Raw genomic sequence first — 268,649 nt, 5'->3', positions numbered from 1 at the left:
AATCTACCCTTGGGCAGCATGTGCTGGCCCTGCCACCCGAGCAGTTGGGTGTGTGGGGGGGGGGGGGGGGGGGGGGGCGGCATCTACCCTCTTTCTTTCTACATGTCCTTGTTTTGTATGTCGTGTTTTTTATTATTTGTTTTGCACCCAGAACTCTGGGTCTTGTTATTCCTGTATGCTCTTTTATGTTTAGATAAGAATTGTATACCTGTGTTGAATACCTATACACCATTCTTGTGTGTGTTTAATAAAAAATATTTGAAACAAGGAAAAAAAAAATATATATATTTTTTTTATGTTGGGGAGGGGGGTGCAGTTTTTAAAATGTTGGTAAAGACAAGAAAACACCATGATTTATCTTTTTTTTTTAAATGGAATCTCAGGATTGCTTCTACATTCCCAAGTTCTTCAGTTCCATCAGGGTTTATACTCACAGGGGAGACATTTTCTCTTGGATACACGCATGTGTGAAGATTTTACAGGAATTTACTTGTGCAAATCTGAGTCCTTGGACAGTAAATGCAAAAGCCTATTAGGCCTTAGTCATTGCCAGGTGCTCCCAATGGACATAAACATGCGAGAACTGATGGAGATGCATGTATCCTCCTGTTTCTCCGTACATACAATGCATTCGGAAAGTATTGAGACCCCTTGACTTGTTACGATAACACCTTATTCTAAAATTGATTAAATAGCTTTCCCCCCTCATCAATCTACACACAATAACCCATAATGACAAAGCAAAAACTGTTTTTTTTACATTTTTTGCCCAAAAAATAAATAACAAATAACTGAAATATATTACATTTGCATAAGTATTCAAACCCTTTACTCAGTACCTTTTGTTGAAGCACCTTTGGCAGCGATTACAGCCTTGAGTCTTCTTGGGTATGACGTTACAAGCTTGGCACACCTGTATCTGCAGATCCTCTCAAGCTCTGTCAGGTTGGATGGGGAGCGTTGCTGCACAGCTTTTTTTTAGGTCTCTCCAGAGTTGTTCGATTGGGTTGAAGTCCGGGCTCTGGCTGGACCACTCAAGGACATTCAGAGACTTGACCCAAAGCCACTCCTGCGTTGTCTTGGCTGTGAGCTTAGGGTCGTTGTCCTTTTCAGTACTGAGAGATACTTGGTCATTTCTTCAAACAATCATCTTTATTTAATATCGATTAATTATTGCAATAATGAAACCGTCAGCCCGACAGTCTTGACTGCTGGACTGAGAGTCTGAATCATACAGAGAATACCGGGTCTTTATATACCAAACCTAAAACTGCTTCAACTATGGCTGGCCCCAGGCTATGTTTCCCTGACGCAAAGATGAGAACAAACACTGAAATGTTTGTTCTATTCCTTCAGGCTATCTCTATATCGAGTCACACACACAATCTCATCTATAGAATGCAGGCCCAGTTAGACAGGAGACATATGTCTCACATGCACCACTAATGATAGAATGGAATGTGGCTGTAAAGTTCTCACCCTCTAGTAAAACCCATTTCCTCAATGCCCAAACTAGCTGCAGGAAGCTAGAGTGGACACCATAAAAACTCAGCCTTAGTTAAATATATAGTCTTTTACTATTAATATCAAACAAATAAGGTAAGTATGTAATTTTTCTGTCACATTCCCCTCAAGAAGCTAAGCTTCTTCTGGAAAAATAAAGGATACAAGCATTACATAATTATTGTTAAACATACATTTAAACAAACAATGTACATATTTCTGGTGCCTGACATTTCATCCATAGTAAACAACCTTTCTTTGGGTTGCTGAGTTTTAAACCTTTCTTATCTAAACACTGTCAATCTGGAACAGAAAATGAAACACAAAAATTTAATCAAACACAAGCTTCATTACAGCAAATCGGACAGTCCTCACACTGGCACCATACACAAAAGTAGGGGGTCAGCATGATAAACATGTCCACCCCATTTAGAACGAACCCTTCCTACACCAGTGACAGACACTCTGGGCACTTTGTACACTTAGTAGGAACATGAGCTCCACATCTGGGTCCTTATGCTCAGAATTGGGGTCATCATCAGAGATGTAGTCAGGAATAGGTCAGGGAAATCGTTCAGTTTCCAAATCATAATTAAAACCCAATGAATTATCCAACCAAAATGTATAATGACATTGCTCATTGATTCACGTTGGTTATATCACTCAAAATGAAAACCCCCAACTTAACATAGTATATCAATACTGGCAGAATGTACATTTTTATTAAATGTACAACATATTAATCTCATAATTCTAGTATTAAGTTCCTCATCAGGGTTATAATTACAGATCAGTATCTCAATGCATTCTTAGCCTAAATAACTATCAATTTAGCAGTGTAGACCTCAATCAACCTGATAGCCCACAATAACAATTTCAGACAAGCCTAAATCAATTATGGGTACAGTTGACCAACCCCCTCCCTTCTCCGGCACTCAATATTCTGGCAATTCTTAATTTTCCTTCTTAATATAGCTTCACAGTTCAAAATGGATGGCCCATGACAATGTCCCAATTTCAACCCCACCACAACTCATTATGTCTCGTCTATTTGCCAACCAGTATACCAGCAATATGAGAGAAGTTTTGGAACGGATCTCTCTCCATGCTCACTCCACGTGGACTTCTGTTGAACTCCAGAGAGAAAAAGGCAGTTGATGACTTCAACTGGATGCTGTTTTTTATTTTTATTTCACCTTTATTTAACCAGGTAGGCCAGTTGAGAACAAGTTCTCATTTACAACTGCGACCTGGCCAAGATAAAGCAAAGCAGTGCGACACAAACAACAACACAGAGTTACACATGGAATAAACAAATGTACAGTCAATAACACAATAGAAAAGTCTATATACAGTGTGTGCAAATGAAGTAAGATTAGGGAAGTAAGGCAATAAATAGGCCATAGTGGCAGAATAATTTCAATTTAGCAAATAAATACTGGCGTGATAGATGTGCAGAAGATACATTTCGTATCCCAGGTCTACAGTAAGTTTCTTCAATACATTTTTATAATTCACGTGGTCAATTAAAACTGAAAAAAAATCTGAAAATTCTATGTGTGTGTGTGTGCCCCTTTAAGAAACCTTGGCACTAACCCATATTCACAACTAGTAAGTTTTGTGTGTGTGTGCGTGTGTGGTTAGCCATATGACAAAAACAAAATGGACATTCCTTATTTAATTTGGTAGTTTACGGCATAATCTTGATACCTTTATACCTGTAAAACTGCTGAAGTCCACTAACTCCTCTCCCAAGACCATAGCCTCAGGAAACATTTCAAAGAGCGAGAAAATGACTAACCCCATCCTCTTGGAAGAGGTAAGAATGTAATTTTTCACACTAGTCTACAAGTACCTGCCGCTGAAAAACGTCCCCACAGCATGATGCTGCCACCACCATGCTTTACTGTACGGATGGTGCCAGGTTTCCTCCAGATGTGAGGTCAAAGAGGTCAATCTTGATTTAATCAAAGCAGAGCATCTCGTTTCTCATGGTCTGAGAGTATTTAGGTGACTTTTGGCAAACTCCAAGCGGGCTGTCATGTGTCTTTTACTGAGGAGTGGCTTCCATCTGACCACCTAACCATAAAGGCCTGATTGGTGGAGTTCTGCAGAGATGGTTGTCCTTCTATAAGGTTCTCCCATTTCCACAGAGGAACTCTATAGATCTGTCAGAGTGACCATCAGGTTTTTGGTCACATCCCTGACCAAGGCCCTTCTCCCCCGATTGCTCAGTTTGGCCGGGCGGCCAGTTCTAGGAAGAGCCTTTGTTGTTCCAAACTTCTTCCATTTAAGAATGATGGAGGCCACTGTGGTCTTGGGGAACTTTAATGCTGCAAACATTTTGTTGGTACCCTTCCCCAGACCTGTGTCTCGACACAATCCTGTCTAGGAGCTTTACAGACAATTCCTTCGACCACATGGCTTGGTTTTTGCTCTGACATGCACTGTCAACTGTGGGACCTTATATAGACAGGTGTGTGCCTTTCCAAATTATGTCCATCCAATTGAACTCCAATAAAGTTGTAGAAACATCTCAAGGATGATCAATGGAAACAGGATGCACCTGAGCTCAATTTCGAGTCTCATAGCAAAAGCTCTGAATAGTGTAAATAAGGTATTTCTTTGTCATTATGGGGTATTGTGTGTAGATTGATGAGGATTTGTATTTTTTAAATACATTTTAGAATAAGGCTGTATTGTTTACAAAATGTGGAAAACGTCAAGGGGTCTGTAAACTTTCCAAAGGTACTGCAGCCTCAGATTGGACAATGCCATTGTCGTAGTAATAGGACATTCATCCTTCTCTCTCTGAGCCACCACTGGAGTCACAATACTTGTAGCAATTTTTAAAAAAAAATCCTTTTTGACATCGTGTCTCAGTTTTATTGCTCCCCAGAGGCTCTTTCTCCCCCATGCAAGTGCCTTTTCTGGTCCCACAGTCGCTTACTCTTTTGGTCCCACAGTCGCTTTTCCCCCAGCAACCAGCAGATTCTCAGGGCCATTTTCCGCATCATCACCATATTGAAAAACACACTTCCAAAATGTAGTAACATGACAGATGGGTCTTTGACTGTAGGCTATTGACGTGGGCACACAGTCACTAAAAGGATTTTGTTTGGCTTAAGTGAGTGCACGTGCCAATCTCTCTGCATTCATGCTGCCATACGTCATGGACTATAGTGTGTCCCATAGGATAACTGATGTGTTTTTCCATGGCTCCATCAGTCACTCTGATTGTATGATTGAAAACAAGTCCATTAGATTTGGATGTCATGGCTAAGGTTTCCCACAGCTACTGCAGTGACCTCCAGTTAATTAAAGGAGCTGTGAAATGTATCTCTCTGACTGACTCTTTTTGGACATACCTATGCTAAATATTAATATAAGCGACCCTGTAGCTGATTGGGGGTTTGACATAAGATAGTTCAGTAATCCATGTACACTATATACAGTTGAAGTCGGAAGTTTACATACACCTTAGCCAAATACATTTAAACTCAGTTTTTCACAATTCCTGACATTTAATCCGAGTAAAAATTCTCTGTCTTAGATCAGTTAGGATCACCACTTTATTTTAAGAATGTGAAAAGTCAGAATAATAGTTGAGAGAATGATTTATTTCAGCTTTTATTTCTTTCATCACATTCCTAGTGGCTCATAAGTACACATACACTCAATTAGTATTTGGTAGCATTAACTTTAAATTGTTTAACTTGGGGCAAACGATTCAGGTAGCCTTCCACAAGCTTCCCACAGTAAGTTGGGTGAATTTTGCCCCATTCCTCCTGACATAGCTGGTGTAACTGAGACAGATTTGTAGACCTCCTTGCTCGCACACACTTTTTCAGTTCTGCCCACATATTTTCTATAGGATTGAGGTCAGGGCTTTGTGATGGCCACTCCAATACCTTGACTTCGTTGTCCTTAAGCCATTTGCCACAACTTTGGAAGTATGCTTGGGGTCATTGTCCATTTGGAAGACCCATTTGTGACCAAGCTTTAACTTCCTGACTGATGTCTTGAGATGTCGCTTCAATATATCCACATATTGTTCCTACCTTATGCTGCTATCTATTTTGTGAAGTGCACCGGTCCCTCCTGAAGCAAAGCACCTCCATGTTTGATGCTGCCACCTCTGTGCTTCACGATTGGGATGGTTTTCTTTGGCTTGCAAGCATCCCCCTTTTTCCTCCAAACATAACGATGGTCATTATGGCCAAACAGTTCTATTTTTGTTTCATCAGACCAGAGGACATTTCTCCAAAAAGTACAATCATTGTCCCCATTTGCAATTGCAACCAAAGTCTGGCTTTTTTTCCGGCGGTTTTGGAGCAGTGGCTTCTTCCTTGCTGAGCGTCTTTTCAGGTTATGTCGATATAGGACTCGTTTTACTGTGGATATATATACTTTTGTACCCGTTTCCTCCAGCATCTTCACAAGGTCCTTTGCTGTTGTTCTGGGATTGATTTGCACTTTTCGCATCAAAGTAGGTTCATCTCTGGGAGACAGAATGCGTCTTCTTCCTGAGCGGATGGCTACGCGGTCCCATGGTGTTTATACTTGTGTACTATTGTTTGTACAGATGAACATGGTACCTTCAGGCATTTTGAAGTTGCTCGCAAGGATGAACCAGACCTGTGGAGGTCTACTATTTTTTTTCTGAAATCTTGGCTGATTTCTTTAGATTTTCCCATGATGTCAAGCAGAGGCACGGAGTTTGAAGGTAAGCCTTGAAATATATCCATAGGTACACCTCCAATTGACTCAAATGATGTCATTTGACTCAAATGATCAGAAGCTTCTAAAGCCAGGACATCATTTTCTGGAATTTTACAAGCTGTTTAAAGGCACAGTCAACTTAGTGTTTATAAACTTCTTACCCGCTGGAATTGTGATCCAGTGAATTATAAGTGAAATAATCTGTCTGTAAACAATTGCTGGAAAAATTGTGTGTCATGCACAAAGTAGATGTCCTAACCGACTTGCCAAAACTGTAGTTTGTTACAGTGGTAGAGTGGTAGAAAAATTTGTTTTAATGACTCCAACCTAAGTGTATGTAAACTTCCGACTTCAACTGTATACAAACGTATGTGGACACCACTTCAAATTAGTAGATTCGGCTATTAAAGCCGCACCTGTTGCTATCAGGTGTATAAAATCAAGCACACAGCCATACAATATCCATAGAGAGACATTGGCAGTAGAATGGTCTTACTGAAGAGCCCAGTGACACTCAACGTGGCATCGTCATAGAATGACACCTTTCAAAGAAGTCAGTTCGTAATATTTCTGCCCTGCTAGAGCTGGCCCGGTCAACTTATTGTGAAGTGGAAACATTTGGGAGCAACAATGGCTCAGCCTTGAAGTGATAGGCCACAAAAGCTCACAGAACTGGACCACCGAGTGCTGAAGCGCGTAGAACGTAAAAACCCTCTGTCATCGGTTGCAACACTCACTACCGAGCTCCAAACTGCCTCTGGAAGAAACATCAGCACAATAACTGTTCCTTGGGAGCCTTTGGCCAAGTAGTGTATTTCTCTCTTTTTTTCAGACCTTATTATATACTTCTTTATTGTCAAACTAAAGCTGATAGAGACTATTATAGACAGACTACTATGTAAGCTTTACCACAGAGTGCTCTGTCAACATCCCATTCAGCATTAGTAAACAAGTATTGAATTACATAATCTGTAAATGACACACAGCTAAAACATTTCCATTACGATCATGTAAAAACATACAAACTATGTAATGTAAAAACAAACAAACCTATGACAAACCTACAGGCCTATGACATAACTGGGCATAGAGGATTCATCATTTACTGGCCTTCACAGTCAGTGGTACATATTCTCAACTCTCTGGAGTCCGAACAGACATGTTCTGGTGGGATACTTGTGGAACTATGTTCCTCTTTGCTAGAGGCTAAGAGAAGAGAGTTTGACCCAGGAACAAAGTTTGTGCAAGTCAAATCTCTGTATTGCATAGTGATTGCTATCTGTTTAAACAATTGTATGTTTTCTCCTCCATATGCCTTATAGGTTACACTTACCTCATAAATGCTCTAGAAGTAATATATAATGGAATCAAACAGTCACTGGAGAGCACATTTGGGTGAAGTTTGTTTTAGTTAATACAAATATTGTGAGTAGTGGCTATACACAATGGAGGTTTTATTTTTCATCATGGATATTTGTTTGTGGACAGAGTTATAGCAAAACATTTGCGCAGATTATTATATAATTCAGCTCCACATATGTGGATCTTTCAGAGAATTTATACCTAATCTCCAGTACTTGGATTTTCAAAGATAGAACCACCTCACTTGCACCTGGTTCTGCTTGTTGCTCAGGCATACTAGGAGGTTTTGAATTCCATCCCTTTTGAAGTGCAACATTAACTTGTTGACTCTTGGCTGGCTGAGAGGGGGAGGAAGCTGGAAAGGGATAGATGGAGGTAAGTAATGTCTCCATCCGCCCTTCTCCTAATGAGAGATGGCTGTAATGAGATGTATAGGACAGATATCCTACCTGTTACCCTGCCACCAGGTCACTACTCTCCCTCCCTACCTCAGCCATCGCTCAACACTAGACCTGGATGATTCATCTCCTCACTGATCACACAACTTCAGGGTCATTAATATGGATTTAAGTTTTAGTGAGGTCTGAAAGGGGGGAGACATCACAAAAATGTATGTGGATTTATAAATTAAAATATGCGCAGCTTTGAATGATTTTATGTGTGGTATGTTTGCTAGTTAGCCTATTGCAGATCTGGACAAATGAATCACCTACCACTATTGTCACTATGAATGGTGGATAGAGGGCAGGATAGACAGACTGGTAGACTATATCAATGTGGTCTCATAGCACCACGTCATCAACGTGGTCTCATTCGTATTGTTCTGTATGTAAATCCGAGACACTCCATTTAGCATAATATGTTACATTATGAATGGTATGTATTAATTTGTGGATCTCTATCATTAATTTCATATGATATGTTACGCATTACAATTCATTTGCTATATTACAAATTGAAATTCAGACAATATGTTACATATTGCAATTCGTGCAATATGTTACGAGTTACGGGTTTGGGGAAGGATTAGCTAAAATGGTTAAGGTTAGGGGAAGGGCTAGCTAACATGCCAAGTAGTCGCAAAGTAGCTAAAAAGCTAATGTTGTCCGTCATGAGATTTGGATATGCAACCTTTGGGTTGCTAGACGTTAGAGTTATGTGCTTACCAATCCAATCCAACCTACCTTGGTTTTTGCCTTAAGTAACCTTCAGCCTTCTGTAACAATATAACCATACCAAACACAAGATATCATACATCATACTGTCCCGGATTTACATTTACTATGTTACGTCTAGTCTATGAGACCAATCTGACTATATTGAGTTGTTATATAGTTAGACTGCGGAAAAGCATAAGGGAAGTACCAAAACACCTTAGGGGAGGCACATGCAAGCAGATGAGTAAATTTGTCTGGAATGCAGGAAATAACTAGGAAATGTTTGGAAAGTTTCAGCTCATTTGTTGCATTTCCATACAATTAAAACACTTTAAAATACTATTTGGAGAAAGGCAAAAACAAGCGAAAATGACCCCTGCCATTATAACCTTGGCTGCTGAAGTTTAATTTACCTCAGTCGATCTACAAAAACCACATAGCGTATTAGCTAAACAATTGTAATGTTAAACTCCTGAAACGGGGGAAATATGAGAAATGATTTACACTGACAGCGACGGAACTAAAATGTATGAAATGTTTAGAACTGTATTGTTTGCATTTTGATTGCATTTTAAGATAGGCCATGTGGAGATGATCATATTGAAACATGTTTTTTTTTTAAAGTTCCTAACTTTGAACAAATTTGTACAGACCCCGGAGGGGGGCGAGACCAAGTCAAGACTGGAAGGCCGTAAATAAGAATTTGTTCTTAAAACCTCTTTGGGCTAGGTGGGACGCTAGCGCCCCATCTCGACAACGTCTGGTGAAATAGCAGAGAGCGAAATTCAAAATACAAAAATCGTAATATTAAACATTCATCAAAATACAAGTGTCATACATCATTTAAAAGCTTAACTTCTTGTTAATCCAGACGCTTTGTCAGATTTCAGAAAGTTTCAACGGCGAAAGCATACCATGTGAATATCTGAGGACAGCGCCCCGCATACAAAAGCATTAAAAAACATTTTCCAAACCAGCAGAGGTGTCACAAAAGTCAGAAATAGCGATAAAATAAATCACTTACCTTTTGAAGATCTTCCTCTGTTTGCAATCCCAACGGATTGTTTATGTCCTTCTTTATATCCCCAAAAAGTCAGTTTAGTTGGCGCGTTTGAGTCAGTAATCCACCCGTTCCACTCGTTCAACATGCATACAAAGGAATCCCAAAAGTTACCAATAAACTTCGTCCAAACAAGTCAAACAACGTTTCTAATCAATCCTTAGGTACCCTAATATGTAAATAAATGATCAGATTTAAGACGGAATGTAGTAATCATTACCGGAGATAAATAACGAAGTGCGTGCCCTCATCCACACGTACCACAAGACTACAGTCCAAAATGAGAGCCACCTTGAAAAACTACAATTACTAAGTCATTTTTCAGAAAACAAGCCTGAAACCCTTTCTAACGACTGTTGACATCGAGTGGAAGCCATAGGAGCTGCAATCTTGAAGGATTTCCCTTGAATATCCCATAGACAAGCATTTCAATGGGTGGTAACCTCAACTTTTTGGGGGAGATGGATTCTCCTCAGGTTTTTGCCTGCCATATCAGTTCTGTTATATTCACAGACATTATTTTAACAGTTTTAGAAACATCAGAGTGTTTTCTATCCACTGATATCAATTATATGCATATCCTAGCTTCTGGGCCTGAGTAACCGGCAGTTTCCTTTGGGCACGTCAGTCATCCGAACTTCCGAATACTGCCACCTAGCCGTAACTGACTTGACTAGTGAAATAAAAAGACAGAGACTAGAAGGGGGACAAGGGGTCCTAGAACAAATTCTTATTTACAATGACGGCCTACCAAAAGGTAAAAGGCCTCCTGCGAGGATGGGGGCTGGGAGAATAAAATAAAAAAATACAAATATAGCACAAAACCCACATCACAACAAGAGAGACACCAGAACACTACATAAAGAGAGACCTAAGACAACAACACAGCTTGGTAGAAACACAACAAGACAACAACATGGTAGCAACACAACATGGTAGCAGCCCAAAACATGGTACAAATATTATTGGCCACAAACAACAACACAAAAGGCAAGTAGTTAGACAACACAATACAGTTGTGGCCAAAAGTTTGGAGAATGACACAAATATAGATTTTCGCAAAGTTTGATGCTCCAGTGTCTTTAGATATTTTTGTCAGTTGTTACTATGGAACACTGAAGTATAATTACAAGCATTTCATAAGTGTCAAAGCCTTTTATTGACAATTACATTAAGTTGATGCAGAGTCAATATTTGCAGTGTTGACCCTTCTTATTCAAGATCTCTGCAATCCGCCCTGGCATGCTGTCAATTAACTTCTGGGCCTGACTGATGGCAGCCCATTCTTGCATAATCAATGCTTGGAGTTTGTCAGAATTTGTGGGTTTTTGTTTGTCCACCCGCCTCTTGAGGATTGACCACAAGTTCTCAATGGGATTAAGGTCTGGGGAGTTTCCTGGCCATGGACCCAAAATATCAATGTTTTGTTCCCCAAGCCACTTAGTTATCACTTTTGCCTTATGGCAAGGTGCTCCATCATGTTGGAAAAAGCATTGTTTGTCACCAAACTGTTCCTGGATGGTTGGAAGAAGTTGCTCTCGGAGGATGTGTTGGTACCATTCTTTATTCATGGCTGTGTTCTTAGGCAAAATTGTGAGTGAGCCCACTTCCCTTGGCTGAGAAGCAACCCCACACATGAATGGTCTCAGGATGCTTTACTGTTGGCATGACACAGGACTGATGGTAGCGCTCAGCTTGTTTTCTCCAGACAAGCTTTTTTCCGGATGCCCAAACAATCGGAAAGGGGATTCATCAGAGAAAATGACTTTACCCCAGTCCTCAGCAGTCCAATCCCTGTACCTTTTGCAGAATATCAGTCTGTCCCTGATGTTTTTCCTGGAGAGAAGTGGCTTCTTTGCTGCCATTCTTGACACCAGGCCATCCTCCAAAAGTCTTCGCTTCACTGTGTGTGCAGATGCACTCACACCTGCCTGATGCCATTCCTGAGCAAGCTCTGTACTTTTGGTGCCCCGATCCCGCAGCTGAATCAACTTTAGGAGACGGTCCTGGCGCTTTCTGGGCTTTCTTGGGTGCCCTGAAGCCTTCTTCACAACAATTGAACTGCTCTCCTTGGAGTTCTTGATGATCCGATAAATGGTTGATTTAGGTGCATCAACCAGTGGGTCTTGCGACGGGTATACAGAGATCACCAGTTTACAGAGCAGTATAGTGATGTGCAGTGATGTGTCCTTTAAGGAGCATTGGTGGCAAATCTGATGTAAAAAAAAACATCTAGCTGCTCGAAAGCACCCTTACCTGCCAATCTATAAATTACATCTCCGTAATCTAGCATGGGTAAGATGATCATCTGAACCAGGGCTAATTTGGTAGCTGGGGTGAAAGAGGAGCGATTACCAAGTCTAGACAGGGGGAGAACGGCCAGGGCAGACGGTGAACAGACCGTCAGGTGGAATCCAAGCAGCAGTGCAGCAGGCAACAGGAGTAGGTGTCACACCCACTTGAGAGAAGTTTTTCTTCTGGAGGCAGATTCCTTGTAGAAAATGCCCATGGATGGTCTCTAAACATCAGGAGGGGGCTTCAAAGGCCTGGATGTAGAAATCCTAGTAGAATTCCTTCCAGGTAATTTTGTCCAAAATCAAGTTGTAGGTTTGGAGTTTTGATTTGGAGTGAAGGTTATGTTGTGGAGGGTGGTGTCTTGTATATGTCCTCACCAAAAAAATCCAAGTTTATCTAACTCTAAATCTATATTTTAAAAAACAACTGATGAAAAATGCAGGAGCTCACATGCAGCTTTCTCCCCCTGCCCCCCCCGCACCATTTGATCTCAATAATATATTCTGTTCCCAAAACTAAAATACGTTATGAACAGAGTTTACTAAGTTTTGTAGACTTTACTCTGCCAAAGTTTTTTAAATTGTGTTGTTAAGAAGGAGTGTAAAGGCCAATTGAGATATTGCACAGAGTAGGCATTCCCTCGCGGAAATATGTGCATGAACGCTAGAACGTGCCAATAGGATCTCGCTAGCTTGTGCTTGGCTCTGCCCACCTCTATGCTTGTTCTGCCCACTATGACTTATTTGTTCCATTTGAAACGACGGGCTGTGGTCTTGCTTGGTTTAGTTATAAAAAATATTTGGCATTGCCTTCAACTGAATTAGGGCCGCATTTTGGAGTTATAGCTAGCTAGCTTTTTTTGTAGGCCAGTTTGCAGCGACTGCAGAAGGTGTTATTGAAGAGGATGTTATTGCTAATTTGTTAGCTTCACCATTTTCAAGATCACCTTTCAACAAGAAGTTAAGATTTAAATGATCATCATTTGGTGAGTGGAACTGTGGTTTTTATTGCAGCTTGTTTGCAGTTAGCTATTTCTTTGAAAATAACTTGTGTGTGAAACATTGTTGCGTTTAAACTTTATAACACAGGTTACATCATCATCAAATGTATTTATATAGTCATTCTTACATCAGCTGATATATCAAAGTGCTGTACAGAAACCCAGCCTAAAACCTCAAACAGCGATCAATGCATGGGTAGAAGCACGGTGGCTAGGGAAAACTCCCTAGAAAGGCAAAAACCTAGGAAGAAACCTAGAGAGGAACCAGGCTATGAGGGGTGGCCAGTCCTCTTCAGGCTGTGCCGGGTGGAGATTATAACAGAACATGGCCAAGATGTTCAAATGTTCATAAATGACCAGCATGGTCAAATAAAAATAATCACAGTAGTTGTCGAGGGTGCAGCAAGTCAGCACCCCAGGAGTAAATGTCAGTTGGCTTTTCATAGCCGATTATTAAGAGTATCTCTACCGCTCCTGCTGTCTCTAGAGAGTTGAAAACAGCAGGTCTGGGACAGGTAGCACGTCCGGTGAACAGGTCAGGGTTCCATAGCCGCAGGCAGAACAGTTGAAACTGGAGCAGCAGCACGGCCAGGTGGACTGGGGACAGCAAGGAGTCATCATGCCAGGTAGTCCTGAGGCATGGTCCTAGGGCTCAGGTCCTCCAAGAGAAAGAAAAAAAGAGAGAATTAAGAGAGAGCATACTTAAATTCACACAGGACACTGGATAAGACAGGAGAAGTACTCCAGATATAACAAACTGACCCTAGCCCCCCGACACAAACTACTGCAGCATAAATACTGGAGGCTGAGACAGGAGGGGTCAGGAGACACTGTGGCCCCACCCGATTGGACATGGCCAATCGGGAAGGATATAACCCCACCCACTTTGTCAAAGCATAGCCCCCACACCACTAAGGGATATCTTCAACCACTAACTTACCACCCTGAGACAAGGCCGAGTATAGCCCACAAAGATCTCCGCCATGGCACAACCCAAGGGGGGGCGCCAACCCAGACAGGAAGATCACGTCAGTGACTCAACCCACTCAAGTGACGCACCCCTCCTAGGGACGGCATGAAAGGGCACCAGCAAGCCAGTGACTCAGCCCCTGTAATAGGGTTAGAGGCAGAGAATCCCAGTGAGAATCCAGAGCCTTTCCGTTCACCTTCACACTCCTGGGCCAGACTACACTCAATCATATGACCCCCCGAAGAGATGAGTCTTCAGTAAAGACCTAAAGGTTGAGACCGAGTCTGCGTCTCTCACATGGGTAGGCAGACCATTCCATAAAAATGGAGCTCTGTAGGAGAAAGCCCTGCCTCCAGCTGTTTGCTTAGAAATTATAGGGTCAATTAGGAGGCCTGCGTCTAATTGTCCCTATAATTGTACGGCAGGACCAAATCAGAAAAATAGGTAAGAGCAAGCCTATGTAATGCTTTGTAGGTTAGCAGTAAAACCTTGAAATCAGCCCTTGCCTTAACAGGAAGCCAGTGTAGGGAGGCTAGTGTAGGGAGTAATATGATAAAAATTGGTTCTAGTCAGGATTCTAGCAGCCGTATTTAGCACTAACTGAAGATTATTTGGTGTTTATCCGGGTAGCCGGAAAGTAGAGCATTGCAGTAGTCTAACCTAGAAGTAACAAAAGCATGGATTAATTTTCTGCATAATTTTTGGACCGAAAGTTTCTGATTTTCTCAGTGTTACGTAGATGGAAAAAAGCTGTCCTTGAAACAGTCTTGATATGTTCGTCAAAAGAGAGATTAGGGTCCAGAGTAACGTCGAGGTCCTTCACAGTTTTATTTGAGACGACTGTACAACCATCAAGATTAATTGTCAGATTCAACAGAAGATTTCTTTGTTTCTTGGGACCTAAAACAAGCATCTCTGTTTTGTCCGAGTTTAAAAGTAGAAAGTTTGCAGCCATCCACTTCCTTATGTCTGAAACACAGGCTTCTTGCGAGGGCAATTTTGGGGCTTCATCATGTTTCATTGAAATGTACAGCTGTGTGTCATCCGCATAGCAGTGAAAGTTAACATTATGTCTTCGAATGACATCCCGAAGAGGTAAAATATATAGTGAAAACAATAGTGGTCCTAAAACGGAACCTTGAGGAACACCGAAATTTACAGTTAATTTGTCAGAGGACAAACAATTCACAGAGACAAACTGATATCTTTCCGACAGATAAGATCTAAACCAGGCCAGAACTTGTCCGTGTAGACCAATTTGGGTTTCCAATCTCTCCAAAAGAATGTGGTGATCGATGGTATCAAAAGCAGCACTAAGGTCTAGGAGCGCGAGGACAGATGCAGAGCCTCGGTCTGACGCCATTAAAAGGTCATTTACCTCCTTCACAAGTGCAGTCTCAGTGCTATGATGGGTCTAAAACCAGACTGAAGCATTTCATATACATTATTTGTCTTCAGGAAGGCAGTGAGTTGCTGCGCAACAGATTTTTTAAAAAAAATTGAGAGGAATGGAAGATTCGATATAGGCCGAAAGTTTTTAAAATATTTTCTGGGTCAAGGTTTGGCTTTTTCAAGAGAGGCTTTATTACTGCCACTTTTAGTGAGTTTGGTACGGTGGATAGAGAGCCGTTTATTATGTTCAACATAGGAGGGCCAAGCACAGGAAGCAGCTCTTTCAGTAGTTTAGTTGGAATAGGGTCAAGGAATGCAGTTTGAAGGTTTAGAGGCCATGATTATTTTCATCATTGTGTCAAGAGATGTAGTACTAAAACACTTGAGTGTCTCTCTTGATCCTAGGTCCTGGCAGAGTTGTGCAGACTCAGGACAACTGAGCTTTGGAGGAATACACAGACTTAAAGAGGAGTCCGTAATTTGCTTTCTAATGATCATGATCTTTTCCTCAAAGAAGTTCATGAATTTATTACTGCTGAAGTGAAAGCAATCCTCACTTGGGGAATGCTGCTTTTTAGTTAGCTTTGCGACAGTATCAAAGATAAATTTAGGATTGTTCTTATTTTCCTCAATTAAGTTAGAAAAATAGGATGATCGAGCAACAGTGAGGGCTCTTCGATACTGCACGTTACTGTCTTTCCAAGCTAGTCAGAAGACTTCCAGTTTGTTGTGGTGCCATTTCCGTTCCAATTTTCTGGAAGCTTACTTCAGAGCTCGGGTATTTTCTGTATACCAATTTCTTATGAGAAATGTTTTTAGTTTTTAGGGGTGCAACTGCATCTAGGGTATTGCGCAAGTTTAAATTGAGTTCCTCAGTTAGGTGGTTAACTGATTTTTGTCCTCTGACGTCCTTGGGTAGGCAGAGGGAGTCTGGAAGGGCATCAAGGAATCTTTGTGCTGTCTGAGAATTTATAGCATGACTTTTGATGCTCCTTGGTTAGGGTCTGAGCAGATTATTTGTTGCGATTGCAAATGTAATGGTGGTCCGATAGTCCAGGATTATGAGGAAAAACATTAAGATCCACAACATTCATTCCATGGGACAAAACTAGGTCCAGAGTATGACTGTGACAGTGAGTAAGCCTTTTGGAGTGGGTCTGTGGACTTTTCCATCTGAAAATTAAAATCACCAAAAATGTGAATATTATCTGCTATGACTACAAGGTCCGATAGGAATTCAGGGAACTCAGTGAGGAAAGCTGTATATGGCCCAGGAGGCCTGTAAACAGTAGCTATAAAAAGTGACTGAGTAGGCTGCATAGATTTCATGACTAGAAGCTCAAAAGACGAAAACGTCATTTATTTATTTTTTGTAAATTGAAATTTGCTATCGTAAATGTTAGAAACACCTCTGCCTTTGCGGGATGCACGGGGGATATGGTCACTAGTGTAACCAGGAGGTGAGGCCTCATTTAACACAGTAAATTCATCAGGCTTAAGCCATGTTTCAGTCAGGCCAATCACATCAAGATTATGATCAGTGATTAGTTAATTGACTATAACTGCCTTTGAAGTGAGGGATCTAACATTAAGTAGCCCTATTTTGAGATGTGAGGTATCACGATCTCTTTCAAAAATGGCAGGAATGGAGGAGGTTATTCTACAATGTAGAAAATATCCTGAGCTAACTGGTCCAGGAAAAACCCTTGAATGAGTAGGTGTCCAAACCTTTGACTGGTACTGTATGTAAATGTGATATTTCAGTTTTATTTTTAATACGGGCACCTACTCATTCCAGGGTTTTTCATTTCACAAAATCTATGAAATAACAAATATGGAATCATGTAGTAACCCAAACAGTTTTAAACAAATCAAAATATATTTTATATTCTTCAAAGTAGCCACACCTTTCTTGATAACAGCTTTGCACCATATTTTGACTGGTGCTGTATGTAAATGTGTATTTTCAGTTTTGTTTTTAATAAATATGCAAACATAAAAAAAAAAACAGTTTTTGCTTTGTCATTATGGGGTATTGTGTGTAGATTGATGAGGAAAACATTTTTTGAATTGATTCCATTTTAGAATAAGGCTGTAACGTCACAAATTGGTAAAAGTCAAGGGCTCTGAATATTTTCCGAATGCAATGTATATGCATTAACAGAAATGTATGTAACCATAATACAGAAGAGTAACGGTACATTTACTAGGCCTACTGGTGACATATGTAATGAGGAATTGATACAAAATATACCATCAAAGGGCAAAAAATTCACACAATGAATGCGTCAAGAATTGGCCGGAGACAGCTGGCAGCTTATTTCTGGAGAGCTGAGTGCATGTATTCTGGAGAGAGGTGTGCCATATCTTCACCACCCACCACTCCGTTCTTGTTGCAACATTTTAAATGATACTCAAGACGAATTATCTTCACACATTTTAGATGCTTTTCACTGACAGCCGCAACTCAATCAGCTTTGGGGTGGCAGTGATTAGAGCGCTGGGCCAGTAACCGAATGGTTGCTAGATTGAATTTCTGAGCTGACAAGGTAAAATATCTGCAGTTCTGCCCCTGAACAAGGCAGTTAACTCACTGTTCCTAGGTTAACTGACTTGCCTAGTTAAATAAAAAATTGCCACATGCACTGCCCAAATTGCGGGCTTTCTGAATAGGCATAGGCCTACGCACTTGTGATTTGAAACAATCCTCAGCTATTGTTTTTAAGAAACTAATGATCTTCTGTGAAGTGAAGTATTTTTCATGATTTTATTTAGACACAGTAATTATTTAATTTTGGCAAAACATCCATTTACTTTATGGGAAGCCAGCATCCGAACAGTGCACTGTGCACCTGCCAACTTCCCTTTCCAATTCGCAAGAGGCTGAAACCAAAGATCTGTATATAATGAAAAGATGCTCATGGTTCCGCCCTAACATAGGGTTAGGGTTTGGCTGGGGTAGGCCGTCATTGTAAATAAGAATTTGTTCTTAACTGTCTTGCCTAGTTAAATAAAAAATAAAAACAATGGGCGTCATTGTCCCAAGGGCAGGAATAAAATGCCCATAAAAAAGTATTTTTTGTATTCTGGACAGTTTTTGGCGACAGTGAGACCTCACGCTTCACCTCCTCCTCTCTGCTGAAACTATTAACAGCGCCCCTGTGTCTTACTATATGTAGCACATGTATCTGATCCTGTCTGGACAGAAATAGTATGACCTGCCATACTCTTTTTGTCCAGACAGCCTCAGATACATGGTCTACCCATACTGAGACAGGGGGGCGCTGTTTCACTCGATCGGATGATTTATCTGAGATGAAAGCATCTTTCATCAAGCATCAATATTTCAATTTTATTTGGACGGGCAAGTAGTTAGGGTGGACCAAGCCCCTTAAGGCTCACCCATAACGCTGGCCCTGGCCTCAGGCCTGTTTGATTCAGTTGGATGCGTGAAGTGATGCTATGCTTCTGTTATTTTTCTTTATTTTTGAGTTTGGTACAAAGTGTTGGACGATTTTTTCCATTGGGTCCAATAGCCACAGTTTGCCAGTGCACAAATAGATTTCTCCTCACTCTGGACTCAATCAGGCTATCGAAGCGTATACAGTGGGATACAACATCAGCACTCCTTCCACAAGTCTCCAAAAAACTTGTGTTTTGGGACCGAGAGGCACCTTTTCATTATAACGTTGGAGGAAATGCATTCCTAGAGTGTGAGGAATGTGTTTGTTGGCCTCAGCTAATATTTTGAAAAACTGTTTTTTGTTTTGCTAGAGTCAGAGTTGTAGACTCGAGTCACACATTTGATGACTTGAGACTCGACTTGATAGAAAATAAAATAGGTTGAGACTTGACTCGGGACACGACTTTGACTTGAGACTGACTGTTTTGTCACTCATTTTGTGGCACAGTCTACGCGGATTACTCTACACGCAGCCTGAGACAATAGCCGTAGCACCACCCTTGCAAAAAAAAACTGCAACAGATTGGTTAGTGAAATGCACACTCGGCACTCAGATTGGACCAACAAACTGTCAATCAACACAGTTATAGGATCGAGTGCAGCGCAAATGTCACATTGTAGGGAGAGAAGATTGCCATAATAAATAAATATGCAGCTTCAAAATTTGTTTGTTGATCAAGGAAATTAACTGTCTACTTTGCAAGCTCACCAGCAATGGGGCCACAATTACTAGCATATACTACATGACCAAAAGTATGTGGCACCTGCTCATCAAACATCTCATTACAAAATTATGGGCATTAACATGGAGTTGGTCCCCTCCTTTGCTGATATAACAGCCTCCACTCTTCTGGGTAGTCTTTCCACTAGATGTTGGAACATTGCTGCGGGGACTTGCTTCCATTCAGCCACAAGAGCATTAGTGAGGTCTGGCACTGATGTGGGATGATTAGGCCTGGTTCAAAGTCTGTGTTTCAATTCATTCCATCGGTGTTCAATGGGGTTGAGGTCAGGGATCTGTCCAGGCCAGTCAAGTTCTTCCACACCGATTTCAACAAAACATTTCTGTATGGACCTCGCTTTGTGCACGGGGGCACTGTCATGCTGAAACAGATAAGGGCCATCTCCAAACACTTGCCACGCAGTTGGAAGCACAGAATAGTCTAGAATGTCATTGTATGCTGTAGCGTTAAGATTTCCCTTCACTGGAACTAAGCGGCCTATCCCAAACCATGAAAAACAGCCCCGCAGACCATTATTCCTTCTCCACCAAACCTTACAGTTGGCACTATGCATTCGGGCAGGTTGCGTTCTCCAGGCATCCACCAAACCCAGATTTGTCCATCGGACTGCCAGATAGTGAATCACTCCAGAGAACGCGTTTCCACTGCTCCATAGTCCAATGGCGGTGAGCTTTACACCAATCCAGCCAACGCTTGGCATTGCACATGGTGATCTTAGGCTTGTGTGTGGCTGCTCGGCAATGGAAGCCCATTTCATGAAGCTCCTGAAGGACAATTATTGTGCTGACATTGCATCCAGAGGCAGTTTGGAACTTGATATTGGGTGTTACAAATAAGGACAGACACGCTTCAGCACTCGGCGGTCCCGTGCTGTGAGCCTGTGTGGCATACCACTTTGCGGCTGACCCATTTCCACTTCACAATAACAGCACTTACAGTTGACTGGGGAAGCTATAGCAGGGCAGAAATTTGACAAACTGACTTGTTGAAAAAGGTGGCATCCTATGACAGTGCCACGTTGAAAGTCACTGAGCTCTTCAGTACGGGCCATTCTACTGCCAATGTTTGTCTATGGAGATTGCATGGCGGTGTGCTCAATTTTATACTCCTGTAAGCAACTTCAGTGGCTGAAATAGCCAACCCCACTAATTTGAAGGGGTGTCCACATGCTTTTGTATATATAGTGTAGGCCTACTGGTCTTTTGGTATGTAACAATTGCCTGAAATGTATAATTTACTTATGAAGCTTTCATTTTTGTTTTCGGAGGACACATGGCTCTCGACCTTCGCCTCTCCCGAGTCTGTACAGGAGTTGCAGCGATAAGACAAGACTACCAATTGGGGTAAAATAATTATAATTTAAAAAAAGAATTATTACCGTGCCGAAGACGCACCATAGGCGCGGCTCTTCACTTGCACTCTCCAAACTCCAACTTACTGTTGCTTTCACACTTTTAATGTGCAGTGGCGATTTTAGCATGTACAGTGGCAAGAAAAAGTATGTGAACCCTTTGGAATTAACTGGATTTCTGCATAAATTGGTCATACATTTTGATCTGATCTTCATCTGAACTTTATCTATGTCACAACAATAAACTAATAACACACAAACAATTATGTTTTCATGTCTCAATTGAACACACCGTGTAAACATTTAGAGTGTAGGGTTGAAAAAGTATGTGAACCCCTTGGCAATTGACTTTTCCAAAAGCTAATTGAAGTAAGGGAAAGATGAGCGGATAAGAGGCATTCCGTAATTTTGATTAAGACATTAGTGAGAGAGCGACGACGGACTAAGTCAATATAACTATGTGTTAAGCACTTTTGAAATGTACAGCGACAGAATGCAGAACACCGACTGCTCTTACAGTATTTTCCTGTACACCAAGTCACAACTGTAGGATAAATAAACGGGGCATATAAGCAGACAATGAAACCTCTTACAATATTAGATGATGACATTTCTCAAAAACAGGTTATAGGCTACCACCGAGTCAGCAGCACCACCGAGTAACGTTAGGCAAAATTAAGAGGTGAAAATAGACCAAATGATTAGGGTGAGGCACATGGGCTGCTAACAGCTTACTACAGAACATACAATTAGTATTACTTTCTTAACTACAGTATACATATCTCCCTTGCATATTACATCATTTATGCAGCAGCATACAAGACATTTTTGGACTCACTATGGCTTGTGATTTCCTCTCTTAAACATGTGCGGTGGTTTTGTCATCAAAGTCTGGCATTCTCTAGATTTATGGTGGGAACTCTGGGAAAAAAAACACACAGCCACTCCATTGAATAGCAAGCTACTGGTTGCTTTGTACAGCTTGCAGTTAGCCACTGATTCCATCCAAACGACTCATTGTTGAATTTGCAATTTCCAACTTGTTGTGTAATCTGCTATCAGAGCACCGATACGTTTTATCTATAATTTCTCTTTATTATTTATCTTCATATGAAAAGGATTAAAAAGGTTTTGCCAGTAGATTGTCGACTTGATTCATGATGATGGCTGCTAACTAAAACTTTGAAACTGAGATGTTGACATGACCAGTCCAATCAAAGCTACTGTACTGTACATATAACGTGATTTGTCATTTTATCTGTGGCCAATGACCTTGAGCCTTCTTGGAAGGGCACTTGTAATATAACTCTATGGCAGGACCCAAAGGGCTGAAATTTTGGATGTCTATCCTTACTAAGGACATAAACTTTGAGATGACGTAGTGTCCCCGTAAGTGACAGATCACTGAGCCAATCACGGCGCAATACTCCTATTTTTTGCTGGCTCGCCCCACCACCACAGAAAGCACTGAGCTAGGTTGTATACGACTTTATTAACTCAATGATGTATATGAATAATTGTTAGCATTTCATCATTCCATCCTCGTACCGTTTATTGCAACACGGAGACATTTCTGTTCCATGGTTTCATGTTTGATTGGTCTACTATACATCTTTATTTAACCAACCATTTTTTACCCTTCTCTGAGTGGGCGCAATGTTTATAGTGCACATGCACGTTCACAAGACTCATGAGGTAGAAGTTCTGTTATTTAATTCAATGTATTGTTTCCTTTGTTCATATTTCCCGGGTTATGTCAGGTTCCGTGTGTCTGTGTCCTATGTCTCTGTCATTCTGGTTGTGCGTTATAGGGGCATGCGTGCCTCATTGTGCATAGAAATAGGCTACGTGGCCTGCGCTCCACGCTTTGGAGTCAGAACGTTGACTAAGATACAATTATTGTACCATTTATGGTGTTGTAATATCATTAATATTCATTAGGTCTGATTTAAGACGAATGTAACAATGGATGTGGAAATTGCCTTTTACAGGGCGGAACCCAGGCTGTACCTTGGTTGTAATTCCCAGTTGGATAATTGTATGGTCTTGGGGGCCAAGTGCTTATTATGTAGGCCTACCTGTTTGAGCTCCTGTAGGCCTGGGCAACTCGTCCTCGGGGCTTGATTGGTGAGTTAGACAGATTCAATTTGGTTTCTCAAAAGGCTGTATAGCCTTGCCGTCTTCCTGTTTTCATTCATATAGGGCAGGTTAAGCCTGATACAGAGGCTATTTCTTTTGGGTTATTGCCTGTGTATATTTGGTAAATCTACTTGTATATTTTTTATGATATGGTGCTTTCATTATTGGATCACCAAGACCTGTAAATAAATCTACACATGTCCAATTTTCATTCCGTTAGGATGGCTAAAAGGACCCTATTTTACAATTACATAGGCTTTTGAAAATATGATATAGACAAAATAATGAAAAGAGTTGTCTGGTAGCCTCAATAAATAGACAGATTTGTAGTTGACTTGAGACTCGAACCTTGTGACCTGCTTGTGACTTGAATAATAGTTACTTGGTCCCACCTCTGGCTTAGAGTTATGCTAACTCGATTACAATCCCTTTAGCATTGCCTGCTAGCTTACTGGCTAGCTACAGAGGTTAGCTGGCTAGTTAGCTACAGTAGTTAGCTACTGCCACCAGTTGTTTTTGTGTTATCATATTTTACCTATTCCACTGTTTTGTATAGCGTGGGAGAAATTTAAATGTAGGTGTAGACGCATGACACATTCAGAATTACATGATGAGAAAAATAACACATACATGTGTCCACAGTTGTGCCCAGATTCCCTTTTCCCGGCGCTATATTCAAATGCCAGTATGCATTCTACAAACGGTGGAATAGGCTAAATATGATAACACAACAACTGATGGCAGTAGGTAACTAGCCGACTAACCTCTGTAGCTAGCAAGCAACCCTAAAGGGATTGCAAACAACTTTTTAAATTTGAAATATTAGTACGCTGGGTTCATTTATGAGGCCAGCAAACACGTTCCTCACACTGTCACACTCTAACGAGGAGGAGTAGTAAGGATTGGAGGACCAAAGCGCAGCATGATGTGAATACATTATTTTAATGTAAGACAAAATAACACAAAGTACACTAAACAAACAAAATAACAAAAAGACCGTGACCGCTGTCAACACAGAGTGCAACTGTGCAGCATCCATAGATAATCACCCACAAAATACTCAAGGAATATGGCTGCCTAAATATGGTTCCCAATCAGAGACAACAATAAACAGCTGCCTCTAATTGAGAACCAATCTAGGCAACCATAGACATACAAAACCCCTAGACTGGTTGTAACCCCATAAACATATAAAAGCCCTAGACAGAGAAAAACATATAATCACCCATGTCACACCCTGACCTAACCAAAATAATAAAGAAAACAAAGAATACTAAGGTGAGGGCTTGACACACACATTTTTCCTCCAACATTACAATGACAAGGTGCATCTTGATCCCAAAAGACACGTTTTCTGGAGACTTGTGGGAGGAGTCCTGACCACCACCTGAAGTGGTCAAACAGATCTGAACACAATCAGACTACAAAGCGACTTTTCAATGCAATCTTCGTATTCTGATAGCAGAAGTCTCATCTAAGTGTCAAGAGTAGACGACCTGTGATCAGAATACTAAAGCTACATGAACTGTCAAGTTTCGACATGACACCAGCAGCGTCTCTAGACTAGAGCCGACTGCGAGCTGGGGTAGTTCGTTGTTTGAGAGAGTGTTACATGTGCTGATAAAAGGCAAATCCAGGGGACGCAGGCGAACATAATGACCAAACCACTGTTCATGATTCCGCTCGTTCGTAAAGAGGCAGGCGCGATTAGAACTGCCAGATAAACAATATAGGCGTTCTGAGGTTTGATAAACACTGTGAGCAATATAAATGTTGACCCGTAATTGATTTTCTTTATTGTGTACAATGTCTTTTTTAAAATTGTATTTTGTTTTTTATTACCAGTCCGGACCTCAGTGTCATGGAGTTACGGACATGTACAACATTATCTTGTTTAGCAGCACCTTGCCCAATCACCGCTCCCCTTGACAGGGTTCTGGTGTATTGTTACAAATCAAATAATCATAATGCTTAATTTTCAGTAATTTCAGAGCTGTAATTTCTGTAATTTTTATTTAGCTTCTGACACCATAACACTCTCAAAGACAGCGTGGTGAAGAATGAGAAACAATGCCTCTTCAACCTCAGGAGGCTGAAGAAATTTGGCTTGTCACCAAAACACTCACAAACTTTTACAGATGCACAATCGAGATCATCCTGTCGGGCTGTATCACCGCCTGGTACAGCAACTGCTCCGCCCACAAACGCAAGACTCTCCAGAGGGTAGTGAGGTCTGCACAACGCATCACCGGGGGAAAACTACCTGCCCTCCAGGACACCTACACCACCCGATGTCACAGGAAGGTCTAGAAGCACAAGCATTTCGCTACACTCGCATTAACATCTGCTAACCATGTGTATGTGACCAATAAAATGTTGATTTGATTTGAGATGCAATCAATATGACTTGAGGCAAATTGCAATCAAGATGGTTTGATATTGTCATCATTCTTTATCATGCAGTTCAATTCTGGATTGGCTTCTTTCAGGGAAATCAAATCAGCAGCAAATGCATTATTGTGTATGTTGCAAATTGAGGAGAACATCTCTGGCTGTTGTTTTATATAATGTGTGAGATTTTCAACTCACATGCTTGTTACCTTCACCGCCCACTCTGCACCCCCAGTAAGATTCTCTTGAACTCTTATTGAATAACTTTGGACTGAACCTGTGTTTGAGGTGATATTCCAAACTAAAACCATGTAATGTAATCTCTCAAGCTGTCTGCTTGTTTTTAGAGGGGAGTGGGACATAGAGGAGTGATGAATGCCTGGCCTGGCTCACATTGCTGGCACGTGGTCAAGTTCCCAGTTCATCGACAGGATGACTCCCTATGGGCCAGTCAGAACATAAAAACCATAGAACCAAGTCTTCATACAGCCAGTGTTCAGGCACAAACACATCATGGGACTAACTTTCACTGAACAGGAGAGGATTTAAGGTTCAACTTTTTTTTTATGTTATAGTGGCTTTGACATTTTTTCTGATGTCACACAAAATGTATCTATTTGGCAATTGAAAAATAGAGTGTGTGTGATAATCTTGGAAAAAAGTAATTCATAGGGAATAATAAAGGGAATAATTAAAATGTGACATTATTATATAATTACAGAGATACTAGGACAATTGTATTTAATCAGTATTACAAATGATGTCTCTGGGAAAGTTATTAGCCTCTTATTATTAGTGCAGAGTATATGAAAATAACCCTACAGAGAATATTGAACTTTTTTCTACATTTCAAGAGCTGAACTGTACTCTGTTATGAACTCCTTTCACAAGTTTGACATATTGCCAGACTTTGTTGTCACACAAGTTTTGATCACACTCTTACTTATATAACATATAACATTAATTCATGGTTGTCAACATTTTAAAAACCAATGATACATAAGACAGCAAAAGTATGTAAAGAAGAAAACGATCAACCGTTAGATTTTCTATACCCAATGTGACAATAGATTTTACATTTGGTGATGAATTGCAGCTACAAATTCCCCTCCAATTGTATTACTATAGTTTCAACGCACACCAAGTGTACAAAACATTAGGAACACCTGCTCTTTCCATGACTGACCAGGTTAAAGCTTTGATCCCTTATTGATGTCACTTGTTAAATCCACTTCAATCAGTGTAGATGAAGGGGAGGTGACAGGTTAAAGAAGGAGTTTTATTCCTTGAGACAATTCAAACATGGGTGAATGGGCAAGACAAAATAATTAAGTGCCTTTGAACAGGGTATGGTAGTAAGTGCCAGACGCACCGGTTTGAGTGTGTCAAGAACCTCAACGCTGCTGAGTTTTTCACCCTCAACTGTTTCCTGTGTGTATCAAGAATGGTCCACCACCCAGAGGACATCCAGCCAACTTAACACGACTGTGGGAAGCGTTGGTGTCAACATGCGAATTGAGGCTGTTCTGTGGGCAATTGGGTGGGCAACTCAATATTATGAAGGTGTTCTTAATGTTTTGTACACTCAGTGTATTTGGTATGTAATAAATAAATAAATATATATATATATATATATATATACATATACACAATGTAATAAATATACACCAAACTAAATTATAAATGCAACATGTAAAGTGTTGACCACATGTTTCATGACCCGAAATTAAATATCCCAGAAAGGTTCTATACACAAAAAGCTTATTTCTCTAAAATGTTGTGCACAAATTTGTTTACATCCCTGTTAGTGAGCATTGTCCTTTGCCAAGATAAACTATCCACCTGATTAGGTGTGGCATATCAATAAGTTGATTAAATGGCATGATCATTACACAGGTGCACCTTGTGCTGGGGACAGTAAAAGGCCACTTTAAAATGTGCAGTTTTGCCACACAATGTTACAGATGTCTCATACCCGGCTTCTTCACCTGCAGGATCATCTGAGGGAGGGCTGGGGGGTATTTCTGTCTGTAATAAAGCCCCTTTGTGGGTTAAAACTCATTCTGATTGGCTGGGCCTGGCTCCCCAGTGGGTGGGCCAATGCCCTCCCTGGCCCACCTATGGCTGCACCCCTGCCCAGTCATGTGAATTCCATAGATTAGAGCCTAATTTATTTATTTCAATTGACTATTTCCTTATATGAACTGTAACTCAGTAAAATCTTTGAAATTATTGCATGTTGCATTTTTATATTTTTGTTCATTATAAATATATTCCATACCTGTACAATACTTTCAGATTGTTCACAATGCTATGTTAGAAGACTTATCTCTTCAGTGGGTCATATGATTGAGTGTAGTCTGGCCCAGGAGTGGGAAGGTGAACGGAAAGGCTCTGGAGCAATGAACCGCCCTTGCTGTCTCTGCCTGGCCGGTTCCCCTCATTCCACTGGGATTCTCTGCCTCTAACCCTATTACAGGGGTTGAGTCACTGGCTTACTGGGGCTCTCTCATGCCGTCCCTGGAAGGGGTGCGTCACCTGAGTGGGTTGATTCACTGATGTGGTCGTCCTGTCTGGGTTAGCGCCCCCCCTTGGGTTGTGCCATGGCGGAGATCTTTGTGGGCTATACTCAGCCTTGTCTCAGGATGGTAAGTTGGTGGTTGAAGATATCCCTCTAGTGGTGTGGGCGCTGTGCTTTGGCAAAGTGGGTGGGGTTATATCCTTCCTGTTTGGCCCTGTCCGGGGGTGTCCTCGGATGGGGCCACAGTGTTTCCTGACCCCTCCTGTCTCAGCCTCCAGTATTTATTTATGCTGCAGTAGTTTGTGTCGGGGGGCTAGGGTCAGTTTGTTATATCTGGAGTACTTCTCCTGTCCTATTCGGTGTCCTGTGTGAATCTAAGTGTGCGTTCTCTAATTCTCTCCTTCTCTCTTTCTTTCTCTCTCTCGGAGGACCTGAGCTCTAGGACCATGCCCCAGGACTACCTGACATGATGACTCCTTGCTGTCCCCAGTCCATCTGATCGTGCTGCTAATCCAGTTTCAACTGTTCTGCCTTATTATTATACGACCATGCTGGTCATTTATGAACATTTGAACATCTTGGCCATGTTCTGTTATAATCTCCACCCGGCACAGCCAGAAGAGGAACGGCCACCCCACATAGCCTGGTTCCTCTCTAGGTTTCTTCCTAGGTTTTGGCCTTTCTAGGGAGTTTTTCCTAGCCACCGTGCTTCTACACCTGCATTGCTTGCTGTTTGGGGTTTTAGGCTGGGTTTCTGTACAGCACTTTGAGATATCAGCTGATGTACGAAGGGCTATATAAATAAATTTGATTTGATTTGATGTTATGTAATGCTCATTACTTTGCTATACAGCATGCACTGCTGATTGTATAGGCCAGCCCCTGTAGGGGAGTTGATCATGCACAGGGACCCTGGAGGGGGGAATATGGCCAACCCCAGAATTCCCAGAGCTCTCTAAAATAACCAACCACATGTTCTCCTCCGCCCAGACTGGACACGCACGTGCACCATCATATGCAAATACATTTCTCCCCCCACACTAAACGCGATCACGACACGCAGGTTGAAATATCAAAACAAACTCTGAACCAATTATATTAATTTGGGGACAGGTCGAAAAGCATTAAACATTTATGGCTAGCTAGCTAGCTTGCAGTTGTTAGCTAATTTGTCCTATTTAGCTAGCTTGCTGTTGCTAGCTAATTTGTCCTGGGATATACATGTAAACGTGCATACCTGAAATGCACAAGGTCCTCTACTCCGACAATTAATCCACACATTAAACTCGTCAACCGAATCGTTTCTAGTCATCTCTCCTCCTTCCAGGCTTTTTCTTCTTTGGACTTATATGGCGACTTATATGGCGATTGGCATCTAACTTTCATAGGTGTATTACCACGACCGACCAACCTCAGTTCCTCTTTCAATCACCCACGTGGGTATAACCAATGAGGAGATGGCACGTGGGTATCTGCTTCTATAAACCAATGAGGAGATGGGAGAGGCAGGTCTTGCACCGCGTTCAGCGTCACAAATAGACATGACTTCTATTTTAGCGCTTGGCAATGCAGACGCTCACTGGCGTGCACGAGCAGTGTGATGCAATGATTGAATAACATGTATGTGTAAATTTATTTTGCAACGCTCACGCACATGACGCAAGTGGTGTGGTCAGCATGTAACATTGAGCAATTTATTACCATGCTTTCCGTAACAACTGTCTCATTGTATTTTACAGTAACGGATTTATTGCAACTCTCTCATTTAAAATGTTGCTGATTTGACATGATCTTCTTACAGGCCTTAGTGGGAGTTAACTGTAAAAGCAATCATGGACACAAAGTCCCCAGGCAACAACACTCTCTAATCTCTCAATGGCCACCAACTCATCAGAAGTGCCAATGAACAATTCTTCTTCCTGTGATTCCATCTCCCTCTCTGCATCAGAACAAGCTGATCCCTCTCTCAGATCTGTTGTTCCTGATCAGCCTGCCTTTCTGGGCAGTCTACTACTCCGTTGACTACAACTGGGTGTTTGGTGGGCTGATGTGTAAGCTGTGTGGCAGCCTCCTCTCTCTGAATGTCTACGCCAGCATTTACTTCATCACCTGTATGAGTGTGGACCGCTACAGAGCCATTGTCTATCCCCTCCAGTCTCAGTGCAGCAGGAACCTGTGTCGGGCACGAGTGGTCAGCTGTGTGATCTGGACCATTGCTGGCCTCATGACCATCCCTACCAAGGCCTTCAGAGACACCTACCACCTGGAGGACCTGGGGGTCATGGCATGTGCCCTCATATATCCACCTACCCAGACAAACTGGTTCCCTGGCCTGGCCCTGACAAAGAACATCCTGGCCTTCTTGGTACCCTTCACGGTCATCGCCAGCTATTACTGCTGCATTGGAAAAGAGCTCCAGCAACAAGGACCGTGTGATGAAGATGGTAGTGGCTGTGGTGCTGGTCTTCTTCGTCTGCTGGTTCCCCTTCCACTTTCTGACCTTCATGGACGTCCTGAGCACCCTGGGGGTGATGCACAGCTGTTGGGTGCGCCAGGCCATCATCACCCTGATGCACTTCACCGGCTGCCTATCGGACTATGAGAGGACTCCTGTTAGATGTGTAACAGTTGACCCCAGACATCCAGGATCACCCCCAGGCCTAGTCTCCAGGGGACATTGACCCCCCCTCGTCTACTCCTAATCAGGGACACCCTGTAGGCTGGACAGAGGGCATCTAAAGTATATGTGATGGATAAACTGGCCATGTTTTCTGAGATTCATAGGCCAGTGTGATATTAACTGTGTGTGAAATATACAACTATGTGCTTTTGTCCTAGTTAAAATAATGTGATGTATATGTTGTTTTATTGTATATACATAACAAAACTATATATGTCAATCAACACAGAGCCTTCTAAACGGCAAGAAAAGGTACATGCAAACATTTACTGTAAACTGTAGAATTTGTCTATCTTGAACCATAATTAAGATTGTATTGTGTCAAATGTATAACCCTTATCTGTATACGCTATGAGTTATGTCTTCCAGACACTCTTCATTTGAATATCATAGGGCTGTGACGATTATATAATTAATTATCATGCAAATGATCATGATTCTTGTCATAAAACATTTTTTGGGACCTTGTTATGTATCATAACACATCTTTGAAAAAAATATTATAACACAGCTTTGGTGACCCCCATCTCAAAAACGAATGGTTTTGACCACTTTGAACATATGGGTATGAAGCTTTTCCTCTTCATGTAAAAATTGAACATTTCTATTGTGTAAACTATATCTACTTGAAAATGAAGTTGCATCCCCCTCACCCTCCCCCTCTGAAAATGAAGTTGCATCCCCCTCACCCTCCCCCTCTGAAAATGAAGTTGCATCCCCCTCACCCTCCCCCTCTGAAAATGAAGTTGCATCCCCCTCACCCTCCCCCTCTGAAAGTTGCATCCCCCTCACCCTCCCCCTCTGAAAATGAATGTATGAAGATGATTATGGAGATTTTTCTTTCACAGTTATTGTCCATAAATGTCAGTTAAATGATTATACAGTGATTGTGCCAGCCCTAATAAGAATACAATGATTCATAATGATATAACTGTCTGGCTGTCTTCTTGGTGTGAAAACGAAACCCCCATTCAATGCTCAAGTTGAACAAACATGGGAAAGCCAGGGACTAGAGTTTGTATCACAGTGTAGCAATTTTAATATGCATTTCATTGTTTTTCCATACAATCAAAACTAACCTCTTTTTTCTCCTGACATTTGTTTTTGCAACCATCATAGAGACAACGAAGACACTGAGTAACAAGCATTGATATAGGCTCTGTTTTACTGCCACTCTGTGGTTGGGTTTGAGAAGCGCAGATGCAACGTAATTGTCTTTGATGATAATTCCATAGTTTTTGCTTCAAATTGTTATTTTAGTTATTAAAACTCATCCAGACCCATCATATTATCAGCTAATATGAACATTATATGAAGATTACAATAAACAGAAAAGTTCAATGCAAATTAAGGTGACATGTAGGTCTAAATACTCATACTTCAATACTGTTTCCTGCAGTGGCATAACCTTGAAGGGATAGTTACCCCAAATTACAAAATGCGATCCATACTTTGGTTTAGTTTCCCTGACAGTATCTGTCAAGGGACAGATATTAGCATTTTTCGTGAATCATGTCCAAATCATCTGAAAGTATCTAAAATTGATTGTAAAGCTCAAAGTCACAGTGGATGATTTGAACATGATGTGTAAAAAATTATAATATCGGTCCCATGACTTGATTGGGATTGGTGCCACAATGCTAACAATTGCCAGGGAAACTAAACCAAAGCATGGACTGCTGTCATACTTTGTCCATTGACTGCTTACAGAGCAAGGAACCCAATATGTACTTTGGGTGAAGTATCCCTTGTAATATGACAACAGGCTGTGTGATCTTTTCTTTCCTCTCAGGAAATGATATGATTTCCTGTAGGTGGTACCATACCATAAATACTACCATACTGAATGTGTGTCAGTTCTATTCAAAGAAATGTCAAGCTTCAGTATCATAGAGAATGTTTCTGTTTACCACGGGGCTATCAGCAAGGCCACTACTGAGATGATCCTGGGTGCAGTGGGGAGAGATGGGAGTTATCTACTCCGAGACAGTGAGAGTTTGCCCAACACCTACTGCCTATGTGTTCTGTGAGTACCTCAACAGTATTGTTAATCCATTGTATGTTTTTGACCACCTAACATCATGTGACCATACATATTTTAAACATGTAGGTTTAGTTATTGCCATTTTGATTGACTTATGCTATGAATTCACATTTGCTGTTCTGATGGAAATGTACTTAGAATAATAATTTCTCAGCAAGGCGGTGGATAACAATGTTACAGAATTAATCATCAGATAGATGATATGACATGCATATTTGTATGACACACACCTGTGTTTCCATCTTTCTGATTCATGCTCATACAGACTGGATGTTCCATTTCATTTAACTCCAATTTACACAAACTATATAATACCATAAATACTGGACTATAATTTACAGTACGATTAAACAACATGTTTTTATGTTATTTTCACAAAAAGATGCAAAGATGTTGTCTACACCTACAGAATGTTCCAAATCAATGAGGGGTCCTGGACAGTTGAGGTGAGTAAAGAGAAGAAACAGTAATGTTATCAATATCCATTGGTTAATAGTAGATTACTGCATGGACACACATGAATTGCTACAATATACTGCACATTCAAGCACATTTTCTTACATTCTAATTATAGAAAGCATATCCCTTAAGAGGTATGGCCTCAAAACACTAGATACAAAATTATAAAATGGTATTGTATTATTGATATTTAGTAGACCAACCAACCAGGAAAAAGTGCTTGCTTTTAATTTATTTTCTACTTGTTACAGGCTCTCATACATGCTAGATCAAACAATGATGGAAGTTAGGCCAGATGCCTACACCTTTAAAACGACTTGTTTTAAAAAATACAGTACCAGTCAAAAGTTTGGACACCAACTCATTCAGGGGTTTTCCTTTATTTGTACTATTTTCTACATTGTAGAATAATAGTGAAGACATCAAAACTATGAACTAACACATATGGAATCATGTAGTAACCAAAGAAGTCTGCCAAAGAATGCCAAGTGTGCAAAGCTGTCATCAAGGCAAAGGGAGGCAACTTTGAAGAATCTCAAATATGAAATATATTTTGATTTGTTTAAAAATGTTTTGGTTACTACATGATTCCATATGTGTTATTTCATAGTTTTGATGTCTTCACTATTATTCTACAATGTAGAAAACAGTAAAAATAAAGAAAAACCATTGAATGAGTACTGTAGGTGTGTCCAAACCTTTGACTGGTACTGTATGAGCAAAATATATTACATTTTATGTAGAATGGAAAGCCAGACAAAATTAAACGGGCCTATTTATATAATGAATATGAATTCGGAGGGCAGACATTATTAAATATTAAAGCATTAGACCTCTCTCTAAAGGCTTCAGTCATACAAAAGCTATACTTAAAACCAAACTGGTGCTCTAGCAGATTAGTAAGAATGGCTCACCCCGTGTTCAAGAATGGCCTTTTGCCCTTCGAGTGGCACAGTGGTCTAAGACACTGCATGTCAGTGCAAGAGGCGTCACTGCAGTACCTGGTTCGAACAATTGGCCCAGCGTTGCCCGGGTTTGGCCGTCATTGTAAATAAGAATTTGTTCTTAACTGACTTGCCTAGTTAAATAAAGGTTAAATGTATATACATTAAAAAAAAATCTGATTAGTCTCTCACTTTCGGTTATTTGAAAATGAAATAATCTCCAAAATATCACTATTTTTAAAACAAGCCATAGAAAGTTGTTTGCAATTTCAGTTTAATCCACCAGAAAAGACAGAAGAAATATTACAACAAATATTATGGTTAAACTGAAATATACTACTTGATTTAAAAAAAACTGTACAGATGAAAAATGTTCAGGCCTTCTGTACATCTTACTGTAGAAAGTATTGTTGAAAAAAAGTCTAGGTTGGAACTACTGCTATTACAATAAAATATATACATTTTATTTTGAACTGGAATAAACTGATTAATCACATCACACAGATGAAGACCAGAAAACACACACACACACACAGTCCTAATGAGAGGTGTGTGTGGCTGGTTTAAAGTTATCAACAAGTATGTCTATTCTGGGCTCAGTTTTTGACAGTGCAACCCTGTTTCTGTACTGTAGCTTCCTGCTGTTGATGAGCAACCCAAAATTGTGAGTGTTTGCCTCAAAAAGCGTCTTGCTTCAATCAGTTTATTCCAGAATAAAAAGTATTACTTGTAATTTAACAGCAACAGTTCCAAGCTAAACTTGTTTTTAACAGTAATTTCTACAGTAAGATGTACAGTAGGCCTGAATGTTATATCTTCATCTGTACTGTTACTTAGGGTTGCACTATCAGTACAGTAGCTAACTTGCTTTGCCTAACGTTAGCTAGCTATTAGCTGTGTACAAGGGGAATGTTTGAAAGAGAAAAATCACATATAGTACTATGAGCGATAGTACTCCCTTATTTCTGACAACAATGCCTTGCTAGCTGACTTACTTTTCTACTGTCGAAGCACTGTTTCCTGAATCATTGTGCCCTGTTCTGAAATAACTCCCTGGGTTTACCGTCATGCTGTGGATGTTTGGTCAGGATGTTTCGTTTTAATTTGTTAGTTTTGAGAGACTCATTCCAAAGCACTTCCCTGCACCAAACCCATTGTGGGCACTCGTTATTTTTCAAAGTTTGTATGAAACCAAGAGAGATCAAATCAAATATTGCTGTATGAGTTCATTTGATGACAGTGGTGAGTGATGGCAGGTGAGTGAGTGGCTGACGGCGCATCATCTGCTGCTGAACGACAGCGCTTCAGCGTGTGTGTTGCCGAGTGATCTACAATAAAACTGCAGAAAAAATATGAGGTAAAACGCGAAGCACACGGGCATCTCCCTCCCACTTGCGCAGCTGCCAAACTGAGCTCAGACACGGCTGCTAAAAGCATGTCCGCGACCCACTTTGCCATACCGATTACAAAATAGGGGGGTCATTGTCCAATTAGAAGACCCATTTGCGACCAAGCTTTAACTTCCTGACTGATGTCTTGAGATGTTGCTTCAATATATCCACATCATTTTCCTTCTTCATGCTGCCATCTATTTTGTGAAGTGCACCAGTCCCTCCTGCAGCAAAGCACCCCCACAACATGATGCTGCCACCCCCGTGCTTCACAGTTGGGATGGTGTTCTTTGGCTTGCAAGCCTAAGCCTCCCCATTTTCCTCCAAACATAACAATAGTCATTATGGCCAAACAGTTCTATTTTTGTTTCATCAGACCAGAGGACATTTCTCCAAAAAGTATGATCTTTGTCCCATGTGCAGTTGCAAACCATAGTCTGACTTTTTTTATGGTGATTTTGGAGCAGTGGCTTCTTCCTTGCTGAGCGGCTTTTCAGGTTATGTCAATATAGGACTTGTTTTACTGTGGATATAGATACTTTTGTACCTGTTTCCTCCAGCATCTTCACAAGGTCCTTTGCTGTTGTTCTGGGATTGATTTGCACTTTTTGCACCAAAGTACTTTCATCTCTAGGAGACAGAACACATCTCTTTCCTGAGCGGTATGATGGTTGCATTGTCCCATGGTGTTTATACTTGCGTACTATTGTTTGTACAGATGAACGTGGTACCTTCAGGAGTTTGGAAATTGCTCCCAAGGATGAACCAGACTTGTGGAGGTCTACCATTTTTTTTTACGAGGCCTTGTCTGATTTCTTTTAATTTTCCCATGATGTCAAGCAAAGAGGCACTGAGTTAGAAGGTAGGCCTTGAAATACATCCACAGGTACACATCCAATTGACTCAAATGATGTCAATTAGCCTATCAGAAGGTTCTAAAGCCAGGACATCATTTTCTGGAATTTTACAAGCTGTTTAAAGGCACAGTCAACTTAGTATATGTAAACGTCTGACCCACTAGAATTGTGATACAGTGAATTATAAGTGAAATAATCTGTCTGTAAACATTTGTTGGAAAAATAACTTGTGTCATGCACAAAGTAGATGTCCTAACCGACTTGCCAAAACTATAGTTTGTTAACAAGACATTTGTGGAGTAGTTGAAAAATTAGTTTTAATGACTCCAACCTAAGTGTATGTAAACTTCTGACTTCATCTGTATATGACAGGTGTGTGCTTTTTGAAATCATGTTCAATCTACTGAATTTACCACAGGTGGACTTGAAGTTGTAGAAACATCTCAAGGATGATCAATGGATACAGGATGCACCAGAGCTGAATTTCGAGTCTCATAGCAAAGGGTTCTTATGAATTCTTATGTAAATAAAATACTCCACTTTTTTTTAAATACATTTGCAAACATTTTTAAAAACCTGTTTTTGAGTATAGGGTATTGTGTGTAGATTGATCATTTGTTTTATTTAGTCAATTTTAGAATAAGCCAATAACGTAACAAAATGCGGAAAAGTCCGAATACTTTCCGAATGCGATGTAGGTTCAGAACATTTGTGAAACTTTACAGCACAGTTGAAAAAATATGACAAATAGAAATATAAACTGAATGGTCTTTGGAGATAGATGGGAGGGGTTGAGGGTACTTGAAGGATGGGACTAAAAACAAACAAAAGATACACGCTGAGAAAACTACGGGAGACCCCACTGAACCAGGAGAGCTTTACCTTGTAAGAATCTTGACTTTCGGGGCCAGAGATATTGAAACTGAAATGTAATTTTTAAGCAGCCAAATAGGATAGATTCTGACCAAATTTACTGAACATAAATATATGACTAATTCCATGATGTAAAAATGTATATAATACGTAGCACGTTATCCGGCCTTACTATATCTATCACCCCAATGCATTACCACCCTGCATCCCACTGCTGGCTTGCTTCTGAAGCTAAGCAGGGTTGCTCTTGTTCAGTCCCTGGATGGGAGACCAGATGCTGCTGGAAGTGGTGTTGGAGGGCCAGTAGGAGACACTCTTTCCTCAGGTCAAAAAAATATATATCTTGATTGGGGACACTGCCCTAAGTAGGGTCCTGTCTTTCTGGTTGGGATGTTAACCGGGTGTCCTGGCTCTCTGAGGTCATTGTATTGTAAGAGTAGGTGTGTTAACCCTGGTGTCCTGGCTAAATTCCCAATCTGGCCCTCATACCATCATGGTCACCTAATAATCCCCAACTTACAATTGGTGCTTTCATCCCCCTCCTCTCCCCTGTAACTATTCCCCAGGTTGTTGCTGTAAATGAGAACAGTGAACTTACCTGGAAAAATAAATTGTTGTTTGATCTAGCATGGATGACAGAATGTAGCAGCAAACAAAAAACGCAAGCACTTTTTTCCAGGTTGGCTGGTCTACTAAATTACCTTATAGTTATTTTGGAAATAGTAAACTCTATCCTGACTTGACCTGAATGAACAGATAAGGCGTTTCTGTGTTTCAGACAAACCCTGGAGTAGACACACGATTATTCAGGAAGATAAGGAATCTGATAGCTGCCTTTGGTAAACCAAACCAGGGCCTGGAGATGCCCCTCCTCTATCCAGTTGAAAACCAGCACACTGACCTGCAGTAGCCATGAGATGATGGCTCCTCTTCAAAGATAAAAACTTTGACAACAATATATTTGAAGAACTGTGAAATTATTCAAATTAAATCATTTATGAGTATTTATTTTTTGTTTTTGTATATTGTTTAAATCACATTGTTTGATTAACTATTTTTTAATGTCCAGTTCAATTTAAACCAGTGGTACTCATATTATTTCATGATACAATGAAATAAACATCAAAACATACGGACAAAGAATTTGCACATTTATTTATTAAAAGTCAAACCTTCAAAGTACCTTGTTTTGAACATGAACTTTCCACACCCAATATATTAATTTCTCATTATTTACACCCACTTCCTGGAGCACTTGCAGAAAATACATGCCGCTTGGTCAAAGCCCAGAGTAGAAAATGCAGTCAAGCAATAGTGTTTTCATACCATCAGTCTACATAGTATACCGTATATCACAAATGTATCTTGGCAATCTCATCATCTTCGCTCTCAGACTAAGACAGTATCATCAATTGGACCACCAATGGGCAGAGAATTATCAATTATAGGGAGTACTATCAATTAATTTACCCAAAATATGTTATATAGCATATCATATAGCCTACGTTTTATACAATAGATTTTTTTGCAATACAACCCAATGAGAATTAAAGTAAAAAACAACAGATAAGGTTGCACAGAATTATATATTGATGAACTTCACAGTATTAAAGTGAATATCAGAATATAGGGTGTTTGGCTTCGTCCAACAGCACTTCATGCTTTTGGTTCAGACTTTTCCACAGTGCTAAATGTTTCATTTCCGTATGAGAAGCTTAGAAAACAAATGTCAGCACACAAACCATACAGATCCCAATTACAAAATTACTTGACAACAATACAACCAAATTGTGTGTGTGGGTAATGCGTGAGGGTGGATGGCTGGACAACATTTTACTTTTTAAACCCCTCTTTTTCGGTTCCAAACATGTCATACTCTGATCAAAATAAATTAAATAATTAAAATGAATTCCCAGACTTAAAAGTCAGTCTCAGGAAATAAGGAGGTTTCTTAGATCTTTCAAAGGACTGAATAAACTATTGCTTTACTAAGGCTTGTTTAATTAGGGCTGCATGGAAAATATTTGAGCTGTTGTGAAGATGGGGTAGCGGATGTCGAAATTTCTCAGATAATTTCTGTGGAATACTAGACACAGAGGCATATAGCACTACTTACAATCTTTTCACAGAGGAATAGGAATGACTAATACTGTAACACAATGTGACTTAGCAGTAAATTAAGCACCAAAAAAAATGTGTAAATATTGAAACATGGTTTCCAATTCGTTTTATTTGTGGGAAACAGCTACTCTCTGTGTGCATTTCTTTTTGAAAAATCATCCTCCGTATCCACTATATTCGACCTGTAACTGGTACACACATAGGCTCGTCAGCCACGTAATGTGAATTTGTCCTCTTCTCTTGCTGCTTTTCAACCTGTTATGATGTCCTGCTCCGGATGTAAAGTCTATATTTCTATCCACTTGGTAAACTTGAAGTGTGCCTTGTCCTACATGTATGGACTTTTTTATTTTTTATCATGCAAACGATTGATTCTTACTAATTCATGACGTTTGGGTTTCTCAGTGGCAGCAGAGACTTATCTTCTGTACCGTCTGACAATTTTTTATTTATTTCACGTTTATTTAACCAGGTAGGTCTTATTTAATTGACTTGCTAGCTCAAATATTTATATTACTGGGACACTTCGGTCTTTCTAAACAGGGTATGGTAAAGATTGCCTTGTAATGGCATCAGAATAATTAAGGTACAATGAATGTAATACCTGTGAATTACAATATGATGAGGTATTTGCAGCATTTACACTATGATTTAGCACTTTGTATAGGCCACTATAGTCTGCCCTGCAAGCTCCACTCCATAAGGATTCTAGTCCAGTAGATCAATTATAGAAATAATAACCTTTTTCATGGTATGGAAAGATGTTTTTTGAATTGTCATCCTTCAAAGTTTTTTTAAGAGCAGAAAGGCACAAGCTCCACCCAGATAATACATTATATTTTACAATAAGCAATTTGTAAAAAAAAAATATATATAATAATAATGTAAACTATACTGTACAGGTTTTCAGCATGAATACTTTTTCCCGTTGCTCTGTGTAACTCCAGTGATCACTTCTATTGACAGGATTAACGATTAATAATCAGTAACAACACATCAAGTTAAGCACTTGTATCTCGCTAAAGCACTTGCTATATACAATTTAATGTGTCTAAACCCACACAATCTACTCCATTGTACCACCAGAACTTCAAATACGCAGGAAGCAGCAATCCCCGATGCCAGTGAGTCTCGTAGTCACAAAAGAAGACTGTAGCTGTCACTACCATTTCTCAAAAGATCAGAGAGATATGTACTGTATAAACTGAAATGAGAGAAATTCACAACACTGTTATACATACAGTATGTATAAAGATGAATTATATGGTAATGAACTTGATATAGCGTCTCATCTCAGATTCAGCATATCTAACAGTTTACAAAGTAGGTCAAATTACAGAAGCTAGCTAAATCACTCAAATGAAAGACAGTCAAGAGCTTCAAATGATTAACTCATTCTCAGAAAAAACTAAACAATCCAAACACAGGTGAAACAAAATACCATCATTTGTCACTTTTAAAGGCAGTTGTCTTTTTCTTATTTTATCGTCATCATTCTAGAAAAAACAGTACAACAAATCATTGTATGTCTAAAAACAGACTGTCTTTGGTGAAGGGGAACCCACGGCAGTAGAGAAGCAAGATGCCGCTGTTACCTCCTCCCTATTTCACTTTGCCTCATGAAGTGAATGTTGTTGGCACTGTCAGAGAGCTCCAGGTACTGCTCCACGGAGAGCACGAAGTAGCCATCATAGCCGGGCACCTGTCCAGTGGAGAGCAGCTGCTGCCTCTCCCCCTCTGTCCAGAGCCTGGAGCCCTCCTCTCCTTCCTCCAGCCTCCTTTGCTCGATGACCCAGGCCTGCTCCACCGCCCTCTGCCGGGCCACCTCCAGCACATGCTCCCTCTCCTCTTCCTCTGTGGCCCCGTAGCGGATGTTGAAGCACAGAGTCCCGTGCTGCATCTGGATGTCAGCGAAGCGCCTAGTCCTCCCACCCACCACTGTCGTCATCTGGGACACGGTCATGTTGATGCCGTTTTCCAGGACGCGACCCACTCCGGTGTGGCCGACCACTCCCAGGTCCCCCTCCAACAGGCCAGGCTTGATAAAGTAGTGAGTGTCCAGACCGCCCACCGTGAAGTGCAGGCCGGAGAGGTAGACCGCGTGGTTTAGGATTGCTGCCACACGTCGGCTGTCCTCGCTCGCCACCCCAATGATTTCGGTGGTGACGACATTATCTCTGATGGCAAACTTGACGCCCTTACCAAAGATGGAGGAGATGGCAGAGAAGCGGGGCCTCCGGCCATGCCACGCCCCCAGCTGACCACTCACCTTACGCATAGGCAGCCGGTCCAGAGAGATGAAGTTCTTCAGGTGTTTCTGCAACTCACACTGGATACCCAACAGAACCTGGCAGACAAACACACATGGGATGGTTATCTAATGATAATAAGGATTATGAGGAGGTTATGTAATATCTAAGGATCATACTGGAGATTAGGCTATGTCTAGGCCTAGTCTAGGTTTAGCTCACCTTACTAGGGTCCCAGTCTTGTGTTTTGGTTTGAGTCCTCATCATTTCATAGGTTTGCTCCATGCTCTCCACCTCCGGTTTGGGGTAACCAGGGACAACATTGTGGAGCTGGAACCCAAACAGTTGCAACCAACTGCTAATGTCTGGAGACAGAAGGTATTGAGGAGTCAATGACAGGGCATAGAATTTTAGATTTTGTCATGCAACACAATTGAGAGTCCTATTTTCTATAGTTTAAATGTTTGTCTTCAGGAAGTAGACATAGTTTACCTGTAGTGAACTTGGTGACATCCTGTAACTCTCCAACCGGGTAGTTGTTTTTGAAGGAGTAGAGGTTGAAAGGCTTCGGGTTGATGCTGAGCTCCATCCACAGGTTATGGTTGGGAGTGGTCCACCTCCCAGCCACCACATCATAGTCCCTCCTCCCCAGGTGGACCAGCTTTGTCAGCGCGTCATATAGACCGCCTTGGAACCCGATGATCAGCTGAAATGATGGGTTTGAGTCTTGGTAGATGTCTCCGTAAGGGGTGTAAAGCATCTCCTTGACGATGTGTCCTCGGCTACTGAAGATGGCCAGTGGCGTGCCAGAGTTATCACAGGCTACGTAGTACTCCTCCCCGCTGCTCAGCTCCATGGCGATGAGGTGTCCCTGCAGGTCATAGTACAGGGAAGTGATCTCAGAGCTGGAGTGGTTGTACATGTGGGTCACCCTGGTGGGTTTGGTCAGGTCAGCGTAGAAGAACTGCAGCTGCTGGCCGTCACTGGTCCTGCTGGCCACCCGCCTGCCCAGGCCATCGTAGCGGTAGTGAACACTCCTCTCTGACACTTTGTCAAACGCTTTAGCAAGCAGCCCGTTGGAGTTGTAATCAAACATGACATTGCCCCGCAGGTGAAGAAAGCCATCTTCATCCATTTTGTACTGAATTTCTCCGAGTCGTGTTATGCGGTCTCGTAAGTCATAGCGCAGCGGCGTGAGTCTAGCACTGTTGCCATGACTCAGTAAATTAATGTTGCCATTGAGGTCGTAACTATAGCGCCACTGTGGCCTATCATTCACCGACACAGCCTGGAGCTGACTATCAGCATCATACTCGTATGAGTAGCGTGTGATGTTGTTATCCACACCAATTCTGATGTCACAGATAGTGATGCGGCCCATGTTGTCATACTGCACTGTCATCCAGTAGGCAATAGACTTCAGGATCTCGTACTGGACCTCAATTACTTGTCCGTTCGCATTAAATATCTTAGTGTGCTTCATGATGTGTGTAGTGATCACTTGATTGAGGTCATAGTTTATGACACTGAATTTTCCAAACTGTTCAATCCTTCCAGACACGTCAACATAACGGTAAAGGTCAATGGGAAGAGGAGTTTCATTGATCATGGCCTGCATGCTGGTGACCCGGAAGTTATTATAGCTGTAGTCAAATCTGGCATTCACCAGGCCCTCCACACTAAACCTATAGATCTGTCTCCCAACCAGAGGACCTGTGGGGAGAAGGATGAGGTAATTAAAGTTAGATTTCTCAACATTTATAAGATGAAATCACAATTTCATCTTTAAAAAAAACTCAGGCATAAATGAAACAGTCTTTTATAATGAAGTACATTTGCATGACTCTAGCAGCTCTTCAAAGTTTGAAGACATACTTATTGTATCATCAATAGCAGAGCAGAGATACCCAGAAGACTAATCCAATACCTGAAACAGTCTTGTTCACACCCATATGGATTGCACATTATAAAACAGAGGCAAAGTATTTGTATGTCTGCCTAAACTAAACTAAAGAACTAAAGCAGAATTAAAGACTTGTACATTTTAATCACTTCTGTCCTTAGGATATGAAAATTGCATTGAGATGGTTGCATGATATCATGTGCCTGCAAATGAAGTTGGAGGCTGCTGACCTGTGATGCTTGAAATTGCAGGGGTGTGATACATTCAAAGCAATTGAATGGCAGTTAATTAATGTGGGCTTATTCACTCTCCCATTCAGCTCTGTAAAGGCCTCTAACAACATATTCAATACCTTCAGTTGGGCTCAAACCAGCTGAGATCTCACTAAAAAGACAGGCCTAGCCTACTGTATGATACTTAGTGTACTGTAGGTATGAGAAAAGGTTCATTCATTTGACATCTACACTACTGAAGTGATAAAGTGTGTAATAGGCAGTGGTGTAAAATACTAAGTAAAATACTTTGAGGTACTACTTTAGTAGTAGCTGCTTATATTTTTTACTCGACTTCATTGCTTTTTTTTATTAGATTACTTTTTACCCAATTGGTAGTTACAGTCTTGTCCCATCGCTGCAACTCCCATACGGACTCAGGAGAGGCAAAGGTTGACATTGACACAATGCCCGCTTAACCCAGAAGCCATGGGTCTCCCGGTCACCTGCAACAGAGCCTGTGTGACCACTAGGATCTCTAGTGGCACAGCTAGCACTGCGATGCTGCGCCACTCAGGTCACTTAATTCCTAAAGAAATTATGTACTTTTTACTCCCACACATTTTCCCTGACAACCAAAAGTACTCATTACATTTTGAATGCTCAGGCAGGACAGCAATATTGTCGAATTCACGCACCTCTATCAATATAACCCATTGTAATCCCAACTGCCTCGGATCTGGTGGACTCACTAAACACATAAATACTGTGTTTGTAAATTATGTTTGAGTGTTGGTGTGCCCTTGGCTTTCTGTAAAAAAATAAAAATACATTTTGGGGATGCCTGGTTCACTTAATATAAGGAATTTGATGTATGGCATTTACTTTTATGTTGTACTTTTACAGAAGTATCCTGTAGCCTGTCGTGTAATGCTTGACCCGTTCACTTTAACACCACAAGACAAGAAAATGGCCAAAAAGAGTAGAACCAGCTAATCTGCTTTAACTCTATGATTGGACTTTTAGATGTTTCTTTTGAAAAACAAAATATTAAAAATTGAATAGTTTCACCATTTTAAAATGAGAGTTCAGTTCACGTAACAGGGTTGACCTTAAAATGAGGGACAGATGTAAATTAATCACTAATCATATAAAATAAATAATCTTTAAAGCAACAAAATAACTAGGGCTTTACAATGGTGACATTTTGGGATTAAGTTGGTTAATGTCTTCCTAGAAGTGACAGTGTTGACAGAGAAAGATGTTGAAATGCTGAATTTTGGCCCTATTGCAAACCTTTATTCATATTTAATTCTCCATGTGGTCTATATTAAAAATGGCAGTTCATTTAATAGAACAGGCTTTTAAAATTCAATATTCAAATATCAAAGGAACGCAAAAGGCACTCATTTCATGGAATGACCCAGCTACATTTTCTAGTAATATATCCAGGCTTATCATTGAGCCTGCCAAATCCACCGGCCAGGCTATATAATACATTCTTAAGTATTCTCATCCATGCTCTCGCCTACCATCATCCCTCTCTCTGCTGTCCCTGATTGCTTATTTGCTTCAAATCAGACTTATTGTGGCCCAGCTAGTGGAGGACCTGGGATACTATTAAGTACAGGTTCATGTCAATTCGTTAGGAGAAAATCGAGGTGTATCTGTGCATGGAGACCAGGAGAGACCAGCAGAGTATGGTGACCCCCAACAGAGAGGCATGGATGTCTCAAAAGGACAGAATACAAGTCTGTGAAGCTGAGGAAATTGCTCATCAGTGCACAGCAGCACTCCCAATCTCCAACTATCCAGAATGGTTTCTGATTTGGTGCCCTATATAATCAGTGTGCAATTCCATATTGGCTTTATAGGGATTTCAAATCCCAACAAAGTTTCGGAGTCATCCATAGGTTCCAAAAATAGATTTCAACTTAGCAGGATGAATAGGATATATAAATTCTCATGGGTGAATTATTGGGGCCATACACCTGAGGATATATTTCAAGAGGTGCTAATAGTGTACTTCATGATGGTATGCTCAATCTCTCAAAGCAGACTTATATGTCAAACTTTAAGTCTTGTCTGACATAAAGCATTATCAGAATTGCTTATAGTGATAAGAACTCACAATAAAGGATAATCCTCAGCTATGCCTAAAGGCCTCCTCATCTCATATAGTTTATTGTATTATACTCCTGCAGAGGCACAGCCATTTGTGGTTTCGTTTCTTACATTAACCTGTCATAATACATTCCATTATAAAAATCAATAAGCTACTTTATGGCATGCCATTCATTTTGAATCTATCTTATCTTCTTGTCATTATGTGAGGATCATACGTCATTACTGAAGTTTAACTGGCTTGTTTTCGTTTGTAACGTTCTTCAGCACTATTCCCCATTAAGTTAACTAGAAGGTTGGTCTGTTTTGTGGTACCTGTCTGTCTGTAGCGGATGGTGCACATGAAGCCCTGGTTCATGAGGTGGATGGTCTTCACCCCCCCAGAGGCCTCTTCGTAGGTGTAGGTGACCAGGGTGGTGTCGTACAGGATCTCTGCCAGGCGGGACTGGCGTGTGTAGTGGTAGAGGATACGGCGGCCCGTGCCCAGGTACAGAGTCTGGAGCAGGCGGCCATCATGGCTGTAGTCCTGGATCACAGAGGCTCCGCTGCTGTCTGGAGGGCTGTAGGTGTTCCTGTAGTAGCCCACTGACAGCATGGACTGCAGACTGTGACGCACCATACTGGGCATGGTCACAGATAACAGGTAGTCTGTGTGGTCATACTCAAAGGTGTACCGCCGCTGGCTGTGCAACAGCAGCATGACCGACTGCAGAACACACAAACAAAAGTAGATTAATACTCTGAGCTACAGACTGCCACCTAATTCATATATATATATATATACAGAACAAACTAAAATCTTTATGCATTGGACTCTTTCTGGATCCATCACGTCTAGCAAATGACTGAATACCTTCTCCAGGAAAGTGTAGCTCCATATCTTCCCACTGGTCCATGTTCTGGAAACCACCTTCCCGTTCTCATACTCCAGTTTCTCTGACCAGTTACCCCTCTGGATGCTGGTCACCAGGCCTGCTGGAGAATAGGTCACATTCACCTCATTGTACTTGCTGCTGGGAGACCAGACGATGGGACGACCCATCTGGTCATAGAGGATCTGCAGGGTGAACTTGCGGTGGTCGTCATAGATCTTGCCCACTCGTGTGGCTTGGTTAAAGTCTATGGACAGCACATTTCTGTTGTGAGCCTGGGGTTGGTGAGAGACAAGAATGACACTTGAGTGAGTGGGACAGCCATTCCTCTGACTAATACTACAGCTATTGACTATTTCTCCTAAAAGTTTGCTGTTTTATCTAGATAACAATGATGCAAATGTTTCAAAAACAAATCCACTGTGCCGATTTCAAATGGAGGCTTTTAAAGACTTCAGTGTGATGGTAAATGAGTGTTTCACCATTAATAGCAATTCAGACAGGCAGTAATGGAGCTGAATGTTCCCTCTCTGCCTCAGCTCAACTAGAAATGGGCCCTAAATGCTTTTATTTCATTTAATCCTAATTTGGAGGAGGAATAAGTCAAACATTCTGCACCCTTTCCCCCCTCATTATCCTCCTCTCTCTGACAGAGTCATCATCGTCTCTCCCTCTCTCATGTTCAATGAAGTCTGGGTTACAATTGATTTTCCATTTTCACTGTCTGAATCTAAAAATATTCCACCAAGAAGTTCTAGGGATCCATAATATTTGAGCAAGCCATGTGTAAATGTGACTCGTTTCAGTAAACTAGGCGTATGTTGCGCGCGTCTTCACAGGAGAGGCATTTGAATGTAAACTTTTTTGCTCAAAATGTGTTTTATTTTGGCAGAAATGCCTTCTGGAACATGTGAACTTTCATGTGCCTTAACAAACTTGCATGCCATCTGTAAATAGGAATAAAATAGTTAAATTTCAAGTTGGTTTAGCCACAGAAAAAGGTAGGAACCTTCCCGCTAGCCATGATTGGCTTGGACATACCAAGAGATAAGTTTAGATTGGTCTGCCATGTAGCACGCTTCTGTCTATAACATAAGCTGCTCAGTATGTGAAGGTAATCCTTTCTAATGCAGCTTAAAAAAAAAAAAAAGATTTCACAAACAACTGAAAAAGTATTGCTAATGCTCTCCACATTCTGGAGGACCGAGTTTTGAAATCAGTGGAATGTCCGGTGGAAGCAGACTGTTGTATTAAACACCTGTCTCCGGGTTACATTTTAAAACGAAGGGCAACTGTGGCATCCATGACATAGAGGGAGAAACATTCATCCATGTATAGAGTAAGAGAGTCTAGCTAGCTACATTTTCAGATATTATACGTGTCAGAAAGTCATTTTCATTGCAAGTTAAACTGTACTTTTAGCTAGCTAGCTAACGTTAGCTGGCTGGTTCACTGGCTGGTTCACTTCACTATTATACAAATAATGTTACTACACAGATCATACACGTAACGTGTATGATCTGTGTAGTAACATTATTTGTATCTCAGAGCCATTTGCATTGCTAGTTATAGCCTAATGTTAGCTAGCTAATATTGAACCTAGTTGGTTAGTTTTAGCTACCAGCAGATTCATGTAGGGTAGTAACATTATGAGTTGGGATTATGGTTCATTGTTAAGATAGCTACATTTATAAACAAAAAAGACTCCACTATGCAAGTAACCGTTTCACTGTACCATTTACACCTTCTGTATCCTGTGAATGTTACAAATAAACATGATTTTATTTGATACAGTGTGCGTTTACCAGAGACGGTAATGTGAAGAACAACATGACCTGCACCAAAGTCAAATTATTATACAACGTTAGGCCAATGAGACAGTGTCCAAGTTCTGAAATTCTCCAGTAGAATGCCCCGCTTTTATTTCACACTCAAAACCATAAGGTATTTTCTGTAATAAGCTCGCAATTAACTTGTAAATAATGACCTTGTTGTGAGTTTATTTTCCTGTAATAATGAATACAAATGAGCTAAAGTTAAGACATTGTCAGCTCTATGATATGGACATTATTATTTTTTGAACAAGATAGAAACATTGTTTAGAAAGTTGCTTTTAGGTGCCTGGTTTGCTAGATTGACATATACTAAATTCATTTTTAAAAGGATGGGTTTATTGGTGTTAAAATACCAGTTATGCTATTTTACATTTTTGTGTTACATTTTATTTTACGTTTTTGTGTTTATACTTTTTCATAATGACAAGTTTGATATCGGACCACAATAGAATGTTGGGCACCCGAGTTGCGTAGCGGTCTAAGGCACTGCATCTCAGTGCAAGAAGCGTCACTACAGTCCCTGGTTTGAATCCAGGCTGAATCACATCCAACCGTTATTGGGAGTCCCATAGGGTGGCGCACAATTGGCCCGGCATCGTCTGGGTTTGGCCATGGTATGCCATCATTGTAAATAACATTTTGTTCTTAACTGACTTGACTAAAAATGAATGATGTCACTTCGACAACTGTCTACAGACATAGCATAAACCAGCCTTTAGTCTTGAAATCTTTGGTTGTTTAGTACACTACCATACTCACTATGTTTAGCACATGGCCTCACATGTGAATCCTTAAAGCGATGGGTAGGGCGAAGGCTTAAGGTGTGAACAATCGTGAATGGGTGTAGAGAAAGAAGAGCTCTCCAGTATGTGTACCAAAACATTAATGGGCCCTTTTCTCAAAAGTGGGGTTACAAGTTTATCAACTTTCAAAGCAGAATTACTTTCCCCATTGTTCCTCAACTGTAGTGTATGATATACCATTTTCTAGCTCACTACTTTTTTCCAATGTAAAAAACACTTTCAAATTTTGCTACATAAGACCAAATTGAGCCGGTCAGTCACACATCTTCTATTTAAAATGACCTACAGTGTTATGGAAGAGTCATCAAACTCCCATAGGGTGACATTAGATCTGTTGTAAGTACGCTGCCATATTATACCATATGTAGACATTCCTCCCACACACACACAAACATATGGTGAGGGGTATTGTGTTCACGCTGTCTGTTCTGCATCTTCCTCACCCTGAGCCTGCGTTCATAGGCCGTATAGTTCCCTTTAGCCTGGTCTCTTCTCTGCCTCCACTCGATGACGCTATGAGCATGCTCGCCCGGCAGGGTGATGTTACACTTGCCCACCGTGGGGTTGACCACGCCCGCCGAGATGTGGGGTTCTGTGTTCAGGGTCACCTCCATGCCACTGGCGAACGTCACCCACAGAGAGCCGTCCGAACTCACACGGTACGTGTTCTGAGCATGCTCTGTGTGAGGCCATGGGACAAAGAGAGAGAGAGAGAGAGTAACAGAGAATTAGTGAGTGTGCGAGAGAGAGTAAACTCATTCAGTATTACAACAGGGACAACTCATATTGTGACAGAAGACGGGTTCAACTGACTACATACCGTACATGGCAGTTATAGCAGTCAGGGCATCCAGTAATACCATTGTCATCTCTTCAATAAAATGCATGAATTATATTCTTCACAGCTCTCATTGTAGAGATAACAGAATGGTATATTATTGCATGTGCCATGTGACATTTCATCGGTATCCCCTTGAGTAACTAATGAGACACTGGCTCCGTAGGCATCTATGTGAGAACAGAGGTGTGACTTTGTGAAAGGAGACTTCTTCTCATTTCTTTCCTGTTTACTTCCTCACCAACTCTTTACAACTTTGTCAGACCTGCCATCTCATTGTTATTTTAAGGCTCTATAAAATTGCTGTTGGGCCGTTATTAAAATTGTTCACCTCATAAAGACATGCATGTGAACAATGTGTTGAGGACACCGAAATAACAGATACAGGGAGGAATATATTTGCTTCATCATTGGTAGTGAGCAGACAACATAAAAAGCTACTGCATGATAATGAGAAAAAAAACGAGATGAGAAAATGACGCGAAACCTTACTACTACCTTGGCGTAATGTATAGATAGTGCTGGCAGCAGAGAAGTTTGTGGCTGTGATGAATTTCTCCCGATTTGAAGTGTCTGCTTCCACCCGCACTGATTTCTCCATATTGCCGTGGAAACTGCTGACCTCTCCCGTTGGAAAGGTGACATTGATGAGATGACCATCATAATTATACCTGGTAAAGGAAACTCAGTCAAATAACATCCTACCAATGTCTGAAATGTGGATCTTACATCATTGTGACTTCCTTGTGTAGTAAAATGGTAATATTTCAGTGGATTCGAGAATATTCCTATTCTGAAAGGTGTAGTCCCCCAGCTTCACCACTGGGAGGCAGTATAATGATGCTGCTGGAACAAAGGAGCCAATGAGGTATGACCTCCAAAGGCAGTCTTACCGCAGGACACTGAGGACAGTCTGAGAATGGGTTTTCGGTGGATTTAGGATTTTTCAGAGACACAATAAAGGAGAGGGTTTTACTGCCGATCAAACAAAATTAAGAGGCAGTGAAAAGGATTCTTTGCCCCTGACATCCGAACGGATTTTAAACCCAAAGCGCCCCTGAACAAATCCCTAAAAATGCCTATGCAAACATTTTATATAATCACACTATTCCCAGTTCCCTTTGAGGCTTTGAATTGCCAACAAAAAGAAGACAATTTGTGCAGGCCAGCGTATGGATTTGCCCCAATTACAGAAAAACATAATTTTGGAAATAATCTATTAGAAAATACATGTATATTTCATCTTTTCGGACAATGTAATTTATACACACACACCTTTCAAATTTCACACATTCCCAACTCTGAAAAAACTGCAGCAAAATTCTGCAGCAAAATGTTACTGTATAACGGGAGTGTAGGTGGTGAAGCACTTACAGCTTCACACAGGCAGACAGGAAAAAGAATATGGCTATGATCTGAAGGGTGCTAATAGATGAGATTATCAAGCAGAATGAAATTGACATGAATAGAGAGGAAGGAGCGTGGTGGAAAACTCACTCATATACTGTTGTCCAGGCGTTCTCATTGCTCATGGTTGCCAGGAGACCAGAGTTGCCATGGTAGCTGATCTGCGCCAGGTCATGCGCCAGGGCGGAGACTTTCTTGAGGACGCCCCCGTTGCTGATCGTGAGCCAATAGACCTGACCCCCGGGAACCAGTAGCCAGAGGGGGACACCGTTGGCATCACGGCGCACATGGACCATGGTGCCGTCGCTGGTGACCACGGCGCTCACGTCGCCCTCTCCTGAGTAGGTGAAGTTATAGACGTAGTCTCCGGTGACCAGGCTGCGGGTGTGGAGGTGAGTGCCGTTGACACTGAACAGATAGAGCTCCTGGTCCACCACAGAGGTGATCTCATACATGCTGTTCTGATTGAGCTGGGGCCTGTTGGGGGACAGGGCCCTGATACGGATGTTCCCCAGGTCAGAGATGTACAGAGTCCCGTTAGGGGAAACAGCCAGGGAGGAGGGAGCCTTCAGCTTGGCATCACGGGCATATCCACCATCTCCTGTGGGAACAGGACACTGAAGAAATTAAGCACTTAACTAGCTAAGGTAGAATACATTGAGTCAAATGAGAGTCAATCATAAACAACTATTTATGTATTCATACTTTACTGAATAATAATGTGGTGTTTGACAAGTTGCAATGTCAAATAAAGTTGTTATGAATAATACATCCAGGACAATAAAGTGAGGAGTGTTGTGTGAAAGGGAAATAAACTCGCTGTTCATCCCACCACTCCACTGAGCTATTTCACACGTTAAAGCTTGTTTGTTTTGTCAAGCTAGACTGATGCAACTATAAACATTGGGCGGGTTATAATAGTTCCAAATCATTGCTTCAGAGCATGTCCATCCAGAGAGCCTCTCCGCAGGCCTTTGATAGACTGCTGAATTGAGTCTGAGGCATAATGGCGTGCTCAGTAGGGGACCCACCGGAAAAGCAGTCACAGTTGGGGTCGATCTTGCAGTCACACTCAGTGGGCGCCCCGGCCACCACAGAGATCTCCCCGTTGGTGGTGACCTGCTGGATGCGGTTGATCTTCCTCTCGTCCGTCTCAGCGATGTAGAGCGTGCCCTGGTGGGACACGGTGATGGCCTTGGCTGCCTCCAGGGTGGAGTGGACGGCTGCCTTACTGACCAGGTAGTGGTCAATCCCAGGGACCTGGCAGTGGATGGGCCGGCCCGCCACGATCCTTACCTGGCTGCTCTCTGACACCTGGATCACTATGTTGTTGTCCAGGATGTACAGGGAGTTGTCCATCGGGTTGACAGCCAGGTAGGTGGGCCATTCTAGACGAACCTAAAGCAGGGAAAACACAGTTTAACAAGCATATACACTGAGTGTACAAAAAGTTAGGAACATCTTCAGATTGAGTTGCATCCCCTTTTGCCTTAAGAACTGCCTCAATTCATCTGGGCAAGGACTACAAGGTGTTAAAAGTGTTCCACAGAAATGCTGGCCCATGTTGACTCCAATGCTTCCCGCAGTTGTGTTAAGTTGGCTGGATGCCCTTTGGGTGGTGGACCATTCTTGATACACATGGGAAAGTGTTGAGCTTGAAAAATCCAGCAGCGTTTCAGTTCTTGACACAATCAAACCGGTGCGCCTGGCACCAACTACCATACCCCATTCAAAGGCACTTAAATATTTTGTCTTGCCTATTCACCCTCTGAATGGCACACACAAAATCCATGTCTTAATTGTCTCAAGGTTACAAATCCTTCTTTAACAGTCTCCTCCTGTTCATCTGCACTGATTGAAGTGGATTTAACAGGTGACAACAATAAGTGATCATAGCTTTCACCTGGATTTACCTGGCCAGTATGTCATGGAAAGAGCCGGTGTTCCTAATGTGTTGTACGCTCAGTGTACTTGTCATATTGATGGATGCCACACAGTTTCTCCTGAAACATTTCCTTTCCAGTTGTCCCACTGTCTTTGATTATGCATTATATTGCAATGTTATGTAAATGTAGTAGTAAGAATAGCACATATAGACTGCTTGGACATTGTCTGTCTGTGTCACATATTCAGAAATGTCAAGTGGGCAATTCATAATAGAGAACATTTTGTGAAAGCCTTATAATAGCATGTGACTACTGAGAAAAAAAGCTGTACGTTGTGCTTGTTCTGTACAAGTAGTAATGTCACTGTAAGGTCATTTTTGGATGTGTGCTCACACTGTGTTCCCATAAGACTCAGCTAAGGATACATTTAAAATAAAAAGCTCCATGGTACACTTCACTAATTCTGAGTGGGATACTTAAGGGTGCTGGACAAAGTCCTAATAAAGAAAGCTTCCCATATAATCGCCCCTGTGTTTAATTGGATCATGAAAAACCATTCTTACACCACAAATAATGGGTGGTAAGTGTTCCTGCACAATAGGGGTGAATGATTCAGATTGGTGGAGGATATAATTAGTTGCCATCTCACCTTCAAGCACTCGGAGATGACCTGATGAAGGGGCTGTATGCAAGTCAATTGTCCGTGAATGAAAGGAATCCGTTCAGAAATAATTTGACACTTCTCTACACAGGTAACAGCATAGCGTCCGCACATTGAAATTGGAGGTACGTTTTCCCACTGCAGCCATTGTTTTAAAGCACATCCTAACACGTCTGTCTTGTGAGAGAAGACTGGCAGCTCAGTGTTTGAAAATAACTTCCCACAAAAATAACACAAATTGACAATACATGAACATATTTTTCTCCTGCGTTTTAATAAGCAAAATCAAAGCAATGAGCTCCATTTAAAAAAAACAGTGATATGCTTGCATTTTGTTTGCCTGAAAATCTGGAATGGTGAGAACTGTCACATATATGATAATACGCTATCACTGAACTATTCCATTCTTTAAATTCACTTTATACCCACACAATGCTAATCTGCTTGCAGTGACTCAATACAACTCTCTCCTAATCTTTATAATAAAGTGCCTTATTATTCACTTGAAGGGGTCTCATTTGCTAGGGGATGGGAACCAGAATGGTATGCCTTATTGCACCGTAAAGCCTGGAGTGGTGGATTGGATGGAGTATTGGACTCTCTTTGTTTCTTAGATCTCTCCAGCCTTCTATTGTTTTCAGAATGGCTTGGGGGAGAAACATATTGCTCTGGAGAATGAGACAATGTTTCTCTTCCAGTGTGATACAACAATGAAATAACCTTAATTTTCCTCCTGCACAGCTTTGGTCCAAGCTGGGGACACAGTTTAAATTGATTGTCAAATGCAATAAGAATATGTTTGTGGGGCTGTGCATGCTAAGAGGCCTTAAGCCTTGCATAACCCCGAAAACATGCAAGGAGAATTCTGGAGAAAGGGAAATACCACTGCCAAACATATATGTAAACTACAGTATCAACCACAATTTCAAAATGGCCAACACACATTACTGTGATTAGAGGCCTTGGCCTGAAAGTTTGGACATTTAATTCCATCACAGTGGAACATCAGACTTTGCATGTAAGATACGCGAGGAGGAGAGGGAGACAGCCAGCTCACAAATGAGCATCTTGAGGATGAAGTTGCTTGGAATAATTTCACTGCATAATACATCAGCGTAAAAGGCATTCAGAAAACCAACAAAATGAAAGCCAGGAACACAAAGCCTGAAATATGGACAGTAAAAGAAAATCTTTCATGCAAGATATTATCTGAATTGCAAACATTTAATTTAATGCTTCATCCTGCTGCTTCTCATATGACTGAGCAGTTGACAAATGTCTATGGGAATAATAGGCAGTGTCAATGACTGGCTTATTGTGATGCAAAATAGGGTATACAGTATCCTCCTATATGAAGGTTTAATTGACACGTTATATACAGTATGCAAAGTCCCTGTAGCCTCTCTACAGCATCAGCCGCAGAAAATGCAAATGCTCTGGAGAAAACCCACACCCATAATGATGTTATATAGTTATGTATCTTTTCATGAGCACTTTGATGGGTTCATCAGCACGTGATCCAGTCCAGTGATGCGCATGGATAATCTTTCTAAAGAAGCAAATCTGTGCATAAGAGGGGAATTGCACGCTTCTTATGTGATAAGCCCTTATGGGGGCACAGCAGTTCATTTCCTGTTGCCTATTCAGAGCTGTGAGACCCACTCAGATGCGGGTCAATGTGCTGTGTTGCTGTGAAGAAGAGAGAAGGGGAGAGAGATGTTGAGAGAAAGAGCAGAGCGAGATAGAGAAAAGGGGGGAAAGAGATAGAAGGAGGACAGAGAGGAAGGGAGAGGGGTAGAAAGAGAGAGGGATAAAGAGAGAGGTAAAGCAAGAGAGAGTCTGTAGAGAGTGACTTTAATGCAGTGGTCCCAAAACTGTGGTGAGCCAAGATCACTGAGTCAAAATGAAGGGCTGAGATAAAAAAAAAAAAAAAACATTACTTAAAAAGCCTATGCAAAACAGTTTGCAGCAATGAGGTGTGTAGTAGGCTATATGCCCAATACATTTATCACTGCATATTGGCTATGCTTGAATTGCCTTGCCAATGTTGTTCTTCTCAGACCATTTTAAAATGATATTTCAAAACATGAGGTATATAATCAAACTGGTAATAGATCACCACTTGTATTAATTGTGAGCATAAATCTACAGTTGAAGTCAGATGTTTACATACACTTAGGTTGGAGTTATTAAAACTTGTTTTTCAACCACTCTACAAATTTCTTGTTAGCAAACTATAGTTTTGGCAAGTCGGTTAGGACATCTACAGTCGTGGCCAAAAGTTTTGAGAATGACACAAATATTAATTTTCACAGTCTGCTGCCTCAGTTTGTATGATGGCAATTTGCATATACTACAGAATGTTATAAAGAGGGATCAGATGAATTGCAATTAATTGCAAAGTCCCTATTTGCCATGCAAATGAACTGAATCCCCCAAAAACATTTCCACTGCATTTCAGTGATTCTCTCATTAACACAGGTGTGAGTGTTGACGAGGACAAGGCTGGAGATCACTCTGTCATGCTGTTTGAGTTCAAATAACAGACTGGAAGCTTCAAAATGAGGGTGGTGCTTGGAATCATTGTTACCTGTAAGGAAACACGTGTCGTCATCATTGCTTTGCACAAAAAGGGCTTCACAGACAAGGATATTGCTGCAAGTAAGATTGAACCAACCATTTATTGGATCATCAAGAACTTCAAGGAGAGCAGTTCAATCGTTGTGAAGAAGGCTTCAGGGCGCCCAAGAAAGTCCAGCAAGCGCCAGGACCGTCTCCTAAAGTTGATTCAGCTGCGGGATCGGGGCACCACCAGTACAGAGCTTGCTCAGGAATGGCAGCAGGCAGGTGTGAGTGCATCTGCACACACAGTGAGGCGAAGACTTTTGGAAGATGGCCTGGTGTCAAGAGTGGCAGCAAAGAAGGCACTTCTCCCCAGGAAAAACATCAGGGACAGACTGATATTCTGCAAAAGGTCCAGGGATTGGACTGCTGAGGACTGGGGTAAAGTTCTTTTCTCTGATGAATCCCCTTTCCGATTGTTTGGGGCATCCGGAAAAAAAGCTTGCCTGGAGAAGACATGGTGAGCGATACCATCAGTCCTGTGTCATGCCAACAGTAAAGCATCCTGAGACCATTCATGTGTGGGGTTGCTTCTCAGCCAAGGGAAGTGGGCTCACTCACAATTTTGCCTAAGAACACAGCCATGAATAAAGAATGGTACCAACACATCCTCCGAGAGCAACTTCTTCCAACCATCCAGGAACAGTTTGGTGATGAACATTGCCTTTTCCAGCATGATGGAGCAACTTGCCATAAGGCAAAAGTGATAACTAAGTGGCTCGGGGAACAAAACATTGATATTTTGGGTCCATGGCCAGGAAACTCCCCAGACCTTAATCCCATTCAGAACTTGTGGTCAATCCTCAAGGAGGCGGGTGGACAAACAAAAACCCACAAATTCTGACAAACTCCAAGCATTGATTATGCAAGAATGGGCTGCCATCAGTCAGGGTGTGGCCCAGAAGTTAATTGACAGCATGCCCGGGCGGATTGCAGAGCTCTTGAAAAAATATTGACTCTTTGCATCAACTTCATGTAATTGTCAATAAAAGCCTTTGACACGTATGAAACGCTTGTAATTATACTTCAGTGTTCTATAGTAACATCTGACAAAAATATTTAAAGACTCTGAAGCAGCAAACTTTGTGAAAATTTATATTTGTGTCATTCTCAAACGTTTGACCAAGACTGTACTTTGTGCATGACACAAGCAATTTTTCCAACAATTGTTTACAGATTATTTCACTTATTTCACTGTATCACAATTCCAATGGGTCAGAAGTTTACATACACTAGATTGACTGTGCCTTTAAACAGCTTGGAAAATTCTAGAAAATTATGTCATGGCTTTAGAAGCTTCTGATATGCTAATTGACATAATTTGAGTCAATTGGAAGTGTACCTGTGGATGTACTTCAAGGACTACCTTCAAACTCAGTGCCTCTTTGCTTGAAATAATGGGAAAATCAAAAGAAATCAGCCAAGACCTCATAAAAAAATGGTAGACCTCCACAAGTCTAGTTCATCCTTGGGAGCAATTTCCAAATGCCTGAAGGTACCACATTCATTTGTACAAACAATAGTACGCAAGTATAAACACCATTGGACCACGCAGCCGTCATACCGTTCTGTCTCCTAGAGATGAACGTACTTAGGTGCGAAAAGTGCAAATCAATCCCAGAACAACAGCAAAGAACCTTGTGAAGATGCTGGTGGAAACAGGTACAAAAGTGTCTATATCCACAGTAAAATGAGTCCTATATCGACATAACCTGAAGGCCACTCAGCAATTAAGAAGCCTCTGCTCCAAAACCGCCATAAAAAAGCCAGACTACGGATCACAACTGCACATGGGACAAAGATCATACTTTTTGGAGAAATGTCCTCTGGTCTGATGAAACAAAATAGAACTGTTTGGCCGTAATGACCATCGTTATGTTTGGAGGAAAAAGGGGGAGGCCTGCAACCCGAAGAACACCATCCCAACCGTGAAGCACGGGGGTGGCAGCATCATGTTGTGGGGGTGCTTTGCTGCAGGAGGGACTGGTGCACTTCACAAAATAGATGGCATCATGAGGCAGGAAAATTATGTGGATATATTGAAGCAACATCTCAAGACATCAGTCAGGAAGTTAAAGCTTGGTCGCAAATGGGTCTTCCAAATGGACAATGACACCAAGCATATTTCCAAGAGTTGAAAAAATGGCTTAAGGACAACAAAGTCAAGGTATTGGAGTGGCAATCACAAAGCCCTGACCTCAATCCCATAGAATTGTGGGAAGAACTGAAAAAGCATATGCGAGCAAGGAGGGCTATAAACCTGACTCAGTTACACCAGCTCTGTCAGGAGGAATGGGCCAAAATTCACCCAACTTATTGTGAGAAGCTTGTGGAAGGCTACAATTTAAAGGCAATGCTACCAAATACTAATTGAGTGTATGTAAACTTCTGAGCCACTGGGAATGTGATGAAAGAAGGAATTTTTAATAGGATTAAATGTCAGGAATGCTAAAAACTGAGTTTAAATGTATTTGGCTAAGGTGTATGTAAACTTCCAACTTCAACTGTAAATAACATGCCTTCTTTATTTTACTGGACTGATTGTCCTACATCTGATGTTCAGTCTCGTCCTCCACCGTCGTACCGTCCCTCAGCTAAGATTGACCTAAAAGGGGACACCGTCTTCGAGCTGATGGCGAACCGAGTCACCAAGTAGGTGTACTTTCAGCCTGCAATTCTGGGCATTCCCTCAAGCATCCCATTGGTTCCTCTATGAATGCCCCCGCCTCGAGCACTACATGTTTGTGACACTTTTGAATGTGGGTCAAAAGGGAAATAAACGTATAATCTGAGCTATTTTGTCCCCGCCTACTGGAGTCCTCCTTGCTAGCTAGCGGGAGCGGCACTGGTAGACAGTGTCATTCGCTTCTGCCTGCTGAACACCTGCCCTCACCGTCGTTAACAGAACTGTGGGAAAACAGTGCAAGGCTTTATCATTGTTTCTTTTATAGAAATGTTTTCCGATCGACTAGGAATGCCCTGGAGATCGACCACTAGTCCCTTTGGTGACCCCTGCTGTAGGGCATATCTCTGCAGCCCTCTCTGAAGGTTAGACAGCCTCAGCATTTGTACAACTTTTGGTGAGAACTTAATAAAGATCAGTGTGTGAATTACAGGGGAGCCAGGGGGGTGCTCAGCTTCCCTGAATTAGACTTTGGGGGGAGTCTCTAAATAATGCTAATTGAACCATTCTCCTATTTGTTTAAAATGCAGTGGTAAATAAACAAACATCTCTGTCATGGTTTAAACAATTTATTTGTATGTGGTAGTGCTGTCCACTCCAGGCAGATCACCTGTGTTACAAGTCAGTATTCAACGTCCATCCATGTCTGAGGACATTGGGAGATGACGTGGAAACTGACCACTACGGGGAACAGTGAGCGTTGTTACCTTCAAGTAGGTTTAGTTTTTTTTGGAAAACTCCAAGCAGACTGTGATGTTCCTTTTACTGAGGAGTGGCTTCCGTCTGGGCACGTTACCATAAAGGCCTGATTGGTGAAGTGCTGCAGAGATGGTTGTCCTTCTGGAAGGTGGTTGTCCCATCTCCACAGAGGCACTCTGGAACTCTGTCTGAATGACCATATCGGTTCTTGGTCACCTCCCTGACCAAGGCCCTTCTCCTCCAATTAAATAGTTTATTGAACCTTTATTTAACTAGGCAAGTCCGTTAAGAACAAGTTCTTATTTACAATGACTGCCGAACCCGGCCAAACCCCAACGACGCTGGGCACCGCCCTATGGCACTCCCAATCACGACCAGTTGTGATACAGCCTGGAATCGAACCAGAGTCTGTAGTAACGCCTCTAGCACTGAGATGCAGTGCCTTAGACCGCTGCGCCACTTGGGAGCCGGATTGCTCAGCTTGGCTGGGTGGTCAGCTCTAGGAAGAGTCTTGGTGGTTCCAAACTTCTCCCATTTAAAATTATGATGGATGCCAATGTGTGCTTGGGGACCATCAATGCTGCAGAAAGTGTTGGTACCCGTCCCCAGATCTGTGCATTGATGCAATCTTGTCTCGGAGCTCTACAGAGAATTCGTTCGACCTCATGGCTTGGTTTTTGCTCTGACATCCACTGTCAAGGGACCGTATATAGACAGGTGTGTGCTTTTCCAAATCATGTCCAATCAATTGAATTCACCACAGGTGGACTCCAATCAAGTTGTAAAAACAGCAGAAGGATGATCAATGGAAACAGGATGCACCTGAGCTCAATTTCGAGTCTCATAGCAAAGGGTCTGAATACTTATGCAAATAAGGTATTTCTGTTGTTTATTTTTAAGATATTTGAAAACATTTCTAAAAACCTCTTTTCGCTTTGTCATTATGGAGTATTGTGTGTAGATTTATTAGGATTTTAAAAAATGTAATCCATTAATGTAACAAAATGTGGAAAAAGTCAAGGGGTCTGAATATTTCCTGAATGCACTGTACATGCAGTTTGGATGCTGGAATTATTTTGGAGTGGACAAACATGCAGAGGAAGCATACTTTTTAAAGTGATTTGTTAGACAATCAGATTAAAATATCATGACTGGTTGTGTTCATGCCACATTAAAAGGTAATGAATTTTGACCTTTATTATAGGCCCGCTAAAAATATTCTGTGCACATGCCGACCCCTTGAATGTCATGGTGTAGCCTAATTTGCACTCTGATAAAGATGGTTTCCTATGGCAAGGTCTGAGGGCTGAGAATAATTGCTCTCTGAGTCAGGGTGCATCCCATGCCCTGTCTGGGCCTCAGTTGCTCATGAGAGCAGGGACAGGAGCAAGAATAAAACTCTCCATTGAGAGGGAGCATTCAGCCGCTAAGGCCAGTTAATCATGGCGGGAACGTCTCAAAGGAAATTTCATTCTCGATATCAGGCCTCTCCATTTTTATAGGTCAGATAGATAAAAGATCTGTCTTTACTTGTTTATTTTTTTTCTCTTGGACATTATTGTCTAATTGCTCATCGCTAATATCAGTTTTAATGCTTTGCTACATTACTTATTGATGACTTAACTGTGCTACTTATATATGACTGTGTATAGATTAAAAGGGAATCGTTGCATGATAAGATCCTTGGAACCAGAAGATGATATCAATCATAGATAAGGGGTAAATAATTGCTTTTGAAATACTTTTCTGTCCATTCAGTCTGCCAGTACTGCCCTATGTACATGCAAGGCTTGGGATACCATACATTCCTAGCTCACTGTGTGTGTGAGTGTGTGTGTGTGTGTGTGTGTCTTCTAGTCATCTTACCTGTGAAATATCCATGCGGGCGTCACAACTTAATGGCTGAGTGGAAGTCAGGCTATTGGAACCAATGACAGTTGATATCATTCCTTTTCCATTGATCTTGCGAATCATGGTTCCATCAACAAAGTAGACTAATCCTTGCTTGTCCACTGCAATCCCTGTTGAAGGGGAAGGAGAGACAATGCATGAGCGCACAGCTCAGTATCAAAGAAACAGCAGTAACACTTTGTTGTCATAGATGTGATTATTCTGACAATATTATAAGCTTGACATTACATGTGATGACACTTTATGACAACATTCACCAGACTTTGACATTATGGAAGAGACCAGTCTTGTGATAAAGGCTGTTTCTAACAATCAAATAGGCATATTATTACTGAACTACCTTCAAAGGGAGAGAATGAAATGCTGTATGTCATCTTTATACACCCATTCATTCCTTATTGGACAATATGCCTATACTGTAGCCTACAGTAGACAACAGTGAGTCTGAATCATGTTTGTTCAAAAAGAGTGAATTATGAACTAAAATCCTTCAAAGAACAGCGGGACCAAGATGGTATTGAAACAGAGCTCCCATTAAGGAGTAACAGATTGCAACAGCAGTCTATTCGCTCTCTCATCACATTGTTATGGTGAACAGCCTGGCTCCATGGTGGAGTGAGTGACTACTTTTATCCCTGTCATCAGTCCCCTTTCCCCACAGAGATGTGTGCTGCATGATAATAATAGCCAATTAATTTAATCAAGTGTCTGGGTATTATTTGATGAGATTTGCAATGCAAGTTGGGAGTCTTTAGAGCTCACAAAGCAATGCAGATTCCAGATCACATGCTGCTGGCTGCCGCATTCCTCCAACACTCTCCAATCCCAATGAATGAGGCAGCTTTAATCGTCTTAGAGGAGCTTACATCCTTAAAACCAATTCTGAAATTTAAGTTTGAAAAGGTTCAAGGCAACAATTTGGCTAGTTGCAGCATGCATTGAGGAGCATCCTCTGTAATTGTGTTAATTGAAAAATATGACAAAATAGTCAACACAACAGAGTCCCTTCTCTGCAAAAAATAATATATGGTCAAAGTAAAATGTTAATAAAAAAGTATACTCTTTTGAGGTTTCAAAGGGTGTTGTGAATTTGGTAAAAGACCAAAGCCATATTATGGCAAGAACAGCTCAAATAAGTAAAGAGAAAAGACAGTCCATCATTACTTTAAGGCATGAAGGTCAGTCAATCCAGAAAGTTTCTTCAAGTGCAGTCGCAAATACTGCCACAGAAAAGGAAGACCCAGAGTTACCTCTGCTGCAGAGGATAAGTTCATTAGAGTTACCAGCCTCAGAAATTGCAGCCCAAATAAATGCTTCACAGAGTTCAAGTAACAGACACATCTCAACATCAACTGTTCAGAGAAGACTGCTTGAATCAGGCCTTCATGGTCGAATTGCTGCAAAGAAACCACTACTAAAGGAAACCAATAATAAGAAGAGACTTGCTTGGGCCAAGAAACATGAGCAATGGACATTAGACCGGTGTAAATCTGTACTTTGGTCTGATGAGTCCAAATTGGAGATTTTTGGTTCCAACTGCCGTGTCTTTGTGAAACACAGAGTAGGACAACGGATGATCTCCACATGTGTGGTTCCCACCGTGAAGCATGGAGGAGGAGGTGTGATGGTGCTTTGCTGGTGAAACTGTCTGTGATTTATGTATAATTCAAGACACACTTTACCAGCATGGCTACCAAAGCATTCTGCAGCAATACGCCATCCCATCTGGTTTGAGCTTAGTGGGACTATCATTTGTTTTTCAACAGGACAACGAACCCAACACACCTCCACGCTGTGTAAGGGCTATTTGACCAGAAGGAGTGATGGAGTGCTGCATCAGATGACCTGGCCCCCACATTTTTTTATTTTTATTTATTTAACGAGGCAAGTCAGTTAAGAACAAATTCTTATTTACAATGACGGCCTACCCCGGCCAAAACAATCACCCGACCTCAACCCAATTGAGATGATTTGGGATGAGTTGGACCACCGAGTGACAGAAAAGCAGCCAACAAGTGCTCAGCATATGTGGAACTCCTTCAAGACTGTTGGAAAAACACTCCTCATGAAGCTGGTTGAGAGAATGTTGTGAGTGTGCAAAGCGGTCATCTAGGCAAAGGGTGGCTACTTCTAATAATATAACATATACAGTGCCTTGCGAAAGTATTCGGCCCCCTTGAACTTTGCGACCTTTTGCCACATTTCAGGCTTCAAACATAAAGATATAAAACTGTATTTTTTTTGTGAAGAATCAACAACAAGTGGGACACAATCATGAAGTGGAACGACATTTATTGGATATTTCAAACCTTTTTAACAAATCAAAAACTGAAAAATTGGGCGTGCAAAATTATTCACCCCCCTTAAGTTAATACTTTGTAGCGCCACCTTTTGCTGCGATTACAGCTGTAAGTCGCTTGGGGTATGTCTCTATCAGTTTTGCACATCGAGAGACTGAAATTATTTCCCATTCCTCCTTGCAAAACAGCTCGAGCTCAGTGAGGTTGGATGGAGAGCATTTGTGAACAGCAGTTTTCAGTTCTTTCCACAGATTCTCGATTGGATTCAGGTCTGGACTTTGACTTGGCCATTCTAACACCTGGATATGTTTATTTTTTGAACCATTCCATTGTAGATTTTGCTTTATGTTTTGGATCATTGTCTTGTTGGAAGACAAATCTCCGTCCCAGTCTCAGGTCTTTTGCAGACTCCATCAGGTTTTCTTCCAGAATGGTCCTGTATTTGGCTCCATCCATCTTCCCATCAATTTTAACCATCTTCCCTGTCCCTGCTGAAGAAAAGCAGGCCCAAACCATGATGCTGCCACCACCATGTTTGACAGTGGGGATGGTGTGTTCACGGTGATGAGCTGTGTTGCTTTTACGCCAAACATAACGTTTTGCATTGTTGTCAAAAAGTTCAATTTTGGTTTCATCTGACCAGAGCACCTTCTTCCACATGTTTGGTGTGTCTCCCAGGTGGCTTGTGGCAAACTTTAAACAACACTTTTTATGGATCTCTTTAAGAAATGGCTTTCTTCTTGCCACTCTTCCATAAAGGCCAGATTTGTGCAATATACGACTGATTGTTGTCCTATGGACAGAGTCTCCCACCTCAGCTGTAGATCTCTGCAGTTCATCCAGAGTGATCATGGGCCTCTTGGCCGCATCTCTGATCAGTCTTCTCCTTGTATGAGCTGAAGGTTTAGAGGGACGGCCAGGTCTTGGTAGATTTGCAGTGGTCTGATACTCCTTCCATTTCAATATTATCGCTTGCACAGTGCTCCTTGGGATGTTTAAAGCTTGGGAAATCTTTTTGTATCCAAATCCGGCTTTAAACTTCTTCACAAGAGTATCTCGGACCTGCCTGGTGTGTTCCTTGTTCTTCATGATGCTCTCTGCGCTTTTAATGGACCTCTGAGACTATCACAGTGCAGGTGCATTTATACGGAGACTTGATTACACACAGGTGGATTGTATTTATCATCATTAGTCATTTAGGTCAACATGGGATCATTCAGAGATCCTCACTGAACTTCTGGAGAGAGTTTGCTGCACTGAAAGTAAAGGGGCTGAATAATTTTGCACGCCCAATTTTTCAGTTTTTGATTTGTTAAAAAAGTTTGAAATATCCAATAAATGTCGTTCCACTTCATGATTGTGTTCCACTTGTTGTTGATTCTTCACAAAAAAATACAGTTTTATATCTTTATGTTTGAAGCCTGAAATGTGGCAAAAGGTCGCAAAGTTCAAGGGGGCCGAATATTTTCGCAAGGCACTGTATTTTGATTTGTTTAAAAAAAAAATTGGTCACTCCATGATTCCATATGTGTTATTTCATAGTTTTAATTCGAAAAAGCCTTGAATAAGTAGGTGTCTCCACACTTTTGACTGGTACTGTATGTGTAGGTTTTCAACTAAGACCGTCAATGTAGGCTTGGGAGCTGAAATGAACAGCTGTGACATACAACAGCCAAATACCTAGTCAGTTGTACAACTGAATGCATTCAACTGAAATGTGTCTTACACATTTAACCCAACTTCTCTAAATCAGAGAGGTGCAGGGAGCTGCTGTAATTTACATCTACATCTGTGGTGTCCAGGGAACAGTGGGTTAACTGCATTGCTTGGGGGTAGAATAACAGATTTTTCCTTGTCACCTCAGGGATTTGATCCAACAACCTTTCAGTTGCTGGCCCAATGCTCTAACCACTAGGATACCTGCCACCCCTACAATGGTTGTGCATTTCATGTCTATCAGGAATACACAATTATGAGGTACAGCACAGTAAATGGATTGCCTTGGCATGGAGAGCCTATAGAATGGACTTCTTTACTATGTTCGTGTGAACAACCTGACAAAACAATTCTGCCATCAATCCTTGTACCACTCAAGATCAGGTTGAGATATCCGGTTTGGGTCAGGCACTTAGTAAGCCTGGTGGGTAGAACGACACATTCTTACCTGGTCATATCAGGGATTCAATCCAGCAACATTTCGGTTACTGGCCCAACAGTCTAACCACTAGGCTACCTGCCCCCCTACCACCCAAGGTCAGGTTGAGATATCCTGTTTGAGTCAGGCACTTAGTAAGCCTGGTGGGCCAAAGGGCATTGTGTTGGCTGCTTCTCTGAGAATGGGACTAGCCTTGAACCTATTGGTTTTGTGTCCAGGTCCACACAGTGTTTACATCAGGGCTGGCCAGCCAACTCCTCCAGGGGCGCTGTCTGTCTGCTGCCAGTTATCTCTCATTTAGACTCTGGTCAGGGCCTGAGAAACCAGGTGATTGGACTCACTCCTCTGACCAATCAATGATGAAACCAACAAATTAAAAGTCATTTCTTTCAACAGTGAAATAAGATGAAACTGAAATCCTACAGATGCTGTGTGTGTTTAGGCTTTCCTGGAAAATGTTAACAATCTATTTCAGCAGTCTGAACAAACTCCACAGTTGACAACATTGTATCCTCAAATTTAAGGGCTCATTCTGTTTAAGACACAGAGATACTGCAGATGATATTTTTAACTGATTGCCAGACATGTTTCCATGAATAATAGAACTCTAAATGCATAATTTAAGAATCCATATATTTCAACCAAAATACTCATGTTCGAACAACATTAGCTTCAATACTACTTGTATAGAGACATACTGTACCTCATCATTGAGCTTAATTGCATGACATATCACCCTCATCATCTAGTTAATTATGCATGATGTGGTCCCGTCATACCCTTCATAGTGTACCAAATAACAGGTTGTCACTAGTTAACACAGCCACAAAGTCAAAATTATGGCTAAACCCTGCCCATTTCAACAATTTCACTTCTTAACATTGGATTTTAAACCTAACCTTAACCACATTGGTAACCTTATGCCTAACCACAACCTTAAATTAATACCCAAAATATAATCTGACTTTAAAGCTGTGTCATCTAGCAGAAACCCAAATAACAGAGAGCGTACCGAAATAGAGAGCAGAGCAGAAACCCCCATTGTACATTTGAACTCATCTTAGTTTTATCTAATTAAAATTCCAAAATACAAAACAGCTTAATGTAAATGCAAGTATCTGTGACCTTGGGGGTGAAGCTGTTAATACGCTGGGCAACATGTTTACTTCAAATACAACTTTATTTGTCACATGTGCTGAATACAACGGGTGTAGTCTTTATTGTGAAATGCTTGCTTACGAGCTCTTCCCAACTATGCAGAGTTTTAAAATGAAAAATAGTAACACGAGTAACACAAAATACACAAGAATGGAGCTATATACATGGAGTACCAGTACATGATCAATGTGCAGCTATATACAGTGAGTACTAGTACCAGATCAATGTGCAGGGGTACAAGGTAGTTGAGGTAGATATTTACATAAAGGCAGGGTAAAGTGAATAGGTATCAGGATAGATAAGAGTAGAATAAAAAACAGAGTAGCAGCAGCATATGAGGAGTGTAAAAGTGTGTGTGTATGTGTGTGTGAGTGTATGTGTGTTCGTTTGTATGTAATGCATGAGAATGTGTGTGGGTATTGTGTGAGAGTGTCAGTGTAGTGTGAGTGTGTATGTACAGTGCCATCAGAAAGTATTCACAACCCTTGAATTTTTCCACATTTTGTTGTGTTACAGTCTGAATTTAAGATTTGGTGTCACTGGCCGACACACAATACCCCATAATGTCAAATTTGGAATTACGTTTTTTTTCTTCGAAATCTTTACAAATTAATTAAAAATGAAATGCTGAATTGTCTTGAGTCAATAAGTATTCAACCCCTTTGTTATGGCAAGCCTAAATAAGTTCAGGAGAGGAAGGATACTGCACAGGGATTTCACCATGAGGCCAACAGTGACTTTAAAACAGCTACAGAGTTGAATGGTTGTGATAGGAGAAAACAACATTGTAGTTACTCCACAGTACTAACCTAATTGACAGAGTGAAAAGAAGGAAGCCTGTACAGAATACAAATATTCCAAAACATGCACCCTGTTGGTAACAAGGCACTAAAGTAATACTGCAGAACATGTGGAAAGATAATACCCTTTTGTCCTAAATACAAGTGTTTAGGGCAAATCTAAAATAATCACTGAGTACCACTCTCCAAATGTTCAAGCATAGTGGTGGCTGCATCATGCTATGTGTATGCTTGTAATCGTTAAGGACTGGGGAGTTTTTCAGGATAGAAAATAAATATAATGGAGCTAAGCACAGGCAAAATCCTAGAGGAAAACCTGGTTGTCGGCTTTCTACTAGACACTGGGAAATTAATTCACATTTCAGCAGGACAATAACCTAACACAAATCTACACTGGAGTTGCTTAACAAGACAGTGAATGTTCCTGAGTGACCAAGTTACAGTTCTGACTTAAATCTACTTAAAAATCTATGGCAATACCTGGAAATGGGTGTCTAGCAATGATCAACAAACAATATGAAAGAGTTTGAAGAATTTTGAAAATAATAATGGGCAAATGCTGCACAATCCAGGTGTGGGAAGCTCTTAGCGACGTACCCAGAAAGACTTAAAAGCGCTTCTACAAAGTATTGACCCAGGGGTGTGAAAACTTATGTAAATTAGATATTTAAATATTTAATTTTCAATACATTAGTAAAAATGTACAAACACATGTTTCACTTTGTCATTATGGGGTATTGTGTGGAGATGGGTGAGTAAAAATATATATTTAATCAATTTTGAATTCAGGCTGTAACACAACACAATGTGGAGTAAGTCAAGGGGTATGAATAATTTCAGAAGGCACTATTTAGCCTCGTGAGTGTGCATAGAGTCAGTGCAAGATAGGGTAAGTGCAGATAGAGTTTGGTAACCATTTAATTAACTATTTAGGAGTCTTATGGCTATTTAGCAGTCTTATTGCTTGGGGGCAGAAGCTGTCTCGGAGCCTGTCGGTCCGATGACTGATGCTCGCTTACTGTTTGCGGACGGTAGCAGAATGAACAGTCTATGGCTTTGATGGCTGGAGACTTTGGCAATTTTTCAGGCCTTCCTCTGACACCGCCTGGTATAACGGTCCTGGATGGCAGGGAGCTCGGCCCCAGTGATGTTCTGTAGTGCTTTGTGGTCAAGGGTGCTGCATTTGCCATACCAAGTGGTGATGCAGCCAGTCAAGATGCTCTCAGTGGTGCAGCTGTAGAACCTTTTGAGGCCATGTTGACTTCAGCTCCATCGATGTGGATGTGGGCATGCTCTCCCCTATTTCTCCTGTAGTCCACGATCAGCTTCTAGGTCTTACTGATGTTGAGGGAGAGATTGTTGTCCTGGAACCACATTGCCAAGTCTCTGACCTCCTCCCTGTAGACTCCCTGTAGACTCCTCCTCCCTGTAGTCTCATCGCCATCAGTGATCGTCAGTAAACTTGATGATGTTGGAGTTGTGCGTGGCCAAGCAGTCGTGGGTGAACAGAGAGTACTGAGACTTTGTCATTTTTTCAAACAATCATCTTTATTTAATATTGATTAATTATTGTAATAATGAGACTAGTCAACCCCACAGTCTTGACTGTTGGGCAGAGTAGCCTAACCTTTACACAAATGCAGAGTTCTTTATATAGCTGACACTAAGAATGCTCAGTCATGGTTGGTCCCACCCCTCCCATGCAGAATAGGGCATCATAAGCAACTCTGAGTACATCATGTCGTTATCTGCACAGGGTTGTTGTCTTAACCCCACCCTGGCTTAGGTTCACCGTTACAAGGATTATTTTGAGACAATGAGGGATTGTTCTACTCCTAAACTATCTCTAGTAAAATACATTCTTGTCAATATAATGCAATCTCTAGTGACCATACGCCCAGATTAGCTGCAGGGAACTAGAGTGGAGACCATAAAAACACAGACACTAGTAGGACAGAAATGTCTTACTATTAGTTAAATATTAATTGTTAACCATTAATATCATATTAATCAGGTAAAGATGTAATTTTTCTACCACACAGGAGTTGACTAAGCACACATGCCTGAGGGGCCCCCGTGTTGAGGGTGAGCGTGGTGGAAGTGGTTGGCTACCCTCACATGTTGGATATGAGGATTAGTTCCAGTTTTAGAGGCAGGAATACTAGAAATGCTGGGTTGGAGCAAATCTAACCACTTCTTTTGATTTGTGGGATGCTGGTGATGGAAGTATTGACCACTACTACCTCAGGTCTTCTCCAGTTTCCACATATTGAGAGTAACTTTAGGATAACAGTAGTGTCACGCCTTGGTCATAGTGTTTTGTGTTTTCGTTATATATTTTGGTGGACGTTATGGACAGCAATGGCATGGAGTATACGACATGGGAAGAAATCGACAGGTGGGCGGCCGACCCAGAGAGAGTGCAGGAGCCCGCCTGGGATTCGCTAGAGCAGTGCGAATAAGGCTATAGGTGAATGGAGTTGGAGAAACAGACACGGCGGCGCAGAGCGAAGCCCGAAAAGCAGCCCCAAAAATGTATTGGGGGGGGGCTCAGAGGGAGAGTGGCTGAGTCAGGAGATAGACCTGAGCCAACTCTCCCTGTTTATCGTGAGGAGCCAAGGAGGAGACCAGAACCAGAGCCGGTGTTGGAGGTGAGCGAAACAGAGACTGTGAAGGAGTTAATGGGGAAATTGGAGGAGAGAGAAATGAGGGAGTTGCTGTGTTGGTGCTTTTTGCATGGAATTCGCCCGACGGAACATGTTGGGGATTTGATGGCACCTGGGTTAGCACTCCATACTCGTCCTGAGGTGCGTGTTAGTCGGCTGGTGAAGTTGGTACCAGCCTCACGCACCAGGCCTCCTGTGCACACCCCTAGCCTTGCACGTCCTGTGCCAGCACTGCTCTCAAGATCTCCAGTACGCATTCACGGTCTAGCCCATCCTGTGCCACCTCCACACTCCAACCCTCCGGTAGCAGCTCCCCGCACCAGGCTTCCTGTACGTGTCCTCGGTCCAGTAACACCAGTACCAGCACCACGCACCAGGCCTTCAGTGCGCCCCGCCTGTTCAGTGCTGCCAGAGCTTTCCTCCTCTACAGCGCTGCTGGATTCTCCCGCCTGTTTAGCGCAGCCAGAGCCTTCCTCCTCTCCTGCGCTGCCGGAGTCTCCCGCCTGTTTAGCGCAGCTAGAGCCTTTTTCCTCTCCTGCGCTGCCGGAGTCTCCCGCCTGTTCAGCGCAGCCAGCGTTTTTCTCCTCTCCTGCGCTGCTGGAGTCTCCCGCCTGTTTAGCGCAGCCAGAGCCTTTCTCCTCTACAGCGCTGCCGGAGTCTCCCGCCTGTTTGGAGCAGCTGGAGCTGTCAGTCTGCATGGAGCAGCCTGAGCTGCCAGTCTGCATGAAGCAGCCAGTCTACATGGAGCAGCCAGAGCTGTCAGTCTGCATGAAGCAGCCAGAGCTCTCAGTCTGCATAGAGCAGCCAGAGCTGCCAGTCTGCAAGGAGCTGCCAGTCTGCAAGGAGCTGTCAGTCTGCAAGGAGCCGCCAGTCTGCCTAGCGCCGCCAGTCTGCCCAGCATCGCCAGTCTGCCCAGCGCCGCCAGTCTGCCCAGCGTCGCCAGTCTGCCCAGCGTCGCCAGTCTGCCCAGCGTCGCCAGTCTGCCCAGCGTCGCCAGTCTGCCCAGCCCCGCCAGTCTGCCCAGCGTCGCCAGTCTGTCAGGATCAGTTAGATCCACCAGTCAGCCAGGATCCACCAGTCTGCCAGGATCCACCAGTCTTCCAGGATCCGCCAGAAGTGCCAGTCAGCCAGGATCCGCCAGTAGTGCCAGTCGGCCAGGATCTGCCAGGATCTGCCAGTCGGCCAGGATCCGCCAGTCAGCCAGGATCCACCAGTCAGCCAGGATCTACCAGTCTTCCAGGATCCGCCAGAAGTGCCAGTCAGCCAGGATCTGCCAGAAGTGCCAGTCGGCCAGGATCCGCCAGTAGTGCCAGTCGGCCAGGATCTGCCAGTCGGCCAGGATCCGCCAGTCAGCCAGGATTCGCCAGTCAGCCAGGATCCACCAGTCAGCCAGACTCTTCCAGATCTGCCAGTCAACCAGACTCTTCCAGATCTGCCAGTCAACCAGACTCTTCCAGATCTGCCAGTCAACCAGACTCTTCCAGATCTGCCAGTCAACCAGACTCTTCCAGATCTGCCAGTCAACCGGACTCTTCCAGATCTGCCAGTCAACCAGATTCTTCCAGATCTGCCAGTCAACCAGACTCTTTCAGATCTGCCAGTCAACCAGACTCTTTCAGATCTGCCAGTAAACCAGAATCTTCCAGATCTGCCAGTAAACCAGAATCTTCCAGATCTGCTAGTCAACCAGAATCTTCCAGATCTGCTAGTCAACCAGAATCTTCCAGATCTGCTAGTCAACCAGAATCTTCCAGATCTGCTAGTCAACCAGAATCTTCCAGATCTGCTAGTCAACCAGAATCTTCCAGATCTGCTAGTCAACCAGAATCTTCCAGATCTGCTAGTCAACCTGAATCTTCCAGATCCGCCAGCCAGCCAGGATCTACCGGAGCCTACTACCTACCTGGGCTTCCTCTCAGTACTGGGCTTCCTCTCAGTACTGGGCTTCCTCTCAGTACTGGGCTTCCTCTCAGTACTGGGCTTCCCCTCAGTCCCGAGCTGCCCCTCAGTCCCGAGCTGCCCCTCAGTCCCGAGCTTCCCCTCAGTCCCAAGCTGCCTCAGTCCTGAGCTGCCCCTCAGCCACGAGCTGCCCCTCAGTCCAGTGGGGTTCTGGGTGAGGACTATTAGGCCATGGTCGGCGGCGAGGGTGGATTATCCCAGGACGCTAAGGGGAGGAACTAGGACATTAATGAAGTGGGGTCCACGTCCCGAGCCGGAGCCGCCACCATGGACAGACGCCCACCCGGACCCTCCCTATGGTTTTGAGGTGCGTCCGGGAGTCCGCACCTTAGGGGGGGGGGGTTCTGTCACGCCTTGGTCATAGTGTTTTGTGTTTTCGTTATATATTTTGGTCAGGCCAGGGTGTGACAGGGGTTTATGTTATTGTATTTCGTATTGGGGTTTGTAGTATTTGGGATCGCGGCTGATTAGGGGTGTTGTATAGGCTTGGCTGCCTGAGGCGGTTCTCAATCAGGAGTCAGGTGATTCACGTTGTCTCTGATTGGGAACCGTATTTAGGTAGCCTGAGTTCGCTTTGTATTTCGTGGGTGATTGTTCCTGTCTTTGTGTAGTTTCACCAGATAGGCTGTAATTAGGTTTCACGTTCCGTTTGTTTTTTTTGTATTTATTAGTTAGTTCATGTATCGTTCCGTCATTTGTTTCATTAAAGATCATGATTAACCACCACGCTGCATTTCGGTCCTCTCTTTCAACAAACGAAGAACGCCGTTACAAGTAGGGGGATAATTTTTACTGTGTCTAATATTTAAAGCTCTCTTATACACCAGGTATATTGTTTGTGGTAGTTGCATTGCTGTAGTGTTCGCACAATATTTTTTTATAGTCTAGTCATAGTGAAATATATTCAAAGCATAATTTTAAATGCAAATATACGTTTTCTATGGTAGAAAATATATATGGAACACTGACACTGTTACCTGATACCTATGCATATGAGAGGTCTAAAAGTAGGGCTAAATAGATTAATCATCCAGATATGATTAAGCCTTCTGTAAATTAATCATGTCTAGGTTACCTCATTGAATCCTTGACCCCCAAACATCGGCCTGGTGAGTTAAATCCACTGCTGAACGAGATAGACCAAATAATTTATGGCACAGACAAAAATAATGCTACTTCAGATGCCAGGAGTCCAAAGCTATTACCCTGGGTATCATGTAACATTTCACAGCACAAGCTTAGGTGGATGCCCTGGGGAAAAGGTGGGAAATAAAATGATGAATTGACCAGTCACCAGGTCTGACCCAGCGTTAATACCTCGGCCAATGTATTTAATAAAATAAAGAAGGTAAAACATTAATTTTGAGGAGAAGCTCTTGACCCTGATCTATCTCTGGTCCCTGCTGCTGGGGCAAAACGCAACATATCCAGGGCAGCCTAGCCTGGCCAGTGCTGGTTGGAGGAAGCTGCAATGTGTCTGCCTGGGATGCCTGGATGACTGGGTGCCTGGTGCCGCTCCCTGGCTTCCACAGCCAGTTGCTCCACATCAGAGAGACTGATATGTGGGTCCTGCCTGAGCGTACGTGTGTTCACAGATGACTGCTCCTGCCACTTTCATGCATGCTTCCTCATTAAAACAGCACTGGCAGCCTCCATGCCGTCTCGCACTGATAACGTGGAGTGTACACGTCCTATGCAATGATTGTACGGACAGCTCTTGTTCTCTCTGGAGAGGGCTTTCGTGTGTGGCAGCTTGATTCCTGCACCACACGGGAGGTCGATAATTGGACATATATGTTTGAGTTGAGAACTGCCACAAACGTGGTGGAAAATGCTTATGAATTTCTTTGACACGCTGCCACATTGAATCTAAACCATGGGATCTGTGTATCTGGTATAGCTAACGCCCACCTTTGTTATTGAAAAATATTGAGATCCAGTGTGGGCTTTCAAAGGGTTTGGCATTCTTTTTGGGTGAATAATGCTGGGGGCTAAAGTGACTGGTGTTCTGAGACTGGGAAGGGAGGTACAGTATATCACCTGAAACACTACTACTACCACTACTGCTATTGTACAATGGAATACAAGGAGGGAGTATTATTGATACCAATTTGTTTACAGTACATTGTGGCCCACTTGAGGCAACGTGTTGCCAGATACTCTACGGAACCTAGTGGTTGACCTACTTCTGGGAGACCTTTTTATGGATAATCAAGAAGAAAAACACATCTACATCTATTTCATGGCCAAGCACTCTCTCTAGATTGAAAATACTTAATCAATGCGCAATGTGTTGCATTTATTTTTTGTTTGTAATCGGTTCGTCACCATATTTCCAGTCAATATGAATCCACTGAAAGTGAAGTAAATCCAATGTTTGTTTAACCACATCATAGATGCTGCTTGATAAGATAGCTGCTGCTAATGTTAGAATCAGATACATTTCTAGCAGACACTACAGACCCTCTACACTGCATCTAAATGACATTGCATTAAGTAAACAAACAAGTAAACCAGAAAACAACAACTCTCAGATTTCCGTGGGGTGAGGACCATCGACTGCTTTAAGGTCAAGAGTGTATTGATTGAAAATATATTTTAGAAGTGTGCAACTTAATTTTTTGGGGGCAAAACTTTCTAAAAGCTCATTTTTTTCTGAGTAGACTATTATGAAGCATGTGGACCTGGTGTCAGGTTATCAGACATTTGAATCAGTCTGCCAATGACCTTATCTTTCTTTAAAAGCATTTGTTCATCCTTAAGAGCCCTAGTCACTCAGTATACAATTGTTGGAAAAATCCACTTATTCTGCCCTCTTCTTGCTAAGATGCATCAAGCAACAGGATATCACTGGCAGTGGCATACTGCAGTTTCTTGCCATAACCCCCCCACCCGCAAGGTCTGAACAATTCCACACATTTCACCATGGGGCAAATAAAAAAATGTGCAGTTTTATAGCTAATATCAAGCTATTCTACACATTTTGCCATGATGTTGAGAACTTTTGTTTCTGTTTTAAAGCTCATTTCATGCAATGCTACACATACTGCCAAAGGGCAGGGAGAAAAATGTGTATTTTATAGTTCATCTCATGCCATTCTACACATTTTGTAGAGGCTGAGAGAATTTTGCATTTTTAAAGGTAATTTCCTACCTGTGGGCCTCCCTGCCTTGCAGGGGTGTGTGTTACGCCAGTGATCATTGGATATGCATTATCTAATGGATAGACTTGAACTCGGTTTAAGAAGTAGCCAGTCTACATTACTGCCTATCCATGTTTAAGTTCCAACCACGACAGTCAGTCGCTACCTCATCCTTGTTCAGTCTATCGGTTTCCTGTCTGTTGGCTTACACTTTAATATGTTCTACCAATCAATACCCTCAGAACTTTACAGTTCCCTGGTTATATAACAACGGAATGAATATGTGTTCCCATGTTTACAATGACAACTACCACGTTTACAATAACATCTCCTAACCTGTTGCTATTCATGGCATATCAGATGTTCTCTTGGTTAGAATAGCTTTTTCAAATCAAATCAAATTGCACCAAATACAACAGGGAAATGCTTACTTAACCAACATGCAGTTTAAAGAAAAATAAGTGTTAAGTAAAAAATACACATCAAAATAATTAAAGAGCAGTAGTAAAATAACAGTAGCGAGGCTATATTATTATTTAAACAATTTGTATTTAACCTTTATTCATATAGACAAGTCAGTTAAGAACAAATTCTTATTTACAATGATGGCCTTCACCTGCCAAACCCGGACGACGCTGGGCCAACTGGATTTGAGTGACGCCTCTAGCACTGAGATGCAGCGCCACTCAGGAGCCAGTACAGAGTCAATGTGCGGGGGCACAGGTTGGTCGAGGTATTTGATGTAATATGTACAGGGTATGCATAGATAATAAACAGAGTAGTAGCAGCGTAAAAGAGGGGGGGGGGGGAGGGTGACGGCAATGCAAATAGTCTGGGTAGCCATTTGATTAGCTGTTCGGGAGTCTTATTTCTTGGGGGTAGAAGCTGTTAACAAGCTTTTTGGACCTAGACTTGGCGCTCCGGTACCGCTTGCCATCCACTTTGTTTATTCCCTCTACTTTTACACCTAGGCTCAGTCTGGTTCCTTTGGAAACATCAACTCATAAAAGTTGCTTCACGATCACAATGTTTTAAAACCCTGAAGAAAGATTTGGCCTTGCACATATTTAAACCATATTCCAATCTCCTTACTTCAACCAATAGCAAAAACATTTGATATACACAAGACCAGCAGGCCATGCATATTACTAATACATGCATAAGAAAATAACATGAACCCATATACTAATTAGAAAACGTCTTTGTGTGTTACATTAACTTGGCAATGCAAGGCCTCTTTACCATTCAAAAATGAAATTAAAGGCATCTGCCTACATTATTCACACCCTCTCCTGTCAATCAGAAAGGCTGACAAGCTGATGAAGGAAGACTCACAATCTGTGTGACAATGACAGAGCATCAACTAAAGACCCGCCAACACACCTAATTGATTCACTGCTTGATTTAGCAAAAAGTGTGCCAATGTCATCTTTCATAATCTAGCTTCTCCCTCAGGCTGTCTTAAGGAGCTAAAAAAAAATAACCCTTCACAAGTGCTGGGCTAAAGGTCAGGGTTATTTTAAAGCATTGTTCTAAAGAATAATAATACATCATTACTGTGTGAGGTGCTCTGGCAAAGTGTGTTTATTATATCAAACTGCAAATAGACAGCACCTTTCCTCTGTATGCCAGATCTAACAACATCTAGTCCTAGTCACAACAATCCTGCCAACCATCATCACCAAAAGCATACAAATTACTAATAAAAAAATCCACACATTAATACAACGTATTTCTATTCAGGCCAAGTGGAACATTAGCTTGTACAGTACACAGTCGCTTGCAGGTGGAACAATGTAGTATTTGCAGTTACCGTAACAACATGGGAATCTATTCACCAGGGGGAATGGATTGATCTCAATTTCGCTGTTGTTATGAGCGACAGACCAACTAATCCATCCCCATCTGGAGTGTCATCTCATCATGTCTGAGCCATTCATCAGCCTCACATGGCTACATTAAAATAAACCCAGGTCTCCACATTAACGCTTGTCCTCTTGTCCGGGACAAGTCAAGAAGAATAAATCACACAAATATCACAATGTCAAACAATTATACTCAGATCAGAATTTGACCAGAGAGGCCAACATTGGAATAATATTTAAATCTATTTCTCAAGTACCTAAATAAAAAAGCCTAGACGTCATAGTGTAAGTGATATGCATATTGGCCTACAGCCTCATGTCCAAACAGATGCTGACATGAGGAAGAGGAAAATGTAGCCAAGCTTTAATGAGACTTTTAATTACATAAATATAGGCTAAACACCAGTCATATTTGACAAATATAATGAAGGATAAAGGCTTGATTCTGTCGACATACTGGAGGTACGGTTCATTCAGATCAAATGGTCAAAAGACCTGAGCGAAGGACAGTAGCGCACACCGCTCATCACCTGACTTAAATCTGAGCGGAGGCAGTTTGAAATTATATAACCATTAACTTTATTGTCATTTTATGAGACATGTCTTACCTTGTTTCAAAGTAGCCTAGCCAAAAATATAACCATAGAAATGTTGAGAAAATTATTTTATAGACACACCATTGAAAAAATACTTTTTCTCGTGTTCTATGGTTTTTCAAATCAACATTATTTTATTTTCCAGCAGCCAAAGACATAATCTTAGTCATATTAGCAACCCATGTTAGAGGATGTAACTTTAGATCTCCCCTCTTTCTTAATTTCAAACAGATATTTGTCTCATGAAATTTCTTGCGAAACTGAATCAACATTTTAAGCTAAAAGGTCTGATCTGTTGCATCAGCCTCATTACTGTGTGTGGCATGGTTAGTAAAACACCTCTTTCTCAGACAAAGAATAATCTGATGTTATTACTACCCCTGTTTTTGCGCATTGCAATTGACCTGACAGTTTCCTTGATTTTGATCGTGGCTGTACAAATAGTTTTCACTGATTTAATCACACCCCTATATGTCCTCAAAGAATGATCCATAAAACAAAACGACTTTGATTATGACACATTGGGGAAGTGAAGATGATTGTATAACAAAAAAAACAACCTAACACAATTTACTAAATGTAATACTGCCTGTTAATAGTATAGCCAGACGAGTTAAGAGTATAGTTGGCATAAAAACGCATAATCCAAAGCCCTTTCTCTTAGTGTCCTATTTATGCAACACAACGTAATTCAGCAGGATGCACAAAATGAGGATAAATCCAAGGCTGGCTGAGCTGACAGTGATGAACTGATGTTGTGGTTTCATGGTTCAGGGAGCTATTATAATTAATAGTTCTAATGTTTTATGTGCTTCTGGGGACACTGCAAAACCCGTGGGACTGAGGAGAGTGTCAATACAACATCAATATCAATGAAGGCCCAAACAGTAGTGCATGTATGGACTGCAGCTGCTTCAGAATGACTGCATCTGTATCTGTGACAGCCAGTAATACCCATTATTCCTGAAGGTTAATGCCACGCCGTGGAGTACCGCAGCCTCTCTTCCTCTCACCTACCGTTGCAGATCTGTAAGCCATGACACACTTAAATCCTGTTAGCAATACACTATTCTGCTCCCTCCCAGCCTGGGTGCCCTGATTTAGGAACAGTTTCATCACTCGTCATGGTTTTACAGTAACATCTTTATTTTGATTTGGCTGTCATCATTTACTCCCATGTGACAACAAAACACACACAAAAATAATAATAAACTGGCTGCATGGGACCGGGGACCGTGTCACATGTTGTTGAAACAGTCCTGTAAAGGCCTGTACGTTGAAGGGGGGTCATTCCCCCTTCAAAAGCACAAGAAAGAGGATTTCAACACCCACCATCTCAGATTGGTCTGAAATTGTTTCTGATGTTTAGCTGCGGCTCAGAGTATTGTTTCTTTATCCTATGTAAAGTACTCCCAGTGAATTTGTTGACCCCCCCCCTTTTCAGAGATATTTGTCATTTAATAAGGATCGGTCACATTTTTTCAATTTTCGCTTAAGATGACATACCCAAATATAACCGCCTGAAGCAAGGATATGCATATTCTTGGTACCATTTGAAGGAAAACACTTTGAAGTTTGTGGAAATGTGAGAGGGATGTCAGAGAATATAACACATTAGATCTGGTCAAAGATAATACAAAGAAAAAAACAACCATTTATTTATATATATATTTTTTACCATCATCTTTGAAATGCAAGAGAAAGGCCATAACGTATTATTCAAGCCCAGGTGCAATTTAGATTTTGGCCACTAGATGGCAGCAGGTTATGAGCAAAATTTCAGACTTATCCAATAAACCATTGCATTTCTGTTCTAAATTTTGTATCAAGACTACCCAAATGTGCCTAATTTGTTTATTAATAACTTGTGCACAGTTCAGAACTGTACACTCTCCTCAAACAATAGCATGGTATTCTTTCACTGTAATAGCTACTGTAAATTGGACAGTGCAGTTATATTAACAAGAATTTAAGCTTTCTGCCAATATCAGATATGTCTATGTCCTGGGAAGTTTTCTTGTTACTTACAACCACATGCTAATCGCATTAGCCTACGTTAGCTCAACCGTCCCACAGGGGACCCACCAATCCTGAACGAGTTTTAAATTGTTTGATTTATGTTCCATCCTACAGCCTAATATTACCAAGTTCTGACCAATAGACCAATAGACCAAGTTTCTTTTTTAAAGAACAACGACCCCTATTTGAAACAGTGGCCAGGTAAACAAAACCAAAGCATGGGCATCATACGTTGTCCATAGACTGCTTAAATAAACCAATATGTAATTTTGTAATTTGGGTGAACTATACATTTTACGTAAAAAATAAATCACCTAATAGTAGGAACAGCACCATCTAGTCGTCAGAACAGGTGGGTCTAATCAGGTGGTCTAATCGGGTGGGTCTAATCCTGAATGCTGATTGGTTAAAACCGCACTCCAGCCAGTGTCTATTTCACAAATTACTACCAGCTAAATCTAGGATGTTAAAAAGCCTATTTACTCTGTTCCTTCTAACTGCGCAATCCACTGTCTCATCAGCCCATCCAAGCAATCTATAAACTTGATCTCCACTATAAAAAAGCATCAAGAGATTATCTCACATTTCTTTAGACTAAGATTTAGTTTTCAACAGTGGAGATTTGTATAAACCTTGCTGTCTGTCTCTCGACATTTGCAACATTGTTTCAATATTCAAATTTGATCTCCTGCTGTCCCATAGGAATGAACGCGTCATGACGAGACAGACAGGCATTTCTCAGCCAGTCTAAATCATGAATCAGCTGGCATTTTTATGGATATATACAAAGAAATGTAAATTGAAAAAAGGTCAAATGAAATGAAGTGCAGATAATTTTGAGTCTGTCCAGCTTCAGTTTGAAGTGATTGTGTTAGCGGTCTTGTTAGCTAGTTCCTCTGAACAACAGTGTTCTGATGAGTGAGCACATTTTCTATGCCAGGTGAAATCGCGCCTCATTAGCTCATTGTTAAGGATGTATCCAAATAAATGTCACTGAAAACAACTTAAACAAATGCAAATGCAGTTACTTTACTGTTATTCTGGCTGCACTTTTTGATGTGACTGTAAATTAGCCGTATTTGGCTAGCTAGCAAGCGAGAGATAAGAATGTTGCCAGCCAGTTTGGCAAAGGAACATTTTGAACAAGCAACTGGGACGCACCCATAGATACAGAACAACAAGACTGAACGACTGGGAGCGAACAACCAGCCAGCTCGGGTAGCAACCCTAGATTTGTGTCGGGACTATATCTTGTGGAAGGATGAAATAGTATGAATAAATTAATCAAAATAATCTTTTAAATGAAAATCTGCCAATCATTATTTGAATATGTTGGCAGCCCACTGTATAAAAGTGATAATCCCCTCAAAGCCTGTGTTTGGAGGAACAATTGGCATGATTTGCCGGCCCTCAAATTCGTCTCGGGCCTAACAACCCCAGTGCCAATATATCCTTCAAACGCTGGCTTCTCAGGCATTATCACTTAATTATACAGTAACAGTCAAAAGTTTGGAAACACCTACTCATTCAAGGGTTGTAGAATAATAGTGAAAACATCAGAACTATGAAATAACACATATGGAGTCAAGTAGTAACCAAAAAAGTGTATTCAAAGTAGCCACCCTTGCCTTGATGACAACTTTGCAAACTCTTGGCATTCTCTCAACCAGCTTCATGAGGTAGTCACCTGGAATGCTTTCCCAACAGTCTTGAAGGAGTTCCCACATATGCTGAGCACTTGCTGGCTGCTTTTCCTTCTCTCTGCGGTCCAACTCATCCCAAACCATCGCAATTGGGTTGTGGTCGGGTGATTATGGAGGCCAGGTAATCTGATGCAGCACTCCATCACTCTCCTTCTTGGTCAAATAGCTCTTACACAGCCTGGAGGTGTGTTTTGGGTCATTGTCCTGTTGAAAAACAAATGACAGTCCCACTAAGCGCAAAACAGATGGGATGGTGTATCGCTATAGAATGTTGTGGTAGCCATGGAGGTTAAATGTGCTTTGAATTCTAAACAAATCACTGACAGTGTCACCAGCAAAGCACCCTCACACCTCCTCCTCCATGCTTCACAGTGGGAACCACACATGCAGAGATCATCCGTTCACCGACTCTGTGTCTCACAGAGACACGGCGGTTGGATACAAAAATCTCAAATTTGGACGCATCAGACCAAAAGGACAGATTTACAATGGTCTAATGTCCATTGCTCGTGTTTCTTGTTCAAGCAAGTCTCTTCTTATTGGTGTCCTTTAGTAGTGGTTTCTTTGCAGAAATTTGACCGTGAAGGCCTGATTCAAGCAGTCTCTTCTGAACATTTGATGTGTCTGTTACTTATTTGCATTTATTTGGGCTGCAATCTGAGGTGCAGGTAACTCTGTGTCTTCCTTTCCTGTAGCAGTCCTCATGAGAGCCAGTTTCACCATAGTGCTTGATGGTTTTTGCGACTGTACTTGAAGAAACATGAAAAGTTGTTGAAATGTTCCGCAATGACTGAACTTCATGTCTTAAAGTAATGATGGACTGTTGTAATCTCTTTGCTTATTTGAACTGTTCTTGCTATAATATGGACTTGGTCTTTTACCAAATAGGGCTATCTTCTGTATACCACCCCTACCTTGTCACAACATAACTGATTGGCTCAAATGCATTACGAAGGAAAGAAATTCCACAAAATAACTTTGAACATGGCACACTTGTTAATTGAAATGCATTCCAGGTGACTACCTCATGAAGCTGGTTGAGAAAATGCCAAGCGTGTGCAAAGCTGTCATCAAGACAAAGGGTGGCTACTTTGAAAAATCTCAAATATAAAATATATTTGGATTTGTTTAACACTTGTTTTGGTTACTATATGATTCCATATGTGTTATTTCATAGTGTTGATGTCTTCACTATTATTCTACAATGTAGAAAATAGTAAAAATAAAGAAAAACCCAGGTATGAGTAGGTGTGTCCAAACTTTTGACTGGTTCTGTACAACAGGTGGGTCTAATCTTGAATGCGGATTGGTTAAACCTGCATTCCAGCTGGTGTCTAAGTTACCACCAGCTAAATATTTGATGTTAAAATGCATATTTACTCTGTTCCACCTGACTGCACAATCCACTGTCTCATCAGCCCAGCTAAGCAATTTATAAACTTGATCTCCACTATAAAAAGCAGCTACACATTGTCTCACATTTCTTTTAGACTAACATTTAGTTTTCAACAGCGGAGATTTGAAAAACCTTGCTGTCTGTCTCTGTCACGCCCTGATCTGTTTCATCTGTCCCTGTCATTGCCTACCCCCTCCAGGTGTTGCTTATTTTCCTCAGTGTATTATCCTTGTGTTTCCTGTCTCTCTGTGCCAGTTCATCTTGTATGTTTAGTGAAGTCAACCAGTGTGTTTTTCCCCGTACTCCTTTTCTATTCTCATTTGCTAGACTTCCCGGTTCTGACCACTGCCTGACTCTGGACTACTTTCCTGCCTTCCTGATCATCCTGCCTGCCCTGACCTTGAATCTGCCTGCCCTTCGGTACCTATTGGATTCTGAACTGGTTTTGACCTTTTGCCTGTCCACAACCTTTTGCCTGTTCTCTTGCCTACCCCTTTTTGGATTAATAAACATTGTAAGACTCCAACCATCTGGGTCTCGCCTTGTGCATTGATAGTCTCTCCGAAATCATGAATCTGCTGGCATTATTTTTATGGATATATACAAAGAAATATCAATTGGAAAAAGGTAAAACAAAACAAAGTGCAGCTAGTTTGCAGTCTTTCCATCTTCAGTTTGAAGTGATTGTGTTAGCTGTGTTGTTGGCTAGCTCCTCTGAACAACAGTGTTCAACAGTGAAGAGGAAACTCCAGGATGCAGTTGACAGTTCCTCTGTCAAGTGTCTGTTCTTTTGCCCATCTTAATCTTTTCTTTTTATTGGCCAGTCTGAGATATGGCTTTTTCTTTGCAACTCTGCCTAGAAGGCCAGCATCCCGGGGTCGCCTCTTCACTGTTGATGTTGAGACTGGTGTTTTGCGGGTACTATTTAATGAAGCTGCCAGTTGAGGAATTGTGAGGTGTCTGTTTCTCAAACTAGACACTCTAATGTACTTGTCCTCTTGCTCAGTTGTGCACTGGGGCCTCCCACTCCTCTTTCTATTTTGGTTAGAGCCATTTTGCGCTGTTCTGTGAAGGGAGTAGTACACAGCATTGTACAAGATCCTTGGTTTCTGGGCAATTTCTCGCATGGAATAGCCTTCATTTCTCAGAACAAGAATAGACTGATGAGTTTCAGAAGAAAGTCCTTTGTTTCTGGCCATTCTGAGCCTGTAATCAAACCCACAGATGCTGATGCTCCAGAGACTCATCTAGTCTAAAGAAGGCCAGTTTTATTGCTTCTTTAATCAGGACAACAGTTTTCAGCTGTGCTAACATAATTGCAAAAGGGTTTTCTAATGATCAATTAGCCTTTTAAAATGATAAACTTGGATTAGCTAACACAACGTGCCATTGGAACACAGGAGTGATGGTTGCTGATAATGGGCCTCTGTACACCTATGTAGATATTCCATAAAAAACACTGCCAGCTACAATAGTCATTTACAACATTAACAATGTCTACACTGTATTTCTGATCAATTTTATGTTATTTTAATGGACGAAAAAATTGCTTTTCTTTCAAAAACAAGGACATTTCTAATTGGCCCCAAACCTTTGTACGGTAGTGTAGGACCATAAATAAATTATATATGTAGAATTTATTTTAAAAATGTAGTTCCCCATGATAGGACAATAAATAAATTAGGTGTATCATTTATTTTTAAATGCTGTTCCACCATGATAGGATAATAAATAAGATGTATAATTAATTATAAAACGTATATCCCTCATCTGCACAGAATTGAAAGCTCTCTCACGACACCTGTTCACAGACATACATTGGTTCTGGGATATGCAACCATTTCCTTTCTCACTCATTTAATGCCACACTTTCCTAAACACCAAAAAACACACACCATCCATCTCAATACATCCACACATACCCACATACTGTGCCTTCTGTCTGCTGTGGTTTTATCTCCACCATGTTGAATTAGTGCTTTTGTGTTCCAATTAGTTATATTTGAAGATAGATAGAAAAGCTATATGTTTTGTTGTATTATTACAATCCATACCAAGGCTAGTATTGTGTGCTTCATTTTTAGAATAGCCATGGAGTAGTCTTTGTGTCAATTGGTTATCAATATACATTTTATTGACTACGAGAGCTACGGGTTTCCCTTTCAATCTATTTTCCTTGAAAATTGGATACAGAACTTTGCGCCGTTCTGCAATTTCCTTCGGAAACTGGTCATTTATGCCTATTTTCATGTCTTTTACCCAGGCTTTTAACCAATATTTTATCTTTAAAGAAAGAAAATTTGTCAAAGATTGGGCGTTCATACCTCTGCCCTCTCTGTCCGAAGCGGTGTACACTTTTGAGTTGTATTTTGTCAATAGCTTTGTGTGGGATCTGAAGCGCTGTAAGGAGGAACTCTAACTACATACAAGTATTCAGGAACCTCTCCTTCTTTGTCTTGGATACATGTAAGTACCAGATTCTCTCTTATGGATTTAGTCTGTATGTCAAGTAAGGCTTCTCTCAGAACAATGTTCTCCTTTTAAAGTTCATTAACTTGTTTGTATCTTTCTCCAATGTCACAGATATTTCATCACTCATCTCGAGGCTTGCCTTCAACTCTTTTATATCCTTACTGACTAGTTCAAGTTTTCCCAGTTTGTCATTTATTGATTTTAATAGATCGGTTTCGACCTTTACCATTTCCGGTGGTGAAAAGATTAAATCGTCTGTGTCTGTAGAAGAGTCACGTTTTCGTTTTGAGATAGGTTCCCCTGTCTTATTCTCCGTCATGTTTGGGTGTCGCTGTTTTTGTAATATTTGTCAATAAATTTCTCTAGTCTTATAATTTGTTTTGTTATCCAGATTGAAGGTTATTACCCACCGGATTGTGAAGTACTAATATTAGGTCTAACTTACCGATTTTGAATATTACATTTTTATCTTGAGGTGATCTACATTGCTGTGTTCAGTCCGCCATCTTGCCATCCCATTCCTCGTGTCTTACTCATTATTAGAAAAAAGCTTTGTCCAAATCAGATATTATTTTTATTGAATATTTATATATTTTACCTTTATTTAACTAGGCAAGTCAGTTAAGAACAAATTCTTATTTTCAATGACGGCCTAGGAACAGTGGGTTAACTGCCTGTTCAGGGGCAGAATGACAGATTTGTACCTTGTCAGCTCGGGGGTTTGAACTTGCAACCTTCCAGTTACTAGTCCAATACTCTAACCACTAGGCTACCCTGCCGCCTTATACATTAAAATGGCCAATTTGGGTAAAAATCAATTAGCTTAATTTCTCAGAGATATATTTCAACAAAATAATGTCGCCGGTTCTAACTACATAAATGATTCAAGAACAATCTGAGATGTTGGGTGTCATGGCTCGCTGAAATGACATTGAACAAACCAGGGGTGAGTCAGTTATTGGGACTGTGTGTGATGCAGGGACTGTGTGTTATCACCTGATAATGTAGGAGTGGGCAATACATTTGTCTCAAGGGCCACATCGGGATTTAAAAATACAGCAAAGGGCCACAAAGATTTTTTGGGGAACAATTTGTTCATCAAAAGCAATTTGTGGGCTAGAAAAAGGGCAGTTATTTGAAAATGTAGAGGTCCATTATAATTTCTACATACTTTTTAAAATCTATTTTTAGATGTTCAAGAATGGCCTGGAGTGTTTTTTTTACCCAAAATAATATCCCCATCCCCATTTATTTTATTATTATTATAATTGTAGATTTTTTTACTCAAACCTCCCCCGGATACATACCGCAAGAACATTCAATTTGGTCCGTGGGGCCGTATGTTGCCCACCCATGTGATAAGGGCATTACTCTGGTGCCTACGGGGCCTGGGATCCCTGGTATTGTGTATTGGAGGAGCAGCTAAATTAATTTCCATTGCTGCCATACTGTACTGTGTGGTCTAACTAAGCTCCACCCAGCCCAGACGATAAGGCTGAGGGAGAGATTGAGGGAGAAAGGGAGGGGGAGAGAGGAGGGGCGGGCACATAGCTGGAATTAATAGCGTCTCATCACTAGAGCCAAAAAAATCATGCCCGGGCTGAAGCCAGTCTAAATGATGTGCCCACATTGCTCTGAGCCTAATTTGGCTCTTACACATGTTCACTGTAGAGAGGAGACTGCAGACAGGAATTTCAACCCCGACAAAAAGGAGACACTCTGTTTGAACTTCAAAGCCGCCGCTGTTTGAGAACAGAAAATGAATGGGATCATCATTGGTGGACAAACCAATTTCAAGGACTTTCCATTGACAAGACAGAAGCACATTGAACCTCTGCTAATATCTGTCAATATTCAGACCCTGAATCATAATACTTCTCAGTTTCAGAAAAGGGCTGGTTGCTGAATGCATATGCAGTGCCTTCAGAAAGTATTCATAGCCCTAGACTTATTCCACATTTTACAGCCTGAATTCAAAATGGATATAAAAAAGTGTATCTCGCTCATATACACAATTCCCCTTAATGAGAAAGTGAAAACATGTTTTTGGAACTGTTAGCAAATTTATTGAAAAAGAAATAGAGAAATATTTAATTTACGTAAGTAAGTCACCCCCCTGAGTCCAATCATATTAGAATCACCTTCGGCAGTGATTACAGCTGTGAGTCTTTCTGGGTAAGTCTCTAAGAGCTTTGTACACCTGGATTGTACAATATTAGCACATTGTTCTTTTTTAAATTCTTAAAGCTCTGTCAAGTTGGTTGTAGATCATTGCTAGACAGCTATGTTAAAGTCTTGCCACAGATTTTAATGCCGATTTAAGGCCAAACTGTAACTAGGCCACTCAGGAACATTCTACGTGTATATTTGGCCTTGTGTTTTAGATTATTGTCCTGTTGAAAGGTGAACTTGATTCCAAGTGTCTGTTGGAAAGCAGACTGAATCAGGTTTTCCTCTAGGATTTTGCCTGTCCTTAGCTCTATTCCATTTCTTTTTATCCTTCAAAAACTCCCTAGTCTTTGCCGATGACCAGTATACCCATAACATGATGCAGCCACCACCATGCTTGTAAATATGAATAATGGTACTCGGTGATGTGTTTTGTTGGATTTTCCCTAAGCATAATGCTTTGTATTCAGGAAATAAAGTAAATTTCTTTGCCACATTTCTTCGCAGTTTTACTTTACTGCCTCATTGCAAACAGGATGCATGTTTTGGAATATTTGGATTCTGGTACAGGCTTCCTTCTCATCACTGTCATTTAGGTTAGTACTGTGGAGAAACTACAATGTTGTTGATACATCCTAAGTTTTCTCCTATCACAGTCATTAAACTCTGTAACTGTTTTAAAGTCACCATTGGCCTCATGGTGCAATCCCTGAGCGGTTTCCTTCATCTCCGTCAACTGAGTCAGGAAGGACGAGTTAGGAAGGACGCCGGCATCTTTTACTAAGGGATGTTCAATGTCTGCTTTTTAAAAAACGTTTACCTATCTACCAATAGGTGCCATTCTTTCTGAGGCATTGGAAAACCTACCTGGTCTTTGTGGTTGAATCTGTTTGAAATTCACTGTTCGACTGAGGGACCTTAGAAATAATTTTATGTGTGGGGTACAGAGATGAGGTACTCATTCAAAAATCATGTTAAACACTATTATTGCACACAGAGTGAGTCCATGCAATAAAGAGGTTGAATACTTATTGACGGAAGACATTTCAGCTTTTCATTTGTAATCATTTGTAAAAAAAATATATATATATAATTCAACTTTTACATTATGGGGTATTGTGTGTAGGCCAGTGACACAAAGTCTGTAACACAACAAAATGTGGAAAAAGTCAAGCGGTGTGAATACTTTCTGAAAGCACTGTAAATAGCAGTGTCCTTTTAAATCTCACACTTCACAAATACAATAGATTCAGCAAAATTTCAAATTGAAAGCAATAAGGTAGCCCTAATTTTTTTTAGGATTATAGACTAATTGCTATATTAAGGTAATGATGATGCTGTACCTCTAGGGTTGTTGAGGGAGGCCTCGGTGGCTTTGCCCCTGTCTCCACAGTGGCCCTGGTCGAAGGGGGTGCACTGGTCCCCCGTCCCTGCCACCACCTCCATGTTCTTGGACAGGTCCTTCGGCTCCGTGAGGGTCCTGAGTCTGTAGACCCTCCTGCTGCTGGTGTCAGACAGGTAAAGAAGCTCCCTTACTGGGTCCATGGCCAGGTAGTACTTATGGGCTGGGCTGGTGCTGAAAAGAACAGACTTGTGAGCAAAATGTTACCCAGTCACTTAGGTCTAAAGTACCAAAAACATGAACAATGTACTGTTTGTATGAAATACACATATACAGTACTGAGCAATCTTCAAAGAGCTGGCTTTTATCACTAAACACCAATTCAGTTGCCTCTGACAGTCTTTCATATTAAATGGTTGCTCAAGAGGAACCACGTCATCAGCTCCGACATTAAAATCTCGCTGACGTGAAACAAACATCTGCCAACCACAGACAGACTCCATCTTTTCATCAGAAGTTATTATTAAAATCCTTACAGCGCTAATTCTGACAGCTGTATCACCTTTACAGTTGATTCACTGCAACTGAAAGGGGACTGAAATCCTGACAAAATGATGGAGGCAACCTAAGTGCCTGTGTAATATGAGCCCTGACAGAGTGTAAGAGCTATGTGTGATGGCGTGCTTCCTTGTGAACTCTCTGTAAATATTAAGCTATGATTATAGATGCTGATTCGGAGAGGAACATTACTCATCTCAGGCTTTAGCTGAATGTGCCATCTCATACAAGCAAGCAGTGAAGAAAAAAGCACAGCTAGTTCAGTGATTTTTCTTTTACAGGCTTTGATTGAGAAAGAATCAATTGCGAACATGACAGCTGCTTGAAAAGATGAATCATATCTCTGGGAGAGATGAGAGCCTGTTCGTTCGGGGGAGAGAGTATGAGAAGCCTATCCCAACACAACAGTGTTACACTGGCCTTCAGCGGGGCGCTCTCCCATCTAAACACACATGAAAGGCTGGGGCTTGTCTATGATAAAGACCTCGCCTCGTTTGTATTTTTCTCAAAAGTATTTCTCTCCATTTCTGATCCCTGCTACTTTTAAATCCAGGTCAATACACTTCCATATTGACTGACTCTCCTCGCTTCTAATCCTGTATTCTGTAACCAAATGAGAACGTCTTCTTTCATCCATGAAAGGGAGGCTGGCGGTTTGCAACTGAAGCACCGCTCTCTTCATGCAGCACTGTCATAAAAACAGTTTTGAGGAAAATACATTATGAATGAATATGGTATTGAAAACGTACCTGTGCCTGATATCTCGATTCCTAGCAGCGTTGTATTAAAGAGATAGAAAGGCAGTATTAGTTCTTATCCTTGGAGAAATGTCTCTTCTTCGATCCATGATTACACTTATGAAAGCATTTCAATGAAACTTTTCTGTTCAGTTTGTTCGTATACTGTATGCACAATAAATGACTTATTTTCTAATCTTTTTCCATTTGATCTTGAAAATTGAACAATCATAACAACAACAGCAAAATATTTGGGCAACAAGCACTACAACAACTTTTATTATACTGTATATGTCAAATGCTTCAACCTCAAATAGTGCTTGTGATAATGTACAAATACATAAAAACGTAAAAACACTGAAAAACATATTTAAAGATGCACTATGGAGAAATTGCTTTGCATTTCCCGGTTGCTAAAATTCAAATAGTTTGCCTAATTTCAGTTCATGTGACAAAACAAGCAAGTATAGTGCAGTGAATAATTTTACCATCTAAACCACTGTGAAATAAATTTTCCATAACCAAAACTATTGTATTTTCAACCTTTTAGACCTGGTGTACAAAACAGAAAGTAAAAGGCGCAAAAACTAAACATAAGAACAGGAAAAATAGAAATAGCGCACATAGAACAGATCTATCACTTCTTAGACTTGCTTTCAATGAGAATGGCATATCTATAACACATATTTGTGGACTTCAGGAAACAGCAGAGGGAACACCCCCCTATCCACATTGATGGAACAGTAGTGGAAAGGGTAGTACGTTTTAAGTTCCTCGGCGTACACATCACAGACAAACTGAATTGGTCCACGCACACAGACAGCATCGTGAAGAAGGCGCAGCAGCGCCTCTTCAACCTCAGGAGGCTGAAGAAATTTGGCTTGTCACCAAAAGCACTCACAAACTTCTACAGATGCACAATCGAGAGCATCCTGTTGGGCTGTATCACCGCCTGGTACGGCAACTGCTCCGCCCACAACCGTAAGGCTCTCCAGAGGGTAGTGAGGTCTGCACAACGCATCACCGGGGGCAAACTACCTGCCCTCCCGGACACCTACACCACCCGATGTCACAGGAAGGCCATAAAGATCATCAAGGACAACAACCACCAGAGCCACTGCCTGTTCACCCCGCTATCATCCAGAAGGTGAGGTCAGTACAGGTGCATCAAAGCTGGGACTGAGAGACTGAAAAACAGCTTCTATCTCAAGGCCATCAGACTGTTAAACAGCCACCACTAACATTGAGTGGCTGCTGCCAACACACTGACTCAACTCCAGCCACTTTAATAATGGCAATTGATGGGAATTGATGTAAAATATATCACTAGCCACTTTAAAAAATGCTACTTAATATAATGTTTACATACCCTACATTATTTATCTCATATGTATACATATATACTGTACTCTATATCATCTACTGCATCTTTATGTAATACATGTATCACTAGCCACTTTAAACTATGCCACTTTGTTTACATACTCATCTCATATGTATATACTGTACTCGATACCATCTACTGCATCTTGCCTGTGCCGCTCTGTACCATCACTCATTCATATATCTTTATGTACATATTCTTTATCCCTTTACACTTGTGTGTATAAGGTAGTAGTTTTGGAATTGTTAGCTAGATTACTCGTTGGTTATTACTGCATTGTCGGAACTAGAAGCACAAGCATTTCGCTACACTCGCATTAACATCTGCTAACCATGTGTATGTGACAAATAAAATTTGATTTGATTTGTTTCCATGTGCATTTAGTTGGGTCGCCCAAAAAGTTACATATTGGTGCTTTAACTGTTAGTCATAAAGTGTCACCTCAGTTCTAGAATGCTAATAGCAAATCCGTTGGGTAGAATCCTTCTGATGAAGTTGAAGTCGCCAATGTAGATGCTGCCGTCGGAGCCACAAGTGATAGCGACAGGAGCGTAGAGCTTGCTGCCAAGGGCAGGCCCGTTACAGTTGGGGCAGGGGATGGTGCGCACGTTCCCCGTCCCCATCACTGTGTGGATGACTGGAGGTTGCTGGGAGATGAAAATGTTCTCTCCATTCCCTTTGTGTAGGACACCTGGAGTTAAAGACAACTAGCAATTATAATCCAATCCAGAGGAATGACTAGTCTATATCAAGTAATTTGAAATGGAAGTTTAAAAAAATGATAGTTTGGCAAGAATGTCTTCACAATATTCCTACTGGATAACCAGGTATGAAATAGTGTCAGGTCAGGTAGGCTTAGGGTAAAGTACTGTTGAATGGAATTGTGATACAGAGAAACAGAAAGAGCCCTCACCGCTTTGGAGGTTAAGGATGTGGTGCTTGTCCAGGGACCAGCCCCCTAGGTTGGAGGCAATCATCTCAAAGCCCTGCAGCTGAGCCATCCTTCTCTCCCACACAATGTAGTCAGCACATGACTCATACTCATAGCCTACAGAGACTGGAACACAATAGACCACTAGGCCGTTAATGTGACGCCGCCAATGCATTCATTATGCTGTTGTTATTGCATTTACAAAGAGACATTCCTGGAACACAACAACCCCTAATGCTTTTGTGATGGTGCGGCTAGCTCCTGCACAGTGTACAATTGCTTGAATCTGGAGTTGCTGTGGTCAAGGCAGAGGCTGGAACGATGCAGCACGGTGGTTATAACGGAGCCTGGATGTGTGCTAACAATCTGCGAGTCTCCGGAGCCTTTTTAATGCATCACTGATACCATCATGCTCTGCTGCATCCACCCAGTATGTGTACATGCTCACACAATTTTTGTCACTCTGTCTTGCTGTCTCTCTCTCTTCCTCTCTCTCTCACCCACACAAACACATGCGAAGGAAGCACACGCAAACACACACACACACAACAAGCAGGATATAGTCAGTTACACAGAGTAGCTACAGGCTCCTGCCTGTCTCACCATGATAGATCAGCCTGTTACTATCGGCAATGGAGAGAGATGGTGAGGAGGAAGGAGGGAGAGAAAGCATGAGAGAGAGAGAGCTCAATTCCCACTGGTACATAAAGATAAATGAATAAATTAGAGCCTGTCTCATTTCCTTATCTCTTCCTCTGGTTTCGTGTGGATGAAAATATGTTTGCCCCATAACAAAATGTGTGTTTTGAATTTGAATTTAGTTTGGATGTTGTTCCTAATTGTGTCATGTGTTCGGTCCGTAACATCTCCAGGACTTCCTATTTATATCATAGACTATTAACCACAGTGCATCATATCCACCATCAAGGAGCTGAATACACACAAATTAAATTGTGCATTCAGTGAGAAAGGATTCCAACGCATGCACACCAGCCAGGCAATCAAGAAACACTCTGCTATCTGATAGTAATACATGGAGCAATCAAGAGACAAATCCTCATAGTGTGAAGGAGATAAGAGTGCCCAGCTAGCACATGACATTCTGAGAACCATAGGTTTCTTAGAGCTTGGTGAACATCTTATGGTTATTTTACATACAACTTTCCTACAATATTCTGGGAATGGAGCAGGATAGTTGCTTGGCTTGGGAACATTCTCAGCCCATTTAACTTCTTGGATATAGGGGGCGCTCTTTTAATTTATGGATAAAAAAACGTTCCCATTTTAAACAAGATATTTTGTCACGAAAAGCTGCTTGACTATGCATACAATTGACAGCTTTGGAAAGAAAACACTAGATATTGTCTGTGAGTGCCACAGAACTAATGCTACAGGCGAAACCAAGATGAAACTTCAAACAGGAAGTGAGCCAGATTTTTGAGGCCAATGTCTCCTTATATGGCTGTGAATGCGCCAGGAACGAGCCTACACTTTCTGTCGTTTCCCCAAGGTGTCTTCAGCATTGTGACGTATTTGTAGGCATATCATTGGAAGATTGACCATAAGAGACTACATTTACCAGGTGTCCGCCTGGTGTCCTCCGTCGAAATTGGTGTGTAATCTCCAGCTGCATGCATTTTCCCATGTGATTCAGAGGATAAACCAAACTGCGACGAATGACTTATCATCGAAAAGATATGTGAAAAACACCTTGTAGATTGATTCCAAACAACGTTTGCCATGTTTCTGTCGATATTATGGAGTTAATTTGGAAAAAAGTTTGGCGTTTTGATGACTTAATTTTCGGGGGGTTTTCTCAGCCAAACGTGATGAACAAAACGGAGCGATTTCTCCTACACAAATAATATTTTTGGAAAAACTGAACATTTGCTATCTAACTGAGAGTCTCCTCATTGAAAACATCGGAAGTTCTTCAAAGGTAAATTATTTTATTTGAATGCTTTTCTTGTTTTTGTGAAAATGTTGCCTGCTGAATGCTAGGCTTAATGCTATGCTAGCTATCAATACTCTTACACAAATGCTTGTTTTGCTATGGTTGAAAAGCATATTTTGAAAATCTGAGATGACAGTGTTGTTAACAAAAGGCTAAGCTTGAGAGCCAATATATTTATTTCATTTAATTTGCGATTTTCATGAATAGTTAACGTTGCGTTACGGTAATGAGCTTGAGGCTATAATTACACTCCCGGATACGGGTTTTTTTCTTAGCCAAACGTGATGAACAAAACTGAGCGATTTCTCCTACACAAATAATATTTTTGGAAAAACTGAACATTTGCTATCTAACTGAGAGTCTCCTTATTGAAAACATCCGAAGTTCTTCAAAGGTAAATTATTTTATTTGAATGCTTTTCTTGTTTTTGTGAAAATGTTGCCTGCTGAATGCTAGGCTTAATGCTATGCTAGCTATCAATACTCTTACACAAATGCTTGTTTTGCTATGGTTGAAAAGCATATTTTGAAAATCTGAGATGACAGTGTTGTTAACAAAAGGCTAAGCTTGAGAGCCAATATATTTATTTCATTTCATTTGCGATTTTCATGAATAGGTAATGTTGCGTTATGCTAATGAGCTTGAGGCTATACTTAAGATCCCGGATACGGGATTGCTCGTCGCAACTTGTTAAGGAACTTGACAGAATAAAGTTATTTTCTTGGTATTTCATTACTTTAAAAGTCTAAACATGGTTACATTTAATTACATTTTTTAGTAATGTTCTATGAACGTTCTCCAACTGGTTTGACATTGGGAATGTTCTCAAGTAGTTCAGAGAAATTTCATGAAACAATGTTCTCCTGTGGGAATTTCAGTACTACAGCATAACGTTTTCGGCAGGTTTCCTCAAGTAAGTAATTCAAAAACCTCAAAATAACCTATAATTTCCGATCTCAAAACGGTAATAAAACCTACCAGGAAACATTTCAGGGAGCCATAGTAAAACGTTCTCAAAACCTCCTTACAACTAAACATTTTAGTTCCCAGAACAGGTGAAATGTTCACTTCCCGTTTTCAGAACATTTAAACTACTTTCAGATTTACCGGTCAGGAACGTTCCCAGAACCAATGGGCTACCGAAAACATACGTTCCCACAACTTCCAAGGAACCAAATGTGCTAGCTGGGTCTTTCCTGCTTTCTATTCCATTTAGATTTGTAACACTCTCTCCATTAAGAGCTGGTGCTCCCAATAGGCAGACGGCACACTAAATCAACCACTGATATAGAGCTTATATGTGGCCCTTCATAAATCTCTCAGGCTTTCATACTACTGACCATTAACACACTGACAATCTCTTTAGAGCTCTGTGTGATTGTATTATCTAAAGATAAAGTATAACAAAAGTAACATGCTGTTCTTCTGTTACACTGTTGAACATTATACTGTCTTTATAGATTTTTATCTTCCATTAGCTACAGATTGTCTCTCGTAGTTACCCAATGGAGAATGCTTACTTGCTTTCATCCCTTGGGTGTAAATTGTCAAAGGAGTGAAATAGAGCACATTGTATTTGCCATATAGGGAATCTGAAAGTATATGATTCAAGTGCTCCATACTGTCTTACCCAAAGCTTGGGCCAGGCCCAACACTTTCTGCCCATAGACATCAGTCTTGTTCCAGGCCAGGACATAGACCAGGTTGGGGGCAGCAGGGAACCACTTCTGGAAGAGGCGTCCCTCGATGGCGGAGGATACGTGCACCTTAACGAGGCCAGTGGGGATGATGGAGTGGGTTAAGATGATGCGTAACAGAGACTTGTAGCCAGGGGAGCGGGTGCTCAGGTAGCTGAGCTTTAAGAAACTGCCAGGGATGGTGATCTCCGCTTGGACAGCCTGAGAAGGAGGAGAAAGCATTTCACCTGCTGTTATTACATGCTATTGGTAACTAGGAGTTGGAAAGGCTTCAAAAGCCCCAAGGATACCGACTGCACGTATAGAAAACTTTTACAACTTTTTCTGCTAAATTTTTTTGATCACTCAGTGTTTGTACTCGCTCCAAGATATACTTGCACGTACTGTATATTTCTTGAAAGCAAATCAAAAATAACGATACTTGACACTTTTTTAACTTTGAACATTCTTTGTAACACTATGCCCCTGGAATACAAAATAGCAACTATATATCCTATATCATTAGCAACGTACAGGAGGACATTGTAATTACTGCTGATGATCTAACCCCCACTCCCACCCTTCACTGCTCACAGATTCAATCATTCTGAACTGGGTCCTCATTAAAATCACTATCAGTTTCATTATCTTCCACAACAAACTAGGACGTCTAGTCGTCTACACACTGCAAAACACAGTTCCAAAGAGGTAGGAATATCAGGGGGTTCGGGGGAGAAAATAGCAAGCAGATGGCAGCTCTGTGAATAAAGCGTCCCGGCAACTGATTAGTGTGAGATTCTAAGATGATTCACAGGTACAATATGAGCCTGCTGAAAATTTGACATGGTGCGGGAAGAACGCAAAAAAAATACATTTCAATATCCCACTAAAGAAAAATTCCAGGAATTGGAATAAAAACAACCATTTTTCACTTACACCTGGAAGTCATCATAACATGATATTCCGAGTAGAGTATAGGTTGTAATTGAAAGCTGAGTGAGTACCACTGGGACGTAATACTGTATATTACCATATATATTATGTTTATTACTGGCTGGTGAGTGGGCAGTCTACTGTACCTGCAGCTCAGGGATGGCTGGGCCTCGCTCCTCACAGGTGCTGGCGAAACGGGTGAGAGGGGAGGGGAGGACGATTGGGTAGGGACTGACCAGGTTCTTCAGGTCACATACAGGGGGGCGAGACTCCACCCTCGCCATGGTGACCTTCTCTACAACCACAAACTGGTTCCATGGTAACCAGACGGTGCGTTTCTGCATGAGGAAGGGAGCCCTCTGGAAGATCAGGGAGACTGAGATTCCCCCTGCAGCCACCAGGTCAAAACTACAGGAACAGAATCGACACAAATCAGAGCAAGACTATCTCAGCATCATAAGCCAGTTTACTATAGTATCCACTAGTGGTGTAACGGACCGTAGTTGATCCGTGATCTGTACGGATCACCCCACCCACGATTCGGCACGCATGTATACCGCGGATCAATTGCAAAGTTTAACCATCATAGTGTGAAATACAGTTCTACTGCCGTTGTTACTTTTTAAAGTAATAATTCTCTAAATCTCGATGCAGAGCTGCAGTGAAAAGATAAAAGACAAGACAGAAGCGTGCTCTGAAGCCTGAAGGTTGATTTGATTATTTTTTTTAAGCAGTTGTGTGTACTGTTCACGTGAACGGAGCATGTTGAATCCCAACGAATCAAACTTGGCTGCTCGCGTTGCAAAAAAACAAAGAAGAAAGAGCAGAAACAGCCATGGCTAGCGGAGGAGCTGAAGAACTGGAAAAGCCTCCCACTTCATTTAAGTCTCATGTACGGGAGCATTTTGGCTTCCCTGTCAAATATGATGTCGGAAGAAGGGTGGTGGGCAACACCATTACAGTGAGGAGCCATTGTGCAACAAGAAAGCCGTATGATCATGGAAATACATCGAGCGTGGCCATACATTTAAAGCGTCATCACCCTGGTGTGTCAGTGACGGGAGCCAACTCAGCCAAGAGACAACAACTTCTCACCGCGGCATTTAAGCCCTTTGCTGCAGAATCCAATCCGGGTTAAAGCCATCACAAAATCTATTGGGATGTTTATCACTGCAGACATGAGGCCATACTCTGCTGTGGAAAACAAAGGGTTTAAAAATATGGTGAAAGTGCTTGAGCCACGCTACAAAATCCCCTTGCGCACCCACTTCAGTATGAAGATCGTGCCAGATCTTTATGAACAGGAAAATATCAACATTGAGCACTGAAACTGCAGTGTCTGTCCATGATCCTACCTCTGAAAACAAAGTTTCTACAATCCATGACCTCAAGTGAGGAAGACAGCACCATCACTAGATATGTCAAGGCTGCCATTAGAGAGGACCTGAACCCCAGATACCCCCCTAATGTACAGGACTACCTTCATAGATCTACTCCACTGGATCCAAGGTTCAAGCCACAGAGCCGACAGGAGCAGACTCAGAGGCATCTCCTCCACAAAATAATTTGGCCATGAAGGAGCTTTTCGGGGAAACCTTTGCGAGCAAGGACACAGGCAAGACGTTTGCCAACACCATCAAAGAGTAGGTGTCATCCTACAAGGCAGCAAGTGGCATTCCAGTGGATGGTGATCCACTAGCATGGTGGAAAAGCAATGTGTAAATACCCTCACATTTCCATGATGGCAAGACGCTACCTGGCTGTGTCTGGCACTTCAGTTCCTAGCGAGAGGGTGTTCTCCAAGGCAGGAGACATGGTGACTGCAAAGAGGTCTACCCTCTCCCCAGACAATGTAGACATCCTCATCTTATTGAAAAATAATTTGAAGTTATAAGCTCAGGTCTGCTTTGCTTTCTTTCTTTACTAAAAAAAAAATATATATAATGTGGACACGGGCTATTTTTTCATTCACTATTGTTCAAAGGAAGAAAGTGTCATATTGCCTCATATTGCACTTTAATTCAATTGAGTATTGAATATTTTATTTTAATATTTCATTTAAACATCGAAAAGTTCCTTGCTTTAAGTGTTCTTTAAGTTATATTTGTCTCCCTCTTTATTTTTGCTGATCCGAAAAACGATCCGATCCGTGACTCAAAACCGTGATCCATCCAAACCGTGAGTTTTGTGATCCGTTGCACCACTATTATCCACATACAATACTTGACCACTATCTACCTACCTCCCATCCTGGCGACTGACAGAGAAGCCAAATTCGGGGTACTGCTGGAAGCTGATGTTCACACCCACCAGTGGGGTCCCGTCTACTGCCACCACCTGCCCCCGGATCACTGACGCTCGGCTAGGAGAGACAAGGGTTTATTTCACTGGGTAAATACACTCTACTATAACAAGTTGAAGTGTTTTCCAGTTCAGTTGACAAATGCAAAAGTGCAATATCCATACACTGTGGTAGCCTACAAATAGCTACGTAGAATGGGATCTGTACTTCAGTGGCAATTATACACAGAACAAAAATATAAATGCAACATGCAACAATTTCAAAGATTTTACTGCATTACAGTTCATATAAGGCAGTGGTTCCCAAACTTTTTATAGTCCCGTACCCCTTCAAACATTCAACCTCCAGCTACGTACCCCCTCTAGCACCAGGGTCAGCGCACTCTCAAATGTTCTTTTTTTCCCATCATTGTAAGCCTGCTACACACACACACTATACGATACATTTATTAAACATAAGAATGAGTGTGAGTTTTTGTCACAACCCAGCTCGTGGGAAGTGACAAAGAGCTCTTATAGGACCAGGGCACAAACAATAATATAATAATAATAAATAATTTTGCTCTTTATTTAGCCATCTTATATACAAAACCTTATTTGTTCATCAATAATTGTGAATAACTCACCACAGGCTAATGAGAAGGGTGTGCTTAAAATGATGCACAAAACTCTGCAATGTTGGGTTGTATTGGAGAGAGTTTCAGTCTTACATCATTTTCCACACACAGTCTGTGCCTGTATTTAGTTTTCATGCCAGTGAGGGCCGAGAATCCACTCTCACATAAGTATGTGGTTGCAAAGGGAATCAGCATCTTAACAGTGCGTTTTGCCAAGGCAGGATACTCTGAGCGCAGCCCTATCCAGAAATCTGGCAGTGGCTTCTGATTAAATTACATTTTCACAGACCCGCTTGTGCAATTTCGATGAGGCTCTCTTGTTCAGATATCTGTAAGTGGACTGGAGGCAGGGAATGAAAGGGAAAACGAATTCAGTTGTTTGTGTCGTCCGTTTCAGGAAAGTACCTGCGTAATTGCTCACTCAGGTGCTTCGCTATATCACATTTTACATTGTTGTAAGCTTGAGTTAATTTGCACACCAAAAAATCATACAATGATGGAAAGACCTGTGTGTTGTCCTTGTTAATGCAGACAGAGAAGAGCTCCAAATTCTTAATCATTGACTCAATGTTGTCCCACAAATTGAATATAGTTGCAGAGAGTCCCTGTACTTAGATTCAGATCATTGAAGTGAGAAAAAACACCCATATAGGCCAGTCGTGTGAGAAACTTATCATCATGCATGGAGTCAGACAAGTGAAAATTATGGTCAGCAAGAAAGCTTTAAGCTCATCTCACAAATAAAAAAATTGTGTCAATACTTTGCCCCTTGATAACCAACGCACTTCTATATGTTGTAAAAACATTACATGGTCGCTGCCCATATCATTGCATAACGCAGAAAATACACGAGAGTTCAGGGGCCTTGCTTTAACAAAGTTAACCATTTTCACTGTAGTGTCCAAAACGTCTTTTAAGCTGTCAGGCATGCCCTTGGCAGCAAGAGCCTTTTAGTGGATGCTGCAGTGTACCCAAGTGGCGTTGGGAGCAACTGCTTGCACGCTCATTACCACTCCACTATGTCTCCCTGTCATGGCCTTTGTGCCATCAGTACAGATACCAACACATCTTGACCACCAAAGTCCATTTGATGTCACAAAGCTGTCCAGTACTTTAAAAATATTCTCTCATGGTTCCAGTGGTTTGCAGAAAAGGATGTCTTCCTTAATTGACCCCCCATAAACGTAACGGACATATACCAGGAGCTGTGCCAGTTTTTTTGGCCTTATCCCCCAGCATTGTCCTGGCTATATCCGCGGCAGCAGGAAGAATTAAGTCCTACACAATAGTATGGGGCTTACCTGTCCTAGCCACTTGGTAGCTCACCATATAAGACGCTTCAAGCCCCTTCTTACTAACGGTATCTGTTGCTATTATACATGTCTTACTACTCGAAAGTCACCTTTATTCTCGCTCAAAAAACTCTCATGGCTAATTTTTCAAATGGTCATGTTTTGTTTCTAAATGTCTCTGTAAGAGTGAATGTTTCCTGCGAGAGAGTAACGGTTAATGTGATTTGATGTTAATTATTTGACTAGGCTACCTGTATTTGACATTGTGTTGTTATTTCGCTGAACACTAGATGGTTCAATTTTATTTTTGGCAGTGAAAAGAGGCTACTCAGGCGAGGAAAAAACTCACCCAAATGTATAGCCCCGCTGGAAATGATAAATGTACTGTTTGAAAATGTGAAGAATGTGAATCACATGTTTTATTTGGTGTACCCCGATTGCATTGCGCGTACCCCAGTTTGGGAATACCTGATATAAGGAAATCAGTCAAATAAAATAAATAAATTAGGCTCTAATCTATGGATTTCACATGACTGGGAATACTTTAAAACTATGGGGATACTTTAAAAAAGGTAGAAGCATGGATCTGAAAACCAGTCAGTATCTGGTGTGACCACCATTTACATTGCATAGAGTTGATCAGGCTGTTAATTGTGGGCTGTGGAATATTGTTCCACCTCTCTTCAATGGCTGTGCAAAGTTGCTGGATTTTGGCAGGAACTGGAACACACTGTTGTACACGTCGGTCCAGAGCATCCCAAACATTCTCAATGGGTGATATGTCTGGTAAGTATGCAGGCCATGGCAGATCTGGGACATGTTCAGATTCCAGGAATTGTGTATAGATCCTTGCGACATGGGGCCCTACATTACCATGCTGAAACATGAGGTGATGGAGGGGGATGAATAGCACGATAATGGGCCTCAGGATCTCATCATGGTACCTCTGTGCATTCAAATTGCGATTGATAAAATTCAATTGTGTTCGTTGTCCGTAGCTTATGCTTGCCCATACCATAACGCCCCACCATGGGGCACACTGTTCACACTGTTGACATCAGCAAACTGCAGCAAAATGCTGTCTGCCATCTGCCCAGGTACAGTTGAAACCAGGAGTAATTCGTAAAGAGCACACTTCTCCAATGTGCCAGTGGCCATCAAAGGTGAGCATTTGCCCACTGAAGTCGGTTACGATGACGAACTGCAGTCAGGTCAAGACCCTGGTGAGGACGACGAGCACGCAGATAAGTTTCCCTTAGACGGTTTCTGATAGTTTGTGCAGAAATTATTCGGTTGTAGAAACCCACAGTTTCATCACCTGTCTGGGTGGCTGGTCTGAGACCATCCAGCAGGTGAAGAAGCGGGATGTAGAGGTCCTGGGCTGGCGTGGTTACATGCCAAATTCTCTAAAAAGATGTTGGAGGCGGCTTATGGTAGAGAAATGAACATTAAATTCTCCGGCAAGAGCTCTGGTGGACATTCCTGCATTCAGCATACCAATTGCACGCTTCCTTAAAACTTGAGAGACATCTGTGACATTGTGTTGTGGGACATTTTAGTGTGGCCTTTTATTGTCCGCAGGACAAGGGGCACCTGTGTAATGATCATGCTGTTTAATCAGCTTCTTGATATGCCACACCTGTCAGGTGGAAGGATTATCTTACTAAAGAAGAAATGCTAACTAACAGGAATGTAAACAAATGTATGTGCAAAATTGGAGAGAAAGAAGCTCTTTGTGTGTATGGACAATTTCGTCAATCTTTTATTTCAGCTCATGAAACATGGGACCAAAACTTTAGATATTGTATTTATATGTTTGTTCAGTGCAATTCTACAGTATAAGAGCTATTTCTGTTCATCCCTGCAAACTATCTATAATATACTCTACCTGCTGTCGAATGGGATGTCTCCAGGGAAGACATGGGTGCTGTCCTTCCCAACCAGGAAGTGGACACGGTCATAGAAGAGGCGTGAGAGGAGCGAGGCGAAGGGGGTCTGGCTCTGCTGGATCAGGTCCAGGGGGTCCGGGGAGCCCTGGCACAGAGGCCCACTGTGACAGCTTGACTGCTGGCAGCAGTCCGGGTCCACACAGTCCGTCAGGCCATCTACAACAACACAATAACACAACATCATCACAGCTAAGTCTACACTGTATCTCAGGCTCACAATGTAATACAGGTGGGTTGAATAACATTCAAAGCACAGAGGACCATGTGAAATTGAGATAAAATCTCTCAAGTGGTTTGAAACTGTACATCAAATTTCCAAATGATATAGAATAAATCGATAATGTTTCTCCTAAGTGGGAGTACATCCACTCCACCCTATTGAGCCTTTAACACACAGTAATCAAGATGTCTTTGCTGTGATGATTTAAACTTGAAAAACGTGGAGATACTGATGAATAATAATACTGATGAATAACAATATATCTAGCAGCTAGATATATTGTTATTCATCAGCATCTCCACTTCAATGAATAATTGTCATTTTGAGAGTGAAAACCTGAAGTGGAAAAAAACAGAATTCAGGAAAATATAGATAGTGCCTATTTGAAAGCTAGGAAAAAATTATGAGTAGCTCACGACATGTTTCATAATTTAAAAGTAGCTCTCATGCTAGAAAAGGTTGGAGACCCCTGATCTAGATCATTTCTGACAAGGAGCAAAACGCACTTCTGATTTATACAGTCTCAATACAGTACATGTATACTGCACTTACTTGCCGCTCTATAATTGCAATATAGTGCCTTCCTAACTATGTTCTCTTTAATGTCTAATACAATGTGGGTCTGAGCAAAGGCAGCGCGTTGGTTCCATTAAATCCATAGACTCCTCTCACACAGCCAGTTTCAGTAGTGCTTAAGTGAATGCTGACATTCATCACAGCAAAATTGCATTGGTAATTAAAAGCAGAATAATGTCTCTTGGTCTTTTGTACATACCTTCCGCGATATGTAAACATTCTTTCTCATAACACGTTTTAAAAGTGTGGTTACTTATATTAGAGATGGCAAATATAAGTGCATGTGTGGAATTAATTCAGAATAAAGTGTAACAGTAAGTATGTTTACAGAATATAATAAGGCAGGAACTATACTAAGGTAATGTAATAAGATAGTAACTATATTAACATAATGTAACAAGGTGTAATGATACAATATGTGCCAAATAAAATTGACAAGCTTAAATTCAGTAAACTACTGGCTAACACAACAGCATAGCTACTGGGCCGAGAGCCATAATATCCCCATTCAGTGCTGGATTGCCAAAGTAAGGGAGGCACTGTGCCCACCAGGCCTGGAATTTCGTGATTTTAGGGGCAAGGCCATTTGGCCTTCAAGAGTTGCTGAATCTGCCAGGGCACCAAGGCCATTAACCAAAATAGCTGTAACGATGTACGCTGAGAGTCGGGAAGCAAGTTCAGTGAGTGAATATATTTAATAAATAAACGAACATGAACAAAACAAGAAACACGAACAGCGCACCGACATGAAACAGATACAGAAACATAATGTGACATAAATAGGGCAGGTAATCAAGGAGGTGATGGAGTCCAGGTGAGTGTCAATAAGCGCGGGTGCACGTGACGATGGTGACAGGTGTGCGTAATAATTAGCAGTCTGGTGACCTAGAGGCCCGAGAGAGAGTATACGTGACAATAGCCAATAAAATTGCATATGTAACTAAAAAATTTGCCTACATGTCGAAGTGTAGGTGATATTATGCTACTGGCTACAGCCTCATGTCCAGACCGATGCTGACATGAGGGAGGCGCCTGAAAATGTAGCCAAACTTTAATGAGACTTTTAATTACATACTCTATATATAGGCTAAACGCCAGTCATGTTTGACAAATTTAAAGTAGCATCATTATTAATGTCTAAATGCTTGATTCTGTCGACATACTTGAGGCATGTTCATTCAGATAGGAGAGAAAGGTCAGTATCTGCTGAGCACTGCAACATCACCCACCTTGCAATCTGAGCAGAGGCAATCAACATTTTGAAACTATTTAACCATAAATGTAATTGTTTATTAAAACCTGGAAGTTTTTGTCATTTTATGAGGCATGTTTCACCATGTTCTGACCATAATGTTAAGGGGATTATTAGCAACTATCATGTTGTCCACATTCTTTCATTGCCGAGCAGCAAAATACATAATCCTAGTCATATTAACAACCCATGCTAGTTGTTGAATCTTTAGATCTTCCCTCCTTCTACATTTCTGAATGATATTTTCATCTCTGTCATATGAAACCGCTCACATTTTGCTGTGCACTTTTGAAGGAAGGACAAGCAGACCAAGATAATTGCTAATCTTTTCTACTATGGGGGATAGTAGATTGACATAGGCTAGTGATTTTGCTGTTCGTTAGGCCTACTCATCTTGTTGGCTGATGAAAAGTAAATGTAGACAGTTCTTCTAACATCTTCAATATGAAAGCCGCAACATTCCCTATGTGTCAGTCTTCACTTGTAGCCTACTTCGCAGCTGCGATGCCTGTGAGAAGGATGCGATCACGTGACGGTATCTGAGATATCTGAGAGAGCCAAGTGAGTGAGAGGTGATTCGGAGCATGGCGATTGGCAGCAGGGAGAAGGGAATTATAATGATTATATTCAGCCCAAGGGCACAACGGCCACGAGGCATGGATTTATTTAGGGGGCATTACAGCCACACAAGGGGGAAGCAACAGTCATGGCCCCTGGGAAATTCGAGGCCTGGTGCTCAGCCATAAACAATACTTAGATAATCAACAAATAAACAATGCAATGAAATAATGAAGAAAACATTTATTTTGGGGAGAATTGCTGTCCATGTTTTGGATCTATTGTTGTATAATTAATGTACTCCACAGCTGCAAAAGTAAAACAAAGCATAGTGCATCAGCAGTGCACAGCCACCATGTTCATAATGAAGGCTGGATGTTAATTTGTGGTTATAGCAACTCATTTACAGCTGGTTGGAAAAGTCATTATCTTTTCTCTTAATCACTGCTCTTTTTCAGGTGATCATTTGCCATTTAGTTTTTTCAAACAATGCCTCCAATGAGGCCTCATTTGGAATATAAATGGCATTTCTAATGGAGTTGAGATGAGATGAAAATAGGAATATGTTCTGGGGTTGTGATGTATATATATTGGCTTGAGAAAGTAATTGGCATGGGGTGATTATTTCCTCCTCCTTTGTTGGAGTGTCGGGCCAATTTGAGCCTCCTACAATTTCCCTCTACATCAAAGGAGGGCCAAAATGAATGTACATCATCCAAGATTCCCATCAGTCATAAGAACTCACACACAATGCGGAGGTATCATCTTTGAAGGGAGAGTCATAGCTGCCGTGAATAGCACTCAATTAGGTTGTAGAATGACAGAGTGAACGTTTACTGCCCAGGCTGCCGCACATCACTGAACTGAACGTGATTTTATTTTCTATAGTATTGGGTGAGGAAAGAAAATACAGTGCATGATTTAGGATCAACACAAACAAAACAAAGATACACTAACATCACGCTGCACATGCCTGCCTTATCACACGCACAGGCACACACAGGGGAACGCACACTAACACGGCTAAAGAAACTGTGAAAATTAGCAAAGAATGAAGACTTGATAAAGTCAAGAAGCATGTTTTGCTTCAATCTAGAAGCTTCCTAGGATCTGACTTAACACTGTCAAGGTAAGAGGTAATGGTAAAAGCAGCCAGAGCCGGGAAACCCTGAGGAGTGGGTGAGGTAAAAGAATTCACGCTCAAATCCACATCTCCCTGTTTTTCAGACACTAGCTAGACTGTAGAGACTGTGCACAATATTATGCTCTTACCTTCTCTGACACTTTGGCTATGTTTTAACTGGCAGCCCAATTCTGATCTTTTTTCCACGAATTGCTCTTTCGACCAATCACATCAGCTCTTTTCACATCTAATATTTTTTCAGAGCTGATCTAATTGTTGAAAAGAACAATTACTCGAAAAAAGATCAGAATTGGGCTGCCTGTGTAAACGCAGCCTCCTGTCTGCATGTTTAAAGGAACTAGATGCAGTCTAATGTAGCTAATTTACACCTTATATAAAGATGTACATTTTAATTAAACATCTGACCCATGTAGTGGAATTGGATGAGACATAGTGCTCAAACAGAATCAGTATATTTTGGAGCCTGTCACTTTAAATGATCTCATAATGACTCTTCATTTATACATATTACACCTCATGTTGTATCATCATAAACTCATAAGAAAAAGGAGTTCACGCTCCAACCACATCCCTGTTTCCAGATGGTAGCTTGACTGTACAGCAACTGTATTATGCTTTTATCTCCTTTGCCACATACAAAAGAACTAGATGCAGTCTAGTGTAGCCAATGTACACCTCATATACAGAGGGACATTTCAATTAAGAAGCTGACTCATGCACTCGATGAGATGTGGTGCCTAAACAGAAGCAGTATGTTTTGTAATCTGTCAATCACAATTTGTATTTTTTACCAAACTACAGTAATTACTACATTACGCGACCATGTTTTACACTTCATATTACATAATTGTAAACTTGACTTTCTCTTTTTTAACTTTGAAACAACAATAACATGTCATGTAAGTCAGTGAACAACTAGGTTACCCCTTGCTTTTACAAATGGCCTTTTTCTCCATCTTTTACGTTTCCCTCAAAGACACGGGCATTGAACCCGAGCTCCAAAGCCTCATATCTGGTTCCCTGTTCACTGGAACACTAGGGGCTATGCTCAAGAATGAATCCTCAGAGGAGCCAAGCAACAGGCAGCACACCATCAGCAAATTACTGAGAGAAAACCTAGAGGTCCCCTTGGTCTGAGAGTCATGGCAACTATTGTAGTGAGAATCTAACAAAAGGAAAACAAAAAGGAAATGAAAAGGCTCGTTGGCTCAGATGGAGGGAAGGAGAAGTGGAGTCCTAAATATTTCCTCATCCTGACCTTCACCGGCACTGGAGGTCAAGTCATTAATCATTATTGAGTCACAGACAGGCCACCATCCACAGGGACCTTACCTCTGTCGTTGTCAGTGTTGTCATCACACTCTGTCTCCATGACGACATTGCATCCCATGCCGCTCCAGCCCGCCTGGCACACACAGTGCCACCCGCTCTGTTCCAGGGTGCAGCGACCGTGGCCATTGCACAGGCCTGGACAGCCGTCTGGATGGAGAAAGGGAGAGAAGACAGACAGTCTGTGTATCAGAACACTGTCAGAAACAACGGGTCATTCCTCATGATTAAGGAGGTGGGGACAGATGCTGCTCTCTTTTAATTTACATAAAATCCAGATGTCTGGCCATTCGAGAACATTTGCTACATACACTCCCCTACGTATTTATTTTGACAGTGAAGCTAAAACTTTTAATTTGTCTCTACTCTCCAGAATTTTGGATTTGAGATCAAATGTTTTATGAGGCGACAGTACAGAATGTCACCTTTTATTTGAGTGTATTTTCATAAATATCTGTTTTATCGTTTAGAAATACATACACTTTACGTATTCAGTCCCTCAATTTGAAGGTGTCAAGTATTTGGACAAATTCACTTGTGACTCAAGCGTGTGACTCTACAAACCTTTTGCATGCATTTGCAGTTTGTTTTGATTGTGTTTCATATTATGTAGTGCCCAATAAAAATCTATAGTAAATAACGTGTGGTGTCACTTTATTGTAAATAAGAATAGAAGTGTTTCTGAACACTACATACCATGATTACGGATAATCATGAATGAATTGTGAATAATGATGAGTTAGAAAGTTATAGATCCTCAACCCAGTGAATCCCACCGTTGTGCTGGTGTGATTTTGAACTTCTAACCCCTCTTAAACATTGTGTGTTTGAGCTACTGACTTCTGGTTACACCCATAGATTTTAATATTTATTCTGCATACGTTGGTACCAACCATTCGTCTGTGTGATTAACGGGGGCTGAGCTAGGGTGGTGTGTGAGACAAGGGAGGATCCCGAAGGGGCCTGGGCTGTCTTTCTTTTCACAAAAACGTCTGTAGAGTCAGAATGGTTTGAGATTCAAACTTTAAAAATATATCTATGAAAAGCTGAGACTCTCAAGTCTTTTGGTGGGGGGGGGGGTTAGGTCAGCTTAAATATTGCCGATAGATTGTAGCTTCCATCAATGTAATTGTCTGCATCACTTCCAAATTAGTGAACAACAACGCTTAGGCTTCTACTTCCAGCTTATACATACTATATACATTTTATGGGCACAGTCTATTTTACAATAGTTATATTTGGTATGTTTTTACTCATGTCCTTCCTCTAACCTCAACCTCCCATCTACTTCTTTGACAAAAGTTCTGAACCTATATACGTTTTACAGACAATGTATGTTTTACATTTATCTTGTTATTATTAGCTGTTATTATTCCCAACCTTCAGCTCCATTCAAACCCTCCCATCTATCTCTTAACACCATCCATATTGGATATCTATTTGCCATATAGTTTTCAACTGTGCTGTGATGATTCACAAAAGTTCTGAACCTTTCTATTCTCATCATTTCTACAGATTGTAAATTAAAAATATTTTTTTTTGCTAAAAGTATCATTATATTATTGATCGATTGACTATGACTTTTCAGATCACCCAGCAGTTCTATCTGCAGAGTTAGCTCCAGATAAATGTTGCAATTCTTCAGCCATTCCTGAACCTGTGACTAAAAACAAGCTACATAATGGGCAGTACCAAAACAAATGATCTAATGATTCTGTTTCTTTGCAGCAAAATCTGCAGAGCTGGGAAGGTTGTATCCCCCATATATATATAACATTCTATTGGTTCGAATCTGGCGTTGTTTTGAAGCCTTTAGTGAAAGGTCTAAATCTTTAATATTTCATAATTTCTGCCCTCCGAATTCATATTTATTTTATAAATAGGCTCGTTTAATTTTGTCCGGTTTGCCGTTCCAAATAAAATGGAATATTTTTTCTCATATAATTTAAATGACTGTTAGCTAGGTATAGGCAAGACCATAAGCAAATAGGTAAACTGGAATAAGATTAAAGAGTTAATCAGGGTTCTTTTTCGACAAATAGATAGGCATTTTTCTTTCCATGGTAGCAGGATCTTATCTATTTTTGCTAACTTTCTATAAAAATGTTTTGGAGTGAGATCATTTATTTATTTAGGGATATGTATACCGAGTATCTCCACATAACCATCATAACCAACTACACGGTAGTGTAAAAGTTCCAAATGTAAAAGTTCCAATGATCCAATATGCAATATAGTACATTTATCATAATTTGGTTGTAATCCAGAGAGGTTAGAAAAAGTATCTAGATATTTTATGAGACTGTGCAGGGATCTAAATTGTGGATTTAGAATAAAACATGAATCATCAGCGTACAATGACATCTTTGTTTTTAAGCCCTGGATTTCTAATCCCTTGATATTATTGTTGGATCTGATTTTAATAGATAACATTCCGATGGCCATAATAAATAGATATGCCGAAAGTGTACAACCTTGTTTTACTCCTCTTGACAACTTTCTGAGTAGCAATTATTTCATATTTTACACCTACAGTAGGGTTACTATACATGACTTTAACCCATTTTATAAGAGATTCTCCAAATGTTCCAGGCATTTATATATAAACTCCAATCGTACTTTATCAAAAGCCTTTTCAAAGTCAACTACTGTATGAATAGCAGGACTGGTTTCCCAGATTTTTCATAGTGTTCTATTGTTTCCAGTACTTGTCTAATATTATCTCCAAAGTATCGTCCATGTAAAAAACCTGTCTGATTAGAATGAATAATATCCGACAATACTGTACCTTTTAAATTCTATGCGCTATACATCTTGCTAGAATTTTTACGTCACAACACTGAAGTGTAAGGGGCCTCCAATATTTACCAATATCCTGTTTCAGTAATAATGAAATCAGACCCTCTGATAATCTACCATTTACATAGGAGTGGATAAAACATGCTAATAACGGTCCTCTGAGTATATCTAAACAAGTTTGGTAAATCGTAACTGGTATGCCATCCAGCCCTGGAATTTTCCCGGACTTAAAGGCTTTAATTAAATCAAGAAGTACCTCCGCTGTAATTTGGCCTTCACATGAGTCTTTCTGTTCCTCCGCTGTAATTTGGCCTTCACATGAGTCTTTCTGTACAGATGTTTGTTTTACATTATTAATAAAACAAATCCATACAATTAGCTTCGGTTAGAGGAGATGGAGGAGACAGAAACAAAAACATGTGCTTAAAGTACTTTGCAAGGGGATCTGTTGTACCTATGTTATGTTGGAAAAATTCGATTATAAATACCTCTGTCCTAGTTAAAAACAAGTTATCATCCAATAGGCTTTGATTAAATTCAGTTAGAGTAATGTATATGCCAATTATCTGATGGTCCGACTGCATTCTGTCACCTATCAACACTTTTTAAACTTTTGGTGCCAACGAGAATGCCACAAGAAAGTAGTCAAGACGACTAGCTTGATTGAGCCTCCGCCATGTATATCTCACTAGGTCAGGATATTTAAGCCTCCATATATCCACTAGTTCCAATATATCCATGACATTCACAATTTCCTTAAGAGCATGAGGGTGATAGTTTGTAGTGTGATTTCCTTTACTGTCCATTGGGGTATTTAAAACAGTATTATAATCTCCCACCATAATAATAGAGTCTTGTATTACTTGTAGGGTTGATAATTCAGTATATGTATTTTCAAAGAAATGTGGATCATCATTATTGGTCCGTAAAGGTTAATGAGCCATATCCAATAACATATTTAATATAATCCATCTACTTTGCGGATCTGTTTGTAAAATTTGCACATTAGGATCAAAATTACTGTTAATTAATATCATCACCCCTTTTTGTTTCTTTGCCCATGGGAGAAGCAAATTTCGCACCCCCCCCGCCCAATTTCGACCCCCCCCCCTCCTTTTCCGCACAACTTCATCTAAAATTGTTGAATGAGTTTCCTGTAAACAATAGATATTATAATCCTTCTCTTTAAGCCAGGTCAATATTGTTAATCTTTTCTTATTATCTGCTAAACCATTACAAACTGGTTATACTTATTTCACCAATTACCATAATGAGATACACGTTTCAAATCTATTTACATAATATAGAGTACCAGTCAAAAGTTTGGACACATCTACTCATTCAAGGGTTTTTCTTTATTTGTACAATTTTCTATGTTGTACAATAAATAACACATACGGAATCATGTAGTAACCAAAATATTTTATATTTGAGATTAGTAGCCACCTTTTGCTTTGATGACAGCTTTGCACACTCTTGGCATTCTCTCAGCCAGCTTCACCTGGAATGCTTTTCTAACAGTCTTGAAGGAGTTCCCACATATTCTGAGCACTTATTGGCTGCTTTTCATTCACTCTGCGGTCCAACTCATCCCAAACCTACTCAATTGGGTTGAGGTCGGGTGATTGTGGAGGCCAGGTCATCTGATGCAGCACCCAATCACTCTCCTTCTTGGTCAAATAGCCCTTACACACCCTGAAGGTGTGTTGGGTCATTGTCCTTTTGAAAAACAAATGATAGTCCCACTAAGCACAAACCAGATGGGATGGTGTATCGATGCAGAATGCTGTGGTAGCCATTCTAAATAAATAACAGACAGTGTCACTAGCAATGCACCTCCACACCATCACACCTCCTCCTCCATGCTTCACGGTGGGAACCACACATGCAGAGATAATCTGTTCACCTACTCTGCATCTCACAAAGACACAGAGATTGGAACCAAAAATCTAAAAATTTGGACTCATCAGGCCAAAGACAGATTTCCACCAGTCTAATGTCCATTGCTCATGTTTCTTGGCCCAAGCAAATCACTTCTTCTTATTGGTGTCCTTTAGTAGGGGTTTCTTTGCAGCAATTTGACCATGAAGGCCTGATTCATTAACAGTTAATGTTGTGATGTGTCTGTTACTTGAACTGTGAATCTGTGAAGCATTTATTTGGGCTGTAATTTCTGAGGCTGGTAACTCTAATGAACGTATCCTCTGCAGGGGAGGTAACTCTGGGTCTTCCTTTCCTGTGGCAATCATCATGAGAGACAGTTTCATCATACAGCTTGATGGTTTTTGCCACTGCATTTGAAAAAACGTTCAAAGTTTTTGAAATTTTCCGGATTGACTGACCTTCATGTCTTAAAGTAATGATAGACTGTTGTTTCTCTTTGGTTATTTGAGGTGTTCTTGCCATAATATGGACTTGGTATTTTACCAAATAGGGCTATCTTCTGTATACCACCCCTACCTTGTCACAACACAACTAACTGATTGGCTCTAACGCGTCGAACACACCAACTGTGTCATTGCATCACTGCTGCATAACATTTTGCGCAGCTAGGCAACTATACTGATGCAGGTATCTTTTGCAGATGGTTGCATGCGGTTGGACACATGGAGGAGATGATCATTTTCACAGTATCCTCAAAATCGTGTCTTTTTGACACAACTGCTGACAGCTACAGGGACATGAACACAAAAAATGCTGCTTGGGGACAAGTGTCCACAATAGTAGGATTGCCAGGTCAGTTTAGTAGTGAGCTTGTGCTAGACGTGGCTAGTGAGCTAGCTAGCTAACCTAGCTTGCTAACCTAGCCAATGAGCTGTGTGTGTGTGTGTGTGTGTGTGTGTGTGTGTGTGTGTGTGTGTGTGTGTGTGTGTGTGTGTGTGTGTGTGTGTGTGTGTGTGTGTGTGTGTGTGAAAAAATAGTAATATAAATTATGCTAGTTACTACCCCTGATAACTTGCCCAAATAATCATGTTTGAAAGAGTGTGAGTGTGTATGTCAGATGAATAGTAATAGAAATGGTAGATACTACTGTACCCCAGGAGATCTGCATGGAGGAATGTGCCAAAATACCAGCAACATTGTGGGAAAACCTTGTGAAGACTTACAGAAAACGTTTGACCTCTGTCATTGCCAACAAAGGGTATATAACAAAGTATTGAGATAAACTTTTGTTATTGACCAAATACTTATAATCCACCATAATTTGCAAATAAATTCATAAAAAATCCTACCATGTGATTTTCTGGATTTGTTTTCTCATTTTGTCTGTCATCGTTGAAGTGTACCTATGATGAAAATTACAGGCCTCTCTCATCTTTTTTAAGTGGGAGAACTTGCACAATTGGTGGCTGACTAAATACTTTTTTTGCCCCACTGTATGTATTTAATTTAAAACCACTTGAAAAACAGGGTGTTGAAACTTTTTGTGAAGTTATGTTCCATCGACTGGTCCATGACATCCAGGGGCCATTTGTTTGTTTAGCTGTGTTATGGCTACACATTATTTTATTTTTTTCAGAGACAGAGACACACACACACCTCTCCTCCACTCCTCTCTGTACCTCAGATCTCCAAGCGCCCTGCCCTCTCTCTCTTTATTGCCATGTCTGAAGTTCTCCAACTACGTCTAGGCTTTATAAGTAGTCCCTGTGTCTGTCTGCAATTGTGCCAAAAATACATGCTCTTGTTGTTCTCTTACAGATTACAGGTTACACATTCATTTTCTTATTTTTACACGCACGTACACACACACACACCTCTTTCAATAATTTTTTTATTTTTTACATTTTTACAACACACATACCTGTCATGTTCTTTCCTGTACTTGAATACTTATTAAAGTATAATGTTTTCATAGTCAGTTGTTTCATTTGTTCATTAATATCTCATTTAGACTTAATCTGCGTATTTCTTCCCTATACCTTTGCAGATCTAAGACAAGATGAATGTAAAAACACATTCTCTTCCTAATTCGTTTCTTTTCCACCTGTATTTTGTCAGGCCAGTGAACATGGCGGTAAACTGTACTATTTGTATGGACCCTAGGTTACCCTTTCCCTTTGTTATCATACTAACTGTATGTCGTATAACTTTAATTAGTGCTCCTGCTCACCTGATGTACCATGCCAGGTGTGTATAATACTGATGTTAATGGGAGAGGGAAGGGGTTAAGGTATGGTCTTTACTCCCAAATTTCACTTAAATTTAACTTCCAAATGAAGAGAGACAATGATACATAAAATAATCTGGGGGAAAAATGCTATTTTATGGACAATGGTGGATGGTTCTTAAAATAACCTTGGTGTTAGGAGGCTCTTAAAAGAGCTGTTTCACTCCACGCTGCTGACATGGGACTTCACCTGCTGGCGATGAGAAGAAAGTGGTCAGCTTCTCCCTCACCTGGAGTGCCTGTCTTGGGGCGTTGTTGGCACCTGCCCTGGTGACATCAGGTAGATGACCATTTGGCGTGCCCATCTCCACCCGGAGCGGCTCCTGGAATGACCTCTGCAGGTAGTTGTGGAGAACACATGTGGCCTTCACGCAGGCATCGACATTTGAGGGGCTGAGACCAAGCACTCTCTGATACATTCTCCACCGGGCTGCCAGAATCCCAAAGGCACATTCAACAACTAAACTTGCCCTGGACAGTCATTTGTTAAAGATCCTTACAGGCTTTGGCAATGGCAGCTGGCGTCCCGCGTAGGGCCTCATGAGGTTGGGTCTTAAAGGGAAGGCCTCGTCGCTGATGAAGACGTGGGGAACAGGTCCCAGGTCTTCAGCCCCAGGAAGTGATGCAGGTGGTGGAATCTCCAGGGTGAGTCCCAGAAGGTCCCGCCATCACTTCCCTTGCCCTAAGCACCAACATCGACAACACGGAAACAGTAGATGGCATCTACTACAGCCAAGAGTACAAATTAATATGTACCCTTGTAGTTGGAGAATTGTGAACCCGAGCATGGTGGAGTCTGGATTACTATATGTTTCCCGTCAATTTCCATCTCTCCAGGAACTCGGCAACGATGGCCCTCTAGTCTTCCTCCTTGGGGACTGGCATGTATTCACCAACCAGACAGTCCAAAATGGCTTGTGCCACAGAGGGGACAATGCCTACCACCGTGGACCATCCAACTCGGAAGCTGAATCCGATGGTCCTGTAGGTGTCCCCTGTCACCAAGAATCTGAAATATAATTCAAAATAATGATCAATGTTGTGTGTAACTTCAATTCCACCCACATATTATATCTACTCAGATAGCTACCTCATTACTGTTTATTGTAATACTCATCAACCATCATTAACAATGCCTTGAAACAGTACAATTCAGTCTATGACTATATCAATAAACTGTAGCCCAGGCCAACTCTACTCTTAGAAAGAATGGTACTATCTACTTAAAAGGGTTCTCCGGCTGTCCCCATAGGGGAACCCTTTGAAGAACTCTTTTTGGTTCCAGGTAGAACTATTTTAGTTCCAAGTAGAACTCTATTGGATTCCATGTATAACCTTTTCCCCAAAGGGTTATACCTGGAACCAAAAAGTGTTATCCTATGGGGAAAACTTAAGGAACCTTTTTTTCTAAGAGTGTATGTGAGTCCAATAAGAATGTAATGAATGACTGTAACTGTCTTGAATAACAATGGGTCCTGGAGAAGACTAGCCTACCTTCATCAGGGCAGAAGGCACCTCAACTTTCTTTTCATTTGGTAACATTGCATAATTAAAAGAGGATTATAAACCAACTTTGGGAAAAGTTATAGTCCTAATGAAAATTCTGTAAAAGTACATCTGATGTCAAATAGGGACTATTAACTACAGAGCCCTTTAGCTAGCTAGGTTGCACATAAAAAAATGTATCAAATATCAGTCAATTATGGTATCAAAGGCTTTAAAAATTTAGAATTTAGCTTACCGGAGACAAATCGGCAGGCGTTCAACTGGGCTGATGGACTCCAGGTAGTTGATATCCATCCTGGCGATCCTGGCTCCAACCATCTGGAGCAGGTGATCGAACTGGCTTCAGTCCAGACAAAAGTAACTTCGGAATTTCTCTCCAAACAGTCGAAGCTCTTGAATGAGACGGTGGAACTCCCCTGCCTGCTTTCGGGGCTCTAACCATCTCTGGACCCACACAGACCAGTGCTTTCGGGGGGGTTGGTCCCGGCCCAACAGCGCGATCAAGACCACCTTCCTCAACGTTGGTCTCATTGTTGAGAGAGCCTACTCTGCTATCTTGACTATTTATTATTGCATTTTGCAAAATTATATTATAGGCTCTCACAATTCATTTGTGGATGTCATCGAATAAACAATATACTTGGTAAATAAATGAATACATTTTTTAAAATAAATTCTCCAGTCAAACTGTTTTTAGTCTTCCTCCTTGGGGACTGGCATGTATTCACCAACCAGACAGTCCAAAATGGCTTGTGCCACAGAGGGGACAATGCCTACCACCGTGGACCATCCAACTCGGAAGCTGAATCCGATGGTCCTGTAGGTGTCCCCTGTCACCAAGAATCTGAAATATAATTCAAAATAATGATCAATGTTGTGTGTAACTTCAATTCCACCCACATATTATATCTACTCAGATAGCTACCTCATTACTGTTTATTGTAATACTCATCAACCATCATTAACAATGCCTTGAAACAGTACAATTCAGTCTATGACTATATCAATAAACTGTAGCCCAGGCCAACTCTACTCTTAGAAAGAATGGTACTATCTACTTAAAAGGGTTCTCCGGCTGTCCCCATAGGGGAACCCTTTGAAGAACTCTTTTTGGTTCCAGGTAGAACTATTTTAGTTCCAAGTAGAACTCTATTGGATTCCATGTATAACCTTTTCCCCAAAGGGTTATACCTGGAACCAAAAAGTGTTATCCTATGGGGAAAACTTAAGGAACCTTTTTTTCTAAGAGTGTATGTGAGTCCAATAAGAATGTAATGAATGACTGTAACTGTCTTGAATAACAATGGGTCCTGGAGAAGACTAGCCTACCTTCATCAGGGCAGAAGGCACCTCAACTTTCTTTTCATTTGGTAACATTGCATAATTAAAAGAGGATTATAAACCAACTTTGGGAAAAGTTATAGTCCTAATGAAAATTCTGTAAAAGTACATCTGATGTCAAATAGGGACTATTAACTACAGAGCCCTTTAGCTAGCTAGGTTGCACATAAAAAAATGTATCAAATATCAGTCAATTATGGTATCAAAGGCTTTAAAAATTTAGAATTTAGCTTACCGGAGACAAATCGGCAGGCGTTCAACTGGGCTGATGGACTCCAGGTAGTTGATATCCATCCTGGCGATCCTGGCTCCAACCATCTGGAGCAGGTGATCGAACTGGCTTCAGTCCAGACAAAAGTAACTTCGGAATTTCTCTCCAAACAGTCGAAGCTCTTGAATGAGACGGTGGAACTCCCCTGCCTGCTTTCGGGGCTCTAACCATCTCTGGACCCACACAGACCAGTGCTTTCGGGGGGGTTGGTCCCGGCCCAACAGCGCGATCAAGACCACCTTCCTCAACGTTGGTCTCATTGTTGAGAGAGCCTACTCTGCTATCTTGACTATTTATTATTGCATTTTGCAAAATTATATTATAGGCTCTCACAATTCATTTGTGGATGTCATCGAATAAACAATATACTTGGTAAATAAATGAATACATTTTTTAAAATAAATTCTCCAGTCAAACTGTTTTTATTATGTTATCCCACATTTTTTTTACTGGATATGTGTGCAACAAAAATTCAACATTCACATTTTGCTACTTTCTGAATGTACTTCTGGTTTATCAAAACGCAATGACGCAGTCGGTGTGTTCGAAGCGTAAAGCATTACAAAGGAAAGAAATCCCACAAATTAACTTTGAACAAGGCAAACCTGTTAATTGAAATGCATTCCAGGTGACTACCTCATAAAGCTGGTTGAGGGAATGCCAAGAGTGTCCAAACCTGTCATCAATGCAAAGGATGGCTACTTTGAAGAATCTACATTTTTTTTTTCACACTTTTTTGCTTTCTACGTGATTCCATATGTGTTATTTCATCGTTTTGATGTATTTACTATTATTCTACAATGTAGGAAATAGTTTAAAAAAAGAAAAACCCTTGAATGAGTAGGTATGTCCAAACTTTTGACTGGTACTGCATGTTTGGAAATGTACCATTAAAAAGTACTGACATTGACCAAAATGTGCAAAAATTGGAAGATTTGATTAACCATTGTCAAGTCCTAGGTGATTGAGATCAGATACACCCCCTTCCCTTGAAACACACTCACACTGTTCCCCCGTTGTGACCATTTCCCCAAGCATCTCTGTGCCACCATGGTCAAAATAATATGCCCCCTGTTTTCCGAGTGTGACCCCCTCCCCATTGGTTACTGCAGCCAGTGTAACCAGCACAGCCACTGCCAGGGTGGGGGTACCCCACCGGAATCACCACCAGCTAGGTACAAGGTCGTCAAGGTTCTCATTAGTAGCTTTGATAATTTCCTTGTATATTATGCTCTCCCATCAGGGGGCTCTGGCTTTGTAGGACCAACCCTGCCAGGCAGGCTTAAAATCTTGAGGGCTCTGTGCTGCTCCAGTAGGTCGTTGTCCACATTCCTTTTTCTGTTTTGGCTGCATATAGGCAACTTACAGTAAGCCCATAAAACAGATAAGGACTTCTCTTTAGTGTATGGGTCGCTCAGGTGGGTGTCTAGGGTATAGGGTTGGGGACAGGACAATAAACAAATAAATACATCAGATGCCGTCTTATCCATTTCTAAAATAGTTCAATAATTATTTTACAACATTCCCTATCTTGAATGCTATAGAGTAGTTGTAGTTTATTTAACAATTGTTTAATTTTATTGCTTTTCTACTTTAAAAAACAAATATTATTTCAATCCCTACTATGGCTAGCAATATACAGTTTATCGTCTACGAGAGCTACATGCTGCCCTTTTAATCTATTCTCCTTGAAGATTGGGTACAGAACTTTGAGCCGAGTTGTTAGAAGGTAAGGGGTTAATTTACGTAGAAGATCATAGGAAGTCCCAGGACAAGGTGTCTATAATACTGTAATAAGCTCACATAGTCGCTGTCACAAATTCCACACAGTTGTAATTGACTAGTTGGATATTCATTTCCCACTAAGCAAACCATTTCTGTTTTTACAGCATTGATATCAATTCATTTTTATAATTTTTTTGCTCTGGCAGACTTTTTTTGTTGTCAATAAAACTAATGAATGCAACTGTTTATGTCAAATTGTCCTAAAAATAAAATGGTTAAACACTTCATTGTGAGCCTAAATATAAGGGCTGGACATGCAGATAAATAAAAGTCAGATTAAATGAAAATACAATTTTTGCTGGTGTCTCGGGACTGAAAGGGTTAAAGATCAAGCCACCAAAACATGCTAACCTCTCACTATTACCAGTAACAAGGGAGGTTAGCATTTTTGGGGGGTATGATATTTATGCCTCTAACTTTCGAACTCATCATTATTCACAATTCATTCATGAATATCCGTAATCATAGTAGCATCCACATTAATGAAGTGTTCAGAAACATATTATATTCTTATTTACAATAAAAGTGACCCTAAAATGGAACCACACAGTATTTACCATTAATTTCTATTGGCACCACATAATCTAAAACACAACCCAAACTGCAAATGCATGAAAGAACTGTGTAGTCACAAGCTTGACGTAGTCATGGCATGCAAGGAATATGGGAGCAAATACTAAACGTCTTAGTAAATTTATACACTATAAGTGAATTTGTCCTAATAGTTATGACATCTTAAATGGGGGGACTACATACATAAAGTGCTTTCATTTATAAACGGTAAAATAGATATTCTCAAAATACCCTCAAATTAAAGGTTACATTCTGTACATTTGACCTTAAACACAAAATTCTGGAGTATAGAGCCAAATTAAAAGTTTTAACTTCACTGTCCAAGTAAATACATAGGGGAGTGTATTTTGTTATATTCTATCTTACATAAATTGAAAATAGTGAATGTTCTGCCATTGCTTTGGGCATCGTACTTTCTCCTTAGAATTAATTAACATCTCAATAAATGTGCTTTGGTGGTAGTACAGGAATACCTTTTAAAACCCCTGCTGCTATGAAACAATTCAATCCTAAAGAATGAGAGCGCATCTTACCTTTAACAACGAGATCCAGGTAATACGCTATATACCACATGAAGATAAAAGGAAGAAAGAAAAAAGTGTTTGAGATTAGATTACTGAGCCTCAAAGATATATGCTAGCACCAGGGCACATGAAGAGATAATTACAGCCTATTAATGTGCCAGGAGCTAAGCTTTATGGTTTGATTCACACATCCACAGAGACACAGAGCCCATCTCCAATTCCCCATCTCTAAAGGCAAGAAGAAGGATTTCAAAGGAGTGTTTTCTTGCATTTCTGAAGTTTTCTGGTTCTTTTACAAAATGTGCTTTTCAGTCACTTGGCAAAACCCAATTCCATTAGTCCCAGATGACAAACTGCAGTGTTCTATCAAGGTGTATCCACATTAATTGAGTGCGTTCGAACTTGGTGAGCAAATTATTCAGTTGCAAGAGAAAGAAAAATGCCTCCACTCTAGGGAGGAGGGCATGGCTGATGGAAAATTTGCCTGGCGGCAACCAACCATTGTGACTCTGATATTTCATTCTCAAATAACGACAATGAAGTGGATAAATTGTATAACTGACAGGCAGGGCACTGACATCACTTGAACCCCAGCCAGTGGCTCTAAGACACATGGTAACATGTGACCCTCCCTCTTAAGGTTTGGTACCAGTGTTTCATCTGTTCTCTTCTAGCAGACTGAGTGAAGGACCAGGCAAGAAGGACTCATGGGTTCCATCTGACAACTGCAAGTCTATATTATACAGCAGATGGATGATTGGCTGAGAATGGTCTGCTAAACTGCTACTGTATTTAACATGTGTGGTGATATGCACGCACATGGATTACATATTCGTTGATTTGTATCTGCAAAAATCTGTGGTTCACACATCTTTCATTAGTACAAAAAAACCAACATTAGTAAAGCGTGGCCCAGATTAAGACATTACGACCTCGGGACTATAACGTTCTCTCTGACATTTTTGTCAAACATTTGTTAGTCACATATAATGGATCTTCAGATGGTTCTTCATATGTCTGCGAAGTACATTTTGGATGAAGAAAACTAGAAAGTTCTATCTGCATAAATCCATTTGAATTTAGCGCTATAAGGCTTTTTCTGCAATCCAATCACAAGACAAAACAAATACAGACGGAATTTAAATCTGGACTCAGCCATAAGGTTCTATCTGCGATGGCACCCCCTAAAGAAAAAAGATTTACAAATGTCTCAGGATTTTGATATTCTGCACTTTAGGTACCGTTACGGTGAGGACCTTAATGGGTTATGCAAGAAGAATTCACTACAAAACTGTTCTGAGATTTTGATTCTCAATATCTCAGAACTATGCTTTACATATAGAACCTTATAGTCCCAATGCCACAACATGTTAAAACCTAGGTACAGTAAATCAGCCCCTATGCCCCTAAAGAGAACAATAGCTACTAGAGTCACGTTACATGCTCTGTGTATTAACCTCCTGTGGTAGTGTCAGTCCGAGGGGGGCGGGGGTGAGACTCACCGATGCTGCAGTGTTCTCCCTCCCAGCCGGGGTGGCACTCACACTGTCCGTTCTTACACTGGCCATGTTCCTGGCAGCGGGGGTGGCAGGCCTGCAGGTCACAGCCTGGCCCCTCCCAGCCCTCCTCACACTGGCACTTCCCTCCCACACACACACTGTGGGCACTGCAGGGCACCGGACACACCTCTGCACACGGACAGAGAGAGAGACCGGCAGGGGTCTTACTGCACTTGGCAACAGACAGTACACCTCTACATCGGCCAGATGGACATGTCAAAGGTCAGCTGCATCATTGCTCCCAAAATACATGTGATCATTTCCTACGAATTAATTCAGGATCCTAGACTCATTTCTGCACTCATCTTGTCTTGCTAGTTCATCTAATATAACTAAAAAAGGAATATTTTAAAAAGGAATATAATGAAAACCCATTACCATTTTTATTCTAATGGTATCTCTACTCTACATACTTATGATTTGAAACTTTAATTTTGAATAGGAATTGGAAAATGTTTGTTATAATACAGAACAGGCAATACTTTCTATGTAGAGTGCTGCAGGTGCAGTTATAATACATTCAATGCTTAAAGTTTTAGAGGTTTAATGGTATTCAATGAATAATTTCAGCAGAATATGGAGAGTACTGTCCATCCTATCAGCAAGTAGCCAATCAGCAGGGAGAAGAAAGAGCTGCTGGCGCAGAAAGGCCACTTATCCCCACACATGGAAAAGGCATTCCCATTTAAATATACATCATATTTAATCATGCCATAACAACTCAATTTGCATTTTATTAATCTCGATTTTTCTACCATTAAGCATATGACATTTAATCCATCTTCTCTATGCATCTGCTTGCAATAGAATTCAACATGTTTTCCATCTAAAACTATTTAATAATAACGGTTGAATGTTGGCATTATCTTCAATGCCTTTATATTTCTGTTTTAAAAACCAAATACTGCACATTGATAGATATAATTCACTGTCTTACAGTGAGGTTACAGTATGTCTACTCCATAGTAATGAAATTGTCAGTGCAGTCACACACAGTCAACATTACAAGTAATTCTACATACACTTGAGTGAACATAAAATCAATTTTCACTTTTGGATAGAAAACCTGAACTTTGCTTTGGAAGGCTGGAAAAAAGTGTGGGTTGAGTGAATGCACAATTCTTTCATGGTTACGGAAACCGAGGCACCACAATGCTCCAAGATTCAATTCATTGGAAAGTGAAATAGCCTCCACATGAGCTGTTTTCCCCTTTGGCCATCACTGAAAACACAATTGATAGGAAAAATAATGAAGAATGAGGGATTACTTTGCCTTTTGAGGAATGTCTTAATATGCAGCCCACCTCTCAGGTTTTTCACCCAACTTTAATAAAGGCTTGGCATGTAGCACTACTTGACTCAAGGAAGAGAACCATTAATAATATGAAGATGAGGAAAAATGTATATGACAGGCACCCTATATTCTAAAGGATGGATGCTTCCATAATATCGTTGGCACGGTTTCCATCCCTCTCCATAAGCGGGGACACCAGCAGTAGGGTGTGTGTTGTTGTGTTGTGTGGCAGCTATAGCAGCAGGCAGCTAATCTGTAAACCTGGCCCTGGGCTACTGAAGAATCTGATATCCTTTGTGATCTGGCTGCTACATGAGATCTACATCTGTATCACTGGCTGAACAAAACAAAAACAACAACTTTCAGACAAAGATGACAAACTATACAAACAAATATCCAGCATCATCTCCCTTATGGAAAGAAAAATGCATTGCATTTCACGTGAACATGTGAAGTGTTCCAAAAAGACATGTTTTCATGTGATCACATTATCTTATGTGAAATGAAAGTGATAACATGAAACTACATATGTGAAACCATGTGATCACGTGAAGTATTCCAAAAACACATGTTTTCACATGAAATGTCATGATTTTCTTCGAGGCTCACACAGCTTCTCTGAGACGTTCCTACAACCACTGTGTCAACGCTGTTTGCTATCAGTAAGAACCATAGTCGTTGGTGGCAACCCTCATTATCAATGTCCTCTGACTCAAACAAATGAATTCAACATTTCAGTAAGAGAGCTGTTTGCCACGAATTCAACAAGAGACAGACTGAAATTAAATGCAAAGACATTTTCTACTTTTTCAAGTGTCTCAGTGTACTAACAAGTGAGTGCAGTGAAGATAACTTTAATTTGTTCTGTATAAACAGCCAGAAAGGTGACCTAAATTCAAATACGAAAAGCTGATGAACAGATAACACCAACAGTATGCTAAAAATAACAGATTAAAATTGTACAAATGAGCATATCTCGGGATGAATCCTAACCATGGCATTATTGTTCCCTGGAGGAGGCATATTAAAAAAGGAAGAATTTATAAACTAGCATTAGTATGCATCAATTTCATGACTCCCACCAAAAGATATGCAAGTATTGATAAAGAAACAAGAAGTGGCTTAGATGGTAGCCATGGTGCGTAGTCCAATTTACACACAGCATGTCAGAGAAATGATTGCTCAGTTGTCTGATAGACTGCTGGGTGTGTGAAGTTCTGCTTCTGCTAGGAGCTGGCAGATTACAAGCAGAAAAACACATTGGCCAGGGTCTGTGTCACTCAGTCAAAGGTAAGACCAAAAGTTAGCGTCATGTCCAGAAAACGTAATCTAAATCACAGCCAGACAGAAACCAACAGTAGGGGCTTGACTACATTTAAACCTTTTATGGGAGGTTAAGGATGTGATTAATCTCCAAAGGCTCCCCTCTAAGAGTCTGGGAATGGACTTTCCAACTCCGTTCACAAGTCACTACAGCCCTTTCTAAGGATGTGAATTGTTAATGTGCGGTAAGAGTCTGAAAGCACTGTATTCAAGGGTGTGTATCTGTATGTAGGAATAACCACACAGTATATCGATAGAGACATTTGTAATATTCATCCCTATATATGACTCTGCATGTACGTAAGTTGTGTATACACTACCATTCAAAGGTTTGGGGTCACTTAGAAATGTTCTTGTTTTTGAAAGAAAAGCACATTCTTTGTCCATTAAAATAACATCAAATTGATCAGAAATACAGTGTAGACATTGTTAATGTTGTAAATTACTATTGTAGCTGGAAACAGATGATTTTTAATGGAATATCTACATAGGCGTACAGAGGCCCATTATCAACAACCATCACTCCTGTGTTCCATCACTCCTGTCCTCTTGCTCAGTTGTGCACCGGGGTCTCACACTTGTTTCTCTATTCTGGTTAGAGACAGTTTGCGCTGTTCTGTGAAGGGAGTAGTACACAGCGTTGTACGAGATCTTCAGTTTCTTGGCAATTTCTCGCATGGAATAGCCTTAATTTCTCAGAACAAGAATAGACTGACGAGTTTCAGAAGAAAGTTATTTGTTTCTGGCCATTTTGTGCCTGTAATCGAACCCACAAATGCTGATGCTCCAGATACTCAACTAGTCTAAAGAAGGCCAGTTTCATTGCTTCTTTAATCAGGACAACAGTTTTCAGCTGTGCTAACATAATTGGGTTTTCTAATGATCAATTAGCCCTTTAAAATGATAAACTTGGATTAGCTAACACAAAGTGCCATTGGAACCAGGAGTGATGGTTGCTGATAATCGGCCTCAGTACGCCTATGGAGATATTCCATTAAACATCTGCCGTTTCCAGCTACAATAGTCTTTTACAACATAAACAATGTCTACACTGTATTTCTGATCGATTTGATGTTATTTTAATGGACAAAAAAACAAGGACATTTCTAAGTGACCATAAACTTTTGAACAGTAGTGTACGTCATGGTTCTTGTACTCACCGGTGGAGCAGTCGGAGCCTGTCCAGCTGGAATCACAGGTACAGGTGCCAGAATCTGGCAGGTAGTTCCCATGGCCTGAACACTGCTCCTGGCACGCTGGCAGGGGACTCTCACAGTCTGGGCCTCCCCACCCCGGAGAACAAAGGCACTCCCCCTTCACACAAACACCATGGCCAGAACACTGAGGGTCCAGGCAGTCCACTGGCCATGCATAAAAAGGGAAGTGAGAGAGAGAGGGGGTAGATGGAGGGAGCGTGATAGAGTGAAAAAGAGAGCAGGAGAGAGTAGCGAGAGAGAAAGAGTAAATATTTCACATCCCTCCCTGAACATCTGTATATTGTTTGAATAATTGTTTCTTCTGGATTTCCTTTCTCCTATGAGTAGGCACTGACATGAAACATCCCCATCACATCTTTCCTCTAAGGATAGATTCTGACATAAAACATCCTATTCATACCATTCGTCTACGGGTAGGTAGTGACACAAAACATCCCCATCACATCTTTCCTCTAAGGATAGATTCTGACATAAAACATCCTATTCATACCATTCGTCTACGGGTAGGTAGTGACACAAAACATCCCCATCACATATTTCCTCTATGGGTAGGTAGGGTAGGTTCTGACACAAAACATCCCCATCACATCTTTCCTCTATGGGTAGGTAGGGTAGGTTCTGACACAAAACATCCCCATCACACCTTTCCTCTATGGGTAGGTAGGGTAGGTTCTGACACAAAACATCCCCATCACAACTTTCCTCTATGGGTAGGCAGGGTAGGTACTGCCACAAAACATCCCCATCACATCTTTCCTCTAAGGATAGATTCTGACATAAAACATCCTATTCATACCATTCGTCTACGGGTAGGTAGTGACACAAAACATCCCCATCACATATTTCCTCTATGGGTAGGTAGGGTAGGTTCTGACACAAAACATCCCCATCACATCTTTCCTCTATGGGTAGGTAGGGTAGGTTCTGACACAAAACATCCCCATCACACCTTTCCTCTATGGGTAGGTAGGGTAGGTTCTGACACAAAACATCCCCATCACAACTTTCCTCTATGGGTAGGCAGGGTAGGTACTGCCACAAAACATCCCCATCACATCTTTCCTCTATGGGTAGGTAGGGTAGGTTCTGACACAAAACATCCCCATCACAACTTTCCTCTATGGGTAGGCAGGGTAGGTACTGCCACAAAACATCCCCATCACATCTTTCCTCTATGGGTAGGTAGGGTAGGTACTGCCACAAAACATCCCCATCACATCTTTCCTCTATGGGTAGGTAGGGTAGGTACTGCCACAAAACATTCCCGTCACACCTTCCTATATTGGTAGGTACTGACATAAAACATCCCCATCACACCTTTCCTCTATGGGTAGGTAGGGTAGGTACTGCCACAAAACATTCCCGTCACACCTTCCTATATTGGTAGGTACTGACATAAAACATCCCCATCACACCTTTCCTCTATGGGTAGATAGGGTAGGTTCTGACACAAAACATCCCCATCACAACTTTCCTCTATGGGTAGGTAGGGTAGGTACTGCCACAAAACATCCCCATCACATCTTTCCTCTATGGGTAGGTAGGGTAGGTACTGCCACAAAACATCCCCATCACATCTTTCCTCTATGGGTAGGTAGGGTAGGTACTGCCACAAAACATCCCCATCACATCTTTCCTCTATGGGTAGGTAGGGTAGGTTCTGACACAAAACATCCCCATCACACCTTTCCTCTATGGGTAGGTAGGGTAGGTTCTGACACAAAACATCCCCATCACAACTTTCCTCTATGGGTAGGTAGGGTAGGTACTGCCACAAAACATCCCCATCACACCTTTCCTCTATGGGTAGGTAGGGTAGGTACTGCCACAAAACATCCCCATCACACCTTTCCTCTATGGGTAGGTAGGGTAGGTACTGCCACAAAACATCCCCATCACACCTTTCCTCTATGGGTAGGTAGGGTAGGTACTGCCACAAAACATTCCCGTCACACCTTCCTATATTGGTAGGTAGGGTAGGTACTGCCACAAAACATTCCCGTCACACCTTCCTATATTGGTAGGTACTGACATAAAACATTCCTGTCACACCTTTCCTCTATTGGTAGGTACAGACACAAAACATCCCCATCACACCTTTCCTCTATGGGTAGGATCACAAAACATCCCCCTCACACCTTTTGTCTATGGGTAGGGTCTGAAACAAAACATTCCCTCACAACTTTCCTCTACTGGTAGGTGCTGACAAAAAAGATCCCAGTCACGCCTTTAATCTATGGGTAGGTACTGACAAAAAACATCCCCATCACACCTTTCCTCTTTGGGTAGGTTCTGACACAAAACATCCCGTCACACCTTTCCTCTTTGGGTAGGTTCTGACACATAACATCCTGTCACACCTTTCCTCTACGGGTAGGTACTGACACAGAACATCCCCATCACACCTTTCCTCTATGGGTAGGTACTGACACAGAACATCCCCATCACACCTTTCCTCTATGGGTAGGTACTGACACAGAACATCCCCATCACACCTTTCCTCTATGGGTAGGTACTGACACAGAACATCCCCATCACACCTTTCCTCTATGGGTAGGTACTGACACAGAACATCCCCATCACACCTTTCCTCTATGCGTAGGTCCTGACACAAAACATCCCCATCACATCTAGCTGATTTAACACATTGTCTGTGTACTTCTGTGGTGTGTATTCTAACAGTGTCACTGCAACCTTTCGAGAACATCGTGTCCAAGCAGTGAATGGTTTATTACTGAGAACCCATCGCACCGCGAGCAAAACATGTCCATCCACAAAAAATAACATTGAAACCTCTGCAGCTTTCACACATGATTCTCATTCTCAACAAACAGCTTCAATCCATGTCTGAAGCTAATTGATCACATTTAGTTGTGATACACTTCAGAACAACCCCACCCCCCCAACTAATGCACACTACAAAAAAGAAAAATCTATGCAGTGTTAACCACAGTAATTACCACAATGCTTGCAGGCTAGATCCTAGTCACAGCCTCATTGACTCAAGGTTATTCTCTAGCACGGATATCTCAGACAAAGCCAATAATTACCACTGGGTACAACTACCTTAGGACAATCAATTGATTTGGCTGCTTCATGTATAAGCATTCCTCATGACGTGCATGAAAAGCGGGGAGTGGCTATGTGTGTGTGTGTGTAGAGGATAATCTATTGGATCAATCTGTTTTTGCAAACAAAAACTCTCTCCATAATTAAAATGATGTGAGAGGAGGATACTGGATGTATTGTTGCTGTGGTTAAATAGTAATCAGACAATCTATCAGACAGTTTGGTGTGTGTCAAAAACCCAACAACAAACAGAATACTGGTTTGGTTAGTGGCTAAGAGCCCTGAACTAACAACGAGTGGCTTTTCCGGGTAAAAAAAAAAGATGTGGCATGCTTCTGTTGTTGCACTCTTGGATAAGGGATGCACCAAACCAAACCCCCTTGGCTAGGCTAAATGCAGCTGTATCCTATGTCTATCCCTATTCCTGTGTAAATAGTGATAATGATTATTATTAGAATAGGACCCTTGCCTTGTTCACAGTTGTTGCCCTTATAGGCAGGGCTGCACATACAGATGCCATTGACACAGGTGCCGTGGTTGGAGCAGGTGGGATCAATGCACTGGTCCTCCTGGATGTCACACTCTGGGCCCTTCCAGCCCGGGTGACACTGGCAGTAACCTTTCTCATAATCTCCATTGCCACTGCACAGGACAGGACAGGAGTCTGGAAGAAAAAATACAGTACAGCAGCCCTTTAGAAATACTGTGGTGGAAAGAAAATACTTTGGTTTGTTATCATTCAAAACTTTAACTAAAAACTGGTTGTTATCCAAGATGTGAATTGTGAAGCTGTTTGTGTCATTCCAGCCCTAGAAGGTACTAGTCAGCTCTCACCCTGAGACCCCAGTGGCGATCTCCCCATGAGGCATATACCAGTTTTAACCAGGTTTCACCCATCACCAATATCTCCCTAATAAGCATGCAGCTGAAGTCACCTAATCCTCTCCCCTGATGGTAGTGCTTTAAGTACTCTCCCCTCTGCTGGGCGCAGGCCACGCACCCCTACTCAAACCCTCTTCCTGTGAAATCCACCTAATCTTTCAAGCATTTCAATTTTTCTTAAGTGGCACCTGAGTTAAACTCCAGTAGCTGCAGCATGGCGCTGCAGCATCGGTATCTCCCTCCAACACCCCCCTCTATTCCCCAAGGCCCCTCTGTACACCAACCACATGAAAACATAATACAGTTTACTATAGAATACTACAGTACTTACTATAGAATTCTGTAGTATACTGTATTATTCCGTATAATACTATACTACACAATGTAGGAGCCCTCGATCATGTGCAGTACTTACTATACAATGTTGTACAGTATTATACTGTAGAATACTATAGTAAATACTACAGTATTATTTGACCAAAAAACACTTCAGTAAACACTACAGCAACGTCCGCAAAAACACCACAGTCCGCAAAAACACTATAGTATATACTACAATATTTTATTTGCATTTACCCTGCTCATTCCCCTACCCATATCGTAATTTGTGCCACCCATAAGTGAGAAACCTACACGCTAAGTATAGACCATATATTGTGTTCCCTTCAAGTTATAGAAAAGAGCAGAAGCTCTGAACTATCTGTTCAGAACCCAGTTCTATCTATCTACAGGTTATGGAAAATGTGCTCTTTTATTATTTCTCCAGTAGGTTTCCTCAAGAAGAAAGCCTCCACTTCCATGTTAATCAAAAACACTATAGTAAATACTACAGTAATGCTTGACAAAATACCACAGTATATTACAGTCTGCAAAACCACTACAGTAAATACTAAAGTATACTACAATTTGTAAAAACACTACATTAATTGCTATAGTATAGATTTGATTTTACTACAGTATTTATACTATCATTAACTGTAAATACCACAGTATACTACAGTAAATATTCCAGAATTCACTTAAAGTCCGCAAAAACACTACAGTGAATAATTTGGTATTTATTCCATAGTATACTATAGTATTTTTCCATGTGGGAACTCAGCGCCTTACCATGAAAATTGATATTTACAAAATGAGGAAGAACGGAACCTCAGAGTCTCAGAGGCTGCAGCATGGAGGCTCATGGAAAACATCAGAGCAGAACGTACAGTGCTGTATAGATTCAATAGAGATGTTCACATGGCAAAAGGATCAGCGTTCCATCAAGGGGACAGAAGTAAATCATGCAGTGCGTTATATCAAGATTGCAGATTTTAGAGTAACAACAAATGTCGGTACATAGAAGTGTCTTATATCGGTTGAAAACTTAAATTCTTGTTAATATAACTGCACTGTCCAATTTACAGTAGCTACTACTGCGATAAAATGCCATGCTATTGTTTAATGAGAGCTCCTAACAACAATACACTATTTCATTGCGTTTGTAAAATTCACCTCTGAAGGTGAAATGTGTACTTACATTCTGAAATCTTGCTCTGATTTATCATCCAAAGGGTCCCAGAGATAACATAAAGTGTCGTTTGCTTATAAAAAATTCATTTTTCATATCCTAAAAAGGTCCATATAGCACATGCGATCGATTTTGTATGTCCACTGATTTGCAAAGAAAGGAATCTCAACCTAAATGTTGTTTGAACGAGTCAAATCACATTCATATGTATTCCTCGGAGATCCTAGAAGGTAACAAGACTTAACTATTTAATTAGAGGTGTAGTATATCCTATAGGACACCGTATTTGGTCAGAGAGCGACACCGATGATGCGGGTGGCCATCAATTGAAGGACTGTATCTTTGTCAAATAAGCACCAATCGGGGTCAAACAAAGCTAGCTAGATAGCCAATGAGCTGGGCTTTACGGGAGTATCCGGAAACCCCGTCTCGGTCGCAAAATGTAGGCGCTAACCTTTTGCGACAGTATGCCTTTTCCTTTTGGACACAACATATAAGAATATTCAGAGTTATGAAGTTATGAAAACTGGTTGTTGAACTTATAATATGGCTACTAATACTTGGAAAGCTAAATCAAAGTCCAAGTATACAGATTTGATGATATTATTGCAGAAAAATGGAATATGAATGTGAATGTCTCATTCACGATTTGCCCAAATATACATGGGGACTTGACACTAAAAGTCTTGTTGTTCACTCATTTTTCAAGTTATCCATATGAAACTTTGCACATACACTGCTGGCATCTCGTGGACACTATCGGAATTACAACCAGAGTGATGGCTATAACTATGACCTTTCTCGTGCATTTCAAAGATGGTGGTAGAAAACGACTGGTTGTTTATTTCTTTGTATTTTCTTCTACCAGATCTATTGTGTTACAGTGGGGCAAAAAAGTATTTAGTCAGCCACCAATTGTGCAAGTTCTCCCACTTAAAAAGATGAGAGAGGCCTGTCATTTTCATTAGCTACACTTCAACTATGACAGACAAAATGAGAAAAAAAATCCAGAAAATCACATTGTAGGATTTTTTATGAATTTATTTGCAAATTATGGTGGAAAATAAGTATTTGGTCACCTACAAACAAGTAAGATTTCTGGCTCTCACAGACCTGTAACTTCTTCTTTAAGAGGCTCCTCTGTCCTCCACTCGTTGCCTGTATTAATGGCACCTGTTTGAACTTGTTATCAGTATAAAAGACACCTGTCCACAACCTCAAACAGTCACACTCCAAACTCCACTATGGCCAAGACCAAAGAGCTGTCAAAGGACACCAGAAACAAAATTGTAGACCTGCACCAGGCTGGGAATACTGAATCTGCAATAGGTAAGCAGCTTGGTTTGAAGAAATCAACTGTGGGAGCAATTATTAGGAAATGGAAGACATACAAGACCACTGATAATCTCCTTCAATCTGGGGCTCCACGCAAGATCTCATCCCGTGGGGTCAAAATGATCACAAGAACGGTGAGCAAAAATCCCGGAACCACACGTGGGGACCTAGTGAATGACCTGCAGAGAGCTGGTACCAAAGTAACAAAGCCTACCATCAGTAACACACTACGCCGCCAGGGACTCAAATCCTGCAGTGCCAGATGTGTCCCCCTGCTTAAGCCAGTACATGTCCAGGCCCATCTGAAGTTTGCTAGAGAGCATTTGGATGAACCAGAAGAAGATTGGGAGAATGGCATATGGTCAGATGAAACCAAAATATAACTTTTTGGTAAAAGCTCAACTCGTCGTGTTTGGAGGACAGAAAATGCTGAGTTGCATCCAAAGAACACCATACCTACTGTGAAGCATTGGGGTGGAAACATCATGCTTTGGGGCTGTTTTTCTGCAAAGGGACCAGGACGACTGATCTGTGTAAAGGAAAGAATGAATGGGGCCATGTATCGTGAAATTTTGATTGAAAACCTCCTTCCATCAGCAAGGGCATTGAAGATGAAACGTAGCTGGGTCTTTCAGCATGACAATGATCCCAAACACACCGCCTGGGCAACGAAGGAGTGGCTTCGTAAGAAGCATTTCAAGGTCCTGGAGTGGCCTAGCCAGTCTCCAGATCTCAACCCCATAGAAAATCTTTGGAGGGAGTTGAAAGTCTGTGTTGCCCAGCAACAGCCCCAAAACATCACTGCTCCAGAGGAGATCTGCATGGAGGAATGGGCCAAAATACCAGAAACAGTGTGTGAAAACCTTGTGAAGACTTACAGAAAACATTTGACCTCTGTCATTGCCAACAAAGGGTATATAACAAAGTATTGAGATTAACTTTTGTTATTGACCAAATACTTTTCCACCATCATTTGCAAATATTTTTTTTTTCTCATTTTGTCTGTCATAGTTGAAGTGTACCTATGATGAAAATTACAGGTCTCTCATCTTTTTAAGTGGGAGAACTTGCGCAATTGGTGGCCGACTAAATACTTTTTTGCCCCGCTGTATATTCTCCTACATTCAATTCACATTTTCACAAACTTCAAAATAAATCCTTTCAAATGGTACCAAGAATATCAAATCAAATCAAATCACATTTATTTATATAGCCCTTCGTACATCAGCTGATATCTCAAAGTGCTGTACAGAAACCCAGCCTAAAACCCCAAACAGCAAGCAATGCAGGTGTAGAAGCACGGTGGCTAGGAAAAACTCCCTAGAAAGGCCAATACCTAGGAAGAAACCTAGAGAGGAACCAGGCTATGTGGGGTGGCCAGTCCTCTTCTGGCTGTGCCGGGTGGAGATTATAACAGAACATGGCCAAGATGTTCAAATGTTCATAAATGACCAGCATGGTCGAATAATAATAAGGCAGAACAGTTGAAACTAGAGCAGCAGCACAGTCAGGTGGACTGATCCATATCCTTGCTTCATGGCCTGAGCTACAGGCAGTTAGATTTGTCATTTAGGTGAAAAATGAAAAAAAGGGTGCTATCCCTAAGAAGTTTTAACCCTTTGGTGTGTAGCCTAAACACTACTCACATCACTAACATGCTGCATTCCTATGCTATATTCCTAGTCTACAAGTATAGGCACTCAGTCACAGTGAACAATTTTCCAGAATGTCTTTGAAACCTGCAGAGCTACGTGAGAGAACATTGCTCCATTCTCCCATTATCCCCTTCTCTCTTCTGCCAGGATCTCTCATCCCTCCAGTATGTATGTCAGTCTGTTTATGGACAGTTGCAGTGTGGAAGCTGCCTTTCAGACCCTGGCCCGTCCATTAGTCTCCATAATATGTCCCAGTTCCACACTGGGAACAGTAATAGACATATTATGCTCGCTACAGTGGCTCCCTGACCTCAGATCTAGGCAGAGACAGATTAAGGCATCCGTCCAGAGCGGGTTGGCCTGGGCAGAGAGAGACCTCACTGACCACAAAGTGGATCTGAAAGCCCACTTCCGCTTGCTATCCTCATTTAATGCAAAGATTGTAAATAATCCTCAAAGACAATCAAAATACTCCCAGTCAGAGTGACTTTTGACATTGATAATATTGGTAGTATCCACTACGAAGCACCAGGTTTAATACAAAAAGTAGCCATTGTTATTTGACTATTTAGCCTTTACTCTGTGGATTAATTTGATACTGGTAGATTTACAGAATAAAAAATATATATGATGGTCTATCTGACCAAAAACTCAATTTCAACCCAATATTATGTGAGCTTTCATTATGCACAAAAATGTTATTTAAATTTGATCCCACATATCTCAGAGGTGCTTAATTGAATATACCTTTTGAGCAGTCTGGTCCCAGGAAACCACTGAAGCAGTGGCAGTGACCTGCTACACATTCCCCGTTCCCCTTACAGTTGGTGGAGCAGCCGTCCATGGTTTCTACAGACAGAGAAAGTGGTAAACAACACAAACGTCCATGGGCTAGACAGAAACACCTAGGAGAAAAATGGTGCCAAACTCAGGGTATAATGAACACTTTTACTTTGTGCATCCATTGAGACATATAATAATCTAACATGTTGCATTGGTTACAATAAGGTAACAGATATATGAGGACAAAGGAAACTGACATGTACAGAACTACCCAGTACCATTTTTGCACTGCCTTTCAGACAACAATTCGTTTTAAAAGACAGAGCAAAAGCATTTCTAGGAGAGGCTGGAAAGAGAGAGCATTAGAAGAAATACATTGGCTCATCTCTCAGCAGAGGCTTACAGATGGGTGACAAAAGGTCAGTCAATTAGGGATGACAGACTTTGCAGCACCTTGCAACGAGCAACAGAACTCAACCGTTTTGATGTTAAAATGGCAGCCTGTTTCACACAATTCTTTTGGTGCAGAGAAAAAACTTAACAAAACATGTTTTTTTTTGTCCATTTGCAGCTATTGTATAAATGTTACAATTGCTTTGCTTTTTGAGTGCTTTTATAACCACAGACTGACTACATCCTGGAAATAACGTCACATGTCCTGTATTTTTCTTATAAGACTTCATTACTGCTCACGAATATGATTGCATGGTGCATCAATTTTCATTAGTAACTGACACTGTGGAGCACCTATTCTACTTTTTACACCAATAGGAGCCAATTACCGATGGCAGTGCTGAGAACAAGAACTTGTTCCATTTTCTTTCCATCGTTGTAGAAAGCCAGGTACCAGGTTCCAGCATCCATGTACTCTATGAAGCCCATCTCCTGGAGGGAGGCCAGGATCAGGTTCCTGGGAGAGGCGTTGGAATCCTCCGCCACCGTCTGAACCTCCTGTCTGATCAGCTGTTTCCCGTCCAGGAGCTTGACAAAGTCAAACTGCAGGAGAAAAATAAAAAAATCTGATTAAAAATGAGGCAAAGGTTTGGAAGTCAAAAGCTGGGACATCACAAGCTCCTGGTTGGGTGTACTGACATGCCCTTGCTGACAGGGTGTATCAGGGTTCCTCCAACATCACAGCTCGGATATCTATCTCTGGGAACAGGCCAAAACATGAAATCCTCATGCGCTGTATCATATCCTGTCATCCATCTTAAAATAACTTGAACTTAACCATATGCAAAGCTCCCGAGCCACCTTTTGACTTTGCCCTTGATGAGCTTAATAAGGAGACAGGCCCCCATGCTGCACTGCTGGATTACCAGATGAGTAGGATATGACAGTAGCCCTGGGCGGGATGCAGTGCCTTAGCTGCACCAGTGTCACTCATGTTTGTGTGTGCTCTTGGAGATAAGCCGAGACCAGGGCTGGTATTACGCTGCTGTCGGCTGTTGACTGCATGCAGCAAAGCCTCTCCGTCTACTGGGCTCAGAGGGACGTCTGTCTTCACCCCTCCACCCGTCCTAAATAATAAACCCAGGGCTGGGTGAGGCCAGGTCCCAAACTCCAATGACATGCCCCCAGGCCTCAGAATCATTCTACGACTCAGGTTCTTCTTATGAGAAACAAATGCTCCCCTACGGAACAACAGCAAAACGATGTTTGTAATTCAGTAGAACCGCTGGGGCACAGTAGCAATCGGGCCCCTGCATTTCAAATCATCAGCGATGCAAAGCAGCAGAGGAGGGATCCCAGCCCCTCCATAATTCACTTTCAGCCGGGGATCAGCACATGATGTCACACTGAAGCGGAAATGGCCACTGTCTTTTCCGTACAATCCCCTCGGCGCCAATAGTGACAAAATCTCATTGGAAGAAAAAAAAAGTCTGAACTGTGCGTGCCGCCCAGGGGACTGACTCAGATTAATGACTAAAACATCCTATTAGGATTCATCATGCGGAAGCCTGCTGGGTTTACTGGGGCCGGTGAAACAGCTTTGTGACAGATGAGTCACTTGTGTGCAGGTCTCACCGTGACCCTGAGTGCTCAGCCCCGTGACCTGCTGGGTATTCTATCAGCAGATGTAATGAGGGCCGGTCCAGGGGAACATATGCGTGACTGCATGCAGGGGCCAAAAACTGAACTGGGATCAACCGAATCAGCCGACCTGGCTGACAGAGACATCTAATGATGGTGTGGGATTCGTCAGCCCCACTCAGACAGGACTTGAATATGGTCCAACATACAGTTAGCTGGCTATATGCCAAGTGTGATTACTATAATGATTATGAGCATCCTTATGGAACAAAAAGGATGTCTATGTTTAAAAGGAACCTTTCAATTAGCATTAATTCATTGTTTGTCTGTATCCATGCACCTACATATGCAAATTAGTATGCAAAATAGACAGAAATAAGGAGGCTTTAATTGAGTTGACAGGTCTTAATTTCTTGAATGATTTGAACTGTTAATCTTAGATCATATCTATGCTAAGAAGCAGTGATTTGGGAGTTCAGGCATTTTACTGACATCACATTAGAAATGTCCTTAACTGCATTCATTCCATAACAATAAACTACATACATTGCAACTCATTATGCATTTGACAAAAGTACTGGTAAGTAGCCAACAGTAATGTAGCTAATTCACTAATTGGTGAAGTGATAAAACTTAACATAAAGGCACCACACCTGCTTGATCAATTCTTTTTATTGTGGGTTTCAATATAGGTGAAGTGTGAGACTGAAGGATGAGAGATGGATGAGGAGGAAAGGAAGTTGTGCATACGAGCTGGGGTACACTCATTAGCATGGGGGGTAGTGTGGATCTGTGCATGCGTGGATCTGTGCATATACCCAGCTGTGCATATAGTTACTTACAGTTGAAGTCGGAAGTTTACATATACTTAGGTTGGAATCATTAAAACTCGTTTTTCAACCACTCCACAAATTTCTTGTTAACAAACTATAGTTTTGGCAAGTCCGGTACGACATCTACTTTGTACATGACACAAGTAATTTTTTCCAACAGATGTTTACAGATAGATTATTTCACAATTCCAGTGGGTCAAAAGTAGACATACACTAAATGGACTGTGCCTTTAAACAACTTGGAAAATTCCAGAAAATTATGTCCTGGCTTTAGAAGCTTCTGATAGGCTAATTGACATAATTTGAGTCCATTGGAGGTGTACCTGTGGATGTATTTCAAGGCCTACCTTCAAACTCAGTGCCTCTTTGCTTGACCATGGGAAAATGAAAAGAAATCAGCAAAGACCTCAGAAAAAAAATTGTAGACCTCCACAAGTCTGGTTCATCCTTGGGAGCAATTTCCAAACGCCTGAAGGTACCACGTTCATCTGTACAAACAAAAGTACGTAAATATAAACACCATGGGACCACGCAGCCGTCACACCGCTCAGGAAGGAGATGCATTCTGTCTCCTAGAGATGAATGTACTTTGGTGCGAAGAGTGCAAATCAATCCCGGAACAGCCGCAAAGGACCTTGTGAAGATGCTGGAGGAAACAGCGACAAAAGTATCTATATCCACAGTAAAACGAATCCTACATCGACATAACCTGAAAGGCCGCTCAGCAAGGAAGAAGCCAATGCTCCAAAACCGCCATAAAAAAGCCAGACTACGGTTTGCAACTGCACACGGGGACAAAGATTGTACTTTTTGGAGAAATGTCCTCTGGTCTGATGAAACAAAAATAGAACTGTTTGGTCATAATGACCATCGTTGTGTTTGGAGGAAAAAGGGGGAGGCTTGCAAGCCGAAGAACACCATCCCAACTGTGAAGCACAGGGTGGCAGCATCATGTTGTGGGGGTGCTTTGCTGCAGGAGGGACTGCAGCAAAGTAGATGGCATCATGAGGCAGGAAAATTATGTGGATATATTGAAGCAACATCTCAAGACATCAGTCAGGAAGTTAAAGCTTGGTCGCAAATGGGTCTTCCAAATGGACAATGACCCCATGCATACTTCCAAAGTTGTAGCAAAATGGCTTAAGGACAACAAAGTCAAGGTATTGGAGTGACCATCACAAAGCCCTGACCTCAATCCTATAGATCATTTGTAGGCAGAACTGAAAAAGCATGTGTGAGCAAGGAGGCCTACAAACCTGACTCAGTCCCACCAGCTCTGTCAGGAGGAATGGGCCAAACTTCACCCAACTTATTGTGGGAAGCTTGTGGAAGGCTACCCAAAACGTTTAACCCAGGTTAAACAATTTAAAGGCAATGCTACCAAATACTAATTGAGTGTATGTAAACTTCTGACCCACTGGGAATGTGATGAAATAAAAAAAAGCTGAAATAAATCATTCTCTACTACTACTATTATTCTGACATTTCACATTAAAATAAAATGGTGATCCTAACTGACCTTAGACAGGGAATTTTTACTAAGATTAAATGTCAGGAATTGTGAAAAACTGAGTTTCAATGTATTTGGTAAAGGTGTACAGTATGTAAACTTCCGACTTCAACTGTATGTGTGTTGGGGTGTTTCAGTCATTGTATAGGTTGGTGTGGGAATACATAAGAGCCTACAGTATGATCGTTTACATGGGAGTGGATGTAATGCTCTTTTGTGTATGAGGTAGGTAGGGGGTACAGTACCTGTGTGTGTGTAGGTGGGATGTTCCTCCGTCCATAGATCCCCAAGAGGGCATCCCGTGCCAGGGAGACGTTGAACTTGACATACTTAGGATGGTGGATGGTGATGTGGAAACGCCAGAACAGACCGGGTGGAATGGCCTGGATCACCTCGGTACCAATGTCCACCTCCCCTCGGTCTATCGCTTTCCCCCTGTGGAATAGCTCCTTATCTATATGGTGTATAAACACACACACACACACACACACACACACACACACACACACACACACACACACACACACACACACACACACACACACACACACACACACACACACACACACACACACACACACACACACACACACACACACACACACACACACACACAAATGGATATAAACACAAATGAGAACAGCTTCTGTTGCTGCATGTAGATATTGGCTATCCCTCTTTACCTCTATCAGATAATGAGAGGAAATACAGGCAGACTTTAATCTGTTTCATTTCATTGCCACAACTAATAAATCCTCCTCTGTCCTTTTAGGAAACATTTTATCCTCATTGTCAGATGAAGCCCTACATCTTCTCAAACTGGAGCTAAAAAACTGTGAACAGACACAGAAACTAACCACATCCAATATGGTGTATCCAGGAGAAGACCAGCAAGCTACCGGATGCTTGTACAAACAACTCACACATCCAGGCGTGAACTAATTATTCTGTGCTGATAACCTCTGGTGTGAGCTCTCTGGCAGGTACGCCAACACACCAGGGTGTCACATTATTGATTCCCTCTCTCATGGCGGGTAACATGAGATCAGCTCAGCTCTACTGTACATATTAAGCTATATTCTATCTGTCTTGTGTCTTCTTACCTTCACATTACTCACTGTACAGAGAGCTCTGGAAACCACGTTTTTAAATGCGCTTTCATTTTATGTGTGGAATATTAAAAAGCATCTAAATGCACATACATGTCTTCAGTCTAGATATCGACGGACACGGATTGATCACACATTAGCCTCGACAACAACCTTGTGAAAAAGATTGGTTCGGTAATCATAGAAACTGGGCTCCAGAAACCTGGAGCAGGTGGACAAGGTAATGGTAGTGTTACTGTTGCTACCAGAATAGTTTTACTAGCTCAATCACTGTATAGCTGTGTGATGCTGTTTAGGAGAGGTGGTGTTTGGTCTGTGCCACTGCCACCACAGAACATATCACAGGTTAATGAAGGCATATCTAGCTCATGCTTCTCCTGCAGGCCATCTTACCTTACCCTGAACACAGGGTTCAGAGAGAAATTTGAAAAGTGCTTCAAAATAGTCTGACATACAAGCAAATTAATTCTCATAGCCTGAGGGGTATCCTGATAAAACAATTATTCCAGTAATCCATTTTCAATGAAACCGTCTTTTCAATTACAGTTTTAATTCCCCCTCCCCCTCACTTAATGGACATCTGAATAGAACAAGCTTTTAATATGTGGGTCTGTCTGTTGATTGAGACAATGCAAAATAATATGGTTATTCTATTTCCTGTAATCCCTCAGATCTATGCTGAGAATAATCTAATTGCTATTCTAAAGAACATTTGCAAACCAATTACAGGATCAATTATATATAGAGGACTGGGCCAACACAACATGCCCTCTAAAATCCCTTTTGATTCATCTTATTTTAACCAACATTCCATCTCGTTTTAATGCTTCCCATGTTTTTGCTAATGATTTAACCCATGGGGGAAAACGGTTCAATCAATGTTGTTTCCACATAATTTCAACAACGAAAAATCTATGTGATGACGTTGAATCAACGTGGAAAACTAATTGGATTTACAAAAACGTCAGGGAATTTTGTATTTTTTTCAACCAATTTTTAACCTGAAAAGGTTGGTAAAATTCCTAAAGTACCTCCATGTATCTGTAAGGTTCTATATTAATTTTCTTAGACAACCTTGTGTTCTGTTTCGTTATGTTCTTGAACGTAGCCCTGTCTTTAATTTTTGTTCTTTGATTTCACCTGTGTTAGTTACTCACCTAGTCTCTTCAGCCCCTTACTTAGTTCAGTTCATTCTGTTTGTGCCTTTGTGAGGTATTGTTTGTTTTGACTCTACTAATCCTTTTCCTAGCTTGTTTGTGAGAACCAAGGGCGGCAGGTAGCCAAGTGGTTAGAGCGTTGGACTAGTAACTGAAAGGTTGCAAGAAGAAATCCCTGAGCTGACAAGGTAAAAATCTGTTGTTCTGCCCCTGAACAAAGCAGTTAACCCACTGTTCCTAGGCTGTCACTGTAAATAAGAATTTGTTCTTAACTGACTTGCCTAGTTAAATAAAGTCAAAAAAACAGGTAAAGCCTTCAGGCCTAGTTTTGATTCACCTGCCTGTTTGCTTACCTGTGTATGACCATTGCCTGCCTGTGACCACAATTCCTGCCCTTTGCAATGGCAAAATAATCACCTGCGGTGCTCTGCGCGTGAATCTACAACTTTATCATCATGGAAAGAAACTGGAAGCAGTTTGAGACATGTTTTTTTTTCATGATGTTTTTAACATTTCCTGGAATTTAGTTGAATTCATCCCTGATGTTGAATTAGCCTTTTCTTACTACTATAAAGCATTCCTGAATGTATACAACAGGCACGCCCCTTTCAAACAATACAGAATTAAGGGAAGAGACAACCCTTGGTTTTCAGGGTTGGAATGGAATGCTTCGTGAAATGGAATGCTTCGTGGGTTAAAGCAAGATGGTCTGATTCAGCTGATTGGGTGGCTTTTAAACGCCTTGGAATCAGGGTGTGGCTATGACCTGAAAGCAGACCTCTACCTCAAATCTACTGCTGATAATCTGAATAATCCTTTCAAATATTGGCAAGTAATGAAAGGTTTAGAGTGCAAAAAAAGATGCACAGCTCCCTAAACAACTGCTGATTGACTCACAGGTGGTCACTGAGAGAACCTCTATTCTTAACTCTTTTAATCAAAATTTTCTTGATGCAGGCAGATTATTTGATAGGGTTAAAGGCTTACATGAGCCACCGGTGAAATGACCTGAACCTCCCGAGCATTCCATCTCCAGGTTCTCCTTCTCACCCGTCTCGGGTGTGTAGAGCTCTGAGATCAACTGATGTTAAAAAATAATAATAATAATAAAAAATATCCCCTGGCCCCGATGATCTAGACCCCCCCCTACTACAAAAAGCTGAAGACAACATTACTCCCCCTTTAACATACATATTTAACTTCACCCTAGAATGTAATAATCTCCAAGTTATGGAAATCAGCATTTATCCTACCTCTTTTGAATGAAAGTGATCCCACTACTGAATAACTATCTGCCAATATCTAAACAGTCTGTTCTGACAAAGGTATTGTAGTCCCTAGTCAATAAGCAGCTAAAAGTCCTACCTCCAGGAAAACAATATTTTGCGTGGTATGCAATCAGGTTTCAGGTCTAGCCACAGCACTGTCACAGAAACTTTGAAGGTTTTGAATGATATTCACTCTGCTCTGGATAAGTAGCTGCATTGAGTATCTGTATTCATAGACTTGTCAAAGGCATTTGTGACAGTGGACCACACTGTCTTGGTGCAGAGATTTGAAGTGTATTGGGATTACTGGTCATGCTCTGGAGTGGTTTGTGAACTACATGTCAAATTGAACCCAGTGTGTTAAGGCAGACGGTTGTCAGACACCGTGGAGTTGTGCTCGGATGTGCCTCAAGGATACATTTTAGGTCCTGTTTATTTTCTATATCAACATCATTGGGAGACATATTGAGACAGCTGATTTTTATGCAGATTACACTTCTCTATTCAAGTGGCAGCAGTTTGACAGCAGACAGCAGACAGCTTTTAACATCATTCAACAGAATCTGTATAATTTGAAGCTTGTTCTGAATTCCTCTGAAACAAAATGAATGGTATTTTCCAATACTAATCACTCTGAAAACCATGTAATTACTACCTTGGAATGACATTCTATAGAGCAAGTCAAAATGTACAAATATCTGGGAGTTTGGGTAGATGAAAAGTTGAGAACATTGTAGAGAACATTGTCAGGAAAATCAAGCTGCGTATTGGGTTTTATTACCGGCACAAAGCTTGATTTTCTTTTGCTGTCAGAAAATAGTTGATTTGTTGTACTTTTCTCTCTGTGTATACTATTTATGTGCGCGCCTCAAGCCCTACACTGAAGGCTCTTGGCTCTGTGTTTCATGCAGTCCTTCATTTTGTCACCAATCAGAGATGTCTAACTCACCATTGTGATCTCTACAGTGCTGTCGTGTAGACATCACTAGCAACACGCGGGCTCAAACACGGGTACATTCTTATTCATACTGAACAAAAATATAAATGCAACATGCTAAATTGTCAATGATTTTACTAAGTTACACTTCATATAAGGAAATCAGTCAATTGAAATGAATTCATTAGGCCCTAATCTATGGATTTCACATGAATGGGAATACAGATATGCATCTGTTGGTCACAGATAACTTAAAAGGTAGTGGCCTGGATCAGAAAACCAGTCAGTATCTGGTGTGACCACCATTTGCCTCATGCAGCGTGACAAATCTCCATTGCATAGAGTTAATCAGGCTGTTGATTGTGGCCTGTGGAATGTTGTCCCACTCCTCTTCAATGGTTGTGCGAAGTTGCTGGATATTGGAGGGAACTGGAACACGTTGTTGTACAGATCGATCTAGAACATCCGAAACATGCTCAATGGGTGACATGTCTGAGTATGCAGTGTTTGTTTCATAGAACAGGGAGGTTGTGAAGGGGAGCTGGCTGTAGGATCTCTGGTCTGAAAGAGTTAACAATGATGCTGTAGGCTGTAGCCTGCTAGGGGATTAAGCCACGCTCTCTTACTTTAATTAACTGCCCATGAAGCTCCTCCTGATTACTTCATTGTCAATGCATGCTAATGTGACCCGGCATAGCTATGCTACATTGTACCAGCCACAGAGTGCACACAGCCTTGTACACTGTGTCAATCTAGCAGTAGTACCTGCAGTGTTTCCTATTCCTCCCCTGTCAGAGGGCTATGATATGGAAATACTGAAACTCAGACACCAAGCTTTAACTGAGATTCATTATGTGCTTATGCAGGGCAATCCAATATTTTCATAACTGATTTGATTTTAATCTACTCTTCAACATTGTCCTAGTTGCAGAGAACATTTTCTGGTTCACGCACTTATAGAAATGGAATTGAATTATGTGGAATGGAACTGAATTATTTCACTCATTGCCGATATGGAACTGTATGTCTGCGGCGTTTGGGACCCCAGGGTTGGTCTGGTGTTATTGGAATAATTCTATTTCTCTATCTCGATGATTCTATGAGTTTATTTTTCTAAAATGGGACATTTCTATAATCAGATCTTTGTCGTGCTAATGGAGGCAATGCCCTGCGAACATGAGGTGTTTTAACTCGGGGATGACCTGTGCATCACCCGAGCAACCCACCCATCTACAGTACAGTACCGCACTCCTTTATCTGAAATGCAATTCAGCATCAGACAAGAGGAAAATAATTATCCCTGTCGAAACATATTGCATCCAACACGCTGGTTATGAAACAACAGGTTAATCATGTAAACACAGAGGAAGACAAATAGGATGAGAGAGCCCATGGAAAACCTCCTGAGGTAAAGCTCTTGCTCTAGTTTTTGTTGCGTGGTCTAACAGTGAGAATCAAAACCTAGAGGCTTCATAACATAAATCTTTGCCCACCACCGCTTACCTTTGTTGGTGTTGTTGAGGCCGGGCAAACCGAAGGGAGTGAAGGTTATGTCTATGCTCTCTGAGTCTCTGTTCAGTTTGCTTAGTCCATTCTCATAGAGCTGCCCATCCACTGGCTGCAGGTGCCAGGTCAGCCCAAACAAGTGCACTGCTGTAGGGGAGAGCCATGGTTTAGCATGGGACGGGAGGATTAGTGCTAGAAAGAGAAACTCAGGGCATTAATCATTCAAAACCTAAGAGTAAGACATCTGATTAAACCTGGCTGCCGAAAACACAGTAACTAAATACAGTATGGATGTGCTACAGGTTCCTCCACTTCGGCTGTATATCACAATATTAGTTATTTGACAGAGGACTAGTTATTAGGGCTGGGAGCGAGACACATTAACATACTGTTTCTAAGACATCCTGCTGCTCCTATGCTTATTACAACACCGTAAAGCAATTGTACATCATTAGTATTCTATTTTTCGCCTTTCATTCATAACAACTTCACTTTCTTTTCAGCTACTACATCGAAATGTGATAAAACAAACCAAAATAACCTTGTTTTTTTTTACTAGATATAAGACTGGTAGCTTACAGTATGAGGTTCATGAAATCTATTTAATGGAATATTGATAAGAAAGGGGGGATAAACTATGTGCCTCTCTAAGTAATGGATTGGTCAAAATTAAAAATGAATTTAATGTGCGGCTATGGAATGTAATTAATTGAGAAAGATTCAAAAATGTAATTCCACCACCACAATGTTTGGCTCATCGTTTACAATATGTCAAAACAGAGATCCCTAATGTAGTTCCATTCCCAGTAATCCAAGGAGCATTTCTAAGACTGGCAGAGCCAGTTCCCCACTTGCAGAGTAAGCATTCAAATCTATTTGGGTAAAAAAGTTCTGGGATAATTTGGAAGTCATTTAAATAGTTAAGAGTGGCAGAAAATTCAGAAATGGACAAACCTCTCATGGTTTCCCAACCTACAACAGACAAATCTTTGCATTGGGATGCACCCCAACTCTTGTCCCTATAATAACGTAGGAGTGGTTACAAAGGTGAACAATGTGCCGGACTACAGGAAGACTAGTTGTCTTCATTCTGTCAGCTAATGGGGATCCTAATCAAACCAAACAAAGGCATAACACGCACAGAGACATGCACTAACTACAAAGATATCAACAAAGATATACACACAACCTGCAATAATTTCAAAGATTTTACTGAGTTACACTTCATATAAGGAAATCAGTCAATTGAAAACAATTAATTAGGCCCTAATCTATGGATTTCACATGACTGGGAATACAGATATGCATCTGGTGGTCACATATACCTTAAAAAAAGTAGGGACATGGATCAGAAAACCAGTCAGTATCTGGTGTGACCACTATCTGCCTCATGCAGCACAACACATCTCCTTTGACATAGAGTTGATCAGGTTGTGGATTGTGGACTGTAGAATGTTATCCCACTCCTCTTCAATGGCTGTGCAAACTTGCTGGATATTGGTGGGAACTGGAACAGGCGGTCGTACACGTCAATCAAAAACATCCCAAACATATTCAATGAGTGACATGTCTGGTGAGTATGCAGGCCATGGACGAACTGGGACATTTTAAGCTTCCAGGAATTGTGTGCAGATCCTTGTGACATTGGGCCGTGCATGATCATGCTGAAACATGAGGTGATGGAGGCAGATGAATGGCACAACAATGGGCCTCAGGATCTCGTCATGGTATCTTTGTGCATTCAAATAGCTTATGCATGCCCATACCATATCCCCACCGCCACCATGGGGCACTCTGTTCACAACGTTGACCTCAGCAAACCACTCGCCCATACAACGCCATACACACACGCTGGCTGCCATCTGCCCGTTACAGTTGAAACCGGGATTCATCCGTGAAGAGCACACTTCTCCAGCATGCCAGTGGCCATTGAAGGTGAGCATTTGCCCACTAAAGTCGGTTACAACGCCAAACTTCAGGAAGGTCAAGACCCTGGTGAGGATGACGAGCACGCAGATTAGCTTCCCTGAGACGTTTTATTGATAGTTTGTGCAGAAATTCTTCGGTTGTGCAAACCCACAGTTACATCAGCTGTCCAGGTGGCTGGTCTCAGATGATCACGCAGGTGAAGAAGCCGCATGTGGAGGTCCTGAGCTGGTGTGGTTACATGTGGTTTGCGGTTGGACGTACGGCCAACTTCTCTACAACGACGTTGTGGCGATATATGGTAGAGAAATGAACATTCAATTATGTGGCAACAGCTCTGGTGGACATTCCTGCCATCAGCATGCCAATTTCATGAGACATTGGTGGCATTGTGTTGTGTGGCCTTTCATTGTCCCCAGCACAAGGTGCACCTGTGTGATGACCATGCTGTTTAAATCAGCTTCTTGATATGCCACACCTGTCAGGTGGATGAATTACCTTGGCAAACGATAAATGCTAACCAACGGGGATGTAAACAAATTTGTGCACAACATTTTAGAGAAATAAGATTTTTTGCATATGGAACATTTCTGGGATCTTTTACTTCAGCTTATGAAACTTTACATGTTGAGTTTATATTTTTGTTCAGTATAATTTCAGAACAAAACAGAAAGACCTAACTACCAAAGGGAGAGAGGAGAGCAGGATAATTAGTAGCTAACTACTATACCACCTGATTCATAAGCCTTAACAAACCACTAACCCAGCAGGACTCCTCTGCACTGATTAGCCATGGTGGAGACAGAGTATGTTTCAGAAAGGTGCTGCTCTGTATAACAGCCATTCACTCACTAGTGCAGCATTTAGATACGCAGATCAATGTAATTCACCCCTGACCGCTTCAAAGCCTTTTCCTTTTCATCTATCTTTAAAACGCAGCTAGGCCAGTCATATTGGCGGAAGGTCTTAAAGAATGCCTGTTGAAAAATATTGTTTTTTTTAGCAGCCAGCTGAGTGGGAATGCCTAATTAGAGTGAAAGTAGTTCACACCAATTTGCATCTGTTTTACATATTCAGTGGAAGAATAATTGATAGTACCTGCTTTTAAAATGTATAATGCACATAATGATTATGCAGTTTAGAGGGAAAAATTAGATTAAACTCTTGTCTTCTACTTGGGTAGACCCAGAGAAACAGACAGCTGTATAGTTGTAATGAAATTGAGAGAGAAACATATCGCCACAATAATAGATAAGAGTTTTGTTTGGGGTCTGCCAATAATGAGGCAGAGACAATTTGATTAAATATTCTCTGTAAATAAGAAAGAGAGGGAATGTTTGGCTCAGGAGGCAACTGCAGTGTCCTCCTTATTAAGCTGCTTTGAACTATTGTCTTGTAACTTGTTAATTGATTCAGGCCAAACCGTATAATCACATTATGATCCTCTTGTTGCTAATAAACAGACATTTAAAAAACTACAATCATTTTTGCTTTACAGGAAAATAATTGGTAATCTAAAATAAATGATAAATCAACAAAGCAAAGTATTCTCCAATACACCAACACAACCCAAAACGAATATACTGTTGACAAATGAAGTCTGATGGAAAAGTACAACATGTATATTTTAGAACTATATTGTTTCCCATAAACACAGTAGGAGATGTGACCTTTAAAGGACAATAGACCAAAATAGCTACTTGCACCTTTCACTGCACATTTATGATGAGTCTTATTCCGATTTAGAGGAATAAAGTAGAGAAAACCCAGAGCTAAATGCCTAAAGAATCACACCGCCCAATTATGTTTTATCAATAGCTGTTCTCCTTTGACAGGCAACACTTTAAACTAGCCAGTGAGTATGCCCAGAAAGAATGAAATCGCAAAACTCATGAGCAGCGTGTTTGGAGGGCAAAATTAGGTTATGTTCAACAGTTGACCTACAACCCTGGGTCCCCATGATGATACCATTGTCTTAAAGTAGCTACAAATCAGGGCTTTATCCATGTGATAGTGAGATTACTGGGGGCATCAGTTTGCATTACTCTGTATTGGTGCCCTGCAGAGATCTGTGGGAAGACTTTGGGGAGGGGTAATGGAAAGCAAGCGCTGGATTGGATTCTCAGCAGGGGGCTGGATGTGCAGGATCCAAACCACTCTTGTTTCAAACAGACCGGGAATCCAATGAGTATTTTTCTAAACGCAGTTCAGCTCACGGACCAAAAGCATCAAATGGAACTAGCTGCCTCCCACACCATATTAGCTAATGAGTTACTATTAGTAGTACTAAACTCAGCAAAAAAGAAACGTCCCTTTTTCAGGACCCTGTCTTTCAAAGATAATTCAATTCATAAAAATCCAAATAACTTCACAGATCTTCATTGTAAAGGGTTTAAACACTGCTTCCCATGCTTGTTCAATGAACCATAAACAATTAATGAACATGCACCTGTGGAACGGTCGTTAAGACACAAACAGCTTACAGACGGTAGGCAATTAAGGTCACAGTTATGAAAACTTAGGACACTAAAGAGGCCTTTCTACTGACTCTGAAAAACACCAAAAGAAAGATGCCCAGGGTCCCTGCTCATCTGCGTGAACGTGCCTTAGGCATGCTGCAAGGAGGCATGAGGACTGCAGATGTGGTCAGGGCAATAAATTGCAATGTCCGTACTGTGAGACGCCTAAGACAGCGCTACAGGGAGACAGGATGGACAGCCTCTGTCCTCGCAGTGGCAGACCACATGTAACAACACCTGCACAGGATCGGTACATCCTAACATCACACCTGTGGAACAGGTACCGGAACGCACAATCCCTCCATCAGTGCTCAGACTCTCAGCCTATTGAGGACAGAGTCTGGACTCATTGGCTTGTAGGCCTGTTGTAAGGCAGGTCCACACCAGACATCACCGGCAAAAACATTGCCTATGGGCACAAACCCACCGTTCCTGAAGCAAACAGGACTGGCAAAAAGTGCTATTCACTGAAACAAATTGCTCTTCGCAGGTTTGTCTCACCAGGGGTGATGGTCGGATTTGTGTTTATCATCGAAGAGATGAGCGTTACACCGAGGCCTGTACTCTGGAGCGAGATCGATTTGGAGGTGGAGGGTCCATCATGGTTTGGGACGGTGTGTCACAGCATCATCATACAGAGCTTGTTGTCATTGCAGGCAATCTCAACGCTGTGCGTTACAGGGAAGACATCCTCCTCCCTCATGAGGTACCCTTCCTGCAGACTCATCCTGACATGACCCTCCAGCATGACAATTCCACCAGCCATACTGCTAGTTTTGTGTGTGATTTCCTGCAAGACAGGAATGTCAGTGTTCTGCCATGGCCAGCGAAGAGCCCGGATCTCAATCCCATTGAGAACGTTTGGAACCTGTTGGAACGGAGGGTGGGGGCTAGGGCCATTCCCCCCAGAAATGTTCGGGAACTTACCCCACTCTTCCATTAAGGCACCTGTAACATCTCACAGCAAGAACTGGCAAATCTGGTGCAGTCCATGAGGAGGGGATGCACTGCAGTACTTAATGCAGCTGGTGGCCACACCAGATACTGACCCCACCTTTGTTTAGGGACACATTATTCCATTTCTGTTTGTCACATGTCTGTGGAACTTCTTCAGTTTATGTCTCAGTTGTTGAATCTTGTTATGTTCGTACAAATATTTACGCGTTAAGTTTGCTGAAAATAAATGCAGTTGACAGTGAGAGAACGTTTCTTTAGTAGTGGTACAACTGAACAGTTGCAGTAGAAAGAGTTGAAGTGACTTCCACTGACTTACAGTGCATTCGGAAAGTATTCAGACCCCTTGACTTTTGGATTGAGTAAAAAAAAATCGTCATCAATCTACACACAATACCCCATAAACAGATTTCTCAAGTATTCAGACCCTTTGCTATGAGACTTGAAACTGAGCTCAGGTGCATCCTGTTTCCATTGATCATCCTTGAGATATTTCTACAAGTTGATTGGAGTCCAGTTGTGGTAAATTCAATTGATTATTGATTGGACATGTTTTGGAAAGGTACACACCTGTCTATATAAGGTCCTACATTTGACAGTGCATGTCAGAGCAAAATCCAAGCCACGAGGTCAAAGGAATTGTCCGTATTGTCCGATCTGGGGAAGGGTACCAAAACATTTCTCCAGCATTGAAGGTCCCCAAGAACACAGGGGCCTCCATCATTCTTAAATGGAAGAAGTTTGGAACCACCAAGACTCTTCCTAGAGGTGGACGCCTGGCCAAACTGAGCAATCGGCGGAGAAGGGCCTTGGTCAGAGAGGTGGTCACTCTGACAGAGCAATAGTGGAGATGGGAGAACATTCCAGAAGGATAACTATCTCTGCATCATTCCACCAATTAGGCCCTTATGGTAGAGTGGCCTGACGGAAGCCACTCCTCAGTAAAAGGCACCTGACAGCCCACTTGGAGTTTGCCAAAAGGCACCTAAAGGACTCTCAGACTATGAGAAACAAGATTCTTTGGTCTGATAAAACCAAGATTGAACTCTTTGGCCTGAATGCCAAGCGTCACGTCTGGAGGAAACCTGGCACCATCCCTAAGGTGAAGCATGGTGAGGGCAGCATCATGCTGTGGGGATGTTTTTCTGCAGTGACTTGTAGACCAGTCAGGATTGAGGGAAAGATGAACAGAGCACAGTACAGAGAGATCCTTGATGAAAACCTGCTCCAGAGCACTCAGGACCTCAGACTGGGGTGAAGGTTCACCTTCCAACAGGACAATGACCCTAAGCAAACAGCCAAGACAACGCAGGAGTGGCTTCGGGATAGGTTTCTGAATGTCCTTGAGTGGCCCAACCAGAGTCCGGACTTGAACCCGATCGAACATCTCTGGAGAGACCTGAAACTAGCTGTGCAGCGACGCTCCCCATCCAACCTGACAGATCTTGACAGGGTCTGCAGAGATGAATGGGAAACTCCCCAAATACAGGTGTGCCAAGCTTGTAGCGTCATACCCAGGAAGACTCAAGGCTGTAATCGCTGCCAAAGGTGCTTCAACAAAGTACTGAGTAAAGGATCAGAATACTTATGTAAATGTGATATCAAATAATTATACATTTGCAAAAATGTCTTACAACCTATTTTTACTTTGTCATTATGGGGTATTGTGTATAGATTGTTGAGGGGAAAAACAACTATTTAATCTAGTTTAGAATAAGGCTGTCATGTAACAAAATGTGGAAAAAGTCAACGGGTCTGAATACTTTCCGAATGCACTGTATACTGTATTTAGTACTGCACTGTAAGGGTTCTACATGGAACCCAAAATAATTATACCTGGAACAAAAAAGTGTTCTTAAAAGGGGTTTTCTATGGGGACAGCCGAATAACCCTTTTTGGTTCTAGATGGCACCTTTTTTTCTAAGAGTGTATCACTTTGCAAATGAATAGATTAATATTCATGATACAGCAATACTGTTGTGATGGCACTTACAGTGCCTTCAGAAAGTATTTATTCCCCTTGACTTATTCCACATTTTGTTGTGTTACAGCCTGAATTCAACATGTTTTTTTCTTCTTTTTTCTCTCACCCATCTACACATAATACCCCATAAAAGTGAAAACATGTTTTTAGACATTTTTGCAAGTGTATCGAAAATGAAATACAGAAATATCTCATTTACATAAGTATTCACACCACTGAATCAATACATGCTAGAATCACCTTTGGCAGTGATTACAGCTGTGAGTCTTTCTGGGTATGTCTCTAAGAGCTTTGCACACCTGGATTGTAAAATATTTGCCCTTCTTTTTTCTTTCTTCAAGCTCTGTCAAGTTGGTTGTTGATCATTGTTAGACAGCCATTTTCAAATTTTGCTATTCATTTTCAAGTCAATACAAGTCAAAACTGTAACAAGGCCACTCAGGAACATTCAATGTTGTCTTGGTAAGCAAATCCAGTGTATATTTGGCCTTGTTTTAGGTTATTGTTCTGCTGAAGGGGTGAATTCATCTCCCAGTGTCTGGTGGAATGCAGAGTGAACCAGGTTTTCCTCTAGGATGTTGCCTGTACTTCGCTCCATTCCATTTCTACTTACCCTGAAAAACTCCGCAGTCCGATTACAAGCATACCCATAACATGATGCAGCCACCACTAGACATGAACATATGGAGAGTGGTATTCCGTAATGTGTTGTATTGGATTTACCCTGAACATATTACAAGCATACCCATAACATGATGCAGCCACCACTAGACATGAACATATGGAGAGTGGTATTCCGTAATGTGTTGTATTGGATTTACCCTGAACATATTACAAGCATACCCATAACATGATGCAGCCACCACTAGACATGAACATATGGAGAGTGGTATTCAGTAATGTGTTGTATTGGATTTACCCTGAACATAACACTTTGTATTCAGGACAAAACGTTAATTGCTTTGTTGCAAACAGGATGCATGTTTTTGGAATATTTTTTATTCTGTACAGGCTTCCTTCTTTTCACTCTGTCAATTAGGTTAGTGTTGTGGAGTAACTACAGTGTTGTTGATCCACCCTCAGTTTTCTCCTATCACAGCCATTAAACTACGTACAGTAACTGTTTTAATGTCACCATGGTCCTCATGGAGAAATCCCTGATTGTTTTCCTTCGTCTCGGGTAACTGAGTTAGGAAGGACGCCTGTACCTTTGTAGTGACTGGGTGTATTGATATACTATCCAATGTGTAATTAATAACTTCACCATGCTCAAAGGGATATTCAATGTCTGCTTTTTTATTTTTACACATCTACTAATAGGTGACCTTCTTAGCGAGGCATTGGAAAACCTACCCGGTCTTTGTGTTTGAATCTGTGTTTGAAACTGGCTGCTCGACTGACAGACCTTACAAATCATTTTATGTGTGGGGTACAGATGAGCCAGTCATTAATAAAATAATATTACATACTTTTATTGCACACAGAGTGAGTCCATGAAACTTATTATGTGACTTGTTAAGCCAACTTTTACTCCTGAACTTATTTAGGCTTGCCATAACAAAGGCGTTGAGTACTTATTGACTCAAGACATTTCAGCTTTTCATGTTGTATTAATTTGTACAATTATGGAGTATTGAGTGTAGGCCAGTAACACAAAATCTCAATTTAATCCCTTTTAACTTCAAGCTGTAACACAACAAAATATGGAAAAAGTCAAGGGGTGTGAATACTTTCTGAAGGCACTGTATACTATAGGGCCAGTAGCAAAAATTATTCTGCCACTATAATTTAAAAAAGAGGATGGAATTGGATTGTGTTGCATTAAAGCTATGGGTGACAGTCACCTACTGTAACACTAGCAGCAAGTCATCTGAAAGTAAAGACCTGCTTAATCAGGTGAGACCCCACATTGGCACGGTGACACCAGAGGACAAAACATGAAAGGTAAGACGTACTTGGCTCTTTTTGTCAATATGGCTGCCAGTATGCAGACGTTTGACACTTTGTACTGTTAAAAAGGTGTTCTCTAAGGAACTGAACCAGAGACAGTCAGCTCTGGTGGGCATAATGGCAAAAATATCAAATTATGGTTATTCTTACCACATTATCATGGCAGATTGATTTGTGTGTTCATTACTACCAGAACATGTTTCAGTATGACATATAGCCTCTGCCTTCGGTCTCTATTGTTGTCCAATACCAGGAAGAGGTTCATTAAATATGGTTGAGTACGGGGAAAAGATACTTCCTAATACCAGTGTGATTAGTATTAGTCCTACACCTACTGTCCTCAAAGTCCCTTCTGAGCTTCAGGAGAGGTGTCAGTTCCAGTAGATTGGCACTTGATCTAAACTTCCCTGTACTGGGTGAAATAATTCACTGCCTGCCCCCTGCACCCCAGCCTCCGTTCTCTTCAAAAAGGGCATTGTTTGGTTTATAGAGCCGCGACCAGAATACTAATGAGATACTGAAGAGAAAATGGATCGATCAATACGATCACAATGAGGCATGAAAGGTCTGCTACCTTCAAGGCAAGTCGCCTAGAATCATAAATTCCATGGCTGCCCGGTTCCCTTTCAACACAGAGACTCTGACTCTGACCCTTTGACATTACTCAGTCTTATTGATCCTAACACTTTTCAGTCTGTTAAACCAATACCACAGCTGACAGCTATCCTTTACAGCGCCCTAATGAACTGAAAAAATATAAACGTTTAATTTTCTCCCAGGAACATTGTTCCCCTTTCTGAGTCACAGTCTGTCAATACACCTTGGAGAGAGATATCTAAACTTCATTAGGGCTTTTCTTTTACTCAATACCAAAGCAACTCCTCAAAAGGTAGGTGAGTTTTATTGCTTATAAGTTATTGCACTCATAAACAGGTGAAGTGTTGCAGTTAGAAGAACCGCTGTGGGATAACTCAATCACAGACACAGAGGAGAGAGAAAGTGGTGATGGCGGTGGTTGAGGTGGCAGGGGAGACATGGTTCCTTCCTGCATTGACAGCATTCTGACAGGCAACGGTAACTTTCTCTTCAGCGCATATCACCTCTGGGTCTGTGGGTGACATTTTGGAGTATTTTTAATTAGCATCAGGTTGTCCCCTTAGTGAATTAAGAGTGTTTCTGAGGATAATGGAGTAGTTGGTATTTGCTCCCAGTCAGAATCAGACAGTGTGGCTTACCGTGCTATATCAGCAGTATGCCTGCATGTTCTTCTGTTTCTCTAATCTCATCATTCATTCATCGCCCTGGGGCTTGTGTGCATTCTCTAAGTATGACACAATGACATGTCACGGTTGTCTTTGAGGCATTTCTCTCATTATGTTGTGAGGTCAAAGGAAAATTCAGTTGCAGCTTAAATAGCTGTATGGTGGGGGTCTACAAATTGTCAAATGCAGATTGTCCTGGATTGTTACTGGCCCTACCACCTACTAGATTTCTACGCTTTCTGTTCAAACAGCGATGCATTTTTCTTCAGAATAGTGGAGAATAAAGTGGGATGTGCCCTACCCAAGCACCAGTGTGTTATCTTTTGTTTTAATGTTGTGCTAGAATTGGAACACATCACAATAATTTGCAAATCAGTTACAAATGATATATTCACCATGTGATTTGGCAAAATGTGTATAAATGTGCTTGGGATGGAGTCTTATGAAGACAAATATTGTCCATTTAAAACATACATGCTCAGCAGTAAACAAAGCAAATCGCTGAAATGCAAACTGCTCCCGCCCAGCCACTGCTGTCCTGCTGTGACTACAGCAAACAAATACCGTGCTGATGTCTCTTCTGGGGTCTGGACTAGCATTAACCAAAACAGATAAATACAGTAGATAAATAAATAACAGGGTTGATCACACCAATGGTACCATCAAGCAAAGCCATAAAGGCCTGTGTCAAGGCACAGAGAGAGCCATGTTTTCTGTGATTTGTGGTGACTGGCACCTTCCATGTTCACTGAGATTTGTGATGTTTTACCACCGAGCAGAGACTTGTGGGTGATAGATATGCCACCTTTGTTATTTACTTGACATTTTTATGTAGAATAGCAACATTATTCGTGATGACAGTACATCTGGTTGTTTACGATTTAGACTGATTGCCTAATAACTAGAAGGAATTAACATATAGCAGCTAATTTCAAAGCTGTTTGCCAATATTTCAAACTCCGGAAATTACTCAGAATTTTATTTATGTAATCTACTACTGTAGCCATATAGATTTTTATTTGGTCAAATCAAAGTGGGTAATTTAGAATTTTTTAAGTAGAAGAATGAATAATAAAGCAGAACTTTTAAGATGCAGTCAACATTTGTTAGACAGAGTGGGATTTACAATCCCTATCCCTCGCTATGGGCTGATGGCTACCTTCGAAGCGGCCTTATTAAAGGGCTGTTAATGCATGGTCATGCAATTTAGTAAATTACAAGTCTGAGGATCAAAATTGGAGGTGTAGAGTCTTCCATCTTGCTCTGTGTTGCATTTCCTAAGATATTTATTGATCTACTGTTGGAAGCTTAAGGGCATCATCTCAATTAGGAAAAACACACAGACATCTCTGGGTCAGAGCTTTCCATAAAGATGGCACACGAAGGTTACAATGCTCTCATATTAATATCAGTCAGTCCTAGAATAACACCACGCCAGGCTTAAAGACAAGGCTTAGATGTTATATTCATGGCTACGGACCTTGAACGACCAATCTTTTGTTGCTCTCTGATCACTAGGCAAGGATCATCTTATGATAAATGAATGAGAGGTTCCAAATCAAAGGCTTATTCAAAATCTAGTCTCTTAAATGGAATGGTTTATTGATAATGTCAGTGAACATAGTAGGCAATTTTGACCTGATTGATATCTGGCTCTACAATGGACATATTGACAGAAACAAGGTTGTAATAAAGTAACACTTTCTCTTGATCAAATACCAATATTCAGCTACAATTGACACAGGCCTACCAGTGTAATAATATATGTAACTACACAGTACTGTACACTAGTAAGTCCATGCAGTTATGGGGTAGACCTACTTGGTGCAGGATGGCTCAGTTGGTAGAGCACAGCGCTTGCACCACCAAGGTTGTGGGTTTCAATTCCCGGGGCCACCCATACGTACAATGTATGCATGCATGGGTGTAAGCTGCTTTGTATAAAATCATCTGATATATGGCATAATGACTTGCTTTGGCACTGTTTTGCATTTTCTTGGAAACAGCGGGAAGTATTATGTAACTAGCTCTACTGACGTACCTACTTGGTACATGGTATTTGTCATACTCTGGAATAAAGGCTAAGCAAGACCAATAGCTACATAATATATTGTTACATAACAGTCTATCTGTCCTTTTCTCCTTGTCTCTTAGTCCAAATACTGCTTCTTACAGTTTCAATGGGACAAGGACAAGAACACATGCACCCCAAAATTCTGAGGGTGCACCAAGTACGTGAGGATGGCTGGGGGTGGTCCGGGGGAGGTATAGTTGGAGAATTTTGAATTTTTCAAACACCTGAAGCAGCTTAGCCCTGCAATGTAAAGCCATAATCATTATGCTTAATTCTATGTAAAAGAATATGTATATTTTTCTGCATATGTAAGCATACTGTACCTCATACATAAACACACTTTCACACTCTTCACATACGCTGCTGCTACTCTGTTTATTATCTATCCTGATTGCCTAGTCACTTTTACCCCTACCTGTACACATTACCTCAATCATCTCAACTAACCCGTACTCCCAGCAAAATTACTTGGTACCGGTACTCCTTGTATATAGGCTCGTTATTGTGATTATATTGTGTTACTCTTTCCTTTTTTTGTGCTAATTTTCATACTTTTTAACCCTGCATTGTTGGGAAAGGGCTCGTAAGTAAGAATTTCACAGTAAAGTCTACACCTGTTGTATTTGGTGCATGTGACAAATGACATTTGATTTGATTTTACGTCTGTATTCTCCTGGTTATGATTTTTAAAGAAAGAAAATATGTTTCTCTGCATCTCTGCTAAAATCTGAGTAAAAGATTAAAAGGAATGTGAATCTTATTCATTACATTTAGTAAATGCTTGCATTTCTAAAGTAGATCAACATTGCCAGCCGGCATGCCAGCTAAGATAGTTAGACAAGCTAGCTACTCTAACTTGATTGATAGACTGAAATGGCTTCTTGGCAGCTAGTTATGAGGTTGGGAGATTGGGAACCTATCTGGTCAAGATAAAGCCAACTTCATGAAATTGCTAGGTGGCAAGTAGTATTACAAAAAAAAAAACACAACAACAAATAAAAAAAACGACAAATAATGTGTTTAACAGGAGAAATCTGAAGGGGTATGTGCCCGTGTACCCCCTACGGGGATGACACCTCTGAACACAACCATTATGACAGCTACAATACAAAAGCAACATCATTATACAAATCCAACTACCGTTATATGTTTAATGGGTTTCAAAACCTTGAAAAATGACTTGCCTCTGATAGAACATATGGAATGTTTGCTTCCTTTATCTTACAGACTCAAAAACTACTTGGATGGATTTCCTCCCAAACAATGCATTCATCCTATTGCATGAAATAAAATGACCCTGGCAAAAAGTTGTAGATGAGACAAAAAAAAAAGAAATTCCAAGTGGAAACATTATGCTGTCTGTCTGACATTGTACTGTACTAAATTGTTCAGTAAAATATGGAGATAGATAATATAGATAGGGAGAAATACCCGACTTACCAATGACATATGTAAGCAGGAGGGCGAGGGTTACGGTGATAGCGGTGGCGCTTAAGGCAGTGCATTTCCAGTTGCAGCACTTGTAGGGCTTGTTGAAGGTGAACATGGGCCTGGAGAAGGTGCTCCTTGGTAGGGGCCGTGGGGGTGGGGAGTACACTGTGTTAGATGTCAGAGGGTAGTTCTGACTGGCAGCGCTGAACAGGGCAGAGGAGCCTGAGCCATGTTTGAACAGAAAATGCCTGCAACCCAACAACACAAGAGGTTGACATTGATGAGAATATACACAACATAGCACATACATTACCATACATTACCACTTCATTGTAACACAATAACATAGTATTGTTCGAACATTTTCACCTTTTTAATTTGCTCACAAATACAAACAGCGTAGATACGAATACACATGCACAGATTAAGACATTTCCAATCTGTGTAGTCCTTAAATAGGATACAGAACACAATTTACTTCTGTTAGATACTTGTGTAGTTCGGTTTAAGTTATTGGTAAACTGCTGGAAATGCACATCATTGAGAGAGAGAGAGTCTAAGACCAACATTTATTATTACATTCTCACACCTGACAGTGATGCTGAATGCTGTGATTACATGGATTTATGCTAATGCAGAATGGTGGCCAATTCCTCCTCACTGTGAACTTGACCTTGCAACCACTGCCTTTATCTAACAAGCTGTAGGCGGCAGTGTGCAGGGAGGGAATAGACCGACTGACGGAACAGAAGAACAAAAGGAAGGGGAAAAAATAACCCTCATTGCTCAGGTCCCTAATTAGAAAAGGTTTTAATACCATTAGCCGCTATCTTTAATGTGTTCAATTAAAGATGTGAGAGTACAAAGGTCAGTTTTAGGGAAGATTATATCACAGGGCATAATTGCTGGGCCAATTTTCACAGACAGCGTAATTCAGTTTAAGTATGGTTCACAAAGGGATGAAGTTATCTGAGGCATGTTTGTTTTTGTTGTCCAAGCCAGTGTAAACGCAGCATCCTGTGGTATTGGGTAATTCTCCTCACGGTCTGCAGCAACATTCATGAAAACTGGTGAAGTTATTGACCGTGGACATCCAGAGCTGAGCTCAACACAGTCTGGGATATTGAGGCACAGTTCTGTTGTAGTGCTGCTGCTGACACTTGAAAAATGCATTGTTAAGGGCAAAGAAACAGTCAATAGAGGAGCAATCAATTCCTGTCTGTGTGTAATTTAAAGAAATTAGGAAGAAAATGCTTGTGGTCTTGAATATGGTCATTATGCTGATGTGACAGAAATATGTAATTGCATTGATGTTGGGTCAGTGCCATATCATCCGTGTCTGTGTTCTCAACAGTGTATCGACTTGGCTGATATCATTTGGCCAAAATAAAATAACTGATTTTATCTCAAACTTTGTTTTGGTTTGAGGAAGGCGTTCAGGAGGAGGAACTCTACACTACACAAAAAAGGGTTATTTGTGGAGCGATAGGGTTCTACCAAGAACCATTTTGATCAGAAGAACCCTTTTGAAATCAAATCAAATGTTATTTGTCACATGCGCTGAAAAGTGTAGACCTCACCTTAAAATGCTTACTTTCAAGCCGTTAACCAACAATGCAGTTTTAAGAAAAATGTGTGTTATAGTATTTACTAAAACAAACTGAAGTAAAAAAGAAAGAAAGAAAATAGAAAAATAACAAATAATAAAAGAGCCACAATATAATAACACTAGCGTACCAGTACAGAAACAATGTGCGGGGGCACAGGTTAATTGAGGTAATATGTACATGCAGGTAGAGGAAAAGTGACTATGCATGGATAATAAACAGAGAGTAGCAGCAGTGTAAAAATGGGGTTGGGGGGACAATGCAAATAGTCCTGGTAGCCATTTGATTAGCTGTTCAGGAGTCTTATGGCTTGGGGGTAAAAGCTGTTAAGAAGCCTCTTGGACCTAGACTTAGCTCTCCGGTACTGCTTGCTGTGCAGCAGCAGAAAGAACAGTCTATGACTAGGGCCTTCCCTGACACCGCCTGGTATAGAGGTCCTGGATGGCAGGAAGCTTGGCCCCAGTGATTTACTGGACCGTACGCACTACCCTTTGTAGTGCCTGGTGGTCGGAAGCCTTGCAGTTGCCGAAAACCCAACCAGCTGTATGTTATCCATGTCGTCGTTCAGCCACGACTCGGTGAAACATAAGATACTACAGTTTTTAATGTTGATAGGATAGTCTTGATCAGAGCTCATCCATTTTATTATCCAATGATTGCACGTTGGCTAATAGGACTGATGGTAAAGGCGGATTACGCACTCGCTGTCGGATCCTTACAAGGCACCCCGACCTACGTCCCCGATGTCTCTTCTTCATGCGAATGACAGGGATTTGGGCATTGTCGGGTGTCTGAAGTAAATCCTTTGCGTCCGACTCATTAAAGAAAAAATCTTTGTCTAGTACGAGGTGAGTAATCGCTGTCCTGATATCCAGAAGAGACAGCGGCAAAAACATTATGTACAAAATAAGTTACAAATAACGTGAAAAAACACACACAATACCACAGTTGGTTCGGCGCCCATAAAACGGCAGCCATCTCCTCCGGCGCCATCTGGAACCTTTAACATCCTAAGAACCGTTTTTGGAAGATAGGGTTCTTTGATGATTCTTTGGAAGGCAAGAAGGATTATTTGGAATGAAAGAAGGGTTCTACATAGAACCATACATAATATTTCCCAGCATGCTCTATGACAGGGAGATTTTCAAAACGGTTTGTTTTTCTGTAATATCAGTGTTTTTGCATGTACATTGATTAGTTGAGTCATTGTATGGTAAACTTACATACATAACATACCGTTTTCTAACTAATCCAATCAGTTAGTAATTGGATTTATTGCACCTGTTACTGAGATGGTTGTTACAGTTTAAGTGATTGACATAGTCTCAGTATTCAATCATCCCTACCCTGGCAGTCATTCTGAATGCAGGTTGCGGGTGATTAACAATTTATCTTGTTGGATATCCTAATTCTGGCTGGGTTCCAATATGAACTATATATGACATTGAAAGCCAGGATAATGTGACTTGCAATCCTGTAAACCAGGATATTCCTAAAAACACTGTGTTAGGATATAACCAGGTGATTAAATATGATCTACAGTGCATTCGGAAAGTATTCAGCCCCTTGACTTTTTCCACACTTTGTTATGTTAGTCTTATTCTAAAATTGATTAAATTGTTTTCTCCCTCATCAATCTACACACAATACCCAATAATGAAAAAGCTAACATTTTTGCAAATGTATAAAAAAACAACTTAAATATCACATTTACAAACTGTAAATATTCAGACCCTTCACTCAGTACTTTGTTGAAACACCTTTGGCAGCGATTACAGCCTGAGGTCTTCATGGTGTTAGGTTCTAAATGAACATAGTAAAACACACAAATGATCAGTAAAGCTTAAACCAAGTTTATTCACCCATTGGGTCACACAGCTGCATGAGACAAAGACATGGTTCCACCAGTGGTAGTATATATACCCAAATTGTCAGTATTCAGACCCTTTACTCACTATTTTGTTGAAGCACCTTTGGCAGCGATTACAGCCTCAGGCTACAAGCTTGGCACACCTGTATTTGGGGATTTTCTCCCATTCTTTTCTGCAGATCCTCTCAAGCTCTGTCAGGTTGGATGGTTAGCGTCGCTGCAAAGCTACTTTCAGGTCTCTCCAGAGATGTTTGATTGGGATCAAGTCCGGGCTCTGGCTGGGCCACTCAAGCACATACACATACATTGCCTTGACTGTGTGCTTAGGGTCGTTGCCTGTTGGAAGGTGAACCTTCACCCCAGTCTGAGGTCCTGAGCGCTCTGGATCAGGTTTTCATCAAGGATCTCTCTGTACTTTACTCTGTACATCTTTCCCTCAATCCTGACTAGTCTCCCAGTCCCTGCTGCTGAAAAACATCCCACAGCATGATGCTGCCACCACTATGCTTCACCGTAGGAATGGTGCCAGACGTGACACTTGGCATTCAGGTCAATGAGTTCAATCTTGGTTTCATCAGACCAGAGAATATTGTTTATCATGGTCTGAGAGTCCTTTAGGTGCCTTTTGGCAAACTCCAAGCGGACTGTCATGTGCCTTTTACTGAGGAGTGGCTTCCGTCTGGCCACTCTACCATAAGGGCCTGATTGGTGGAGTGCTGCAGAGAAGGTTCTCCCACCTCCACAGAGGAAGTCTAGAGCTCTGTCAGAGTGACCATCAGGCTCTTGGTCTCCTCCCTGACCAAGGCCCTTCTCCCCCTATTGCTCAGTTTGAGCCGGAATCATGAGTAGAGAGTTATGGTCAGATTTGCTCAAGGAAGAGACTTGGTAGTTCCAAACGTCTTCCATTTAAGAATGATGGAGGCCACTGTGTTCTTCAATGCTGCAGACATTTTTTGATACACTTCCCCAAATCTGTGCCTCGACTCCTGTCTCAGAACTCTACGGATAAATCTTTCGACCTCATATTTTTCTCTGTAGGACCTTATATAGACAGACGTGTGCCTTTCCTAATCATGTCCAATACATTTGTAGAAACAGCTTAAAGATGATCAATGGAAACAGGATGTACCAGGGGTTCTAGGAAGAACCCTCCAAAGATAAAATGGTTCTCGGTAGAACCCTTCATAGACGGTTCTAGGAAGACCCTTTAGATGACAAAATGGTTCTAGGCACAACCCTTCATAGGGGGTTCTAGGTAGAACCATATACAGCGGGTTATTTGAAGAACCCTACATAGAGGTATCTGGATAGAACCCTCTGCAAAGGGTTTTACCCAGCACCAAAAATGTATCCCCTTTGGGGACAAACTGAAGAAGCCTGTAGAGCACCTTTTTTTCTAAGGGTGTACGTTTTTGGATCATAAAGATACCAAGACGTCTGTATTGGTATTGATCACTGATCTTTACCATTGATTATATGTTAAACCACCATTTTGTGGAGATACAGTAGGCCTATGTGTGGATTGGCTCCTCATAATATCCCTCTGAAGGTGCTTGTGGAGGTGGGTGATACTGTGAACCTAATTGCTAGTCATTTTAGCGGTCTGAAAAACACTTGATGTTGCAGTATACTAATTAATTGGAAGACAGCTATGTTGAATTGGTAATGTCTGCTGGTGAGAGTTGACAACACAGAAATCTGAAATCAACTCAAATATATATAATCTCTGGTAAATATTCAGTATTTTGGTTTATTTGGCAAAGCCAAGAGAACAGTGTTAAAACTGTCAACAACACATCACCCAGCCTTTAGAGTGAACGTGCAGTAATAGAACAGTTGTTATAATTTTCTAAATGTGAAGACAAAACATCAAGTGTGGTGATGTTATTGATCGGCCATCATGTCAAACCTTTCATTTAATTAGAATTGACAATGATAAGATATACAATGCCAAGAGGAGGTATTGGATAGCAATTTGCTGATCTACATGAATGCTGGCATTGTATTAGGTTTAAATATCGACAACAAGGTTTGTTTAGGTGTGAACAGAAAGTCAGCACACAGCCACATCAGGCATGGTGACATTCTCATCCCCTATGCAGAGTGTTTGACCTCTACATATATGTGGGGCCTTAATGAGCAGTCGTTGAGATCCACCATAAGGGAGGGAGGATCTACCTACTCCATCAAATTCGAGACGTTCAAGTACCACTACCCCTCCCGCAAACCTAATTGTGTTCATTTGTCATTGTTGTCACTTTTGTATATTACATACAGAGCCTTCAGAGAGTATTCATACCCTTTGACTTATTCAACATTTTGTTGTTACAGCCTGAATTCAATGTGGATTAAATAGATTTGTTTCTCTCACCCATCTACACAATACCCCATAATGACGAACAGAAAACATGTTTTATGAAATGTTTCCAAATATATTGAAAACGAAATACAGAAATATCTCATTTATATAATTATTCACTCCCCTTTGCTATGACACTCCAGATTGAGCTCAGGTGCATCCAATTTCTTTTGATCATCCTTGAGATGTCACTACAACTTGACCGGAGTCCACCTGTGACCATGAAGTCGAAGGAACTGTCTGTAGATCTCTGAGAATTGTGGTGAGAAAGTATTCCCACCCCTTGACTTTTTCAAAATGTTGATGTGTTACAGCCTGAATTTAAAATGGATTAAATAGAGATTTCATGTTAAAGTATAATTATGTCTTTTCAAAATGTTTACAAATGAAAAATGAAAAGTTGAAATGTCTTGAGTCAATAAGTATTCAACCCTTTTGTTATGGCCTAAATAAGTTCAGGAGTAAACATTTCTAGATCAAAGTCACATGATAAGTAGCATGGACTCACTCTGTGTGTAATAATAGCGTTTAACATGATTTTTGAATGACTACCTCATTTTTTCATAGATGTTTAAAATATTTCCTAAACAATACAAAACATACACATACAAAGCAGTGAATTTCCAACACAGATTCATACACAAAGACCAGGGAGGTTTTCCAATGCCTCTCAAAGGAGGAAACCTATTGGTTGATGGGTAAAAATAAAAAACGCAGACATTGAATATCACTTTTAGCATGGCGTTATTAATTACACTTTGGATGGTGTATCAATACACCCAGTCACTACAGAAATACAGGTGTCCTTCCTAACTCAGTTGCCGGAGAGGAAGGACACCGCTCTGGGATTTCACCATGAGATCAATGGTGACTTTAAAACAGTTCCAAAGTTTAATGGCTGTGATAGGAGAAAACTGAGGACGGATCAAGAATATTGTAGTTACTCCACAATACTAACCTAAATGACAGAGTGAAAAGAATATAAATACTCCAAAACATCTATCCTGTTTGCAACAAGGCACTAAAGAAATACTGCAAAACATCTATCCTGTTTGCAACAAGGCACTAAAGAAATACTGCAAAACATCTATCCTGTTTGCAACAAGGCACTAAAGAAATACTGCAAAACATCTATCCTGTTTGCAACAAGGCACTAAAGAAATACTGCAAAAAATGTGGCAAAGACATTAACCTTTTGTCCTGAATACAGAATGCTATGTTAGGGGCAAATCCAATACAACACATTACTGAGTACCACTCTCCATATTTGCAAGAATAGTGGTGGCAGCATCATGTTATGGCTATTCTTGTAATTGCTAAGGACTGGGGAGTATTTCAGGAGAAAAATACATGTAATGGAGCTAAGCACAGGCAAAATCCAAGAGGAAAACCTGGTTCAGTCGGCTTTCCACTCGACACTGGTAGATTAATTCACATTTCAGCAGGACAATAACCTAAAACACAAGGCCAAATCTACACTGGAGTTGCTTACCAAGAAGACAGTGAATGTTCCTGAGCGGCGAGTTACAGTTTTGACTTAAATCTGCTTGAAAATCTATGGCCAGACTTGAAAATGGTTGTCTAGTAATGATCAACAACCAATTTGACAGAGCATGAAGAATTTTGAAAATAATAATGGGCAGATATTGTACAGTCCAGGTGTGCAAAGCTCTTAGAGATTTTCCCAGAAAGACTCACAGCTGTAATCACTGCCAAAAGGGATTCTAACATGTATTGGCTAAGGGGTGTGATAACTTATGTAAATGAGAATGTCTAAAAACATGTTTTCACTTTGCCATTATGGAGTATTGTGTGTAGATGGGTGAGAAAAATCTCTTGAATCAATTTTGAATTCAGGCTGTAACACAACAAAGTGTGGAATAAGTCAAGGGGTATGAATACTTTCTGAAGGCACTGTACACCTAATAGGTCATTGTGGATGTTTTGAACACTATCTGTGGGGGAGAAAACATACCTAAGGTAGGCCCATGTTTTCCTCTATGATGTAGTCTTCTCCCTACTGATGCTGATAACGCACGTTTCACACGTCTTTCTCTGAAGACAACATGTCAACTTCTTTTAGTCAACAGAAAGAAGTTGTTTACCAATGATAGGATTGCTTATTTTCAATTTACAATACATTTATAAAGCACCAAGCACTGGTGGGTTTACCAAACAATGGGGGAACAGACAAATACACCAGCGACACATACACCAAGATGAACATGTCGGCTCATCCTTTCCCTCGCCACATTTCACATTTCACGGACAAACCTTTGAGTGAAAAAACGATCTGAAAAAGCAGACAACATAATTGTCAATCTTGACAAAGGTTCTCTACTTCATGATTAATTTACTTATCCATAGTTGTCTTGTCATAGTGGTCCCTCTTTGCATATTAAAACCTAAAGATAAACAAGCCTTGTCATTAATAACAAGCGGGAAATGTTTTGATTGAAGGATAGAAAATAAGGATAGAACATTTACCTCGTTGCTTTTGGTCCTAAGTAATTGAATTTGCCATTTTCTAAGCATGAAGCATCTAGAGCTCAGCTCATTTTAAGTTAATAGAGTTTTTCCATTTTCAAGTGTGCAAAAACAGTGAATTAGACAGTGTGACATCATTGTTTGGCAACCCTTTTCAATTTCACCTTCGACCCAACACAGCTGTTGGCGACCATCGCTTCTTCCTTTGATTTCCTATCAATAAGCAGTCTTGCTACTAACCTGTCACAGTCTGTTCTGTTTCAACTACTTTCATCTCCCATACTCTAGCAGAACAAAGCTAAGAAAGAGAAACTAATTATCTCATCTGGCAGGTTGGTTTTCAAGCAGGACAAAGATAATTCATTCCAAGTTCATAAGCTCAAAGGGATAAAGGTCACATTTCGGTCTCTTGGAAATCACAGAAATGATTCCATTATTAAAAGAAAAGAGTGTTCATAAAGGGTGACCGCTTGAAATGGTTTTCCCTTTGGATGTCCATTTAAAAACCAATAACCCTCTTGGGATGAACAGCTACACTTCAAAAAAGGTTGTTCCTTCATTAATTGTCATTAATGACTCCCACACCAGTCAGATGTTGGCAACCTTCCTTTAACTAACTACAATAGCTATTTTACTATTCACATCTGACACAACATTTCTTTATATGCTAATTGTGAACTCAACAGGCTTTTTCCTGTTAAATCGATGATTTGCTTTGTAAAGGCCTTGATCTTCAGTATTTTCAGCTAATCATGTACCTATTTATGTTGGATTTGTACACCACTTCACTTCTCAAAAGCCTTAGCCCTGAATCTCTTCAAAATGATATGATTTAGTTACACACCACCAACCCCTCATTATGAATTAACACCATTATTCATCTCTCTATCAAGTGTGAATCATTAAAGACGTGTGAGAGGTCTGTGACTGAAGTCACAGGGGTCCTCTCTGCAACACTTAACTCATGCCAACAACATGTTCATTCAATCTACTTTCTCAAATCTAGTGCTATTTTTTGGATCCAAGTTACCGGTGGTGTCACAGTGATTAAGAACATGGAGGGAAAGAGGCCAAGAGCCCTGCATGACTCATATTGTGGAAACTATGGCCACAGAGCTGTTAAAGTGTCTGCCACACTGAACTGACCCCATTACTAGGCAGGTGAGAGTGGAGGTGCCAAGGCTTACCTGGTCTCCAGGGGGATGTTGCTGTTGAGTGCCCAGCTGTTGTGGAGCTGGCCTCTGTCTCTGTCGGCCGGCTGAGTGGGATCTCCATCCATCGCCTGGCTCCGAGCCGGCAGGGTGTTCCTCTGCAGTGCCTCAGAAACATGAGCATGAGGGGCTGGGCGGGCACATGTGCACGCGTGGGGAGGGGGCGGGGGTGGGGGTAGGGGTCTGAAGGTGAACTGGGCTGGTGGACTGCTGGGGAGCTCTGCAGAGAGAAAGAGACAAAGTGTGAGACAAAGTGAGAGAGAAAGCGAGAGAGAAAGCGAGAGAGAGTTGAGTCTTTTCTGAGTGGCTTGATAAGTGTGTGAGAGTTTTGTGACATTTAGTAAGCACTTTGTTAACGTTCACTTTTCCTCCACTTGGAAAGAGCCTTGGGGATTTTTTCATTTTAATTAGCACACTTAACAAGGTTATCATTCAAAAGTACAATCCACATTTTGAAAAATAGTTATGCAATAAAATTGCCAGATGAACATACATTTTCCTGAGAGTGTTAAGGCACCCCAGATGCTATGATAAATGACACGCCTGTTGCTAATGAAATAAAGATGATTAGACATAAGGGCATAAGGATTGTAACCCTAGAAACCACATTGGTTTCATTCTGCATTATTACTTTGTTGTTCCTCTATAAAAAGCTCAAAACCCCTGAGTCACCCTTCGCAATCTCACGTATGAGTCTGTGTTTGAGTTCAGCGGCTCAGCAAAGAGAGCTGGCTTTCATGCCCCTGCAGTGTGACAGGTGAGTTTAGTCAAGTACATCCAGACTGAAGTCTACCAGACATGTTCTCTTGCTGCAACACCACAGATGCATGAGTTCACTCCAGTTAGGAGTGAGTCCCTGTCTATTGACCACACCTGTTGTGTCTTCACACCACAGAACGTGCAACTTGTAGACTTTAGTGTAGGAGCTTTATAATCCAATTCCTTTATAAAGACTCTTATTCGACCCTACATTTCAGAACAAATGAAAAGTTTCAGTTTCAAGTGTTATTAGTCCTGTGTACAGGATACACACGGTACACAACGTCCAACAAAATACTTACCTGCAGGTTCCTTCTCGACATTGAAACAACAATAAGAAATAATAGAAGATAAGAATACAAACTTAAAGAAAATGTCTCAGTTGAATAGAATAAACATTTAAGCATAACAATAATACAGGAAGGCAAATTTATAGTACAATATTTACACATGTATCAGGGAAAGAGAGATTGGGGGGCAAGTGTTTAAATTGTGCAGTATTAGCGATAGTAAATAAGAGTCTGGTAGCAGCAGTTGTGATGCGTGTGTTGCATGAATGCATGTACATATATGTATGTATGTATGTGTGTGTGTGTGTGTGTGTGTCAGAGAAAATTTTGGTACTCTTTTTTTTTTAGATGTTGTCTAGTCTTAGTCATTTTGACTAAATTATAATTAAGTCTTAGTCACATTACTGTCATTTGAATAATGATTTAATCTAGTTATTGTCAAAATGACGAAAATATTGGGCCATTTTTGTCAACTTAATGCCCTTTCATTTTAGCCACATTTGAGTAACATCACATTTGTATTGCCTCATTAACCTATAGGAAACATAAATCACTGACTTCCATGTGTACAAACATACATAACCTTGTCCTACCAACATATTGTTCTGCATAACATCATATTCTCCTCCCAGCTGCAGAAATATGACAAACATATATAATATATTATATAAGAACTATCTGGTCATGTAAATTCCTAATTCAGCCATAGATACTGCACATGACATACAAAACAAACAGACACACAAGCGCAGAGAGAGAGCCAGAGAGACAGAGCCAGAGAAAGAGCGAGACAGACACAGAGCCAGGGAGAGAGAGAGTGAGGAGAGAGAGAGAAAGAGCGAGACAGACACAGAGCCAGGGAGAGAGAGAGAGAGACAGAGAAAGAGCGAGACAGACACAGAGCCAGGGAGAGAGAGAGAGAGAGACAGAGAAAGAGCGAGACAGACACAGAGCCAGGGAGAGAGAGAGTGAGGAGAGAGAGAGAAGAACAATCACCAGATGGTGCTGCAAAGTAGCCTAGTATGGGTTGCACCTCCATCACTCGGTCTTGTCATTGCCATTGTTATCAAGTCACACTGATGTCCAAAACTAGAACGGTGGCTAATGAATTTGAACAAGAGCTATTGACTGTTTTGCCCAGTTATGTAGTCGAGTCACTAAACATTATTCAACATGTCAGAGAGGCATGTGTGTTCTACATAGCATATTTTTATCTGAACATTCCAAAACTTTGTGTCCTGCAGCTGCTGATTAGCAGGAGGGTTGGGGCAATTTATTGTCGCAAGCGGTGCTCAAGAATGGCTGTCAGTCAAAACCCATACAGCGCTATGAAGCACAGAGCTTGAGGTCTGACGGTCATTTATAGCATGTACAGCCACTGCGTTCCAATTTAGGCGCTTATCAGTGCCCAAATCTGCCATTTTCAACCCTTATATGGGTTTGAGTGTAAAGGGGTACCATGTGTTTGGGTGTAAAGGGCTACCATGTGTTTGGGTGTAAAGGGCTACCATGTGTTTGAGTGTAAAGGGCTACCATGTGTTTGAGTGTAAAGGGCTACCATGTGTTTGAGTGTAAATGGCTACCATGTGTTTGAGTGGAAAGGGCTACCATGTGTTTGAGTGTAAATGGCTACCATGTGTTTGAGTGTAAAGGGCTACCATGTGTTTGGGTGTAAAGGGCTACCATGTGTTTGAGTGTAAAGGGCTACCATGTGTTTGAGTGTAAATGGCTACCATGGGTTTGAGTGTAAAGGGCTACCATGTGTTTGAGTGTAAATGGCTACCATGGGTTTGAGTGTAAAGGGCTACCATGTGTTTGAGTGTAAATGACTACCATGGGTTTGAGTGTAAAGGGCTACCATGTGTTTGAGTGTAAATGACTACCATGGGTTTGAGTGTAAAGGGCTACCATGTGTTTGAGTGTAAAGGGCTACCATGTGTTTGAGTGTAAATGACTACCATGTGTTTGAGTGTAAATGACTACCATGGGTTTGAGTGTAAAGGGCTACCATGTGTTTGAGTGTAAAGGGCTACCATGTGTTTGAGTGTAAATGACTACCATGTGTTTGAGTGTAAATGGCTACCATGGGTTTGAGTGTAAAGGGCTTCCAAAACTAGATAGTTGTGTGTTCTCATCCCAGTTGTATACAGAAAGACTAATGACAGAGTCCTGCGTTTGGCCTAAGAGGTTGAATTGAATTGTATTGATTTTGTTTGTCTGTGTGATACGTTTTACTCCTGCTTATTATACATCAGCGTTTAGATGGCAAGGCTCACTTCTAAGGTATTATATAATAAATGCAGATTGGAGTCTGTACCTGCAGTAATCTGATAAGATCAGTCCTCTCCATTGATCTACTGGCCATTCATTCTGTTTAAATGTTAAATTCCTCCATAATTTCCCTTTTCAGAGTATTGATATTTACCAGGTAACAATGTAAAGGAGACTGCAAGAAAATGACCAGAACATAATTCCATCAGACAGGAGGAAATTATTATTGTAGATACATGGAGGGTAAGTTGTTTGGGAGGGTTATTTTCCAACTACAGAATCAAGTTGCTAATTATTGAAAGATAAAATAACATGTTATAAATCTTCATCTTGAAACATAATATGTTGTAATCTATGATGACCAGAGAAATGATGATTGTGAATGTTCTAAGTAGAATAAGAACAATATCTATGGTTCTAAACCGGTGAGGGGCTAACATGGATAACAGTATGGTTTCCAGAATGTATGCCAAAATCTAAACAGACAAACAAATATACACTGAGTGGACAAAACATTAGGAACACCTTTCTAATATTGAGTTACACCCCCTTTTGCCCTCAGCCTCAATTCGTCGGGCATGGACTCTACAAGGTGTCAAAATGTTGACTCCAATGCTTCCCACAGTTGTGCCAAGTTGGCTGGATGTCCTTTGGGTGTTGGACCATTCTTGATACACACGGGAAACTGTTGAACGTGAAAAACCCAGCAGCATTGCAGTTCTTGACAAACTCAAACTGCTGTGCTTGGCACCTACAGTGGCAAGAAAAAGTATGTGAACCCTTTGGAATTACCTGGATTTCTGCACAAGTTGGTCATATTATTTGATCTGATCTTCATCTAAGTCACAACAATAGACAAACACAGCATGCTTAAACTAACAGCACACAAATGATTGTATTTGTCTTGTCTATATTGAATACATAATTTAAACATTCACAACGTAGGTTTGAAAAAGTATGTGAACCCCTAGGCAAATAACTTCTCCAAAAGCTAATTAGAATCAGGCGTCAGCTAACCTGGAGTCCAATCAATGAGACGAGATTGGAGATGTTGGTTAGAGCTGCCCTATAAAAAACACTAACAAAATGTGAGTTTACTATTCACAAGAAGTATTGCCTGATGTGAACCATGCATCGAACAAAAGAGATCTCAGAAGACCCATGATTAATAATTGTTGACTTAAAGCTGGAAAGGGTTACAAATGTATCTCTAAAAGCCTTGATGTTCATCAGTCCACGGTAAGACAAATTGTCTATAAATGGAGAATGTTCAGCACTGTTGCTACTCTCCCTAGGAGTGGCCGTAAGGGAAAGATAAGAGAAAGACAGCGCAGAATCCTCAATGAGGTTAACAAGAATCCTAGAGTATCAGCTAAATACTTACAGAAATCTCTGGACCATGTTAACATCTCTGTTGATGAGTCTACGATATGTAAAACACTAAACAAGAATGGACACCACGGAAGAAGCCACTGCAAAAGTGCACCTGGATTTTCCACAGCACTACTGGCAAAATATTCTGTGGACAGATGAAACTAAAGTTGAGTTGTTTGCAAGGAACACACAACACTATGTGTGGAGAAAAAAAGGCACAGAACACCAACATCAAAAACTTATCCCAACTGTAAAGTCTGGTGGAGGCCCAGTCAGAGTCTGACCTCAACCCGATTGAGATGCTGTGGCATGACCTCGAGCGGTTCACACCAGACATCATAAGAATATTTCTGAACTGAAACAGTTTTGTAAAGATGAATGATCCAAAATTCCTCCTGACCGTGGTACAGGTCTGATCCGCAACTACAGAAAATATTTAGTTGAGTTTATTGCTACCAAAGGAAGATCAACCAGTTATTAAATCCAAGGGTTCACATACTTGTTCTACGCTACACTGTGAATGTTTACACAGCGTGTTCAATAAAGACATGAAAATGTATAATTTTTTTGTGTGTTATTAGTTCAAGGAGTCTGTTTGTCTATTCTTTGACTTAGATGAAGATCAGATCAAATTTTATGACCAAGTTATGTAGAAATCCAGGTAATTACAAAGGGTTCACATACTTTATCTTGCCACTGTACTACCATACCCCGTTCAAAGGCACTTAAATCTTTTGTCTTGCTCATTCACCCTCTGAATGTCACAGACACAATCCATGTCTCAATTGTTTCAAGGCTTAAAAATCTTCTTTAACCTGTCTACTCCCCTTCATCTACACTGATTGAAGTGGTTTTAAGTAACATCAATAAGGGATCATAGCTTTCACCAGGATTCACCTGGTCAGTCGATGTTATGGAAAGAGCAGAAATGTTTTGTACACTCAATTTTAATATATTTTATAAATACACATTTTTTCTACAACTTTTCCCCAAAATCCACATGCAAATTTTTGCAAGACTTTGTGTTTAATGTATCTCGTTTGGTGCAGCCACATCCCTATTATTTTCACGCTTGCTACATAAAACAAAGCCTTTGAGGTGTGAACATGAGCCTCAGAGGAACAGACAGTACCAGAGGAGGCTGGTGTGGAGAGATATGGGAGGATGATCTTATTGAAATGGCTGGAATGGAATAAATGGAACGGTATCAAACATATGGAAACCACATATATGACTCCGTTCCATTTATTCCATTCAAGCCATTACAATGAGCCCGTCCTCATACAGTTCCTCCCACCAGCCTCCAAATGTAGGTACACTTCTGAAAGGTTCTTCAGAAAAAGCTTTCAGTTTGACATTTTTCTGTAATCATTCAGGAGCTTCCAAAACCAGCCTTTAACATGGCCTCAATTTACTTCAACTCCATTTCCGGGAATTCCCTTCAAAGCGCATGCTTTCAAGACAGAACCTCCGCGGGATTGAAAGAGTCTTAAAAGTACACCTGACCTGCTGCAGACATACTCTATCCTTGACAAATGTAAATATACTAGGTCATACGTACACATGCATTATTAAGACTAGGCCATTCACTGATCCTCTCTTAGATAAGCTAGCTGCTCTAAGTGCTGCCTGACTGCAGCCAGCCAGAGCCTGACAATACACTGTAAAACAACAAAGAAGAGGAAAATTAGAATTCATTTCCATGGCAGCTCCTTCCACTCTGCCAACCTGTTTGGCAGTTGGCATAATTGGACTTTTCACAGGCACCCTTTCTTATAAGTACTTTATAATAACCCCATCACAGGCTCCTCAATCCAGAGAAGAGATGGGACAACTTAATACTTCACAATGGTACTAGAGAGAAGCTGCTGCACTGTCTCCAAAAGAAGCCACATTTAATCAGAACCGCACTGCAGAATTTACACAGCCGTATAAACATATTTCATGAGGGCGGCAGGTAGCTTAGCGGTTAAAAATCTGCCTATGTGCCCTTGAACAAGGCACTTAACCATAATTGCTCCGGTAAGTTGTTCTGGATAAGAGCGTCTGCTAAATTACTAAATGTTTTGGTAAAATAATAGGGTTTCGATTAGAGGTTAACTATTTGCCGTTATAAATCCACACTGAATAAAACCGATCTCGCTACATGAACAAGAACGCTGCAGGGTGGATTGAATCAGACCCAGCATCATTTTATATGAGATTTGGCGAGCGGGACATCAGACTACAGATCTGAGTGAAGATGCATCTTGGCTGCTGTGTCAGGAACACTGAGGTGTAAAGCTGACCCACTGAGACCCTGGTCCAGGCAAGAGAGCAGTTTATTGATGACCTTGGCTGCAGAGCATGTGTCTACAAGTGTTATTGCAACCCTGATGCCGCCCACTGCAGTGAGACGCACAAACAAACAATAAGCCAATGGGAACACTTTTCCATTTAATTTAGTCCCTACAACACAACACCAGGTTGACTTGCAATGTTAATAGAACTGTTTAAACAACACAAATGCTTCTGATTTCAATGGAAAATGGCAATGCATGCAAAGGGCTCTGACTGTGTTATACCCATTCTATTTCTAAAAGGGAACCTGAGTTGCGAGGGGAAGCACATTAGCTTCACCTGGAGAGGGGAGAGAGCATGGCTCAGTGTCTCACTAGACATGGGAGAATACAGAACAAAAGGGCTGGCCCTGCAGTCCCCCTCACCCTGCTGCTTTCAAGTGCTGCACACAGTGCATTATGCATAGCATTCCTTACTATTGACATTTATACTTCAAAACTCACCTTCCTTTTGCACAGGGAGGGAGATGGGAATGGAGCTGTATAAGAGCAGGTAAGGCTGGCATTTTCAGCAGACAAATCATTCCGCTCTGTTTGAGTGTGTGCGTGTGTACGTGCGTGTTTGTGTGAGAGTAGGGGTGAGAGTAGGGTGTGAGGTTCGGCACAGCACCTGACATTTAATAGAAATGCCTCTAAACATGTGGCCTATCAGAAAGTTTGAGATTCAGAGAGGCCTTAAATGAAAATTCTGTTGAGTAAAAAAGCTGGACTAGCCAGCAAAAGGTAGAGAGAGAGAGAGTGTAAATTGCCGTGGTGTACTTTATGTCATGTCCCTACATCAAGAAAGCACCAGCTACAGTATGCACCTTTAAGTTGTTAACTTTGGGCAATTCTGAAGATTCAATTTAGTGTGTCCTAGTCTTACATGGCTATACATGAGTTTTGTAATACTTCCTTTGGAAATTCATAATCATGCACTATCTAGGATGATAATACTGTACACCATTTGTATGTTTCCCGAGCCATAGCACAATGACTGAAAGTCTACAGGTACAGAAGCACATGCTAGCATACTTGTAGATTAAAGTCATTGCGCTAACACTAGTTAGCAATAGCTCGCAAAACTACCTCTGAATTCCTTCATAATACACACAGACGCAAAAATGGTATCTACGAATTCAGCCAGCACACATATACAGTATCAGATTGGGACTTTTGCAAAACACGCGAGAAAGCTCTTAATACCAAAGGCTTTAACACAATTTCTTTCCCAGCAAGACCCTCTATTATTGAAATTGCTCTTGGCATATAGAAAGGTACATCAGCCAGCCACAATGAAAATGCCTGGTGTTGAGTAACACCGCAGAGTCTAAACACACACAGCTCTCAGGCACTCCAGAAGAGCGGCTCCCTTTCCCCTACCCCTCAGAGGCTACTGCAATAACCTCCTAAAATAAAACCCCATGTATAATGTACTACCACAATTACTTCCAAAGGTGGAGTAGTCTATTCATCACACATCAACTATTTTTACATTTGGCAACAGTACATCTTGCACAATGACAATCAGAATTGCTTGTGAGGAACATTTTCTTCTGCACAGTCCTCCCCATTGGCTTGGCTCCCTTCAGAAAACAAGCTGAATACACCTGAAGGGTACAGTGTCACTTATTCAATCTCTTCATTAATACATGTTTACTTTCACCAGATGTCCTTCACAGCTCATAAACCTACATTTCCTCTCCAACATCTGATGAATCACTGTGGATGAGGACTTGTATGTATGTATGTATCCATATGGTAAAGGATCAATTAAGGTACATTAAACCAAGAGTCTTACCACTCTGTCAGAACCTCTGTGTTGACTGTGGATTGGAAGTCAAGTAAGTCAATGTAACTCTTGCCTAGCCTGGGTGAGAGAAAGACCTGAGGAAGGAAAAGGCCTGCTGTTTTAATAGACGGGCCAGGCAGGGTTGTATGTTTACTGAGCAGCAGATTGATAAGAAATGTAGGTGCACGTACCTGGGTAACCTCTCAGTCGACAGTATGTATTTGCCAGCAGGGTCCTTATACTGTATGACACTCTCAAGCACCTATGCCCAGAAGATATGACTATCCTCTTCAGTCATAAATATATTTATTCTCTGGCATAGTTATGCATGGTGGAGAATACACAAGAGGAAACAGAGGCAAATAATCTCGTATTCCCCCAATTTGACTTGGCCTTTTCTAGCCTGGGCTTGAAAATGCATTTATTGTAACCTGGTGCGTGAATGGAATCTTTTTAAGAGCTTTAAGATGATCCCACTGTAGAAAGTGCTACATGACTTTACACACTACACAAGGGGAACATCAATCCATGAGACTAGACACGTGTCCCATCTTCTTGCTAGAATCATCTGGGGCACTTCAATCAATAGAGGCAACATGGCAACTTAACATTCTCGGGTTGAACTTCAAAACATTATTTTGTTGTCATATTTGAATCATTGTGAACCATGACTTCGCTTAACAATATGGGCTATCACATGGAATCACGAAAGCTAAAGAGCATGTCCAAAGCAATTCATATAGAGAAATGCAGTTATAAGGTAAACGGTTAAAGACAGATATTTTACAAAAGTCTTAGCAAAATCAGAAAAGCAATATTATCATTAAAGAAGTACTTACTTTCACTTAAAGCCTGACTGTTTGTTTAAAGCCTAAACAACTGAGGACCAGTAGTGATTTGCTGAATGCCTGACTCATGGCTTGGGCACGATGACATTGATTAATGTGTTATAGTGCAACATGTCAAAAAAAGAATCCATTTTCAGAGGGAAATGGACAACAATTACTGAAATCAACATGTTTCACATATAGTAGCTATTTCAAACGTGTATGCCTTGACATCTGGCTAGTTCACTGAACACAGATGATATGTGATTGTGTATAATAGGGCCGCAGCACATACATCCACAGATCTCACAGCAAACTTACGTCAGGTATTTTACTAAGAAACCGCGTGGCTCACGTCATCTCTTTACACAGGGGACTTATTCTAAATGCAATAAAGACAATACAGAGACATGGTTGTAATAATTGAGGTGAGTGAAATGAGTTCTCTACCAGATGGTGTGTCGGTGATAGTGTCACCGTTTGCGGCTCTGGTATTGATCCTCTTTTATAAAATGACATACAAAGGTCAGAGGAAGTCTATCCATTTACCCTTAGCATGCTTTTACTGCATGGATAGATTGGCAGACACAGAGGCCATTGTGTGAAAGCCCATTTGACACGACTGGGTGTACCTGTTGTTCTGTGGCCAGTAAATTCTCCCTTCTCAGATTCATAGCCTCGTTTTATGGGCAACCCTTTCTTTATACTTATCTGATCTGACATGCATTATTTACTGTGCCAGCTTATCTGGTCGGTACACAAACCCTGCACTTTTCACACTTGAAAGAGGAGCCAGACTAGAATAGGAGGGAGGATCATAAAATCTGTCAACTGCAATGACACAAACCCTAACAAACCCTATCAAAGACCAATCTAAGTCATTAACAGGAATAATTCAAAACAATTAAAACTTAATGACATTGATCCATACATCTCTATTGAGGAGCATTTGGCTTAAACAACCATGTTAACCATCCAAAGGTTTAAAGCTTGACTACTGTATCCAATGTCATTACTGAACATAGGTGGAAAATGGATGGAGAAGAAACGGCAGGAAGTTCTTCATTGAGCTGTCAACAAATGTCAAGGTTGGCCTCGCTCACTCTCTGTCTCTCTTGCTCTCTTTCTCACTTACTGTAGATAATGGCGATAGATAAAAATGCAAAGCACTTGCCAGGAGAATTTCACTGTGGTTCTTACACCTAATGAGATATTTAAGATACAAACGCATTACCAGTGTTACATTTGGTTACTTTTGAGGTTAGCGAGCTAGCCGTGCACCTAATTAAAGGATTAGTTTGGGAGGGAATAACTTAAGAAAGATAGCTACTGTTTTGAGACAGAAGCACACTGTCACCAAGCTTGCATCCGAGATTAGCATTTAGGATTTTTATTAGACACCCACGGCTCCCATCCCTCAAATGCCAGTCAGCGTGTGAAGGTTATGTATGTGTCCACATGGGTGGCTGCAGCTCTATTTGTAGAAGGAGTACAATAGAGAGACACTGTACAAACCACTACACCACAGCCTAGTAATTAATTCAAGGTTCTGCAAACCTTATAGCCTCATTGTTCTTTTGACAAGAAAGACTGAAAACAGAGCTTCAAAACCCGTAGCAAAATGACAGCTTCTGACAGTTTAAGGCTGTTACCAACATGTACACAGCTGTTGTTTCCACAGGGTCTGAAATCTGAACACTTGTTTATTTATTTCCTCAAGTGTATTTTGCTTTAAATAATCAGCTCATACATTTTCTTCTCCTTGTCTTGAGAAAGTTTCTGAAAAGCCTCCTATGAGGATTGGACAATCCTCGCTCTGCGGGGAAAGTCAGGAGTCAAAGAAAAACTATGTGAGAAACCAACCAAAATACATGGTCCATTGTTCATCAGTAGCTTAGGTCTGGCCATCAGGTAGTGGGTACAGTAGGGCACAAATAGAATCCCTTCTTCTTAGTCACATCCTTGATGTAGCTCTAAAAGCAAGGAGAGAGAGAGAGAGAGAGCAAGAAAATAACTAAGAGACCGTGATTGAGACAATTAAAAGCGGTATTGATCGGTGTTGGCTGCTCTGTAGGCGTCTGCCTAACTGTGCGTGTACCCAGTGCGCCTGACAGGGCAGACTCAATTGGTCTCCTCTCTGTCCGATGGAATTGGCAGGCCTCACGGCACGCCTGACAGAAATTGACACCATATATTACTTTATCAAACCATTATTCAACCTCCATTAAAAGAGAGAACTTAACTGACTTCCCACGAGGCCCCTTCAGAAGTGATAGCCATCCATGGAGAGATGACAACCTTGCTGTTAAAGGGCAGAGCTGTCATCGGCTGAGACTACACCACGTCTCTCTGAGGGCTAATGGCCCTCCGTGCTTCTGAAAGGGGACTGGACATCAGAACACATAGACTATATAGTAGGTATCATGCATTCTTTTTAAAGGGGAACAGATAGCAGGACAGATAATGCATCAGACTCCCAATGGACACATGCTTCCTGGCACGAAACCATGCGACAGGGAGGCCATACCCAGTGTAAGCAAAGTTTAAAGGTGCATGGGGATCGTAGAACAGCTGCTAGACTGAATAAACATTATCTATGTCCCATTATATGGGTCTAGGGCATTGTATAAGCCTTATGGTGGGGTTCAATTTCAGTTTCATCAAAATGAGGTGACATAACAATGGGGACGTTGCAAGATTGAGAATCATGCATTCATTATCAAGATGCTAACAAAAGGACAACACAGTTCAGCCGGTACATTTATATACTCAGTCTACCCACATCTCCTGTGATTTGCTGATTAAAATAGTGTGTTGCCAGGAGATTGTTGTTGCATAAACATTTTTAATAAGTCTGTTTACCAATAATGTACATCATCTCTACAGACATCAAAATTCAAATGAAAGAGACTGATGATCATTATGTAATATGTACAATTATTTAAGAGCCTTATGCAATATAATTGTGATAAACACAATAAAAAAACAAGACATTTTCTTGGTGAGCAATTATCTTAATGTGCATTTCAAAACAATTTGCGGCTGAATTGCATTCTTCCTGTTGTCATCTTGAAAAGAAAGCTTTCCTCTTATAAGTCCCCTGCTGGGAACATGTCTCAGAACTTTTTTTCATGACAGAAAGTCTTCGATTAAAGTGCTTGGTGGCAATCAAACTGTAAGAACTGCAACACAAATGTAACAGGTTTTTTGACTGATTGAGACACGGCACTGTCTTGTCCCTTTTAAGACATTCTGGATTAGGCGGTGTCAAAGGAAGTCTATAAAAATTGTCAAAGACTCCAGCCACCCAAGTCATAGACTGTTCTCTCTCTCTCTCTCTCTCTGATGCACCAGGTCTGGAACCAACAGGACTCTGAACAGCTTCTACCCCCAAGCCATAAGACTGCTAACTAGTTAGTTAACTATCTGCATTGACCCTTTTTGCACTACCTCTTTTGACTCCCATACGCTGCTGCTACTGTTTATTATCTATCCTGTTGCCTAGTCAATGTATCCCTACCTAGAGTATATGTACCAGTACATATCTTCCTCAATTACCTTGTACACCTGCATATCAACTCGGTATGGTACCCTGCGTACAATGGATTCGGAAAGTATTCCGACACTGTCCCTGATTTATTTAGAATTCAAGGCACACTTAACCAGCATGGCTACCACAGCATTCTGCAGCGATACACCATCCCATCTGGTTTGCGCTTAGTGGGACTATCATTTGTTTTTCAACAGGACAATGACCCAACACACCTCCAGGCTGTATAAGGGCTATTTGACCGAGGAGAGGGATGGAGTGCTGCATCAGAAGACCTGGCTTCCACGATCACCTGACCTCAACCCAATTGAGATGGTTTGGGATGAGTTGGACCGCAGAGTGAAGGAAAAGCAGCCAAGAAGTGCTCAGCATATTTGGGAACTCCTTCAAGCCCATTGGAAAAGCATTCCAGGTGAAGCTGGTTGAGAGAATGCCAAGAGTGTGCAAAGATGTCATCAAGGCAAAGGGTTGCTACTTTGAAGAATCTCAAATATAAAATATATTTGGATTTGTTTTACACTATTTGGGTTACTACGTGCTTCCATATGTGTTATTTCATAGTTTTGATGTCTTCACTATTATTATACAATGTAGAAAATAGTCAAATAAAGAAAAGCCTTGAATGAGTAGGTTTGTCCAAACTTTTGACTGGTACTGTATATTTATATTATTTTACTCAAAACATGTCACTAGACCTCAACTCATCACACAAGGGAAATGCTAATTTGCTAGCACCCAGTATTCTCTACTATATGTTTTGCAGTATAAAGGACAGGTAACTGCCAAAGTAAAGGAAACACCAAAAAGTCTCTTAATGGGGATTTGGGCCACCACGAGCCATGAGAACAGCTGAAAGCAGAATTACTTTCCCATTGTTCCTCAACTGCAGTGTATGATATACCATTTTCTAGCTCTGAGTCTCTACTTTTATCCAATGTAAAAAACACAAATTCAAATTTTGCTACTTAAGACTGAATCGAGGCAGTCGGTCCCAATTATCCAGCAATCTGTGAGAATACTTGATGATACGTCGGTTGGTTTGCAAAGCCTTCCTCAAACCATAGCCCCCTAGGTACGGTACTACTGTATTACCTACAAACACCGCTTCCAGCTTCCTCCTGGTGGCGATTATACATTTTAAATATTTATTTAAATCCTCCTGCTGCAGGATTATTTTCCGCCTGTGACGAAATGGGTCATATTAAGATCCGACATCTGTATGTATAAACAACACATCCACATTATATCTTAAACATTTTTCTCCTATGGTGAAACGTGTAGGTCTCCATCTAAGCCGTTCATTGCAGACAAAACAGTGTCTCGTGCTATTAATATATAGAGACATATTTAGATTTTGTGTAGATGATAATAGAGCTTTGAAAATAGTAGAATACCCCCCCCCCCCCCCCCCCAATCGGATATGGTGAAATGTTTTCCTCTCTTGTTTCTATTCAGTCTACCACTGATGTCTGAGACTTTCATACTGGAAAGTCTATCCAAATTGGGATACTTTTGATGTTTTTCTTTTTTCACTCCCCATCCTCCCACTTTAGTTTAGCAAACCCTGCGGGGTAATTCTGACAAAGGTATCTCTAAGTGCTAAGTCTTGTATTATGTAGCTGCTTCGCTCCCTCAGCCTTGCTGTCGCTCCGAGCTGTTCCCACCTAGAATGCTGCTAGAGGACTGGAATCCAGTAAGAACTGGATCACTATGTCAAGCTCAGCACATTTAAAATAAAAAAAATCTGAACTACTGTCAGAAATACCCAGACTTTGGTTGTTCAGAATCAACCAAAGAAGTGTCAGGAAAACCTGCATACATTTCATTCAGTTGAGCATACAACAAACCTTGTTTAGAATAAATAGTACACAAATTACTTGTAATTGTTCATTTGACCAATTCCCCTTTTCAGTACATGGATAATGCTCACACCCCCATGTTCTTTTGACTGGTGTAAAGCTACTGCACAACAATGGTTAGCTGAGTAACATTACTGTTCATACCATTGTCCTCTGGCTGCCATTGTTCTACTCCCAACCATGCGCCACATTAATTATCGTTAATAAATTGCTGCATTTAGAACCACAAAAAATGTGCATTGTTTAACTGCTCAGAAGTGCCCGCACAGTACGATCTGGACAAATATGGTTCCAGAATCCATCTTCTACATTGCATGAAAAGGTGTAGCGGGTCTCTGAAGGTATCAGCAGAACAACTCCCTTGTGTCATGTCAAAAATATGTATTTAGCACATTCTGTGGAATAGCTCAGTGCTTGCTCCGATAACTTCCCTATCCCATGTGACACATTTGATATTGAAGAGAAAAATAAGTTCTGCACAACTTGATGCCTTCTTCAGTGGGATACCAACACAGTTGCTAATATGCGGCCCCATGGAGACATCATTTCAGATAAGAGGGATTTGGGTAGACAGGAAATGTAGCTCAGCAACACTAGAAAGCCGCAGGTAAAAAGGAAGTATGGAAACCAGAGATAGGTTTGATATTCTATCTGCAAGCATTTTCAAAAAAGGCCACTGAACATTTCAGAGAATTGTTTTTAAAAATGAGACGTCTGTTTACTGTATTTTGTTTATTGTTTGATGCTTTATATTCAGATATGGCAGGGCCAATTGCACCGTCCAATCTCTAACTGTAAATTGAGCGTTGATCCTGGGGGGGAATTATATACAGTGCATTCGGAGTATTCAGACCCCTTGATGACTTTTTCCACATTTTGTTAGCCTTATTCTAACATGGATTCAATTAAAAATGTTCCTCATCAATCTATGCACAATACCCCATAATGACAAAGTTTAGTTTTTTTCCCGCAAATTAAGAATAAAAACAAAAATACCTTACTTACATAAGTGTTAATACCCTTTGCTATGAGACTTGAAATTGAGCTCAGGTGCATCCTGTTTCCATTGATCATCCTTGAGTTGTTTCTACAACTTGATTGGAATCTACCTGTGGTAAATTCAATTGATTGGACATGATTTGCTAAGGCACACACCTGTCTATATGAGGTCCCACAGTTGACAGTGCATGTCAAAGCAAAAACCAAGCCAAAAAGTCAAAGGAATTGTCCATAGAGCCCCGAGACATGATTGTGTTGAGGAACAGATCTAGGGAGGAACACAAACTTTTCTGCAGCATTGAAGGTCCCCAAGAACACAGTGGCTTCCATCATTCTTAAATGGAAGATGTTTGGAACCCCTGAGACTCTTGCTAGAGATGTTCGCCCGGCAAAACTGAGGAATCAGGGGAGAAGGGCCTTGGTCAGGGAGGTGACCAAGAACCCGATGGTCACTCTGACAGAGTTCCAGAGTTCCTCTGTGGAGATGGGAGAACCTTCCAGAAGGACAACCATGTCTGCAGCACTCCACCAATCAGGCCATTATGGTAGAGTGGACTCTCAGACCATGAGAAACAAGATTCTCTGGTTTGATGAAACCAAGATTGAACACATTGGCCTGAATGCCAAGGGTCACGTCTGGAGGAATCCTTGCACCATCCCTACGGTGAAGCATGGTGATGGCAGCATCATGCTGTGGGGATGTTTTTTAGCAGCAGGGACTGGGAGACAAGTCAGGATCGAGGGAAAGATGAACGACGCAAAGTACAGAGAGATCCTTGACGAAAACCTGCTCCAGAGCACTCAGGACCTCAGACTGGGGCAAAGGTTCACCTTCCAACAGGACAACAACCCTAAGTGTACAGTCAAGACAACGCAGGAGTGGCTTTGGGACAAGTCTCTGAATGTCCTTGAGTGTCCCAGCCAGAGTCCGGACTCGAACCCGATCAAACATCACTGGAGAGACCTGAAAATAGCTGTGCAGTCATACCCAAGAAGACTCAAGGCTGTAATCACTGCCAAAGGTGCTTCAACAAAGTACTGAGTAAAGGGTCTGAATGCTTATGTTAATGTGCTATTTATTTATTTATTTTAATATAAATGTGCTACAATTTCTAAAAACATGTTTTTGCTTTGTCATTACGGGGTATTGTTTGTAGATTGAGTAGGGGGAAAAGGATTTAATACATTTTAGAATAAAGCTGTAACGTAACAAAATATGGAAAAAGTCAAGAGGTCTGAATACTTTCCGAATGCACTGTATACTTTGGTATAACAATTGATGACCAAAAATTGTTTCGGCCCCCTTGAACTTTGCGACCTTTTGCCACATTTCAGGCTTCAAACATAAAGATATAAAACTGTATTTTTTTGTGAAGAATCAACAACAAGTGGGACACAATCATGAAGTGGAACGACATTTATTGGATATTTCAAACTTTTTTAACAAATCAAAAACTGAAAAATTGGGCGTGCAAAATTATTCAGCCCCCTTAAGTTAATACTTTGTAGTGCCACCTTTTGCTGCGATTACAGCTGTAAGTCGCTTGGGGTATGTCTCTATCAGTTTTGCACATCGAGAGACTGACATTTTTTCCCATTCCTCCTTGCAAAACAGCTCGAGCTCAGTGAGGTTGGATGGAGAGCATTTGTGAACAGCAGTTTTCAGTTCTTTCCACAGATTCTCGATTGGATTCAGGTCTGGACTTTGACTTGGCCATTCTAACACCTGGATATGTTTATTTTTGAACCATTCCATTGTAGATTTTGCTTTATCTTTTGGATCATTGTCTTGTTGGAAGACACATCTCCGTCCCAGTCTCAGGTCTTTTGCAGACTCCATCAGGTTTTCTTCCAGAATGGTCCTGTATTTGGCTCCATCCATCTTCCCATCAATTTTAACCATCTTCCCTGTCCCTGCTGAAGAAAAGCAGGCCCAAACCATGATGCTGCCACCACCATGTTTGACAGTGGGGATGGTGTGTTCAGGGTGATGAGCTGTGTTGCTTTTACGCCAAACATAACGTTTTGCATTGTTGCCAAAAAGTTCAATTTTGGTTTCATCTGACCAGAGCACCTTCTTCCACATGTTTGGTGTGTCTCCCAGGTGGCTTGTGGCAAACTTTAAACAACACTTTTTATGTATATCTTTAAGAAATGGCTTTCTTCTTGCCACTCTTCCATAAAGCCCAGATTTGTGCAATATACGACTGATTGTTGTCCTATGGACAGAGTCTCCCACCTCAGCTGTAGATCTCTGCAGTTCATCCAGAGTGATCATGGGCCTCTTGGCTGCATCTCTGATCAGTCTTCTCCTTGTATGAGCTGAAAGTTTAGAGGGACGGCCAAGTCTTGGTAGATTTGCAGTGGTCTGATACTCCTTCCATTTCAATATTATCGCTTGCACAGTGCTCCTTGGGATGTTTAAAGCTTGGGAAATCTTTTTGTATCCAAATCCGGCTTTAAACTTCTTCACAACAGTATCTCGGACCTGCCTGGTGTGTTCCTTGTTCTTCATGATGCTCTCTGCGCTTTTAACGGACCTCTGAGACTATCACAGTGCATGTGCATTTATACGGAGACTTGATTACACACAGGTGGATTGTATTTATTATCATTAGTCATTTAGGTCAACATTGGATCATTCAGAGATCCTCACTGAACTTCTGGAGAGAGTTTGCTGCACTGAAAGTAAAGGGGCTGAATAATTTTGCACACCCAATTTTTCAGTTTTTGATTTGTTAAAAAAGTTTGAAATATCCAATAAATGTTGTTCCACTTCATGATTGTGTCCCACTTGTTGTTGATTCTTCACAAAAAAATACAGTTTTATATCTTTATGTTTGAAGCCTGAAATGTGGCAAAAGGTCGCAAAGTTCAAGGGGGCCGAATACTTTCTCATGGCACCTTTCGCAAGGTGTGTGTGTGTAAAAAAAAGTATATATATATATATATATATATATATATTATTTTTTTTTAAGCTTACAGTTTATTCACCATTAGTCAGCACCTCTACACAAAATAATATTTTCTGGGTGTGTGCCAGCTCATGCTTTTTATTAGTTCATTACAAGAGTAATAAGTAATTGTTACCAATCTACTTCTAAGAAAATTGTCCAGTTTGGAATGACATTAGAATACAAATTGGAGTAAGCTTGGTTAAAGGGGTTATAGAAACAACAATTTGACTCTTGAGTTGATGGTACAATAGCCAGCATTGTTATGCGTCGTTCTTGAATTGAGGTGTAATTTCAACTTCAAATGTTATTTTTTTGTACTTAATTTTTCTTTACCAAAACGTTTTGTACAACGTTAGTGAACCTCTTAACATTATTAATCAACATAAATGATAGCTTAATTAATTTGAATAATTTGAAAACATTTATTCAAGTAATGCTTGTGCTGCAGTTTCGTCATTAGTGTTAAATTACAATTCTGGCTTTCCATCATGTTTTTCTGTCAAATCAACTTGCACATCTAATCAAGGAGATAGTGTAATGGTAATTTGAATTTTTAAAAACGGTCCTTTTGCACTCTAACTACAATTATACTACAGTGTACTGCAGTTATACTTCAATCTGACAGATTTTTTTTTTCCGTAATGGAAGACAATTGTTCATTTTCAACCATTCAAAAAGGCTCATTTGAATTTCCTGATGCATCCAGAAAATTCTCAGCAATAAAAGAGTGATCAAGTTCAGACCTGACATCTGTATACAAGATGATATTTAATACAAGCATCATTCCACTAGGTAAAAGAATGTCTGGAAGTGACAGAATAGCAAACAGCATAATTTGTAGTCAGAGCGTGAAACATGGCAGGCCATAAGGACACAACACCAAGACTCAATGGATTGCATTCCACCTTCAGACTCAATACAGGGTATGTATACTGAACCAAAATATAAACGCAACATGCCCCAATTTCAAAGATTTTGCTGAGTTACAGTTCATATAATGAAATCGGTCAATTGAAATGAACCCAATAGGCCCTAATCTATGGATTTCACATGACTGAGCAGGGGCATTGTGTTGATCAATGACATTGTGTTGCGTGACAGAACTGCTCATTTTAGATTGCCCTTTTGTTGTCCCCAACACAAGGTGCACCTGTGTAATGATCATGCTGTTTAATCAGCTTCTTGATATGCCACACCTGTCAGGATAAAATGCTCACTAACAGGGATGTAAACAAATGTGTGCACAACATTTTAGAGAAATAAGCTTTTTGTGCATATGGAAAATTTCTGGGATATTTTATTTAAGCTCATGAAACATGGGACCAGCACTTTAGAAGTTGTGTTTATATTTTTGTTCAGTGTACGTGTGATTGCTGCTGTGACCTCTAATCTCTAACATCCAATACATCAAATGAGAGGAGAGGCCACTGACCTTTAGAACAACTTAAGAAACAGAGTGAAAATTACGTTTCTTGTTATAACACAGAATCCATGTAAGTAGACACAACTTTGAGTGGAGACAGGAGACAACAACCTTTGGATGCAGATGACGGGGAGGAACAGGTTCATAGATCAAGTCTAAAAGAAGAGAGCTATCATGCCCCCCACAGTAGGTCATCCGGAGGCCCTTACCCATCAGGCCTAATTGCTGGGAGCGATTCCTCTTCGTGGTGAGGAAGGCTGGGCTGTCCCCGTGGTCAGGGAGCAGCATGCTGGGGCAGGATTAATGGACTGGGAGTCAGGGCTTCGTCACAGCGCAGGGTAATAAGCAAATCTCACATCCGTCAGTCGAGGGAGCCCCCCAGTCCCTGAGCCCCACTGTGCTAAGCTTTTACAAAGCTCATAGGAGTCCTTGGGCTGGGGTGAAAAAGCATTAATGCGTACTCGCCTCACAGTCACACTCCTCACAGCAGTCGATTGGATTTCCATGAGATGACCGTGCTCGTGCTCAAGTCCCCCAAATGTTTACTGTGATTGTAAAGTCTTAAGTCAGTTGATGGTAACATCCATTTCTACATCGGATAATGGGTTATGGTAATCTAGACTGTCTGAGGATGCAAAGTATTGTTCTTATCATTGTTTATCAGTCGTTTCTGTGACTACTGTTTGTAACAGTGACTGCAGTTTAAGAATCAGAAAGCAGGATGAGATATCAACTTTTAGACAAACAATGACAGCATCCCTCTCAGCAAACACCATGCTATCCCAAGTATTTAGAGACATTAAACACTGGACAGTTTCTTTCACACTGTGGATGCATATGCTGTATTGTTCATATAACTCATTATATTATATCTACCACTGTACATTGCATTTTTGTTACACTGTTTATAACCACTGTGTATTTATACACTGGATTCTTAAAATAGCTCAATGTAATATATTACTGTAAAAAAATTTAACTAGGCAAGTCAGTTAAGAACAAATTCTATTTTCAATGACAGCCTAGTGGGTTAACTGCCTGTTCAGGGGTAGAACGTCAGAATTGTACTGTGTCAGCTCGGGGATATGAACTTGCAACCTTTCGGTTACTAGTCCAACGCTCTAACCAATAGGCTACCCTGCCACCCGACACATCCTTACTATATATTTCTGGTGTATATACACAGAATGAATTTGGATTACTGATGCAGTGTTATTTGGGTTGTTAACTGGATTTGATCTGACATCTGTGATTTCTTGCTTTTTTCGTTTTTGTGTACTTGTTTGACATTTTGTATGCATTGTTGGGAGAAAGTAACACAAGCATTTCGCTACACTCACTACAGCATCTGCTAAACTGTGTACACGACCAATAAACTTTGATTCGATTTTTAGATGCAGTCAATTATGCCAATTAAACTACTGTAGCACCATCACCTAAAATCTAAAAGTCAGTGGTGGAAAAAGTACCCAATTATCATACTTGAGTAAAAGTAAAGATACCTTAATAGAAAATGACTCAAGTAAAAGTGAAAGTCACCCAGTAATATACTACTCAAATAAAAATCTAAAGTATTTAGGTTTTAAATATACTTAAGTATCAAAAGTAAATGTAATTGTGACCGACTAGCTTGATTTGGTCTTATGTAGCAAAATTTGAAATTGTGTTTTTTACATTGGATAAAAGTAGACTTAGAAAATGGTATATCATACACTACAGTTAAGGAACAATGGGAAATTAATTCTGCTTTGAAAGTTGATAAACTTGTAACCTCACTTTAGAGAAAATGGCCATTGAATGTGCATATGAAATATACTTATTGATGTCACTGAGGGAGAGAGGGTAATGTATAACGTCTACATTATGTCAGGATATGTTATTGTTAGCCATCAGGGATCCTCTGGGAGGAGAAGAGACCGTCTGTACCAGTCACCATGACAGCTGTGAGTTGGGGAGGAGTGAGCACTTTGGGGCAAAGGTCAGGTCAGATGAAGTGAGGAAGAACAGATATCACTAAGGTTCTGTCTAGCAACAGAGATGCATTGGCTGTTCAGATGTGTCTGTTCAGCTGTTCGACACTTTGGGGTGAATAAACTTGGTTTAAGCTTTCATAGAGTCCGTCGAGTACTTACTCTGATATTTAGAACCTAACAAATGTTTTGGTACCTACTGGGGAGCTCTTCTTTGTCTAAATCAAATCAAATTTATTTATAAAGCCCTTCTTACATCAGCTGATATCTCAAAGTGCTATACAGAAACGCAGCCTAAAACCCCAAAAAGCAAGCAATGCAGGTGTAGAAGCACGGTGGTGAGAAAAAAACTCCCTAGAAAGGCCAGAATCTAGGAAGAAACCTAGAGAGGAACCAGGCTATGAGGGGTGGACAGTCCTCTTCTGGCTGTGCCGGGTGGAGATTATAACAGAACATGGCCAAAATGTTCAAATGTTCATAGATGACCATCAGGGTCAAATCAGTTTTGCTCACACCCTCTTAAAGGTTTTAGTAAGGATTCACGTGAGGCTATATACTAAACAACCAAAGAGTTCAAGACTAAAGGCTGGCCTATACTACGGGTGTGTTCGTAAATTTAATCTGGAGTGTCAGAGTATACTCTGGGCGTTTGTAAACGTTGTCAGATTGACCGTTTGTAAATTCAGAGCGTTTTGCTCTCGGAGCATTCAGAGCGCACACTGGAAATGGGCCGGAAAGTAGGGTTTATCTGAGCCTTCTGACCTAACAACAGCAGTCAAGCACCCAAGCTAACTGGCTAACGTTGGCATGCTTGCTGCTACTTCCAGACACAAATGAGAGAACAGCTCACTCTGACCATTTTACTCCCCCTAGCAGAGCTGGTTAGGCTGTTTTTATGTTATCCAGAGTGTTGGTGACTGCAACTGTGCTGCTGGCAACAATTTAATTACTATTTTTTTGCCAACGTTTACTGACACCGGCTATATTCAACGGGTGTTGAGTGTTTGTAAATTCGTCAGTTATTCTGCGCTCTGGCATAATCGGACAAGAGTGCTCTGAAATTGGAGTAGATAGCAAGAGCGAATTTACCAGCTACGTCGATCGACAGTTGTCGCAGTAAATGTTCTATTGAAATAGTTACTTGCATAGTGGAGTCTTTTGTTTAGACATTTAGCTAGCTAGCTAAAAAATTTACCATAATCCCAACTCATAACGTTACTACCCTGCATGAATCTGCAGGTAGCTAACCAACTAGGTTCAATGTTAGCTATCTAACATTAGGCTATAACTAGCAATGCAAATGGCTCTGAGATATGAATACTATTACTACACAGGTCATACATGTAACTAGCTAACAGTACACTTTAACTTGAAATGAAAACGCCTTTCTGACAATTAGAAATGTGTAATATCTGAAAATGTAGCAAGCTAGACTCTCTCACCCGTATACATGGCTGGACGCTTCCCCCTCTCTGTCACGGATACCATGGTTGCCCTTAGTTTGAAGATGTTTTATACAACAGCCTTCTGTATGTTCTCTTTTCAACTCCGTCTACATATTTGCAATCAAATGCCAGAATTGTCTCCATCTCCTTAGCTATCATACTCTAATTCCACTGATTTCAAAACTCGGTCCTCCAGAAAGTGGAGAGCAACACTTATGCAGTTCTACTATATCTATGATATATATTTTTTAAGCAGTGTTCGAAAGGATTACCTACACATAATGACCAGCTCATATTATAGACAGAAGTGGGCTACATGGCAGACCAATTCGAACTCATCTCTCGGTATGTCCAGTCAATCATAGCTAGAGGGAAGGTTGCTGGCTTTTTCCATGGCTAGTCCAACTAGGCTCGTAGTTTAACCATTTTATTCGTATTCACAGATTGCATACAAGTTTGTTATTAAGGCACATAGATGTTCACATGTTCCAGAAGGCATGTCTGCCAAAAAATGCATTTAGATTTTTTTTTAAAGTTTACATTCAAATGGACGCTCCTGTAAAGTAGTGCCGCGTGACATAGGCCTAGTTTCCTGAAACAAGTCACAATTGCTCAAATATACTTAAGTATCAAAAGTAAAAGTATAAGTAATTTAAAATTCCTTATATTAAGCAAACATTTTCTTGTTTTTTAAATGTACAGATAGCCAGGGGCACACGCCAACACTGACATACTTTACAAATGAAGCATGTCTGTTTAGTGAGTCCTCCAAATCAGAAGCAGTAGGGATGACCACGGATGTTTTCTTGATAAGTGCGTGAATTTGACCATTTTCCTGTCCTGCAAAGAATTCTAAATGTAACGAGTACTTTTGGGTGTCAGGGAAAATGTATGAAGTAAAAAGTACATGATTTTCTTCAGGAATGTAATGAAGTAAAAGTAGTAAAAAAATATATATAAATAGTAAAGTACAGATATCCAAAAAAGCTACTTAAGTAGTACTTTAAAGTATTTTTACTTTACACCACTGTTTAAGGTACAGTAGACATGGCAAGCATAACAAGTGTTTTTCTTGAAAATAATCAGTTTACTCTAATCAAGTAAATTAGAAAGTAATTACTCTTGAGCATAGAAGGTGGTACTGCTTATGTAAATAGTAATCTCAAGAAATACCCAAAGGGTAATAATGGCTTGATTCAGTCAACATTGTCTCATTGTTATTTCTCCATACTTTTTCATAACTGCGTCATCATGGCTTTTTGATAGCATTTTCAAAAAATCATCAATGTTCACATTTTGTGTCTCAATTCAATCCAAATATATACAAGGTTTCATGGTTGTTAGATTTGTAAACTAATTCATGTTTGTTGACAGCTCAATTAAAAATCTAACAAAATGGGATGTTGATCATTCTGTATGTCTTGGGAAGGGAGATGAGAATATAAGGAGAGAGATGTCAAAACCAGACAAGGAATACAATCAACCACTCAATCTGCATTAGTACTGCTAGATGTTTGCAATGAAAGACAGCATAATTCAAATACAGCAGTTCCATTTATCAGGGCAGTAGAAACATGGAGCTTGTAGTCCCACTGGCCCATAGATCAGGATTAAATGTATCCTTCTTCTACTACTAGAAGCTTCTATTGAGAGAGGGCACTAAAGGCATTTGTGCTTTAATTCCTGTATTATGAAAGGTAAATATAAAACAGCACACTTGAATCTCACAGTCAATTCCGATCCTGGTATATGTTGTGACTGGTGTGCACTGGCTGGATTATGGGAGGTCACACAACATGGTGTGTAAATCCGCAGCAGGTTTGGGGCTCAGCTCAGAGCCCCGATTATTATAACACCTGCTGCCCTGACTCCCACTCTCATTAAGGGCTCTATAACAAGATTACCCACATCATGCAATCTCTCTTCACAGTTTACCATGCAGCTCTGGCTCTAATCAGAGTGAAGGCCCTAATCGTAGTTGTTTTTGTACACGTTTAATATCTAGTCTATAGCAGTAGGCAATTCAGACATGCTTGAAAGGAAAATTCAAAGAAAAATACATGTAAATGACTAAGGTTTAAAAACCTGCATGTATACAAAATTTTAAACAAAATATGGTACACGCTTCAAGATTGCTTCGATCAAGTGGACTGGGATATGTTCCGGGTAGCCTCAGACAATAACATTGATGTATACGCTGACTCGGTGAGTGAGTTTATTAGGAAGTGCATTAGAGATGTACCCACTGTGACTAAAACCTTCCCTAACCAGAAACCGTGGATTGGTGGCAGCATTCGCGCAAAACTGAAAGTGCGAACCACCGCATTTAATCATGGCAAGGTGACTGGAAACATGATCGTATACAAACAGTGTAGCTATTCCCTCTGCAAGGCAATCAAACAAGCAAAGCGTCAGTATAGAGACTAAGTAGAGTCACAATTCAATGGCTCAAACATGAGACGTTTGTGGCAGGGTCAACAGACAATCACGGGTTACAAAAAGAAAACCAGCCCCGTCGCGGAGATCAACGTCTCGCTCCCAGACAAATTAAAAAACTTCTTTGCGCACTTTGAGGACAATACAGTGCCACCGACACGGCCCGCTACCAAAGACTGTGGGCTCTCCTTCAATATGGCCAACGTGAGTAAAACATTTATATGTGTTAACCCTCGCAAGGCTGCCGGCCCAGAAGGCATCCCTAGTTGTTTCCTCAGAGCATTCGCAGACCAGCTGGCTGGTGTGTTTACAGACATATTCAATCAATCCCTATCCCAGGCTGCTGTTCCCAAGAAAGCAAAGGTGACTGAACTAAATGACTATCGCTTTGACAGACTAGTCAAGGATCATATCACCTCCACCCTACCTGATACCCTAGAACCAATGCAATTTGCTTACCGCCCCAATAGGTCCACAGTCGATGCAATCGCCATCACACTGCACACTGCCCTATCCCATCTTGACAAGAGGGATACCTATGTAAGAATGCTGTTCATTGACTACAGCTCAGCATTTAACACCATAGTACCCTCCAAACTCATCATTAAGCTTGAGACCCAGGGTCTCGACCCCGCCCTGTGCTCAGCCTTCTCCTGTACTCTCTGTTCACCCATGACTGCGTGGGCATGCACGCAGCGCAACAATTTGGCTTGTCACCTAAAACCCTCATAAATTTCTACAGATGCACAATCAAGAGCATCCTGTCGGGCTGTATCACCGCCTGGTATGGCAACTGCACCACCCTCAACCGCAAGGCTCTCCAGTGGGTAGTGCGGTCTTCATAACGCATCACCGGGGGCAAACTACCTGCCCTCCCTCCACCTACAGCACCCAATGTCACAGGAAGGCCAAAAGGATCATCAAGGACAACATTGCCTGTTCACCCCGTTACCATCCAGAAGGCAAGGTCAGTACAGGTGCATCTTAGCTGGGACCGAGAGACTGAAAAACTATCTCAAGGCCATCAGACTGTTAAACAGCCAACACTAACATAGAGGGGCTGCTGCCAACATACAGACTCAAATCACTGGCCACTTTAATACATTTATTTAATACAGTGCCTTGCGAAAGTATTCGGCCCCCTTGAACTTTGCGACCTTTTGCCACATTTCAGGCTTCAAACATAAAGATATAAAACTGTATTTTTTTGTGAAGAATCAACAACAAGTGGGACACAATCATGAAGTGGAACGACATTTATTGGATATTTCAAACTTTTTTAACAAATCAAAAACTGAAAAATTGGGCGTGCAAAATTATTCAGCCCCTTTACTTTCAGTGCAGCAAACTCTCTCCAGAAGTTCAGTGAGGATCTCTGAATGATCCAATGTTGACCTAAATGACTAATGATGATAAATACAATCCACCTGTGTGTAATCAAGTCTCCGTATAAATGCACCTGCACTGTGATAGTCTCAGAGGTCCGTTAAAAGCGCAGAGAGCATCATGAAGAACAAGGAACACACCAGGCAGGTCCGAGATACTGTTGTGAAGAAGTTTAAAGCCGGATTTGGATACAAAAAGATTTCCCAAGCTTTAAACATCCCAAGGAGCACTGTGCAAGCGATAATATTGAAATGGAAGGAGTATCAGACCACTGCAAATCTACCAAGACCTGGCCGTCCCTATAAACTTTCAGCTCATACAAGGAGAAGACTGATCAGAGATGCAGTCAAGAGGCCCATGATCACTCTGGATGAACTGCAGATATCTACAGATGAGGTGGGAGACTCTGTCCATAGGACAACAATCAGTCGTATATTGCACAAATCTAACCTTTATGGAAGAGTGGCAAGAAGAAAGCCATTTCTTAAAGATATCCATAAAAAGTGTCGTTTAAAGTTTGCCACAAGCCACCTGGGAGACACACCAAACATGTGGAAGAAGGTGCTCTGGTCAGATGAAACCAAAATATAACTTTTTGGGAACAATGCAAAACGTTATGTTTGGCGTAAAAGCAACACAGCTCATCACCCTGAACACAACATCCCCACTGTCAAACATGGTGGTGGCAGCATCATGGTTTGGGCCTGCTTTTCTTCAGCAGGGACAGGGAAGATGGTTAAAATGGATGGGAAGATGGATGGAGCCAAATACAGGACCATTCTGGAAGAAAACCTGATGGAGTCTGCAAAAGACCTGAGACTGGGATGGAGATTTGTCTTCCAACAAGACAATGATCCAAAACATAAAGCAAAATCTACAATGGAATGGTTCAAAAATAAACATATCCAGGTGTTAGAATGGCCAAGTCAAAGTCCAGACCTGAATCCAATCGAGAATCTGTGGAAAGAACTGAAAACTGCTGTTCACAAATGCTCTCCATCCAACCTCACTGAGCTCGAGCCGTTTTGCAAGGAGGAATGGGAAAAAATGTCAGTCTCTCGATGTGCAAAACTGATAGAGACATACCCCAAGTGACTTACAGCTGTAATCGCAGCAAACGGTGGCGCTACAAAGTATTAACTTAAGGGGGCTGAATAATTTTGCACGCCCAATTTTTCAGTTTTTGATTTGTTAAAAACGTTTGAAATATCCAATAAATGTCGTTCCACTTCATGATTGTGTCCCACTTGTTGTTGATTCTTCACAAAAAAATACAGTTTTATATCTTTATGTTTGAAGACTGAAATGTGGCAAAAGGTCGCAAAGGGGGCCGAATACTTTCGCAAGGCACTGTAATTGTATCACTAGTCACTTGAAATAATGCCACTTTAATAATGTTTACATACCCTACAATACTCATCTCATACGTATATACTGTACTCTACACCATCTACTGCATCTTGCCTATGCCGCTCGGCCATCGCTCATCCATATACTGTATATATGGATAATATATATATATGTACATATACAGTATTACTGCACTGTAGGAACTAGAAGCACAAGCATTTCGCTACACTCGCATTAACATCTGTTAACCATGTGTATGTGACAAATACAAATTTGATTTGAAATAAATAGAGATAACAAAGAACAAAGTCTGGTTTTGTTCAAGGGTCTAGTTATGACTGCACACACTCCCACCCAAAAAGGGCACTTTTTAGACACACCTGTGCACAATCTTATCGCTTCAAGAGCAGTACATTTAGCCAAAAGCACTTCATACATCATGGCGACGGAGCCAATCTTTATTTAGATGGGTCATCATTTGTATTCCTGACAGCACAATAGTGGGTGAGGAAGGCTAATTCTCAGGGTGGTTAGTGTGCACTCTGCGATAAGCTTGACTCGCGGCAAAGGGAAAAGCACCTATTATGTGGATTTTCAATTCAACTCCTCAGAACTGCCAGCTGCCTGTGCCACAGCCATGTGTTTGTTCAGAGCAGCGACACATATCACTTTTTAGGGGCCTACATGAAGGGTGGAAAGGTCTCTGCTAGTGTCAATATTTCAGATGCTGCTCCATAGCCGTGCCAATGTTTTATTTCACGTCACAGACGCACAGAGAAATGGAATGCATTGGCAAAGTGAGGACACTCTTGAAATCTTCTACTACTTGGAATGATCTTTCAGGTCAGAGAGGGCTTTTGAGTAATCACAGCAGTGCTCACCAACCCTGCTATCTCAGATATTGCAAATGTGTTTTTGGCAAATGTGTTTGGACAATGCCTTAGGGAAATATTGAAGTTTTGCGTTCAGCATCTCCAAACCAGAGAGCTCTACCAGCCTAACGATTACGCCAATGATGCATCCATTTTCATGGGTCCCGAGAGGAATGCTGAATATCTACTGCCATCAAGAGGAGAAAGCGACATTAGCCAGAGGGCTCGTTCTGACAGAAAATCCTTAACATTATCAATGAATCATTAAGATAAGATTAATCAATTAATATAAAGGGATTTAGTAAGCCTCCTGTAAAGGTTTATGTCAAATAACATGAATATGGAGCTACCCATTTTTCCCATACCTTTTTCCTCTCTACCTTTTTCAGACATGCGCAAATCAAACAGGGTAGCCTAGTGGTTAGAGCGTTGGACTAGTAACCGGGAGGTTCCAAGTTCAAATCCCCGAGCTGACAAGGTACAAATCTGTCGTTCTGCCCCTGAACAGGCAGTTAACCCACTGTTCCTAGGCCGTCATTGAAAATAAGAATTTGTTCTTAACTGACTTGCCTAGTTAAATAAAGGTTAAAAAAAAACATTTGATGTTGCCATTTGATGATGGAGTATCAAAGAGGATCAGCTTATCAGTATAATAAGCATTTGTAAATGTTCAGCAGGTGAATTCTCATCATGTCAAATAATTATGAATGTTGACATTGGAATCTAATGGGGGAGGGCTGGAAACACTGATTTGTCTGTTTAAAACCCCATGATCTAAGATGACCATGTTGCTTCTGTATGTTATGACTATCATCATTAGCCTGGAATATTATACTTTAACATGTTGAAAGAGATTAATTACATTTGTATTCTTCTGTTTCCCATGCATATTATTTACACTGTATCCCACTTGCATGTTAAGTGATAAATTCATGTAGATTTAGTTACTGTAATGTTGAATTAAATTAAAGTTTCAAACTTGCTACTGTATGAAGCCATACAAATCCATGGACAGGGACTAGACACACTTGCTTCCTCTGTTTTATTTGCGGCATTTTCATAGAAAATCTTGGTCTAGATTAACAGGATAGTGTGCAGGCCCTTTATTGGTTTTACGTTTCCATAAAACAAACATTAACATGGACCTGGACACTGCATTTACATACGCAGGTTGAATGCCAAAGGGATCCAGTGTTCTATGTATTAGCTTTCTGTGGTCTTAGCATTCCATTCGTCTGTCTCTGCATCCCAGGGGACCAGTACAGATGTTCCTGCCTGAATCAGATGCTGTTTTATAACAGAACCATTCCATTCATGCAGTCATTACACCATAACACTGAATATGTGCACCAATGGACACATAACAACAACAAGCACAAACAAATAATCGAGTGTATTCATTTCATCAGAGGAATAGAGGTGATTCAATCTATTCATTCTTCAATTAAATTCCGCAACTACAAATTACTGATAATTAAAATTGTCTGAACCGTTCCATTTCTACCAAACCTGTTATTATCATTTTCTATAACAGTATATCTTTATCACATGGCACATATAAAACATAATCACTTTGAACAAATGTCTGAATTTGCATTTAGAGAGACGAAGAAGATGAAACCTCCCATGCTTTGTAGAACCCTAGAGAATGAGACACAATGCAGGCATAAAAGTGGTGTGTGTGTGTGTGTTTGTGTACGCGTGCATGCATGTGTGTGTGTGTGGTGTGTGACAACAGCAAGAGCCAGCCCCAGTTTGCCAGCATTACGCATTCTGTCGGAGGTCAATCCATTATCATTCCTGACATTTCAAACAGATAAGAGCCCACCGCTGCCATTCTATTACCGAAATCATAATGGAATTTGGGGACATTGCAAATAGATGTTTGACTTTGGTGGATTAAGGCAGAAAGCTCCATAAGAAAATGTTATCAAAGGCCTGTTGACCAAACAAATGAAACAGGTGTTGTTCTGTGTTTTCCAGGGCAGACAGTAGCAATGAGCATCTGCAGGGGAGTAGAACATTATTAGCATTTGGGCCAAGTGGGAGTGTGCTCTCTCTCTCTCTCACACACCCATTGTACAGTGTATAATGTAGATTTCCAGCATTGTTATCCAGGTTCTCGTTGAATATCAAATAAATCCCCAAGACAGACCTAGTTCCAAGTGGCAGGAAACGAAAGCCGATAATTAAGAGAGTTGGATAAAAATCTATCAGCCCCCCCCACCATCCCCCGACTGCAACGACCGCAATGGAACCAGAAGAGGAGACTTACATGTGTATAATATGCAATTGAAATAAACCATTTAAACTTTAAATATGTTGAATCCCCTTTCTGTGCTTTGTTTTACGAGATTCTTGCTGCTCTTGAGACTGTTAAAGTGTTGAATGTTAACCTCCCTAATTACACAAACAAGCAGCAAATGAATCTCTCCAGTGGAGCCAGGAGAGCCAGATGTGTCAGTCCTTTAGAAAATATGTCCGTTCCCCAGAGTGATGCCTCCATTTACCATGTGACTGAAGCCTTCTGCTTTCTTCCTAAAGCAAGCCACATTATCGCCCGCTCTCACCGACACTCACTGGGAGAGTTGTGCTGTGTCTGTGTGCGGCAACAGCATCATCATCTACCCTTATGAGTAGGAGGTAGGATGGCATAACGCCTGTCAACCAAGCTGAAGATAAACTACTGCCACAGTTGCAGCCATGCACAGAATAAAAAGTCATTCTGATGGAAACCACATCCAAAGTTTGTTTGATTATAACTCTGAAACAAGACCATTTTCTAACTCTTCTAAAAGAACCAGGGAGAAGACCTTAGTCCAATGAACGCTCAGAGAGATGCTGGAGAGACATACAATTATGGCAATTCCTCTTCACTAACAATGCAAACTGAAGAGGGCATGGATTTTTGTGAAATGTTCATTTTCCCCAACGTAGTTTAAAAACTCAAAACGCCACTTTATTTCCTGAGCAATGTAAGAGAATCAAAACAATGATCATTATGATTTGGTGGGGCTGTCACCTCTGGAGAGATCTATGAATATAAACTTGGTGCAGCTCATAAAGTTAGGTCTTGGTGGTGTCGGATTGAGATGAGGAAGCTTATGCATTTCATAATTACATTTTGAAAAAAGACTGTGCAAGCCAGGGAGTCAGAAGATGCCAACCGTCTATATTTAATGAGGGTCAAATTTAGAGCTGCCATTTTAACGTTGTATGGAAGATCCAGAAAAAGAGAATAGGCTATTGCTTATTGTGGTCATTAAGCTGACATTCCAATTTGAGTTCCAACTCCTGAATGAAAAACCCTGCTTAAACTTGTAACTGCTCTAAGAGCCATATGAGGTCTGTTAACTTGGCTGCGTCTGATCATCACTAATTTATGTTATTTTTGAGTCCTTTTCATATTTCATGGTGTGAGAGGGAGTGGAGCAGGAATATAGATAGAGATGGCTTTAAGCCAAAGAGAACAGCTCTTGAGAAAAGAACAGAGGGCAGAGAAGGGAGGAAGAAATGGTGAGAGGGGGGTCCAGGAGGGGAGAAGGGGGATGGGGGGGTCTACATGAGATGTACTGGGGAGGGTGAACGTATTTGGAGCAGTGGATGGCGGATGAAAAAGGACTAATAGGAATAAGTCCATGACTGCCAGGAATGTGGGGAGTGTGGGGGTTGGAAAGAGTCATCATCTAGGAGTAATGATGGCAAAGAAGCGGCAAGGAGGAATTTATGAGTGAAAAGACACAGGCAGGGCAGGCATTGTTAACAAGCATATCCAGTGGCAGATTGCAGATGAGGGAGTTTTTCTATGGAGGAGAATGATATGGACAAGATTAGGAGCTCTGGCAGCTTAATATGTTGGTCTGGATCTCTTCCATTGTGTCTGTCTGCAAGCTTTTTCCTGCTTACTGAACATAGCTGTTCAGAGCAAAGTTGGAGAGAAAGACATTTGAAGTGGTAAAAAGGGCACAGTTTTGATGGGTGACTGTTCAGAAGAGGAAGACGACTTCAGGGTGAAAGACAAAAAAATAGTAGTTTCAGCAGGAAGAGGGCCATATACAGTGCATTCGGAAGGTATTCAGACCCCTTGACTTTTTTCGCATATTGTTACATAACAACCTTATTCTAAAATGGATTAAATACATTTATTTCCTCATAGATCTTCACAGAATACCCCATAATGACAAAATGTAAATAATTTTGTAGACATTTTTGCAGATGTTTTAAAAATCTAAAACTGAAATACCTTATTTACATAAGTATTCAAACCCTTTGCTACGAGTCTCGAAATTGAGCTCAAGTGCATCCTGTTTTCATTGATCATATTGACACAATTCTTCAACTTGAAACATGTCAATATGAGTCCACCTGTGGTAAATTCAATTGACTGGACATGATTTGGAAAGGCACACGCCTGTCTATATAAGGTCCCAGAGCAAAAACCAAGCCATGAGGTTGAAGGAATTGTCCGTAGAGCTCCGGGACAGGATTGTGTTGAAGGAACAGATCTGGGGAAGGGTACCAAAACATTTCTGCATCATTGAAGGTCCCCAAGAACACAGTGGCCTCCATCATTATTAAATGTAAGAGCTCCAGAGTTCCTCTGTGGAGATGGGAGAACCTTCCAGAAGGACAACAATCTCTGCAGCACTCCACCTATCAGGCCTTTATGCTAGAGTTGCATGACGGAAGCCACTCCACAGTAAAAGGCACCTGACAGCCCGCTTGTAGTTTGCCAAAAGGCACCTAAAGGACTCAGACGATGAGAAACAAGATTCTCTTGTCTGATGAAACCAAGATTGAACTCTTTGTCCTGAATGCCACGAGTCACGTCTGGAGGAAACCTGGCACCATCCCTACGGTGAAGCATGTGGGTGGCAGCATCATGCTGTGGGGATGTTTTTCAGCAGCAGGGACTGGGAAACAAGTCAGGAAAGATGAACAGAGCAAAGTACAGAGAGATCCTTGATGAAAACCTGCTCCAGAGAGCTCAGGACCTCAGACTGTGACTAAGGTTCACCTTCCAACAGGACCTTGATCCTAAGCACACAGCCAAGACAACGCAGGTGTGGTTTTGGGACAGGTCTCTGAATGTCTGTGAGTGGCCCAGCCAGAGCCCGGACTTGAACCCGATCAAACATCTCTGGAGAGACCTGAAAATAGCTGTGCAGCAACACTACCCATTCAACCTGACAGAGCTTGAGAGGATCTGCAGAGAAGAATGGGAGAAACTCCCCAAATACAGGTGTGCCAAGCTTGTATTGTCATACCCAAGAAGACTCAAGTCTGTAATTGCTGCCAAAGGTGCTTCAACAAAATATTGAGTAAACGGTCTGAAAACTTAAGTCAATTTTATATCTCAGTTTATTTTATAAATGAGCAAAAAAAAAAAAAATACTGTTTTTGCTTTGTCATTATTGGGAATTGTGTGTAGATTGATGTAGGTAATATGTCTATCAACATGTCTTAGACAGGCGATTCAGAGTCTTCTGCCAGCTAATTGGTTGGCCTTATTATTTGCCTTAGCCAATCAGATCTACTAATGATTGTCTAATTGATACTCAGCTGGAGGTAAATCCAGGGTGCACAGTGTGTTTCCAGGGATGGATTTACACAGGCAGTCCAATTCTGATCTTTGCCCAATTATTGGCAAAATGTCAAGATGCAATTAGTGAAAAAATATCAGAATTGGGCTGCCTGTATAAACGGGAGGATAAACGTAGGAGGATCAACGTAGAACAACACTGTAGTAGAGGACTTCATCCTCTCTCCCCAGCCTAGTAGCCTGTACTGGCAGGTGGATGACCTCCTCATGTTTGTTCAGCAGGACACTGATGGTGCTGCAGTCAGCACACATGTCAATTATCACCAAACAAACACACTAGCTAGTGTTAGAGCTGGGCCTTTGCAGTGGGGAAACTGCACCAGCTAGCACATTTCACCAATTCTTTAATTTTATCAATTTCCTCAAATTTTAAGACAGAGTGGTATAATAACTGCACTTATCCTAAAATGGAGCCTCATTTCCTGTTCTCTGGCTTATTCTGATTAGGCTTTAGATATTGAAAATTAAATATTAATACTGGAGGGTTTTAAGAATTCATTAAAAAGGCATTATTTTATAAGTAGGCAAATTATGTTGAACAATAATAAAACAGCCAATGGGCTCCCGAAATGTACACATTTTCATCCATTCATCATCTATTTGTATCTTTCCATCTATTGCCCTGTGAAGTATATTATGGGTAAATTGGAAATAAAATACAGATGTAGGATCTTAGTTTGATCACTCTTCTGTTGCTGAGAATTTGCCTGCACAGCAGGAAATGCAAACTTGATCAGACTTGATTTGCCCTAACGAAAAATGTATCAACCCCTACAAAAAATTTCTATTCATTATAATCCACACAATAATTCACATTTCCTGTTGCTGCAGGATTATTTTCCTGCTGTAGAAAACTGGCTCAAATGAAGATCCTACATCTGTTTACTACACATCAATTGCATTCAAAAGAGTATCATTCATAGCCAGGACAGACAGGCTGCTTTAGACCTTGGAGACAGCATCAGGCGGCAGTGGCAGATGTAGAAGCCTCAGCTTTGACATGCAGGCTGTTCCAGCAGTCAGACAGCAGAGGCAGACATATATGAGGGATCTCTCTTGGTTGCTACCTTTAGCATTAATCAGGCTCATCATCACTGGAGCTGCCTGCTCTGAAGTCTCTAATCTGGGGGCGAAAAAAAGTTAAATCTGATTCAACAACCTCCTCAGTGTACATTTCCCTCACAAGAATGGCATGGTAATTCTGCAGAATGATAAACAATTTGTTTTGTTTCTGTACTGTGGGGTTGACGACAGAAAGGCTCCGGATGCAAAAGACAAAACAATGAGACGGAATCAGTCAAAGAACTGTTTTCCACTGGAAAAATAATACAAATTGCAATAATACAATTCAATCAGACACGTAAAATATCCTATATCCAAGACAATAAGGCCCACAATGCATCAAAAAGATGTCACTTTCTGACGCAGACAGGCTGACAGTCTTGACTTGAGCACACTTAGAAAAATGGTGCTATCTAGAACCTTAAATGGTTCTTCGGCTGTCCCCATAGGAGAACCTTTTGAAGAACCCTTTTTGGTTGCAGGTAGAAACATTTTGGTTCCAGGTAGAACACTTTAAAGGGTTCTCCCATGAGGACAGCCGAATATTCCTATTGGAACCCTTTTTTAAGAGTGCATAGTCCAATCAGATGGACCGTCTACTCCAAATACAGACATACGATACACCCCAAAACATCAAAGCCCACATCTGTCAGAAATCTAGACAACATAGTCTCTTTAAATAATGACCCCTATAATCAGGCCATACATTCAGCCAGCACTGTCGTTACAGTGAGTAACTTCCCTGATCATTAAAACCATCATCATTACAGCCAAAAAACATTAAGTAAAAGTAAAAGGGCACAAGCTAATATCTAATGATAAACAAGCTAGCATCCTAAGAGGAATACACACCACGGTATTCTGTCTAATGCTCTTAATTCATCTCATATTTAACAGTTTGGTGTAATCCTTCCCTTTGATGTTTTCCTGATGAAATTGTTCAAGCTCGTCTGCTTTATTTAGACTGATATGGCTCGTACGTTTCCATAACGGAGTCTCAGTCAGTCATTAGGAGGGTATTTGATGTGTCCGTCTACCGAGGGTTCGTGTGTCTCACAGCCCCCAATCATCTAGTCTCAGAGTAGCCAGAGGGAGAGGAGGATGGCTCTGATGTCGACACTTTACATTAAACTGATGAAATTAATTCAAAGATGTGAATCCATCACACAATATCAGTCCTGGCATATGGGGGCCGTTAAAATATTAATAATTAATAGAATCATCTTATTGAACCACTGCAGAGCTCAGGTTCTCATTTTCTCATTTTCACTCCTGCCAATTTTCCGGCATGAAATGGAAGGGGGAGAAAACAAATTGAACAAATAATACCTTTTTGGTATGAATTTTAGATTAAGGCTTGTCACCTGTTAAACTTGTATTAAATTACATGATGGACAGTTTGAGAGAGAACTTTATCACCACAGCTTGAATACAAATGTTATATAGAGCATAATTCATATAAATGAGATATATTTGACAATGCAGTGGGATGAAACCCAGAGGTGTGGATTCTTTATTATGCTTTTTTACTTTCTACAAGATACTGTCATTGTCTCCTGGAAATCTGATCCAAATGTAAAGAACAAGGCAGTTAAAATCACATTTGAAACATGCAAAGAGTCCCTGCACTAACTTTCTTCTGCACAGGGAATATAATCAGCCCATGACTACTTATGTCTGTTTCTGGAGCCCTTCAGACACACAGACAAATGTGGTCCTGATTATTGCCTTATATTTCTATTTAATTGCCCAGGGACATGTTGTAGTACCATATCAGCTAAAGACCCTCTGAGGTGACGAATGGAATGGTCGATAATTCACCAGAGGCTGGGCTTCAGGAGCTAAAAGCCAAATGCATTTACACAAGATGTCCAGGGGACCGCTGTACATGGCCTAATCTCACACCAAATCCCACAAGACCACTCCTGGAACGGATCCAGGCCAGTTTGTTATGTGGCATTCCACCAAGAGAGGAAACAAACTTTGTTGTTTGTGTACAGCATAGTACTTACTCTGTACACATTGGCATGAACAACTTAAACAAATAGATTTTGCATCATTGTATATCAAAACAAGGAAGCAAAAGATTGTTCTAGTTCTGATAAAGTATTACACTAAATAAAACATAAAGACGATATAAATGTAGTAAAACTTTAGATGGCAAAACAGCTCTGAGCTACATTTGCAATATCTTTGTAAGATAAATACAATATGCTGTAGTACATAAAGGCAAAATTGTAAAATCCTCAACATCATGACACATTTAGGATGTAGATCAACTCTACAACATTTTGTCTTGTAACAAGAATACTGTTCAACCCATCGACAACATCTATACTGTAGACCTCATCCGGAAAATGAAGTACACATGAGCATCATCCATTAATGGGAAGCATTTTAGGATTATTTATACCGTCTGTTACCCATCAGCTATTTAACCCCTCACTTCAAAACATTCAGTGAAGATTACTAAACAGAAGTACTTATAAAGTATGAACTGGATTGAGAAATGAAGAATACATGAATTGATAGATAAGAACACATACTGTATATAAAGCTACAGTATGAAGCTTGAACTTTTGAAACACAGGGTCAAATTGTTTTTGGCAAATCCTTTCTTATAAATCCATTAATGACCGAGTGAGTTACTCCTGTAGTTTTGTTACTGGGAGCTCAATCCAGGCGAAGCATTAATGTATAATCTGTCACAAAGTCTCACTTTACAAATTGGGAGATATTGATCGGATGGGAATCTTTTCCTTCGATAATTTTGTTTGCGGAGTTTTGGCTGTTTCAGCTCTGAATTTCTCAGGAACATAAAAAAAATGAAACCCTTTGGTGGTGCAAGGCACAGGGGGAGGTGATGCATACAGATTTATGTTACTGCTATGATTGACACCAGTGAAAATGTAGGCTCATGCAGGGTAATAGATACACACAGAGAATATGACTCAAGATGTAATTATTGTACAGCTATTCTAGAATCAAATTATCAATATTTCCTAGGTTCTGCCTAGAATGTACTGTAGTTAGCCATCCATCAGAGAGACATACTGTTCATAACATTAAAGTGCCCATGTACTACTACTACTACTACTACTACTACTGCCACCACTACTACTAAGGTGTTGTGATTTCTAACGCTGCTGGCCAAGGGTATAACCTCAACTATTATCTTGAGGACAACCTCACACATGCATGTGACAGCCACAATGGGGCCTAATCCATCAATGTTTGCCATTAGATATCGTTGTGTTTGTTCTGAAGGGATACACAAGCCTAGAACGAAGAGGATGGTTTATGGCAATCAACCAAATGTGCTGTATGATATATGAACCAAATATGCTAATATATAATGTACAGCCTGACCATAGCAGATTTTCAAATAACACTTCCAAACCCTTGAAGAACTGGACAAAGCCACTCCTTTCCAAATCAAAGAATAACAAGAAGCCTTTTCATTCATTCTTAGCCTTCATGCTTGTCTATGGTGCATAGCATTCATTTCTACACTCATCCACAGTGGTTTTACATGCATGGTAATCCTTTACAGAACAATAGTTGTATTTACCCAACATAAGCTGTGAAATACCAGGAGAGGACAGAGTACTGTGACATCAAGTTGCCAAAATATAACAAGAGCAATTGGTTTCTTCCAAGGGAGTATTGTGGTCAGATCCGTTCAGAGTAAACTGATAAATACTGCATTAAGAAACAGTGATAATATTTTTCTACATGGGGAGGAATAGCATTAGATACTTTAACAGTGAGGAGCCAAGACATTAACTCAGGGAGGGAGGTAAACTGCATCTGAACCTCCCTCTGCGCTGCAGCTCATTAAAATTTCAGATCACATACCTCATCAGTGCCATGCCAGTTCAAAACACCATCCTGCTCTTCCTTTCCATTGGTCTGTCAGTCTTAACAGATCAGCAGGAGTCAGGGACGGTAAGAGAAAGACAAGGCCCAACATATTCCCACTTCAAACACAGCCTTTTTCCTACCACACAGCAATATTTATTCCCCAGAGTGATAATTGTTCTGACTGAGAATAAATAAATGCTGAGGGACATTCTGGTGCAGAAAAAGACAATAAGGCAATATTAATAATAAAGCAACAACAATGACAACATTGTCTATGTAATGACCTCAGCGATTAACGTGGTCATGCTTCCCAGCAGATATATACTGACTGTACAACATTAGGAACACCTGCTCTTTCCATGACATAGACTGACCAGATTAATCCAGGTGAAAGCCACAGTATGATCCCTTATTGATGTCAATTGTTAAATCCACTTCAATCAGTGTAGATAAAGGGGAGGAGACAGGTTAAAGAAGGATTTTTAGGCCTTGAGACAATTTAGACATGGATTGTGTATTTGTGCTATTCAGAGGGTGAATGGGCAAGACAAAATGCCTTTGAACAGGGTATATATGGTAGCTGCACCAGTTTGTGTTAAGGACTGCAACACTGCTGTTTTTTACACGCTCAACCGTTTCCCGTGTGTATCAAGAATGGTCCACCACCCAAAGGACATCCAGCCAACTTGACACAACTGTGGGAAGCATTAGAGTCAACATGGGCCAGCATCCCTGTGGAATGCTTTCGACACCTTGTAGAGTCCATGCTCCAATGAATTGAGGCTGTTCTGCGGGTAAAAGGGGGGGGGGGGGTGCATCTCGATATTAAGAACGTATTCTCAATGTTTTGTACACTCATTCACAAATGCACATTTCTGGCAGGATAAATAGTCAATGTGAAGGCTAAGGAGTATGTGGATGGCAGTAACATTGCATCACAGCAGACAGTACCCTCCAGTCCACAGCTTACACTCTCAAAAACAACTCATCTGCATCTGTTTATTAATAATGTTCTCTGGTGATGCTCTATTTCTTCCAATATTACCACAAAATGACACCATGCATGAACCTCGTGTAAAAGCACTTTGAGACAAACATTCAAAATAACAAGCTGATATAAATCAAATTATTACTTGATTTATTCTCTCCTCCACATACTGTATGTTGATATATATATATATATTTACAGCTGTTGGAGACCTGAAATGGGTAACTAACACTGCTGTCTGAATTCACATTTTGAATGGACCTCAACATGAGAAATGAGGCTGCTACAGACTCACTCTTTTCTCTCATCAGACTTGACCCTGGAAAAGGATCCTCACACAAGCAAACTTAATTTCACACTAACGTTCTGCCTCTCACTGAAGAGTGTGCATAGCGAATTAAGAGCGTGACATCCCTGATACAAATATCACTTCTCTTGACGATCAATAGACTGAGCCTGCTCTTTGTTTGCTTTCATTACCCGCTGAATGAATCCCTGGGTCTTCAAGATAAATACATACCCCAAAATCATTATATTCCTCAGTACACACTGTCGCAGTACACACACTGTCACTTTATGGTGTATAGTACAGTAGGTCCCAATGCCTTGAGGACCTTGCCGCCTTACAAAAGGTTTTACCTGACACCTTGCAATAGTGGTCACTATGGAGTTCTTGGGTTGACATCATGGACAGATTTGGTGGAAAACATAACAGAAGTGTTTAGCTTTACTGCAGCGGGACCCATTTTCATTATTTTCATAGCGAAATTATGGGAAAATAGTGGGATTCACAGCTACCTATTGAACAAAGCTCAATCCTACGTACAGCATAGTTATTAACAGGTTATGAACAAAAAATTGGTTATTGTTTTATACATTTTGATGAAATGATAAGAACACACAGACAGTGGGATATGTAAATAAATGGTGTATAATCCCATGGTGTTGCATTTCCCGTGCCGTGTGGTCTTACCGTTCTCACCATCTGACTTCCTCTCCTGCTCGGTGTCAGTGAGAGACAGGACAGAGTTGGCTCTGCTGGACAGACAGGAGCTGTGCTCTGATTTAATCTCCTGCATCCAGAGTCTTAGGGCGTGGTCGGGCGAGGTCCCACCCTCTGTTTCTGTCTCCACATCAGAGCCCATGCCCAGTGGGTAGCCATGCTGGGGGGTAGAGCGAAGCTCTGCCTGGTAGTTGGGCCGCGCTAGCTGGGTGGATTCACAGAAGTCCATCTCTAAGAGAGAGAAAGGAAATAACAACATCAAGTCACATACCTTATGTATAGCAATATGAACTTATTTATTTTCATCTCTCCGCCAGTGTTTTATGGTGTTGTATTATTTCATATATCAAAACAAAGAATTATACACTGTACACTGCAGTAAGTTCATCACTGAAGAAACAAATAATATTTATAATAAACAGGCACTGCAAGAGCCAAGAGGACACTATTTTGAAAGCTACAGTACTTGGTAGAACTGTTGTAATGCTACCGATAATGGAACCCTACCTTCTTTGGACAGATATTGTCAGAAAATACCTTAGAATGTAATACTTTCAGGCTTTATTTAAACCATTTGGCTATTCATTTAAATGCACAATATACCTCTAAATGGCTCACCTTTAAACATCAATCATTGAACAACCATCTACAGATCATTCTAACTAAATGAGAAACAAAGACTGTTTCTATTCTAATAGAAGTGTGAGATAATTCATAGTGACATATGGTTTCAGGGACGAAATGCTGTGAAGTAAATTGAGTTTTTCCCATTCTTAGATCTCCCAAATAAGGCAACGGAAAGAGATATTTTTGGTGCTCAGTTACATATCCCTTGGGGAAGTGCTCAACAAACATATGAAAATTGTTTCTAAGAGTCAGATTTCTTTACAGAGAATGGGCTTTATAGGTATCACATTATCCACTAAGTTGTCATACTCTATTTACTGAAAGGTAGTTGGTGGCAGTGAAAGCAGATTTGCAAAGGCTGTTCTAGAGTGCAACATGTCATATTTTTGTCAATGCACATCATTTTGAAACAATGTTTAGCCCACATTTCGTGTTTGGTGAACAGAACCATTTTATAACGGAGAAACAGAACCATTTTAAAACGGGACATTTTACTACTGCACGTTGATACCTATCAGTATACTGTGTGGTACATTGACCTACACTGGTATAGCCTGGGAAAAACTGTTTCTGCTCTCTTGCCAACTCCTTATGGAATTGATCCTTCGCTAAGCCCCGCCAATCGCCGTGCTCCGTTGGATAGCAACTGTCATCAACCAGGCTCGAATCCGACCTGCCTCAGACAAACTCACATTTCACATACAAGGTTTAAATGGCTAAATAATTGATAAGTGCACCAGGGGTACTTGCGACTGTGATTCCTGAAATGCAGAGCCTATTTTACGAATTCAAAACACTAGTTAGTTAGCTAGCCAGCCAATATAACTTGTTTTATCCAAATGGATGTTCGCTACCTAAGTTAGCTATATTATGAATTTAACTCTCATCTGCTGTCAACATCAAATTGGAATTGTCACATGCGCCGAATACAACAGGTTGTGACAATTACAATTTGAAGAGTGAAGAGTGTGAAGGAATGTGAATGTATGTGTGTGCGTGTGTGGGGGGAATGGTCAATATACATGCATGTTGTGTGAGTGTGTGTGTGTGTGTGTGTGTGTGTGTGTGTGTGTGTGTGTGTGTGTGTGTGTGTGTGTGTGTGTGTGTGTGTGTGTGTGTGTGTGTGTGTGTGTGTGTGTGTGTGTGTGTGTGTGTGTGTGTGTGTGTGTGTGTGTGTTGGAGTGCCAGTGTAGTATGTGTGGGGTCAGTGGTTAGAGTTCAGTGAGTGTACATCGAGCCTGTGCAAGAGTCATTGCAAAACATTATAATAGATAATAATTAAATAAGGGGGTCAATGCAAATAGTCCGGGTAGCCATTTGATTAACTGTCCAGCAAACTTAAGGTTTGGAGTAGAAGCTGCTAAGGAGCCTTTTGGTCCCAGACTTGGTGCTCCAGTACTGCTTGCTTTGACTGCATGCTGACATTGCCGAGCCATTCAGTGGCTAGTCACACTATTTTACCAGGTTCCTGTGAAGCAACTGTTATGACAGTCCACCACAACATACCAGAGAGATGCCTGATTAGCAAGGAGTAGTCTGTGTTTAAGGGGGCGGGGCTTAGCTGAGGGTTAATTGTCATGCTAAACACATCAATGGGCGAATTTGTTTTGCATGGCCCAGTGCCCCGGTTTTGCTCATTTTCGACCATTCCATTGGTCCTAAGGAGAAGTCTCTTGCCTGATAACAATCATGTTTGGCTTGACAATGACAATGGAGCTGGCAAAAGCACAAACCGATCTGGGACCAGGTTAAATCTGGTACATTCTGCCTACCATTTTCTGTAACAATATTTACATTAGTAGAGTGGTACATTCTCTTTTTCTCTCTTCTCTCTTCATTGATGTTCCGAAATTGGAGAGGCATTGTGGAAGTGTGTGGATGCTGTGAGTATTCCCACAGAATGAGGCGTTGGGAGCACCATCTGTTTTCACCACCTCCAGATCAGGGATGGGTGAACAGTAATTCCCCCAGTTACCTTTCAAGACAGAATACAATATGATATCCTTCAAAATAAATAATTAAAGACTAAGAATACTAATTTTAACTCACAAGCCAGATTTCTAGGTCATTGTTGGCATGGCACAAAAAGGCAAGTTTTGTTTTCACTTGAAAAAGCAGCAGAAATACTCTATGTCACGAAGCACTTAATTGACTAAATCTGCGAAAATTAGACACACTTCTTCCACGTCAGCTTTGCACCTCTATAACAGGTGTGACCTTGAGCGATATTAACTTGAGCTGTGAACAGTGTCTATGTATATCCTTTGCAAAAAATAAATGAACCTATTTCAGAGAGGATGATGCATCCTATTTTATTCCTAATCTGTTCTGCACTGTTTGGTCAAATCATAATTTCCAACAGTTACAAAAAGAACAGTGCCCAAAGCGTAAACCCAGCATGTAGAAAGACCCAGGTTTAATCTTTCATTATGATTTATCTGTTTATTTGTTTATTGGGATCACTGTTAGCTTATGCAGAAGAAACTGCTACTCTTCCTGGGGTCCACAAATAAACTCAAAACACTGATAGACAAGGACAGCCACACACATTCAAAATAAAGCTATATTCAAACAATGCAACTAAAAAATACAAATACAAAAATAATGTGCGTGTTAGAGTGTATCTGTTTTTGCATATGTTTGTATGTGTGTCCCCTCACAGTCCCCGCAGTTCCACGAGTTTGTTTTTTATCCATTTTTTAAAGGTAATTTTGCTGTTTGCATGAGTAATTGGAGATGGAAGGGAGTTCCATGCAGTCATGGCTCTGTATAAAACTGTGCATTGACTTGAATTGTGCATTGACTTGACAGCGATTACAGCCTCGAGTCTTCTTGGGTATGACGCTACAACCTTGGCACACCTGTATTTGTCTTCTCTGCAGATCCTCTCCTGCGTTGTCTTGGCTGTACACTTAGGGTTGTTGTCCTGTTGGAAGGTGAACCTTCTCCCCAGTCTAAGGTTCTGAGCGCTCTGGAGCAGGTTTCTATCAAGGATCTCTCTGTACTTTGCTCCATTCATCTTTCTCTCGATCCTGACTGGTCTCCCAGTCCCTGCCGCTGAAAAACATTCCCACAGCATGATGCTGCCATCACCATGCTTCACCACAGGGATGGTGCCAGGTTTCCTCCAGATGTGACACATGGCATTCAGGCCAAAGAGTTCAATCTTGGTTTCATCAGACCAGAGAATCTTGTTTCTCATGGTCTGAGAGTCCTTTAGGTGCCTTTTGGCAAACTCCAAGCAGGATGTCATGTGCCTTTTACTGAGGAGTGGCTTCCGTCTGACCACTCTACCATAAAGGTTTGATTGGTGGAGTGCTGGAGAGATGGTTGTCCTTCTGGAAGGTTCTCCCATCTCCACAGAGAAACTGTGGAGCTTTGTCAGAGTGACCATCAGGTTCTTGGTCACCTCCCTGACCAAGGCCCTTCTCCCCTGATTGCTCCGTTTGGCCGGGTGGCCAGATCTCTGAAAATTCTTGGTGGTTCCAAACTTATTCCATTTAAGAATGATGGAGGCCCCTGTGTTCTTGGGGACCATCAATACTGCAGAATTGTTGGTGTCCTTCCCAAATCTGTGCCTCGACACAATCCAGTATCAGAGCTCTACAGACAATTCCTTTGACCTCATGGCTTGGTTTTTGCTCTGACATGCACAGTCAACTGTCGGACCTTATATAGACAGGTATGTGCCTTTCCAAATCATGTCCAATCAATTGAATTTATTACAGGTGGACTCCAATCAAAGAAGGGGTCTTTCCGAATGCACTGTAGTTATTCTAGTTTCGTTTAAGATCAGTGGCAAATCATTTGTAAAAAATAAAGAAGAGTATTAGCCGAATGCAACTGCCCTGAGGGATACCGTACCATTCTTATCTGATGTTAGAGAAGCTTCCAATTGTAGAACACTCTTTGGTTTAATTGGATAAAAACTATACAACCATATGATGGCAGGTAATGTAAAGCAATAGCCAGTCTGTTTTTTTATAACAATTTATGATCAATAACATCAAAGGCTGCACTGAGATCTAACAATTAAGCTCCAACTAGCATCTTATTATCCATTTATTTTAACCAATCAACAGTCATCTGAGTCAGTGAAGTACAAGTTGAGTGCCCTTCTCTATATGCATGCTGAGTCAGTACTCAACTTGTTCTCTGAAAAAAAGAGCGTTGTATTTGGTCAAACACAAACCTCTCCACCAGATTACAAAGAACAGGCAGCGAACTGATTGGGCTGCTGTTAGAGCCAGTAAAAGGTGCTTTACTATTTTTAGGCAGTGGAATTACTTTAGCTTCCTTCCATACCTGTGGACACACAATCCTTTAGAATTTGGTTACAGATATAGAAAATAGGGGTGGCAATACAGTCTGCAACAATTATCAACAGTTTCACATCAATGTTGTCTATACCTGGTGACTTATTACTGATGGATAACAATCGTTTTTCCACCTCTCCCACAATAACTTGACCAAATTCAAAACAGCATTCCTTCTCTTTCATTATTAGATATTTTATCAAAAGTGATGATGGTTCACTGTTTAATGTTATCATTTCACTTTGAGTTTTTTCTACTTTACTAGTGAAATAGTGGTTGAAATGATTGGCAATATCAACTTCAATGGTTTTCTTCCCATAATATAATTTAAGGTACTCCAAAGTATTTTTACGTTGTGTTTTATGTCATTTATCTTTCTTTGGTAATATAATTTATTCTTCTTTTTGTTAACTTTAGTCACAACATTTCTCAACTTACAGTGCGTCAACCAAACAGCTGAGCAGCCTGACTTGTTTGCCACCTCTTTTGCATAATTTATTTGAACCATACATTTGTTCAATTCATCATCAATCCATGGGGCTCTAATAGTTATCACACTTAGTTTCTTAACAGGTGCATGCTTGTCAACAATTGGAGCAAAGCTTTGCAGCATTAGTGAAGACATACATTGCCAGTCAAAGGTTTGGACACACCTACTCATTCTAGTCCTAAAATGATCTACATTGTAGAATAATAGTGAAGACATCAAAACTACGAAATAACACATGGAATCATGTAGTGATTCCAAAATAGTGTTAAACAAATCTAAATATATTTTACATTTTAGATTCTTCAAAGTAGCCACCCTTTGCCTTGATGACAGCTTTGCACAGTCTTGAAGGAGTTCTCACAAATGCTGAGCATTTGTTGACTGATTTTCCTTCACTCTTCAGTCCAACTCATCCCAAACCATCTCAATTGGGTGCTGCACTCTATCACTCTCCTTGGTCAAATAGTCCTTACACACCCTGGAGGTGTGTTTTGGGTCATGTTGAAAAACAGATGATAGTCCCACTAAGTGCAAACTAGATGGGATGGCCTATTACCTCAGAATGCTGTGGTAGCCACGCTGGTTAAGTGTGCCATGAATTTGAAATAAATCACTGACAGTGTTACCAGCAAACCACCCCCACACCATCACACCTCCTCCTCTATTCTTCAAGTGGGAACCACACATGTAGAGATCATCTGTTCACATATTCTGCGTCTCATAAAGACACGGCGGTCGGAACCAAACATCTCCAATTTGGACTCATCAGACCAAAGGACAGATTTCCACCGGTCTAATGTCCATTGCTCGTGTTTCTTGGCCCAAGCAAGTCTCTTCTTCTTATTGGTGTCCTTTAGTAGTGATTTCTTTGCAGCAATTTGACCATGAAGGCCTGATTCACACAGTCTCCTCTGAACAGAGTCTATGCTAGGTAAAGCTCCGCCTTATCTCAGCTCACTGGTCACGATGGCAACACCCAACCAAACAGCTGAGCAGCCTGACTTGTTTGCCACCTCTTTTGCAACACCCATCCGTAGCACGCGCTCCAGCAGGTGTATCTCACTGATCATCCCTAAAGCCAACACCTCATTTGGCCGCCTTTCGTTCCAGTACTCTGCTGCCTGTGACTGGAACGAATTGCAAAAATCGCTGAAGTTGGAGACTTTCATCTCCCTCACCAACTTCAAACATCAGCTATCTGAGCAGCTAACCGATCGCTGCAGCTGTACATAGTCTATTGGTAAATAGCCCACCCTTTTCACCTACCTCATCCCCGTACTGTTTTTATTTATTTACTTTTCTGCTCTTCTGCACACCAATATCTCTACCTGTACATGACCATCTGATCTTTTATCACTCCAGTGTTAATCTGCAAAATTGTAATTATTTGCCTACCTCCTCATGCCTTTTGCACACATTGTATATAGACCCCCCCTTCGTTTTCTACTGTGTTATTGACTTGTTAATTGTTTACTCCATGTGTAACTCTTTGTTGTATGCTCACACTGCTATGCTTTATCTTGGCCAGGTCGCAGTTGCAAATGAGAACTTGTTCTCAACTAGCCTACCTGGTTAAATAAAGGTGAAATAAAAAAATAAAAAAATAAAAAACAGTTGATGTTGAGATGTGTCTGTTATTTGAACTTTCTGAAGCATTTATTTGGGCTGCAATCTGAGGTGCAGTTAACTCTAAAGAACTTATCCTCTGCAGCAGAGGTAACTCTGGGTCTTCCTTTCCTGTGGCGGTCCTCATGAGAGCAAGTTTCATCATAGCGCTTGATGGTTTTTGCAACTGCACTTGAAGAAATTTTCAAAGTTCTTAAAATTTTCCAGATTGACTGACCTTCATGTCTCAAAGTAATGATGGACTGTCATTTCTCTTTGCTTATTTGAGCTAACTTTCCATAATATGTTTTTTTTACCAAACAGGGTTATTCTGTCCCCCCCCCCCCCCACACACACACACCTTGTCACAACCTAACTGATTGGCTCAAATGCATTAAGAAGGAAAGAAGTTCCACAAATTCCACAAATGAACTTTTAACAAGGCACACCTGTTAATTGAAATACATTCCCATGAAGCTGGTTGAGAGAATGCCAAAGGTGTGCAATGCTGCCATCAAGGCAAAGGGTGGCTACTTTGAAGAATCTCAAATATAAAATATATTTTGATTTGTTTAACACATTTTTGGTTACTACATGATTCCATGTGTCATTTCTCAGTTGTGATGTCTTCACTATTATTCTATAATGTAGAATATAGTAAAAATAAAGAAAACCCTTCAATGAGTAGGTGTGTTCAAACTTTTGACTGGTACTGTATGATTAATACAAGTGGAAGTAACAGATCCCACACTATTGGTATGCACTCTACTTGGTTGAGTAATAACCTGAGTCATATTCAAGGTAATAGTCACAGTTAGAAGCATCCTCTTGAGAGGACAGCTAGTTGCTAACCAGTCAATGTTCAGGTCCCCCAGGAAATAGACCTCTCTGTTAATATCACACACATTATTAAGCATTGCACACAGATTATCCAAATACTGACTGTTAGCATTTCTTGCCCTACAGCAGCCCCCAAGACAAGAAGCTTTAGATGAGGCAGTTGAACTTGCAACTACAACACTTCAACAACATTTGACATGAGATCCTCTCTAAGCTTCACAGGAATATGGCTCTGAACATACACAGCAACAGCTCCCCCATAGGCATTCCTGTCTTTTCTGTAGATGTTATATCCCTATATTGCTACTGCTGTATCATCAAATGAATTATCTAAGTGAGTTTCAGAGATTGACAGTATATTAATGTTATCCGATGTTAGCAAGTTAATGATTTCATTAACCTTATTCATAAGGCTACATATATTAATATGAACGATTCTTAGCCCTTTCCTTGGTAGCTTATCAAAGATAGACATAATATGGAGACAAAATAAATATGTGTGTGAAGTTGGACTGAAGTTACTAAGCCTGTTGTAGCAGATGTAAGCAATGTTCCCATGCTCTCTGGCAGCTTTCATAGCTGGGATAAGTTCAGTAACCAAAAGGTTGCTAGACTGATCACGTCAGTGATCTTCAGGTTGGAAAGCCGGTGCAATTGCCCCATTCAACCCCCCCCCCCCCCCCCCCCCCCCCCCTTGTTCAAAAATATTTTTCACAGTAGAATCTCTTCATATTCCTTGTTCCCAGTTGTATAGAACACACTGAAGTCAGAAGATGGAGATTTCCGAGTTCTCAGTTGTTTTAAACAAGCGTCTTAGCAGAGGGAGGGAGAGAGCAGCATAGGGCCAATTGTGTGCCACCTCAGGATCAAACCCGGATCTGTAGTGACGCCTCTAGCACTGTTATGCAGTGCCTTAGACCGCTGCTCCACTCGGGAGGCCCAGTGCAAGTGGAATTAGGGAGATGTGAGTTTTATGTTTTGTAATAGTGTTGCATTTTTTTTAAACATGAACTCACTCATAAAAACAGCAGCTTTTTGCTGTATTCTTTAACAGTCTCTCTGTGGTCATGGTTTTATCAGTTATTCAATCTTGTGTAGGCTAGTATCAAACTTTGCTGTGGCCGGGGTCGTGGAAGCTCTGTAGGCACCGTCATTTGAGCTACCCGAATGGCTAGTGCAGTAGGCACACTCTTTAGCCACAGATCTCCCGGTCTGCCCGGTAGGTGGAGTTAGTATTTTCATACAAATGAAATGGTTCAAAATGGGAAAACTTTGCTTACCCAGTGTGCAGGGCTTATGAATCAAGTGCACCTACCACCAACAGCACAATACACAAAAAAGGTGCACAAGCCTTTATCGTTGCCATTTTTACAGAAGTTTGGTGATCAACTAGGAATGCCTTGAGGAACGATCAGTCGCGTTGGTGACCACTGCTCTAGATAGTCTATTTTCCCAGTCATTGATAACGATCAATGACTTTCAATGATAATGATTCACAGATGTCATCTCAAAAGGACTTACAGTTTATTGTCATCTTGCTGCAAGTCTATTTCAGGACCTCCACCTCTCTCTGTGAAGGAGGATCAATCTTTATCAACATTTACACTGCCGAGCATGAAATGACCTCACCTTAGAGATCATTTGTGATAAAGACTGGGTCACATAGCTAACCAGAATAAAATATAACAGAGTACCTTCACTTAATCCTTACGCACAAAGATGAACTGTACATTATCTAATTAGATTATATTATCAAAACTATACAAAGAGTGTGATGTAAATTATTGCAGATACCTGAGACCTGTTATACTGTATAGTGATACAAAAAATGATTTAATTAAATATATTGATCATTTAAAAAAATACACTACCTGTCAAAAGTTTTAGAACACCTACTACACATTCAAGGGTTTTTCTTAATTTTTACAATTTTCTACGTTGTAGAATAGTGAAGACATCAGCAAATATGAAATAACACATATGGAATCATGTAGTAACCAAAAGAGTGCTATACAAATCAAAATATATTCTATATTTGAGATTCTACAAATAGCCACCCTTTGCCTTGATGACAGCTTTGCATTCTCTTGGCATTCTCTCAACGAGCTTCACCTGGAATGCTTTTCCAACAGTCTTGAAGGAGTTCCCACATATGCTGAGCACTTGTTGGCTGCTTTTCCTTCACTCTGCGGTCCGAGTCATCCCAAACCATCTCAATTTGGTTGAGGTCGGGGGATTATGGAGGCCAGGTCATCTGATGCAGCCCTCCATCATTCTAATTCTTAGTAAAAATAGCCCTTACACAGCCTGGAGGTGTGTTGGGTCCTTGTCCTGTTGAAAAACAAATGATAGTCCCACTAAGCCCAAACCAGATGGGATGGAGTATTGCTGCACAATGCTGGTTAAGTGTGCCTTGAATTCTAAATAAATCACAGACAGTGTCAACAGCAAAACATCCCAACACCATAACACCTCCTCCTCCATGCTTCAAGGTGGGAAATACACATGTGGAGATCATCCGTTCACCCACACCGTGTCTCACAAAGACATGACGGTTGGGACCAAAAATCTCCAATTTGGACTCCAGACCAAAGGACACATTTCTACCAGTCTAATGTCCATTGCTCATGTTTCTTGGCCGAAGCAAGTCTCTTCTTATTATTGGTTTCCTTTAGTAGTGGTTTCTTTGTAGCAATTCGTCCATGAAGGCCTGATTTAGACAGTCTCTGAACAGTTGATGTTGAGATGTGTACGCTACTTGAACTCTGTGAATCATTTATTTGGGCTGTAATTTCTGAGGCTGGTAACTCTAATGAACTTATACTTTGCAGCAGAGGCAACTCTGGGTCTTCCTTTCCTGTGGCGGTCCTCATGAGAACAAGTTTCATCATAGTGCTTGATGGTTTTTGCGACTGCACTTGAAGAAACTTTCAAAGTTCTTGAAATTTTGCCGTATTGACTGACCTTCATGTCTTAAAGTAATGATGAACTGTAATTTCTCTTTGCTTATTTGAGGTGTTCTTGCCATAATATGGACTTGGTTTTTTACCAAATGGGGCTATCTTCTGTATACCCCCCTACCTTGTCACAACACAACTGATTGTCTCAAACGCATTAAGAAGGAAATTCCACAAATTAACTTTTAACAAGGCACACCTGTTAACTTAAATGCATTCCAGGTGACTACCTGATGAAGCTGGTTAAGAGAATGCCAAGAGTGTGCAAAGCTGTCATCAAGGCAATGGGTAGCTGTTTGAAGAGTCTCGCTTTTTTGGTTACTACATGATTCCATGTGTTATTTCATAGTTTTGATTTCTTCACTACAATTCTACAATGTAGAAATAGTACAAAGAAAAGAAAAATGAGTAGGTGTTCTAAAACTGTACATTTTAGGTCAATTGGTTTAGCAACAGTTTTAATGGATTTGTCAGGGCTGCACAATAATCAGATGTAGATCAGAATCCTGTGTGACTAGATTCAGAAATATCAGCCTGTGGCCATGGTGTGTACACAACACTGTGGTGCGGCTTGCATATGGAGAGGTGTCGTCTTTCTTTAAACTGCTCTTGAGAATCCCTCACCAAGGTGACTTGCCTGACCTCACTCTCAAGTAATAATCTCTACACTAATTACACCAGTCAGGAACCCATGTCCTTGACCAATTTCTTGTCAGTGAATATCTCTCTACGACCTCCTGCCCCTTAAAATCACAGCCGCGAAATGGAGGCACCAGCGGAAAATGGACACATAAATGAGCACAGAAAATGTTCTCCTCTCCACGAAAGGGGCTGAAATCCTGTGCATACTGTTTTGCTATCAATCTGTTCAGGTTGAAAAAGCTGCTGCTCCGAGCAAATGCCATTTGTTCATTTTATGCAGTTTCCAAGGTAACCAGAACAAAATGTTTTGTTCAGTGTATAATTTGAATACTGCAATACATGGGAGCATAAAGCTGATTTGAGCTCACATTTGCAGTTAAAAACAAACCAATAGATGAAAATATGTATTTTCATCATTCGCATAGGTTTGAAGGTAAATCTAAAGAACAGAAGATACTACAGTATAAAGAGGATCATTTGATTAGAAATATGTCACTGTTAATCATATCAATGTGAGGGATATGAAGTTCAGGTGTTATTCATAGGTATGTAAAATGTGCCTTCAAAGAGGCAAGTACTGTATGTGAAATAAATATTAAGTGTTCTCTTTAGAAAGTGTAAAATCATCATTTGAATTAGAAATACCTACTCTAATCTTCTAATGATCAATCACTGATAGGCATCATTAGAGAGGATCCTCATATAGATTATAATGACATCATGGTCATTATACCAGACTCATAGTTTCAGCATGACTACTTTGTTCTCCAATTATTCTCTTCAAATGATATCCCAATGATCAAGGAATGTGTCATGTCAACTATATTTCTGCGTTTGTTCCAGGACTCTATGAGAAGAGACAGAATAAGGTTAGAAGAACTCGTATGTAAAACCATAAGAAGAGCAACACTGATCAAAGTAAAACTACGGCGGTACAAGTGTACTATCACCATTACGATAATGTTCTACGGTAATCTGTTTTCGTCCATCTTCTGTACCTGTACATACTTATGCCCAATAACCTTACAAATAGCTTTCGTATAGGTCCTATGTAGAATTGCCAAAAAAAATAAAAAAATACAACTGTTGTGAGGAAATCTTACAGTAGCTCCTATAAATCATTGTTTTCCAATGACACTGCCATTTCTGATTGTGTTGTTGCCCGAATCTCACAACCGCTTGTTTTCCCCCGATATCAGTATTGGCCATCACAGCCAAGAAAATATTGGTTTTTGTCCCAGATTTCTCTTATCTGGGCATCCCTAGTAACCATGAATCTTTGACAAGTAATAAAGCAATATGGAAATGTAGGAAATTACTCTTACCTTATCAAATGTCTTATCAAATTAGAAATGAGTCTATAATAATTTCAAGACCTATAATGTGTATTGTGAAAGGTAAACATTCAACCAGTGGTTTAGATGGGACCTGGAATAACCTCTTTTAATCTCCATAGTGGTATTTCATGTCTTCCTGAAGCAGACCAGACCCTGTGACATTTTCATGATGAACCATCAAAAGACAGTGATGACATACTGCACAATGTCTCCAGTGAATAAGGTAGATAACAATGTAGACTGCAATGGAAAACGGAGTAAAAACATCTCCACTCAAACCATTCATAATTCTTTGAGTTTTGACCTTGATTACATTGTTTTCCCTGCAACACACATTTCTTATTCTCATTTCCTAACGATAGATGTGTTTAGCGTGGATGAAATAGAGGTGTGATTGTGTTATTTTCTACAGAGAAAAAGTCAATTCAAACCTAATTATACAACCCCTCCGCCATACACATCCCACCCACCAAACCCCAACACAGCCCTAAGGTGTTAAAAAGCTCCTATGTGTGACTGACTAGGAAACAATTGATGGAATAACTGAATTACCTCTAATTCGCATTTTTTGCAGCAATATACAACCCGAGTCTACCTTCCACATTAGAATGCAATACTTCCATAGTCACTGCAGCAGCAGAGCAATGTTTTCATACATTTACCAGGGGATATGTGGATACGGGAACATGAGATTATGAAATTCATTCTGCTAGCTGCAAAGTCATGATAAGCTGCAATGTCTTATCATGCATACAATCAGTTATCCAGTCACACTGCATTTACCTGTTTCCCCCTGCAACCTCGCTGCCATTTTGACTTCATAACTGACCATAACCTGTGTGCAGGGAAAACTGATTAACCTGGAATGTCAAAACTGGAACTTGGGAGTTTATCAATAACTCAAAAATGGAACAGGCATTTACATAATAAATGCCTCCATTTCAGTTACCAATTCAAATGAATTGTTATTTCAATTCAAATACTATTTAACAATCTCACTTTGACTGGTTAAACTGGTTTTTGGTTCGTGGTGTTATGCCGTACCTCCAGTGGGCTCGTCCACTGTTTTCCGCTTGGCTCTGTGGCTGTTGTAGTTGAGTCTCATCTCCTGGCCGTAGTCGGGCAGGGTCTCTCGGGATGTGTAGGATTTGCAAAGGTTCCTACCATCCTCGCTTTCGTCTGAGGAGCTGGTGTATGCAAGCTCCATCTCATTCCGGGCCTTGGATAATGATTGGTAAGGCTTACAATCCATCTGCTCCATGACTGGCAACGCTGAACCAAGCTCATTCAGTCATGGGATCCACAATGCAAGACCAATCTGGAGGAAGAATGAGAGTGGAGAGTACAGATTTAGAACAATTAATATACCTCACACATGGATAATGTTGTGTCTCAGTATTGTGAGAAAAAATATATCACTCAAGTAAAAAGTAATTATTTGGATATTAGTGTCCTTAATCAACATGTTCCTGTTCTAAGGGATTGCTGCTGGGTGGTGTGGTAGAAGATTGAGTTGCTTTAAGAGACACAGGGGAGGAGGAGCTGTTGTAGGAACAGATTGAGAGATAACTTTAATTTTCAACAGAATCTGATGGACTGCTATCAAATACGATGACATAAATCATGTGGTGAACAATGTAGTTCTTGCATCCTAGAGCAATGTCTTCTTACACACTACTTAAAGTGCTAATATATAACTTTTTGAGCGACCTGACAAAATTCACAGAAATGATTATAGATCTATCATTCTAGTTGAAACCAAGTCTAAGAAGTGATATTACTGTTCTATGTGTGCTATTCCTAAGCTTTCCATTCTTACGTTTTGTTTTCGCATCATTTACTTTCGGTTTTATACACCAGCTTCAAACAGCCGAAACAACAATATTTTTGTTTATGGAAAATATATTTCACAGCGGTTTAGATGAAACAATGATTGTCTACACTATACTAGCTTATTTTGTTACATAAACTGAAATTTGCCGAAATATTACAGTTTTAGCAACCAGGAAATGGCGGAGTAATTTCTGCATAGTGCAACTTTAATATAGCAGGGTTTGAATTCTCAATTGCATCCTAACATCACATCCTGATACCTGGCACTATTTTTAGAATCAGTGTTTATAATTAGCATTATCCAGTAGAAACATAACAGTAGCACAATGATGAATACTGTTATTTTGCATCTGAGTTCTAGTGCAGTTCATCACAGCACAGTAGTGTTTTGCTGTGTAGTGTAAAGCACATTGGTAACCTTGACATGAACCCGTCTGTTCTGCCCTGAGCTCTGCTTGGGCTGACATTTCTATCATTGCTGCCTGACAGCCACTAAAACTTGGCCTTGACCCAAACACTCGCCCCGTGAAGCAGAGAGTATTGTCTTCACCCCACTGTGCTTCTATCCTCTGGGAACAGACGGTGAAAAACTTCCCATACTACACATTTCAGCAAGAAATCAGAAGAGGCTTCTGACAAACTTTGCCCTCTGACATTTGTAATCTTTAACAGCATTCAAGACAAATATGACAATCAAATGCTCATTAGGCTGTGCCATCTTTACCCGGCTTGTGGTAAAAGGTTATTAATTGCAAGTTCAGTACATATCTTGCTTGACTAATTGGCAGTTGAAAGCATTTTAATGGGCCATTTGTATTCTGTGCTGTGGCCAGCCCCCTGGCCGGACAAGGCTGTTCTTCTGTTCGTGCAGAGGTAATTACTCAGGGTAGGTGTGGCTGGAAAATGATGATTGGGGAGTCAGAACCACCAGTTGAAAAAAGGCAGTTTTTTTGTGAGGTTACTGTATAGACTATAAGGCAGTTTAGTTCAGGCTTTAGACACACGCTGCCCACCTCCCTGTGTTTGTTTTATCCAGTTGTGGGAGTGTTTGCATTGTTTATCAGAAACGCTCATGTTTATGCAAATTAAGCCTTTATTTTCATAAACACGTTCATTTGTGGTCATTGTTTGTCTATTTGAGCAATAGTTTTGCCATCAAAGTGTATAATCAGAAAGTGTACAATTAGAATGAACCTGTTTGAATGTAACGGCTGTTGGATGAAGGAGAGGACCAAAGCGCAGCGTGGCAAGTGTTCATCTTATCGAATGAAAAAACTGAACACTGAATAACAAACAACAAAGAAACAACCGAAACAGTTCTGTCTGGTGCAGACACACAAAGACTGAAAATAACCACCCACAAAACACAATGGAAAACAGGCTACCTAAATATGGTTCTCAATCAGGGACAACGATTGACAGCTGCCTCTGATTGAGAACCATACCAGGCCAAACACAGAAATAGAAAATCATAGACAAACTAACATAGATAACCCACCCAACTCACGCCCTGACATACTAAAACAAAAGAACTAAGGTCAGAACATGACATTGAAAGGTGTAAGGGGAATACCTAGTCAGTTGTACAACTGAATGCCTTCAACTGAAATGTGTCTTCTGCATTTACCCAACCCCTCTGAATCAGAGGTGCGGGGGATGCCTTAATCAACATCATCGTCTTCGGCGCCCGTGGAACAGTGGGTTAACTGCCTTGCTCAGGGGCAAATGACAGATCTTTACCTTGACAGCTCAGGGATTTGAATCAGCAACCTTTTGGTTACAGGCCCAGTGCTCTAACCACTAGGCTACCTGCCGAATGGTCAGGTCTTTTTAGCATGTTTGTGGTTAGATTATGGTTTACAGAAACCGTTAAAAAAAAAGTTCCATGTTTTAATCATGTCAGGGAGAATTTTTGCATTTTAGCTAGCCCTAACCCTTATTCTTTTCCTAACCTAAAATGTATTATCCTAACCGGCTATGTTTATTCTCCTAACCTGCTACGTTTATTCTCCTAACCTGCTACGTTTATTCTCCTAACCTGCTACGTTTATTCTCCTAACCTTCTGCGTAAATTCTCCTAACCTGCTACGTTAATTCTCCTAACCTGCTACGTTTATTCTCCTAACCTGCTACGTTTATTCTCCTAACCTTCTGCGTAAATTCTCCTAATCTGCTATGAATTCTCCTAATCACTTCTATCCATAGCTGTATACCATCTAGTCAAAACCTTTTAGCATGCCTATTCTCACATCTCCTCATTAAGGATTAAGGTAGAGATTTTTGTCTTGGTAACATGATGTGACTAGCTATGCCATAATATTTAGATGCTTGAGTTTATAGGCATTTTGCCTGTTTGAGGCTATTTTCGCATTTGTTCGCCAGTTGTGGTAATATTGCTATTGGCAGTTCCAGTTATGATTTTAAAAATGGTTAAGTATTTTTGTCATCAACCATTTTCATAATTTCTTAAAAATACATATCTGATTCAGCCTTCTACCAGTTCTACCACTCCTACCACCTATTGTTACACCTGATCCTCTGACTCTTCTGCTGCAGCTCCACACCAACTAAATAGGCTGCCCTGTTCTCTATCATGAGGTTAGAGACAGTTGCGATCGACCAGTTGTGTACACCAACTGGTCGATCGCGATCAACTGGTCGATTTCCAAGAATATTCCTAGTTGATCACCAAACATTTCTGTAAAAAACAACAACGATAAATCCTTGGTTCCTATTTTATTTTATTTGTTTCATGTTGTTGGCGGTAGATGTACTTCATTCTGCAGCCCTAGCACCAGGAAGGCAAAGTGTTTCCATTTTAAACCATTTCATGTGTCTGAAGGTAGAACTCCACCTACCCGACAGGCCCAGAGAGCAAATCAAGTGCACCTATATATAGGCCTACTGCAGTCATTCAGATAGCTCAGATCACAGTGTCTGCACAGTTTACTCGATCCATAGACTGTAAAAATAAACAGTACAGAGATTTAAAAACCTTTAAATCCATGAGTAGAGAGAGACTACAGCAAAGAGCTACTGTTTTTATCAGTAATTCCGTAATTAAGTTGTTATTTAGCACGGTCAACACTGTGTTCAACACTTCTTTAAGCCATAAAATACCAAAGTATTCCGATAAGCTTGTGTTGCTATTATTAGCGGCTTGTGTCATTTTTAATAACGAGGAATATTTCCCTTTCTCTGGTCATAGGAGTCACAACATGGATTAGTGCATGAGGCAGAAATGCAGTGCGACTTTTTTCGCCATCAGCTGGAAGATTGTGTCCTCCTTTCTCAGCGGACAGAGGACGGGGGTCGAGAGAGAGGCAGCCTCACCGATGCTCCCTCCCTCCCTTCAGACTGGCCATCAGTCCAGCAACAAACAAAAAAATATTATGCTCACAAGTAATACAACAAATTATCTATTACCAGTGTGATCATATACTGTACATATACTGTACCTATGAGAAGAACAACACTGGCAGAGCTAATCAAGCATAGCAATTCAAGTAGGTCTATAGCCTACTGCACAAACCTTATTGCTACAAAACCTTTTTAATTGTTTAATGTTGCATAGGCTTATGTAAAAAAATCTTTTTTTTAGAGGTAGATCTCGACTTGCAATTGTGACTCAACAAAGGTTGGTGACCACTGGTGCACACAAATGGCTTACAAGAGGTACTCAAATGTATTTATTTTTTAGAACCTTTATTTAACTAGGCAAGTCAGTTATGAACAAATTCTTATTTCCAATGACGGCCTACCCCGGCTAAACGCGGACGATGCTGGGCCAATTATGTGCCACCCTATGGGACTCCCAATCACGGCCAGATGAGATACAGCCCGGATTTGAACCAGAGACTGTAATGACACCTCTTGCATGGAGATGCAGTGCCTTAGACCACTGCGCCACTCAGCTGCCCCAAAACCACTTCCTCTGACCAAAAACAAATAAGTGGTGGCTACCGCATGCAAATACAATCATTTATTTGTGTACCTTCTTATCTTAGATATGGATCTGTTTATTCTTTCGAAAGAAACTTAGTGGATACAGTAATATAGCTACAACCAACATGTGCCGAATATGCAGACAAAAATCACAAGAACATCTTCATAGTGAGATTGAAAGAGTTCTCGATATGATCAATAACACAAAAATGTTACATATCATAGTTGAATGTATTAAATGACTCTTGGTGAAAAAGGAACAATAATAGCAGGCGGACTTCATCCAGTGCAAAGTTCATAAGGCACAACAAATCCAATCAAAAAGGTTGATATTCACAACTTATTTTTCACACTCAAAAATCAATATTATTCTGTAAATGTCATTCAAATCAGCAGAAATAGAAAATATACATTTCCCCATCTCTGAAAGGGCACATGCATAATGTAGCACCGGGAAAATGTTACATTTTATCTAACTTCTAAGCAACTTGCAATTTAATTACGCATTCCTAAAATAACATTGTGTTAATATTACAACCCTTGCCTTTTATGAATGTGAATCATGTTCCATTTGGGAGACGATCAGTCTTATTTCTCTTACAGTAAATATCAATTTTCTTCCTAATGTTCCATAATGATATTGGTTGATAGTTGCACCATAATTGCAAACTATACCATTTGTCTGCTTGGTTAAGACTGCTTAGTTCTACCGTACCTCTCTGGTGCTTAGCAAAATATTTTTTGAATGCAGAGGTTTAATGGGAGCATATTGGGGCTAAGGCAGTGTCTTCTGATGAGCACCAAGTAGCTTTTAATGAGATGATTACGGTTTTTGGAAATAAACCACCAAGTGGACACACAAATCATTCAGAGTAACACCAGCCTGCACAACACACAGTCATTTGCTCATTACCCATGGGCTTTAACAGGATGAATGTTGCTGTACATCTATTTGTGGTCCATAACCTTAGAATGCGAAAGCCTGTGCCATTCCGGAACACTCTTAACATTCCAAAGCTCCATGACAAAAGAATCAGTACCACTGTAGAGAGAGCGAGAGTAGAATAGGCATACTGCTACGAGAGAAAAAAAAAGACAAATATTTGATTTCTTGTCTTTTCCGTACAAATACAATATCCTGCCTTGGTGTCGTACACTACAGTATTAAGTCCATTAATCAAAGGCTGTTTGGTTGTTTGGTGCCAGTTTGTCATGCACCATGATGCTGACTGCGCCATCCTGGGAGTCGGCAGGGTAAAGTGCTTGGTGTTAATTGGGTAGCTAGGTGGGGAGATACAATATTCAGATGAAAGTCCCCCGTCGAGTCTGGGAAAGTCTGGCTGGTCGGTCCAGCATGGGCACACCAGCCACAAACTTCATTACAGTGCTACAGGCATGCCGTAGGCACTCCTTGCCTCAATCTCTGTCATAGAGATTCTCTGAAGTTATACCTCTTCTTCCAACTGAGAGAGATCTGTCATTGTCATTGCTCTATACAGTATGCATCTGGTGGTGAGTGTTTTCTACCCTAATGTATTTTCACCCCTGCTCATTCATTCCCTCACATAAGCACTGTTCCTAGGTCAGGGTTAGTGTGTACCCAAAGGGATTGGTTTGAGCGCCTCGAGCGCACAAACCTATCACTTAGAATGTATGATGTAACTGATTCTTGTGTGAACTGAAGATGTCTTCATAGACATACATAAAAAATACTTGTATGTCTACATCAGAACTATCATGGTCCAAACATACCAAGACAGTCGTGAAGAGGGCACAACAAAACCTTTTCCCCTTAGGATTTGGTATGGGTCCCCAGATCCTCAAAAGGTTCTACAGTTGCACCATCGAGAGCATCCTGACCGGTTGCATCACCACCTGGTATGCCAACTGCTCGGCATCTGACCGCAAGGCACCACAGAGGGTAGTGTGAACGGCCCAGAACATTACTGGTGCCAAGCGTCCTGCCATCCTGTACAATAGACGGTGTCAGAGGAAAGCCCCAAAAATTGTCAGAGACTCCAGTCACCCAAGTTATAGACTGTTTTCTCTGCTACCGCATGGCAAGCGGTACAGGAGCACCAAGTGTAGGACCAAAAGGCTCCTCAACAGCTTCTACCCGCAAGCCATAAGACTGCTGAACAATTAATTAAATTGCCACCGGACAATTTACATTCTCTCCCTTTTTGTACACTGCTGCTACTCGCTGTTTATTATTTATGCATAGTCACTTCACCCCCCAAAATACATGTAAATATTACCTCAACTAACCAGTACCCCCGCACACTTACTCGGTACCGGTGCACCCTGTATATAGCCTCATTATTGTTATTGTTATTGTGTTACTTTCTATTATTTTTTATTTTAGTCTACTTGGTCAATATTTTCTTAACTCTTCTTGATCTGCACTGTTGGTTAAGGGCTTGTAAAGTAAGAAGTGAACAGTAACCACCACACTAGAGGCAGATCAGCTGCAAACTGTAGAAACACCTGCATGTGTGAGAAAACATTAGCTACTTTAATTAAAACATTTCAAAAGAGGTGCATCATAAGGTTTTTCATTTGAAAATGGCCTTCCCAGTTTATGCAACACAGTAGAATACTAAGGATGTGCATCTTTCCCTTTCAAGACGATTATATATGTATCTAGATACATGGGCTCCGATACGATAATGGAACGATACGCCATAGTTTGATTCAGTGCATTTCAGGTTGGTTAGCGAAATAATCAATGTGATTCGGTTCGATGCGATACAATACAATTCGATAGACTAACATTTGCTGCATAAACACATTAATTTTCCATCATAAACTAAAATCTGCTGCTGATGGAGTTCATGAGCTGGGGGGGGAATGGGTCAATATACATGTACAGTATGTTGTATGTGTGTGTGTGTGTGTGTGTGTGTGTGTGTGTGTGTGTGTGTGTGTGTGTGTGTGTGTGTGTGTGTGTGTGTGTGTGTGTGTGTGTGTGTGTGTGTGTGTGTGTGTGTGTGTGTGTGTGTGTGTGTGTGTGTGTGTAACTGATGTACACTACCGTTCAAAATTTTGGGTCACTTACAAATGTTCTTGTTTTTGAAAGAAAAGCAATTTTTTTGTCCCTTAAAATCACATCAAATTGACCAGAAATAAATCAAATCAAATCAAATGTATTTATATAGCCCTTCGTACATCAGCTGATATCTCAAAGTGCTGTACAGAAACCCAGCCTAAAACCCCAAACAGCAAGCAATGCAGGTGTAGAAGCACGTGTAGACAGTGTAGACATTGTTAATGTTGTAAATTACTATTGTACTGTAGCTGGAAAAGGCAGATTTTTAATGGAATATCTACATAGGCGTACAGAGGCCCATTATCAGCAACCATCACTCCTGTGTTCCAATGTCACGTTGTGTTAGTTAATACAAGTTTATAATTATGTTAGCACAGCTGAAAACTGTTGTAATTATTAAAGAAAAAATAAAACTATCCTTCTTCAGACTAGTTGAGTATCTGGAGCATCAGCATTTGTGGGTTCGATTACAGGCTCAAAATGGCCAGAAACAAATCACTTTCTTCTGAAACTCGTCAGTCTATTCTTGTTCTGAGAAATGAAAGGGGGTAGTGTGAGAAATTGGCGAGAAACTGAAGATCTCGTACAATGCTGTGTACTACTCCCTTCACAGAACAGTGCAAACTGGCCCTAACCAGAATAGAAAGAGGAGTGGGAGGCCCTGGTGCACAACTGAGCAAGAGGACAAGTACATTAGAGTGTCTAGTTTGAGAAACAGACGCCTCATAAGTCCTCAACTGCCAGCTTCATTAAACACCAGTCTCAACGTCAACAGTGTACCTGTGGATGTATTTCAAGGCTTACCTTCAAACTCAGTGCCTCTTTGCTTGACATCATGGGAAAATCAAAAGAAATTAGCCAAGACCTCAGATTTTTTTTTTTAGACCTTCACAAGTCTGGTTCATCCTTGGGAGCAATTTCCAAACGCCTGAAGGTACCACGTTCATCTGTACAAACAATAGTACGCAAGTATAAACACCATGGGACCACGCAGCCGTCATACCGCTCAGGAAGGTAGACGTATTCTGTCTCCTAGAGATGAATGTACATTGGTACAAAAAGTACAAATCAATCCCAGAACAACAGCAAAGGACCTTGTGAAGATGCTGTAAGAAACTGGTACAAAAGCATTTATATCCACAGTAAAACGAGTCCTATATCGACAAGGAATGGGCCAAAATTCACCCAACTTATTGTGGGGAAAGCTTGTGGAAGGCTACCCGAAACATTTTACTCAAGTTAAACAATTTAAAGGCAATGCTACCAAATACTAATTGAATGTATGTAAACTTCTGACCCACAGGGAATGTGATGACAGAAATTGACATTTCACATTCTTAAAATAAAAACTTGAGTTTACATGTATTTGGCTATGGTGTATGTAACTTCCGACTTCAACTGCACATGCAGTTCAACACTGAAGGAGAGGATGCATCAGTTGTCACAAAATATGAGATTTTGGGGGGGAAGGTAGAAAGAATCTAATATGAACAAAACATTTATATTTATATTTTGGGTTTTGGGGTCCGCAGACCGATGCACTTGTATCTTAAACATTTGGGGACCGATGCGTATCAGTGAATCCTTACATCCCTATAGAATACATTAAAAAAACACTTCTCTGCAAGTTATTTATCTTAATAGGATGACCAAATATCCACCCATTGCCCGCTGTCATACTTCAAGGTAATGATCCAAGATCAACAGTTAGATTTTCTCCCCCAGCTCAGTGATGAGAGAAATATCAGCAGAGTAATATCATTTTTCAGAATGTACCTCCAGCAGGTGACAGACAGGTCCAAAATTAACTACACTACAGGCTTTATGGCTAGCTACCTCCATCCCTCCATCCCACTTTAACATGCCCCACATAGACCCACTCTCCTGGGGAAGCACTAAGCTGGCATGACCCACCTATCCATCCGCCTCCCCCAAGCCAGAGACACTTAGTGACGGCAGACAGCAAAATGAACTTAAAAAGCAATGATTTTTATTTAAAAGATGAATAATATAAGACTGACAATTCACAAAAAAATAGGTCCTCCACAGTGTATCTGTGTTACTGGCAGTAATCCCACCAAAATGTGAACCATTTCAATTATTCATAGATATTATGAAATGTCCTATCCTGTAGCTTTCCTGGAGTCATATGACAACTGAATACACTTACTGTAATAGTGGGCCTTGGTAAGACTAGCTGCACACGCACAGAAAACAGAAAACAAGGAAAAAGGATCAAATCCTTAAAAGCAGGGCTCTGACTGAAATGGCAATGAGGTTCAGACTAAACTCGATTCCCCTGTGACTCTTAATAGAAAATACTGATTTAACGACTCACGCACGTTCATAGAGCTTGGCATTGACCACAGAGAAGGATCCTGACTAATGTGATCATCTATACTTCTTGACCTCCCCAAGGGAGAACAAATGCATTTGTATACACTGCATACTGTTTAGATGACAAAGCCAGTAAAACAACAGTGAATAGCATTATGCTCCCTTTAGTAAGCCTTGGTACAATATGGAAGGAAAACTATAGACAACAATGGTTCTTAAAAACCATATTGAACAACCTCTGCAAACAATCGAGGATGGGCTTCCTCCCCCGGTCATAACCTACTGGTCAACAAAATGTAGAACAAGGCAGACCATCCTCCTGTTGAGGTGTTGGCCAAATACAACCCCTTATATCAGACTTCTTATTTTAGTGCTCAGATATACAACAATGCCTTACAGGGAGAACTGTATCCCTGGGCTTCCATCCTCTTAACTCATAGGTGTACAGGTAATTGCCAAAATAAAGGAAACACCAATATAAAGTGTGTTAATAGGGCATTGGGCCACCACAAGCCAGATCAGCTTCAATGCACCTTGGCATAGATTCTACAAGTGTCTGAAACTCTATAGGTCGTTATCAATTCAATGTCACAATACGGTGCAGAGCGTTCGATTTAGCTGCAAAAAGATCACAAGCTCCACTAAAACCCTGTGGTAAGAAAAAGTACCCAATTGTCATACTTGAGTAAAAGTAAAGATACCTTAATAGTAACTCAAGAAAAAGTCACCCAATACAATGCTACTTGAGTAAAAGTCTAAAAGTATTTGGTATTATATATACTTAACATTCAAAAGTAAAATATACTGTTGAAGTCGGAAGTTTACAAACACCTTAGCCAAATACATTTAAACTCCGTTTTTCACAATTCCTGACATTTAATCCTAGTAAACATTCCCTGTCTTACGTCAGTTAGGATCACCACTTTATTTTAAGAATGTGAAATGTCAGAACAATAGAAGAGAGAATGATTTATTTCAGCTTTTCTTTATTTCATCACATTCCCAGTGGGTCAGAAGTTCACATACATTCAATTAGTATTAGATAGCATTGCCTTTAAATTGTTTAACTTGGGACAAACATTTCGGGTAGCCTTCCACAAGCTTCCCACAATAGGTTTGGTGAATTTTGGCCCATTCCTCCTGACAGAGCTGGTGTAACTGAGTCAGGTTTGTAGCCCTTCTTGCTCACACACACTTTTCAGTTCTGCCCAAAAATGTTCTATAGGATTGAGGTCAGGGCTTTGTGATGGCCACTCAAATACCTTGACTTTCTTGTCCTTAAGCCATTTTGCCACAACTTTGGAAGTATGCTTGGGGTCATTGTCCATTTGGAATACCCATTTGCGACCAAGCTTTAACTTCTCGACTGATTGCTTCAATGCTTCAATATATCCACATAATTCTCCTACCTCATGATGCCATCTCTTTTGTGAAGTGCACCAGTCCCTCCTGCAGCAAAGCACCTCCACAACATGGTGCTGCCACCCCCGTGCTTCACGGTTGGGATGGTACTTTTCGGCTTGCAAGGAATGTAATGAAGTAAAAGTAGTCAAAAATATTTAAAAAATAGTAAAGTACAGATACCCCAAAAAGCTACTTAAGTAGTACTTTCGAGTAGTTTTACTTGGGTACTTTACACCACTACTAAAATCATTAACAAGTATGTTCCGATTTCAAGGGATTGTTAAATAAATGTTATAATTATTTGATTTTAATATCACCTCTTGAAGAGTATAGTCAGAACAAGCTACACATTTCCGATTATTCCACATTTACCTCTCTGAGCCCGACGAGCAGGCTGAGATATGACGTGGGATGGGAGCCTGCCGACCCAACCGGGGCAAGGAAACCTCTCGAAACAACTAAGGCGTGAAAGCCCAGAGACCCAGTTGAGGCACCTCCAGTTCCATCGGCGGCAGAACCCGGACCCGACGTCAGCAACAAAACAAAAACCTCCCTGATGCTTCATATAGTGGTGTCAGCATTCTGTGAGGATCGACGCTGGAGACGAGAAGCATGTACATGGAGTGAATATTTAATACATGTCCAGGCCCGTCTGAAGTTGCTAGAGAGCATTTGGATGATCCAGAAGAAGGTTGGGAGAATGTCATATGGTCAGATGAAACCAAAATATAACTTTTTGGTAAAAACTCAACTCGTCGTGTTTGGAGGACAAAGAATGCTGAGTTGCATCCAAAGAACACCATACCTACTGTGAAGCATGGGGGTGGAAACATCATGCTTTGGGGCTGTTTTTCTGCAAAGGGACCAGGACGACTGATCCGTGTAAAGGAAAGAATGAATGGGGCCATGTATCGTGAGATTTTGAGTGAAAACCTCCTTCCATCAGCAAGGGCATTGAAGATGAAACGTGGCTGGGTCTTTCAGCATGACAATGATCCCAAACACACCGCCCGGGCAACGAAGTAGTGGCTTCGTAAGAAGCATTTCAAGGACCTGGAGTGGCCTAGCCAGTCTCCAGATCTCAACCCCATAGAAAATCTTTGGAGGGAGTTGAAAGTCCGTCTTGCCCAGCAACAGCCCCAAAACATCACTGCTCTAGAGGAGATCTGCGTGGAGGAATGGGCCAAAATACCAGCAACAGTGTGTGAAAACCTTGTGAAGACTTTTTGACCTGTCATTGCCAACAAAGGGTATATAACAAAGTATTGAGATAAACTTTTGTTTTTGACCAAATACTTATTTTCCACCATAATTCATTAATAAATTCATTAAAAATCCTACAATGAGATTTTCTGGATTTTCTTTCTCATTTTGTCTGTCATAGTTAATGAAAATTACAGGCCTCTCTCATCTTTTTAAGTGGGAGAACTTGCACTTGGTGGCTGACTAAATACTTTTTTGCCCCACTGTACGTGCATTCGCACACAAGCACACACAGACACTGAAGCAGTAAATAACAGTAAATGTAAAAGCCAAGCTCGGGGTCAACTAAGAATACCTCTTTGCTCTTGGCAATTTTCCATGGTGCTGAAGAGCAAGTGCCTCAACATTAATCTTTTTAACTTGCAACATGGAGTAGAATTTGTATGTAATATCATGCAAAAGATATGACAGTGGGGCCAGAGAGCAAAACATAGCCTCTGGGAATGAGGAGAGGAAATGTCAACTACCTGTATATTGTTTTCCATGCTTGCTGTTAGAAAGTGGTACTCACATTTTAAACAAATCTGTCAAGAAGGCATAGTATGTTATCACATTTTGGGACTATTCAAATAACGCACAACATCATCTAGGTTTTGAAACAAATACTCACATTTTACTTATACATTTGTCTCTGGTTCAAAATAGTATTTCCTTAGGCATTGTGTATTTCCTTTGGCTCAGTGTTATAATGCCAACTTTACCAAAAATGCTGCCTGGTAGCTATCTATTTCTCCAATTAGTTCACTATTTTGCATTTCAGAATCAAAGTGATGAAATAAACAGCTGTGGTTTCAGTGTTCCCATAAATACTCTAATTGCAACTATAAGGTCAACCCATTAGATTACATTATATTAGGAGCATTACACACTCTACAGAGGCGGTGTTATTTACAAATGTAGACTGGCCAAGCCATGTCCTAACAAGGAATGTTGTGGTTCCTCTCTTTCCTGTCTCTTTTTCACAATACTCTCCCTCTGGTTTCACAGGTTGTGTAGATCTGCTCATGCTGGCCCCTCTGCGTCAAGCCCATTTGGTGGCTTGATGTTTCTCTTTGATATGAGACCTGAAAGCCTGCCCTTCACTAAAAATGAAAGAGGAATCTTTGAACATTTGAACGTTTTTTAATAGATAGCCCCAGGTTGGCTTGGTTCTCTATGATGCACCATGTCATCTGTCTGTGGTGATTTATCTACACTGACATGAATATATTTTAAAGCATGAGTTTTCTGTTTTTAATTTGATGTCTCGTTTTGCATGTTATGGAATACATATAATTTCTGACATGTGTCAAGACAAATATTACAAAAGCCATGTGATACAGAAGCACAATGATGCTAAATAGCTTAGTTCCACTTGGCTGACATGGTCTACATTGAGTGTGAGTAGGCAGTAATGCTATGTGATATTAACAACATACTCCAAATCATGTTTTGCTCTCATTCCTTGATTGATTGGATGATGTGTTCTAGGTGGAGTTTCAGGAAGACATGTTGGATTATTCATTATAAAGCAAACCTGTTCTGTTCACATGACCCCAAAAGCGAGACTATCAAATACCTTCATAATGCTTGCCAGTGTTCTTGACTTACAGTACACACCCCTCTTTGGATAACAGCAACAGCAACATCACTGCCTCCCCAAGAATGCTATAGCATACCTATAGGTCCGTGACTGCCTTCCACAAAACCAATTACTACTCACTGACAGCGTGTTCCAAAGAGGGAAACCTTCCCTTGTTAGCCCAGATGATCAAAGTTTTTTCCCAATGATTTTGGACACACGGTAAAGAACCTACAGGCCACTGAATCATTACCATAATTCAAAGTCTTTAATCTTCTCTTAACAGTGCACATCAAAGTAGGTTTCAGCCTCAGCCTCTAGTAAAGTGCCAACATGACAAGGAGCAATATGACAGATTCTCTCAAACTCTGTTGTTTAGCTATTTATTTGTCTATTTTAAACAGACCCAAAATAACATGGGCTGTCACTTAGGGATCTACAATAATCAATGATGATTAAAGAGAATTACCCACCTCATTGGTGACCACTGAGCACAATTATGTAAAATCTGCCAGGAACATCATATAACACCCATGCAGTGTGCTGGAGGTATGCACCTGAGGAAAATCACATTTAAATTCACATTGGTACTCTTGATTTTTACTGAAAATAAACCTAGGATATAGGCCTACTACAAGTCCCACAGAGAGCATTGGTTTTGTAGTGGGATCACCCCACAATTACATCAACATATCTCCTGTTTCCCATTTGTTCATGGAAACAACACAATAATAACAAATACAAAAATGCTTATGAATTCCAGAAGTATACATATAATAACTAGGGGTTAGTGTATTTTATACAATTTAATAACATTAATAAACAACAAGTTATACAAAACGTTTAGCCTGTTAAAGGTCGTTTCCAGCCCCATAACTTACAACATAGTTGTCCCAAAATGTTGTCATCAGGGATGGGCAACTCCAGCCCTCGGGGGTCGAAGTAGTGTCACATTTTTTCTGTATCCCTAGCAAACACAGCTGACTAAACTAATTGCATTCTAAACTGAAGATTATGATTAGTTGCTTATTGGACTCAGGTGTGTTAGCTGGGGCTGAGGCAAAAGTGTGACACCAATCAGGCCCCTGAGGACTGGAGTTGCCCATCCCTGGTCGACATTATTGTATTCATATGTCCATCTAATGATGGTGTTCTCCATGAGGCACAGCAAAACAACACCCCACCTCATTAAAGGATGATTTAGAGAAAACGTATACATGATAGAATAACTTTAATGGTAATAGAGTTGAAATACAGCCAACAGTCTCCCAGAGGAGATGCCAGTAAGGTCCACAGCTCGCCACACATCACTGCCTCCTTTCAGAAGAAGCTAATTATTCCAACACTTTAGCAGGTTGTGTATCTTGTCAATGTCCCTATGTGTATTCACGGCTGACACCAGGTACTGGTTGGAAATAAATAAATAACTGGATCTGATAGTTTGGTGAGAACAATTCCTATTGATTTTAATGTGAGATCCAGTCAGAAATCCATTACTGATAGAGAGTGAACTGAAGGCAGTAGATGCACTCAACAAATGTACCTTTATTTAACTAGTCAAGTCAGTTAAGAACAAATTCTTATTTCAATGATGGCCTACCAGGGAACAGTGGGTTAACGGCCTTGCTCAGGGCAGAACGACAGATTTTTACCTTGTCAATTTGGGGATTCAATCCATCAACCTTTTGGTTACTGGCCCAACACTCTAACCAGTTGACAGTCTCAGTTAAACACATGAAGCAAAACTGACCAGCTCTTACAGTACTACACACTATCTACTACTATCTTCTCACTGTTCCTAGTTTCCTAATAATGGCCTCTAAAACCACCAAGAAACAGCATATTAAAATAAGGAATAGGCCACGGTCCTCTACATCATTTAAAGGGAAATTAAGCTCAAGTCATACAGTAGGGTCTTTCCACCAATTCGGTGCCTTTTGAGAAGAGTAATGTTTGATTTCACCCAATTTTAACATTCTGTCATAAAGAGCTCAACTTAATAAAAAACATGTTTTACGATCTGAAGAGGTTGAATAAAAATGACTGTAGTAAGTGCCTATAATTGCTAAATAAAGTAACAGGGTTGATGATTTCTTCTTAAATCAGCCATAAATCCCCATATGACGGGGGAATGGAAGCTTGTTGTGTGCAACAGGAAGAGGCAATTGAATGCAAGCTTCACAAAAATATATATATGTTGTTCATTAAAGGCCCAGTGCAGTCAAAAATGTAATTCCCTGTCTTTTATGTATTCTTCCACACTATAAGGTTGGAATAATACTGTGAAATTGTGAACATTGTGATAATGCCCTTTCAGTGTAAAAGCTGTTTGAAAAGACTGCCTGAAATTTCTGCCTGATGACATCACCATGTGGTAAATTGGTTAATAGACCAATAAGAAAAGAGACCTCCAAACCTCTCTGCTAATAACAGCTAGTGTAATATAACAACCTGTTGAATGTTAATGTTAAGTGGATGGCCGTATAAAACATATCTTCATGAGAGGGCCATGAACAGTAACTAGTAATACCTTATACTTTTTGGGCGGAATATGTTATTTATCTATGATTTATATGCACATTTTGCACTAGTATGCACTGCTATAGTAAATAGTATGAAAAATAGAATATCGTAAATTTCATTTTGAAATTGTATATGCTATGAACATCCTACTCATGAAAAAAGGGGGATAGGGCTTGACATTTTTGTTGATAATCTACATATACTCACAATACATTTTACAATTGACATGCTATAAGATTTCAGCTGCCTTATTACTGTAATAATGTTTTATATAACTAGTGGTCAGGGAAAATCTGTGAACTTGTGCTGGCTCACGAATTTACTGATTCGTCACGATCTCAGCTTTCATCTAATATAACGTTTGTCCCTCTGTGATGAACACAAAATGGTTTTGTTTCACATCTTCAAATTGTGTTTGAGTTTTTTTTAAATTAAATTTGATATAAATCGATGTGTGTTTGTCATAGAACGATGTGAGACTCTCAGCTTTGCAGCATTATACAGCGTGTGTGCCTGAGATGTACCGTTCCTCCACAAATTGACGGACAGTCCAATCAGCGAATGAGCGTTAAGGCGGTACTCCCGAGCCTCCAATGGCTATATGTAACCTGATACCCCAGAGTCATTTGAGGTCAACTGAATTGAAGCAGGGAAGCGGCAGAACTGCAGTGAAGCGATTTGGCCTCACATATGTAGATTTACAAGTGAATTACCCTGATATGCCGTGATAAAACAATTAAATTAAAAGGAAGGTCCCCTAAATAGGGGATTTAACATTTAAGAGGTTAAAACATTTTTAGCCTGTCTATATATGGGTAACAGGGTTGATGTGTTTTGCTCGACCCGCTCAGTTTTCCACCACAAAACACCAGAAAATTGCCAGCTCACCTGCTTTTACTCTATGATTTGACTATTAGATGTTCAATGTTTCTTTGGCAAAATAATATATTTAAAAAGGAATAGTTTTACCTAATTGAAAAAAGAGTTCAGTTCACGTAAAAGGGTTAACCTTAAAATGAAGGACAGACAAATTAATCACTATTCACATAAAATAAAGCAATAAGGCCCGAGGGGGTGTGGTATATATCCAATATACCATGGCTAATGGTTGTTCTTACGCATGATGCAACTTGGAATGCCTGGATACTGCCCTTAACCGTGGTATATTGGCAATATACTGTCCCTCAAACCCCTGAGGTGCCTTATTGCTATTATAAACTGGATACCAGTGTAATTAGAGCAGTAAAAATACATGTTTTTTTTTATACCTGTGATATACAACGGCTTTCAGCCAATCAGCATTCAGGGCTCGAACCACCCACATTCAAATACATAATCATCTTCAGAAATGACCTTGTCAAAGCAACAAAATAACTAGGGCATTACAATGATGGTGAAACCTTGAGAAATGTGGGGATTAAGTGGGTTTAAATCTTCGTAGAAGTGACACAGTGACGGAGGGACATGTCAAAATGCTGAATTTTGGCACTTTAGCATAATATTCATAGAAAGAATCAGATTGATTGAATTCTCCATGTGGTCTATATTAAAGGGCACTTCATTTATTATAACAGGCTTTTAAAATGCAATACTGGTGCACAATTTCTATTTAAAATACCAAAGGGACCCAAACGGCACTCATTTTGTGCAACGACCCAGTAATTCATAATGAAGTCTGTGTTCCCTCGTAGAGGAGCAGAAAGGAGATAGAGAGTATTGTCTACTAGCTACTTTTATAGAACACGTAGATTAGTATTTAGGAGATGTTTGAGTGATACAGTTTTGTAACCTGACAGAACATGTATTCCTATTCTGTTGTGATTCATTTGTGTGAGGATTAATTGGGCTCGGTTTAGATTCAACAATACAACTCACACAGAAACAGGTTCTGTTTTAATTTGTTGTAAATGAAAGAGAAATAGGATGACAGTATTTAACAGAACACTATTTGACATCGTAAGGCCTGTTAGATTTTCAGTCATTTTAATTAATGATGTGTAATTTAATTAATGGTGATATAAATATCTTAATTATATTGGTGTAACTGCCTTACCTTACTCCATAGTTTATGATTTGTTGGCATAAGATTTAAAAAATCATGTTGACAGATTCAAAAGAGAAAAAGTAATGTTGTTCTTGGAGGACAGTAATTCCTTCCTACACATAATATACAATAGGTAGCATGAAAATGTCATGGGATAAGGTTTGCACAATTAGTGGTATTTTACAAAAGTTACTGGAATCTTCTGTAATGTTGGTAATTAACAGAAAGTAATTAACAGTAACTTTGGTTAAAAACATTTTTTATATATAGTATACATTGTTGATATCTGTGTCCATATTGTCCAAGAGTTTCTAGTAGATAAACCATATGGTTCAAGAGAAAATTGCCTAATTAATGAAAATAGCATCTAATCAACAATGGCATTATTATAGTAGCAACTCTTCCAACTATTTACTTTTTTCACAACTGCCACCAGCTTCACACCAAAGCAAAAGACAACAAATACATACTGACATAAAAAAAATAGAAAGGATATTGCTGAAATATTAAACACCAATGATATTCACTAAGTTGATGGTTTATATTTAGCCTAATGTTTTACTGCTTTGTCATTCTATTTTACATTTTTAAATCATCTTATTTTAGTATTTCCTATATTTTACATGCGATAAAGCCACACATATGGCCATAGATAATTAGACACCTGTGATAATATGAAGTACCCAAAAGGGTCACTAGATGTCTTGTGAGAGATTACATAAAGCCCTTGAAAGACACCAAAATAATGGTAGTTTTCTGGTAAACCTCAAAAGTTTCAAGTAATATACCCTTCCTTTGCAAACCTACATGGGATGCATTTGCTCCATTGTTTTGTTGGTGGCCCAGCCTTGTATGGCATCCACATCTTCCAAGAATGTGCTTTTAAGGTATACACATTCAATGAGGGACATAGGGTCAACAGGTAGGAAGAGGATTCTCTTGCCTCCTAGAGAGGAATTCTGCTTCAGCAGCACTAGAGATAATCCACAAGACTCAGTGATAAAAGGCTTTACTGTTCCCACTAAGTACCATGGAGTCCCCAGCACCTGCAGCTATCTAGGGTTACTGCCAAACTAGTTATTGGGGGTATATGACAGAAAACACCTCAGATCCACTGTGTACACCCCATTCCCTGCTTCACATTTACTATAACAATTGCAGCTATTGAACATCACACACACTACATGGATAAGAACACACATGCACGCCCACACACCCACGTGTGCATACACACCCACATGTACAGACACACCCACGTGTCCATACACACCCACATGTACAGACACACAAAGAAATTGTTTATGTAAATTAACCCAATTCTGGCATGCCCTGCCCAAGGTTGCCATGTGTAATTTTCCCTCCAGAGGAAAAATCCCCACCACTAATTTAAATGTCAAAATAGTTTTCTTCTTCTTTTTCTTCCAACATAAAAGAGTTATGATCATAAATCATTAATACACTGTAAGCTTATTCAAAAATTGGAAATTTGTGCGACATAAATAGAAGATGGATTCCCATAAATAATTGATACGCTTAAATAATAAACCATGAATATATTTGCAATTTTATTCACTGTATATTACTTGTGCTTATAGAAATGATTGTATTATTGTATATTCAGCGGGCTTCCTTCTTGTTTTAGGTGAATAGAGTAGTCCCATATTCTATGGTTTTTCATTATGGAAAAAACAGCTCTCATGAATAAATAGCAGAAAATCTAAATAGCGAAAATAAGATATATCTTTTAAGTGGTAATCCTCTGAGGCTATAAAACAACAGCAATGCTCACAGGGACGCAAAAACATCAAATTAATATTTCAGCAGTGTCTGGATACAATGGCAAGCAGCAGCCCCACTTGGTCAATTACTGCAGCTCAACCATGTGACAACACTAATCAAACAATGCCTCACCACGACCCATCGCTAACTAAAGGCCAATTCATACTTAAATGTCCGCGGAGCCGTAAGGGCCCACCAGTTCATTCTGATATATTTATGGTTACCGGCAGGGCTCTTTTGGCCTACAGTACACCTAAAAAATAATCTCACCAATATAGCTCTGCATGTGGATGTGGCTTCATTCAAGCAGCAGGTACAGAATTAAGAGATAGAGATGTTATTTTAACCTAGGTCATATGTAAGGTAAGAAACCCATCTAACAGCGCACAGTCAAATATTCGACAACATAGTTATGCAGGTCCATTCATTTTTTTGTATGGAAGACCAGTAAGAGTTAATTAATAGAGATGGTGCATCACTACAGTAAGTAATATACAGTACACCAGCTCTGCTCTGTCCATTCCACCAGGAAAGACAGGAGTCCAATTAAGTGAGTGCTGGGATTGTTTTGTGACACCTGTCTCTTCACATGGAGATGCCACAGCTTGCGGAACAGAGCAGAGTGGGGGACTGGATGTACTATAACAACATTTGATTACAGCTCAATAACATGTAGGCCTCTCTTTCACTCTCAGTGTCTCTTAGCTTCTATACATCTCACTAAACTATACATCCCACTATTGTACATTCATGGCATACAAATATATGACTATTATCCTCTCCTGTTTGATTGCTGTTGTATACAGTAGGTGAATAGGTGAAATGGAATTGTATAGTATGGCCTTCTGAGTGATGAACATGACCCACACCTCGGGAAATAACTTTTACAAGCTTGTTGCTGAATGGTCAACAGTTGCTTCTTGTTTTGACTCTAAAAATCATATAGTTACTGTTACTCTCTTGCATCAATTGTAGCACTGGTCTCCCAAGTAATCACAGCCAACATCTAATGGTAGCCTAAGGAAGTCCACAACAAGGGACACACTAACACCCACAGCACTGTTTTGGATGCTGGTACCCATTGCACTTGACTGTAGCCTCTTCCTCCTTTTCTCTTATACAACTCTGGGGTCTTGTATTCAATCATAATCTTTCACCTTGTCACAGGGCCCTGCAAGGCAGGCCTGTGGACTGTGAAGAGATCACTCTCTCTCCCCACCCCACCACCAGTGTTAATGAAGCGGGCCCAGAGATGGAGGAGGCGAGGGACGCACTGAAATCCTCTCTTTCCTACCCTGTTATGTGCAGATTAAAGGTGACTCCTCCTAATGCAATAACCCTTTCCAGAATCTAGTACAAGCAGCATCTCCTGAAAAAGTAATCCATAAACGCAGGTTCAACTTTCGTAGCTTTGCAGAATATTTTAGGTGACGACCTGATAGGCAGCATGTTTCACTGTGACTTTCCCTTTGTGCCTTGACACCTACGGATCGTAAACATTCAAAGGGTGCTCTTGGTTGTCACGGCGCGTAATGCACTGTTAGCTACATGAGGCTATCAAATTAAGTGCTGGAGGCATTGATTTCTCTGCTTTAGAGAGACATGTTTGTTTCTGGGGCTCAAAAGTGGCTGTTCATAGAAGAGAGTTTTATAGTTTTAGGGAATCCAAATTATCTCCAAAGATGTATTGGTAGTACCTACAGTACATAGCATACAGTGTATTAGACAAATACTACAAATACACAAATGAAAGCCTATGGTATGCTTGATGGTGAGTATACATAATTCAATGATAATTCAATATTATAGGGGATTACCATGGGCGATACAACAGTCTCGTCGACCGGCTGTCTACCGTACCTACGGAACAAGTACGTTTATATGCACACTAATAATTTGATTTTAAACTGATTATGGCTGAGTATGGCATTAGTCATGTAAACACCTTACTCTGCTTATCTTAATCAGCGTAAGGTCATAATTCGAAGTAAGCACATTAAAACACCTGGTTTTCTGAGCAATATTTCTAATTATTTCTAATGAATTAATCGGTGTATTTGATCTGTGCATGTGCAAGCATCTTTGTGAGTGCGTCTTAGAAACAGTTTTCACATAACAACTTTACATGTCCAAACTCAGAATCAAATAGCACGGTCACTATGGTAGAAGGCTTAGTTTGATTTAAGATTTTCTGCATTTAACGAAAGGCCCATCAGAAGCCTGATTTCAGATGTTTCCATGTAAACAGGCTTATTAGTGAAATCGTTCTTCTTGCAATATCAATGCATATAAATGTTTTAAACTAACGATTATATTAATATATAATATATTATTGTGTGCATGTAACCGTGCTCAATTGTCTTTTGCATTTATCTGTTGTGAATGAGAGCTCACCCTAATATTTCCTAATATTTCCTGGAATCTGAGTAGCAGCAATTGATTTCTGCTGCTCCTTGTAAGCTATTGTAGGCAGCCTCTCAAAGTCAGGGGATATCCTCCCTTATACAAACATCCAATAGTATCATTTGGGGCGGCAGTGTAGCCTAGTGGTTAGAGCATTGGACTAGTAACCGAAAGGTTGCAAGTTCAAATCCCCGAGCTGACAAGGTACAAAATCTGTCATTCTGCCCCTGAACAGGCAGTTAACCCACTGTTCCTAGGCCGTCATTGAAAATAAGAATTTGTTCTTAACTGACTTGCCTAGTAAAATAAAGGTAAAAAAAAAAAAGATATATACCCATTGATTCTTGAAGAATATAACTTAGAAATGCCTCATGAGTTTCATATAACTTTGGTACCCCATCAGAACCCCAAATATAAGCTTGTTTTAGTCCAATGTTTGTAAACAACATAAAAGTAAACAAACACTGTATAGCCTCAAAACATCATGTTGATATAATAGATGGTCAGTCCTTGTACATTCCTCCAACCCCATCCCTCAGCTTTTCACCAAAACAGTGGTGGGGTGTCTGCTTTGTTTTTCTTTCAACTCCAGTTTGGCCCTTGAAGCAACCAGCCTGTAACCTTTTCAGCATGCGGCAACCCACCCAGAGAGTGGGCAGTTCTAGCTCAAGACGAAATTCAGAGTTTACTAGGCTTATAAGCCTGGTATGCATGGTTAGCTACGCAGAAATCCTTGGTGGTTTATGGGAACTAGTACAACCCTTTTATAGGCTGGTTTAATTCCCAGTTTGACGAATGGGACGACTTGGTTTTAAGGGTGCTCCCCACCATTACTGGTCCTGAAGTTCCAAGGAAATGACACAACAAGTCATCTCTTTGCTTATGCTCCAAACTGCCAGTAGACACAGACACATAATGGACTTGAACTAAAAGCACTGGAACTATGATTTGAAAACAGCTGGAGAGTTCAGAGTCTGTGGGTGGTACTGCTGTTTATATCAAAGGAGATGATCACTCTAGACTACACTGTTTGAATATTTAAATAATAACCATTGACCTATCAAAAACCCCTATGGAAATAATGTCAAATAGTCCAATGTTACGCCATATATTAAAACACGGTTGCATGGTACCACTGAAATGAGCAATGTGCATTTGCACATAAAAGCTTTTCGATGAATTGACCAATGAGGCAACATGGATCTCAAGATGGATTACAACAGAACTAATGTTTTTCTTGATGCTCGCTCACATTACAAGCCAAATTTGGAGCACCAGGGTTATAAGTAAAGTAGAGGGATCTCTTATGAGAATGGCATCTTATTGTAAGGATGAATAGAACACTCCCATAAAGGCATACGTCCACTTTATTCCCAAGCCATGTATCAAATGGAGGTGTTATACTCAGACACGTGCACTTTTGACAGGCACCAGGGAACAATTTATTGTATGAGACATATCTTCCACTTTCATGGTCCTCATTGCATTGTGCTGCAGCTGCAAATCATCCATTTTGAGTGTAAGAAGGTGTCACTCAGAATCTTCCAATGTCAAATGTCTGTATGACACTCACGCTTTTGTCATCCCTCAACAGTATACCGTTTGACATTCAACTTTGGCTCCATCCTTCCCGCATGGACAAGCCCTTAGATGCAACACATTATTCACTATCCCTACCGGCACGTCTGTCAAGCCTCTCTCTCCACTGTGCGTCTCCACCATGCATCACAGCTGGCTGCTCCCAGCCTCCCATCCACTCTGCTGGGCCGGCCCTTCCAAAGCCAGTCCTTCAAACCAATCATCCGTGCTAGACATGGAATGTATGTGCCATGTACTGAACACACTAAATCACATACCAGTCAAAACTCATTTGAAAAAACATAATTTGCTTTGCTCGAAAACTAATAACACTGACATGCAAAGTGTGAAAACTATTGTAGTTGAATATATGCATTTAATTCAGCTCCACTGCTCTTCCAAATCCAATTGAAACTGTTTATTCTACATAAGACTATTTTAGTTCTTCCTTGTCATCCATTCATTTGTTTATTTCACCTTGGTACTATGTGTTACTGTCGTTAACTGGAGTAATCTCCACAGCAGAGCTTCCTTGTCCTTTCTTCTGAACCATCTAATCAGCTGAAAGCATCCTGTCTTGTCTGTCGTTCTGATCCCTCTCTGATAAAGAACATAGATCCTAATAGAAACCACTGAGTTGGATTGTGAGTCAAATATTTGTAGATGTTGTTACTGTAGCTCTTTTGTTGTAAGACAACAGTAGAGCAGATTCACTATTTTTGATCGTTGGTCTCTAGTGGCACGAGGTAAACTTTAGAAATCTTCAGTTGTTCATAACAAACCTTCCTTTGTAATGTCTTATACCAGCTCTGCTTTATTCAATGCTAGCGTCATTAGTCTCAGTTTATACATAATGTAGATTCTATGGGGAAGAGAAAGGTATGCAGAAGACAACAACAATGACTCACATATCCACCAAGCAAAATGTAATTCCTCCCTATTAGCATTTCAAGACAACTACAAAAGCTGATCAAGTTTCTCCCTAGAGTCCACTTAATATATTTCAGCAGACACATTCTGGATAAGTTATACAAGAGCAAACAAATATGACTTTGGGTATTCCATACACATAACTCAAAAATATCTCTGGCTTCAATATTTTTCTTTTAACCTCTAACCTACATGTTGACAATGCTGTATTCAACACAGTCGTTTTTCTAGTACAGTGTAGGGTTAACCCATGGTAAATCATGGTTCAATGAGCAACTCCTTGAATGAAGAAAGAGCTCTTGCTCAGGCCCAAGCCAGGTACTGTATATCCACAAAGATTTAGTGCCACTACTGTACAGTATGATACGAGTTATGGTGCATTACTAATATCCATTTTATGGCTGTATCCTCTTCAGTCAAGAGAGAATTTCATCTTCACTCACAAATGTTCGTCCTTTCCTTTCCAACTCACTGCCCCAATACACCTCTCCATGATAGTGTGAGGCCAAATGAACGTGGTCAGGTACTGCGCCTATAGGTTCAGGACATTTCAATGGGCTTGTGTACTGAAATTCTAAATTATCCGTTTTTTAACTGCATCATTTATATCAATACAATTTAGAGATTAAACTAATATATCATGGAAGTTTTAACAGTCGTTCTGCACTGAGTGTACAAAATATTAGGAACACCTGCTCTTTCCATGACATAGACTGACCAGGTGAATCCAGATGAAAGCTATGATCCCTTATTGATGTCACTTGTTAAATGCACTTCAATCAGTGTAGATGAAGTGGAGGAGACTGTTAAAGAAGGATTTTTAAGCCTTGAGACAATTGAGACATGGATTGTGTGTGTGCCATTCAGAGGGTGAATGGGCAAGACAAAATATTTAAGTGCCTTTGAAAGGGATATGGTACTAGATGCCAGGCGCACTGGTTTGAGTGTGTCAAGAACTGCAATGCTGCTAGGTTTTTCACCCTCAACAGTTTCCTGTGTGTATCAAGAATGGTCCACCACCCAAAGGATATCCAGCCAACTTGACACAACTGTGGGAAGCATTGGAGTCGAAATGGGCCAGCATCGCTGTGGAATGCTTTTGACATCTTGTAGAGTCCATGCCCTGACGAGCTGAGGCTGTTCTGAGGGCAAAATGGGCTGCATCTCAATATTAGGAAGGTGCCCCTAATGTTTTGTACACTCAGTGTATAGTCTATACTACTATATGATCAGTATGTTCCTGATAAAAGAAAATGGAGAGTGACACATGACTATAAAGACTGAAATGTTATAACATAAGATCGGGACAAAATACTGTGTACAATATAGCTTTCAATAAATATGAGGAAAAATGTGAGGCATAATACAGTAGTTGTATGAGAAAACCACTGCTGAAGTGGGAGGCTATGCAGAGGATGGGGGGGGGGGGGGGGTCGGGGAAATTATTGCCTTTGTTGTAAAGACTACAATCCATTTGACTACAGGGTACTGTACTGTATGCCAACGGCATCATTTGAGAAGACAAGCATGGGTAGGTGGAGACAAATAATTGAATAGAAAATAGGCAGTTGACATTTGGCAGAATGGGATCTTGGTGCATGGGAAAATACCTGCTCATACAACCACATGATATGGGGAGAAACCTAAATAATATACACTATGTGCTATGGGAAATGTTCATCCAAAACTTCACTTCAAATAAATGTTTTTATCACCAGTTGAATACAAAGTAACACAATTATGGTTAGGCAGACATGAAAACAATTGGTTGTTTCAAAGCCAATGGGAGAGAGGCAGAGTTCACACTTAATGCAACTAGAACGTAGGGATTAATGATTGTTTAATGGACATAATTGTTTGATGATGAAGAAGAAGATGATGATGATTATGCATACTGGAGATTGTGGTATGCTGAATTCCTCATTACAACCATAGAATCTGACATGAGAAAACTGAAAATGTTCAGGCCTTTAGGTGGTTTCTTTGGGCTCCATAAGGGTCACATGCTGATAAATTATCAAAATAAATTGACAATAAATGATGATTTAGATACCAAAACATGTACATGGCAAAATAAACGTAATTAACTTAACCATTTTGAAAATATATACACATAATCCCCAATAACGCAGAAAAACAGACAGCTGCAGGTCTCATTTTACACAACAAGGAAATAACTTAAAGGTAATTAATTAAAAGGTTATCACTCCCTAGAATAACTCACTAGCATCACCACTGCCACTACCACCACCACCACAACATTCACCACTACCATTACCACCCCCAACACTGTCACTAAAAAACCACTGCAACTACCAATACTGCACCTCCAACAGTGCCCTTAAGATCAGCTATCAGCTATCAGCCAGGAACCAACATTCCTCAGTGCTTTGCTCCTTGTCCTGGTACATCTCCTCTTATAAACTGCTTATGATTGTATGTCCTTTGCCCATGTATATGGACATTTGGAAATACATGTCTATGTTTTAACCTGATATTAGAAGGGCCAGTGAACAACAGGCCATGTGTATTTACTTAATTTAATGGTTCTAAAACTATGTGATACTGCATTAAGAATTCATAACCAGACCATTAAATAAAGTGTCACCTTGTACTTTTCTGCAAAAATAAATACTCGACAATGACACATACAGTAGTCTTGTGTCTCATACATTTAGTAGGTATGCTTCGGGATGGTCACTGAGCAGGCCAACATTCATCTAGGAATGGAAAGATATGCATACTAATGATCTTGTTTTCACCACCTTCAGACATCAAATGTCGCAACAATATGTTTCCATATTTCCTTGGACATTAAATGAAAGAATAACCAAACTGCATCTCCCATTAGTTTATGTGTGGGATGTGGAATGGAATATATTTGCATAACTGATTTACTGATTTAAGATTTGGTTCAAACTATCCTCCAGTCTTCAAACTGTGACCTAACCTATAAGATACATAATTTATTGTATTACACAATGCATTCAGTCACTAACAACTGTTTTAAAATACACCATTGATTAATGTGAAACGCAATCAAGTCAGCAGAGTTTCCAGGCAAATGCCCTTGCATAAGGTTATAGGCCTTGAACTGTAAAAAGATATACTAAAAGTAATGGAATGACATAATAACAGAAGGTTTCTTTGTGAAATGAAGGTCTCGAAACAGAAACATTTACTTTAGCGCCCCTCTGGTTTAAAGATAGACTATGCAGATGAGTAACCAACTGCAATGAATTGTTAGGATACGTAAGATGGACAGGCCAGGTATTGGTTTAGCATCATACAAATCAAACTGTGTTTCTGTACAAACTGTATGATTAGGACTAGTGCTTGGCCATAAATGCAGAATATCATAAGCAAACTATTTAGAATTCCTAATCATTTAGAAACTTGCATTTCTATTTTATCTACCACTAAATCCAGTGGTTTAATTTGAATTGAGTGAGAAATAAGGCATAGGGAATGGCTGCTTGGTGGTGTACCATGTAAACCAATTGAATTCAGTGTACATGACTTCTCAAAACACACTGAGGGCTCTATTTTAACAAACCTAATGCAATGGTAAATCTCTCACAGCCAGAATTATGAGAGCATTATCTGGCAGTGGCGCGACAGGGCTGGGTTTTGATGAATAAACAAGTTGTAGGTGTGGCAAGGGCTTGGCCACTCACTGCCCATATGAAAAAATACTACAGTACTTACTGTAGAATTCTGTAGTAAACTGTAGTATACTGTAGAATACTATACTACACACTGTAGTATCCCTCGATCATGTGTAGTACTTACTATAGCATGTTGTAGTATAGTGCAGAATCCTATAATAAATACTACAGTATTATCAGCAATAAAACACTGTAGTAAATACTACAGTAATCTTTTCAAAAACACTACAGTCCGCAAAAACACTACACTCTTTTAACTATAGTAAATACTACAGTATTTAATATCCATATACCCTGTCCATTCCCCTACCCCATGTCCTAATTTGTGCAATTTGAGAAACATACATGCCAAGTACAAACCATATTGTGTTCCCTACAAGTTATAGAAAAGAGCAGTTCAGAACTATCCATTCTGACCCCAGTCCTACCAACATACAGGTTATGGAAAATGTGCTCTTTTAGTATTTCTCCAGTAGGTTTCCTCAAGGAGAAAGACTGCGTATCTAAGTCAAAGATAATAAAACCAAAAAACTATAGTAAATACTACAGTAATGTCAGCAAAAACATTACAGTAAATACTACAGTATACTCAATCCGCAAATACACAACATTAATTACTGTAGTATATGCAACAGTTTTCTTTTACTACAGTATTTATATTATAGTTAAGAGTAAATACTACAGTAAATACTAGAGGTCGACCGATTAATCGGAATGGCCGATTAATTAGGGCCGATTTCAAGTTTTCATAACAATCGGAAATCGGTATTTTGGGGCGCCGATTTGCCTTTTTTTTTTACACCTTTATTTAATCTTTATTTAACTAGGCAAGTCAGTTAAGAACACATTGTTATTTTCAATGACAGCTCGGGGGATCCAACTAGTCCAACGCAATAACGACCTGCCTCTCTCTCGTTGCACTCCACATTTGTTACGCAAATGCAGTAAACCAAGGTAAGTTGCTAGCTAGCATTAAACTTATCTTATAAAAAACAATCAATTATAATCAGTAGTTAACTACACATGGTTGATGATATTACTAGATATTATCTAGCGTGTCCTGTGTTGCATATAATCTGACTGAGCATACAAGCATACAAGTATCTGACTGAGCGGCGTAAACATTCATTCAAACAGCACTTTTGTGCGTTTTGCCAGCAGCTCTTCGTTGTGCGTCAAGCATGGCGCTGTTTATGACTTCAAATCTATCAACTCCCGAGATGAGGCTGGTGTGACCGAAGTGAAATGGCTGGCTAGTTAACGCGCGCTAATAGCGTTTCAAACTTCACTCGCTCTAAGCTTGGGGTGGTTGTTTCCCTTGGTCTGCATGGGTAACGCTTCGATGTGGTGGCTGTTGTCGTTGTGTTGCTGGTTCAAGCCCAGGGAGGAGCGAGGAGAGGGACGGAAGCTATACTGTTACACTGGCAATACTAAAGTGCCTATAAGAACATCCAATAGTCAAAGGTTAATGAAATACAAATGGTATAGAGGGAAATAGTCCTATAATAACTACAACCTAAAACTTCTTACCTGGGAATATTGAAGACTCATGTTAAAAGGAACCACCAGCTTTCATATGTTATCATGTTCTGAGCAAGGAACTGAAACGTTAGCTTTCTTACATAGCACATATTGTACTTTTACGTTCTTCTCCAACACTTTGTTTTTGCATTATTTAAACCAAATTGAACATGTTTCATTATCTACTTGAGGCTAAATTGATTTTATTGATGTATTATATTAAGTTAAAATAAGTGTTAATTCAGTATTGTTGTAATTGTCATTATTACAAATACATGTATTATTTTTTATTTTTTTAATCGCTATTGGCTTTTTTGGTCCTCCAATAATCGGTATCGGTATCAGCGTTGAAAAATCATAATCGGTCAACCTCTAGTAAATACTACAGTGAATACTACAGTAAAATCTGCAAAAACACTACATTGAATACTATAGTATTTATACCATAGTATAATATAATATTTTTTTATGTGGGTTGCCAATCAACGCGTTCCATGGTTTAATACGGCATGTGTTGGTCTCAAGTTCTGTAGGTTATTGATGATCTTTGCATTGTCATCAACTCCAATCAAATAATTTAAAAAGAAGATGGAGAACAAGCTATGAAGGGAAAATACTAGGGTTTTAGTACAGGTACAGCCAACTAGCGCATAAACAATATTGCAATTTTGTCAAAACGATGCAATACGATATATTGTCAAAAATAATATCCCGATATGTAACTGTATGGATTTTTTCTCCCATCACTAGCGCACAGCTCAGACACCCATGAATACCTCACACAACATGCCACCAGAGGTCTCTTCACAATCCACAATCCAGAACAGACTATGGGAGGTGCACAGTACTACATAGAGCCATGACTACAGGAACTCTACTCCACATCAGGTAGCTGATGCAAGCAGTAGAATCAGATTTTTTTTTAAACAGATAAAAATACACCTTATGGAGCAGTGGGGTTCTTTCTGTGAAGAGACACACAAAAGTACAGACACGTGCATACACACACTAGCACACGCTCTCTACACACGTACATTGTAATATTGTTGTATGGTGGTATTATACATTTTGTGTTGTAGATATGTAGTGGTGTAACAATGGTATTTGATTCACTGTTTTATCTTTTGTTTTATGTGTAATGTAAGTGCCTTAATGTGTATAGACCCCAGGAAGAGGAGCTGCTCCCTAGTAAATACAAATACAGGGCTTGATATGAAACGGAAAACAAGCAATCAGTTTTTTAAAACAACAACAATATTTCTAAATAGGATGGGGTCAGAAGCATTATATCATAAATCGCTTCTCTCGTTCCATGGCACTCACTGTATGCACATGTAGGCCTTTATGCATCACATTTGCACATCTACACAAAATACTAGCCCCTATCAATTGTATTGTTGTGCAAGGCAGATTTTTTTTTAAATGCAGTTGATATGGCATTCTAGGAGTACTGAATAGTTTGGAGGAGTGTGTGTTTGGTAAGTGGATGAGGGGCACTCTTTGAAAATGAGGATGGATAGCCTACTTGATCAAGCGAAATTAAGTATGCAGTGAATTGTGAATAATTAAAAGGCATGAGGGCAAAAACCTCCAAAATATTTCAAAGCACAAAATATTTTTAAAACCCTTCATTCATAGGCTACTTGGCTAATGGCCAGGATAAAAATATGCACCTATGCAATGCTGTTAAAACAGCCTTGATGGTAGGTTATGCTTGGTTTTTGCTCAAATTAAATGAAATGGGGGGAAACCAATAGTTTAAAAAAATGTTTTTAAATACGAAATTGACCGGCACAAGGAATCTCTCTTCCAAGGGCACTGCGCGTCATGGCTGGATAGGCTGAGCTTCCACTCTCAAAATCCCTTCCATAATCAGCGGTGTTACCGTTAAGACCGGCTTTTTGTGGGTCTCCAAACTTCCCATTAGCACTGCATGAACCTCACTTTTGTGCTTGTATTTAAGGAGACACTACAAATATTGCCATCCCTCTCACCTCAGTGCAAGCGAGCTGATGTTAGACAGGTACATTTCCAAACCTGGCTTTAGGGCTGGAAAATGCCAATGCGCCAGTTTTAACATGACAAAATTGCAAACTAACGTGCGTTTGACACTTGCACTTCCTTAGTGACAGCCCAAAATATAACCCTCAGACCTACTTGTACAGATGTGTTAATCAATGGCTCTCAAAAATGACTGTGTCCTTTTATCTAGAAAAGTAACTGTTGTCACACTGTTTCTCAGTCCAATACTGGTTTTCAGATTTATGAGTGGTGTTTTATTCGGATTATATATTCGTATTGATCTATCGGAGAGGTTCATAGCAATTGATAAGAATATCATCATATATCCATTACAGTACATGAGGTAGGCCTACATAACGGAATATTACTTTTACATTACACATCTGGAGTCTGCAGAAGTTTCATCTAGCCTACTCAATGCAGATTAATATAATTAACATCTTCCAAAAATGCAGTAATGGAAGCTCAACATTGCCTCTGTTCTGACTATTTTAGCCTGTGTGTTTCAGGTTGTGCCTGAGAGTAAATGAAAGCCGTGTGTTGATCATACGCAGTGGCCTTATGATATCATATCTAATATCATAATTGCAGGTAACAAATATGTAATAATATGTAATAGTTGTTTTCAACGAAACATAGGTTCCATGTCAGTAAGCTATTACTGGACACCTCTGAGTAACACATATTTGAGTTGCCAGTTTAAGATGGGTCTGTCTTGCACATTGCACAAGGTTGTCAACAGATTGCAGCAACTATACAACCTGCCATAGACAGAATTGAGATATTATTATAAAATAATTTTGTTTCATCCTTGACAGTTGGAACATACTGTATATTCTGTTTCTGGTCATGCCATCAAGCCAAGAGCATTGGCATTACATTTGACATAGCCTACATGCACTTGTTTGCATCTTTACCTGAGGAGCTGATCAACTGATAGCGGGTTCTCAAGGATACGTTCTCAGACATTACATAGGCTACTGAATGTCTAATACTACTACCTACCATTGATAATACATATGATACACAAGTTTACCATGATAGCCTACATTTAGAAATAGAGCTACATTATAACCTAACCTTACTGTATACAAGTAGCCAAATATATTTTAATGCACTGGCTCACTGCCCACTGGGAAAAACTGGTTGAATCAACGTTGTTTCCACTCATTTCAACAAAACAATTCAATTGAATGACGTTGAATCAACGTGTTAAACTGACACCACGTCATCAACGTTAGGGAATTTCGTATTTTTTCACCCAATTTTTAATCTAAATCCAATTACATGTTTTGTTGATGTCATGTTTAATTCACAACCAAATGTAAATCGAAACTAGGCGTTCAGATAACATATGTGCCCAGTGAGTGACCGACATGTCAACTCAATGACCCATCAGTCTGTAAAGTTTACGTGTCTGGTGTATAGCCTTTAGCAACATCGTCATGTTTAGGTAGGTTACCACAGAATGTCTCTTTCCTCAGAGTTGGTATCACCAGCTAGGAACATAAAGGTAATGTACATTAGCATCACGGGCCCACGGAATGAGAATAGCCTGGCCGGCACCTTGTGTGTTGATACGCGGCTATCACTACACTCTTCATTCCCGTTTCTCGATACACAATGTTTGTGCACCTGAGGCTACCACGATTCACAAGCGATAAGACTATTGCGCGCCACGTAGAAATTCTGCGATACACACAATCTGAAAGCAGTAGCTAGCCTACTACACAAATGGCTCACCTTTGCGTGATGTGACCATTCCGGAGGCTTATTCCCATGTCATAGCTTCACTTCAGATAAATAATACGACTGTTGATATTTGTATATGTTGTATCCTCGTGTATCCTTAGAAAATAACGCAATGGTGATGGTTGAACTCCACTCGCTTCAGCTGAATAGGCTATGATGCTCCGGTGAATGTCTCGAAGAGAATTGCAAAACAGTGTTTGAAATGTAATGCCGGAACGCGTGTATTAAAAGTTACTAGCTTTTTTTCTAAGGGTTATCTTTCAACTGCTCATCTTCAACCAAATCTTCCCTGTTGGACACAATCACCAACTCAGCATCACTGGAATATACCATATGCTACAGAGAGGAAGGGGGTGTGGCACCGGTGACCAATAATTTCAACATCCAACACATTCAGTAAATGCCTGCCGAGATTTAAAGCGGGTTAAATTGGATTTAGACAGTATCAGGGTGAAGAGATATTGCTGAACAGTGTAAAGGTAGTTCTCACTACCTTATAATGGTATTATTGTGTATTATTACACAAAAATACGCTTTTGAATGTTGCAAAATTATCCTAATAATGATTAAAATGATAATGATGATGATCATGGCATTATTATCATTATTATTATTAATGTATTTGTTGTTGTTATAAGTAGGCTATTGTCAAGCCACTTTTTTCAACAGATTGTTACAGTAGACAACCATCAACGATCTGTCTACATCCAATAATGGATGTAGACAGATCCAAATAGGGAGGTGAGTTGAACGCAATCCCTGCCTGTGAACTGGCTGCTTTCTGCCGTTAGTATTCAAGGCTGCTAGCTTATCATGGCTAATTTGAATTGCAATCTGTTTGCGCAAGGGTCCTGCCAGAGGGAACCAAGGACTGAGTCTTATAAACTCTGGGAGGCCACAGCCCTGCCTCTGCTGTGCACCAAGGCAACAAGATTAATCAATACAGCAGATTTAAATACATACAGCCTCACCGCACCATTGAGCTTTATCAAGGACTAATTTCAATGGTGCAAGAAAATAGTTCCTGTGTTATGCCATTAAAGCAATAAATATAGACTAAAGCAAACATACAGACAAGGCACATGAGCATAGAATTACTTCCATTACAACTGAGCGCATGTGGCATCTTCAGGTTGCATGCTGTTTAAGCCTAATGATACTGTATATAATGTATAGTTACTGTAAAATCCCTGAACAGTTCCCTAACACCATAGTTTGCCATTAGCCCCTGGAAATGACTAGATGCTATTATGAGGTCCTACATTTAAGGTAGAGGTGATTGGCCAGTCTTGCCACAGTATAACGATAAACGATAGCTTACTTTTACTAGGTTTTGGTAGAGGGGTGAGATAACGTCATGTAGCAGGCTGAACTTGCAGTGAGTGACTATTCTGATTAATCTACTGCAGCCTAATGAGCTGTACAGTGCTACAGACACAGTAGGTTTCAGAATCATTCAAGGATTTCGTCTGTGAGGATCCTGACTTATTAAACCTATTAAAACATCTGTGAAATATAAATGAAAACAAAACCTTTCTTAACATAAACTATTGTTCAAAGATTTCACATTGTGAGGGTCCCATGTAATGATAATCTTTTATATTTTTGTTTGTTTGTCTGATCTTGTCTTGTTATCATCTTGCAGGGTAACAGGCAACATCTAGAACATCAGAGTGAGAAAAATAAATTACAGCTTTCATACAACCATCCCCGGGGAACATGATAAATAATCTCACGGTGAGAGCATTTTTAACACGGTTTTGATGGGAAATATAATTTTGTGTATACTAGACACTCACGGTTAATGCTTCAACACAAATATAGACTAATGGAAAATAGGAAAATAAATGGGACTGAATTGGTCTAGCCAGGAAGATTGACCGATGGCTCATTGAAGTAGCCATCAACGCATCAATCAATTCACATTCACTATACCATATGGTTTCAGTGGATAAATGTTTTCTTCTTTTAAGAATGAACAAAAATACATCAATGTACATAGTTTTCATCTTAACTGAACCAAATCTTCAAACAAACATCGACAACAGTGTTTCCAGGGTTTGGTTAATCCCAAACTGAATTCATGTTTCTTGACAATCCCATCAAAATTGGATGCTGATCTGACGTCTTTGCCCAGTGGGGAGTAGGCCTACTCTGTGGTTATAAATGCCAAGGCCTTTGTATGGAACACACAGACAAAGAAGTACTTTAAGATGACATTTTATTTGTCCTTGTGTCAGAGGACATATCACAATTGCATCCGACACACAGTGGCTTGGTAGCTTAAAAAGAAACCAGCACTCAGCCACTGAGACTGAAATCTTTACATACTTACTTAAGACAAGGGAGACGTAATTTATTTGCTGCATCTCTTTTACTCAGACAGGTTTCAACACTTTTGTTGCAGTTCCAGCCAAGAGAGTGAGTTTATGCAGTCTTTGATCTGGGAGTCTGTGGAAGGACTACTAATCCCGATGCATAGCAGCCTGTTCATTCACCTCACAGAGGAATGGATCAGCCTATCTATCATTCTACAAACGTAGTGCTGGGTCACTCTGACAGCACTAGATGACTTTTTAACTACAGCCCATGTCTCCATGCCAAAATTAAAGACTGATGTCAAATCAAAAATATATTGATAATGTCCATCTTATAACACTAGCATTACATGTGGAATACACAAAGATCTCTTCATTTAAAGAGCTACAGTACAGCTATCATAGGGCGGTGTGACTACATTACAGAAAGTAATTACATTACACTGGATCAGACTGGACAATGTCAGTTTGATTTGATGGTGCTCAGACAGCCTTTAGCTTACTCCTCTAGAAGATAGAAACACGGCCAAATGATAGTCCTACAATATGCTTATAGTTCAAAATCACAACCGCCCACATCTTGTACTGGTCGGTTTGGGACAGTCTTGCTAGTACTGAGGTGATCACACAATGCTTCGCTCAAATCAAATCAAATCCAATTTTATTTGTCACATACACATGGTTAGCAGATGTTAATGCGAGTGTAGCGAAATGCTTGTGCTTCTAGTTCCGACAATGCAGTAATAACCAACAAGTAATCTAGCTAACAATTCCAAAACTACTACCTTATAGACACAAGTGTAAGGGGATAAAGAATATGGGGGATAAAGAATATGTACATAAAGATATATGAATGAGTGATGGTACAGAGCGGCATAGGCAAGATACAGTTGATGGTATTGAGTGCAGTATTGAGATGAGTATGTAAACAAAGTGGCATAGTTAAAGTGCATAGTTTAAGGGCAAAGTACTGTAACCATGCATGTTTCCCAGACAACCCCCCTCACATAAGGTTCCCTCATATCAAACATATCAAATGCCATAACCAAATCGTATGCTAGGTAGCTTGATTTATTTCTGTCAGAGAGACTACATGCAAATCAATATATTGTTGAACAGAGGGACAGTTTGAAATTTACTGGGGGTGGGTCTTAAATATGGGAGGGTTGTCTAACTTTTTTTTTGCTTTGGGGAGGGCTGTGTGTTTTTTTATTGGGCACTGGGAAGGGTAGTGTGTTTTTCCCTGGTTTGCATGGACTATTTTGCAGGTTTTACAATATAATTTCTTCCATCATAGCCACATTTCCTCATCTGCCTGCATGTGCCTCACCTATACCGATGTGTTTTGCTACTTCCCTTAAGCACTATGCTAACTTTTACTATACCACAGGTCAATATAGTCTACCAGTCTAACTGTCTATCCTGCCCTCTATCCACCATTCATAGTGACAATAGTGGTAGTGAGATGGATCGTCTGTTCAGGTCTGCAATAGGCTATTAGCAATCATACCACACATAAAAGCATTTAAAGCTGCATCACTTTTCAATATGAATCCACAAGAACAAATAGCAATAGCTGATAGGCAGTGGAGAGGCCAGGTGCATCATTGCGCATGAAAGAACATTGAAGACATGAGACACGCAGCTCAAAAAGCTCCCCTATCGATCTTGTTGAGGGACAATACAATTATCCTACCTAGACTAGCCTACAACACCACACTGCATAATTGCAATAATTACATTATTGTTTACAAGTGAGTAATTTTTTGCAGTGAAAATGCAATTTGAATAACGGCACAAAAGCCGTGTGATTTGAATGTTTATTTGATTTGGATCAGTTGTGGGTCTATTAGAAAGGCACAGTAGCAGGCTAGTCTGGCTGTATTTTTACTTTGGATACTGAGATGCGCTGTCTGTTGTGGATCATCATTCTCCCAAGTCGTCCTATAATAATGTGGCCACACATGCCCAGTTATTCAGGAAAGTTTAACACACGCTCCGCTCCTCTCCAATCCCAGAAGCTAATCTTAGCGCACCTTGAACCTAATGCTTCACTACAGCCTAAATATTTGTCATTTAACTTTTAAAATGCATTACCTTTTATATGTGGCATTAACATAACCAGTAATAATGTTTTAATCTGATTAGGATTCTACAAAAGTCTCCTGTAGGCTTGCGCATATTCGTCCAACATAATTCCAGCATTCTCAAAATGGCTTGACATTAACCAAGTTTCCATCCAACCTTTTTATGCGAGTAAAGTACATGTTGGATATAAAATGTCAAGACATCATGGGAAAGCATGCAGTTTATTAGGCTACATATGAAATAATGAACTTCACCGGGTGGTGAAAGTGCACAGTGACGAGCTTGATGCTCCTTATTCTGGTGGGTCTTATTCTGGTGACATGATGATCGATGCTTGGCTGCCGTTTGACAAATAAAAATGATCTCACAGTTTTGTCCATAATAATCTCATCATGCATAATAATCTCCTCATGCAGGCTATACCCACACTGTATCTGTGAGCTGTTGATTAGAGCGCACGTGCCAATACTAGAGTAAACACATTCGTTATACCTACGCAACATTTTTGGGACAAAACCATCAGTAGAATCAGTAGTTGAAAATGTGATGGAAACCCATTTCACTTTTATTCTTTATTAGGTACATGGGAATTTAACCACAAAAATCAATTGGATGGAAACATCAGAGATGTCCACCAGCATAATACCAGAGCCAGAGATTCTAATATTGACTGTTTTAAATATAAGAGTCTATCTGGGAAGAACACATTTGTGTATACCAGCGCTGTTTAGTGGAACAAACTACCACAGCAACTCAAAGTCATACCAAAAAGAATGTCAAAAGCCTGCTAATGTGTGAACAGCATAACCTTTTTTTTGTCTGTATCTCTGTAATTTGCCTGTATCTCTGTCATTTGCCTGTATCTCTGTAATTTGCCTGTATCTCTGTAATTTGCCTGTATCTCTGTAATTTGCCTGTACTCTGTAATTTGCCTGTGTCTCTGTAATTTGCCTGTATCTCTGTAATTTGCCTGTATCTCTGTAATTTGCCTGTGTCTCTGTAATTTGCCTGTATCTCTGTAATTTGCCTGTATCTCTGTAATTTGCCTGTGTCTATGTAATTGTATAAGTATTTTTGTAAAAGAATATGAACCACAATGGAAATAGGTCCCCGAATTTATTGTGCAATCCTGGTCACTTTTACAAATATTTGTACTGTGTGTTAATACAGTATATACTGTATATATATATTTACTGACAAATAAAATGAATAAATCAATCCAAACTGTGCAGTGGCCATTTGATGAATGGTAAGAGACATCTGCTACAAAACATGAAAAAGTTAAATGATATTCAGAGATTATCAGGCCAAGCCTTCGATACTGCCTACAAGGTAGGGAGGGATGTATTTTCTGTCTATTTATTGTGGTGCGGAAACACAAAACCATGATATTGAAGTGCCCAAAGTTGGTATGCTTTATTTATTGGTTGTGTGGTTCATTGGTACAGAAACCTATTGGTGGATTTCCTTTGCATATACAATATTTATATAATTATAAATATGTTGAACATATGATTTCCCCCTAGCTGATCATTGTCTGCAACCTGCTCTGATCATAGTGTAGGCCTAATGAAACAGGCAGGGAGAGTGAGCTCGTCTATGGTGGTCGGCAAACCCTCAACCTTCTGGCCTGTAGCCCTGCAGGCTGTAGTAAGCATGCTTAAGTGGCAAAGTCAATATCCACGTTTATATACACAGGCTCGCTACAGTTATTGTTGTTTGTAAGCATTATTTTGAGGGGGGACGGTGTGCAATTATTTTGATAGTACAAGGGGAGGGTCATGTGAAAATATTGTTTTATGGCCCGTTGAGTTGCCCCCCCCCCTCCAGCAAATTTCAAACTGTCCCTAAATAAAAGTACAGATCCTCTGTTAGTACTTTGTTTGTTCTGTAATGATATCACTCTGTAATGTCTATTCCTCACCTTTCCTCAGGCCGAGGAGATCACAGTGGGTTCTGGGTAAGATGTTATTTAGGGAATCATAGATGAGGCACACCTAAACACCGTGTGGCCTTTATCATTCGATGCAGACATGAACGGAGCGCAGTCATGTTACGCAATCTTCAAACGTCTCAAACCTGTGTCTCTCCAGCATATCTTCACATGTTTAGGGCACTCTTCACAGCCTTAAAAGTGCTATTTCTTTGACCACTGCAATATGTAATTTGACAGAGTGCTCACTTTTGCTCAATAGGTTGATAACTCTTGATAGCTCTGCTAGGATAGCTCTTAGCTCTTCTAAGTCTCAACTTCCAAGATTTTCAAGTGCCCTGCTTTTCCATTGTGCACTCTCAGAATTGAAGCATCAATGACAGAATATTTCAACATCATCAATATTCCTTATTCATTGATTCCGTGATCTCAAATAAACTTCACAATTATATTTTAAAAAAATACAAATAAAAAGTACAATTAGTTTTACTTACATATCTGATCATTCAACACTGCTTCATTTTTTGAAAGTCCCCTTGTTGGGATGCTGTTCTAGCATGTATTGTAACCTACTCTACAGTACATGCTATTTTCATTGGTAGAAC

General features: G+C 40.6%; 2 protein-coding genes, 1 non-coding gene and 1 pseudogene across 3 annotated transcripts; 3 read left to right on the top strand and 1 right to left on the bottom strand.

Moving 5' to 3' along the window:
• The first annotated feature begins 29,981 nt into the window (after positions 1-29,981).
• Positions 29,982-31,438, top strand: LOC109891770 (type-2 angiotensin II receptor-like; annotated as a pseudogene).
• Positions 31,439-32,581: 1,143 nt separating this feature from the next.
• On the top strand, positions 32,582-39,689 carry LOC109892601 (SH2 domain-containing protein 1A). Its single transcript, XM_020485262.2, has 3 exons — positions 32,582-32,775; positions 33,176-33,239; positions 38,096-39,689. The coding sequence occupies exons 1-3, from the start codon at positions 32,621-32,623 to the stop codon at positions 38,225-38,227; spliced, it is 351 nt and encodes a 116-aa protein (XP_020340851.1). The 5' UTR covers positions 32,582-32,620; the 3' UTR covers positions 38,228-39,689.
• LOC109892602 (teneurin-1) lies at positions 38,458-261,998 on the bottom strand. The gene is made up of 32 exons (XM_020485263.2): positions 261,697-261,998; positions 227,138-227,411; positions 213,250-213,510; positions 170,859-171,102; positions 161,358-161,596; positions 147,246-147,395; positions 141,517-141,725; positions 137,677-137,890; positions 136,859-136,960; positions 131,199-131,393; positions 127,604-127,804; positions 123,770-123,955; positions 122,277-122,303; positions 109,301-109,447; positions 104,158-104,374; positions 100,302-100,421; positions 98,206-98,467; positions 97,081-97,348; positions 93,479-93,622; positions 93,007-93,256; positions 91,194-91,214; positions 89,888-90,120; positions 62,099-62,253; positions 52,713-53,079; positions 51,772-52,282; positions 50,773-50,945; positions 49,880-50,115; positions 46,780-47,073; positions 46,242-46,632; positions 42,180-43,400; positions 41,910-42,052; positions 38,458-41,785 (listed from the first exon to the last, which is right to left on the bottom strand). Exons 2-32 carry the CDS (start codon positions 227,352-227,354, stop codon positions 41,030-41,032), a joined length of 8,154 nt encoding a protein of 2,717 aa, XP_020340852.1. The 5' UTR covers positions 227,355-227,411; positions 261,697-261,998; the 3' UTR covers positions 38,458-41,029.
• Positions 132,351-132,403, top strand: LOC116374512 (U7 small nuclear RNA). Its single transcript, XR_004210480.1, has one exon. It is a non-coding gene; the product is annotated as a U7 small nuclear RNA (small nuclear RNA).
• Positions 261,999-268,649: the final 6,651 nt, after the last annotated feature.

Source organism: Oncorhynchus kisutch, linkage group LG6, assembly GCF_002021735.2.
Source record: "Oncorhynchus kisutch isolate 150728-3 linkage group LG6, Okis_V2, whole genome shotgun sequence".
Lineage (NCBI taxonomy): Eukaryota > Metazoa > Chordata > Actinopteri > Salmoniformes > Salmonidae > Oncorhynchus > Oncorhynchus kisutch.
Note: the sequence above shows the minus strand (reverse complement) of the source record. Positions and strands in the feature narration are given on the sequence as shown.

What these genes read in the sequence shown, in the direction of transcription:
- LOC109892602 (XM_020485263.2), bottom strand. Translation starts at nt 227,354, where the DNA reads ATGGAGCAGATGGATTGTAAGCCTTACCAATCATTATCCAAGGCCCGG. An exon ending in CCTGCTTACATATGTCATTG is followed by an intron (nt 147,396 to 161,357) that starts GTAAGTCGGGTA and finishes TCTCCCCTACAG; the next exon opens with CAGTGCACTTGTTTGGGCTG. An exon ending in GGGAGAACACTGCAGCATCG is followed by an intron (nt 122,304 to 123,769) that starts GTGAGTCTCACC and finishes TGTGGTATATAG; the next exon opens with CGTATTACCTGGATCTCGTT.
- LOC109892601 (XM_020485262.2), top strand. Translation starts at nt 32,621, where the DNA reads ATGTCAAGCTTCAGTATCATAGAGAATGTTTCTGTTTACCACGGGGCT. An exon ending in ACCTACTGCCTATGTGTTCT is followed by an intron (nt 32,776 to 33,175) that starts GTGAGTACCTCA and finishes TTTCACAAAAAG; the next exon opens with ATGCAAAGATGTTGTCTACA. An exon ending in AGGGGTCCTGGACAGTTGAG is followed by an intron (nt 33,240 to 38,095) that starts GTGAGTAAAGAG and finishes TCTGTGTTTCAG; the next exon opens with ACAAACCCTGGAGTAGACAC.